The following is a 288358-nucleotide window of genomic DNA, read 5'->3' on the forward strand; positions in this document are numbered from 1 at the left end:
AAATTAGCCATAAAAGACGAATTTGACTGCAGTTGGTTTTTTTATAGCAGCCAAATTATTAATATTAGATATTATAGAAAGAAATTTTAGGTGTCAAACTGACTTTGGAACACTTTGTGCATTTAATGATGATAATTTATCTACCTCTCAGACCCCACCAAGGGTCTACCAGAAGCAGCCTCTCTACCTTCTCAAGGTAGGGTATGAGTACACTCTACCCTCCCTGATCCCATTTATGATATTACGTTGGGTTTGTTGTTGTTGTAATTTATCTCATCGCAACATTGTAAGTTACCTCCTTTTTCTCTGAGAGATTACTAACACAGAATTTTAATAAGCAAAGGACTATGGAAGTCTCTTCTGAAGCTTGGGTACAAATCCTTTTTAAAATATGCACCTATCTTCTATGTTTGCAAACAGATAAATTCTCGCCAAAAAAGTTGGTCATTCAATTGTTAAAGATGAAAATTTCCTTATCCATTCAGCAAGTTTTCCATTTCTACATGCATTCATTAACAATACATACATCAATTTCAAATTTATCAGATGACCCATCTGTTAAAGTTAGAAATGCATATACAATACATAAATAGAATAAATATGTGTTCGTACCGACAAACACTTGCAGCAGCAAATATAGTGTTGTCTAATCCCCAACAGTCCCCAAAGACGAGCTCTCGGACAGTCCCACAAACCAGAAACAATGCTCTCACACCTTGCTTATCCCGTAATTGACACTGATGTAAATGTAGCTCCTCGAGAGTAGAACAAGAACCCAAGTGCTCATCAGGGCCAGGACTTGAATCTAGAACCTTACAACACTGAAGCTTCAAAGTTTTCAAGTTGCTGCAAAATGACAAAGCAGACAACCACCCACCATCCATCCTATGATCACAAAGTATCAATTCCTCAAGCATCTGACAGCACTGCCCAATTGCTTTGATCCCATCATAACTTCCCTCACATCCGACCAGCTCAAGCTTCAGTAAACGCGGACACCCTTGAGCTAAAATGGTCAACCCTATATCTGAAACCATGGAATTATATAGTCCATCAATACAACCAACCAATTTCAGTATCTGCAAATTCCTACAGCCAAATAACCCCTTCAATGCAAAGTCATCAGAGAAATGCAATTCCAACTCCTGTAAAGTTTCACACTTTTCACCCAAATAACCCAGCCCCTCTACACTCGCATTCATCAATAGTATTCTTCTTAAATTAGCACAACCCTCAATTAAAACCTTAACCCCTCCATCAACCACCTCTTGTGCCAAAAAGCCCTCTTTCCCAACAAACCCTCCATGAATAGAGTTCGAATCCAAATGCACCGAAACGAGCCTATGACTCATCACAATTCCCGAATTCCTCCGGGATTTCACACATGCTCGAACTAGGTCAATGTCAATTAAACCCGGAAATCTATAACTAAGCCTCCCAGATTCTAAAAATTCCCAATCTAACAGCTTAATAGTCCTAACCAACTTCCCACTAAGCTTACACCAACGCTTACAAACTAATGAATTAGAAGTATGTTGCTGTTCCGGAAGCTTCGAAAGCACACTTAACAACAACTTATCAGAAAGTACGGCGGTATAATCTGGTCCAGAACTAAAACGGGTCGGCTCCGGGTCATCTAGGGTTAGGGATTGAATATCAGATTCGGGCTCAGACGGTGGAGTAGTGGAATTAGAAACCGATTGAGCTCGCATTTGAAGCACCAATTGCTTCAACGCCTGAGTATCCTTGTTATTCCATATATCCGACAAGCTCGACCGGCGTTTCTTCGCCGCCGCCGCCGACATAACCTTAGGGTTAGGGTTTTCTTCAGGTGACGTAGGCATTTCTCGCACAGTCAATGTTGGGAATCGGGTCCGGGTTAAAGTTACAAAGAAGGGAATCTTTACCTCGATTTCCGCACCACCTCTCCAACATCGCCAAGCTGTAGCTCACTTTCTCTCTCTCTACAACTTCACCATTTTTAGGGTTGTTGAACTCACGAATCTATATATACAGGAAGCTGTATGTATAGTTCCGCATAAAAATTCTTAAGAAGTTGAAGAAAGGAATACAGTTCTCAACAGATGAGATTTGTGGGGCGCACAATCTTTCTTTTTTGTGTGTATAATTTTTTTGTTTTTTTGCACCGAGGTGGTTTAACCAATGAGATAGTGCCACGTATAGAGATAGCTGGGCATAGGAGACCGTGGCTTTGTTTAATTCGCTGTGGCGGAGGGAGCACAAGTTGTTGTTCTCTATGTTCAACATATGGACATTGATTGCTTTTATAGAAAATGTAAATAATAGGAAAATTATTTTGGAATCTTTTGCTGAGGGACCCCTTTGGTTTCCTATTATTAGCAAAGTTCTTCCGCTAAAGAAGGAAAAAAGTACATTGAGGCCCATGAACTAAAAAGTGTAATGATCATGCTAATCATATGGATAATCAAGTTAATCAATCAAAAGATATTAATTATGCAGTTTTGCACCTAATCAAAGTTTACATTTAAACATTCTAATTTTCTTCCAAGAAAGCTTTTACATGTAAACCTTTTTTCGGCTTCCTCGCAGAATTACACCTTCTCCTTGTTATCTCATTTTCATGGAGATGTTCGACTATGATGGAATGTTCATCTTGATGGTAACTGGACAAGCAGAGAAACCAACAATCCCAATGTTCCAACTCCAACAACAGGTGAATTAGTTCCCTCCATGCCAAATCCAAATTAGTTGAAACATTTTCTCTATTTTATGCTTTCCATTCGACGTGTAAATATTGTTGTAGCATGATTGTAAATAAAACTAGATTTCATGTTTCTAGTTTAATTTTTACTTCTACACGAATTGGTACACTGAGAGGAAAAAGCTCTAAAATGAAAAAACATGATTGTGGGTATAACTTAAGGCATTCAAAAGGAAACTGTAAGTTCCCAAGATTCTTGATTTGGTTCATTTCAAACACCATTACTAGGTGGATTCCGTTTAAAAAAGATGAACCAAGCAAGTCGTCGTGATACAACAACGAATTCAGAAATATTGGAACCAAATCAACATCAGTCACCTTTTATCACTCTAAAATGTGAGTTACTGCTGCTCGTCCTTGGAAGTTGTTGAAATCTATAGAAAAATACACACGTATATCTACATAGTAAGTCAAATAGAGAATAAGCTGACACTCAAAACATGAGGTTACAATTACAACCAGCTACAATAGCAAAACAAACAAGCACAAAATTACTTCTTAGCAAGCAACTTCTTTGGAAGCATCTCCAGAGGTGTGGTTTTGAGTAAGAAAAGTCTGGCTGCACGTTCCTGCAGGGTGCCTCCACACTTCAACCCACGCACTTGAAGTTCTGATTTTAACCTCTCCATGCCGAGGACCTAACACAACCAAATCAAAGTACATTTAGTTAGGAATTATTGGTGACAAACACTACTGCATTCACCAATGAACAGTAACACAAGCTTACTGGTGACGAGGAAAACATTGAGACCACACAACAATCAATGCAAAAATCATAGTATATAGTCCCAATTAAAATAGCATATATATAAAAAATATATTCATGTCAAACTTCCGTACTGTTATCTGAGACAAAGAGTAGGCTCTAGGCAGATGAACCAAGTAATGCCCCAAGGCCCAGAGCTCCAACAAGAAAGGAAGACCAATAAACAGAAGACCCACAACCTTATCCCCCCCTAAAACACGAACTTACTCGCAGCAAGGACACATAGCCCGTAGGTACCATTTGATTGTGTGGAAAAGGAAAACCAAGTACCAGAAAGTAAATTATTCACACTTTTTGATGCATTTAGTAAAAAATAAAGGGTTTGGAAATGCGCTTAAAAACTTCACCCAGGAAAGATTTCCTCCATAGTGCTGCAAATGTAAGGAAAAGAAATGGTCTTGTTCTCATTTAAACTCCAATTATTATTTTTTGAGATTGTTTGAACTCCAATTTTTTTCAAACAAAGAATACTAGAGAATGACTTCCCTGCCTTTTTTTTAATTTTTATTTTACTGCAATTTTCTTCAGAATCATTTTCCAGCAACTTTGTTAACATCCCATTGAAGCCATAAAGGAGTTTTATACTAGTCATTGAAGCGATATCACTGAATCTACATTAAAAACACAAATTAGAAAAGCAGCAGTGCCATCAGCTATGCAAAGTAACAGAAGAAAAATAACAAATTAAACTCAGACATTAGCTAAAAGATGATTAAAAAAAGTATGGACCATGACAGACGAGGTGTTTATTAACCCTCTCAAGGATTTCACTGTAAACAGGTTAAGCTTACCTGCAGTGCAGCCTGCAGTATATAAAAGTGTTGGGACTCTCCTACTTAGCCACTAGGCCACACCCCCCAAAAGAATTATTTATTAACTGCTATTGATCTCACAGGGAAGGCCATGTAAACAAGTAACAATCATTGGCAACTTTTGAGCTATCCACAACTGAAAGGGACACATACAGGGGGGTGGGGTGGGGGGTTATAGAAAGTTGTAGAATTAGCCAAAGAGAAAAGTTGAAGCATTGTAATCTTAAATTTGATTAACAACCAGTTGAGAACAAATTGTTATAGCAAGCAGAGGAAGGCTTTAATGATACGTATTGAACAACACACATGTGCTAAGCAATGGAAATCAACTATACTATATCAGAGATAATGCATACCTCCAGTTCCGCCGCTGAACTGAATTGCTCAAAATTCAAAGGTTTTTCTAAGCCTGAATCATTTGAGACTGCATCTTCCTGAGGTTCTGATATAGGGCTTAGATTATTACTGGGTTCTACAGCATTGTTTCCTTTCACACCGGAGCTCGCCTCCACAACAATTGGCTCAGAAGTACCAGAAGCTTCTTTTTCAGTTTGAATACTTTCAATCGCAGATGCAATATCAGTGCCAACACTGGAGGCAACAACACTCTGCCCAGTATTTTCTGGACTGTCTGGAGTGAGTGACGACAGACTTTCACCTTCATGGCAAACTGCATTTACATTGACATCTTTACCAGATTTAAGATTCTTCAGAAGAAGAGTATCCTTTTCTTCCTCGGAGCCACTCTCAGACGCACCACCATCAACTTTTCTGCCAGTCACAGAATCCAAACTTCCCTCTGTTTCTCCATTGGAGTCTGAATTACCCCCATTATCTATGACAATGGATTTATCTTTCTCTTCCTCTTCTTCGTCACTGTCATCATCATCATCTAGATCCTCGCTATCACTATCGCCCATTATCCTCTTACCCTTCCTACGAAAAATCACAAACTTTAAGTTATAATTCCTTTTTATAAGATAATAAGTTCATCGAACAAATGAGAAAATTCAACATATAGATTATGTACAAAAATTATCAAAGAAAAACAATTTTCTACTACTTGCATTCAATCATCTAATCATTCAAAAGTTTACAAGGTTTTCTATCAGGCAAGTAACATGTACAGTTATGAGTGTTTAATATAATTTACAAGGCTTAGGCAGATTTGAACCTGAGAGACACATCATGGCTCTCCTACCATTTCGTTGACCATTAGGTCTCCCCCTTTGGATTGTTTAATATATATAATAAAAACAGAACAGTGACTACTCCACCACTTTATTTTTAGAGCATATTGATTAGGCAAATAATAGGTCGAGGGAAATTACAGATAGAAAATTCACAAACCCATTCTAACTAAGGATTCTTATGATCCAACTACAGGAGAACCAACATCCTTTAACCAAATAAGTAAATAAATAATTATATAATTATAATTTAATTATAAAAAGAGAAAATCAGGAAAACCAGGAAGGGAGAACTTCCCCTCCTTTCTGTCCGACCACTTGGTCTTAAGAATGCTGATAATGGATCATATCCCTTCTCCGTCCCTGATTGCCCAATATCCGAGCGGAGTGTTCCACTTGTTAACCAAGGTTCTATGGTTGCCGAATGTATCTTTTGAGGCAATACAACTCTGTAAAAAAGAGAGGAACCTACTATACAAGAGTATTGCCTATCAAAACTACTTGATTTTGGAAAATACAAAGCATGGAGTCCATGCACTCACATTAAACTGAAATCTATTTCACTCACTAAAAAGAACAGAGATGACATTCAGTTGTTCAACCCAAGATATGGCTTCCGAAAAGAAACTCAATTCAACATAAAACAACAGCAAACCTAAACCACAAACCAGTCGGGTCACCCACAAATCCTCAACGATCATTCCTCTTTCCAATACTAATCCTCAATAGACATTCCTCATTCCAATACTAAAAATTGAGGCTTTACAAAACAAATTAGTTGTTCTTAAACAAAAAGGGGCAAAAGGAATGGCAAGAAATAAAAAGGTGACAGTGCTTACCATATCTTGAGCTTTTTGGACTCTGATTCATTGAGCTCAACCCCCTTCCTTTTAGATGACACTAATCCCTTAAGGGACTCCCTAACTGACCTATCCACTTCCTCCATACACTTAGCAGAATCCTCCCTATACTTCTGCACATACTTATCCGTGTTACTTCCAGTAGCACCCTTTTTACCTTTCTTCGCAGCTTCCTTTGCATTCTTCTTAAGAAACTCATCCGCCATCTTCTCCAATTTCCTCTCTTCTGCTTCTGCTCTCCACTCTTCCAGCTTCTTTTCCGCATTCACATGCCTCAACCTTCTACCACTCATATCCCTACACGCGTCAAAATTATTCGTCTTCTTCTGCCCCGCCTTGGTTGCCGCTCCTCTCAGCAATGAACCGAAACCTCCTTTACCACCCCTTAGCCGAAGCAACAAATTCACCACAACCGGAAAATTGCCCTTCTCCGCAGACAAATTTGTGAGATTTTCCGGCGATCCGATATTTCGGGTTTCGGGCAAACCGTTTGCGAGATTTAGGGTTTGGTGGTCATGAAGAGGGTAAAATGAATTGGAAGGGAGTAGAAGCTGAAGGTGAGAAGGAATTGAAGTTAGGCTCTGTATTTTGTGCTTTAGGGTTAGGGTGGAGATGGATGGGGTAGTGAAATTTAGGGCTTTGTGCTTTCCGTCGAGGAATTTGACGAGCACTTGACGAATCACTAATCCTTCCGTCATCTCCATTGCCGGTCGATAGATTTTGGTAGTTTCGCGCTTGTACGCCGGCGATTGAGATTTGGGGGAAAGAGAAATCTGATGATGGTGACTTTTGAACTATATATAAAAAGAGCTCGAATTCTTATAGATGTAGGAAAAGAAAAAAAAGGATTACCTCAAACCCGGTCAGTTCTTGTTTCTTAAACCGGGCCGGTTCTTGTCAAAACTTAACTTCATCGGATTGCTTTGATGGATGAAAGTAGCGTTCTTATAAAATTCACGATGAAAAGAACTATTTTAAGAGTGATCAATTCTTACAAATATTATCTTGTATATGTTTTAAAAGTGTTCCAAATAAAATGTAACTGAGTTTAACATTTATCACTATTAATTGATAGGGTGTTAAATATATTTATTCATTATATTTTTTAAAGATATTAACTCAATGTTACTCCCTCCGTCCCTATTTACTTGTCCATATTTCCTTTTTTAGTTGTCCCTATTTAGTTGTCCATTTTGACAAATCAAGAAAGGACAACAAATTTTTTCCTATTATACCCTTATTTACACTTCTTGAAAATTGTAAAAGTGTATGTTGTTTCCCTCCAATTTATTTCACTTGAATTCAAATAAGTGGTTGTAATTTTGAAGTGAAAAGTTGTCATAAGGGTAAAATTGTAACTTTACTGTGCTAATCATTGTTGCCTTAATCTGTGTGTCATTTCTAAAGTGGACAACTAAAAAGGGACGGAGGGAGTAATAATTAAGGTTATATTAGGATAAAAAAAATTATTTTTTCTTGATTTGTAAAAAATGACAAATAAAAATAGAAATTAAATTTTAAAATATTTAACAAATAAATTCGATTTTACTAGTTGACAATTATGCGTAATCGTAGGTATTACTGTTAATCTAGCACCATTCACGTTAAAAATTGATCTGAATAAATCAATGTTGATGATATTCAAAACTTAAATCTTACCTTTCATGAGCGTCAACATCATTGAGTTGCATTGATGAGAAAGTAGTGTTCTTATAAAATTCATGAGGAAAAGAACTATTTTAAGAGTGATCAATTCTAATCAATATTGTCATATATATGTTTCAAAAGTGTTTCAAATAAAATGTGAGAATAAATCATATTTTTTTACCGATAAGAGATAATAAATATCTCGTAAAATTAGTTGAGATGCGTTGAAAACTAACCCTAACACCATGATCATATAGAAAAAGGGGGCAAATTATGCTAAGTAGCCACTCGGCCTTTTATTTTACTAAAAAATTGTCCCAGTTTCAAACTTACCAAAATTGGCCAAATACGTTGTTAAATTTGCATTAATGGCTGCTCTGCGTCCGCTTCTTTTTTCTTTCAATTTCGCCATTAATGATTGATCTTCTTCTTCTTCCTTTCAATTTTGCCATTAATGGTTGTTGCTGCTGCTGCTTCGTCCTTTCAATTTTGCCATTAATGATTGTTGCTATTGCTTCTTCTTCCTTTCAATTTCACCATTAATGGCTGCAGCTTCTTCTTCATTTCAATTTCGCCTTTAATGGTTGTTGTTGTTGCTTTTCTTCCTTTCAATTTCACCATTAATGGTTGCTGCTGCTGCTTCTTCGTCTTCTTTTTTTAAAATAAAATTCGCCCTATCGAAAACTTGAATTGTTTTGAGGGAATTATATATCAATAACTCGAAACATCTAGAAGATTAATATCTAAATTTTAGGATCGTTTAAAGGTGATTGTGAGTTGATCAAGATTGAATTCGGCAGTGTATATTTCATGTATAATTAATATATATTCAGTTTTTTGAGTGTATCTTAATGTATAATTTATGTATAAATAAGTTATATTGTATAGTCCGTGTATACTTTTTTATAACTTTGACAAATTAAGTATATTGTATAGTAGTATATATTTTCCATGACTTTTGGCTAGTTTTTATATAAATAAAACATGACTAGATTTATTATAAACTAATTACTTTATTGTATATATTTGAAACTAATAAAAAAATGAAAATAATCATAACTTTACTTCTTGTATTGAATTATCGATTATAACTCATTAATGAAAGAGGAATTTTCACATATAGTCACTCAAAAATAGCTTAATTACTCTCCATAGCTATAGTTTGATAATTACAATTTGTAGCTACATGTTATATGGAGGAGAGAGGCGAGCGAGACTGGGAGAGAGAGGAGAGAGGCGAGCGAGAGAGGGCAAAGAGTGGGAGAGAGCTGTATTGTATATGTATATCGGTTAGATAATTGTATAGTATACATATGTATTTGTATATATGGCAAGCGAGATTGGAAGAGGGAGGAGAGAGGCAAGCGATATTGGGAGAGGGAGGAGAGAGAGGCGAGCGAGAGAGGGCAAAGAGTGAGAGAAAGGTGAATTGTATATGTATATCGATTAGATAATTATATATTATACGTATGCATTTGTATAAATGACAAGCGAGATTGGGAGAGGGAGGAGAGAGGCGAGTGAGATTGGGAGATGGAGGAGGGAGGTGAGCGATAGAGGACAATAATTTGTATAATTCGCAGGTACGTTTGTATAATTCACGTGTTTTTGTATAATCGAGTAATATAAAGTCTGAAATTATACAAATATAATAAAACTCGAAATAACGAATTGATACAAATGTAAACATATGAACTTTAAACAATTATACAAAATATATTATACAAATTACATTATATAAATTATATTATACAAAATCCAAAAACTACACGTTTATACAAACTTTAAAAAGTTATACACAAAAAGATTGATTCTATATGATGACAAAACTGAAAAATCAAAAGAAACCATCGTCATATACAAATACAAACTATCGTATACTAATATAAATCAAACAAAGAATTGTTAGTTGCGAATTATACATATACAAACGTCGCTAATTATACAAACTCGAAATCAGCCCACATGATTAATGATTAATGTTAGTCGCGAGTGATAATTATAGCAAACTATAGCTATAATGAGTAATTAAATAGTATAAATTTGCTTAACCGCGTAATTTTTTCCCATAATGGAAGTAACCAAATTGAGATCCAAACCACTAATCCAATAATGATAGGACACTGAATCCTTATAAAATCGACAAATCAATAATAGAACTATTAACCCAATAATATATTATTGGACTTCGTTGAAGACTTATTTAAAGTCGATAAATATTGTAATCTCTCAGCAGAGAGAGGTTCATTCCCTTTTGTACTGTGTTAGCATTGTCCAGCTTAGATGATTTGATTTCCTCCGGAAGTAAACCATCTTTTTCATATTAGGAAACAAATTCAAGATTTAAAGTGCTATATAAATTTTGTATTATTTACTAAAAATTTCTACCCTTTTCTTGATAATACGTAACAACATTATATAAGATTCACTTAGAAGAGCTTATAATTTTTTACTTATTTTTGCTTTTTAAAAACAAGTGTCTAAAAGTAGTTTTGTTTATTATTTTTCTCAAACTCTACAAAAATATTCAAAAACTATTTTGACTTTAAAATACTTAAAATAAGACAAAGTTTCTTTTCTTTTTTTTCAAAAAATGGGTCTCAAAAATAGTACTTCCTCTGTTCTTTTATATATGTCACCTTTTTAATTTGCATTTACATTAAGAAATTAATTAACTTTACTCTTATATCCTTATTTAATGTTTTCTTAAGTCAACTTTATAATAAATGATAAATATGTTAGATTTCAAAAATTAAAATACATTTAGATGACTGTTTAAATTTTTGAGTTTATTTTTGGAGCCAATTTTTTTCACCAATTGATCCAAAAAATTTAAAAAATAGATTTTTGCCCACCTCAATTTTCCTATATATTTTGTGTAAAAATGTTTTAATTTGTTTGCTGATATTTCTTTTTACAAAATCAGATTTTTTAGAATATTGAATGGAAAAAGAAGTTAATGTATGAAGTACTCCAATGATCAATATTAATTACTTATAGATTTTTTAGGTTGGTCAAAGTATATATTTTCAAGATTAATTAACTATTCCATCAAATGTATAATGGGAAGAAAGGGAACAGAGGAAGTATCTCTTTCTATATTTAGTAAGTTTTCCAATTCCAACATCATACATGACAAATTTATAAGATTAAAAAGACTATATATATCTTTAATTTAAGACTACAAAATTCAAAATCTCCTTTAATTTTTTAAATTCTATGTCAAATCAGGCAACATATTTTTAACCTAGTATATAATTAGTCCCAACAAAAAAGGTCAAAAACTGAATCACAGTTATCAAATGTGTAGTAATATCAGCATTTCAAAATACATGAATACTAACTGCCCATGAAATTCAGGCAACAAACCCTTAAAGCTCTCCTCACATAACAATATAAATACTACTCTTTAGTTCTCCTTTTCACAATCACCAAATCGAAAAAAAAACAATGGTGAAGCTGATCTATGCTGTGATCATTCTGTTGTTTGTTTTAGCAACACCAGCAATGGGCAAGCCTTCTTGTGAAACAGTATCGAAAAGGCTAGCACCTTGTCTTTCGTACATTCAAGGGAGATATCATTCGATCAAGCCATCAGGCAGATGCTGCAGAGGACTGATAGATATAAGCAACATGATGAAAAATCGCGGGGATTATTCTACAGTTTGCAAGTGTATAAAGAAGGCACTTTTACACACGAATTATGATCCCAAACGTTTCCAAACTGGCTCACAACAATGTAACACAGGGTATACTCTGCCTCCTGTTGGCCATACCACTACTTGTTAGTGCACTTCAAGGGCCTCATCTATATGTGTAAGTGATGACATTTGAAAAAATGTGAATCTTTAATAAAAAGTTAGTTCTATGACAACCACAAATCCTAGTGGGATATTGTGTTTATTTTCATCCCTTATTTATCAAAAACTGTAACTTGTGTAGCAAAACTGAAGCTTTTCACAAAATGTGAATAATATATGCCTGAAAATGGTAACGCCAATTCTAGAACTCGTCCAATTAGTCACAAATTTATCAACTCAGACTACTTGTAGTCTCGTATCGTACAGGTAATTAATCTGGGTGAATTTATAGAGTAACTCGGAATTCCTTATACATGAATGAATTGACACCATTTTAAAAGAGGGACGGAAAGATCCGAGCCCCAGATAGTTGTTGAGTCCGGAGCTAAAATGACAAAAAAATTAGCCAAAAATTCAAAAAAGTAACAAAATTGAGTTGAGAACCAAAATGATAACATTTAGATGGTCTAACAAACGTAGTCTAAATTAGGGAAAAAAAGNAGCCCCAGATAGTTGTTGAGTCCGGAGCTAAAATGACAAAAAAATTAGCCAAAAATTCAAAAAAGTAACAAAATTGAGTTGAGAACCAAAATGATAACATTTAAATGTTCTAACAAACGTAGTCTAAATTAGGGGAAAAAAGGAGCAACGATGCGCCGCAGCCTTACAAGGCGCACGGCTGCGCAGCCTTTCAAGGAAGGCCCTGCGCCTCTTTCTTTTCTTTCTTTCTTTTTATTAGTTTATGTTTTAATTTTTTGTTTTTTAGTTAGTTTTTTTTTAAAAAAAAAGTTTTTTCTTTTAATTTTTTCTTATTTTGAAGATGTTCCTTTTTATTTTGCATGTGATTTTTATATTTTTTAAGCAAATTATTTATTTCGATTTTTTAGGTAAGATTTTATTAATTCAAGATTGAAAAATATCAAAATCTTGCTATTTATTTTAAAATCTTACTATAAAATATTTTTTTTCTTTTAATTTTTGTTTTTTTTATTTTGAATAATTTGCTAAAAGAATAAAAAAATCACATGCAAAATAAATAGGAACAACTTCAAATCATGATTTTTATATTTTATTTTAGCAAATTATTCAAAATAAAAAACAAAAATTAAAAGGAAAAACAAAAAGAAGGTGTCTCTGCTGCCTGCAGTTGTAAAAAAATAAATAATATCTTCGTCTCATATTAGTTGTCATGTTTCGCTTTTCAAAAGTCAATTTGACTAATTTTTAAACCAAATAATTAGCTGAATTTAATATTTTACAATTAAAATAAAGATATTCAAAAATTATATGGAGATTGGAAAGTACTACAAATTACAATTTTTCTCATGTCAATTTGATGAAAGTTATATATTTTAAAATGTTGATTAAAATTTACATAACTCTTGAAAAATGAAACATAACTGCTAATATGGGACGGCAAGAATAGTTATTACTATCTCGATATTCGTTTATTACTAAACGAATTCCTCTTATTCACAAGAATTTTTTTAGTAGACATTAGGCTGCAACAAAACTACCGAACTTTCCAAGTAAATTTCCTTCTCCTTTTTATTAATCACCTTAGAATAACACACACTTAAATTTCTCTTTATATGGAATATAGTTAAGTTTGTTCAGATACAAATTGAAAGTTATTCCACGGCAAGTCTGCAATTTAGTATTAGTAATTAATTTTTTGGAATCAAGCTCAAGGAATTGTTCTTTAAGTCTGTTGTTAAGTCTGAAATATGGTTAAAACTTCATGTGTTCAGAATTTATATTGAATGCGGTTAATATAAATTTATTTCGATTTTATTTTTTGATAATAGTCAATTAAAAGGAGATATATTTTTTTCAATTTTTTGTTATAAATGAAATTAAATTGCCGGAGCCAACATGGGTTTTGGTGCATTGGTGGGAGTGCTTCACCCTTAAGCAGAGGTCTCGAGTTCGAGTCCTGAATTTGGAAAAATCCTGTTGGGAACGCCGCCCCAGAATGGGCCCTGTCGTGTGCAATCCGGATTTAGTCGGGGATCCAATGTGGGTCCCGGACACCGGATGGGAAACATAAAACAAATTAAATTGCCGGATGATGGATATTGGTTCATACATTTGAAAAATTGGGATGATTATCGAGCCAAAGACTTGGGATTTTTATTCTTAAAGCATCTATTGAAAAATATATTCATAATTATAATTACTTAATTAGAATTATATAGTACTCCTATAAATTATAATATTTGATTTTTGAATAAGGGCAATTCAGTCGAGCTGTAACTTTTTATATTATTAATAAATATGTTTAAAAATAAAATTAAAAAAAGAAGATCAAAATAACGGTAACAAACCTGAGCAAAGGAGATCTCAAAAATCACAACAAGGGAAGCAAATAGACCACGTAATATTATCACATTTGGTTAATAATCACTATACGAACAGCTAGCCAGGGTAATTTTGTTTTAATTTCTTCTAAGCTCATATCGTGTGAAGAGGAAGTATCGTTCGAAATTCCAATTGATAATCAACAATTCATGAAAATTGCATGTTATAACAGATAACTAATTAGGGGCTGAAAAATAGGGAATTATATGTCACTCATTTTCACAAGAATTGGACACGCATACCAAAAAATAAAATAAAATACAAATATTATCTATGGCTCGTTTTCTTGTGGTCTCTTTAGCCCTACTAATAATAATTAGTGTGTCAATCCAATATGTGTTGGGTGCTCCTATCAGTCAACAGTTAGTTTCCAGCTATCTCCATGTCTCCCATACATTATAAAAATTAGTGGCAATATTAATAGTCCAACAGTACCTTGTTGTGCTGGTATAAATAAATTTTTACAAATTTGAAAATTCAAAAGCAGATCGAGTTGTTATATGCAAGTGCTTTAAAAAAGTACTATTTAATCTTGGAAATAATGACATTTCCTATCGTGTTACTCAATTTCCCTACACGTGTAGCGTTTCTAATTTTAAAATGCCTCATGTAGATAAAAATGATAACGGTAAGTCGGTAACAAGTAAGTTACCGTCTTCATCCACTTTTAATTATAATTCTTTTTTAGAGACAAATCATAATAATTTTGATTAACATTTTACGATGTATTTTTTTATCATATTGATATGCAAAAAATTGAAATTTATAGTACTTTTCATATAGTTTTTGAATATCTAAATTTTTTGTTTAACATACCGAATTAATACAATCTAATTTAACTTTAAAAATTAGTTAAATTGACTTTTAAAAAGCTTAAACAATCAAAAGTGGACAGATGGAGTATTTTATACATTCTTAATTTCCAGCATTCAATATAACTTGGTACTGATATTGCTTGCTTTAGTTTGTTTGTACTGACGATGAAGGGGCTAGTGATCACTGATCCATCGATAAAATTACGATGAATAAAGCTTAAAATTTAACTGCTTAACGATCTTAAAGCAAGATCGAATTGTATTTTATAAACGTAACGTTGAATATGATAAGTATATGTTAAGATATACTATTAATTGTGTGATTTAAGTTATATAATTTATTTCATGTTATTTGATTTGAATGGATCATTGTGTTAATAATATGTATGTCCTTTACAACTTTACTTATATAATAGACAATTTTATATATAAAGTTATACGAAATATTAAAATTATCGATTCAGTTAAAAATTAATACTAAGAATTAACATTTCAAGGGCACTATTGTTTCTCCCATGTTCGGGCCAGCCTGGTATGGTTGCAAACTTTTTTCCTAATTTAGTTTTTTTTTGTCTTTTTCTTGAATTGTCTTCTTCTAATTCTCATTTATTTTAATATAAATATAAATCTAATTCATGGAAAGAAATTCACCGTCCTCATACTTAATTAATCAATTTATCAAAAACAGGCATAAGATGTCAACTTGATAGGGCGAATTATTGACGTCTTCTAATTGAATATATAATTAGGCATGCGGATTAATTTTTGCTTAAACTATTATTTCCACACAAAGCATATATATTACAAAAACAATACTTGTGTGACTTCATGGAATTTGGCTGTCAACATCGAATCTTTTGACCACAACTTTTATATTAATCATCTCATTAGGTATAATTACTTCTCTAATCATTCTTTAAGTTATCTATATTTCACCTTTTTGTACTAAACTAATGGTGTAATAACTAGATCAATCGAACTTATTAGGCTACTTTGTCAACATGGAACCTACTTTAATAAGAAATATAATTAGAAATTGCTCTTTCTTTCTTCTTTCTGACATAACTTTCCGTTTCTTCAGAAACTTCTAAGTGATGAAGGACTTATTAAAAGCTAAAAAGTCATTACTTGCCGATTAAGGTCAATTAAAACTTCTCACCTTAATTATTAAATTCAACGTGTGATTTATTTTATAACTATCTTATCACTTGTCACTTATTATAAGACTTGATTAAACATCTTTTCATAACACGGCTTGACACAATCAATCCATGCAACACTTCCGTTTATAGGCAAATTCAGAATTTAAACTCCGCATGAGTCATTTGGTTAGAAACATGTTATCCTATTCCACCATGTATACAGTATATATATAGAATAACTTATTCCATCATGAAGGATAACATAATTTTGTATTTTATTCTGAGATTATTATACATTATACATTCACACTAAACGACTCCCGTGTGTTTAACATTGAACATATTATATTTTGGAAGTTATGAGTTCATATTTGTTATTTATTGCAATTATAATAAATTCTTACCCATAAATTTAAGTTCAGCATCAAAAGTACTTATGTGTTCAGTTGAACCCGTAACTATAATAATATTAAGTATGAGCAAAAGAAATGTACCTAATTCTAATTGAATATCCTGTTTTCTAGATCAATAATATACATTTTCCTCCAAAATTTTCAAAAGGTTCACTCACATTTCTTTTGAAAAAGTTGTACAAATATTTAAATAATGGAAAAAGTTGGTCCAAGGTTACACACATGTGGAAATTCCAGAACAGGGAAACATTTTCCATTTTAGCAGCTCTTCATTGACTTGTGTGACTATAGTCTTGAGAGTTTCTTTGTTCCCCTGCAATGATCCAATTGTACTTTTATCTATAACAGCAATCTCTAGGAACCTGCGCTTCTATCACCTTCTTATATACCCCTGAGCAAAGTACACTACGTTATTAGTTTCTCTTCAATCCACTTTCTCAAGGTGTCTATACTTTTACCTTTCTTTTATATATACACTTTCTTGAAATTTACTATACTATGTTTGAGTTCTTATTGTTCATGTTACATGACATAGCATTTTGAGGTTTTCTTGGATTTTGTTTAAATAAATGGCTGAGTTAACTTAAAGAATCATCTTATAAGTAGGGGCAGAACTAGAATTCTAGTTACAGAGTTCGGTAGAATCCAGTAGTTTTGGCCAAATCTTGTATATTTATGTTAGAAATAATTTATTCAGAGTTATCTTTTCTCGAATCTAGGTAATTAATGTTATACAATTGTTTCATTCCTGGATAAGCTGTCATCGAAAAATTACTGGATTGTACTTATTAACTCCAAACTTTATTAATTTCACTGTTGATCTTTGAAGTTCAAGTCTACATAGTACTTATTTGATTTGTCTAATTTAGTTTGCATTTCTTTCATTGGGCTCTATGATAGGAGAGTAAAATAGTGTAAAAAGGAGGGAATTGATTGATCTTGTTTTACCATTTTCCTTCTAGAATAAAGAAGTTGATGAGCATACAGTAGAGAAGAAGCTGAAAATGACGATTCTCGATGAAGAAAAATACGTGAGGTTAGTTCGATAATCAGCATCCTCTATCCTGTATTTTGCAGCCCTCGACTTGTGAACTAACACAACATGAATGGTGTTGTCAGATGTAAATTTTCAAGTTGTTTTGCATAGTACCTTTTGTACAAGTACTACTATATGATAGAATTTTTCTATCTAATATGACCTCTTCTTCTCAGGTTTGAACACTGCAAGTCAGAAGAAAATGGGATGTTTTCAGTCAGAAAATCATCGATCAGCTCATGCATGAGTACTATTAGAAGAGGAACTGCGAGGGGTTCCGATAGAATATGTGGCTTAATAAGAAAATCACTGTGCACCCCTTTCCTAAGTGACAGTTCAAGAAAAGTTTCAGGATCATCAAGAAATAAAATTCTTGATCCTCAGGAACCATTTCTTCAGTTCTGGAACAAAGTATTTGTCTTCGCTTGTATTATTTCAGTGGCCATTGATCCATTGTTTTTCTACATTCCTGTCATTGATAACAAGAGAAAGTGCCTTGATTTGGATCGTACATTGAAGATCCCTATTTCTATTCTTCGATCAGTCTCCGATCTTTTCTATATCTATCATATCATCTTGCAGTTTCGCACTGGCTTTATTACTCCTTCTTCTCGAGTATTTGGTAGGGGTGAGTTGATCGAGGACTCTTCCCTTATAGCCAAGCGATACTTGTTTCCTTATTTCATCATTGACATTTTAGCCGTTCTTCCACTCCCACAGGTCTGTGTCTAATTCCATTATGCTTCAAAGATTATGTCTGATATATAATTTACTTAAATTGAGACAGTATGATATCTATGTAACATGTATACTTAAACTTTGTTGGTACAGATGGTGCTCTTTATCATCGCTCCTAACACAAATCGTCCCATTTCTTTGGTGACGAGAAAACAGTTGGTGATTGTTATATTTGTACAATATATTCCAAGACTCCTTAGGATATACCCATTATACAAGGAAGTAACAAGGACAACAGGCTTTTTAACTGAAACGGCATGGGCTGGAGCTGCTTTCAATTTATTCCTATTCATGATTGCCAGTAATGTATGTTTTCTTATATCAGTCATCAATCATCTATATCAATTGTGCTTTAAGTTATATGGTCAGAGTATGCAGAATTTCTTACATTTCTGATTTCCTAATTATAGAGGAGATCAATACTGATGTTACGTTACGTATAGATGTTCTTTTTTCCCTTCACATGTATAATGATATGCGCAAATGTCTGAACTCAGGTAGTTGGAGCGTTATGGTATTTGATCACAATAGAAAGACAACATGACTGCTGGAGCCATGTATGTAAGGGTATTAAAAACTGTGTGCTAGACAGCATATGTTGTGGACATCTAGGGAAAGCAAACACTCAATTTCTAAATTCTTCTTGTCCTCTCCTGAAACCGGAAGATGTACAAGAGCATGACTTTGATTTTGGGATATTTCTTGACGCTCTTCACTCTCGAGTTGCTGAAAAAAGAAACTTCTGGTCCAAACTCACCTATTGCTTCTGGTGGGGGCTGCGAAATTTAAGGTCTGTGGTCCTGCTTTTTGGTTTTCATTATTCTTACAAATCATTCGATAACTTTCTCTCAGCTAAACAGATTCTTCTGTCTTATGTATCTCAGTTCTTTTGGCCAAGACCTTAAGACAAGCAACTCTGTTTGGGAGATTCGCTTTGCCATCTTCATCTGCATTGTTGGCCTGATTCTGTTTTCGTTGCTTATTGGCAACATGCAGGTACGCATCGCTGGAGCAATTATTCTTACCTTTAAGAGTCTTGAACAAGTCAATTCTGTTTTAAAGTGAAAATTCTTCACATTCAATGCATTGATATGCATTCAGTAACTTCAATCTCTTCCTCTTAGTTTATGAGCTATTAAGAAAGTTTGAATAGATCAATGATTTGACAATGCCAAGCTTAAACCCCTTTTATTTCCAAGATGAAGTTTTGAGTTTCCATTGACCAAACTAGAGAATAGATGAAACTTTTTTACATTGGAGAATTGAAGTCAACTAATGTTGCATTAGTTTCTGGTTACAGGAATATTTGCAGTCTATCACAGTTAGAGTAGAAGGAATGAGATTGAGAAGGCGAGATGCAGAACAGTGGATGTCTCACCGCATGCTTCCTGACAACCTGAGAGAGCGTATTCGAAGATATGAGCAGTACAAATGGCAAGAAACTAGAGGTGTTGATGAAAATTATCTAATTTCTAACCTTCCCAAAGACTTGAAAAGAGACGTAAAACGCCATCTATGTTGGTCTTTGCTCAAAAGAGTGAGTGCCTTATTTTGTGCTCATCATGCCCTTTATTCTTGAAACTGTTGATCTTATTTGATCTTTTATATGCAGGTTCCCATGTTTGAGAAGATGGATGAACAGTTGCTGGATGCGTTGTGTGATCGACTAAAACCAGCTCTTTTCACAGAGAATAGCTTCATAATCCGAGAAGGCGATCCAGTGAGTGAGATGCTTTTTCTCATGAGAGGTACTTTATTGACTATGACCACCAATGGTGGAAGAACTGGTTTCTTCAACTCTGCATCTCTCAAGGCTGGTGATTTCTGTGGAGAGGAGCTTCTTACATGGGCTTTGGACCCTCATGCTTCCTCGACTCTTCCCTCCTCAACTAGAACAGTAAAAGCTGTCATAGATGTCGAAGCTTTTGCTCTAACAGCTGATGATCTCAAGTTTGTCGCAGCCCAATTTAGACGTCTTCATAGCAAGCAGCTTCGGCATACTTTCAGGTATGTACACTAACTCTTGTTCAATTTCAAAACACTTATACTGACATCAGTTTTGGAGAAGGCCCTTAACAATTTCAATGTACTTTGGGATGTTTCAGATTCTATTCACAGCATTGGAGGACATGGGCAGCCTGCTTTATACAAGCAGCATGGCGTCGACACAGCAGGAACAAGCTTGAGAAATCTTTGAAAGAGGAAGAAGATAGACTACAGGCTGCATTAGCAAATGAGGCAGCCAATTTGCCAAGCCTTGGAGCTACTATTTATGCATCAAAGTTTGCTGCTAACGCGCTGCGTGCCTTGAGGCGCAACCATCCAAGGGGTTCCAAATCATTTACCAGATTGAGTCCCTTACTGCTTCAGAAGCCAGCTGAACCTGATTTTAGCTCCTAATGCTAGAATATTGGAAAGGAAAGAAGTCTGCTAACTCTTTGTAACATTAGAAACCATGAATATAAAACAGACACTTCTCTACTGCCTTGTAAATTGTAGTGTTCTACTAAACTATGGCTTTCAATAGATTTTAGCTTATTTTGCATGTTGTCACAGTCTAGTCAAATTTGAATTCTTAAGAAGAAAATGTTTGGAATATTCTTAGCCAGGTTTAATTTAATACCTTTCTCCCAACAAAAATGCCAACAATTCATATAAATAAGTTTGATATACCCCTCAACTAGTCAACTTAGAGACAATATATATCGGGCTCACATATATATCTTTTAAATGGCCATATTGTTTATCATGGAATTAAAATAAAAAGAGATATAAGACTAATTTTATAATTTATAATAAATCAATAGGATCGGATGTCCAACATCAGAAAAAAGAACACGTAGACAACTGAAAATTAAAGACTATAAGTAAGATTTGATCCTAACAAAAAGAGGAACAAAAGTACCCTTAGCTACTATACTATATAATATAAGCATCTAAGTGAAAAAATACTACAAGAATTTAGCACATAGCTTTTCCAACTCCTTGGCAACTTGATCAATTTCTTCATCTCCTTTGATACAAAGCTTTTCCTTCATGTCCTTTGCCTTTTGCCTTACAAATTCACCATCCTTATCAAGCACAACTTGGTTGATTATGGCTGCAACTTCCTCTCTACGAAGCTTTCCATCACTATCCCTCACAACTTCCACAGCAATGCCAACATCTTCAACAAGCCTAGAATTAATTGGTTGATCAATATGCATAGGCATTGCGATAATCGGGACCCCATATTTCATACTTTCCATTACAGAACTCCATCCACAATGACTCACGAATCCACCAATACTCGAATGCTCCAAAATTTTTGCTTGTGGGGCCCATCCATTAAAAACTTTTCCCCTATTCCCTACCCTATTGAAAAAACCTTTAGGCAATGCCTCTTCAAGTTCAAGATTTTCCCCCTTTTGGAACCTTATTGGCCATATAAAATTCACCTTACTATTTTCCAACCCATAAGCAATCTCTACCAAATCTTCCTTTGACAAAAAATATTCACTCCCAAAAGATACAAAAATTGTGGATTTCTTCTCTTTTTCATTCAACCATGTTATTAACTCTGATTCACTATCTTCAAGTGTAGGCTCTTGAACTAAAGGACCAAGAGGTACAACTTTTTTTCCAGTTAAATTAGTGATATAATCACTATACTTACCCTCAATCTCCTTAAAACTTTTAATCAAAACAATATCACAAGATAAGTAAAAACATTCTCTAACTCTCCTTTTATCTTCTTCAAGCTTTTCCACAGAGATAGATGCTTCTTGTTTCTCAATACGAGCTTTCTCATAATCGCGGTAACAAATAGACGAAAATGGAAATTTAATACCTGGCTTGTTGAACTCATGCAACATGTAAGCTGTCATCGTGGAGCTACTACTAATAAACTCAACAGCTGGGATTTTTAATTCAGCAGCAGACTTAGGAGCCCATGGTTGGAGAAAATCATAAATCAATAAATCGGGTTTTAGGGTTTTCAAAATTAGGGTAAAATCAGGACTAGCTAAGTCAAAAGCTTCTTTGAGAGTGTTCATGAGATGAGGTGGGAGGCCATTGGTGGTGTGGTGACTTGGAGGAAGATTTGGTAATGTTTGGAGATGAAGTTCCAAGAGGTGGATCGATGGTGAAAATTCCGGGCTAAGTTTTTTTTTGATAGAGTTCAGGATTACTGGCGTAGAACATAAGTAAATAACGAAGTTTCTTTGGCTTAGCTTTTTGGCTAACTCTAGGAATGGAGAGATGTGACCATAACCTAACCATGGAAACATTAAAACACGAAGGGGATTATTGGTGAAACCATTCATGATTAATTCTTCGAGTTTTTCTTTCTTTCTCAAACTTATATTTTTTTTGATGAAATTGTTTCTATGGATCCGTTCGAATTTAAAGTTGATCAACAAGTTCCCCCATATGGTAAGTTCATGTAAATATTTACTGCACAAACACGTAGAAGGAAAATGCGATAATGTATTTTTGGTGTACGTATAATATCTGCATGGTTCATTTTCCTTTTACGTTGATCTACTTTCTTTATTATTTTTTCCCCTTCCATTTTGGTTTCTCTAATTGATTTAATTTCTTCTTCCAGTTCTATTTATGTTAATTAGTACTGCTAATTGTGGAACCTATCGTTGGTATTATGTTAGTTGGGTAAATTAATACCCAAACGGAAAATCAATCCATAAATATAAATAGAACCCTAGCTAGATTCCCAAGTGTTTGTATGTATATTTCTATTAGACGAGATCCAAAAAAGGTAGCGAAATAATAATATATTTTTTTAGATTCTGTGGTTTTTATTTTTCAATTTTTTTAAAGTATGCTACCAATTCAGAATTTCAGATGTTACGTATAATTAAAGTAATCTTTTTAGATGAGATGGGAAAGAAATTAATTAAGGTAGGGATAAGGGTCTAAAAATATCTCAATTTTGGTCAGATTTGCTGTTGCGATACTAAACTTTTATAAGGACTTATTATCTCCCTAGACTATTTAATATCGTATTTTTTATCCCCTGAACTATTTAGTAGTGTATTTTAAAGGTATATATGTGCCCACGTGCACACAATACTATTTATAATTTTGCTTTATTTTTTATGTCCACATGGGCAAATATATATGTTTAAAATATGGTATTAAATAGTCTAGGGAGGTAATAGGTCCTCATGAAAGTTTAGTATAGCAACAACAAATCCGACCAAAGTTGGATATTTTTCAGACCATTATCCCTTATATATATATATATATATATATATATTATTTTTATTTTTTCATTAGCAATAAATAAAATAAATTAAAAATAATATTCCCTCCGTCTCATATTAGATGGACACTTCCAACTTTACACGGTGATTAAGAAATCATCAATATATTGGAAGACTATACCATTTTGCCTTTTGTTTATATCAATGCATTTTAAAATGAATCTTTAAAATTTGTTTAAACTTCCAAAGGTCATACTCCCTATGTCCCTAATTACTTGTCCACTTTTGAATTGACACACATATTAAGAAAACAATAATTGACATAATGAGTTTACCATTTTATCCCTATTAATTATGAAGTAGATGAATTAAAAAGAAGTTATACTTTTTTCAAAGCAATTAATTGAGGGTATAATAGGTAAAAAAATGTTGTCCTTTCTTGATTTGTCAAAATGGACAAGTAATTAGGAACAACTAAAAAAGAAAAAATGGACAAGTAATTAGGGACAAAGGGAGTATTAATTGTAGAGGTAAAATGGAAAAAAAATTAATTAATTCTATCCTAATTTAGTAAGTACTCGAGTAATATGGACAAATATTTTTAGTAAGATGGTCATCTAATATGGGACGAAGTTGTTACAAAAAAAAAATTAAAGTAAGGAAGATAGTAAGCCTAGAAGGTAGCATAATATTACAAATGTGAAGGGAGATCAGTGAAACGAAGTAAACATAAGAAGTTAAGGTGTAGGAATTTATATGCAAACTAGATACAGGACTAGTGCCTGCACGGGGCCCAATATGTATTAATTTTTTGTCTTAATTTATGTGATATTATGGAACTCAAGAAGTAATTGAAATTTTTATATGATTTAAAAAATATTTTAAGTTGTTAATTATTGTGATTTATGGTTTTTTTTTTACATAATTTTAAAAATAATAGATATTACTCTCTTTGTTCCAATTTATCTGTCATATATAGAATTTCAAAAATTAAGCATTTTTATGTCTTTTAAATACATTAAGTCCTTTAATTATTGTAATTTATAGTACCTTTTTGACGTAATTTTTAAATAATATATGTTACTTTCATGTCTCAATTTATGTGGCATTAATTGATAGATTTTGTTGGAGTCAAGTGAATTTTTTTGATTAATTATTGTGATTTATAGTATTTTTTTCATCAATTTCAGACAATATATATTTATCATCTAATCCATTTTATGTGGTACCAATAGAATTTCGAGAGTTAATTGATTTTTTATATAACTTTTAAATATTTAAACGGTTAATTATTGTAATTTATAGTATTATCTATATTATTTTAAAATATTAAATATTATATGTTACTCCTTTTATCCTAACTTATGTGGTATTAATAGAATTTAAAGTGTCTAACAATTATTGTGATATGTAGTACTTTTTATGTAATTTTAAATATATAATCTATTTTTAAGTATATTAAATTGTTAATTATTTTCATAGTACTATTTTATAAATATTTAATCAACTTAATAAATTAAAATAAAGAAATACACGTACTGGTCAGCCGACATGATAAAGTCGGTTGGCCCCACTTAGATCGATTAAGAGTATAGCTTTTTGATGGATATATTTGTAATTATGGAGATATTAGCTGGTTTATTTGTCTAAAAAAGAAAAGGTACAATTATAAAGTATTAACTAGGGGTGTCAAAAATCAATTCAGATATAAGTAACTCGATCAATTCGTCCAGAATTTTAAGGATTCGGCTTAAGATAATTTGAATTGAGTTCACTCTCAACCCATTCAAGCCTAACCCATTTTAAGATAATCCTCAATTGGGCTCAATTCAATCTCCAATTTCAACCCATTTTAAAACTTTTTACTAAAATATGTTCCTATATTAAATGTATGAATTATTATCTATTTAACATCTTTTAGGATTTATCTATCAATTTGTTACTTTATTTTTAAAAAATCTTGAGCTGAAATTTGAATTGTGATTATAAAAGCTAAATATCACTATGTTAAATTTTTTTAGATTAATCGGGTCAAATTGGACGGGTCAAGATCCAACTCATTTTTTAGCCCATTTGAACCCAACCCATTTGAGCCCAAAATAAATTTGGGTGGATCAAGACCCAACCCAATTACTATTTCACCCCATTTTAGTATTTCTAATTTGGGAAAATTCTATATAATAGCAAATTATTAATTCAAATTAAATGCTATAAATATAGTTTAATTTAATTGTACCTCATAGCAAATTGTTGCTATTTCACCTCTCTCCTGGTGAATCTCGCTCGCCACTCTCGTTCTCTCCCTCACCTCTCTCATTTTTTATACAAACGCAAGTGTTTAAAGTGCGTTTGTGTTTGTATAAAGCGAGAGAAAATTGTATATATATATATATTTTCGTTCCCCTCTCTCCCCTCTCCCAGATCTCGCTCGCCACTCTCTCATATCTCGCTCATTCACTCGCCTCTCTCACTTTATACAAAAAACGCAAATTGTATAAAGTGTGTTTGTATTTGTATAAAGTGAGAGAAAATTGTATATATACATATATTTTCGTTCCCCTCTCCCAGATCTCGCTTGCCACTCTCCCAAATCTCGCCTATCTCACTTTATACAAAAACGCAAATGTATAAAACGCGTGAAAATTGTATATATACATATATTTTCGTTCCACTCCCTCCCCTCTCCCAGATCTCGCTCGCTCACTCGTCTCTCTCACTTTATACAATTGATCTTTTTGGATATGTATACCAAAGCAGATTATACAATTGTTTTCTTTTGTATATGTATAACGAAATATATATATTTATGTTTGCTATGGAGCGCAATTATGCAAACTTTGTTAGAGCATACAAATATGAATTTTGTGTTTGCTATATGTGAAAGTTGTTCTTCTAGTTTCAACCCAACCCGCCCTTTTAACACCCATAGTGCCAACATACAAAAGCTTTAAGGAGCAAAATCTACATGTTGATGAACAAATGCCTACTTGTAGACTCTTATACAGTAGAGATATATAATAATGCATCTATTTATCTAATGTAATACCGTGTACCAATTTATTTTTGCTACTCTTCGAAGTTATCCAAAACATAAACAGCTAAATATGAATAACTAGGTTCATGATGTCTTTGTGGAGTTTAATTAAGTACATGACACAGATAACTTAGTAGTATATCTTTGCTAATTTATTACTCCCTATGTCCATTTTTTTTTAGTTATCTCTAATTATTTGTTCATTTTGATAAATCAAGAAAAGATAAAATATTTTTATCTATTATATTTTTAATTAATTACTTTGAAAAATGTCAATTTTTTTGAAAATCTTAAGTTTTTAATACATCCACTTCATAATTAATAATGGTAAAAATGGTAAACTCACTGTGTCAATAATTATTTTTTTAATATGTGTGTCAATTCAAAAGTGGACAAGTAATTAGGGACAAAAAGAGTAATTGACAAAAATAAAAATGATACTACCTTCCGTCTACTTTTAATTGTCATAGTTCCTCTTTTAGAGTCAAACTATAAAAAAATTGACTAACATTTTACGATATACAAAAAATTGTAATTTATAGTACTTTTCGTATAGTTTTTGAATATTTAAATTTTTTATTTAAAATATCAAATTAATGTAATCTAATTTAACTTTGACAATCATTCAAATTAACTTTCGAAAAGTGCAACATGACATATAAAAATTGACAGAGAGGGAGTATAATTAAATAACCTTTCATGGATCGATACATATTGTGTGTATATAACTAAAGGAGGGTAATGATAAATGAACATTCTTCATCAGAAAACGAAACAAATTAAAAGGATAATATTTCGTTTGGACTAGTTTACAAAGTTCCTAATTCCTATCCATATTATGATGCTTATAAGCTTAGTACATAAAAAGATTATAAAAATCAAGGTTGGTGTGACCGTGTGGCGACCAATTGAAATTATTGGCAGCAGCGTTCATCAGAATGGAATCTACCTTAATTACTCTTTTCCTTTCAAATTATTTATCTTAATTTTTAAAAATAATTATTTCATTTTATTTGATCATTATATAAAAATTAGATATTTTAGTTTACTAGCCAATTTTAGCAAATTGAGAAAATTTTACTTTGTTCTCATTAATAAAGTTAGTGTAGTAAAATACTTTTAATTAAAGTTTTCTTAAGAGGTGTGTAAGATCCACAAGAATCAAGTAATACTTTCTTTGTCCCAAATTATTTATCCATTTTTTTTTTTATAGTTGTCCCTAATTACTTGTCCATTTTGACAAATCAAGAAAAGACAATTTTTTTTTACCTATTATATCCTCAATTAAATGACTAATTACTTTGAAAAATGCAGAACTTTTCATTCACTTCATAATTAATAGAGATAAAATGATAAACTCACTATATCATTAATTGATTTCTTAATAGGTGTGTCAATTCAGGGGTACGAAATAGAGGAAGGCTACAAACCTCTTAACCCTGGGAAGATACTGATGAATAGAGTAATTAATATTCAACATAGAGAGATGCTATTTCAATTAGTACTACATAAATAATGATTAAATTTTTTTTATAAACTCCTCTAAATGAATATTTTATTAGAGAAAACTTAAAAAAAAAATCACCATACATAATTTGAGACGAAGAGTAAAACAACAGGTTATTTATCCAATAAAACATCTTCTTTTAACTTTACGTAATCAATTTATTCAGTAATTGTGCACCATAAATACATAGCTAAATTAATTAGAAGAATAATAATTTATACTTTGTTTCTTTTTTTCCCAATCCTTGAGTCATGTCTTGTGATAAGTCCATTAATTACTTAACTAAAAACAGAAAGTCAAAAAAGATTGTTGAGGGTTAGTTGATGAAACCGAGTACATCTCATTAATTGGCCACCAAAAAATGGAAGCTTGCGTGCTCAATTTCTTATACACAATTAAATTGTTACTAATTCTTTTATATAAATACCATCCTCAGATGAAGTAGAGTTTTAATTATTCAGAAGCTTAGCTTGTCGAGATAAAATAAAAATAAAAATGGAGGATCAAAAGAAGTATGTAGTTGAAGTTGAGAAAGCTAAAGAAGGAAGATCAAATGGAAGACCATCAAGAGGCCCTGTTTATCGTAATGTGTTAGCCAAAGATGGTTTCAGGCCATTATCTCATTCCCTTCAAAGTTGCTGGGATATTTTCTGGTCAGTTTATTTATTATATATATAGTGATTTAATTTGTGGAATGATTTTTTAATTATATTTAAATAATTATGTTAATATTATATCAATATTTAATATTTTTTTATGTATAATATTGATTAAAATTTGAATTTGATAAAAATAAAAATATAATTTAAAATTTATAGTAGATATTTAAAATAAGTTCTTTATATAAAATTATCTTAATATTAAAAGTGCATCAAAAGTACTTTATAAAAAATATTAGTCAAACACAATTTATTTATTAAAAATACTTTTCAAATAAATTAGCCGAAAAAACAAACTAACTTAAAAGAAATAAACAATTTTAGCGTCAATGTCATGACATGCTCGTACAAACTCCCAAAATGCATATGGGCTGCAAATATCCAAGTGATGAGGCCCATTGGGGCCTCCATTTCCCGCGGATAACGAGAAGTCGTAACGGCATGATTTTTTTCCCCAGTTTCTCCTATTTTCATGAAGTTGCCTCCTTTTTGTTTCCTCTGATTCATTTTTTAACCAGACAAAATAAGTTTGATTTTTATCTCAACTAGCAATTATTATCTCAAAAATCATTTTTATTATTAATTTCAAATTTTTTTCAATAAAAAAGTAATTTTATAAGATAATAACTTGTATTAGTATCATGTGAAGAATCAACTCTGGCAGAGTATATCTTCCTCCATTAATATTTGCACTTACCTCAATACACATCCCTGTTCAATGTTTTAGAGTTTTAAATGGTCAAGTGATTATAAGTATATGCATACCTAATTAAACAGCAATATTGTTATTAGATGGGTTAATCCAGTACTTTTGCTTAATTAAATTGTATAATTAAACTTTATCTTCTAAGAGTTTCAATTTTTTTTAATCTAAACTTTGTTTATTGTTATGGTGATGTGCAGTGAGTCTGTCAGAAAATTTCCAGATAACCGAATGTTAGGTGAGCGGGAAATGTCCCACGGTCAGGTATATACATACATACATTTTTTAGTGCAATTTCTCAATTTCTTTGAGCAAAATAATGCACATTTCCGTTTTCTTAAGCTCAGGTTTTTGCCTTTTGTGTCTAATTTGTAGGCAGGTAAATACATTTGGTTAACTTATAGGGAGGTGTATGATCTAGTGTTAAAAGTTGGAGCTTCTATGCGTGTCTGCGGTGTTAAGCAAGTAAGTCTTTCATACTGTAAAATCAAGCAAATTTTTCTCTTGATGCTTTAGTAATCCAGTTTACTTTTCATATGTTTTAACAAGCTTAGGAAATATTCTTTGGAAGTTTTAGAGAAGAGATGCAGTTTTGTCAGAACCATGGATTGAATTCTGTTATCTAACGAGGTTTTATCTGATTGCTTATATACAGGGTGGAAAATGTGGTATATACGGGGCCAATTGCTCCAACTGGGTAATAAGCATGCAGGTATATATATATAGCTTCCCAATATACTTTAATTTCATTACACCATAAATCTTTTAAGAATATAAATTGGATAACGGTGTTGTCTCAACTAACCTCAGAAACATTCTTTATTATCTAAAGAAGATTTGTTTTTTTGATGTTGTACATCAGCTTAGTAAATGGTGTCCAATAGGCAAATTAAGCAAAAATGGCCTTTTCTTTTGTGCAGGCCTGCAATGCTCATGGTCTTTATTGCGTCCCCTTATATGACACTCTAGGTAAGTGTGTCACCTCTCCCCTTCCCTTCCCAAAGCAAAACACAGCCAAAGAAGAACAGGAAAGAGGACAATATATATATGTTAGCATGTAGAGTAATGTTTTTGGTGCATCTCACAAAATGCGTATATCAGGACATAGCATCACAGCTACAAGAAAAGTATGTTACCAATGCTTGGTGACATTTTTGTCAGATTTGGTTTATTCGGATCAGTCTGAACTACACATAAAAAAGTATTGAGTGAAATGCAAGAAGAGCATAATCATAGCTATAGGGTAATTAATATTTTCATTTGCTTTTCCAATACATAAATGTTCCAACTCATTATTGGAGCATTATTATGGATTCAGGTGCTGGTGCAGTAGAGTATATCATTTGTCATGCAGAAGTTTCTGTTGCTTTTGCGGAGGAAACTAAAATTTCTGAGGTAATAATGATCACACTACATCTTGAAACTTTACTTGAAATTTGATCCATTTCATTAGTCTACTTGTCTCCAATCTTTTTCTTCATATTATAGTCTAGTTCTTCAGCAACTGACTATTTCCATTTTAGGTGCTGAAAGCTTTTCCTAACGCTGGAAAGTTCCTGAAAAGTAAGTAACTACTGTTTTAACTTCTTACTATTAGAGAAAAGATCCATTTGAAGGTGCTAAGTTTGTCACTCCTTTATGTAGGTCTCATAAGCTTTGGTAAGGTCACACAGGAACAGAAAGACATGGCTGGAAATTTTGATCTGAAGTTATATTCTTGGGATGAATTCCTGTTGCTGGTAGGTTACTTGGATATATTGTTACAGTCATGTCTTCCTCTTTTTTTTTGACTATGCGGAGAAACATTCTTCACTTAATAGATTCTTATTGGATTTATTATTGCCTTGCTCTTATCATTCGTAATAACTTTTTGTGATTAAGTAGTATGTAAGTCACACAAGAGAAGTCTACTTAAACCAATTTCAACAGCTTTTCTGTCCTTTTTGTTCTAATTCACATTCGAACTATGACTTATTATTGTGAGAGCAGCATGTTCCAATGGGGTTTGTCATTTGTCTGAACTTATAGCTGCAGTGTCATGCCTGTACCACATAGAAAGGGTAGGAAAATGCTCGAGATATTAACCCTAGATCAGTTTCAACATAGACCTGAATCCAATTCAGTTTGACCACTTTTTTGGAACTGTCTCATCTTCTTATATTATATCTGGAAACAAATTCTATCCAATGCATTTTCGCAATCCATTGTTTTATTTCAAGACATGTCTTCAGATATATATAATCAACTTCTATTCCTCTTTGGGTTATTGAACTTTTGCATATATATCAGTTGTCAGCTAAAAGAATGTTCCATATATACTATTATTGGAACTAACCTTCGAAAACTAATTTATGCAACTTATTTTCCTCTTCCATTTTCTGTAGTTTATATTGATATTCAGAACTAATCTGCAGGGAATGCAAGAGAAATTTGATTTTCCAGCTAAAAAGAAGACAGATATATGTACAATCATGTACACAAGTGGAACAACTGGTGACCCAAAGGGAGTCATGATTTCCAATGAGAGCATTCTATCCCTTATATCTGGAGTGAACCACCATATGGAGACCGTGGGTGAAGAGGTAAAATTGATTGCCCTTGTTCTATCTTCCAGGACAGTAAAAAGTTATGAATGCCTTAAGTAAGAATTTCTTCAGTGTGTCAGTCATGATTTATGAATGTAGAAGTTTCATATATATTTATATCCTGTATTTACTGTTATGTTTCAGGTGGGTTTTTGTTATTCAACTTTTTCATATATATTTCTTTTAGGTGTGTTCCATTTACTAATCCCTCTGTGGTATGCAGTTCACTGATAAGGATGTATATTTATCGTACCTTCCTTTAGCGCACATATTTGATCGAGTCATTGAAGAATTATTCATTTCTAAAGGTGCCTCAGTTGGTTTTTGGCATAAGGTAAGTAAAGAAACATGATGGATTACTTTTGATTCCAAATACTTGAAATTAATGATACTTTATTGATGGAATCCTCAGGATGTTAAACAATTGATTGATGACATCAAAGAGCTAAAGCCAACTGTATTTTGTTCAGTTCCGCGTGTGCTGGACAGGATTTATTCAGGTGAAAGCCACAAGCTAACAGAGCTGCATGATGTTTTACATGGGCATAGTGTTCTTCATTCTGCTAAGATAGTTCTGGGATAAAAATACAGAAAACAATGAGTATTGAGGTCCATGAATACATGTTTTTAACAGAAACGGTTTCTTCAACTGCCATTGAACATTGCCCTTTTAATTGCTTCATAAAAGTTTCCTTTTTTCCTATTGCAAAGATGCTATCATCTTATAATCAATATTCCTAGTGCGAGGTTCTTGCATTGTTTTGCACAATTCAACTAAGATTCTTAAATGGTTAACCATTTCCACTTTCAGGTTTGGTGGAGAAGATTTCATCTGCTGGTTTCCTTAAACACAAACTGTTTAATTTTACTTATAACTAGTAAGTGCCCATTTGATCTTGTTTGCAAGGGAAAAATAGAAGTCAATCGTTGAAACGTACTAATTCCTTCTGCACTATTTTCCTTATTATGGAACAAACAGAATGATACTTAAATGGTAGAAGCCTTTTATGTTGATGACCTTTTCAGTTTGCTGTCACTTTTTGAGTCCATGTCTGCGCATGTGGTTACTTAGCCATCTGATACTCATGGAGGTCTTTGGGCTGTTAGGGCATCGTCATGCTTAGGATCTTTGCCATGATAAAAAGCTTTTTCGATTGTAGCATATACACCTGTATAACTCATATAAGTGCATAGGCATTCACAGAAAGAGTTGAAGCTTAAATATATGTTGACTGTAGAGACTCTTTGCTGTGTAAAATTGTCAATGTGCATCGATACAACTCTCAGATGAGTTATGAGTAATGACATATATGTAAATTAGGATTGTTCAATGGATATGTCATGCTACATTGGAAATATTACTAAGATCTATTTCATTAGTTTAATGATCAAGGATAACAGCAGTGGATGTAGTTCAGGATGTATGGTTCATTTTGACACAATTGATTTGGCTCAGACTCTGTAGGTGTGTTAAAACATCCGCTAAATAAGTACAAATAGTAGAGTTTGAACTCAATAAATCAAATGGGTTGTGATATACTTCTGAGCTTGGAACTCATGTGGTCAATTCTTGGATCCGCTTCTAACACACAACACATTTCTTGCAGCAAATTGGGTAACATGAGTAAAGGGTATAGGCACTCAGAGGCAGCTCCTATTTTTGACAAAATAATTTTCAACAAGGTAGGAAGCAATTGCATCTTTCTTAACAGCTTCTTTTTTCATCCTTGTTTCTCCATCTTTTTGGTATCACGAACAACAGTGTTCCAAAGTGACTTGCTAATGCCTTATGAGATTATTACTGATTTAGGTGAAGGAGGGTTTAGGAGGAAATTTGCGTCTCATTCTATCGGGAGCAGCTCCTCTCTCTTCCACTGTTGAAACCTATTTACGAGTTGTAACATGTGCTAATGTTCTTCAAGGATATGGTACTTATTATTACTTTTCAAACATTTTCTACTTACAAAAGATTTTCCTAAATTAAGTCATAATGCACTAGGCACTAGTTTTGAACCAACTCTAACTTCGCGGTATGTGCTGTAGGTTTAACGGAGACCTGTGCAGGCTCATTTGTTGCAAGACCAGATGAACTGGCAATGGTTGGCACTGTTGGTCCTCCTTTACCAATTATAGATGTGTGTCTAGAGTCTGTTCCTGAAATGGGGTACGACGCCCTTGGAGATACCCCTCGTGGAGAGATATGCATAAGAGGGAAGTGTTTATTCTCAGGATACTATAAGCGTGAAGACCTCACCAAGGAGGTGTTGGTTGATGGATGGTTCCACACAGGTGTGACTTCATAAAATATATATCTGCGTTCTCAACCCAATGTCTTGGTTTGTGGATAGCTTGCCATTTTGCTTACTGTATAAACTTGCAACAGGTGATGTTGGTGAATGGCAGCCGGATGGGAGCATGAAAATTATTGACCGCAAGAAAAACATTTTCAAGCTCTCCCAAGGAGAATATGTTGCAGTTGAGAATCTGGAGGGCATTTATTCTCTTGCCTCTAGTGTGGATTCAGTATGTTTCTTTTATTTTACAGATATCTTGAATATTACACTCATCCCCCTTAAGTTGTGTTCCTTCTATACTTCAATATTAAATGACCAAGTCCACTCTAGATATAGTTGCAGCATCACATTTTATCTTGACGACTTTTTCTGTCCATTTGAAACAGATATGGATCTATGGTAGTAGCTATGAGTCATTTCTTGTTGCTGTCGTGAATCCCAATATGGAAGCTCTGCGTTCCTGGGCCAATGAGAATGGAATGACTGGGGATTTTGATACTATATGTGAGAACCCAAAGGCAAAAACATATATCCTATCAGAATTAACCAGTATTGCTAAGGAAAAAAAGGTCATCCCTTATCCTGTATCTACATATATACAGCAGAGTTCTATACTGAATGACTGTTTCATTGGTTTTGAAATTATTGAATGTGTGATTCTGCTTACAGCTGAAAGGCTTTGAATTTATCAAAGCTGTGCACCTTGACCCTGTACCATTTGACATGGAGCGTGAACTTATAACCCCGACTCACAAGAAAAAGAGAGCCCAGTTTCTCAAATACTACCAGGTTTGCTAATCTGCTTCTCCCAAGTTAGATTTAGGGCATGCCCATATAGCGAAAAGTCAAGTGCTTTCTACAAGAATTTTTATTTCAAGTTGGAAGCCAGTCTCTTGTTTATTGCTGACACATAACAAACGTGAAATTGCAGAACAACATTGATACACTGTACAAAAGCACAAGATAAACAGCCAGACACCTTGACTTCAAGTTCGAGCTGGAGAAAAGTAACAATGTATATGACGTCAAATTCTACATGCAGTTTTATCTCAGCTAATATTTATCAGTTGTAATTCATTGTTCATTGTACCTTATAAAACTCCAATTATGTATGGCTAGTTATGTTACTTGCTATTTCTTCACAATTGAAATTTGAATGTCTCAGGCATCCTTTTATTCATTTTAATTCTTTTTATTCCAAAGATCAAATCATCCATTAGATATTTGATGAGTTACCAGAATATCTAACCTAAACAAGTAACGATTTCTTGATTGTGAAATGTTAACCCTGGGCATGTAGTGGTCTAATTTGTTCCTAATTTCTTCGTAGTTGCATTTGTATTGAAGTAGCAGTTTAAAAACGTGTCCAAAATCCATTGTAAATCATAGTTCAGCAGAGTAAATCTGGATTCAGGCCGAGAAGTCTCACGTCAGGGGAGTAAAAAGGCAACTCCATACTCAGGGACTTGAACGCGAAACCTCTAGTCAAGGATAAATGAGTCCAAATCATTCGACACTATTGTGTAGAAAATGAAGAGTGCATGGACTATTAACGAAAAATAACAAAACTGTTGGGACCAAATTGAATATAACACCAAATGCCAAGTATACAGTTTACTCAACGTCGTCGTAGTCTGACATACAAATATCTCCCTCACACAAAATCTCAAACTTTTACCCTTAAACCCTCCGAAAGAGGGCAAATAGGGCTTAAACCCTAAAAACCCTATCCTCAATTCTTCTTCTTCTTAAAAAAAAAAAGCCCTAATTTCTCCCCCCTTATATTTTTCATCATTTTCCATGCCGCTCAAGTTATTACCACAGCTTCGTTTCTTCAATTCTACATTCCCAGTTACCCATTTTCCCACCATGAAATGCAATTCAACTTTGAAGCCTAAAACAATACCAGTTTTTTCTAGAATGTTTCCACACAAGCTTAAGTATAGGTCAATTGGGTTTCCAATTTTAGCAGCTCAAGAACAAGAGCTTCGTAGGTTCTCGAGCCGTTCAGGGAGACCAAGACCCGGGTCGGGTGCTGACGTGCGAGTTTCGAAGAGCTTGATTGAAGATGAAGCTGAACTCAGTGATTGGGTGAGTGGGTTGAGGTCTGATTCTTCGTTTACGAAAACTCAGGTGTATAGTGAGAGTGATGATAATGAGGGTGACAGGGAAAGGGGTAGGGGTAAATTTGGTAATAGGCGTAATGGTGGAGAAGATAGAGGTGAAAAGAGAAGGAGAGATGATGATTTTAGTGGGCCTGGTAGGAGGGGTGGAGGCCCAATGCAGTCGAATTCGAGGAATGGGGGAAGGTTTGGAAGTGAATTGTCGGGTGGAAGAGGTGCGGAACGAGGTGGAATGCAGTCGAATTCAAGAAATGGAGGGAGGTTTGGAAATGACAGGGGGAGTAGAAATGAGGGTGGAAGAGGTGATGGTGGTCGAGATCGAATGGGGTCCTCCTCAAGGGGAGGAAGGTTTGGAAGTGATATTAGGAGTGGAAGTGAGGGTAGAAGAAGTGGAGGCCGAGACCGTATGGAGTCATTTTCGAAGGGAGGAAGGTTTGGGAGTGATATGGGGAGAGAAAGTGAAGGTAGAAGAAGTGGAGGCCAGGATCGGATGGAGTCATTTCCAAGGAAGGGAGGGAGGTTTGGAAGTGAAATGGCAAGTTCCAGTGACAATAGGGGTAAAAGCAGGGTTGGTAGTGGATATGGTAGAGATATGGCAGCACAAGGTGGTAGTGGTAGGTTAGGGAGGAAAGAAGGGGCAGGTATGGGTCGAGGGAGTTCCATGCTGTTGGATGAAGATGATACCAATAATGAGGATGAGGAAGAGGAAGAGGAGAATGGTTATAAGGGGTTCCAAGATTTGATTGACAGTGACGAAGAAAGTGAAGAATCTGATGAAGACAATGAGGTTGAGGATGAAAAAACGGTCTCTTTGGAAAAGGAGGACAGTCCAAGGACATCAAGTCCGAGCTCACATGGAAAAAGTGAATCCCACCTCACGGAAACCAGGTAATTTATAAACTCATGCCTCACTATGTATTACGCAGCATGCTAGTTAGAATCTTTTTGAATAGCTGTCTGGAGCTCTTACAAGCATGATGCTAAAATAATGAATAAATAATAGCACTAACATAGATGATCCAGAGGTTGCTGAATCTTTTGCCAAAAAGCAATGGGGATTTGGATTGATGTTGTTATTCTGTACTTCTAAATTACTGAGTTAGGATTTAGATATGTGATAGTTGCTATTAGAGAATATGTTAAATGAAAATAGAAAGAGATAATTCGGGAACATTTAGTGGATTAGCTATCATCAAGTACTATGGTGCTTAATCACTGTATAGGAAAACATAAATGAAGGGGACTGATAAAGAAACATAGATGAAGGGGTTGAGCACATGAATGATACTTCATCAATTAGTTGAAAGTGGATATTTTGCTTGACTCTACACAATCAGAGGGATTTTGCCCAAGAATATGGTAAATTTTCCAGTTAGATGGACTTCCTGTAGAACTTCTAATTATCAAGGCAGTTATAGTGAAATATTTGTGTTCATGCTCCAAGTAACCCGAAGGAAAATTTAATTCTTCTGTCAATATACATGTCTTTATTATATTAGATAATATAGTATCCTTTTCCCTGCAGGTTTGATCAGTTTCCTCTCTCTCCCTTGTCTCTGAAAGGAGTTAAAGATGCTGGATACAAAACGATGACCGTAGTGCAGGAGGCAACCCTTCCCGTTATTCTGAAAGGTCAGCCTTTATATTTTGCAGAAGCTTGAAGCATAGTGAGTTGAGATGTCATTCATCAGATAGTATATAGAGGTTTTGATGGCTTTGTAAATGTTAAGTCCAGTGGTGTTACTTCAACCAGTCTGAAACTACATGCAGAAATATAATAATATGTATTAGAGTGCTATCCCAACCTTCTCTGTTGCAGGGATTTCTTATTTTCTTGTCTTATTCATTTATTGTATGTGTTATTGATGACAGTGCCTGTTGTAATCCATTGTATTTGGTAGGCAAGGACGTTCTGGCCAAGGCAAAGACTGGCACTGGGAAAACTGTAGCATTTTTGGTAAAACACTAAATCTTTTACATCAGAGAGTACCTGTTCATGTATGAATAAGAAAAAAATTGTCGCACGCAATCCCTCATATAACAAATAGATTTATACGCGTTAGTGTCACCTGTTAATTGGTATTCCATTTTCTTATTAGTTTATAACTTTCTTAGTGACTTGTATAATCTAGCACCCCTACATTCCAGATTTCTTGGAATAGGACTGATGTCAACACCATTATTTGAATTGAAGGATGAGTATCTTCAAGTTGTAATGTGACCAGTATGTGCATTCTTTTGGTTTGTCGAATGTGAATAGAAGTGCAAGCCACTATTCCCTGAAGTTTTTTAGAAAATAGACTTGCTCTACGTAAAGACAGGGCTTGAACCCCATAACTTTGTCCCCTTAAAACAAACAAAAAAATCTCACTGGTTTAGTTTGTAATTTTTGGTGTTCCATTTCCTTTGAAGTTTTGAGTAAAACTTTTACATTTTTTTAATTTCGTAGAAATTCATAAAGTTACTTGTATATGCCATGAAAAAACCATGTTGTATACAGGTGTGACTTCACTATTAAAAATTGTTTAACCAATTTTATCAAGTTAAATTATATTTAAACATGAAATTTCTTTTGTTTAACAAAAAGGTAGTGATAGTCTGTTAATTTTGAGTGCCAACTTTTCTCTGGTTATATATGACTCGTTTCTCAATATGCTGGGGGATTATGGTTCTTTGGTAAAAGTATATGTTGTTTCATACTCTGCTTCACACTTCAGAAAAAAGCACTATATATAACAAGAAATGGAAAAACTAGAGGGAAGCTAAAACATTTTAGTACACATAATACTTGAGGACAAAGTTCGTATCCATCTTGGGTCATGGGTTTTGCCTTTTTGATATTTTTTAACTTTAGATCTTAGGCATACTGTAGATTGCAACATTCAGTGATTATTAGATTTTCTGATAGTCAACTTGTCTCATTTAGTCATAGCTGCCTTTTACTAGTTAATTTCTTTCCTATTAAAATTACCAGAAAGCAGAGCTTCAACACCTATTTTGTGATTGAGTTATGGCTTTGAAATGGATTCTGTTTACGTAATCCTTTTTAGTTGATAAAATATCAGCTCTGTTAAATTAATCATGTTAAAGATTCTCCAAATAACCATTCTAATAATTTGTATTCAGCTTCCTTCAATTGAAGTTGTTGTAAAATCACCCCCCAACACCCGTGATCAAAAGAGGCCACCAGTTCTGGTGCTTGTGATATGCCCTACCCGGGAGCTTGCAACTCAAGCAGCTGCCGAGGCCAACACCTTGTTGAAATATCACCCTTCAATTGGGGTTCAAGTTGTTATAGGCGGAACACGGCTTGCACTTGAGCAGAAAAGGATGCAAGCAAATCCCTGTCAGGTAATTATTTCTTTGGGAATCCATTTCAAAAATAAAATAAAATATTTCTTTGAGAAGGGTAGCAGAAGTCATGCCAGATGTAGTAGTTATTACTTTATATTTATTCATTATAAAGTTCCTGCTTTATAAATATTTATACATGGCTCTTGTGATAAATGAAGCAACAGCTAGCTGAGATGAAGAAATTCATTAAGATGAAAATTCTGAAACATTAGTATAATGTTGGGCGAGCTTAAGTTTTTGACGAATCAAAAAAGGATGTTTCATTATGTTTAACTGTTGGATACGAGAATCTAGTACAACTACCATATATCTACAACAATACTGATATGCTTGTGTATTTGATGTAACATTGCAGGCATGGGGTTATTATAAGGGAAAATTAGGCCCTACATGATGAATATTAGAAGTGCTTCTCTTCTTTGATTCCTTATTGATCTCACAAAGCACCTTTGGTATATCATTAGTCGCTGACCTTCTTAGCTTAGTCTTATTCATCTTTTGTATGCATTCTTCAGACTGAGTAAGGCATTTTTATTAATTTTTTATGGAAAAGGTGTCAGGCAAGTATTAGAGAAGATACCAGATGGCTGTGTAAAAGGCCAAATTTTTAACCATCTCAGTGCATCCCATCATTGAGAATAATTTTTTTTTTTGGTTAGTCATGATCACCGCTCTCCTTAGTCCTTTCAAGCGAGAATGGGTGTAGTTGCAAGCCAGGTTTAACTAATGATCAATTAATAACAGACTACAACGTTTTTGTTGCTTCTATGCTTTCAAAAACTACTTTCTTTATGTTGCTCTATTTTGTCTTTAAATAATTGATACTGATTGACTTTTCACTTCCAAAAATAACTACTAATACCACTTATCAAAAAGGAATAATTACTAACGTTTTCCAATAAGTGACTCAGATACTTGTGGCGACACCTGGGAGACTCAGAGATCACGTAGAGAATACAGCAGGATTTGCTACTCGATTGATGGGTGTTAAAGTGTTGGTCCTTGATGAAGCCGATCATTTGTTGGATATGGGATTCCGTAAAGAAATTGAGAGAATCATCTCTGCTATTCCAAAACAGCGCCAAACACTTCTCTTTTCTGCAACAGTTCCACCGGAGGTATTTTCTTAATTATCTCCTGGAGTAAGTAGTATAAAGAGATGGAAATGAATTTACCTCCAACTTTGCAGGTCCGTCAAATTTGTCATATTGCTTTGAAAAGAGACCATGAATTTATCAATACTGTCGAGGAAGGCAGTGAAGAGACACATGCACAAGTAGGTCTTGGTTATTTATTGGAGTTCCTAGGATTGATACCTTTGTTGGATCTGATTTGTTTTCTAATACCTTGTGAATTCTTCAGGTTCAGCAGATGCATCTGGTTTCTCCTCTAGAAACACACTTTTCGCTTCTTTATGCTCTACTAAAAGAACACATTGCTGATGACGTTAACTATAAGGTACTATACTTGTAAATTAGGATATTCGTGGTCATTTTTTTTTCTGGGTTTCTTGAGGTGGGACAAGGAAAAGTAGGTCAACTTTGGTTGCCTGGAAAGTGTGACACTCTTGGTAAGTCAATTTTATTATACTGCTCTTCCGGTTCATGTTGTCAATCTGCTCTTTGAATCGCTAGGAACAGTAAGAGCCTGCTTGGATGGGCTCATGGTTTATAAGCATAAGTCATAAGTTAGAAATCCTAACTTATGGCTTATTTTTGTTATTTGACACAAAAACAAGTGCTTACAAGCACTTCTGTTATCTTTACCTAACACTATTGTGTGGATCCTATTTCAATGGGAAAAAGCACTTAAAATAAGCCGATATAAACAGGCTCTAAGTCTCCCATAGCTTACTTGTCATACATCATTTATGCTATTTTTGAACTGGAAGTTCAAATAACAATCATTTGCAGAAGTCACCAACCACTTTGATTCTGATTCTCGAGTGCAGGTTCTTGTATTTTGCACAACTGCAATGGTAACAAAACTCGTTGCTGAACTTCTTGGTGAACTTAACTTAAATGTCCGGGAGATTCATTCTCGTAAGCCACAAAGCTATAGAACAAGGGTTTCAGATGAATTTCGCCAGTCCACAGGTCTTATTCTAGTTTCTTCGGATGTTTCTGCTCGTGGAGTAGATTATCCAGATGTTACCTTAGTTGTACAGGTATGTATTGTCATTTTGGGATATATGTGATGTCATCTGCTCAATATTAATTGTCCTTAGTGCTGTCTAGTGTTTAAATCTCTATACCAAGTCAAGGTTGATGTGTTTTTGTAAACGTAAGTTTTGTCTAAACTCTCTCCCCTGTGACGAAATCAATCTTGTATTCTATCATGCAAAAGGTTAAGTCATGCATTTGTTCTAAAGTTGGATTTCGTTGCTAGAGTTATTTAGTAGTTCATCTAGACAGATTTCTTATGGATATATAGTCTTCTCATCTGCTTGCTAATGGATATCATGTGTCTGTGGGCTTGTGTCAACTCCTTTCTTTTGTAGATTGGAGTGCCAGCTGATAGGCAGCAGTATATCCATCGTCTAGGTAGAACCGGACGGAAAGGAAAAGAAGGACAAGGCATTTTGTTGTTGGCTCCATGGGAGGAATTCTTCTTGTCTACAATTAAAGATTTGCCCGTATCAAAGGCGCCTGTACCTCTGCTTGATCCAGAGGCCAAGAAAAAGGTTGGTATTAACTTTGCGTGGGCGATGTTTCTTTCTAGCTTGGCATAATCTGAAGCTCAAAGCTTAATGTGGAGAGTATTCTGTTCTTGAAGTTGTTTAATTCCTTGGTTTTCTAAATAATATTCTTTGGTAATAGCAACATATATGCTTGTGTAGGTGGAACGTGCGTTAGCCCATATAGATATGAAAACCAAAGAATCTGCATACCAGGCATGGCTTGGTTACTATAATTCCAACAGGGCTATCGGTAAGGACAAGTACAGACTTGTTGAACTTGCAAATGAGTTTAGTCGGACTATGGGACTTGACAACCCTCCAGCAATTCCAAAGCTTGTTCTTGGGAAAATGGGATTGAAAAATATTCCTGGACTACGTTCCAAGTAAGTTGAGATAGTGTTGCTGCTTCTTCTCATATATATATGCATACGAAGTGTATATATACACAGCACAGGCCGTGCAATGCAACAATTGTTTTTCAGCTAAGTGCTGCTTTTACCCATTGTTTGTAATTTAGTTACTAGGGAGGATTCAAAGCCTTGACATAGCATAAGTTGAGTTCCTTTTTTGCTAATAGGAAATTTGGTCTTTCCTCTTTCTAGTTGAATATTTTGTCTCTTCATTTATTAGTATGCGGGAATAACTAACACCCACAGTTCTCAGATATCAGCAATTTTTAATTTTAGTATACAACGCAAAATGGTGCTAAAATTTTATTATCATCTTTGGGAAATATTTTCAAATAGGCTCTAAAATAGTTAAACACATTTACGGGAAAGGCCTACATATTTGTTCTGAATAGGAATGTCTAAATAACGCAATTAGTTTTTGATGTATAGAGGACAAATGAACACAAGCTTTTATTGGAAATAATAAACAGAATTTTGCAGAATATAAGGAAATCTCATATATATCTAACTATTACGAAGTCTTGAGATGTAAATATGCGTACTACATAAAAATATTTTCAATACTCTAATATTGTAGTGTTGAGTGAACACCATATTAAATCTGGTATAATGAAATTTCAAAAATATCTGGTATAAGAAAATGTAGCAATTGGAAACCATAGTAATCTCCAAGAATGTATGACCATAAAATAAATCAACATGGATAAAAAAGAGCAAATTGCACTTTTAAGGGATTATGCACTTATGTTTGTGTTTTTGAATATAAATTGTCATGGTAGATCACTTAGAAATTTCTGATGGATGAGCTTGCCACAAGTCCTGGTGAATTACCAGAGGTTTAGTATAAATTGTGTTGCAACTTTGAAACTACTTGCTTACAAAATTTTTGCGGTTCACCAGGAGTTAACGAGACTTTTCGCTTCCAAATTTGATATCGAACATTCGGATACTAATTTTTAACGGTTAGACTCAACTCAGACCTTCAAAAACAATTGCCCATTTTGTCTTCTTCAATAGTCAAATCCAACAATAGCGTTTGTTAACTACACTAATCCAAATCAATCACGAATAAGCACCAGGTCTTCAATATTTAGGAAGATGATATTGGACGAACTATAACGCCCACTGTAGCAGAGGTCTATAATTGCTTCTTTTAATTACATATTTACCAAAACATTTACTCTTAGGTACTTGTTAAAATATATATTAATATTCAGTTGCTATGATTTAGGAAAAAGTTGAGAAGGCAATGATTTGTTCTTCTACAATTCTAATTAAAAAGAAGTTAACTACTTACCTGCTACCTCAACCAACACAAGTTCTATGTAACTCTGTCCACAAAACTTAAGACAGATTTTTGCCACAGCTGGAGTTGAAACCCGGTATCTCATGGTCTATACCAGCTTCATTGACACCACGGGCGTGCTTTTTAGAAGCAATAATATGGCATGCTCCTCCTAACCGTTCCATAAATTTAAAAAAAAAAAAAGACTCCCTGATGCAGAAACTGCCTTGAGCAGTTAGTAGCACAGCAGATTAAAGATCATGTTTGAAAAGGACTCTAAATTCTGTGACCACCAAAGTCACATCACTACACTGTAAAAATATCCCACAGTGAGCTTAACTATTGTACTAGTACAAGTTCATTTTGCTGACAAAATCTAATACATTCTATTTAAAATGAAACTCTTTTTTATGGTAAAACTACTATAACAAGTTTTAAACTCTAAATTCTTGAAAGAGTTTCTACTTCAATGATCTACAAGAACAGAATAAAACCTATATCTCTTTGAAGAGGGTTGCTGCAGCTAAAAAAGGATTTCATAGCTAACATACAAAACTAAGAGCTGAAGGACCAGATGTGACCACTTTCAAGCAAAATCTGAAGAGTAACTTCTCATGGTCCAAATCTTCACTGCAAAACTGAAGTGAGGATATGATTGGATGGTAGTAACACACCTGCTCCTCACCACTGTTTCTTCCATCACCAAATCATTGTCTTCTTTCCAGCTTAATATGAAAGGGATGACGAATTTGTACCCTTTAATAATAATTCCTTCCAGCCACTGATCTTCCAAACTAACTAAATCCTCCTGTTGGTAAATATGAATTTATAAAGTCAAGAAAGTTTCATCACCAGAGAAGATAAGAAGACTAGACTGTCTGTTAACCTAAAGGCAAAACCAGCTCAGTTTCACAAATAAGATGCTGCAATTGGAACAAATGCCCGAGAATCGTGATTTGAACAGAGCCCATGAGGAAACCATAAATATTACCTTGGTTTACCTTTGATGATGAGGTGAAGATGGCTGATCTGGAGAAGACCGTTGCCCAGAAACTGCATGAAATCGCTGTTCCTCAAAGGCTCCCCGTTGTCGATTTCCCTCACCTGGCTGAGGTTGTTCATTTGCACCTGAGAAACCTGCTGAACTCAGAGACCCAAACTCAAGTTGTTCTCCTTGTGAACCATAACTAGCATTGTGGTCAAATGGATACAGCATTACAACAGGGGAACCACCAGGCCCATTTGAAGTCACTCCACTTGGGTTCATTGCTGTTAATGGATACATGCCATATGCCACATTAGGAGGGCCACTATGGCTTGAATTTCCACGCAATTGACCATTTTGGGACAGATAAGGAATGGAATCATGTCTATGTGAGCTCCATGATCTGTCTGGCCGGCTGTCACTGGATGCCAACCGATCCACTCTTGAGTTTGATTTCTCAGATGGGCTGCGGTTATAATTGCGCCCACCAGCACGAGATTTTGGATTCATATTCCAATTCCCCTCTCTGTCAACATGGTTATCGTTTCTCTCATAGTTGTAATTGCCCCTTCTTGTATTAGATGAGTGTCGATCCCTAACTGAAACCTTCTGACGCAACACCAAATTGCAAAGGTAAAATATCAACTTGAAATGTAGTAAGCACGTATCAATCTAAAAAGATCTTGTGTACAGAATAAAAGAATAAATACTAAAAATACACAAAATCAAGCTTCCCCCAAATGGAAAGAAAGGCAATCTGTATGTAAGATTCATGGACATAATATAGGCAAAATATTGTTGTAACTAGAGGCGAATTTATGATTTTTAGAACATGGGTGCCACCCCTAAAAAAAAGAAAAAATGTATGAAGTGGGATTTGATCCCTAGTCTTCAAGGTAAATAACTCAACATTCAACCACGTGCACCATTTAATCTTGTGTAGCATGGGTTGCAAGAAAATAATATTGTACAACTTCTCTCTCCTCTCTTTCTACTGTACCAACGTTCTTCTTCGTCTTTCTTCACCGACCAACGCCGGTGAAGCATCGACCAACGCCGGTCAGTGAGCAGCCGCGAAAACCTGCTGGAAACCGGGCGCCGCCGCCGATCCAGCCTTCTTCTTCTTCTTCTCGCCAGCAAGCAGAGGCGACGCCGGCCAGAAGCACCGCGAGGACCAGCTACGACCGGCGAGCTTCTCTCTCTGTCCTCCGTTGTTCCAGTGAGGACGAAAACAACAAACAGGACTTCCAACTGCTCTGAGCAGCGAACGGCGAACAGCCAACTCCGGCGCAGGCAAGGCAGTCACCGGTGAGTCCGACCAGATCTGGCCGGAAAAAACCCAAAGACCACTGAAGTCCTCCATCTTCACCAACCAGGTTCTATCTATCCTTTTTTGCAGATTTTGTGATTGTGTTTTCTACATTGAAACCCTTCTTGTTAGGTATTTTAGCCTTGCGTGGTAGGTATTCACACCCTAAGTTCAATTAATTGAAGAGCATAGGAGTAGATTTTAGGGTTACTGATTGAGCAGTGTGCAATTCATCCTTATTATTGGGTTTGTTCCTATTTATTTTGGCTGGTTCTGATTAGCATTTTAGCTCAGAACAGGGTTCCATCCTTTACATTTCAGATCAGTTCTTGCTTGTTTTTTGTAGTTCAGATCAGTGCTTCAGTGTTTAGTATAGTTGTGCTTTCGTGCTGCTGTCTGGCCTGTTTAGAGTATAATTCTGTGGCAAATATTTTTTTCTTCTGTTTTAAGTGTATTTCAGTGTAGAGTTTTCAGTAGATTCAGTAGCTTCCAAGATTTGGTATCTGATGGTGGTTTTGAGTCATGTCTTCGGTTGAGGCCGAGGAAGAGGGAGAATAGTGGTAAGGGGGTTACGGGTTCCCATAATTTGAGGGTAGGATCTTGGAACATAGGTTCGCTAACGGGGAAGTCCTTAGAGTTAGTGAAAATTCTCAAGAAGAGAAAGATAAATATAGCTTGTGTCCAAGAGACTAGATGGGTAGGTTCCAAGGCTCGGGATGTCGATGGGTTTAAGTTGTGGTACTCAGGAGGTTCTAGGGATAGAAATGGAGTGGGCATTCTAGTAGACGGGGATTTGAGGGAGCAAGTGGTGGAGGTTAGGAGGATCAATGATAGGTTGATGTTGATTAAGCTAGTCATTGGAGGTTGTACTTTGAGTGTTATTAGTGCTTATGCACCTCAAGTGGGCTTGGGCGAGGAGGCCAAAAAGCTCTTTTATGAGGATTTGGATGAGGCAGTTAGAGGTATACCGATCACCGAGAAAATTGTCATTGGTGGAGATTTTAATGGCCATATCGGGGCAACTTCTAATGGCTTTGATGATGTTCATGGAGGCTTTGGTTTTGGGGAGAGAAATGGGGGCGGTTCTTCGCTTCTGGATTTTGCTAAGGCTTTCGAGTTGGTGATTGCCAATTCATGCTTTCCGAAGAAGGAGAACCACTTGGTTACCTTTCGTAGCTCGGTAGCGAAGACTCAGATAGATTACCTACTCCTTAGGAAGGGTGATAGAGGCCTCGTTAAGGACTGCAAGGTTATCCCAAGTGAAAATTGTACTACCCAACACAAGCTTTTGGTGATGGATTTGGAAATTAAGAGGGATAGGAGGAAGAAGATTGTAGCTGATCGACCGAGGATTAAATGGGGTGGCTTGACCCCTGACCTTTCGCAGGAGATGGGTGAGAAGTTGAGTGGGATGGGGGCTTGGAGTGGTAGCGGGGATGCGGACACCATGTGGAATAAAGCAGCTAGTTGCATTAGGGAAGTTGCTTCAAAGGTGTTAGGGGTGTCAAGGGGTAAATTTGGAGGCCATAAAGGAGATTGGTGGTGGAATGGGGAAGTCCAAGGCAAAGTGGAAGCGAAGAAGGCTGCGTACACAAAGTTGGTGGAGTGCGTAGACGATGAAGAGAAGCGGACGCTTAAGAAAGTCTATAAGACGACAAAGACAGAAGCTAAGTTAGCAGTTACGAAGGCTAAGACGGCAGCTTTCGAACGCTTGTATGTCGAGCTGGGGGACAAAGGTGGGGATAAGAAATTGTACAGGCTCGCAAAAGCAAGAGAGAGGAAGGCTCGCGACTTGGATCAAGTGAAGTGTATCAAGGATGAGGAAGGCAAAGTATTGGTGGATGAGACCTCCATCAAGCAGAGATGGCGAAGATACTTTCATAAACTTTTAAATGAAGAAGGGGGCGGAGACATTGTGTTGGGTGAGTTGGCTCACTCGGAAAGACTTCGGGACTTTGGATACTGCAGGTGTTTTAGGACCGAGGAGGTTATACGTGCTATTAGTAGGATGAGCAGGGGAAGAGCGACTGGACCCGATGAGATTCCAGTGGAGTTTTGGAAGAGCACGGACAAGGCAGGTATAGAGTGGTTGACTGGGCTGTTTAATGTTATTTTTAAGACAGCAAAGATGCCTGATGAATGGAGGTGGAGTACGATGGTTCCGTTGTATAAAAACAAGGGTGATATCCAGAACTGTAACAATTACAGGGGTATCAAATTGCTAAGTCATACTATGAAGATTTGGGAGAGAGTAGTGGAGATGAGGGTGAGAAGAGGGGTGTCCATTTCTGAGAATCAGTTTGGATTCATGCCGGGACGGTCGACGACCGAAGCCATTCATCTTATGCGAAGACTGGTAGAAAAATATAGAGAGAGGAAGAGAGACCTACATATGGTGTTCATTGACCTTGAAAAGGCATATGACAAAGTACCAAGGAGTGTCCTCTGGAGGTGCTTGGAAGCTAAAGGGGTCCCGATGATATATATTAGGGCGATAAAGGACATGTACGGTGGAGCCAAGACTCGGGTTAGAACGGTTGGAGGTGACTCGGAACTTTTCCCAGTCGAGATGGGGTTGCACTAAGGATCTGTCCTTAGCCCTTTTCTATTTGCTTTGGTGATGGATGAGTTGACGCGGTCTATTCAGGAGAAGGTCCCGTGGTGTATGTTATTTGCGGACGACATAGTACTGATTGATGAGACGCGGGACAGAGTTAATGCGAGGTTGGAGGTGTGGAGACAAACGCTTGAGTCCAAAGGGTTCAAGTTGAGTAGGACCAAAACAGAATATTTGGGGTGCAAATTCAGTGATGCGTTGGAGGAGGCAGATGTGGAAGTGAGACTTGCCACACAGATCATCCCTAAGAAAGAAAGTTTTAAGTATCTCGGGTCTGTAATCCAAGGAAGTGGCGACATCGACGATGATGTCACACACCGCATTGGGGTTGCTTGGATGAAATGGAGGAATGCCTCTGGAGTCTTGTGTGATAAGAAAATTCCACCTAGACTTAAAGGTAAGTTCTACAGAGTGGTAGTTAGACCGGCCTTGTTGTACGGAGCGGAGTGTTGGCCAGTCAAGAACTCACATGTTCAGAAAATGCAGGTTGCGGAGATGAGGATGTTGAGATGGATGTGTGGGCACACTAGGAGTGATAAGATTAGGAATGAAGTTATCCGGGAGAAGGTGGGAGTGGCATCTGTGGTGGACAAGCTGAGGGAAGCGAGACTGAGATGGTTTGGACATGTGAAGAGACGGTGCGAAGACGCCCCAGTGAGGAGGTGTGAGGGGCTGGTCGTAGAGGGTACGCGGAGGGGTAGAGGTAGGCCTAAGAAGTATTGGGGAGAGGTGATTAGACAGGACTTGGCTCAGCTTCACATTACCGAAGACATGACTCTAGATAGGAAGGAGTGGAGGTCGCGTATTAAGGTTGAAGGTTAGTAGGGCTAGCGTGCTGTCCTTTCTCGCGAGGGTATGGGTTGCTAGCGTGTGTAGTGGTCGTAGCCTTTCACTTGCAGTTCTTGTCTGTGGTACCTATAGCCTTTTGTTGTTTACGGCGTTTCACTTCTCTCTTTGTTCTTTTGAGGCTACCGTCTCCTCTGTTGATTATTTACTATCTTTCTTTTGGATGGTATGTTTTATGCACTGCTCTCCTCACCTTGAACTTGGTTTTGGTGTACTTGAGCTGAGGGTCTTTCGGAAACAGCCTCTCTACCTCCACGAGGTAGTGGCAAGGTCTGCGTACACTCTACCCTCCCCAGACCCCACTTAGTGGGATTTCACTGGGTATGTTGTTGTTGTTGTTAACTCAAGAAAATGTATACATAAAATATCTAGTTTTACGGAAAGACCGCGGATTCACGTGTCCCATATTTAGCACATAAATCTGTCTATGACTGTAACCATCCTCAAACATCAACTCAAAAGCATTGAAAAATAAAGCAGCATTGAGATTCACTTTTCAAGAACATCTCTCGTGGAACAAGTGACAAGGATAATGCTGTCTCCCACTAATGACTAATAAAAGAGGCACTGAGCCTTATTCTTTATACTAATGCTTGAACATTATGTGAAACGAACAGAATGAAAACATTGAGTTGCATTAATAAATCCATAGATTACATACAACAGGATGAGCACAAATAAGAGATTCAGAAACGAGAGAGTTGCATATTTTTTTTCAAACAAAAGATATACATAATGAAGAATGAACTTTGGGCCTAACTCAACCCTAGAAGCTAGCTGATTAGGTGAAGATTGTCCAAGACCCCCTCTCCCTCACAGAAACATGCTCAAGACCCCCTCTCCCTCATAGATTACATACAACAGGATGAGCACAAATAAGAGATTCAGAAACTAGAGAGTTGCATATTTTTTTTCAAACAAAAGATATACATAGTGAAGAATGAACTTTGAGCCTAACTCAACCCTAGAAGCTTGCTGATTAGGTGAAGATTGTCCAAGACCCCCTCTCCCTCACAGAAACATGCTCAAGACTGGACATCTGGAAGATTGTACAATATAACATGGGACCCTACATGGGGTAAATCAAGAATTGGGATAGATCTGGCACTAATACCACATGAAGTAGTTACCTTTATCAAAAAAAAATAAAAATACCACATGAAGAAATGGACCTTGGAACAATTCAACTCCAAAAACTAGGTCATGAGGTGAGGATTGCCCAAGAATATATAAAAAAACCAAGTACCCATTCACAACTGATGAGCCACTCTAACATCCACCTAATTACTATCAGTTAAAGCGACATAATAGAGAGAGATAGAAATAAAATTTAATAGTGTAAAAATTTGATGAGTCAACTACTTACAGGATTTGGCAGGTATGTCCCTGTCCCGCTACGGAATCTTGGTATCTCATCAACATACCGCGGAAACACATTAGGAGGTCTATTAGAAGCAGACTGTAGGGGTGCAATGGGCAATACACGAGGACCACAGCTCATCAGCTGAGTAAAGACGTTCATGTTGGCTGAATGAGGTCTTCCAGGACCATCCCACGGGAAACGACCCTGAAAATATGCAGGTGGTACCATTACTGGAGAAGGATAAACAAGTGGTCCAGTATGTCTAGGGTTTTGGCAAAACCTTCCATATTGCAAGTTTTGCCAATGACTAGCAAAGTCACTGTTAAGTATATCAGGCTTGCGTTCACCAGGTGGCCCCATAGAAGTAGCCCCTCTGAAAGAACTGGATGGAGTTAAATCTTCAGAGTGATCAAGTCCCTCAGATGTATCAAAGTTATGGGCTGAATCACTATGATCTGGGCATTCTTCTCCTCCTAAATGACTTGTTGAAGAATCAGGAGTTCCTGCCTCAGGTGAAATATTATATATTGGAAGCATCGTTAGAAATGGAACTGGTGGTCCAGTGGGGTAAAATGCAATAACCCCAGAATTATCAGTCGTTCTTTGCCGAGAACCAGGCCCAATAAGCATTGGTGTAATGGGTATCATTGTGTCCGAGCCACTTGTCTGAGCAATTTCATGTTCAGGCACATGCCTTGCAAGGTGCATGGAAATAACAGAGTGAGGTCCTTGGTTTCTCTCAGCCATTTCAGTACCCACATTTGAAACAGAATTCCAATCCTGATCATCCTCCTCAGCTTGATCTGAAACATGGTCAGACATCATTTTACCTTTTCCATAACCAGTAGTTGGCTCTGAAGCACCTGTTTTCTTTCCCCGCCTTTCCCTTGTTGACTTTGAGCTTTTAGCGGAAGATCCATCCCAAGAACTCTCAGAGGAGGTTTTACTTCTCATAGAACTACTATGAGCACTGGATGAGAACCTGGAACTTGCCATCCTTTCTTCAGCATAAATGTCATTCAACCGGCTATCCTGAAACTGAATATTATCAGAATGCTCTTCCCTAATTGGCCCATGTTTTTCCTTCATATACTTCTGCTGAGCTCCCAGAGGGTTGCCAGAGCCACTAACCCAAGATGAAGGAACAAAGTTAAAACCTGAATGTATAGACTGTTGCTTAAATTCAGATTGAAGTGTTTCATAATTTCCATTTTCTGGGTCAAATCCAACACTGGAGCCACCATCTTGATCTTGCCAGAAATCATTTTCTGCCTCGCCTGAGTTCATCTCCATAGAGCTAAAATTTTCAATATTGCGGTCAACTGGATCTTCAGAAGTTGGATTTAACCCGAGGCCTGGGAAGTACTGGTTGAGATGGGGTGGAATCAAACCATGTGGATATTGCATGTTCGAAAATGCAGGATCCGTAAATGCAATATTTGTGGGAACTCCTGGCATATTTCGTTGATTATAACCCATAGAAGTCAGAAATGAAGGAGAGATAGGAAAAGGTAATTGAGCTGAAGCCCAGTTAAAAGGAAAATGAATTTGCCCATTAAATCCATGAATTGAAGTAGATGCCATCATGTTCACAAGATCTTGCTCTTCCTGATGCATCCCATGTGTCCCACCAGCGGATGATAACTCTTCATTCAGAACATCGATGCCTAATTCTCGGTGAAAGCTATTTGATCCACAGTTAGATTCGGTGATAGGATCATGACTCTGATGGGATGGAACGTGTCTTGGCATGCTATCATTTAAAGATCGACCACTCTGACCTGCTACATTTTCAGATCCTTGGTTCCTCCTCTTATAACTGCTGTCCTGCCTCGACAGAGTGGGTTGTGTTTTTGCAGTCTCTAGAGCTCTTCCACGTCTTCCTTGATTGTTACCGTCACCATAGGTTTCTGTAAGCTCGGGACTAGACCTTGTTCTGGCAAAAACGAACCTACCCTGGATATCATTCGCTATTTGATCAGATTTAGATTCTCTCTGAATTTTGTCTGAATGTAAAACCTGAGAGGAAGTGGTTTCCTTCTGCACTTGATCAGAAACCCTTGAGCTGCTCAAATTGCCATGGTTCTTTTGGTTTTCAGTACAAGAGGACACAGAAAAATCATTCATTCTAGAAAAGGTTCCAGAAGAATGATTACCATGTTGAGAAGAAACATTCGGTGGATTGGCTCCCTCCACCTTCCTCACCTTTTTTCCACTGGAGGTGACCCTGAAATTCTGAGAGTCTGGTATGTCATCTGGTGTTGACAATGTTAGGCGTGACAATTCGGCCTCTGGGGCATCAGGCCTTTGGCCACTGCCATGCCTGTCCCATGTATTCATAAAAAACTGATTTACTTCATAAATTAGATTTTCTCTGGGGCAGTCCAGTAATCTTGCCAGCCTTTTGGCACCAAATCCAAACGCACTCCGTATCCTATAAAAGTTACCTGCCAGAATAATAATCAGACCAATATGAACTATCAGATAGCAATTATGTGAAGAGCATGTCAAAACCAGATCTTTTCAAACCATGCAGTTACTTGCTATTAAGCAGGTTTCATACAAGGCTATGCCTCAAGAATTTCCCTCACTCAAATTTTTTACTAGTCAAAGAAAGTTTAGCTACGACAGTAAGCAATTGAATTGTAACTTTCTGTTCTTCTAGTGCACCAACATGCATCATGCAAAAAACAGTAGTGGCGGACCCCCTTTTTTCCTGATATGGTCAAACTGACATGCTGCCAAGGAGTCCCCAGACCTTCCCTTTTGCAATCTACTCAAACCCCCAACCTCAAGATAATTAGGTGGAGGGTGTTTTCCTCTAGGTTATCCCTCACTTGTCAGTGGTGGCAAAAATTAAACGTCAGAACCTTTAACATATATAATTAAATCTAGCATCAAATTAGTAAAGAAAACTCATGGAAAAATAATGAGATCTGCAACCAAATATAAGTAAATGCTCATGATCAAAGACCTCCGCAAGTATGGCCAAGGGTGAATGGAAGTTAATGAAATCTAAGTTGCAAAGACTCGAGTGTGGGTGTCAGGTGCAGGTGCGGGTGCGGGTGTGGATCTAGAGGTCGGATCCTTCATGATCTAAATATAAGATTTGGGGGTACGGATCTAGGTACAGGTACAGATGCAGGGATTCAGCTAAACATGATTCAAATATCTAAATATAGAGTTATATGTCTATATTATGAGACATGTGGAAAACTTTTAAGGTATTATGAGGAAAAAATATTGATCAAGATGAGAATCCTAAAAGCTGATATAAGAAAAAGGACTGACGTAGAAATTTCTATACAAGGTACTCCATTTTCTTCAATTTCATCTTTAACTCTTATTTCCATTACAGAAATTGTTGTATCATTCTCAGATTTCTCCGTTGATTTTGCTCGAAGTACCCAAAATCGGTTGAGTAAATCAAGTATGGATCCCACACCCATGTCGCGTCGACAGGGATACGGCACCAAAGTGAAGAGTCCGAGCAACTTAGAATGAAATAGATGACATCAACAGTTATATTGACATTACTAGTTTTAGAGTAGGCACCACATGAGTTTCCCTTGTATTAAATAAGAATAAACTTCTAAAAATAACATAAATACTATTTTATTTTATTTTTTGACAAGGGAAACCCGCAGTCGCTACCCTTAGGGTGCGCACCGGGTAAAACCCCCGCTCCTATGCAATAGCTCGCAAACCACACAAGAGAGGTAACTGCACTAGGCAAGCCCTATGCGATGAGCTTTATCCAGAAGGCAAACCCATTTGCTTGCTGGCAAGGGGTTTCGAACTTGAAACCTCCATCATGGAAGTCTTAAGCCCAAACCATTAGGCCACCCCTAAGGGTAAAAATAACATAAATAATATTTAAAAGATGTTTTTGAATAATAACATGGAAATTTACAAATTTCAAATGATAAGTGTTAATTATGTTTAAGGGTTTGACTCAATTAGGTGATTCTTCCTTCATTGTGTTCTACTTGCTTCATTGCACAAAAGCGTCATAGAAGTAGCATTTGATCGAAAGGTAAACAAAGTCGTCCTTTTTTACAAGAGCACTTGACTATGTGCATTGTATGTAGTTTTTATTTTATAGTCTACCACATTTTACTCATTTTACGAGTGCTGAAACTTATATCACATAGGCATCTGAAGTCAACAATTATTAACCGTTCTTATAACGTTTTAGCATGATTGATATCTTATTCTACCTATGATTTCTTTCTAAATTACATTTTTTTTAGAAAGGTAACTTGTATTATAAACAAGGAGTATTCTAGTAATACTTACATCCAAACGTTGCAAAAGAAAATAACTCCTATGGAGGTCATAAGAACTCTAAAATACTAGCAATATCCTCTGCATCTTGAGGATATTCATGTTTACACCAAAAAAAAGGAAAGAACCAAACAATTCCGCTTCAAATTCTGCATAGAGCAACTCTTGTTTTTAAAACATCTATGGTTCCTCTCCATCCATATAGACCACAGGCAGGGACAAACAATCAATTACATAATTTGAGGTAGAAAGAACGCAATGACATTATTAAAAGGTGTATATCATTACATTTCAAGAAAAAGTACTTTGATCTTTCTGACTTATTTAGTATGTTATTTTTGTTTCTTTTTAAATCTTCTACAAAACGATCAACTAATTGTAATAATTAAAAGTTCTCAGTTCAATAAAAATATAGAAAACTTAACATGTTATCAAACTTATAATTCTAAAGCTAACCCAAGCCTAAACCTTAAACACCAAAACTGATAGGAATATATAAGCTCATTTCACTAAAATTTAAATTCTTTGACAGATAATAAACACATTGTCAGTACATGTTTGAAGTCAATATTTACTGTATATTACTACACAATCTTTTTGGTAGCTTAAAAAGGAAAGAGAGTACATTCCCAATGTGTGTAGATGCAAAAGTAAAGAAATTATTTGTTATTCTTTTCTAGTAAATAAATTTATTATGAAAATTAGTGTTAGTATTCATTTACTTTTTCAAAAAAAAATAGAATTTATTCTCTTTTTATCTTGCAAGTAGTTGAATCAATTAATTATAAATTACTTTTAAGTAAGGCTTCTACTGCTTTCAGGCCCATCCTTTCGAGTTTCTCTTCTATAAGAACTCAACAATTTAGAAAAGATTCTAGCGATAAGTTATTTCCCTATCCAAAAGATTAAGGTATCTCTTAATGGACTTTAAAAGTCCTAAATAATAGGACTTCCGATATAGTTTTTTTTTTTTTTTGATGACAAGGGAAACCCGCAACCGCTATCCTTTGGGTGCGCACAGGGTAAACCCCCACTCCTATGCAATAGCTCGCAAACCACATAGGAGAGGTAACCCGCACTAGGCAAGCCTAGTGCGACGAGCTCGACTCAGAAGGCAAACCCCTTGCTTTCGCTGGCAAGGGGTTTCGAACTTGAGACCTCCAACATGGAAGTCCCAAGCTCAAACCACTGGGCCACCCCGAAGGGTACTTCCGATATAGTTTAAATAAGAAAACATTTAATAATTAAAATTTTAGTTGCTTTCAACGTGCTTTTAAATATATATATATATATAGAGAGAGAGAGAGAGAGAGAATAAGTACATATAATTTGAACCTTCATTCTCTGCATCCAAATCTTGTTTAAACATGGAAAACAAATTCAGTTTTGAAGAACAACTTTTGTATTCAAACATTATCCAGTGAACTTCCGAATATTTTCCCAGAAAGATATTCTCCCAAAACTTATCCAATCACATAAGGAAAGGAATTCCGTTTTATTTTCATTTAGGACTTCCTAAATCCTTCAAATAAGGATTTAATACCTAAAATTTAGATTAAAAAAATTTCCTACATATTAGGAAGATAACATAAACTACTATTTCATCTAATGTATATTATGTTTTTAAAGGATAAAAACATGAATGACATTTCACTAAGGGCCTTTGTAATATAGTACAGATTAGAGAACAGGAATATTCAAATTTCAAGTACCTTTACTCACACTACGGCCAAGGTTGTTGTTTACTCGTAAAGGATCTATCACATTAAAATGTTTAGAGACAAAAGGTTGCCCTTGGTTCTCCTGCCCGCCGGGAAAAACAGCATAGACGGAGCTACAGGAATCAAGAAACGTTTTACTAAGAAGCAATTCCCCACCATCTTTGCGAGGAGGTTCCGCTGTAACACAAACAACAAAATTAAGCCATTAAATAAACTTAGGGCCTGTTTGGATTGGCTTTTGGCTTATGACTTATAAGCCAAAAGCCATAAGTTAGGATTTCTAACTTATGGCCTTTGGCTTATTTTTGTTATTTTGGCTTTAAAATAAGTGCTTATAAGCACTTTTTAACTTTACCCAAACACTTCAAAACTGCTTAAAAGCTATTTTGGCTTAAAAGCACCTAAAATAAGTCAATCCAAACGGGCACTTAATCCAAACTACAGGAAAAATTTTTAAAAAAAAAAAAACTAAATGACTCTACATATGGTCATTACCAGTGACATCAGGAAGTGAACTAATTGGCACAGGACCCCATAAACTAACACAAAAGTTGTCCCAGTCAAAGTTGCTGAAGAACTCCAAGAAGCGGTAAAGGACCTATATATGAATTGAAAACATCAAAAAATAAAAAACAAAACCAGTAAAACAAAAGGGAAAAACAAAGAAGTAAAAGTAGCATGCACCTCAAGTGGCCCAGCAAAGGTATTGTTGAACACATGAAATATATAAAGAACTAAGGTTTCCAGGGCATAAGTTGAAATGAGACCGTGATGAGCACCCAGTAGACGGCTCTCATAATAACACCATGCCTTAATCAAGATAATGCTGCGCTTGAATAGATGATTCTGGTTTATTAGGTGATCAACCTACAAAAGACAAACCGAGTAAAGAGTTCATTGTCCTTTTAATAAGAATTTGTTATTTCTAAACTAGTTCTGTTTAGGAAAGTAATAACTTAGCACAGCATGTTAACCCTATGGCTGTATCATCAAACAGCAGACCTTGTTATAGTATAAGAAACTACACACCTCCTCCAGGAAACAAAGGGTACATAGACCCCCTAGCTGATTGAAAGATATGTCAACCATGATATTTTCAACTAAACATTTTATTAACTTCACCTGCAGACAGAAAAGAAAAAGAGAACAATGAGAGGGATTCATGAATAATATAATCAACAAGACGCTGGTGCATATGAAGAGAACGGCAGAAAATTCAACTATATAACCAACATTAGCAACTACAACCCTTATTAAGCTACCCAAATAGCCAAAGATGATTCATTATTCAAATTGAAGTATTAGCTTGCTTGCTTTCTTTTACTTTTTTTTAAAAAATAGAAGTATTAGCTACAAACTCAAATAGCATTTCCTTCCTCACACAACTCCACTCGACACTATAATCTCCTAGTGCGCCATGCTTGGTCCAAAATACTAGTGGAAGTGGAGGATATTCCTTGCAACTTGCGAAAAGTTACTGCAAAGTACATACTCCAACCAGAAAAGTCTCAAAAAATTCTATACGTAGCCTCAGGAGCTCCAAAAATGACGTAGCTAATCATCACTACATCTGATTGATAAGATCCAAACCCGACCAATGAAGTTTTCTATGGAGAATATATAGATCCATGTATACGTTCCTGACAGATACTCAGACAAAACAAGGGGAGAGAAAAATGTCTCTGTCTAAGTGTTATAATAAAATAACACTGTAGTGAATGTCAACTGTAATCATTCCTAAAAGCAACGACAATAGAATTAAGAAAGCATAAAAAGTACTCTCTTCATTTCAGTTTTGTTTGTCATACTTTCCTTTTTAGTCTATTTTAAAAAAAAAGAATATCACTTTTTCTATTTAATAATTGTTTATACTCAACATGCTACATGGCATATTTAAGACCACAATATTCAAAGGGCATTTGGTACATCAACAACTCTAATTTTTTTTTGATGAGGGAAACACGCCGCCGCTATCCTTTGGGTGTGTTTGGGTGCGCACAGGGGTAAAACTCCCCGCTCCTATGCAATAGCAGCAAACCAGCAAACCACATATGAGAGGTAACCCGCACTAAGAAACAAATTGAAACGGAGGGAGTATTACATTTATTGGCCTTGGGAACGACCATTACAACAAATCAAACTATAGATATACTAATTACATAATAAAATTCCCCAAATTCTCGAAATAGGCTCTCAATATATTTCTTCTGGCAGAATATACTATATAAACAGAATATATGATTGATACCATTACAACTTCATTAAATATAGGAAAAAGGTAGAATAAATTCAACGTATGTATGTTAAATTTCAGATGCAACATTCAATATATAGGAGCATTCACACGAACACTCGTTTGTAACCATGGTGTTCGGATCAACTTGCTTGCACCTCGACTAATTCCACAAGTTGTCTGCCACCTCCCATTAGCAATAGGTACCAGGTTATCATGTCCACCAAGGCTAGGACAGATGGGAAGAGATCACCTAGTGTTTTTATCTTTGTTGGAATTTGAACCTAGATCTCATGATCCTCAGTCCACTTCATTGACCACTAGGTCACACCCCTGGGTGCTTCACAAGAACACTTTTAAACTGAGATGATATTGCAGAACCTCTATGTGGTGTGTAACAAACATGAAATATTAGACACAAAACTAGGGTTTATTTTACTGGCAAGGAATCTCATAAATAGATAACTCTTGAAAGTTGGAACATATAATCCCTCAAAGTCCCAAAATATCTCAATGTACGATATCAAATGTTAACACCATCAGATTCTATGATATTTTCGTTTCACATTGAAAAGAAACTTAATATAGCATTGACACAGTTTCGGGAATATAACTCTGCTCTGATAACTACAGTCAAATACAACCATACTTTTAATGTTCACAAGATCTCCCTTTAATGTTAATTAAGATCTAGTCTCAAGTAAAAATGAGAACAATGTTTCACTGCTTTTGCAACTCTAAAAAAAACAGGTTTAAATGAGTGTCACCTATTTTCAAAGGAATAATTCCTTCTCTTTTTAATAAGATAGGAATAGTTCAGTCTATGCTGATCAAAAATCAATACAACAGATGCTAAGTAATAGACATGGTAACTTCTTCGACTTAAAAAAGATTATCAAAGAAGAATCACAAATCTTAGTTAAAATGAGAAATCTGCACTACTAAATTGACCAAAACCACAAGATAAAACAATTGCATAAACCACAGAAATAAACTAGATAATGCATGCTTTCTTGCATCAAAATAAAAAGGGAAAAAAATCTTTGAAAAGCCAAATAGCAAAAAAGTTTCAAAAGATTGACCCAAAAAATAGTAACAAAAGCAAATTTTTGAATGTTCTTTCAAATTCAACAATAAATATCAAAGTATAGACGCCGATATCTTTACAGATCCAGAGATAGAATCCCAAAAAAGGGACAAGTGAAATTCAAGCCCCAAATAAAACCAACAAAAGATGATCATGGTACCATCTTGTTTTCAGAATTTAAAAATACCCGATGAAAACTCCTTATGATAAAAAAATACTCCTAAAACGTTCTCCATCCTATCTTTCTTTTTACACAAGGAACATTCTCCATCCTATCAGAAGTCACAAATTGCCAAATACCATTTACTACTAAAGAAAGCCAGCCACGACTACCTACTCACTCTAATAGGCACCAATGGAGAAGATTAAGAATATGCATGCAAACCTCAAGGAAAAAGGGGTCTATAAAAAGGACTTACTTCTGCCTGAATGTACTGAACCTCCTTGACATGAAATTCAGCATTTTCATTTTTCTCCTCCTTCTCTAGCATATCACGAACCTGATGAGCCCATGTATCTTTTAAACTTTGGTTATTACTGAAGGTAGTTAAATCAATGTCCCCGTCGGGGAGATAAGTCTTCAGGGGCACTGAACCAAATGTAAAAACCTAGGAAATGTGAAGAGGTTAAAGAAATAACAAGCAAAATCCCAAAAGATGTGACAACACATAAACAAGGTTGGAACATTTGCTCCTTTTGTTCTCTTTTTTGTGTTTAGATGAGCAAGTAGAACAAAGTCCCATATGGCAACTCCAAGTATTCACTTCCTTCGTGAAGAAAGACTTGCAACAAACAAAAAATTAGCACAGTCAAATGTACAAGACTACAAGTCATGCACACTTATACCCCAGATTCATTTCACCCCAAAAAAGTCAATACTTCTACTCATATCTGACACAAAACAATGTTTTTTGACATATCAAAACTATGTGACTATGAGAGCAATGACTCCACACTTTTAGGGGTAAAAATTATTACAAGACCATAGTTTGAACCACCAAAAGATCACCAGCTCACATTGTACTCTCTTCACCCATCTCCACCACATACCCACACTCTAACTTCGCTTCCATTTTCACACTTCATAACTCATTGGCCTTCATAATATCCCCAACTATTTCTATCCAACTTTTGTATCAAATCCGCTCCCTTTACTTCTGATAAAATAAAAGAAAAATAGGAATCTCCACTACATAGTAATATTACCTAGGTAAGCAAATCCCAACATTTAACCAAATCTTTTAGTTACCCACCTGACATATATTCAATAAAGAGCTCCAGAATACAAATTAAAGATCACTAGTTTCAACAAGATATACATCATTCCAGATGTTTACAATGCACACTGAAGTTCCTAATGCATTGAGAACGAGTGAATTCATTGGTCCTTATCGCAAAGAAGTAGCAAAATATAACCACAAGTACACACGTATCACAGAGAAGTAGCAAATTATTACACAGCATAACAACAGAAAATTCCAACAATATTGAATGTAACCACAATTTTGGAACATCAAGACAACCTGACATGGGAAGCACTTCATGATGAGCCGCTGGACGTAATCAGCAACAGCATTTCTGCGCTCCTCGGATGGTTGGTTAGGCTTAATGCAGGCAATGAGCTCTGCAGTCCTTTCCTCAGCCTTTGACCATCTCTCAGAGTCGAGGACTCCGATCACGGGTCCTGCATCTGGCACTAACCCATTCGGTAATATCCCACTTGGCTCTGCCCATTCCTCATGTTCTCCCATACAACACTACTTGTATAACCCAACTACAAAAGTTCTTCTCTTGTTTCAAGAACTTTAACAATAAAAATCCAACCTTTTTTCGCCAGCTACCCTCTAAATGCTGCTAAAAAGTTTTCAAACTAGTCTTTATCCTCACAAAACTAAAAGAAACCCCTTTATCATGTATCTCATACAAAAGCTAAATCTGATTTCAAACAGAACCCCAACAAAGCAGTTCAATAAAGCAAGGCTAATTCCTGAATTGCAAACCAAAAAGGGTGTCAATAGCAGTTTTTATGTACTCTTATATATCAACCAAAAAGGAAGAAAATAATGAAATTAAAAAAACCCACCTTTCCCTAAAAATCAAAAATTAAAACAAAAGGAACCCTAGAGAGGTCTGATAGGAATAGTTGATCAATGGGTTAAAACAGCAACTGACACCCCTAAAACAGAACTTCCAAGAAATCAAGAAAGCCCTGAAATACAACAGAATGACGAATCCACGACTTTTCTTGATTTTCTATCAAATAAAGATGGAATTGTTCATTCCCAATAAGCGTACATAAGAGGGGTTCTTGAAAATCCAAAGGAAAACAGAAAAGGGAAAGATATCTAAATTGGGAAAAAAGGCAAATGTGTTTCAAGGGAAGCGTAGAGAGAGGGTGTGTGAGAATGGGAAGCACAGATTGAAGTGTGTGTGTGTCTGTGTGAGAGAGATAAATGGAATTCAAGAAAGAGGGAGGAATTGGTTTTGACGATATGGAAACAAAACAACACTCCAATTGGGCAAAGGAGGAGAGATTTTTTATTTTTTTTTCCTTTTTTTGCTTTTGTTGATCTCTTTTGGTCCCTTTTATCCTTCTTTTCTCTATTCAAAGAAAATGAAATGGGATGGTTCGGTAAATTTTGTAGCAAATGCTTTTTTATTACTATAAAATCACAAAAAATAGAATTATTGGTATAATTAATGCCCAACAAAAAGATTTTTTAGTTTCACTTACGATATAAAATCTAACCTTTTTATTTTATGATTTACTTATTTGCATTGTGTTCAATTATTTTTAGGTGTTTCGCGGTATTTTTTTATGTCTTGTTAACTGATTTAACGGTTATACTTATCTAAAGACACGATAAGTTAAAAGAGCTTTAAGAGAAATCCCAAGTAATTTTGTCGCTTGTAAATTATTCGATAAACTCCAAAACATGATTTATAATAAATTAATCCACACCGAAAAGGAAAAAATAAGGACAAAATATTTTTTCACGAAACTTTGGTTATTATGTTAGCCATACACTCCACGTATTTTTGGTGATTCACGTGGCATCATTAAATTATACAAGTCTTGAATAAAATTCTACAATGCAATAAAACATTCTTGTTGATGATCATTTACTCTAACCTAGGATTCCTCAAATAATATGGCATCTCACACCAGATAAACCTTTAACTCCTCCCCTTCTTACTAATATAGTTTGTTTGATCAAATTTCTAAAATCAATTTATTTTAAAAATTGTTTCTTTGAAGGGTGTTTTTTTTTTTTCAAAATAAAGTATTTTGGTGTGAAAACGTTGGGTTTGGCCAATGATTTTGAAAAGCACCTTAGAATAGCAATAGTTTTTTGTTAATATTTTTTAGAAGAGTTTCTAATCGTATTTTCTCATCATGGCTTAAAATAAAAATAATCTATTTTTTTAATAGCATAATATCTAAACATGGTCGTTTACTTGTCCTTAACTGATATCAATACCCTCCAATTTTGCATGTAGACAAGTAAACACTTATACTTGTATAAATTGAACAAGTAGATACATACGTCCTACGTGATATCATACACATAGAAAGCCACGAAGGATGCAAATTTATCATGTAAGACGTCACATATGACACATATGTTTACTTATCCTACTTTATATAAATTTAAGTATTTACCAGCGCACACCAAAAATTGGAGGGGCCAAGTTAAATTACACATTTATCTATTATGCCCTTCTTAACCTCTGAAAACAACTTATGCTGCTTGTCAAAAAAAAAATATTTTCTCTCAAAAAATTGATCAATTTTTTTTTAAGAAAAAAAAAACAAAAACTTGTAACTGGCTATAAAATTATAGAATTAATTAACAAACTATATGAACTTAATTAATTGAATAATAATATTTCTATATTGTACATGGAATTATTCAGGGGAATCAATTTGTCTAATTAATCTGCCTTACAATGATCAATAAATTCAATTTGAATTATATATCAAAAATATTTGATCTTTTCTTTTTGGTATTTTATCATAGTAATATACAATTTATATACTTGCTTATTTAGGTAAGCAAATATAGATGCGCATCTACACGTAATCCATTTTGGGCCAACAATCTAGAAGTGAGACACGGTCCCCTGTAGTGTGGGCCTTGGCTATGGGCCTTAGCTCTAACCTTCTAGCCAAACCATCCTCAATTTCTCCTTTTCTTGTTTCATTTTTTTTTCTATTTTGAAATTAATTCACTATTATTATTATTATTATGAACAGTTTAATTACGAAAAAAGTGCATTCTGTTCTATCTTCTTTCTCTAGTTTATCACTATTAGTACTCATCAGTTCCCATTTATGTGGCATTTTTCATTTTTTCAAGAGTCAAACAATTTAAGTTTGACCAAAAATTTGTGCGTGAATCTTCAATTTTTTTTTTAAATGAAATTTATATATTTGTAAACTATGTAAAAGGTACTATAAGTCATAATAATTGACAATTCAAAATAGTTAAAAAATATATAAAACAATTAAAGATAGACTTATTTGAATCTCGAAATTGAAAAGTGCCAGATAGAAGGATTACTATTTTTTTGGCAGGAAAGATCAAAACTTTCATTAACTACTGAAAAGGTACAACGAGTTAGCTACTACAAAAGGTGTGCTAGGTGCACCAGCCTCTACAATGCTTAAGGTTACAACCAGAAGAAAAAAACATTAGAATTAGTTACGTGGTAAAGAGGCATACTCATAATTTTGAGAGGATGAATATATCATTATGAAAGACGGATTTAAAGTATAAATTTAATTGATTTGACCTTTATATTCTTATTAATGAATCCGTTCAACTTTTAAATTCTAAATTCAAAATTAATTCTTACATACATAGCTATATTCCATGTCGAAGCTATTGAAATCGATTGAATGTATGTTATATCATCTAGTACCGTCAGTTTTAACATACACTTGGTTTAATTACATATATAAAAAAATATAGCGCTAAAAAGAATTAAGAATCTTCAATATGATAGGCTTGAAAATTTTGAATGATTAATTAATTCTCATAATTCAATTATTCAATAATGATATTTTAAGATATTAGCTCTGAAAATTTTGAAAGATTAAAACGTCGAAAGTACTACCAATAACTATTAGAGCATACGTTTACATATATAATTAAGTATTTTTTAAAAAAATATAACAATAATATATATTAATTAATAAGAAAAATATGAATTCACGTGAACCCAATAGACTCCCCTATATGTCCCTGGTGCTATCTATTGGGCTGCCCAATTTTGCTCCTGTACACATGTTTTACAACTGGATTACAAGTTGTTGCAAGAGGTGCCTACATTCAATAATGAGTAGTGTAATTATAGTACAAATAGTATTGATTTAGGTTAGTACCTCATTTGCATCGATGTTAATCTCAGTTAGCGTTAGGTTGCGTTGGACCGGCAGATGCAGTCCTGGAAGAATTATTAGAGTTTCAGATTCTAGAGCTCCTTATACTAGTTTACTAATATACACGTTTCTCATATCTAATTTTATTTTTTTAAATTCGTTTTAAAAATATGTTTTTTTAAGCAACTGTTAATTTCAAGTTTTTATGGCATATTTAAAAATATAAGATTAAAGAATATTTTGATATATTTGATGCATTTTTTCGACATTAACAGTAAACTTTCCGAGACGAGTTAATTCTTAAATTTCTCAGCTTGAGAATAATGGAATTTCTGGGGAAAAAACAGCAAAATGGGAAAACTCAAAAAGGAATGGCTATTTGGTCCAGTCTCATTTTTTAGTTAAATAATAACTTTGCATTCTTAGGGTAGTTTATTGTCCCATTAGGAAAAGGGTACGATTATAGTGGGCACTGGGTAGTGGAATTGTCGTGTGTGAGTTTGTTAGCATAGTGCATGGAATATACACCCGGCCATGCTCTTAACTGATCAGTGCTACAAATACGAGTTAATATCTCGAAAAGTCATTCAATTTTGAAAATTTATCTAATAAAGTCAATGAACTTTATTTTGTATCAATAAAATCACTTAACTTGGACTTTTGTATCAATAAAATCACTTAACTAAATTTATTGATACAAATATTTAAGTTGAGTGATTTTATTGATACAAAAATCTAAATTAATTGATTTTATTGATATAAAATAAACTTTAATGACTTTGCTAAATTAATTTCTATAATTGAGTGATATTTTTAAATATTAACTCCTGCAAATACCCATACACTCCTTTATTCACAGATCAAAACCCTAGCTCATTTGAGCTTATCTTTTCCAAAAAATCTGCCATGGCTGATATTGACCTAAAACTCAGGCATTAAGCGAATGGAGTTGCAGTTTCAGTCGTCTGTTACCGACAACAAGCAGCGACTTGATAAGCTTGAAACAGAGCACAACCAGCTCACCTCCACATTCCACTCAATCATGGATGCTCCACACAAACCCCCAAAATTAAAACTTAAATTCCCGGAATTTGACCTTGAAAACATAAGGTTCTGGATAAGGCGATGCAACAGCTGTTTCAAGCTTTGTCAGATTCCAGATCATCTGAAAATGGAGTATGTTTCACTGAACATTAAGGGGAAAGCTGAATACTGGTACGAATGCTATGTTTCGGGCCATGGAGAGTCAGTAATTACTTGGGAGAAGTTCTGTGTGGACATTTGTCAACGGTTTGGTGCTGAACCCATGGCGTAATGCGCAAATTTAACAGTGTTGAACAGAGCGGAGATATGGATGTTGAAAAATACCTAGAAAGGTTTGAGGAGGCCGTGTCCGCCATGATTTCTGCCTATCCCGATTTACAGGAGACGTTCTACTTGTCCTGCTTTATTTCAGGATTGAATCCAGATATTAAGCCTATCCAGAAGCCCTACCACCATTCTTGATGCCTTTCAAGTAGCTAAGCTACAGGAAAAATACCTTACAGTCTTGTATAAGCAAGTGGAGGTTGAGGAAGATGAGAAGAAGGAATAAGATGAAAAATTCCCAGGTTGAATAGCTAATCTCTGCTTGTTTACTTTACTTTGTAAAAATAGGTAATATGTCTTTTCAAATTTGTCCCAAGTCAAATAGAATATGACTGTTGGTGGACAACTACTTTTTTGTTCATTTAGATTTGTAATTCCACCAGTTGTTGCTTGTGTTTAGGTTATTGCTCGTACATTCTACCTTTTTAGACCCCACTTTGTGGATTTCACTGGGTATGTTGTTGTTGGACATGTGATTTTACCTTGTTTATGACACTTTTGGCTGCCGGTAGTTTATCTTTTGATAGGTGAAGTAAATCAACAAGAAAATAACTACTATAAATGTACAAGTTGTATATGGTCTGCCAGTGTAGTTCTCAATCAAACAGGGAGTGACAATTGAAACTTGAAAGAGAGCACTGCTTCTCATAAATATAAAATTATACAGATACAGACATCACCTTTTGAATATGTTGTGCACTTTGACAAACTCTTGAAACGTTCTCTTTTCATTTCTGAAAGGAGTGTGGGTTTCTATGACAGTAACACGTCTGTGCTTTGTATGGATGCAGTGTTCACATTGGGTACTTGAAACAACGCTGAACAATGTAGGACAATTTAGTATAGCTTCTTGGTTGTGACTTGTGATGAGGAGAGCATTATGAACCTGTGATCCCATACTGTGTGTATGATGAGAGGAGCTTACGAAATTCTTATCACTAGTTTTCAAGTAAGACTTCACAAGTCACAAGTTGACACTTTATTTACACTATAAACAACTATTTCCATGATACAATTACTTGAAAAGGTGTTTTGACTCGGTAGACTATATAGAAGATGATATAATTTGACAACATTTCATGTACTCCCTCTTGTGATTTCAGTAATAACTATAGCCATTCTTCTTTTCCAAAGTATGGCTACTGATATCATGCACCAAAGTAGTCAAACCAAGCTCCTTTGCTTATGTGCTTTGTTGCTATAAGATACATTGACAGTCTTCATATAAATTATAATAGGCTGAACCATCTCTCCCTCTTATAGTTCCCTAAAGATCATAGGTTGCAGGATAACTTACAGGTTCTAATTGGGTAGAACAATTCTCAAATGAGGTTGAGCTTTTGTAATAGATTTATAATTTGGCAGGTCTGGGGCATGAGAAGGCTCACTGGAGGGGTATGAATTCTCACTAGGAAATCAAACGCTTGACATTATTTCCTTTCTTAATATTCCTCTATATTCTATGTCACGCTCATGGCTCCATGCATGTGGAGATTGTGAAGCCAATAACGGCCAAATCAGGTTCCTCTGTTTTCTTACTCTCCGGACAAGTAGTTTTGTGCGTTGCCTTATAATGTTGTTCACAGCCTTCAGATAATTGCTCGAGTCATGGTCTCTGAGGATTGTACCACCAGAACCATATGCTGTAGGGACACTTAGAATCTCTAATGGGTGTGGAGAATTCAAAAAGACTCTGAGAGCTCTCCTAGTAAATGCACAACTGGTGCTGTCTAGGGAATAAATGCCACTGCCTGGAGGAAGCAGAGGGTGAGGGGCAGATGACTTCTCATCAGGCTGGATGATGAATATCTTTCCCATTGGAGAGTATAGAAGTTTCTGCAAGAATAAGCACGCGTCCCAGGGTGGGTTAGATTGTTACACAAAGCTAGAAGTAATATTCAGTTGTAAAACTTGGTTCTTCTATGTATTAGATGGGGTTTGAAGTAGCTTCAAAATTTTAAATCTAGAAACAATGTATGAGAGTGTGTACTCACATTCTTATTCAGACAAGGATGGGATCTGAATGTACGATTTAAACGTTTGAGGACTTGGGCCACATGGTTTGGGTAGTTGCATGAAAATGCCCGCGGAACAATGTCTCTATGCATCATCACACTCTGCACATGATTCTCATCTAAACCCAAATCATTGAGCACCTTTTGACCACCACAGAACACAAATGGTGATCCAAAAGTGACAACTGGTAGAAGAGAGGATGGTTTGACGACCTTCCGAGTTAGCAGCATTAAATTGACCAGAAGTGAGAGGCTTCCTCCAAGAGAATGGCCAGTAAACTGAAACTTTGCCTTGTTGCCAAACCTCTGCAGATGCTCCATTATCTCTGGCATGAATTGGTCATAAATTCCTTTTGCAGCTTCATAAATTCCTCGATGAACCAACACATCCATTTCCTGTGACAATGAAATTATTAGTTGCTGATTCAGTTCATCTTTCCCATAATTATAAAAACAAGATTACAGAGAGTCACTTGTGATGCCTACCTCAAATTTGCAGGGTTCAAAGAAGAGATTTGCCTTCCATGAAGCCAATGAGTCTGATCCCTGCAGTTCACACATGGATAACTTGTCAATCTGGATGAACGTGAATAATATCCACACTCGTTAAATTTATATGACACTCTTCCTTTTCAATCCATTCCAAAAAAGAACGGCACCTTTCCATATTTGGAAATAGTTTAACTTTAAACTTTCGATTTCACTCTTAATATGACATTTTTTTATAGCCATTGGAATGTGGCCTGTTTAAGATCACAAATTCCAAAACTCCTTTTTTTCTTAAACTTTGTGGTAAGTCAAACACTGTCATATAAAATGAAACGGAGAGTTTCTTTTTCAGTGTCCCACTTCGATTGCAGATTCAATTGTTTATTTGAGTTGTGCTATTTCACTACACTTTTTCATGTTCCATTGTTTGTCGTCAAGTTTACTAGAAAGGAATTACCTGAATAACAAAACAGCGAGTATATGTGGTCAAGTCATCACAAATAAACCATTCGCAAGGTGAGGACTGAAGTGATTGAAGGTCCCTTGCTGCCTCCAGCTTTTGTTTCTCATCAGCAGCAACCATTGTTGTCATTGTTGAGGCAGCTACATATGCAGCCATCTCTGACTTGTATACTCTTTGGGAAGAGTTGTCTTTTTCATCTGCGGAACACCCTTTGTTAGCTTTCAAGGTCGCATCATCAACTACCAATTTGGACTCACTGCCAACTGATAATAGGCCCTTAGCACGGGATTGGACATAAGATGCTGCCGAGGCTGCTATATCATAAGCAACTAATGGCGGAGGTAGACGCTTATGCTCAATTTCCTCTGTTTTATCTGGATTAGGCAATGAAGTATCTGATGATGTTACTGGCACACGAATTGAATCCTTGTCGAACTTGGCTTTGATAGCCATAGCTTCTGCTTTTTTCACCAAGGAAGATGTTACAAAGTCCAGACCATAGCATCTTTCTAAATCCCTGGCCTGCATATTGGACGAATGATTTTCAATTATTAGACTTGATGAGAATAATTGAAATAGATACTAACTAATTAATCATGCATGTTGATTGAGAGGCTTGAATTGTTCTAGGTCCCTGTTTGATTACATGGCTAGTTTATCGATGCACAGCCATGGTGACCTTATTTAAGATCACCTAAGGCAGGTGTTTGGGACAGTACTGGAAGCCCTTTGTTGAGCACGGGATATGGTTTCCCAGGGAAATCTACCTAGCTTGTTTTACAAAGGGCTATGACAGGATAATTGGCTATCATGGTGGGATTAGCAATCAGACTTCCAGAAAAAGAAAAATATGCACAAAAAACCTTATGTATGTCCTGGATAAGTGAACAAACCTTGATCTCGGGAATAACATAAGCCATGTTGCATAAGAATGCCAGCTTAGAGAAAAGCTTGGAGTCTGACCATGAAACTCGCCTTAACAACCTGGAGAATGATTCTCTATCAATGTTCATCTCGTCAGCTTCCTCATTGTCATCCTCATAGTCTACTTCACAACCTTCCTCCTCGCAGTCTTCACCACTATTCTCCAGGTTGTCTTCACGTATCTCTGCATCATCATCCTTCTGTTTCTTTATCCAATTTCTCTTTAGCTCCACGAGCCTTCGAATCCAATTGGACCTTTTTGTCTCTTCCTCAGTCTCTATCCCTTCGTTGTCATGATCATGACCACTCTCGAAGATAACATCGTCTATGTTAATATCCTTACTGGTCTCGATATCAAACAGGAATGACCGAAGAGAATCAGGGAGGAACGAACTTGACAACTGAATTTTAAAGGGACCTCCTGTAGAACGACTACTCTTCAATTTTGGATGAGTTTCTAAACTCTGGATACGATTAGCACGACAAGACAGGTGATTATCGGAATAGGATCTTCTCATTTGAGCTTTTTCACGAGTCCCTTTGCTTGGAAATGACCTCCGAAAGTTGTCTTGCTCCATCCAGGCATCTTTAGAGGTTCTGTTCATAGGAGTATTCATTATGGATATACAACTACACGCCATGATTAATCGCCAAGAGACTTGATCACTTGTTGTAGCAACCTAAAACCTATACATTAGAAGAAGAAATCAAGGAGAGATAAGTAAGAAGGTCTGTTGGAGGCTTGTTGAATTCTAAAACAGTAAATAAGATGAGTCTTTATAAATAAGCTATTCATGACAAAAGTATGCTTTGTGCACAACGAACACACAAAGGATGATTCTGTTTAACAACCGCAAAGCACAAATTAAAAAGGAATTTGAACATGACTAGTTTATCCTTACTTAGCTTGCCTGTTCTATCAAAAGGATATGGGCATAACAGTAATTGGACCGACCTATAATGAAACAGTAATATAGTACTCCTAGTAGAGAGTTCAATACCAATTAATGTTCCTCCTTGGAATTTACAATCGTTTCATATTTGTAAACCAAAATTTGACTTACTAGAAGTCTTACGTGTGTGGAGAAAATTACCAGAAGTATTATATAACTAGACATAAATAACCAAAATTTCATCTTAAGGAATGTGTAAACTAGAAACACACAAATAATTTGAGATGGAGAGAGTAATTAGGTAGCCATGTCGCTGTTGCATCATGCGTGTGAATACTACATTATCCTTGTGAAGTTCACACGAAAGAGGAACTAGGTACGTACCTTTGTAAAGAACAAATATTTGTCCCCAGCTATGAATATGACATAATAAGCATAATTTTGCTGTCGATTTCTATGTAGAATCCCTCAATTTTAATGTCGAAGAAGAAGATCAGTATTAAACTTCAACAATGGAAACAAATTTGAGCTCCAATCTTTCATGAAAAGAACGATGGCGTTGAATTTTGTATTACTAGGTGATGAATTAGTCTTAAGGAGAAAAAATGGGCACGTGGGGGGCGGTGAGGATGTTGGAATAAACCTAACTATTCCTAGATCTATGCTAGATACTTAATAAGATTTGACTCCCCTCCATTTAGGGGTGTGCATTCGGTTTTTTGGTTTAGTTTTACACTATTCGGTTTGGATTTTCGGTTTTTGGTTTTATAAAAGTGTAACCTAGTTCGATCCAAAATAAATTTGGTTTGGTTTGATTTTTCTCTATTCAGTTTGGCTTTTTTCGATTTGGTTATTCGGTTATGTCAATAATTAATAACATATATAACCAAAGTAATAATATTTAATCCCTTAAATATACTTTCTAATATAAATCATAAGTAAAACTTAAAACACAATACTTATAAGTATACCTATTGTAGATGTAATTCAAACATAAAAGGGAGAAGACACAAGTACCCCTAGACTATGACCGAAATCCCAAAGACACATCTTAACTAAATTAAGGTCCTATTACCCCCTTGAACTCATTTTTTTTTTGTAATTTTGTACACCTTTTGACTTATGTGGCACACCACGCGACTCCACGCAATATATATATATATATAATTCGGTTTTTTTCGGTTTTTATCTTTTAAAATCCAAAACCAAACCAAAAACCAAACAAAGTAATTTATTAATCCAAAACCAATCCGAAAAACCAAAAAACCAATCCAAATAAAATTTCGGTTTGGTTTGGTTTGGTTATTCGGTTTAATCCGAATTGTGCACACCCCTACCTCCATTACCCCTTCCCTCAATTTCGTCAAGTGCACATCTAAATAAGAGACATGTGTTTTATTTAAATTTTTAAGGTCAAGATTATACTTCATTAACAAATATTATAACCATAGTTAAATCAACCAATTTTAAAAAACAACTTCCTAAATTGGTAAGAACAATATATTTTCTATAAATTTGATATTCATTGATTTCATTTTATATTTTTTTATTTAAAATATTAGAATTTTCTTTTATTCCTAACAAACAAATTTAAAACATACTTCTTTTTTTCCCTTCAAACACAGTACGTAGCCACACTTTCTCCTCTTACTAAAAGTGTGGTAATTTTGATATTTCACATTTGTAGTTCTAATAATTTCTAGTCTTTTTTTTTTTAATTTTTTATTTCCCGTTTTTTTTTTTTTTTTAAGGTTTTTGTCTACATTGATAATTATTCACATCTTTTATTTCGTTTTTCTAACATATAAAATATTTCAAGAACATAGTTTATTATCACAAAAAATTGTTTAATTGATTCTCACTTTAAATATCGTACAATTTAATATTTAAGTAAAAAATATAAAATGAAATGAATGACTATCAAAATTTATAGAAAATATCTTGTTCTTACCATGCACATTTAGGGGGTAGTTTTCCAAAATTGGTTGACTTAACTATGATTATAATATTTGTTAATGTAGTATAATCTTGACCTTAAAAATTTAAATAAGACACATATCTCTCATCTAGATGTGCACTTGACGAAATGGAGGAAAGGGGTAATGGAGGGGAGCCAAATCCATACTTACTAGATAGTAGGATTTACAAACTAAATTTGTTTAAAAAATATTTAACTTTTTCTTAAAAAAATAAAATAAAATATTTTTTCAAATTTATACCCTTATTTGTTTCAATTCATAGAATATTACTGAAATGTTGCCAGTAAGAAATATATTTAAGGATATTAATTAAAGGTTATTTATCAATATCCGTTTAAAAGATGTCAGATCAATATAGACGAAGTAATATAAAACGAAAGGAGGAGGAGTCCATGAAAAGTATTTATTGAGAGTTGAGATGAGGATGACACATAAGTGGTTTGATAAGAAAGTAGAAACTGAAGTTTGGGTATGGGAAGATATGTCACTCCTAATTTCTAACTCCTTCATTGACCATATCGTTCTTAAATTACTGTATCCTTGGAGTTATCGTCATTGCGTAAGTGTACATACAGTTTAATAGCTCCATAAATTTCCCTACCACCATACTTAATTAAATATGTTCACATTCGAACTGTATTTTCTATGCTCATATTAATACACCTTGTTTACTTTCTTTTTAGTACATGTTTTTAAAAATATGACAAGTAACATACCTTTACTATTTAGCTTTTTTGGTATATTTTATTTGTGTGTCTTATTCATCATTACTAAATATACACTCATTAATCACTGTTTTGACTAATTGTGTATACGAAAAAATATTACTAGTAGTAATAGTGGAATACTTTAGAACTATTTGTGTAGGTGATCAATATTCTTTAAACTTGCAAAAACAATTAATTTTAAGGGTAAAATGAAAAAAAAAAACTCTATCTTCATTTTTAAAAAAATAATTAATTTTTGATAAACATTTTTGGTAATGTGGATAAGTAATATAACACGGACGGAATAATAATGTTACAAATATATTCCTTTTCCCTTTATATATGAATGAACATTCAGTTTTTGGTATAATTAATATATTGTGTTTCATACAATTTAATTATATTTGTCGATATGGTTTGATATGTTTTTTAAAAAATCAAATCAAATATCATCGATTTCTCAAAAGTTGAAATCAAACTCAAATAAATATCAATTTATTCAATAAATTTGAAACAATTTAAAACCCAACCGCGAACAACCTTAATTTGGAAAGTAGTGACAACTTGAAAACCATAAACTAAAAAAGAGGCTCCTTATTAAAGAACACCTACTACCAGAAAGTTCTTGGCTAGTTAATTAATAATATTTCTTCTATTTTCTTTTACTTGTCCAATTTGTATCTCATCCATAATACTAACTTAATTTATCTTACTCAATAATCCCTGCTTTACCTTATCTCTCGGAGAAAGCTTGCCAACTCTATTGGTTTAGCAATTACATTACGTTAGGGGAACAAATAATGCTCACGTAACTTCTACAAGAAACATATATCTCAATTCAAATTAGTTTGAGTCGATTATATGAACTTTCTGCTATCAATCAACTTTAAGCTATGGGTCAATTAATGGTCACATATCAGATTATTTAAAAAATATTTATATAGGTAAGTCTGGTTAAAATATGAAATTATGTGTGATCTAATAAAATGAAAATTCTATGATTATATAAATATTAAAAAAACTTACTCTTAATTTGTCTCTTTATTATGGCGTTTTAAAGTTTAAACACCTTGCGGCTTGCAATAATGATTGCAGTTCAACTACTTAGAAAATAACGCTCATTAATGCTTCAAAAGTAGATTCTACTCCAGCTCTATAATTATGATTTCCTTTTCTTCTTTTAAAAAGGTATTGAAAAGGAAATTGACGTTCTTTTAAATCAGTGTCAAACTATATAGTAGTAAAATTTAAACTCAATTTTACTCCAAAGCATGGCACATAAATAAAAGCATTAAAAGGAGCTACTATATGTTATGCGTGTTAATGAAGTGAACCATCTACTAACAAACTATATCAGCATTTAAGAAGAACAACTCCATCAACATTTACTCATAATATTGACCACAAGACCAATAAGAACAAACTTTTTAAAAAAACAGATTTTGTCATTTCTGAACAATTCAATGTACCAAGTCCATACTGAAAAATATGACAATTTAATATTGGTTTTTTCTTTTCGGCGCTACTCCAAATATACAAAATTTATTTATATAACTAATTCGTGAGAATTCTTAGTAATTCAATTAATTGACTATTTAAACTCTAGTGAGGACTCGATTCCCAAGTTATGACCCCCCCTTACCTCATTTTTTTTTTAAAAAAACTTAAATGAATCACAAGGCAAACCTATAGTCTATTTTTTTTTTATAAAATAGATCACTCAGAAATATTGAAATGTAATTATATCTTTAATATATCAGTGATACTCAGAAATCATTTTTTATAAAAAAAAATTGTGGAAAGAAAAATTTAAATATACTAGCATGAAGCAAAATATAAAAAAATAATTACCTGGAAATATTTTATGATTGATTCAACGATCGCATACGATTCCACACGACTTCTGATCAGTTGATCAAATCAGATTCCAAAATCCGCCGGAACAGAGAAACCAAAATGCCATCAAATTTTCGCATAAATCAAATCATCACGTTGAACAGAGAACAGCAGAACCAGAGGAAGAAACTCTGATCACTCAAATTAATCTCTCTGCCGGAAAACTTAGGAGAATTGGAATCAATTTCCTCCCTGATAAAAGTCAATGCGTCTGCAGAAGGGGAAAATTTAGTACATTTCCAGTTCGAATAATGAGGTGAGAAGCTCTTGCCTCCAACTTTTAATCCAAAAATCTACCACAAAGAGCAGGAAGAAACAGATTTTTTTGTCAATCCGAAAATTAAATATACCTGCAAATAGATGATTAACATACAATGCTGATACAACTCCCCGGAGCAGCTTCAAGTTTCGATTAAATCAGATCTTCGAAGTTCCGATTGCGAGTTTTTCTTAATGAATTAATTAAATCTCCGACGCCTGAACCAGTCGTAACCGATAGCTTCAGAAACAGAGGAAGAAACTCCGATCTGCCGGAAAATACCTCGAAGAAATCGGTTCACTATCATCCATCACCGAATTCAATCAGAACTCTCGATTTTTTAATTAAAACTTACAAGAAAAAATAAAATGTTGTTTAGATGCGTATTGAGAAAAGTGAAAATATTTGGTACATTTTCAATTTTTCATGTGCGGAGAAAGCACATGAACACCAAAGATGTTTCACTCTCTCTGCTAATTAGTGTTTACTGGGAATTACTACTACTTAATTATATAAGGGGCATTGGCAGGGTGGAATAACAAAAACCAGCTTAAGAGAATCTTGTCACGTGGCGATTGAAGCGCCTTTGAGAATCTTCACCTTTCATTTGACATTTTTAACCTTGGCATTAACCCTATTTCCTCGCACTTAATTCAAATTTTAAAGTCTATTCTTATATTGTTTTTATATTAAAATTTTATATGTAATGTTTGTATCATATATATGATAACATCTATAGTATAATTCAATATGTGAGATCTGAAGAAAGTAATGTGTGTGTTGTTTTAGTCATATTTTATGAAAGTAGAGAGATTATTTTTAATAAATTCACAATTCAAATTAAATAAGTCTAATAGAAATTAAATATATAAAGTAAATACAAAAATGATGAAGATCATTTAAGTCACTAAGAAAGAAATAAATATTCATTGTTCACGGTGAGTGTCCTAACAAGGGGAATATTTAATTCAACCTACATCTTGGAGATCAAGTCCTATTAGGAGTATATTTAGAGACCACATTTAATAATAACTATATCAACTTAATCAAATAGTATAGATATTACTAATAATTAGTCAACAAAGGGTATTTAAGTCATGAAACAAAATACGACAGGTGATAGAAAGAGTATAATCGAGAAAAAGACATAGAAGGGTAATTCAGGTATTAAGTAAAGTTGGCGCCAAATGTGCGGTTGCATGCAGCGGAACAAGGGTGTCTCTCGCCACCCGGCTAATGTTTCCTGACAGATATTTTTGCCTATCTGGCAACCAACCCAAATACCCAAAACAAACAACAAAAAGAAAAAAAGAAGCAAAACTACTTAATTAGTTTGTTCCTCATAGAAACCATGCAAATGAAAAGGTGTCATGACACATTTTATTTTATTTTGAATTTGAATTAACAAGTATCCTCATCAATAAATCCTCTATTCAGGCATTATTCACTTTTACGTGTGAACGGCTGACGACTGACTTTAAAAGTAGATCAATATTTTAGGGTTTTATTGATTTGGTTTTTTATCATCGTATTTTTTATTAGAATTAGTTTGGTTTGTTGTATTTGAGTTGAAAGTTCGAAAGGTGAGAGATAGAGCTAGACCTTAAGATTTAATTTAAAGTCATTAGTAAATTTAACTGCATGAGTACGTGGTCTTTCACCAACCATCGTGTACCTCCATGAGGTAGGAAATTAGGGGCCGATAAGGTCAATGTATACTCTATCCTCTATAATTCACAAACCTCACTGATAGGATTACACTGATCGCGAATCTAAAATTTCTTTATTATGGGTGCACTACTTGGAAAAAAAAAGGGAGGTAAGAAATGCATTAAGTGGAATTGATCCCTATTCCTTTTGATAAATTATTAAGCTTTTAACCGAGTGCACCCTCAAGTATAAATATAGTATGGGTGCTACTAGATAATATTAAATAAATTCTAATTTTTATATATATATATATATATATATATAATATCTAATTTTGTGAAAATATCACAAGTTCACGTGCCCATAAATTACACGTACAAGGTAGTCACATTATTTATTTGGGCATGTAAATACTGTGTAATGGTATATAGATATTGTTTAAAAAAATTGGTAATAAGAGTGTCAATAAAACTACATGAGTGCAAACTGCAAAGTATTGTGTTGATCTGCCAATTTTTAAAAGTATCCCAATTAACAATGTCTTTGCCATAATACATTAATGGCTTTTCCTATTTTCATTTTTTTGACCCTTTATATTGTAAAAACTTAAACAGAATTAAAAGAAAAGGACCTAGAAATGTAATGACCTATACAGGGTAAAAAATGCTACGGTTAATTAATATGCAAATGAGAGAATATTTATGGGTGTGTTCAGTAGGGATAAAAGATGAAAAGTAAGTGAATTTCTGGATGAAAAAAAACTATCCTACATCCAATAGAAAAGTTATTAACCTTATTATGAAGAAACTTATTTTTCTTTAAAAAAAAATTAGCAAAAAACCTAATCAATCGAACAGAAAAATTAAAAAATATTTTCTTGAACCGCCTGTTTAGTTTTCAAAGAGAAGGTCACTATTTCATTTCAACAATACATACAAAAAAGTGGGAATTCCCTCCAAAGTAGGAGCAATCGTGCAAGACATAAAAACCATTCAATTTGGTTAGAATTTAGACACCATTGTTGCCTACACGTTAGCTCAAAGTTCGACAGGAAGAAATTGGATGAAGGTTCATATAATTTTTCTTAAAAGAAAAAAGGCCAAATATGTCTTAAAAATACTCGAAATTGAGAAGACATATTTCTTTTGAGAGTAAGGTAGTTCACCAAATATTACGAGGACGATCATCATCAACACAAGCTACATTTCTATTTTTTAAATTATCTATCCATCTAGATAAATGCAGTCCCAAGAACTATAATTCTCTAACTAACTAGATACAGAGTGAAGCCTGATAGGGTCTTTATCAAAGTATAATACTTCGCGTATGTTCTTAATAACAAATGAATCTAAAGGCAAAACAAATGAGCTTTCAATTCTTGTATAAGTTGCGTCCAAACCTGCAGTGTACATGTTCTCTTCCGTATTAGAAGATGAGTGTCGTTGTAGCTTTAGTCTTAGTTGGATCTTCTTTCTTCATTAGGTCATTGCATCCAAATCGAAAATCAAGTTCCTTGATTCTGAACTTGATACCATTTTCCAACTGCAAACACCAAATTTTTTTTAACAGATAATGTAAGCTCGCGCCTTCATGAAACAGATAACTGTGATAAGGAAAAAGTTACCAAAAAGGACTTGTATTGGTAATATACGAGGAACATCTACAGAATTTAATCAAATAAGACCTGAAGTGTTTTGTATGTGATAACTCAACAGGGTTTAGATATGCAATAGCAAAATATTTAAATAGTATTCCCTTACACAAGCATATATTTTAATCAAATAAGACTTGAAGCAACGAGAGTTTCACTAACTTGCGTAGGAAATTTTCTTGAAAAGAACTCTACTAATAAAATATACAAGCATGGACTGTGACCTATTTCACTTCATTGTAAAACTTAAATTTCGGAAAATTAACTATTAAGTCAGATACTAGAGTTACCACTAACTGCAAATATTGAGCTTTCTACAAAAATTGTGATCAAACAAATGAATATACAGCGATGTCAACTCCTGTCCTTTTATTATAATATTTCTCAAAGTGAAGGACGTCTTTTGTGGAAGTGATGAGTCACTGCATCAAAACCAAAATAACTCCCTGGTCATAACATCAAGTAAAGAACTTAAATGGAAGTCAAGCTACAGATCCTAAGCTAAAAAGTCTAGCAAAGAACTTAATGGAACACGTTGCTCACTTGTAAACTCTTAAATTGTCTAAAGCTAAATAGATAGAGCTCTTTCCATGGGACTGGAAACAAGAGACCTGGACTTTTTCATTTTTTTAACTGTTAAAAATAGGATTCTACTACAATACACCTGGAAATTTAAGACAATAAACACCATTCAAACAACAGGAACAAAGTTTAGCATGTCTGAAAGAACTGCAACAATTACAACGAGAATAAAAGATGATCATGGGCAACCCAAGTTCATTGCACACTCATTTATTTGTTGTTATTTCTACCTTATGAGCCATATAACAGCTTAGTGCAAACAAAGGCAGATCTTATATAGATCATACGATAGAGGGATATATTTGAGCAGAAAGCATCCAGATTTAATAAGAATCCGTCCAAAGACATAAGTTCCCTCACTAAATTTAAAGCAGCCATGATTTTTGCATCTACCTCTAATGTCATGATGTCAAGAATATATAGGGGAACTCTTAAACTAGGACTAAGATTTAAACTTAAAATTTTAGCAGAGAAAGCATACATTCTTCATCTAGTAGCACTCAAGCATAACAGAGAATTAATTAACACCTAACGCATGACCTCTAAGACATTGTTTTGGCACAAACAGGTGCCTGAAATAGGCAGTAACGATCCTTCATTCACAAAATCCAAGACACAAAATGCAAAACTGCTGATTGCAACACATCATGGATTTTTTAAACATGCTCATAAGCCTATACCATGGCCTTTAAATCTTCATACAAGAAAGTGTTTTTTCTTATACCTTAACGGAGAACATACGGGCGTGATTCTGTAATAGTAATAGAAATTCTTGGTCATGAGGTTGAACCTAAAAGATCTCAAAGATAATACTAAACATTGAATCAGTTTCAATGACATTCACTTTGTTGTTTGAGTTTAAAAGCAATGGCCTTTCAATAAACTATGAACGTGTCCTCATATATCTTCACTTAGCCGTCATTGCCAAAATACATTTAAATTCACCGGTAAGTGGTTACAAGACCTAGATTAGATGGAAATTATCTTAAACTAGCAATCTATTCCTAAATTCTTGAAGCAATAGTAGTTCATAGATGAGTAAACAAACTTCAGAGCAATTAAGTTTTCCTAAAGCATGATATCTAATAGAAACACAAAGCATTAACTGACATTATTTCAGTTGTCCTTACAGGAAATCATAGTATGCAAAAATATTACTCAAAAGAAGAACTGACTAAAATCCCTTTGCCCACAGTGAATGTGAGAAGACAATAATACTTTTTGGTCAAACACATGACAATCCAAAACCAAAACATCTAATGACCTGAACAGCAAGGGAAGGGAAGGCAGGAGACTAGCATTACCTCACACTGGCAGAGATATTATGCCTGTGTTAACATGTCAATGGAGTTCAGATCATCAAAATAAGCAGATATATATTCTGCAAGGCATTCACTATTTCACTAATCATCAGAAGCTCATGATTTCCTTTTCTTTCTCTTGACCTTCTCGGAAAAACGTTTTTTTGGGTCTAAAAGTACTTCAAGTTGCATCTTTGCCCAAAGGTCTTCAAAATGCTCATGAAATCCTTCCTGAAACCAATCCAAACTTTCTGGAAACAATTCTCGAGGATTATCATCCCACAACTTCCTTAGCTTGGCACAACTATCAATCCCTTTCTTCTTAATTCTCATCTTGTATATAAGATCGCCAACCCGCTTGAGGCCCAACGCCTCAGGCTTCAAAATGCTAGCTGGTGAGGCTGCCAAGAATTTCTGTACAGATTTTAGGCAAGGCAGAACTTTGCCTTCAAGCAAGGAACTAGCAAATACTGCCACCCGGAGGAAATCATCTACGATTGGCAAACCATGCAGAGGGAGCTTCCATAGATGAGGACCAAAAGTTGGACGCACCCAACAGAGGACCTGGTCTTTCAGTGGGTCATAATAAGGTTTTGGATCTGAGAGAGGCGCAGAGAAACTGCATAGCGATGGAGCATACTTAATGAGCCAATTCTCTTTCACGCTAGTTGCTCCTTGGATATATGGCCTTTTTGTATGCAGTAGTTCAGTGTAGACTAAATATTGTGGAGCAGATCTAGAAATTGATGACCTTCGATTGAGGAACACAATTTCTTTTACCAAGCAAGCCTGATATCGAACTGCATGAACATGCATGTCAGATTCCGCTAAGGATGAAACATCCTTAATGCGTTTAGCAACCCTGTCAGCCCAGCCAGCACAAATAGCTTGGCCCAGAATCTCCTCCTCATTCAGTTGAAGAGGGCATTTATTTGAAGGAATCTTCCAAGCACATTCTACATCTTCCAAAGTACCATGAGGCCATGAGAATTTTTGCTGCGAGTCACATAGTTTGGAGTTAAAAACAAGATTAATTAGCTGCTTCCTCAGCTTGGACATTTCCTCCATTGTTTTAAAATGTAACGTGTTGTCTGTGCAGAATTCCAGTGGTTTACCAGAAAGTTCAAAACATTGCAGAGCATACGCCACAGACAAAACATCACTGGTGGGGTTCAAAAATTTTGCACGAGACACTCTAGCAGTTTCTTTCAGCTTTTTTATCCTCATTCTCTCCTCTTTCCCTAAGTCTCTCCCAGTTTCTGCAGAGCCTGGTTTCTCATCCTGCTTCAACCCATCTAGATCTTTATACTTCCCTTCAAACTCCATAAGGAAAGGATTCGACAAGCTCAAAGCTGCAGCTGCTGCAACTGCATAAGCCAAGACTGTGTTTGCGCGGGAATAATCTTTCACCTTTTGCATAATTTGGATTACTGTAAGGAGCATACGGGAGTGGCGAGGACTCATCGGATATTGTGCCATGGCCTTACCTAGAGGTGTCAGCCTTCCATTGCTATCAAGTGCTTCAAGAACCTTTAAGCAACGCTCTGCTTCAACTAAGGCAGTCGGCTCAGGAGGAGTCGGGAAAGGGAAGTTAGCAACCTGAAATATCAATGGACACATATCAATGGGGGTAGTCTATAAAAACTAAGAGAAACAACATACAGAATCGTCTAGAAAAGAAATCCTCAACCTGCTTGACATAAGCAAGTAAAATGACCAACGAGTAATTTTATTCCTTTCTGATGGTGATAGGGTTAAGAATGTCGACCATCCAATAGTTTTTTAAATCTATAATTTATTGATTTTTGGGTCGGGGGTGGGAGGGGGGAAAGGGGAAGGGGAGAGCCTGACAGTAGATAGAAAGCTTAAAGAACTCCTCAAAGGGCTACTTCTCACTCTGTTTTTGGAACCCACAAGATTGTTTCCAACCTATGGGATCCTTGAGGGGGTTGAGAGACTGTTGCCGATAGACCCTCGGTTCGGGAATTGAGTGCAATATTACATTATAATAAAAAATAAGAAGGATGAAGAGGACAAAAAGTTCCATTACTTATCAAAACAATCATATGAAATGACAACTATTAACTAAATCGTAATATGAGCATATGTTTTTACTGTAACATAATTCAGATTAGTCCAATTACACCAAACCAGGTCTGCGTTTTCTGATGACCCCAATAAAATGAACCGTCAACAAATAGCTGAAAATATGAGCAATGCCATTCCACAAAAAATAATGTGTACATCTACATTGAAAAAACTCAAAAGACATACATGTTTTTGTACTCACAAAAAAAAACACACAAAGGGACTAGTATTCTGCTCCAAAAAATCCATTAATGCAACTTGTCCAGAAAATGGAATCCTATGACGGAATTCACAGTAACACCAAGAAAAGAGGCACTATCCCGTCACAATACATGCAATAGAATGAAAAGGAGGAAAATGCTCACACTGAACTTAGCTTATATAAAGTATCACAAAAGCTCAATGTCCCTCTACACGAGTACTTATACTTAGCAGACCATTTTAAGGTACTATCAAACAATCACTATAATTCAGACTTCCAAACAAATTAAAGATGGTGGATCTGAATGACTTGTTGAGTAGTAAAATTCCTTTCCGGGAGTCACTGCTATGAAAAAGAATCAATTTAGACAACTTAAAAAATCTGGACTTCACATTCTGTATTCCTATAACCTAACAAAGGTACTAAAGAAGCATTATAAAGGTGATAACAAAATGTGCTAGGAGGAAGGATATCCACAAAACCTATCTAAAACTTTGACAGGTCAACAGTTAGAAACTCTAAACCTCTCAGACTTTAGAGTCCATGACCCAAGAACCTCAAACTCTCTGAGTAATGGACTGAGCAATGGACAGAAGACATTTTTAACAGATATGCTGGACTATTAGTAGCTTCCAACTGGATATATCAACTGATTTATCAGGTGTCTATTCCTAGAGAGCTCCATAAAGTGCAAATTCAAGCTTGCGTCTCAAATATTAGGAGCAAGACATGATTGGAACAGCCAGACTATGCTATGCCCTCTAGTAGGAAATTTTCTTTGCAGAAAATCTTCGGGTAACAACAGCTTGCAACAGTCAAACTGTCTAAGCAAGGTGTCGGTATTTAAAACAATTGGTCCATTAAAGAATTTTAGAGGGAGAAAATTAAACTCAGTAAGACACATATTCAATGCTGGTGTGTTTGGCAAATACTCAAAATAATAACACTTTTAACCAAGTGATGGAACATATAGGAGAATAGCCTATTTCGAACAAGATACTTGCCTTATCAATATACATGGACTTCAGAAGTAGGACAACACCATCAACTGGTACTTTCAATATTTCCGCATTTGAGAAGTCAAAGAACATGTCATTGAAGACTGCAGAAGAATAAAGACGATAACAGTGCCCAGGACCTGTTCTTCCTGCCCTTCCTGCACGCTGAGCAGCTGAAGCCTTACTTATAAATTGTATTTCATATGCTTCCATACCGTTAGAAGAGTTGTACTTTTTGACCTTTTCTCTGCCTGTGTCAACCACATATTTTATACCAGGAATGGTCAATGAGGTTTCAGCCACATTAGTGGCAACAACAACTAGGCGTTCTCCTTCCTTGACCTCTTCAAACACACGAAGCTGTGCGGATGCCGGAAGCATGGCATAAAGAGGTAGAACACACATTGGACCAGCACAAGTCCCGTTAGCCCCAATCCTAACCTTGCTTAACAGAGATTCAGATTCATTTGAGGCCGTCCCTTCTTCAGTGATAGGAACAAGTTCCTTTCTGCAGGAATCAGGTTCTGACGTCCTTTTACCGGCCAAAGCTTCAAAAGCAGCCTTCAGTGACGTTAGGCTTCCCTCCTCACCTAAGACATCTACCTTACCATCAGAGCTTGGAGACTTCTGGTTTAGCAGCCCTGCATCATCATCACTATAAACATCCAAATCACTATCATCTGCTGAATCATACGAAATTTCTGAGTCATCTTCATAAGATTCACCATGATCCTCATCATAGGAATTAAAACGTTCAGTTATCTCATTTACGGAACTCCTTTCAACATCAAATGCCTCACTTATCTCCTTGTCAACCTTCTCCCTGATGGTATTCCCTTCAGATGCCAAAGATAACTCACTATGATCTTTGGAAGCTCTATCAACTATCTCTTTAGAAGCTTTGCGCAGCTTTTGACACAAGAATTCAACTTCCCTTTGCCCTGTCACAAACACAAGTATACCACCAGGTGGCAATCTTTTGTGAATTGACAATATCTTTTTATACGCTTGGCCAACATAGTCCACCATCTCAGTTCTCTTAGAAAAATGAATAGTTACTGGGTATTGGCGAGTAGGGACTTCCATTACAGGGGGAGGATCACGGAAAATTTTTCTGCCAGACATAAAGTCCTCAACTCGAAGTGTAGCACTCATCAGCACAAGTTTCAGTGGATAAACTCTCTCTTCAGGGATTATTGTTTGTCCTGAAAGAAGCTTCTTCTGTTGCTCCTCATATTCTTTCTACAGAAAAAAACATAAATAATAGAAGTCAAATTAGTAAAAAGGGGAGAGAGAGAGCAGGAGAGAAATATAGAGAACAGGAGTCATTAGATTAACCACTAATATTTTAAAATTATGAAATGACAACAGACTGCATGGAGATAGCAAACCATTTTCTCACCTGACGCTCTCTTATTATACGTGAAAGCATACCGATTAGTATATCAGTGTTCAAGCTCCTCTCGTGAGCCTCGTCCAAAATTAATATAGAGTAACGCCTTAAAAGAAAATCATTCTGCATAAAAGGTGGAGGGTAGGTACAAAATATCATCATAAGAAGATTATATGAACTTGCTCAACTAAATGAAAAATCAAGAAAACTAACAGCATGAAATTCAAATTGCTCAAGGAAAAGAGTGAGAGATAGCAACAACTAAATCTCTGCAGTTGCATCACTTTTAGTTTTCCGTTATTGCATAATATATCATAGTTCATAGGAGTCTGCCCTTCAAAGACAACCCTAACAAGCCAGTTTCTAAGACAAGTAAGATGAGTGATCATTTCGGTATTGCTACAAATAACAAATATTTATGTCATTCATTCTCTGTCTCCCTCTAATAAACAAATAGAGATAACCCTACAAGTCCAATCCATTGGACACTGCCTTTTTAAAAAAAATAAAAAATTAAAAGAAGTCTGTACAACTTCAAAAGAATCAATCTTTATGAATCAAGTAACATTTAAATAAAGGGTGCAGCCTCTTTGAGTGAAGAAGAGAAAGGCCTTGCGCATATAGTCTTGATCCATGTTTGCCGCCCTATGCTAATCATTGTTTCATTTCAACTATTGTTTGTCCCAACTTCATAGAGCTAAGAGCATATCCCAAAATTCATAAAACTATCTACCAGTCAAAAAAGTAACCCCAACATATACCAGTTTATGCAATTAGAATTTTAACTCATATCTGAAGCAAGGTCGACAATGCGTGTGTTTAATATTTGATGCTCACAAAGCACAACTTGACAAAGAACAAAAGAAAACCAGATTGAAGCATCCACAATGGACAACATGGAGCATGAATTCAATATCTCATGTAACTTGACATTGCCCAAACCAAAGAAGTAGCTTCATTCAGGAGACACTGAATACAATTGGAACCTTAATCCTTTCCTTCTAATGACACAGAAAGGATATTTTCATACATATAAGAACCTATTGTTTATAGGAAAGCATGAAGGAGTAGTTGAGATTTGGTTTTATGTCCTTCTCTGAATTGTTCAAATAAACTTAAATTGATTCAAAGTGTATATGTTAAGTTTCTTTCAACATTATTCGACTTAATATGCAAATTACAAAAATGTCTAGGTGTGCCTAATCATTATTGTCAAAAAGATTATTTCTCCCAAAGATAATTATATTAATAATTTTGTAATGAGGCCTCACAACCTGCAGCACAATAATCATCTCACAGCAGAAGGTTAAAAACAAGAACAGAGGGATTATAGTTGCATTCACAGACATGCTCTGAACTGCATCCCAGTTTTAAAATTGATCCCGCTTCTGAGCTTTGCTCGGCCATTAAACTGGAACCAATGTTTTTTCATGTTATCTAAACAATCAAAGGAGATGCTCATCCAAAAATTAACTTCTAAGCAGAAGCTCATAGGGCTAAGATTTTCCATTATTGGATTAAAAATGGATCTGAATTGAGTGGAATGGAGATAGCGGATTCATATAGCCAACTCCAGCTAGTTAGAAATGAAGGCATAGTTGATTGATTGAAACGTCTCTGTGGCTTCTTTTAAAGTAAACTTTATGAGGTTACAATTCTTTCACTATTTACTGTATCGCCCTAATTTTCTCAACCTTTTCTTAAAGATTTAGCACTGAAATGGTTTGCACCCCTTTAAAGAGTTGGAGACAATATGTGCAAAAGGATGATAGTGAGGACACAATACACAACACTTAAAAGGTAGGAACAAAGATTCAATTCACCTAAAATTAATACTGAAATCTTACCTGCAGTTCGCGAAGCAAAATTCCATCAGTCATGAACTTTATGGAACAATTGTCTCCTATCCTCCTGTCATGTCTAACTTGGAAACCGACCTCTTTGCCAAGACGAACACCAAGCTCAAATGCCACTCGCTTGGCAGTTGCAAGTACCGCAACACGGCGTGGTTGAGTCACACCAATAATACCACCACGAGCATTGGAATGATTTGAACCATAGCCAGCTTCATAAAGGAACTGAAAGATACCAAACAAAAAGCAAGAGATAAAACCACTAAAACAAAACTGGAAATTTAGAAAATACAACTCGTTATCACCAATGGAAGGAAAAGGAAGCATATAGAAAAACAGAATATCTCACCTGTGGAACTTGGGTTGTCTTACCACAACCAGTCTCACCACAAACTATTACACAAGTGTTGTCATTTATAGCTTCCATTATCTCCTGCTCCATCATGACTATCGGCAGATTGCTCCTGTTATTTTCAACCTCCTTTGGTCTTGAAACATGCACCACAACTGGAGTTGTTAAATCTCTTTGAGGAAGACAGTTAGCTGAGTTGGTACTATTGCTCAGGATGGCATTTTGAACAGCCTTGGCAACATCCTGCTCGATATGAAGAGACAACACAGAACACAGATGGCATGCATATGAGAGAGCCTTAATGAAAATAAGGCACTATCTATGGTTACCACAAACTAAAAGGATGTACAAACAGAGAGTTAAGCAATACCGTTGATTTCCTCCTTTCCTCGTTATGACAATCATGAATAGGAAGGTGATTTTGCTGATAATCTGAGTTTAGGCATTCAGCAGTTCTATCCTCTTCTTGCTTGCTTGGCACAGAAGTATCTCTATCGCATACTAAAAGTTCACTATGACAAGCCAACTCTTGAGGTGACCCTGGTGTAATGGGTGCATCACTTGGAACTCCACCTTCTCCTATGGAGGACTGCAAAAGATTGCCATTGACTATTGGACTCAGCTGCATTTCTTCAGAATCATGCAAGACCTCACTAGATAGGTCGTCGACAGTCCTCTTCTTGACTGGTCGATCTCTTTGTGGCACATCTAGCCCTGCCCTAGAAAACTGTATTTCTCTTCTACGCTTTTCTCGGTTAGTTTCACCCTACCACATTACAGGACATGCTTTTAGATCTAATGTCGGATCAGTCAGATATAAAGTATAATCGAGATGGAATACACAAACCTGACCCAAGTTCCTTGAAGACCACATAAGTGAATAAACATCATCTTGGATCTGGTGCTTCCTGAAATATGAATTAATCATTCTCAGGAAATACGCTCTTGAATCCTTAAACGTCAAAAGTTGTTCAAGTAAATGAGGCAGTTCTTACTTCAAGGTTTTAATGCTTTCTGCTAAAAGTACCGCCTTCTCCTTGTCTTCCTACATTTGTCAAGTCTGAATTAGTTGAAGTCCAAAATATACATGAAAATTTAAGTACTAAAGAAGAGAACAATGAGATTTACCTCGAGTTTCTTCAACTTTTTTTTCTGCGATTGGCTTAACTTAATACTATTATTCTTAGGCTTAAGCTTTTTGGACACCTGATCAAATATATTGAAACAATCAGTAGTCGTCTGCAAAGACTGATTACATGTACAGGAGATTGATTATCTATTTATACCTGTTCCTTTTCTTTCTTCTTCTTCTTTTTATTATCCGGCAATATAAGTGCATTGCTGTCTTGATCATTCTGGCTATTAAGAGAATAAGAATCAACATATTTTCCAGTTAATAAGCACACAAAAGATTCTAAATTTACATTCTCAACTGAAAAATAGAAACAACAATTGCATAATCAGAAATTGATTACCTCCAGTTGTCTGTATCGAGGTTCATATTTGCACTAAACTCCATTATCACGACCAAACAAGCAGCCACACAGTAATCTCAATGGCAAGGGCGGCTCTAGGGTAGGACAGGCGAAGCAAGAAAACTTCACAAAATAAAAGGGAAAAAATAATTTACAAGAATTAGGCAGAATAAGAAATAGTGAACAAGGAGCCCATTCAGAAACTCGAACTCAGGTAGAAAGCATCAACGGAGCTCCGACGGAAGACCTCAAACTCAAAACGGATTCCGGTTGCTGGGGTTTGGGTGTTGAGCGGTGGTTTTGAAGGATGAGTTTATGGAGCTGGTAAAAAAAAATTGCACCAGGAATCGCGGCTACGGCGGGATACAGGGTATATTTTTGCAGATTCGGGTCGGGTCGGTTCGGCTCGGCTCGGACGGGTTAATATATGTGGGTATGGTTTTTAAATGGATGGGTATTTCAACCACAATAGAGGACTGTCGATGACCTAGGTCGCAAATTTCCAAAGCACATTCAAATTAAACTGAGTGGCAAAATTAAATTTAATCCATTCAAATTGTTTAAGTTTGGGTAGGACTTATTTCAATTCAACTTAATTTTGTTGATTAAAAATTAAGTTAATATGTAATCCAAATTTTGTCAATTTTTTTAAAAAAGCTTTTTTAAAATTTAATATTTTTTAAAAGAATAAATAAAATAATTAAACTTAATAAAAATTGGGTAGGGTTGGGTCTTGACCCGTTCTATAATCCATATCTGACCCATTTTGATCCAAGCAAATTTGGATTGAATTGAGTCGAGACTTATTTTTATCTTGACCCATTATGATCTAATCAAATTTGAACCAACCTGTCCATGTCATTCCTGGTCAAATGTTAATGGCATACATTTGTAGATTATTGTGATACAAACATAGTATAAATTTATGCCGTGAAAAAAATGTGTTATTTTAGTAGGCATAGTATGTTATGCTTTTTACGATATTTCTTCTAAGATATTTTATAATATAAAAATACAAATTTATGACATGAAAAACTGTTTGTTATTTCAGTGTTTGAGGTAGTTTTTGTCTTTTTTTTTTTTTTACTCTACCTGTTGAAGGGTAATTAAATACCTCTATTTAATAGAAAAAAATTTAAAGTAAGGTCATTTGTGCGAATACCTTGCAAATATATCCTTAACATCTTATTCCCGAGCCCATATTTTATGGAGGACACTTTTGAAGGTTATACATTATTGGGCCGTAAAAGTATTTCGAGATTTTGGCCCACATTTAAAAAAGCATAGGCTTTAAAACGATACTATATTCTTCAAAATTGATTCTCCTTTCAGTTGACTATCCAAAATTGATCCTAAGAAATATCGACTTAATTTCACTTTGAATTTCAAAAAAATTACTTATTTTCTTGAATGACATCTTTTCTTCCTTTGGACAGTTCAATAAATATATAGTCAATACACATGTAACTTAAATTAATTCTACATTTCGCAACTTTGATTTCTCCATTTACACTAAATATTTTTTTTTTAAAAAGGCAACATATATAATGGGAACATTAATTATTGATTTTGTAAGATTTATCCAATAATGCAACGTAACGTACATAATAAAAACCTTAACAGATAAAGACCATTAATTCCTTGTGCTCAAAACTTTTTGAGTGCCTTTAAGTTTGCTGTCCATCAAAGAGGAACACATCATTTCTATAACTCTTTTTGTTGAGAGAATTCAGTTAACTTTCTATTTTTGATGCAACATCACTACTAACATGCGATAATTAAGGACCATTTATTTATTCGTTGCAACTCTACTATTACACAAACAATAGTTACGTTTTAACGGTGAACCCCTCTGTTACTAAGTTAATCTCCAATCTTATATTTAGGAGATTCAAAATTTATAAATATACATTAAAAAAAATTAGAATGCCTTATATATATCATGTATTTTTTTGTCGAGAGGATTCTAGTAACCGCCTTGGTACCTTTTAAATCCGTTAGTACACCTCAATATCAAAATTTGGAATCAATTATATGAATTTCTACTTCTTTATTTAAACTCATTTCGAAATATGATCGATTCACCAAAAATTCACAAGTTTTATGTTGTCCACTAGCATATCGTAACCCTTCTTCTTTATTTGTGTAAGAGCAAATTGGGGGCTAAGAGCATTTTATAATTCTTAAATTAATTTCAATGTATTTGTCTTACTTTATTTTTTTAGTCCGTTTAAAAAAAATGTCTCTTTCCCTTTTGATAATTCTTTAATTTTTACTTTTTACATGATATATTTATAAAATAAAATGGCGTTTTAGTATATTTTACATATCCTTAGTTTAAAATCACGAGATTATAAAGCTATTTTTTTTATAATTTTTTAAACTTTTTGTTAAATTTAAATTAGATAAATAAATTGAAACCGGTGAGTATTATTATTTAATTTTTTTTAATAAAAAAAGTAAAAGAAAATGAGATTAATTTGGACGGTCATTAGGATAAGGTTTAGGTCGGCCAAACTAAATATGTCCTTTGTGCAACCAATAAATAAAAATGATTCATGTCAATTTCATGAAGGGAAAAAGTAAACTTTATGTGATAAAGATAGTTTGTCCATATTCAGAGAACAAGAACTATCCAATTAAAGTGTAACACGATAACTTAGCAATATAATTTGTTTTCTGATCATAGTGTGGCAATTTTGAGAAATTTTATTGGACAAATTCCTATGCATGGTAATAAAATAAATCTATATGCTTTTGCACTTTTTCCTAATTGAAGTCTACTCATGTTTCAACTTACTTTAAAAAAAAAATAAAAAAATCTTCAATACAACATCGGTAAACCCTTTTTCGAACTTTATTATAGTTTATGTTGTTTAGTGACAACGTGTACGTCCAATATTATTTATAATTCAAAACTATAAAAAGATCAGATTAGTTATATTAGTATGCTTCATATCAATAAGGGCATTAATAAAAGTCCTAGTTATTTAACCCTTATAAACATGCGTGTGGAGAAAGCATTATTTGAACGGAATCGAAAAATTAAATGGTTAGGATTGAATACCATTTTTTAATATTTTTTTTGAAAATCGGACTTAATAATGCAAGCCAAACTGAAAAAAATGGAATGTACATGACCCCTAGCCCCTAGGTGCGAGACCGAAGAGAAAAGTGCATCTATCAAGATTAGGTAAATGATCAAATACTTAATTTTCTTTTCAGAGTAATTAGAAATTACTCCCTTCCGTTTTAATTTTATTTGTCTGTTCAACTTTTCTTTATTTTATTAAATTTCATATCAAGTTAAAATATGACAAACAAATTAAAAGAGGATAACTTTGTTATTGTATGGTATTTGTGTTTTTCTTTTGGTCAACTGTGATTGAACAAAGTTAAAGTTTACATGTCCACAGTGAGCAAATAGAGTGAAATTTGGGCAATTTCGTTTAGTTTAAGAGTAAATTTTCCTTATAAAACATGTTCACGTATTGGGGAACTTTTGTTATTATCAACAAGGAAAAATCTAACACATTTTGATAACGATAATGATATATTGACCCCCGACTATTAATAAATGACAAATCTGAATTATTTCCCAAAATTTAAAGAAAAAAATGGTCTTTTTTTCCAATAAATTATATGAAGCACAAGGATCAACATTTTTGGCGCTTATATTGGTGTATGAGGCCAAAAAAGTTGAAACAATTTTGGCATATGTATTGGTGTTTCTCGTTGTTTCAAGTAGGGGTAGGGGTGTACATAGGCGGGTTGGTTCGGGTTTTTCAAATATCAAACTAAATTATTTGTGTTGAATTTTTAAATCTATAAACCAAACCAAATCAATAAAACTCGAGTTTTTCAACTTCGGATTTTTTCCGGAAAAGTATTCATACAAACATATAATTTACTTGTACTTCAAATATTTCTTTAGTCCTACCAAAATACAACTATCTAAGGTGTTTCTTAAGAAAATAACACAAAATATTATATGAGTAATGATACTAAATATCCAACAAAATAATAATAATAATGAAATCGCGTAAAACAAATATTGCAAATTAACAAGTCATAGTGAAAATGATCATAATTTAAAAGTACTAAATCATGGTAAAATAAGTTTAATCAGTATTAGTTACATGACTAAATATTAAAGGAAATTAAAATTAGATTATGTATTTGAATAAACCAATGTAAAACCATAGAACAAATATTCAATATTATTGTCATTCTTAGTGTTGAATTGATTTTATTTTTGCTTTAGTATTAATTTAATTTTGATTTAAGCTTTATTATAATTTACCAATATCTGTGGACTATAATCTTTATTGAACCATTTAGAATTCTAAGTTTCAAACTTGTAAAATAATATATTAAAAGATAAAAACTATGAAAAAGTATAAGAAATATTTAAAAATTATATCAAAGTAAATATTTTTATGTATAAAATAAAATTTTAAAATTATATATGTAATGTCGGGTTGGTTTGGTCTCGGATTGGTTATTTTTAGTTAAAACCAAACCAACCCAAATATAGTCGGGTTTTTTTTCCAATACCAAACCAAGTCAAACCAACCACTAATCGGATTTTTTTTCTCAATTTGACTTGATTTGCGGTTTGGTTCGATTTTGTACACCCCTAGTTTCAGGTACAATGAGCTTGAACCAACTAGAAATATGGTTGGAATTATTGCTTTGTTTCATAACTCACAAGCAATGTGAAGGAGCTGTCAATGAATTCATTTGACAAAAATATGAATAGTGAAGGTGGTCCTCAAGGAAGGGCATGAGAGGAGCACGACCACTCAACTTGGAGATTAAGTCTTCCAATCACTTTCCATGTGACTCTTTTTTTTTTTTTTTCTTTTGTATGTATCTTTTTTAAGAGGTGGTTCTTGGACGTTGATCGTGCTAATAAAGTCTTATATTGATTGGTGAAAAGAAAACAAAAGTTACATATAATAAGGTGCAATGGTACTCTTAATGATGTGAGATCTTTTGAGGATCGAACTATACTAGCATGAGCCTAAAGGGAGCATAACATCAAGAATATTTTTGGATTGTTTTAATTCAATAACTGATATATATCAGACTTAATGGATCGACGAGACAAGTACGAAGATGGGATAGTGATGATGTAGGGCTCGACTTAGAGTCTTTTCCCGTCTACGAGTTGTCAAATTGATTTACTACCTTTACATGTAGTTTGCAATGGTCGATGGGCTATGTGGAACTTAATTGGAAGAAAGATTGATGGATGAGCAAATAAAATTTCATATGTTTGAAAGCTGAATTAAAAGAAAGCTATAGTGCTTTGATACTTTTAATGATGTAAATCTTTTTAGGGATTTTTTTTACAAATTTAGTTCAAATTAAATAATATCAAGAATGTCTTTAAATTGTATTAGTCGAACAGCCAAAAAAATCGAAGAAATGAAAGTAGAAGAGGAGCAGGAATTTGGGAGGTGATATTAGAATCCATTTTGATAATACAGGGATATCCTGCACCAATGTTTTTGTAGTATGAACTTACCACCATTTTATTATAAAACGTCAATCATTTTTTTCAACGTGACTTAGTAATTGGCATGACTTTTTAACATCCATTGACAAAGACTTCTAATAAAATAAAATAAAACATGTAGACTTAGATAAGAAAGAAATAAGTTGATTGAGAGGTAAAATTAATTCAAGGAGTTGAGATTGAAAGGTCAAATTAATTAATGTCAGTATAATCCCCTAATTTTTCCCTCTTTTTGGTTCACTTTGTATTAGACAAAAACACATCCTAGATTATTATTTCTAACAGGACAACGTTATTTTTAGGAGAGATTTAGTACTTCATAGTTTATTAGAAGTCTAGAACTATACAAAGAGGAAAAAAAGAAAAGGAAAACATTAAAAAGGAAGAGAATCAATCAAAATTATCTACTTAATATACGGAGACTAATAAAGGAACCATTGATAAGTTGAACATTTGTCAACTATTTTCGCAACAAAATAGTAATGACAAAGACATTTTTGTGTTGATTTATCAATTTATCGTTTGATATTCAATGATAAAATAGTGTCTACTGAAAACTGCTTTGGCTAAAACATTATATCTCATGCTAAGGTCACGCTTAGAAAATCACTTAGTGGGGCTCCCAAAAATACTAAAAAATGTTAGGTATGTGAGTAGGTGATATAGTAGGAGGGCGCAATTAATATTGGAGCCAATACAAGATGCTAATAAAGTCTATAATTCGTAAGGAACCATACAAACATTTTAAAAACTAGTAAACAACTTTTCATATGTTCCAATCGAAAAACAAATTAACAACCCCCCCCCCCCCCCCAACCCCCGAGGCCCCGACCCTCCTTTGAGATGGATATACACAATAAATTTTGCTTAAATCCCACGAAAAATTGAGAAGAATTGATAAATTTTAAATTTCAATTTCGTGTAAAAAGAATACTCAAAATAGAATATAATTAGTACCTAAAGAAGGGTCAGAATATGAACTGTGTATCTTGTTTGCTTTGATGTTTTTGGTACATCAAATATGTGGTGTTCCCAATCTCTACTGCTGAATTCTTATCTTCACTCTCTATTTTTGTCCTTTTGAGGTTGTTGTCTCCTCAAATTTGGCTTATTTTATTTCAACTTTTGAGAATGCATTTTACCAAATATTAATTAGGCCATTTTGGATATATATGCATCAATTTCGATAATTCACATTGTTATTACTCCAGAACATCCCAGAAGGATAGATGAGAGGAGACGTTTATCCATAGATTTTTTTTCCTTTGCTTTCTAACTTTTTTTTCTTCTTCCTTTTTTTATTTCGCATTTTATCGACTTAGGATCTCCAATGTTAGATTCGTCAAAAATACATTTTCGACGTTCAAGTGAGTGATTAAATTGTTACGTGAATAGTAACTTAAAAAAATAGTAGTATTATTACTATATAAGAAGAGTGAATAAATTCACTCCTCTTTCGACACGTGGCACCAAAAAAAAGGAGAGGGTTGAACATAAGTGTGAATGTGAGGGTATTTTGGGTATTTAAAAATACTCTCACATTCACACTTATCTACTAAAAAAAAATTACTATATAATATATATAATGTGTAATATATAGGTACTAGATAAGTGTGAAGTGAGGGTATTTTGGGTATTTAAAAATACCCTCACATTCACACTTATCTACTAAAAAAAATATATATAAGTAGTAGATTTAAATATATTTAAAAATAATATAAGTAATACTATACTTAGTATGCTTAAAAATAGTAAAAACTACATAAAAAGTACTACATATCATATTACAATAATTAACAATTATTTGACACTTTCAATTCTATCAATGCCATGTAAATTAGGATAAAAAAAGTAACATTTATATTCAAAAATAATATAAGTAATACTATACATTACAATAATTAATAGCTTAAATATTTAAAAGTTATATAAAAAATTTAATTGACTCTCTAAATTCTATTGCTACCACATAAAATGGATTATATGATAAACATATATTGTTTGAAATTGACGAAAAATAAACTATAAATTACAATAATTAACAAAAAAAATTGTCGGCTCCAAAAAATCTATCAATTAAGAACATATATTCTTTCAAATTGACGAAAAAAAAACTATAAATTACAATAATTAACAAAAAAATTCTCTCGACTCCAACAAATCTATCAATTAATGCCACATAAATTGGGACATGGAAAATAACATATATTCTTTAAAAATTAAGTTCAAAATGTACTATAAAATACAATAATTAACAACTTAATATAGTAAAGAGACATATAAAAAATGGTTAATATTTGAAATTTTGCATGTGCCACATAAATTAGAACAAAGAGAGTAATAAATATTATTTTCAAAATTCTGTAAAAAAAAGGTACTACAAATCACAATAGCTAACAATTTAAAATATTTTTAGAATCATATAAAAATTTCAATAACTTCTCAAATTTCATAATATATGACATAAGAAGAGGGAATAACCAATATATTTATAAAAAGAAATGACATATAAAATGAAATGGACAGAGTATTAGTTTTTGAAAATGGAAAAGGACAAAACACATATAAAATTAAAAGACATATAAAAAAAAGTTGGTTTAACTCTCAAACATAAAAAGTAACATATGTTATTAAAAACTTTAATAAAAAGTACTATAATTTACAATAAATAATAACTTAAAATATCTACAAGACAACAAAAAAAAGACTAATTTTTGTACTGCTTGTGTCACATAAATTAGGATTGGGATGATTTTAAAATTTTAATTTTGGTTATACATTATAAAATAGCCGAAAAATTGAATGATATAATTTTTTTAAAAATAACCGAATGAATCGTCCTATCGATAACCCTAATGTTACTTCTACTCTGTTTATTTTTACTTAAATTTAGAAAGATATGTTTCATTTCTACCCTCAATCTTATCGGTACATTTATTTGCTATTTGAAATTGAAATTAAAAAGACAAATGACAAATAAGTTTTTATATTAGCTCACTTATGAGCAAAATATATTATAACAATCTTTACTAATTTTATAACAATACATAAACTATACTCTCTCCGTCCCATATTTGATGGGCACTTCCAACTTTACACGGTGATTAAGAAATCATTAATACATTGGAAGACTTCACCATTTTACCCTTTGTTTATATCAATGCACATTGAAATGAGTTACAAAAAATACACATACAATATAGGAATGGTCATATTAATTGTAGGGTAAAATGGCAAAAGAATTAATTAATTCTATCCTAATTTAATAAGTGCTCAAATAATATGAAAAATTTTTTTTTAGTAAGATTCTCATCTAATATGAGACGGAGAGAGTAACAATATAACTTTATTAATGTTGGGCCCGGGCAGCGCCCGGGCTTTCTTTACTAGTTTAATATGAAATCTTAAATCAAATTATGGTGATTACATTGATGTTCTTGAAATTGTATGATTAAATGATCCAAGAATATTAGGTCACTGGAATATTCTGAAATTCTCAAAACTAAGTTGATTGTGGAGGAATATGGATAGCGGGACAGTCGAGAAAAACAATTTATTTTTTAACTTATCATCTGCAGTACTTGTTATAATTCCAAAAAAAAAAAACAACCACAAATGATATTGCATTATAATGGCCACTCTTTTATACTGTCTACAAGTGGGACACATAGCAAACCTTCTAGCAACAACTACTTTATCATATTCTCCTAATTTATCTAATTGAGCTTTTCAGTTAGTTTCGTAATTTAGATCATAGTATCTTTTAGGAGTATATTGCAAAAGCAGTTCACTGGTCAAAATATCATTGATTAAATTAAAAAGCTATACAAAATTATTCGACCTTTGAAAGATCAAACAATTCCCAATGCTAGCTATTTCTAGACTCTTATGTATATTTTTTAAATTTATTTTATGTGTATTGATATGAATAAAGGATAAAATAGTAAATTTGATTAATTTATTAATAATTTTTTATTCACTATGTAAAATACTAATTGCCCATCACGAAGTATTTTTCAAATACATATTTAATACTCCTATTTATTTTATCTATGTTTGAGTCCTATTTATTTGACAAAAAAAATATTCATAAAAGTATATTTTCAGTTTAAAATTTTATTTATTTATGAATGATTTTAAAATATTATTATGTCTTTTTGTATTTCTTTTAACTCCGTATAAAGTACAAATTTCTGTAGAAAAGAAAGGATTGAGATGACTAGAACAATTTCAACAATAATTTTCATTTTTCAACTTAAAAAGGGATTAACCATTTTGAGATAAGTTAGTTTATTTTTGTACAATAATGGGAATACATAAAGCGGGGCCCGCCAATTGACTCTCAAATAGTTTTGGGCTTCCAATGGGCTGTTATTGGTGGGTTTGTCGGTGGAGTATGATAATGATAGCTTACACAAAGATCAATAATAAAATTTTGGTGGAATGGTAAATATTCATTCATTCTTAATCAAGACGTCTCGAGTTTCAATCCCTGTGGATATAAAGTTGCCTTTGTTAGAAAATATTTTACCCTAATATAAAACTTTTCAATGCAAATTCAAATTTAATTGAACTCTAATATTGATACGGAACACGATGGAAAACACAAAAAAAAAAAGATAGCTCCCATAAAGATCTCTCTTTGATAGGCTTAAAAGTCAAGACTCATCACATAACCAAGTAACCAATCAACCACCACCAATTCTCAATCTCTCAAATCTCTATTTTTATTTATAGAGAACTTTTCTAAGTTGGGTTAAAAAGTTGTAAATTTTGAAGTGTTTGAATTAGAATTGTTGAAGGAAATGGAAGCACAGTTTATTGAAAGATACCATAGTCATCAGCCTAGTGAACATCAGTGTTCTTCATCTCTTGTTAAACACATCAAAGCACCAGTTGATATTGTAAAGATCATATCTTTTTTAGAATTATTCTCTTGATTTCTTGATTTGGGAATATTTTTATTTTGTGGGGTTGGGGATTCTTGAGGATTTCTCTTATTTATTTCTAGTTATAGGACATTGGGTTTGTATAAGATGATATATTTTTGTTCTATCTTTTCCTTTTTTGTTGGGATACTAATCTTTTGGTTCCTTGTGTGTTTATTTGTGGAAGGTAATGTTTGTTTGGCAAGTCTTCTTTAAAATGTTTTTTTTAAGAAATTCTTAGCTAACTATTGGTGACTATGAAATTTGATCAGATTTTTGAAGTCTCGTAATTTCATATTCAAATATTTTTCAAGTTCCCAAATCTGGATAGGATTTTTGGGACTTCCAATCAGAGAAATCTATGGACAAACGGTAGCTTATCGAAAATCTTTCTTGGTTGAGGCAATTATTCTGTAAAAAACAACTGAAGAAACAGTTACAATACAAGTTTTTGATGTGGATAGATATCCTTCCTCAATTTACCGTAAGATAGCCTTTTAAAATATTTGGGGGATTCCAAGATTGTAGGGATGCATGATATTATTGAATTTTATGATCATTTTGTTAGTTTTTTTTTTCTTGTTAATTTGGTATTTGCTGTTTTTTTTTTGTTTATTTTGCATTTGAGTTCTAACATCTGATTGTTGATCTTGTTGTAGGTTTGGTCACTAGTGAGGAGATTTGATCAGCCTCAGAAGTATAAGCCATTTATTAGCAGGTGTACTGTGAAGGGTGATCTTACAATTGGTAGTGTTAGAGAGGTGAATGTCAAGTCTGGTCTTCCAGCCACCACTAGCACTGAAAGATTGGAACTTCTTGATGATGAGGAGCACATCCTTGGCATCAGAATCGTTGGTGGTGATCACAGGCTAAAGGTATGAGTTTCTTCTAGAAGCATAATGCCTTATATATGATGAAGGTGAAGATTAGAAGTATCCTACAGTAAAACAGTGTCCTGATGTCTATATAAGAGCATGTATATGGATTAAGAAGGTTTAGTTTGAGGGGTGGCTCTTTAAGTAGGGGGGAAAAGAGTGTTGTTTATACCACTTCGGACTTTCACTTGTTTTATAAACATTAACATGATCTTTAAACACCATGTTAGGGGTAAGGTCTACAATCTACGTACATACTACCCTCTCCAGGCCCACTTGTGAGATTACACGGGATATGTTACGTTGTTGTTATTGACTTATTGTTGTAGTAACTTGTTACATGATCATAAAATTTGTTCATATCAATGTTAAGTTAGAAAGTTAAGATATCAAATGAATTGGTATTAGATGTTTTATCTTCTATGATATCTATTCTAGGTTCTGATGATTACTCTTGAGTCTTGAGCGATTTTAACAATTACTGCTTTTAGACAAGTATGCTGATAAAGGATTATACACACATCTACCAATCAATTGATGGAGTAATTAAGCTAATTTCTGTGCTTGTGTTTGGCTGTAGTGCCAAGGTTCTGTAGTGTTTGGTAACTTGCATTCACTTTTGCTTATTTTAAGCTTGTTACATTTGCAAAATCTTCAGGAGTCTTTTCTTAACTAAGCCACTTCCTATATCTGTCTTTATACTAAAGCATCTAGCATGTCTAACCTGGTGTTATACTTTATCTACTTTTTGCAGAACTATTCTTCGGTTATTACAGTTCATCCGAAGACACTTGATGGTAGACCGGGGACATTGGTGAATGAGTCATTTGTAGTGGATGTGCCTGAAGGGAACACTAAAGAGGAGACTTGCTACTTTGTGAGGGCCTTAATTAATTGCAATCTGAAATCACTAGCTGATGTATCTGAGAGAATGGCTATATGCAGGGAGGTGTTCTACCCGTCAGTGTGAACTGGTCTTCTAGTAACCAGATCGAGACATGAAATCTTTGGGGCTATGCATAGATTTGCAAGAAGCTAGGCTTCAGCCTCTTTGAAATTTGCTTCTGCTTGTAATCTGTCTAGACTTTTATGCATCAACAGGGCGTTGTATGGTGTATCCTGTTATCATGCAAGTTTTATTTATGGAGGTTTTGTCTTCTTTTACTATCTTGCGGTTCTCATGATGGTGTTTGAGGGTCTTTTCATATTCTGTAAATACTTCTGTAGGGTAGTGCTGATCAGCGACTTGTTTTGAGCTGGTAGATGCAACTTTTAGCTTGCGAAAATTATGGGCGGAATATTTGCAGCTTGTTTCCAGAGCTTTGTATATATAAAAGTTGTAGAACTCTTGTCTGGACTAAGAGTAAAGAAGAGTGATTTTCCTTTATTATTATCTCATGTTTGCTTTTGAGTCTCGCTGTTATACCGTACTTGTGTTAGAAACTAAGAATATGGTTCAACCAGGTTTCATCTCCAAATTTTGTGCTGATATTGAGACTGCTCAACCTCAGAATGTAATTCGCGTGTAGGTAGTGCTGTCTGTTGTCTGGTCAACTCTTATCTTTTCACTGAATTTGCTTCACGTGAGTCTTTCATGCTCGTTAAATCGAGAAAAAAGATACATGTATCTGAATCAGATAATTACACTCGCATATCAAGTATACAAGGCATAACCAGAGTCCATGTCACATATTTATATCGTCTGAGATTGTGTGAAGTTAGGAACTACATATCATTTGAATTTGATAGTCACTACTTTCCACTCTACTGCCAACTTATGTCCAATCTCAGAAAGGGGTGTCTTCACGCAATTGAGTTAAGGATTTAAGCTGAGTTTTGACTATGATTGGATTAATTAGGTGTTGACGTGTTGAGGATGATAAAACTTTATGAAATGTTGTTGGGAGTGAAACATTAGGGAGGACTTTTCTGCCCTTTCTTACGGGGAATAGCAATAGAGGAAATTTGGAACACTTCATTAAAAAAGAGTGGTTATCAGTCATTTTTTCATCTCTTATCTTGTTTCTATGATCCTATCTATAGCACACAGTTGTCAAATTTGCATAGGCTGTCTTCCTTTTCATTAGTAAATTATGGATAATTTGATACTGGTGTATGAAAAAGGTAACAGTATCTTCATCAGCAAGAAGATAGTTGGTGACTATTGTGTTCTGACTTAAATGGAGCACACATGGAGAGCAAGGATTCAAATGGGCATATGGATAATTTTTTTGATAACTCGTGGAATTAGAACACGAGATCTCATAGTTCTCAATCCACTTCATGACCACAAGGCTACACACTCACAACCTTGGGTGCAAAGCTCCAATAATCATTGGCTCCTATATTAGATGGAATGGGGACTAGAAATGAAGCTTAAGGTTTATAGGTGGCTCAAATGCAAAAGGTCAAACAGTCGATTTTCAATAGGTAATTGGGATTGCCACAAGACATTCTCTATTAGCGAAGGTGTGCTACCTGCATTAGTATTTTAACATGAGTTGTTGATGATTAATATCATAAGTTGAAAATATCATACTTGAAGAAGATAAATGATTGACCAAAGGGTGGCTGTAACTGTTATCATCTATGTTTATCACACTTCCCTATGCCAAAAAGATATGCTAGTAAGTAAGAAAGAAATAATCTGTGAATGAAGAAAATCAAACCAATATCATTTTGATTGAAGGTGCAAGGCTTCCAAGAAAGTGAATCATCCCAATTTCTTTCTTGAAGAGGAATCAAGGGAATCGTTCTGGGTTCATAACGATGAATGGCTAATACACAGTTCCACTGTTAAATAGACCGCGTTATGAGTACATTAATTTCCCCCTTCTCCTTTGAGATCTCTTAGTAGTGCTATGGTTAAGTAACCTGTCTTCTTACCCTTTCTATTGTTAACACTTTTCAATAGAGTTACAACTATGAGATATTGTTCCTCTTCTTTTGTGCCAGATAGCTACAGGCTGCAACTTTTCGATTGACCTTTAGAGATAAATTGAAGAACAATTAGTAATTGATGAACTAGTTTCAAAGAGTTCCATACAAAAATGATAGCTATTTTTTTATACAAGTCTTTCCAGGAAAATGCAAATATAGAAAAGGAAAGAAACAATAATATGAACATAAAGAAAAATTCAGAAAGAGTTCCTCTCTTCTTTAACTCTCCCCTCTTCCCTCTCTTCCTTGGAACCAATCGTGGTGTGAAGAAAATAAATCCGGAAAGTCAGTTCTCATAAACAGACTGAACGCTTTGCACATATTTGCCTCTAAACAGTTTTGATGTTTGCTAGGAAGCAAGGGTTGTCATGAAACTGGTATTGTTAGATAGTCTAGAGACTTACTGATCTATTAATAAATTAGATGCTACAAGTATTGCTAGTAAATGAGGGCAGAACAAAATATGGATAAATAACATGGGAGTCATCATACTATAACGATTATGTACTCACTCTAAATAGAACTACTGAATCGTTTCTTTTTGCAATAGAGTGATCAAGCTCTCCGGCTAGGAGATATAATAACACTTAAACTGATTACAAGTATCACTGTATTCACGACATTTGTCCAATACCTATGAAGTTCATATTAACAAAAAAGAATTACATTTACAAAAATGGTGCAACACAGCATTTGTTTTCTGTTATAGGAGAATAAGATGTTCTGCATACCTCTACCAGAAGTCACAGCAAGAACACTTACCATCCCTAAAATGGTGAAAGCGGACACCATCTTTTAGGAAAATCTCTCGCCTTCTCAGCAACGACATATATTTTGCAACTGTATGACAGTCTGAACATATTCTTGTGTTGTTGATCACTCTAATAGGTGCAGGACTTGTGGTCCTGATCAATCCATATGTAATTGCCAGTTTCTCTGTGTGACCAAGCAGTGCCTTTTCTTTCTCTACTTCAGAAATGTTCTGAACAACACATTTAGTATCAGGTTTATATCCCAACTTTTTCATCTCAGAAATTAACTTGTACAACTCAAAGAATATCTCTCCTTCTTCTGGGTGAGTTTTTCCTGCTGTAGAGAAGATGTGAATCCTCTGATCGACTTTTAGCCAACTCCATACTGGTCCGATTTTCACTCCCATAGCCTCCATCTTGTCTCTGATACGGTCAACATCCTTCCATCTGTTTGAAAGTGCGTAGAGGTTCATCATTAAGGCATAGTTAGCTGCATTATATGGTTCTAACTTGAAAAGGTGTTCAGCTGCAATCTCTCCAAGCTCAACATTTCCATGTATCCGGCATGATGTAAGAAGAGCACCCCAAACAGCTGCATTTGGCTCCATTGGCATTGACTGAATAAAATCCGATGCTTCATCAAGGTAACCGACTCTTCCCAGAAGATCAACCATGCATGAATAATGCTCAATTGTGGGGATAACTCCAAAATCTGTCTTCATATGATCAAAGTATTTCCAACCTTTATCAAGCAAACCAGAATGTTTACAACTAGATAGAAGAGCTATAAATGTTATGGCATCTGGTTGGATGTTTGCTTCTCTCATCCTATCAAAGAGTGAAATTGCCTCTGTACCTAAGCCGTATATGGCAAATCCGGTTATCATGGAATTCCAGGAAGCTAAAGTTTTGTCCTCAAGGTTTTGGAAAACCTTCTGGGCATTTTCTAAGTTCCCACACTTACTGTACATGTCTATGAGAGCCGTAGATACGTACACATCATCTATAAAATCGTTTCGTATACACAGGCAATGTATCTCTTTCCCAATGTGTAACAAAGAGAGACCTGCACATGCTTGAAGTAAGCTTGCAACAGTAACTGAGTTGACTTTGATACCTTCATCCTGCATCTGCGTTAAAAACTCAAATGCTTCTCTGAAGTATCCTTGCTGTGAACAACCCGATACTAAAGAGGTCCATGAAATGACGTTAGGAGACATGCCAGAACTCTTGATCCTTCTAATCATACCCAAAGCTTCCTTGATACAGTTAGACGTTGAATAACCAGAAACCATGCTATTGTATGTCACTATATCTGGTTTAATCCCTTCTTCCTTCATCTGATCCAAAAGATCACCAGCTTTTTCAAAATGTCCTTTGCAGGAATAACCCGAAATTAATGAATTCCAAGCACAAACGTTTCTGTTTGTCATACAATCAAAAACAGCTTGAGCAGATTGCAAATCATCATTCTTCACATACATGTCTACTAGTGAAGTTGCAATATGCAGGTCATAGTCAAGTCCATTTCTTAAAACATGGCAATGAATCTCCTTCCCAATTCTCAAATATCCTAATTCACTCACTGCTTGAAGAGCACTAGTTATAGAGTTGCGATTTGGCTGATAACCAGCACTCTGCATTCTCCTCACAATTGCCAAAACTTCTCGATAAGATCCATGTAGAAAATGACCAGATAAAAGGCTGTTCCAGGTTATTATGTCCGGTTTTATGTTGCAAGTTTTCATTTCATGAAATAGCTCCCACGCATCATCAAGGTAACCAAGTGCAGTATACCCCGATATAATACTGTTCCAACAAGGCAGATTACGATTGTCTGTTGAATCAAAAACTACTCTAGCAAGTTTGATATTGTCATTTTTCACATACATGTTGATCAGTGCAGTACGTATGAGTATATTCGAATCTAAGGCATATCGGATAACATACCCGTGAATCTGTTTTCCTTCATCAAGAGCTCCCAATTTCCCACAGGCTTGCAAAACTTTGGAAATGGTTAAACTATTGGCCTTAACAAGTAACGCCTGCATATCGCGAAACATTTGTAGACCTTCTGCCCATTTTTCATTCCTCAAATTAACCAGAATGGCTTCATTCCACAATAAAGAGTCATGCATTGATGTTTCTTTAAAGACCTTATTAGCACTCTCAGTCCCACAGCACCTCCCATAAAAATTCATCAGTGCACATTTTGTATAGACATCTAAATAAAAACCCCTCTTGATCAGACAAGCATGGACTTCCAATCCTAACCACATATCTCTTAACTTTGAGCAGATTTTCAAAACAAAAGCTAGAATTTCAGTGTTAAAGTTCACTCCTTTACTATGCAATTCACTGAAAACTTCAAGAATTTCACATGGGGTTCCTCCAAAATATGTATATTCTTCAAGGAAAGAATTCCAATACAAATAATTCTCTGCAAACCCCACAAAGAATAACACTGCAGCTGATTGAAAATCACCAAATTCCAAGTAACCTGAGATAAAATACTGCATATTTTTCTTTGAATCCCATTCATTAGACAGTTTTATCATCTTGGCATGCATAGCTCTGACTGAATTTAGAGAGTTGAACTTTTTATCATAATCAAATTGCAATGAAGAAAGTGATTCAAGAGAGGTTGAGAGTGAAGATTCAGAAAGTGTTTCTGCTGCATTTACAAGGCCAAAATTTGTTGAATAGCATCTTGGTTGCTTTTGGTTGAGTGGAGAAATGAAGTGGTACAATGGAGTAGCCACAGCCTCCATGGTGAATTTTGAGCTTGAAGAAAATTATGGCATCTAAGGTTAGTTGATTATGGAAAAAAGACAGTTTAAGGAATAGGATTTGGAGGGCTCTAACAAAAGCTACTAGAAGGAAAAAAAACAGAAAGGGAAATAAATTCTTATGATTGAAAATCAAGAATCTACTTTAATGGATAAGGTTATCTAGTGTGTACTTTTTAGATAATTGAAAATGAAAAATATAAAGTGGACCCTCCATACCCTAAATCTTTTTATTTATCTTTTGTTTCCTGGAGAATCTTCAAAAGGAAATAACAAAAGCAAAAATAAAGATTGGGCAAAATCAAATGAAAGTTTTATTTCGGATGAGGTGCATCAACAACAATAAGATACTCATTGAAATTCCACTGGAGTCTGGTTAGAGTTGAGTGTACGCAGACCTCTCCGAAGTAGAGAAAAGACATATAGATGAGGTGCATGATTTATTTATTTATTCCTCTAGAAAATCATTAGCCAACTACATCTCAATTCCAAATCTAGTTGTTTAATTATTTGAATTTTCTGTATGTGTTCGATTCTATTGGAGCCAATTTGTCTTCCAAAACCAAATCATTATGGAATGCCTCCTCATTATGAAACACATTACAATTCTGTGGAGATGTTGAATAGCTACCACCAGAGAGAAGAGATCAACATACACCAAGAAAGAAGGAATACGACCAGCCACTTCTGACTCTAAAAGGCAGATTCAGGATTTTAAGTCAGCGGATCACTTGCAAAGGCAGTTAGTGCAGACAAAATTACATCTGCTCCTGCTTGACTCAGTTAAGCCTTAAAACATAAAAAATTCAGGGTTAAAACTAGATCCTCATTCCTCTCTCTCTTGATCGTGATCGTAGAGCACTTTTCCACCAGCGTTGATCCACCTTAACTGCATAGGAATCAGAAGGCAAAAGAAAAGAGGTGAATCTCAGTCAAATATTACTGTAACTAATAGATATTTAGTAAATTTCTTAATACATATATAAGGCTATTAGGTTCACGTGAGCCCTGAAGAAAGAACAATTTCTTTGTTGAGTCATAATTCTGCAATTATATATATCATGGCAGAATTTATTCACTCTCACTCTCAAGACCTCTAGCATTAGCACAAAAGGCATTTTAAGCCAGAAGCCTTTGAGGAAGAGTGAAAAAAGACTGTCCTGTGAACTGTGAAGAGCAACATAAGTTGTTAAACAAGACACTTGTTATTGGCTCTCCCTGCTAGAGCTTCTTTCCCAACATATAAGCATGCAGGAGAGAAGCCCTTGAGGGAGAGGCAGCAATAAGGGCCCTGAAGAATCTTTAATTAAATGTGTTTTGATTGACAAATTGAGTGATTTAGAGCAGCCTATTTATAGGCAAAAATAAATACTCTTGTTACAGAATAGAAAAAGGGAATTTAGTGGGACCTTGATATCTTGGCTCTTGATATATATGAGTGGCAAAACCAGATTCTTTTGATTCATAACAGAGACTCATTATAATCTTTGTGTCCATCTGAAGACACAAGTCAACCCCTCGTGATTAAAGAATAAAAGCATCTCATTATCTTCTCTATTTGACCTATTGCCATACGAATATTTCTTGCTGTCTTCTTTATCTCAATAATTCTCATTTCAAAACACAATATTCCAATAGTTGTACAATTATGGATAAACCTCAACATCTCCATAACACTACAAGAGCCAGTGAGCATACCTGCTAGAAGTATCATTTCCCCTATATGCAGAAAAACAAATTCCCAGCCTTGTTACATCAATTTAGGATGCGTGTAAATATTAATTGTCACTACCAGAAGGGTGTGGTGGGCTGGACGGAATCCTTCTACCTTTAATTAGAAGTTTTGAGTTTTAGCTCTGGCAAAGGGGAGCGTTTCCCCTTTAATGAGTTAGGATTATGTGTGTGTGTTTTTCATAAGTTTTACTGTAGCATATCCAAAAAACACCCACTCAAAACATATCCTTTCAAGTGCATAAAGGGAAATGAAGAATCTATGGAATATAGATTTCCAGTTAACTTTAACCAGCAATTACGCCGCGTCCCCTGAATTGGCCTATAGCTGAAAGTAACTGATCTAATTTTTAAATCAACAGATAGTGCAGAAGGTGGCACGGACTTTAAGAAAATTGGATCATAAAGATTCTTTTATACACAAAGTTGAACATTATATGCAAATATTGTTCGTTTCTATAGGAAAATACATAGTAGTGTTTACACCAATCCAATGAATGTAAAATATAACTCTCGCATATACACTTTTTAATACTTAATCATGATTAAGTGATATGAATTTTCACTTTGATTTATTATTCTTAAAGTTAATTATTTAGTTAAATGTAAACACCTGATGCAAGTAAGTAATTATCCATAGCTCGACGTGGATCACCTTATCTACATGAATCTTTCTTTGTTAAATAATTGTACGATAATCACTGTTAAAGATCAAGTAAATCACTAAATTAATGATCTTTGTTTGGAACCAAAAAAACAAAGTATGAGGTCCCCATATTAATTCCCACAAACAACTACGTTGCTAGGTTTTATGTTGAAAAATGGACACATGTTAAGTGTGATAATAAAGAATGATCCAATCGAAGATATGGTTTTGCTTTTTTGATCAGAGTAATATAATAGTAACAGATGCTAAATATTCATGACAATACAGTGGTTGTAACAGTTTTGGATACTGTGGTGAAGTTGCTCAAGAATACAACAACATACCCAGTGAAATCAGGTTTGGGAGGATAGAATGTACGCAGAGCTTACTAATACCTCATGAAGGTAGAGAGACTGTTTCCGAAAGACCCTCGGCTCATGTGCAACAAATTTCGGTATAAAGAAGGAGACAATGAAGAGAATACAACAAATAACAAGAAAACATTACAAAAGTCTACCAGAAGAGGAGCCAAAACAACAATAAAATCATGTGAAGTTGCTCAAGAATAATGGACTAGAAACATTGGCAGTGAGTCACAAATATCACCAGTAAGTTCCATAATTTGATTAGAAATATAAAAAAGAAAACATTGTTAAGAAGAGTATAGAGAAAACCTTGCAACATTGACTTTATACATAATTATTATAATTGATAATTCTAGAATCCATATCTTTGATATTGTCTGGAGTAGAATCCCCTAATGACTGTACAAGTGGCAGATATTGCTTGGGCCTTGGGTAGACTTGGAGATGGTGATCAAGGGAAGAAGACATTTTATTCCACAGCTATTTGCTCACAAGAACAAACACAACATTACTTCAAAGAGATGGCAAAAGAATATATGCCATCATTACTTTTTTCGATTGTATAATCAGAAAATCTATCATAGTTAATGTGCAGGCCCTCCACCCTTCCTCCCTTAAATATCAGACATGGTTGATGAAACAGGTAGTTGCTACCAGGGCCTCGACCCTTCCTCACTAAATACTAGACTTGGTTCACAAAAGGACTCGAACTTGTAATGTGTGCCTACCAGACAACCTGCCATGTATTATCTTTGTCATTTTACCAATGCCCTAAAGCAAATAGGCCATCAATTCGTAAAATGGACAGCTGAGCTAAGCAAGGTTTTTAAAGACTAGCTAAATGCTTATATGTTTTGAATTACAACACAAAAGATCACAGTCAATAATCCATGAACACCATGTTGTATTATGTAAAGCTACACTTTACAATCAGGCAAACAATCTAACATATGAAGCTTTTGTGTCTCAATTAGTACAGAACTAAGAATTCACATGCCACTTCCAGCAGAAGCTTATATGAGCTGTGTAATGTAAAAGATATTTAACTTACGACAACATCGAACCATAAATCTGATGCAAAGATGCTAAGCCAAGGCCTGTTAAGAGAAAAGAATGTGTAGCCAGGGTGTCAAAAGAATGGAAGAACCTTTTACCCTGGGGACTTCAAACCTTGTGAGCGTGTAATAGGCTAATGCATGAAATAATCTCAAGCACAAACTTATATTTATCACCAGCGTTCACGAGGCCGGCCATCTGGAAACACAGGGTCCAGAACCTTGTTTTCCTTCTTCATTGCACCATTAACTTGTGTAGTCAGTTTGCCCTCTTCAAGGTTAACGGTACCTTCATCATCACTGAAGTCTGGAGGTATATCATCACCATCATCACTCCAGTCATCATCAGAATCTTCATCATCTTCATCTAATCCATCACTCCCTAAGTTATCAATGTTGGACCAATCTTCACCTTCCTCAGCATCAGTTCCATATTTGGACTCAGTTTTTTCTGTTTCATCAGAATCAGTTTGTGGAGTGATTCTCCGGGATCTTGAAATGGAAACGAGGGAGCGAAGCTTTTCCTTGATGAGCAATAACCTGTTCTTTTCTATCAAGTGTGAATCCTGATAAGCTTCACGGAGAAAAACTGAGTCTCGCTCCCCCTTCAAAGAGACATAGAACATATCAGGATGCCTTATCAGCATTCCTCTTAGCTGTTGTGAGAATCTAAATTCTTCCCTAAAATGAGTAAGGTGATCAACAAGAGTCCTTTTCTCAACTGTGAGGCTCAGAAGTTCATGAACCACAGCACATGCGTGTTTTTCTTTGTCCGGAGTACCAGGCCTTATTTCAGAAAAATCCTCATAAGGAGAAATGTAAGGCATATCTCTAAACTGACTAATCTTTCTCATCTCACCTTTTGAAAGTTTAAGACCCTTAGGCAACTTCACCCTATTGAACCTTGGTGGTCTATCGATGATCAAATCCTTCTCTTCCAACTCTCTTTGCCTATTTTCCTCTTCTGCAATCTGCGCAGCAGAGACAGCAAGCTCAGGGTCCCAGTGAGTTAACTCCAGAGCCGGCCCTCGTCCAGTTGGAACTACCTTGAAATATTGTGGATATCGCCTGCAGATTGTATCCTGAAATTCCAACGGAAGCCCTAAGTCAGTCTTCAGATGGGCAATCTTCTCCAACAGAATCCGTTTGTCCAAAGACATCATCAATAGTTTCCTCAACTTGATAACCAACAAATCCTCCATTTCATTCCTAATCTTCATTTCTTCCAAGTAAAGCCTCTCCGCCTCAGGTGTCATTTTGAACTTAAGTGAGTAAGCCCCTTCTTCTGCAATCTCAAACACTCCAGGAAATTTCTTCAATAAACCGATAAATCTCCTTTTCTTCTCCAGACCCAATGCTCTTCTATACCTACCCAATTCACGAAGCGACATAATTCTATCAGGCTGACTCACTAGAATCTTTCTAATCTTCATAACCAATTTCAGCTTCTTATCCCTTTGAATCACATTATCAAAAGGAAGCTCTTTCCTTCTCTTCACAGTACCAGCTGCTCTAATAGAAAAATTGGGCACCTTCCTCAAATTACCTGAAGATTCATTCTTTTCTCTAAAAGATAGACTTTTGCCCCAAAATGGAGTCTTTTCTACCTGGGGTTTCCTTAAATTACATAAAGATTCATTCTTCACTCCAAAAGATAAACTTTTGCCCAAAATTTGAGTCTTTCCAAAATGCTCTGCTGATATAGCCAGATGGGTCACTGGACAAATTCTAGTTTTCTGAATAAAAGATGATTTTTGGGAAACTGAAAAGGGAAAAGCTCCATTTGGAGCAAAGGGTCTTGTTGTCGAGGAAAGAAGAAATTTGGGTTCCATGAGGAGTCCCAATTCTTGATAGAATTAGCAAAGGAACAGATTATAAAACATGAAAACAAGAAGGTTTTACGCAGAATTTAGAAAGCAAAGCTTGCAATTAGTATGTTTTACAACGCAGTATGAGAGAAAGAAAGAAGAAGGCGACACACTAACCTTCGTGGTTCGAGCAGAGTAATGAATGCTCGAGATGTTGATATGGTTAGGGTTTATCAGAAATACCAAAACCCCGAGAAGAAGATAATATCTGCATCTATCTTCTACGTGGACTTCGGGTGATGCCACTTAACTACTCCATTTCATATTAATTGTTATCTTACTAAATTAAGAAAATATTAATTACTTATAATTTTTTTTACTTTGTATTAATTCTTTTTTAAAGTGTTTGTATTTGTTTGTAAAACTCTCAAGGGAATTTTTAAAAAGTGAATTAGTAAAATTATTTATGATTTTTTAATAGTTGTATAAAAAAAGAAGCTATCAACTAATATAGAACGAAGGAAGTAATATTAATAAAAAATTTATGATCGAAAATACATTTAAGCTATCCAATTTTTATGACATTCGTATCGTAACTGTGTAAAAAATTCGTGGAGTATCCTATTTTGGTCCTTCAAATTACCTAATATCCCTTACATATATTTCTTTTACACAAGGCATTTCTAATATGTGTGTAAGTGTATTAGTTATATATATCTGAGCATAAATATGTGTGGAAAAAAAATTAAAGAGTGTAAATGAGATTGGTAGATTTATCTTTATTTTGATAAATAAATGATTGATGTTTGTTTTTTTTATGATATATGAAATTTATATTTTAAATTTGAGCTTATTAAAGTAGATTTGGGCATTCAAAGTTGAAAAAAAATAATTATTATTTTGTTGGCAAAAAATTTCAAGTGCACACACCTAACATTTTAGTTAATTTTAACATATGTTTCATTTATATAGAAAGTTACAGTGTGTTAACTGTGTTTCTTAGATTCTTTATAATATTTGTTCTTTTGAATATATGAAACTTATGTTTCGAACTTGAGTTTATTTGAAGTAAATTAGAGTGTTGAATTGTTGAAATTCAAAGATCAATTTATAATTTTTTAACAAAACAAATTCAAACAATATTTGAGATTTTAGATAACTTTTACATAATTTCAAATGTGAATTAGTAAGCTAGTTTAGGAGATTAAGATGTCCAGTACTGGAGTACAGTGTACTAAAGTGAAGCAAAATGAAGTGGTACTTCAGAAATTCATCATTTTCTTCACTAATTCTTGGCCATACAATTGCCTCAGCACAACATGATCAACAGCCCTCATGTAATCCTTCCATGACACGTGGAATCCAATGAGTGGTGGGATATCCCTCTTTCCTCCCCCCCCCCCACCCTCACAAAGCTTCATAGCACACCAGCCAATGTGCACCTATTGATGATGAAATATGCCAAAATCCAAAAGCTTCTAATAGAAAAAAAAAAAAAATTTAGCTAGTACTGTACTACAATTTCCTCAAATCAACTCCCTTTAAGACCCCATAGAAATTTTAGTGTAAATTGTGATAAAGAAATATAGTATGGAGGCAATTAATGCAGTAAGATTGACACCTCTCTCTGTTCTTTCTGATAGAAGAAATGAGGCCAAGAAAATCCCATCACACCCCATTTCTTTCCCATTCAAGAATCTTTGTTCAGTTGAGAATTTATCAAGAAATGTTCAAGGGGGTTTAGTACTTGTATCATCAGTTCTAAATACAGGTTTAGCTAAAGCATTAACATATGAGGAGACACTTGAGCAATCTGCAACAAGTCCAGGTGCTGAGTTTGATGCAACTGCAGTTGTGGAAACTGTGACCACTTTTGCATCAGAGAATCCTATAATTATAGCTGGTGGATTTGCTGCTTTGGCTTTGCCAATTGTTCTGTTTCAGGTTCTTGGGAAGCCTCCTAAGTCATGGGGTGTTGAGTCTGCCAAAACAGCTTATGCAAAATTGGCAGATGATGCAGGTGCACAGTTGCTTGATATAAGAGCACCTGCAGAATTGAGGGAAGTGGGGAGTCCTGATATTAGGGGTTTGAAGAAGAAGCCAGTTACTGTTGTTTATAAGAGTGAAGATAAGACTGGTTTCTTAAAAAAACTGTCTTTGAAGTTCAAGGAGCCTGAGAATACTACATTGTTCATTCTAGACAAGTAAGATTTGAAAAGAATTGCTTAATTGTCTTTTAATCTGCTAATATTTAGTCATCATATGTTGTTTATTGTGTTTCGATTATCACATTATTTTGTTGTTGCTATTGTTCCTTTCTTGTAGGCTCTACAATGCTTTCTTTATTAGTTGCTATGATTGCTTCACTGTTTTCTTCTTCTTTTACTTGGATTTGTTCAACTTGAGCCAAGGGTCTTTCCGAAACAACCTCTCTATCCTCACGAGGTAGTGGTAGATCTGCGTATTCTGTACCCTCCCAAGACCCCCACTTGTGGGATTCCACAGGGTATGTTGTTGTTGTTGTAATCTGATAATATGTAGGTATTAGCTTATCTTGTTGAAATCCCTGTGAAACCTTAGCAGCAAGATGTAACTCAGAGTTAGTAGTAATTCAGTGAGGACTGCTTGTGTTTAACATGCTTTAACATAATTAGTGAGCTCACCATCTTATGCGGGGACCAATTAGTCAGTCATATGCCTCAATGTGTATATCTTGAACTTTCGGCTATCTACTTGGATCTTGGGGTTTGGTTTAGCTCTATTAATCTTTAGTCAATTAGGTGTTGCATCAAGGTTTAGAGGAACAAATCAAAGATTAGTAGGCAAATTGAAAGTTTCTATTGATGTGGTTGTCATACATGCAACTTCCTTAATAAATTTATGATATTGAGTTCTTGTATTAGCCAGCTATCTAACAAATTGAATCTGATCCTGTTTCTTTATGAATTGTAATGAAGCCAGATTTGATGGAAACTCTGAACTGGTTGCGGAGTTAGTCACAGAAAATGGATTTAAAGCTGCTTATGCAATCAAAGATGGTGCTGAAGGACCCCGGGGATGGCTGGTTAGATTCACAAATCTAGTTGTACTAGCTTTTATTTAAAAACAAGTTGGTGGTTATGAAGGTTAAGAATTCCACTTTCTGCAGAACAGCAGCCTTCCTTGGATTCTTCCTAAGAAAACATTGGGTCTTGATCTGAGCAATCTGTCTGATGCTCTTGATGGTGTTCTTGGGGTATGTTTCACTTTCCAAACCATGCTACTAATTAGCATATCTGACAATCCTATCTGAGTTCAATAATGTCATCGGCATTCATCTTTCTCAAACTCCAAACAAGTAATTTGCTAGCAATGAGAGTATGCAATGGTATTAGTATAACTTGAATTCAGATCTTAACATGACAATATTATGGCATACCCAATATTTTCTTGTTATGTTTTGTTATAAATGCCCATGTAAATTTGAAAAATGCTTGGAATTCTTGCAGAAAAATCTATATTGCAGCTCTTCTGCATTCCACTCCACATTTCTCAAACAAAATGCCTAATGAAGCCCATCCAAATCAATGTTTTCCTCCTTGATGAACTTCATGCATTCAACTATTCTTTGTCCCTAACTTACTTTGTGGTTTCAGACCTGAAATTAATTGTTAACAAAGATGCACTCTCGCAAACTAGTCAACTTTGCACAAATTATCAAATTCATGAGGCAATATGGTGAACTAGTAGTCTAGAATTACTTGATCATACTCTTCACTTGACTTCTTATTTTTTTTAATATACAGGAAGGTTCTGATGCTGTTACTGTAGGCTTAGGTGTTGCAGCAGCTGCTGGTCTTGGGATTTTAGCCTTCTCAGAGGTCAGCTCTAACTTCTTTGTCCCTCATTCGTATGATGAGCTCAATTTAGTAAACATCTTATGGTCGGTTCTTCTTTCAGGTAGAAACAATTCTCCAACTGTTGGGTTCAGCTGCACTTGTCCAACTGGTTAGCAAGAAACTCCTGTTTGCAGAGGTTTGTCCGTGATGTTTGCAGTGAATACTTCTCTTGCAACTAGCATATGTAGCCTTGAAAAGAAATGTCCATATTGCATCTGAAAAGTACTTTATGATAAATCATTTTATGCTCAAAGGATGACTTGTACTTATGCCTAGAAATTAAAATGAAGAATAACTCGTCAAAGAGAGATCGACTCTTGATTTGTATATTTTAGTTATAGAACTGTTTTATGCCCTCAAAGCAGGCAATTGTTAATTTACTTGTTGCTAATAGGATACAGTTTCCTCCGTTATCAAGAGTTAGATAATTGACACTCCTAGATAATATTTTCTATGCATTGAACCAACTGTTTTGTGCATAAAATCATTTCAGTTCATAATGGTTTAGGATTATACTTGGGTTGAAGTAGCAAAGAGATTTGAAAGTTCTCCATTGCTGGTCAAATGAGTGACTTTATCGATCAACTCTTCCTAGTCTTACTTAAATTAGATAATGATCATGGGGATAAAAGTTTTTAGATGTGAGAGGTCCTTTAATATTACCATATTTTCCCTTTTCAGGACAGAAAGAAAACTCTGCAACAAGTTGATGAGTTCCTCTCCACTAAGGTTGCTCCAAAGGAACTGGTAGATGAGATTAAGGTAATCTCCATACGTACAGAACTTTGCAAGATTATCGTTTCCCATTCCAGAGAAGAAAATGTTTGCTTTAAACGATGTTTTCATAATTGGTTCCTTGCATATTGAAAATTCAGCAAATAGGGAAGGCTCTTCTTCCAGACTCAGTGAGTAGCAATGCTCTACCTGCACCTGTAGAGGCAAGCCCTGCTGCAGCCACCAGCACTGTTGAGGAAACTGAATCAGTTGCCAAGGAGGATATTGCACCGCCTAAAGTAGAAGCAACTTCCCCGCCTACTCCAGAAGTCAATGCAGTCCCTAACGCTGAAGTCAAAGCTGATGCACTACCTGAAAGTTCAAGGCCACTCTCGCCTTATCCTAATGTAAGTTTCCGTTTTTATGTTCAACTGCTCTTTTCATCATTTTGTTCTACTTAACTCTTTTTATGATTGCCACACGCTATATCTTCCAGTCATAGTGGCTAGCTAGCTAGCACACCCTTTCTCATCAATGAACTGAAGATGGTCCTCTTTCAAATTCTGAGATTGATAATTTATAAATTATATGCTATATATACTTAATGGTCACTGTTCTGTTTAGTTTAACATCTTTTGCTTTGAATGTGTTATATGCATGCAGTATCCTGATCTCAAGCCTCCAACATCGCCGATGCCTTCACAACCATAGAACTGGACATGCAGGCTGCCATATAGTCTAGTTAACAATAAGCATAGCTAGCTATAGCCTAGTTTGGAATGGAAGCTCCTACTCTGTGAAATTTTGGAATATTACATAACATTCATTTGAAGAAAATTTCTCTAGTGCCAGTAGAGATCATAGTTCTCAACACTTTAATATGTCTTGTATTCCATCTTTGTAGAATATTATTGGATATCATGTAGATACAAAGCTTTATCAGTTGTTTACAAATAAAATTACATTTAAGGCAGCATACTGAACAAGGATATCAACCTTGAATATCATTAACCAGAATAGCTTATTCATAAGACTATACTTGGATATTTCTTCTAGGTTGGAAGGGATTATTTCTCAATATTTGAGTCTAAGGGGTATCTACTGCAAATCATCAAGGCATGTCCAAGTTACCGTTGAACTCTACTCCTCCCTTTCCTACAGTTTTACTTGTAACTTTTCGCCTATCAAGAGTAATTTTTTGTCTTTTTATTTGAAAAATATTTAATACAGGCATGAATTATGAGGAAGTTCTGAGATTATAATTTATGTTTCAAAAATCCCAGTCTTAAGAAATAGCTAGGAGAGACTTTTTTTAATTAGTGTTAAGTTTTAAAAATTTTGTATTTACACAAACCCCCACCTCGCCCCTTCACTGCCAATACAAAATCTCATATTTTCAAGTACCCCTTCATTTTAACCAGAAATATGAGTTAGAGAATACTTTATTCCCAATGAGGACTTTCGATATGAATTTGGATTTAGTCGGGCTCTAATATGAGTAACGAACACAGGGGTGAAAAACTAAAAAAGAGTAAAAATTGATCCAAATGACTAGAGGTCGGGTCTCCAATTTTAGGTCGCATCAAAACCTTTTCAAGGATCCAGTCACAAATTAAATCCACCAAAAATTCAAGACAAGGTCAATGATATTTCTTTTAAAATCTTATTCAGATAAAATAAATTTAGAAGCTTGATTCTATAAGTATAAAGTGGAGTATTTCTTTTAAAATAATTAAAAGGTAATATAGTCTAGAAACCCCCTACAATTAAATAACGAATGGAAAAAAAATAAACAAAGCCTCAAAGTATGTAAATAAATAATCAGATGTAAAACTTCTATCTAAATTTGTTTAATGGGAAAACAACCTAAAATCCCTTAAATTTATAGAATAAATTCAAAATGAAACCCTTAAATATTTAATTTTGTAAACTAATATGACCAAATTAACACAAAATTAAAAACGTTAACACTCTGGTAATCTGAGTAGTAATTCTAGCCTGAGATAATAAATGGACTAAACTGAAAACAAAAGCAAAACTATTTTACTCCAACCGTGGGTTTTAAATTTCAAATAATCGAAAAAAGTAGTAATTCTAACCTGAGATAATAAATGTACTAAACTGAAAACAAAAGCAAAACTATTTTACTCCAGGTTTTAACTTTCAAATAATCGAAGCCTTTCCCCGACTGGTCAAAATAATTCTCCATGTAGTGAAAAGGGTGCGATTGGAAATTTTCAGACAGTGAGAAGAGGTAAGATATTAGTAATGCCTCAAGAGACCTATTATGTTCGAATAGCTTTGATGCTTTATCGAAGACTACTGGAAAGCAAGTAAAGTTAATAGAGAAGACAACGATTTGATCCAAGAAAAGCAGGTCTCACCACCTACTTTGAATAGCAAATTAAGTCCAGAAGCTTCCGTATTTGTGCCTAAATGTGTGATTGCAAAGTGGAATGAGTCAAGGGCCTTAGTGTCAAATACAATTGATTTGGGCGAGGATTCTCTTGATGAAGATGAAGAAGATATGTTAGATATATGCTTTGATAGAGTGGCTAGGGAAGGAGATATATCACCTAGGCAACAAAGAAGTGGAAGCAACAAAAGCAAAAAAAAGACACATGGAAGGCAACATAGTTGGCACGGTAAAATGATTGAGGAGTTTGTTTCAAGGCACCTACCGATGCGACATGCAAAGTAGAACCATTTGACGGTATCAATAGGTTCAACAAGATCCAATAAATCCATAAAGAAAGTACGAATTACCAAGTGTTGTTGGATAGGTTTGAAGAAGAAGATAAGAGAAAAATACTTCCAAGTTACTTTTGATGGGCTATCAATCTTTTTTAATGCATGTGTTTGTAATAGAAAGTTTGAGGTTGATAACTTAACTTTCTTCTTGATTGACATATTTTTATATTATTTAAGCATCCTCATTTGTAATATCACCATGGATATATTACAAACTCTGTGGTGATCAGAAAATACTTAGTTCTCTCCAGCTCTTATTTTCTTCATGATTGTTAGGTAGTAGACGTTAGGTACTTCATTAAGATTAGTAAGATAAGGTCTAGCCCCCCTTGCTTGCACTTATCCCTATTGATATTTTTTAGGGAAAAATGATAAATATATCCCCAAACTATTGTAAATGGTATGCAGATACCTTCCGTCATACTTTTGGGACATTGGTGCCCTTGTCGTTCAAAAAGTAGAGCATATATACCCGTTACACTAATGGACATACACGTGTCATAATCTTATCCACCGACCCGACATTTATTAAATATCAGATCGACGGCTAAGATTGCGCCATGTGTCCTTATTTAGTCTTCCGTTAGAGTGAAAGACATATATGCTCTAATTTTTGGACGGCAGGGGCACCAATGTCCCAAAAGTATGACGGAGGGTATCTGTTTACTATTTTCGATAATTTGAGGGTATATTTGTCTTTTCTTCCTATTTTTTATGTTTAATAAAAGGCCACTAGACACTGTCTAGTGATAAATTTGCGAAAAAAAAAAAACTTTCAAATAATCGAAAAAAATAGTAATTCTCGCCTGAGTTAATAAATGGACTATACTGAAAATAAAGCAAAATTATTTTACTGCCACAGTAAGATTTAAATTGCAAATTATCGAAAAAAGTACTCACAAAAAAGCAAAGGTATATAGGAGCAAATAATGTCAGTGGCAGTGACAGGGGTTGAGTACAGTTACCTCTTCATTCTTCTTCAAAAATCAAAAAAATGAAATAAAGCGGGAACTGAATTTCTCTCTCAAACTATTGAAATCCTCCATTAACAAGTTACTCAAATCTGCTTTTGGTTCTTCTTCTTTGCAACAGCAGCAGCAGCCATGGCGAGAACCAAACACCTCGCGAAACGAAGTCGCACCAAACCTTCTGGTTACTTCTCTATCTCTCCTTTTTATAATTTAACCTAACTGCACACATATCGTAATTTTAGAGTTTTGAAAAGTTAGCGAATTCGCAAATATAGGCAATAAGATCTGACTTAGTTTTAAATGCATATTTGTAAAGAAAAAAAAATCAACTGTATATGGCTCAAGTTGAAGATAAGAAGCGGTGATTAATGCCTTTTATGTACATTCAGCGATGGTTTCTGTGTGTGTGAATGTTTACACTAGCGTATACACTTCATTTTAGCTTTTTGGATTTGATTTGATTTTTGTTGAGTTTGTTTTTGAACCCTAATTTGGTGATGTTGTACCTGGACTTGCAGTTGCAGCTGGACCTTCAGCGACTCCATCGGTATGATAATAACTGTGATTTTTGTGTTCTCGTGCTAATTCAAAGTTCGTGAGGTTAATTTTTTGCTTTTTGTTTGGGATAAATCAGACGCCTACAAGAAAAAGTCCACGGTCTGCGCCGGCAAGTAAGTGTATATAGAAGTAAATTAATGTGCATGTCTGAACATTCATGCTTTCGACATGTAGGTATGTTGCTGTACTTTTGTTTTAGTCAATTTGAAGCTAGTTGGGTTAACTATATGAATCCTTCTAAATATATTCGTTTTGTTCAAGCCCAATCCTATATTTCTAAATGATGGGAGAATATTTGTGTTTCAGCTTCAGTGCAGAAGCCAAAGCAGAAGAGGCGTTACAGGCCAGGGTCAGTGGCGCTTCGAGAAATCAGACACTTCCAGAAGACGTGGAATCTTGTTATTCCAGCTGCTCCTTTCATCAGACTTGTAATTTTCATCATATGGACTTATAGCATATCAAAGACGCTTTTCTAATGCATTTTTTTTTTTTGGTTACATTCATCATCGTTCTGTTGATGTTGTGCTTGCTTACAGGGATAAAGTTAGACTGCTAGATATAATTTGAGCTTAGCAGTCATATGGTTAGATGAAATAGGAGAAGCTCTAAGCCAATTATAGCTTGATTAAGTGCTTCATTACCATGTAATCTGGCTGAAATGGAAGAATGAACTTGAAGTCGAATCTGGATAGTTGCAGGTGTCTAATTTAATGTAGATTACCAAAAAAAGCGAGAGGGCTATCAGTGTTATGCCTTAGTTGAGTGGAGAATACGTGAATCACTGCTGCACTAGTGGGTAAAGCTAATGTTAGGGCTTTCCACTAGTTGATGAGTATTAGTGAGACTAAATTGAAAAGAAAAAAATAGATGCTGAAAGGATAGTAAAAAATAAAAATACTATGGAATGGAGAGAATAACCCCCTTTTCTTGAATAAAAACCCTTTAAAAGAGGCATCTTTGGCAAGCTTCAATTGATGTATTACTCCATAACTCAGTTTCTCATTTTCCTTTAGACTACGTCAAGATGAACATTCACCTATTTTCTAACTGATTTAGTTTCTCAATGGAGAGCACACTGATGTTAACGAATAGAAGAAAGAAAAATTTATTCTCTTTCTTGAGTTTATTTTTATACTATAGTATTTTATTTGTTTGGGCTTGGCTGAGTTCAATTTGCAGGTTAGTTTGACTAGTTTTTGCGATTATGCACTATTGTTCAAAGAAATGTTTCCGTTTCGTATTGATTTCAATATGGGATTGGAGTGGGAAGACCATTTATGATCTGCCGGACTTACAAAAGTGGAAACTAGTTAACTCTTGTCAATTAGTGAGGATCTGCTTCTGTAGGAGGTTTGGTAATTTCAGATTATAAGAAGGTGTATACGCAGATTTGCTAGTCAAAAAAAGTTCTATCCTCCTGCTCTATATTTCAGGAAGTCCCTGGGACTCAGTTTGTGGTTCTGGCAGAAAGTGTGGATTGGGAGTGTATACCAAAATATTCATTCTGACTATTCTTTTAAATGTAAATGTGTTGTAGAACTGCTATATTTATACCCTTGATGATAGTATGGTTTAGTTTAGACCAAATAGATTATGGATTTATCCTTGCCTTTATTAAGTTTTCACCAAACCTAATTGTTTATCCCTCTTTTCTGACTGGGGCAGGTTAGAGAAATTAGTCACTTTTTTGCACCTGGGGTAACTCGTTGGCAAGCTGAGGCGTTAATTGCTATTCAAGAGGTACGCCAATTTCTCACCATAAAAAGTGGATCTGTTAGCTGCTATTTGGATCATGTGCATTAATTTAAGTTATTTATAGGAATCATGTGTTCCTAGGGAGGAGAGGGAAATCGATTCATATGAATATATTTGCTCTCATATCATCTAGTAGTTTTATATGTCAATAACATATCTAGCTTGAAATAATCTCTGCTCCATGGACGTATTAAAATCATTTTAATGTATCTTAGAGTAATTCTACTATCAATTTCAAAATGTGCTTAATAATCTCCTATAAAAGGTTTCTCCAAGTAACAGAAAATTACAGCATGAACTCCATAATAATTTAAAGCATGTTCCAATTGTGTGGTCAGGGTAGTAAATGTGTATGAAAAGATCCAACATATTTTTTTTGAGAAAGAAAAAAATATGAAAAGATCCAACATATTATTAAAGTGATATTCCTCTTTTCAGTACCTAGCATACATTAGATAAGAAAGGGTATGTTGCTCGGACTCTTCAAAAATGATCCCACACCTGTGTCAAATTCTTCAAAAATGCACTAGTTTTGGAGAATCCAACATGCACCCGTCGACATTTTTGAAGAGTCCGACCAACATAGAAGAAAGACAATTGATATCATCTCCTAACAGGCAATCCAAGATGGGCAAGGCAATTAGTTAGCTAAGGGAGTTTGAGTTTCTGGAAGATTTATCATAATTAGAGATGTCTATCACAAACTCTTGCTCCATGAAGGTTTTTCTACTTTGATTATGGTTGTGCATTTTCCTTATCTGAGTCCTGCTCAACTGAATTGCTTTTATATCTTCAAATTGCAAAAAATACTATGTAGGTGTATTAATCAGGCAAGTTCAAAGTAAAAACTACTTTTCTTTGATTTTTGCTTAGAGAAACTTATCTCCTGAATGGTACAGTCCAGTGTCCACAAATAAAGTTGCTACTCGGCTTACCCCTAAATCAGGGTGTCCACTCCTTTTGGATATTGTTCCAATCGAGAGGACATATATTATTACTAAGTACCACCTAGTGGGATTTCACTGGGTTGTTGTTGTTGTTGTACCACTAACTCCTATTGGTTTTTGTTTTGTTGTCATAAATACGATACGTATACTTGCATCAACATACGACTGATCTTGCAGCAACAAGTTATTCACCTTTTCCTCTGAAGCTAAGCCAATTCTGATACATAGTCTCTAGCATGGAATACCTTATATTTTTAAGTTCCCCAGCAAAGAATAAGGCATTGAAAAGAAAAGGGATTTCTTAGTGAGTATACCCTATGGCCTCCTCTAATATGCCCATTATTTCTTTGTGCTATAAACCAAAAGCCCTTTGTGTTCTAAACCTTTTTGACTGCATGTATATATAAGTGTATTTGCTATGTACATGAAAAGATGTAGTTTTTTCTATTTTGTCAGTGACAAGTTGATGTCCAGTAAACATGTGGAGTAAAAGGAATTGGCTTGTTGTGATCATTGATCAGAAACAGATAGAATCCCGTTAAGCTGGCAGGGCGCTGTGGATAACTAGTGAGAAAAAAGGACAGAGCTAAGCATTAGCTTTAGCATGTCTGTCTGCAAGCATGCATTTCTGCTTCCCTATGAGATTTTGTTTGTATCTGGAAGAGCATCAATGATCTTGTAAAATAATGTACATAGTGTCTTCTCAGGAACCTAGGAAATGTTTCTGAAATCCTTTGTTCTGTCAGTAGCTGTGCTCAAATAACAGACAGATAGTCATAGGGGAACAGTCAGCAGCTTGAAATGTCTATTTAGTGTCAAAAAAATTATATTTAGTGTTGATACATGAACTATTATTCATCTTCATTCTGTGCCATCTGGCGCATAGTTTGGAGTGAAAGAACTTTATTCCATTCTTCATACAGATTCCTCAAGAGTCGAGACAGTGTTGCAATCATGTCAAACTCTGCTTATTTTCTGTTGTCTTTACCTGCACATATAGTATTAATAGTCCTATGATCCTTGCACATCATGCTTTTCTTAGGATGTTTTCATCATTAATATCATTAAAATAGCAAAATGTAGATGTATGCATAAAGTAAGAAAGTTTGAGTGCATAGTCTATTCAATCAACATTATTATTTTCAGCCTATTTTTGTAGAAATGCCTTGTTCTCTAAATCATTTATGTCATATTGAACTCTATTCTTAATCAATATCAGCAAGAGTGATATAGGTATTTTGCAGGCTGCTGAAGATTTTTTAGTTCATTTGTTTGAAGATGCAATGCTATGTGCTATTCATGCGAAGCGTGTTACACTTAGTAAGTTTCCTCTTCAATTCTTCCTTTTTTTGGTTTTCTTATATGATATTGTTCCTTCTCCACAGTTGACCTTTCTCGACATCCCCCTACTCATTTCCTTGTTGCTTCGGGGAATGGGCTGGCAGCCTGGTCCATCAAATTACTAGTCTTTCACAAATTATGTTATTCTATTGTAGATTTCATATACCTATTAGCTTTCTCAATTGTGTTATGCTCATCCTCCCTCAGGGAATTGGAGGAAAATGCTCTACAAATGCTTTTAGTCGCAAAGTTACGGCATACAAATGATGCCATAGATGCACATATTTTTGGGGTCCTAAATCAAATTACTTGTCTTTCACAAATTATGTTACTCTGTTGTAGATTTCATATACCTATTAGCTTTCTCAATTGTGTTATGCTCGTCCTCCCTCTGGGAAGGAGGAAAATGCTCTACAAATGCTTTTAGTCACAAAGTTACGGCATACAAATTATGCCATAGATGCACATATATTCGGGGTCCTAATTTTATTTACTCCATATATACATTTGCTAAAGATGCAAAAGTGAAATGAGGCAATCATTTCTATTGCCTCTTCCAAGTTAACCTCTTTCATATGAATTCTTCAATCACATCTAGGAGGAGTACCTAGGGGCCAGGTACAGCCTGTTTCAATATGGGAGGTTTTAGGTGTTTAGTGCAGTGAAAAATTAGCCCAATGATCTTTTAAGATAATACTGGGAATCAGAGGAGAGCAGTTGCCTCATGGTCTCAACTACTTATATGGATAATGAGCACCTGCTGTTCTGAACAATACTTCTATTATTAGTGGGCTGGAATATCTTGGGCATCTCTAGGTCTTTTAGTACTGCCTACTTGTTTGCTTGGCATGCTTTGTTATATGATGCGTAATTTATATTGTTTCATTATTCTTGATGCACAGTGAAAAAAGATTTTGAGCTGGCTCGACGACTTGGAGGAAAAGGACAACCTTGGTGAAGCATTACCATCTTACACCAAGTAGATAATGGTACAGCTACAGTTGAAAGAATCAGCCTCTGATGGAGTTTATTAAGTTCGATTATCAGTACTTGTAGATTGTTCTTATCTGACCATTACCTCTTGTTGTAATTGAATGGGCTAATTATGGCACAGTATCTTCAAAAAGTTCCCAATACTGTAGTAGCAATTCTTACAGCCATAGTTTGACTTAATTGGTCGATGATATTTCCATGTGATTATAGTGGACGAGCTACATAGATGTCATGCAGATAGTAGTCTGTATTTTATGATTTAGGCTGCAGATACATATCCATTAGTAGGTTTCTGGTGTTGAAGGAGTGACGAGATCAGTTCTGGTCTTGAATTTCTTATTCTTGAAAGTGGTTGGGTGATTTAGAAAATATTTTGTACCTGCAAGTTTACACCCATCATGAGTCGTTCAGGACTGTCATATGGGAATTGTAACTAATTTGACTAGCTGGGGTTACTTTCTGGCATATGTTCTTTTTGTAGCTACCTGAATTGGACCTACCAATCAAATTCATAAGGCAAATAATGATCAAAGAAGATCCCCCTCTTTTTTTTATTGGAGAGCTCGGGTTAATCAGTCTACTAAGATTTGCTTTTCTTGTAGTTGATCCCGAATGTTCTTTGCTCCTTTCAGCTCAAAATGCCTAATGTGGAGAAAATGACACAAGAGCTTATATTATTGGGAGAAATTAAGATTTGAACTTAATTATCCATTGGGTATGCATGGCCATACAAATGAAAGAAGCGTATCTAAAAATGTATGTAAATAATGGGAAGGAATGACAACTGCAAGTCAAAGGGAAAGAGTAGTTTGTTTGGTTAGGACCAGCCGTTGTTTGATGTTTGATGATAACAACAAATGCAGACAAATCTGTCGAACCATTGAGGACAAGTATAAAAAAACAGAATCTGTCCCTCCTACTCAACAGCAACTCTCTGCTATTCCTCTTTTCTTGATCCTCATTATTCTTATCTTTCTGTTTCTCTACTTTTTTTGTACCTAAAAATGGATCAAAATCTTCATCACCAACACAAACTCATGCACCGATGTTGCAGCCATGAAGAAGGTAACACCCCTAATATATACATACCCCTTTGTTTTTTCTTTCGTTTTTCGTTTTTTAACCTCTTTTTTTCTGCTTGGAAAACAGAGGTTAATAGTATGGAGTGGGAATTCATTAGAATGAGCAAGCAAGAAGAAGATCTTATTTACAGGATGCACAAACTTGTTGGAGACAGGTAAAAGTTGAATAATTACCAGTATCTTCATGTCTCATTATTAAGACTAGGAAAACATTGTCATAAACATGCACAGATGGAGTATTGTCATTAACTTTAACTTGACTAAACTATATCAAAGACATACTTCGAATTAAGTCCACACAGTTTTTCCTCAAAATGCTTCACATCGTTAAACATCTTATAAATAGTGGCAAAATCAAAATTCTTACTACGGGATTTTAAAATATGAAAAAGTACACTTGCTAAGAACCTAAAAGAGATTCAACATCTACTATATAACAAATAATTTAAATCAAGTTAAACAATATATGTTCTTCCTTGGTCCTACCTAGCTCCACCCCTGCTTTATAACTCACTTCACTTTTGTTTCTATTTTCCATATGGGACTTTATTCACACACGCCCATCATTTATGAGAAATTTTTACATTTATCTGTTATAGCAGTTAACCTATCGTTATACTATTAATGTTTATTTGGATATTAAAATAGAGTGTTTTGTTTTTGTGAAGGTGGGGGCTTATAGCAGGTAGAATACCAGGGAGAACAGCAGAAGAAATAGAAAGGTTTTGGATAATGAGACACAGTGATGGGTTTGCACACAAGAGAAGACAAACAATTAAGAAAAGTCTACCACCTACATAATTATTATCCTTCTTTTTCTCCAAAAAAAAAAAAAACTTTTTGAGGAAAGCAGATTCTCTTTTTCCTCCTCATCCTTTCTTTTCCATTTTGTTTGAGGGACCAAGCTACTGATCATTTTATCATTTTCTTGTCTATGTACTTGTACTTTTAGATTTGAGATTATATCTTATGCCTTTTTGGTTTACTTGTTATGTTTATGTGTGCAATATATATGTAATCATATTATCTTAGCTTTAGGTGACAATATTATTAGTCCAATATGTATCCAGAATATCAGTTAATCGTGCAAAAATATCAATTGTATCCAACTATGCATTACAATATACTGCGACGATGATTAAGTGTAAAATTAGATTTTTCTTGGTAAATATACTTCCCCCAATCTATTTTATTTATAGGTTGGTTTTTTTCACGTTCTTTAAGAAAATATAATTAAAAGAGTAATTTGACTAAATTATTCATTTTTACTCTCAATCTTAATTTTGTACTATTTTTTTTTCATTATAATCATATCTCTTCACATTATTGAGTAAAAATAAATAATTAATTATATCTTAATTTTTTAAAATGACAACTATCATTCACCAATTATTTTTAGTAAATACAGTAATTAAAATGAAGCGGAGAGAGTAATAACTAAAAAGGGGTTTTGATAAACAAAGAAAATTGAGTGATTGTTTAGTGATAAAATTACTATCTAAGACCTTTCCTTAAGTATACCAATGATCTAAAATTGCTTTCCTCTATGGGCTCTTTTTTGTAGAAAGGAAACTATTTCCTCATTTTTACCAAAATAAGTGTTGTTATTAATTTTTGCATATTTTTTTAAAAATTATTTATTCCTAGGAAATAAGAAGGGCAATTTTTTTTAAAAAAAAATCACTTCTTTTTTTGAAACACTAAAATAAGTCTTATTTGAAAATAAAAAAGAACACTTGTTTTAGAACAAAAAGGAGTACATTCCAGAAGAAAAATCCTGCACCAAACTTATTAGAAACGATTATTAAAAAATTGAAAATTTTAAAAGAAGCACCAGCATTGGGTGGTAACTGTTTATCTTTTCATCAACTTCAAGAAAATGTTAAAAGTAACAATTTTGTCAATTATATTATTGTTAGAAAGTGAAGAGAAATAAGATTTTGTTTACTTAAAAGTTTTTTTTTTTTAAAAAAAAGTGTTAAACTGTGAACGATCAATAAGAGAAATTAAAGAATAGATTAAATTTTGGACTAATTTTACTATCAAGATTTGTATTTATTAGCTCACGAATCATTCTGTTAGACGTCTAATAGTCTCTAACTTGATCGTCGAATTCTTAGTCTAGGAATATATAGATTAAGATTATCCATCATTCCTTTTATTAAAGAAAAATAGTTTCAATCAGAGAGTAAACAAGTGGGTTAACGGATCGAAGGAGTGGAAACATATTTTGGGCCGGAAAGAGCCCATTATATTGAGATTCGGCTTAGACTTAGTGGCCCATAATTCTTCAATTAACCCAACTACTATTATTTAGTCCATTTCATTTGTAAAATCTTAAATCAAACAAATATCACGAAAATTACTTGTTACATGAAACTGCAAACATAACTTCTAAAACAATTTTTTTTTACAATATACCATAGGTTAACACTTACTCATTGCTCTTTTACATCTCATCAATGAAAGTTCAATAGATTAAGAGATCATAATTCTTTTTTTATAGTCTTTTATCACACGATATTATTTTTTCACTTTTCTATTTCTTTTTTCTTGATTGATCTGTGTGTTGTGAAGAAATTAAAGTATTTACCTCAATTACACTCTATACTAATGCTAAAAAAATTCATATCACATGTAAAATAAATACTATGAAAATCATAATAACTCAGTTAATTAACTAACAGAAATTTTATTGTTGCGAGACTCTGTCACAAGAGTCAATTTATGTGGTACACGGTGTAAAGCTGCCATTTTATTTTATTTTAATAATAATCTTTCTTTCTGGATCTGTTAAGTATGAACTCAACAATAATATATTGCCAACTTTTTATCCTTGCTGCTCAACGTGTTCCCTTATGGTTTCATATAAATAGTAGGGACCATCGTTATATTATTGATGATTATGATTCAATAATCAATATTAGATATACTTCCGTTTACTTTACTGGTTCACTTTGAATATCACATGATTCTTAAGAAATAATAATAGAAATGGTTATTTTAATATAATACACATATTGATTAATGTTTCATATTAAACTTGAAAAATAATTTTGGAATAAATAATTAATAAACATGGAATAAAATAATTATCTTTTGTTGATATGTTAAAAGTAAAAAATTATTTTTGAAATAGTAAACAAGTAAAAATAAAGGAAGTGAGTATTATATTTCTTTCCTTGTACACAAAATTTACGCTTATTTTCTTTAAATTTAACTAACTTGTAGAATATAAATATTTTGGCCCTTTAAGCTAGCTAGTCTACAACAATTAGCAGGGCCAATATAATTAATTAACACTGTGGAGTAATGATGTATTGTGGTTGACATTAAGAAAACGTTGAGAAAAAATTCGAGCATAAGTTTTATTAATGTGATAATACTGACCAATGATACCCATTTTAATGTTCGTACGATATCCCCCTTCTTCTTTTCTTTTTTTAAATAATCGTGATGTCCAGTCAATTTATACATATTTCAATTATTGCTGCTTCTTTTTTTCCTACCTAAATTTGTTACTACTTTTTCTCTCTCACAATGATAATGTTTACTAAACTTGTGGGTAGGGAAAGTATATAATGAAGAACTTTAAGGATTCCAGTACTTTTCCAATAAAATTTGAGAAAATATCGTACAATTTAGCAAAATACAATGATTATAATTCAAAGGAGATATATTACTTAATTAATTTATCGTTTGCTTTTATAAATGCTCTTTTTATTGTGGCTCTACTTATTTCCTTGACCTGGTAAAACAATTAAAACAAAACATTTATCCACAGTAAAGTAGTGCAAACGCGTTTATACGGGAAAATCCCAATATATATAATCTTATTTGGAAATTAAAGTAAAGTGTGACCCAAAACAATGTATTAAAATCTTGTTGGAAGGTTCTTAAGATCTTGTTTTTATTACTATAGCATGTAGCAAAATCCAACCACACAACTTCAATAACTCTTTTTATATCATTTTTAATATTAATCTTTTTTTTTTCTTCATAATAGGGACTAAACATCGAAAAAGTAGTCCCACACAATAAGTAGACAAGTCAGTAGTACTTGGGTTGGATGTAACTCATTTATGTAACAAAAATATGGATCGTGTGTAGTGATGGACCATTGGGATTGCTTCAGTCTTAATCAAAGATTTCGGATTAGAGTTCTGAGTATGAAGAAAATCATATTGGGAGCGTCACCCTTGAATGAGTCTATTGAACATAATTTCTTTTCTAATCACGTCATCATATAGGTGATTATCTTAATAAATTATGCTAATATTATTTTATAGGATTGATAATATCTAATGGATCCTTTTTATATATACTACATCCGTCTCATATTAGATGTGCACTTTTTATTTTACATGATAATTAATAAATTTTCAGCTTTACTATTTTACCCTTCGTTCATATTAATTAGCCTCTTGAAAAAACGGAAATTTTGAATCTTCAAAATTTGTTTAAGCTTTCAAAGATCATATTAATTATAGAGATAAAATGAAAAAAATTAGTTAATTCTATCCTGATTTAGTAAGTGATCAAATAATATATACAAATATTTCTAGTAAGATGCATATCTAATATGAGACGGATGGAGTAATACTATTTGAAATCGAATAAAGATTATTCTCATCACTTCCAACAAATTGTCCCTCAAAAAAGGTGTTTTCTAATTAATATGGGGTTAAAATGAATATCGTCGATTTTTTTATTGATAGATTATTAGTTGGCGTTTGAACATGCGATATCCAATATGAAATCATGAACTATTGGGTCGGAAATTTGAGTCACGGTAAATGTAAATTGAAAAACTATTAATTTTTCTAGGTGGTGAGGTGTTATAGAAAAAAACAAAAGATTGTAAAAATATAAATAAAATCATTTTTTTAATCTTATTTTTAAAATACAATAGTGAGCTACAACCTAATCTTACAAGTGATTCCAGAGGCGTATCTAGAGGGGGTGCCGTGGGTTCACGTAAACCCATGCTCCCCTCTCTAGATCATGTGTAGTAGTGTTATATTTTTTAAAAAATATTTAAATATAGATGTGTGAACCCATGTTCAAAGTATATTATATAATAATGCGATGATGATTGGGTGCACCTTTCTAAGTAAGGATATAAATTTAAATTTTATATCTATCTTGTCTCTGTGAGTAACACCTTTCCAAGTGATTATCGGTTACACTTTTGACGTTTCAGCTAATTTTACTTTTGTTTTTTTCCTTTAATCTTTCAAAATTTTCAAGTGTGTTACATAGAAAATTCCTAAAAAATTTAACATTGTAAATTTTTTATATAATTAAATCAAATGTGTATATTAAAATTTAAAACTAGTAGTATTATACATTTTGAACCTATAATTTTTAAAATTTAATGGTTCATATACTAACTAAAAGTCAAATTGATCAAATTTATATTTAAAATATATTTTTTCGTAATCGTGCACCCATCTAGCCGAAATCCTGGATACGCCTCTGAGTGATTCAGTATCTTTTTAATATTTTTTTTGATGGATTATATTCTCAAGCCCAAGTAGGATGCTAGCAACCGTGCAAGTGTGGATATTTTAGAATTCTAATGGTTTGCACAGTAAGTCAAACAAGTCCTTTGAAAATACTAAAAGACGGATTGGAATGCATATATACTTACTAGGAGTATTAAATAATGTTAAGTACATTTCATTATTGTTTACTAATATTGTTAGCTGAGTATTATGTGAAAGAGGACAAATATTTGATATATAAATATTTACAGTACATTTTGCAGGTTAAGTCAGCTAACAAGAGAGGCTCTCTGCCGAAATTTTAGATATTTTTTCAGAGTCTATCTAAAATAAAGTTGAATGACTTTATAGTCAAAAAAAAAGTAATGACTATTAATAGGAAAAATAATTATAAGTTCAACGATCATTTCAGAAATTAGTTTAAATTTTTTGCTTATAATGGATGCACGTAGTTAATTAATTGGTCAAATAATGTTCTGTTGTAATGTGTTATGTGTGTTTGTCTGTGTTTTTGTGTGTGTGAGAGCTAGTCCCTGGAATTTAAGTACAAAAAGGAAAAAATGCAGTTAGATGTATGACAAATAGATACGAGTAAACAACATCGCAGAAAAGTGTATTAATGTAAAGATGGATCTTGGGACTAACTCAATATTAAAAATTAGTTCATATTTACTATTAAAACGAAGATTTTTAATTTCATAAATGATAATCAAACTAAGTATCTATAGCAGAAACGCCATATAGCTAAATTTGAGTAGCCGAAAAAAATATCATAACTACTATTACATACTCAGAAAATCGGTGACGTTATTAGTTTGGTGTGAAATGTTCATGAAATATGTTATCGCGGCTGCGGCATAAGCAAAAGTTGTCAAATAAATAATTATTGTCACGTCATCGACACATTATTTTCCCTTAAGTAGTTGGGAGAAATATTAGAAAGGTGAATTGATGGCAATGAGTACTGCGCCAGAGACACAATAATTTTGTACGTACGTTGGTGTTTAATGTCATTTCCAACACTTTTCTTGGTAAAGTAGGAGAAACCAATTAACATGACAAAAGTTTGGGAAATAAAGGGATGAGATTTATTTGTAAATTTCCTTTTGCATTTCTCTTGTGTTTCCTAGCTAGCTAGTAGGGACGACTATCATGAAATGTTATTAGCTTAATTGATTGACTATCTGAATTTTTACGTTGTTGATGAGGCTATGAAAATTCAATTTCCCACCTTATAATTTTCTCCTTGTTTTCTCATTCCACTAATTCCTCCAAGTACCAAAAAAAAAAAGTAGTGGGGATCATCACTAGAAGCAATATACTTCCTATGTCTCTAATTACTTGTTCAATTTTGAATTGACATACCTATTAAGAAAATAATTATTGACAGAGTGAGTTTACCATTTTACCCCTATTAATTATGAAGTAGATGAATTAAAAATTTAATATTTTCAAAAGGTTCTACCTTTTTCAAAATAATTAATTGAGGGTATAATAGGAAATTTTTTTTGTCCTTTCTTGATTTGTCAAAATGGATAAGTAATTAGGGACAACTATAAAAGAAAAAATGGACAAGTAAATAGAGACAAATGGAATATATTATAAGTGTATACGATGGATGACTATAATTAGTGACATTTATTTTCTTTGAATTTCAACTATTTGAGCGACCGCAATATATAAATAGTAGTAGTTAGTAGTGAGGTCAAAATTTTTCATTAAGAGATTTGAAATATGAAAAAGTAAACATATAAAGAAGTTGGTGTTAAATCATATATATAGATAATATATATAGTTTTCCGCAGAAAGAAGTTTGGATGATTATTAGCTCCGCCAATCTCTAGTAGTACTAATTATTGAAGGAAAATTTGAAAGGAAAGTAGGAAGAAAACAGGAAATGTCTTGGAAAAAGACTATAATTAATTAATTAATACTGTTGTTGACATGAAGAAAACCTTCAGAACAAACATTAAAAAAAAAAGTCCAAAGTTACGTTGAATTGTATGCCAATCCTAAGGACAGAATTATTTCATGTCCGTACGAGATTGATATCCCAAATTTCATCATTGCTTTTCATTTTTCTATTAAATTTCTTCTTTCTTTTTTCTTTCTCATAACTATACTCCTTTAATTTTAAATTAATTGAATTGTTGAGATATTTTCATTTTTAAATTGACTTTTAGAATGTTCTTCCAATTTTACCTTTTATTAGTTAGTATTGAAATTAGTTGTTAATTAATATTTAGTTTATTTAATTATAAATTGACAATAATTAATAAGGGTAAAAATGAAAAGTTATGCCTAATTTATGTCTTAATTTTTTTAAAAGAGTGTGAAACATTTTAATAATTCAATTAATTTGAAATAGAGGGAGTAACATTTCCAGATAGGGAACTTAAAAGAGGGACGAGCTTTATATTTTGCTAAATTATGTAAAAAAATACTATAACTTTAACTTAGAACATTTGAACAATATATAAGTACTTTCAAAATTCACAAATGGATACATAAATGTTCTTTTTTTTGCTCTACTTCTTTCCTTGACGCGTAACACAATCACTCGTTTTGTCCCACGCGTTCGAGAAAAATTAGATTTATGAAAAAATTGCCTAACTTTGGTTGGTTGGCATATATTTATTTGGAACTTAATACTCATTCAAAGAGTCTTGAGAGAAGTATTAAAATATTTTTAAGTTTGAGGTAAATTATTAGTTTCGTTTTTAAATTATTGAAAATCTTAAAAATACTCATTTATTTGACTAATTGAACTTAAATACGCTCCTGATTTTGCCACATGGGTGAACTACACCCTAAATTCTTGCCAAGTTTAGGAGTATTTTCAACATTTTTCTTGCCTTTTTATTAAGAGCTCTAAACTTCTACAAGAATTTGATATCACTTATTAGGTCATGTGACAGATCAGGGGTGTGAATTTAAGTTGAGTTAGTCAAATAGAGAAATATTTTTAAAATCTGTCAATAATTTAAAAATGAAACTAATAATTCATGACAAGTTCAGATATATATTAAATACTTCTCTCAAGATTCTTACATATATTACTACAAAATCATGTTGTGATTAATTATAGCATCTCACAAAATCCAACCATAAAACTCCAATTAATAGAGGTACGTAGTCCCACATTATCTCATCAATAAATAGACATGTCAGTGGCACTTGATAGAACTGATCATTTACTAGATGTTGTTTGGTGGGATTCATGGTATAATTAAATGAAATAGAATAACGATAACGTTAACCTTTTTTTACGAGTGACAACATTGTTTATCCTTATAAAGGCACGGTTGAATTTGTTGCGTGGTTGAATTGATTTATAAGATAATATAATAGAATAATAAGTATAAATATATTAACAAATCAAAAGTCAAGTAAATTAATTATATTTCATTAATAAATAAAAACCGAATTAGCCTAAATTCAAGTTGTACTTAGTGAAAGTAATTTTGGATTAGCCTCGAACTTGAAGAACAATCTACTAGAATTTGATAGAAAAAGTAAGAACGTTGGTATTATATTTTGAATTAGTGTCTTATACATAATTAAAAAATAAAAGATATTCACTTTGTTTTCTCACTTATTATGAACCAAAGATTTTTAAAAAAAAAAAAAACGTTGAATTTGTTGTATCGTACACTTCGGGGTCGCCCCTGAAAAAAAAAAAAAAAAGACAAATAGAATAGTGGGCTACAACTTTCATGTGATTCAGTTTTACTTTTCCATGACAAAAAAAATTGTCCTGTTTTACTTGATAAAATCTTTGGGATTTCTTGAAATTGATATTATAAGGATTGTAATCCAAATGAATCTTTCTACTTATTAATTTTTGACAATTTTTGTCTATCCAGACAACAAAATCCTCTTAATTTTGACTACTCTTTGATTTACAACTTAAAGTCACTATGTCCCCATAGTGATTATAAAATTTTCTTTGTTTCAACATAAGTAATGTTTTAGATAATTAAGAATGTATTAATAAGATTTTTCCAATTTTTTTTACCTGTTTTTAAATAAAGGAAATTTTACATAATCAAGAAATTACTAAAGAGTTGCATCTTTTTCAAAGTATTTATTAAGAGTAACTTAGTAATAATACATCTTACTTTCTAAAACGAATAGTTTTCTTAAGGGATGTGTCCAAACTAAAAACGTCACTTATTTTGAAACGGATATAATATTACATTTTCCAGATTCTTAAAGGGCGTGTTTCCATTATCCTTTTCAATGGAAGGAAGAAAAATCGAATACAAATACAATGGAGAAAATATGTGGATTAATCGGACACTTTACTAATAGGTTCAAATTCCTACTTAATGAAATTGAATTAGTGAAATAGCTTGCATATTTCTTTTTTTAATCGTTGAATTAGTGAAATTACTTGCATATATTTATTTTTTCGATAGAAAAAACATTTAATAGAATGGAGTAATTCTATTAAATAACTAAAGATTAGGTTTAATATTATCACAATATTATTTCATCAAATTTGACGAACTACGTTTAAAAAAGTAATATCTTGTATAAAAATGTCAAATGACTAAGCAATACTTGATGAGGACACTATTAAACATTAATTTGAACATTTTATAAAAGGCAATTTGTCAATTGGGGTTGTATAGTATAATTGTTGGCACAGTCTCAGTTCCCATAATTAATAGAGCATTAATGAATACTTAACTTCAAATTATTTTAATTGAAGTTGACTTTCTATGTTTGTTATGATTTTGTTTAACATGGCCTCTAATCCAAGAGAAATGGAGGATATGTTAATTATTTCTCAATTAAGCACAACTCACTGCCAGCATTATAATTAACTATAAAACTGTCTAGCTAGATGCATGTTCTTTCATGTTAATAGATTAGAGAAACAAATTTACATAATTGTCAAAATTACTTAAATATGTAAGTATGCACCTAAATTCAAATTCCATGTTTGATTTGATGTCTATCCGTAAAAGAGAAAAATAAAAAGAGGGTCCATTCATGTCTGGTAATTACGTTTTTCTTCCTTTATTTGCTTGACTTATTCTTTTATATTAGAATTCCTAAGCTTGACACATTGAAATTTCTATTCTCCTTTTATAATTATAAATTTTTATATAATTAATCAAATTTCTATTTTAAAATTAATTAATACTAATATAAAGGATAGAACGTGTAATTAAAGGATCCATATGTGTTTTTAGAAAATTCAAAATAAATTTTAAAAGTGTAATAAATTTAATTGTAAGTATCTAAAGGTTGAACTTGAATTTTATTTTGAATATACACTTGATCTTGGTGGAAATTCACTTTTTTTCTTGTAATTTTAGATCTACCCCCAAAAGTGAGTCTATTGCATAATTTATGAGTTAATTTAAACTTAGTATTTTTTAATCGAATCTTGTATCTATATTAAAAATTAATCAACTAATAAATAATAAATTTTAAACTCAATGAATCAAATGATACGATAATATCAAACAAGAAGCCATAATTAATATTCAAATTTTATATTCATCTCTCCATGGGTGTTGCATACATCTTTTTCCACTTCTAGTCCACTATACCTTATCGAATTTCAATAAATAAGAGAACCTTATATCATATGTTATATAATTACCATGGTGTTGGTTATATAAGATGTTTAAAAAGAGAGATCAAAGATAATTTAGATCTAGACAAATACTAGAAAATGTGTTGTTAGTAGTTTAAGATCTTGAATTGCCTCAGATCTAGCAAGGACGAATATACAATTTATTATGAAAAAGTAGTTTCGTATCTATATTTAAAAAAATAATTATTGTGGAGTTTTAATTTTCACAGGCAAAACTCTCTATCGTCTACGTGTTTTGAAATTTTACTTCCTAGAAATTGAAACACCAAACAATTGTTATTTTCCAAATAACTGAAAATGACCATTTTTTAAAATTTTAACCATTTATTTTATTAGAGGTGTACAGAGCCGAACCGAAAATCGAACCAAATCGTAAATCGAAAAAAAAATCGACTAGTGATTGGTTTGACTAGGTTTGGTATTGAAAAAAAAACCCGACTATATTTGGGTTGGTTTGGTTTTAACTAAAAAAAAACAACCCGAGACCACACCAACCCGACGTTATATATATAATTTTAAAATTTTATTTTATACATAAAAATATTTACTTTGATGTAATTTTAAAATATTTCTTATATTATTTTATAATTTTTATCTTTTAATATATTATTTCAACTTTAAAACTTAGAATTCGGAATGGTTCAATAAAGATTATAGTTCATAGATGTTGATAATTATAATAAAACTTAAATCAAAATAAAATTAATACTAATGCCAAAAGAAAATCAATTCAACACTAAGAATGACAAAAATATTGAATATTTGTTCTTTAGTTTTACATTGATTTAGACAATTAAAATACATAATCTAATTTTAATTTTCCTTAAATATTTAGTAATGTAACTAATACTTATTAAACTTATTTTAGCATGATTTAGTACTTTAAATTATGATCATTTTCATTATGACTTTTTAATATTTATTTTATATGATGATTTCATTATTATTTTTTATTGAATATTTTAGTGTGATCAGTACTCATCTCATATTTTGTGTTATTTTTTAAGAAACACCTTAGATAATTGTATTTTTGTTGGACTAAAGAAATATTTGGAGCACAAGTTAATTATATGTTTGTATGCAAACTTTACCGAAAAATCCAAAAATCTGAGGTTCATTAGTTTGGTTTGATTTATAAATTTAAAAATTCAACACAATGGTTTGGTTTGGTATTTGAAAACCCGAACCAACCCGAGGTTGAAAAACTGGAAAAAAACCGAATTTTATTAGTTTGATTTGATTTATAAATTTAAATTTTTTACACAAATGGTTTGGTTTGATATTTGAAAAACTCGAACCAACTCTGTCATGTACACCCCTATATTTTATAGATTCGCATAACTCAATGACTTTAATATATAAAAAAAAAGTGCTAATAATAAATTGCGAACCTAATAATATAAATGTATTAGGAATTTACCACTAGTATTTAAGTGAAAACTCAGATAATTCATAATCATAAATTGTAAATGTATAGATTTAGAATATAAACATCAAACTCGAAAGGCAAGAAACTTCTTAACTTTAGTTGAAAATATTGAGATAGCAACAAAAAAATATAGTCCACAGAATTGCAATAAGATTTTATCTGATTGCCAAATCAGTCAAAGGAAGAATATTCAAACGTGGTTCCGCGTTGTTGCCTTTAATATATTGCTACTATATTATATAATATATTATTATTGTATTATATGAGACAAATAATATGAGAACAACTTGACGTAGAATCATGATGTCACATATATACAACCCCTTTGTTACGTTTGTGTAAATCTCTTTTTTAAAACGTTAATTATGTAATTCTCCACCAACCATTTTATATATATATATATATATTTTTTAATTTTTTTTTTAATTTTTTAATTTTTTTTTAATCCATAAAATATATATTTTTTGAAATACCAACCATTTTATATACTATCGTTTTCTTCTCTTTTTTTCTGAGTTCCGAAAATTGATGTATTGAGATAATTCACGGTTAATGAGATCATTTTCGAGATAGCGATGTATTATTTATTCAGGTTTGATTTGAATATAATAAATTAATTCTTTTAAAAATGAATATTACTTAAAAATAGAAAAATTATATAAAAATTCAACTTAAGAAATCACAATTCTAAAATTTCTAACATTTAAAAAAATTACAAAAATTTTCTCTCGAATACCACGGTAAATATGTGAAGAAACCATGGGCTCTATCCTAGTTTGTCAAACTTGAACCAAATTTATTATTTTAAATAAATGACAATTAAGATTTGTAAAATATCTTGGGACTTTACTAATTTGTCCTTTTTTCTTTTTGATGCATACCTAAACTATTTTTCCTCTTAATGACAAAAAAACATCTAAATATAATATTTTTCAACTTTCAATTGCCACAATTAAAAAAAAAAAAAAAAAGCAACAATGAGTGTTCAGTGGTTTTGCATGCACTATAAGAAAACCTCAAATAAGTTATTTACGGCTTTATTAATATATTTATAAGAAGAAAGGAATATATCTGCAATCAATTCTCTCAAAAATCAAATTGCTTAAACATTTAAAGTCACTTTTCTAGTTTCTAGAAAGAAATTAAAAAAAAAAAAAAAGATTCGTCCAAACGAAATGAAAGTGAATCTTATTCTTAATCAAAATGAAGTAGAAAATTGCAGCACGTGTTTCTACGTTCACACCCAACTTGCTCACACAATGGTTCTCATTAATTTTATACCATGACTAGTGAGGCTTGTTTCTTATCACACTAGATAAGTGAGAACACTACGATATTTCGGTTATAAAGCATAAACTATTTAATTTGAACTATAATATTGTGTGATATTTTGTTAAAAAGTCGTACTTTATAATCTAATATCTTGTATAATCAGGCTTTTCGAAAGGTAAACGTATTTGTATAAAAAAGATGTAATTATTTATTTGTCGTTTGGAAGAAGTTACAAATTCATAGTATTAATAGGAAGTTAATTTTTTCAAGATAAAATAATTATTTAATTAATTTAACCATATATTTTCTCAAATATTAATACAATCCTCTTAAAATAGTTTCTTTATTTGAATAATACTAATAGTTTCTTTTTATGACAATGATATCCACTTGAAATTTTATATTTTGATATATAAAAATACGTTTTGAAAAAATTGACTAAACATAATATACTTGTCAATCAATTAAAAAAATACTTGAGAAACGTATTCTGCCAAATAAGGATTGTTTCTCCTTTAAAATACCTTTTTCTGAAAAGCTCAGGCAAACAAATTCTTATCTTAATCATGGCAAATTACGCGCTCAATTATTGTTAGCGATCGAATTTGTTTGTGTTTCTGAATGTGACATTTGTACCTAAAAATGAAATCTCCTCTATAACCAAAAACTAAATCAATATCAATATCAATATTTATATCCATTTATCTATCTATTCTATGCTATTTTAAAAGAATGGACTTTGTAATTTAAATGTTAAATTACTATAATATCCCGCTATTTCGAAAGGTTATAGCTTTTTTGATGAATTGTGATTTTTTCGATGAGCTGTGACTTTTTAAAAGGGTTGTGACTTTTTTGATTAGTTGTGACTTTTCGAAGGGATGTGATTTTTCATACAAGGCATAATAAACATCCGCTCATACTATTCTTTATTAGCTAAATAGAGGGGTTTCCTATCATTTTTTAACTACAATTTTTCAAAATTTTCTACTCACCTTAAAAATTAAAACTCAAGTGTGATTTATAATCATTGAGTAAGTTTGAAATTTCACTATTCTTCTTTGATATATACCTGAAGAAATATTTTGACGTGATTATTAATTGGTTTTAAATATACATATACAACATACGTATCGAGAAAATAGTAAAGGCCACATAATCTTTAATTTGAACTAGTTTATATTAGAACTTGGAAAACACTTAAAACTTCAACATCAATTATTGATGAAAGAATAATAAGATTACCGAGTAAAAGAAGAAAAAAAAAGGATATGTAAAGCGTGGTGGCCCAAAAAACGCACTCTTTGAATTAGTCATTGTAGGGTCTCTATTTAATTTAATTCCTCCATAGGTAAGGAGGAAAAAATCAATTCATCACACCCAAAGAAAAGAAAATTCCAACAAAACTATAATGTATAATCTCAGAGTCAATATTTATTCCCCTTTCCACTTTTTTTCCTCTTTATATCCCTTCCATTTCCTTAACATTTTTTCTAACTATCCCTAAAGCAACTTCACTTGCTCTCTCCTACTTCTTTCTTGGCAACTTTCCCTTCATAAATCCATTTATACACACACAAAAATTTCCCTTTAATCCTCAAATTAATTACTACCTATTTTGTCATCATTGAAGTTTCCCAAAATGGAGAAAGTTAAAAGTATGGAGAAAAAGAAATTGATCAATGAGTTAACACAAGGGAAGGAATTTGTTAACCAATTGAAAAATCAGATTATTGGTCCATTAGCTTCTCCTGAAGAATGTGATTTACTAATTGGGAAAATATTGTCTACACTTGAAAAATCATTATCAATTCTCAATTTGAAGGCTCTTCTTCTTGAAGGCGGAATTAATAATACTAACAATTCTACATCTTCATGTTCATCACTTTCATTTCTTGGTAGTAATAATAATATTAGTCCCAAAAGTGAAGTTTTTGACGCTTCAAGGGATCAATTGGACAAAAATATGGTCTCCAAGAAAAGGTGAATTTTCTTTTAAAAAAACTCTTTTGGACTATTTTCTTGGATTTTATTACATTTTTGCTCAATTTGTATGTTTTTTTTTGGATTTGCAGAAAGAAAACACAACAATGGATTAATCAAACAAGCATTTCTGTAAATGGGCTTGAAGGTCCATGTGAGGATGGATTTAGTTGGAGAAAATATGGCCAAAAAGATATTTTAGGGGCTAATCATCCAAGGTAAGAAATATTTTTCCTTTAATTTTACTGTTTGTTAAATTTTTATTTTTTTTTGTCTTTTTTAGCTATTTGTTTAATGGTAATTTCATTTTGAAAAAAAAAACAAGATTATCCTAAAAATGGAAGTAATTTGGACTCTCTTTTTTTTTTTGTCTCATAGACAACTACTTAATCAACTGTTGAATTAATTAATGTAATTGCTACTTATTTCACTAATTTAATGACTTGAATTAGTGGCTTAAACTGCCATTAATGGTCAGCTACATTAATGGCAACTGCCCACTTGCTCCAAATATAAAATACAATGAAAATGATGGCAGTAGATGGGATCTTTGAATCATAAAAAATTAAAAATAGTAAAAAGTTAAAATAAAAAAACAAAACATCATAGTTCCTAGGTTTTGGTGTTTTTAGGCTACATTCAGTGCATGAATTTTGATCATTTCATGTGGTCCCTTCTAAATTAAAACACTTCCAAATATCTCTTGTCCTTCAGTAGCTAGTGAAAGTAAACCATCCACTTTTTGAGTCATAAAGGCTCTTTACTTTTGGCAAGTACTAATGTGAAAATAAATTAAAATTTAGATTTCATAAATGATGGAAATACATTGAATCGAGTTTTAACTTATATACATTAACAATGACAACGATTCATACATATCGATATGTTGTGTTAATCGTTTTGTTTTTTGGTAAATGCAGGGCTTATTATAGGTGTACTCATAGGAACACACAGGGATGTTTGGCAACAAAACAAGTCCAAAAATCAGATGGAAATTCAACAATTTTTGAAGTCACATATAAAGGAAGGCACAGTTGTAAAGTTGCGCAATCAGAAATATTTTCACTTAATAACCGAAAACGCCAGAAATGCAACAAAAAACAAGAAATGGTAATATTCAACTCTGCATCACCAAACCATAACGTTGAAAACTTTAACATTATAACAGCAAAAGAAGAAGAAGTTTTCACGCCCTTTCCATTCCCTCCTGCACCACTACACATCGAAAATGTCGAAGAAAATAAATTCTTTCCAGATTCAATGGCACCATTTTCGTCTCCAATCGCCTCAGAATTACCCTTGTACTTGTCATTGTTGACATCCCAAAATGATGAATTTGGAATGGAACACATGATTCTACAGAGCTCAGATTCAGATCTTACTGAATTGATATCGACTCCGACTTCGATGTCAAATTCATCGTTTGGTGGAGAAGGGATGGATTATGAACATGAAATCACATTTGACATTGAAGAATTCTTCATTTAATTTGAAATTTAAAACATTCCTTGCAAAGTTTGTAATAGCAGCAAGTAAGTTTTGTGCAATGATTTTTGCTTTTTTAGCCTAATTGATCCTAAGCTAAAGTCAATTGACTGATGTTTTATAGAAATAGTTGTAGTAAAAATTGTAACGTCGATGAATTCATGTTTGTAATTACAAGCTTTGGCTATTGAAATTCAAGTTGCATTTCAATTTTTTTGGCTTAGTAAACGAGAATTAAGGACAAAAGTACGTAATTACATGAACTTTTATAAATTCAAAGACAAGTTATGTTATAGTAACACTTAGAATTTACGAAATGATTATATTGAATCAATATGTGCATGATATGTGTTAGTATTTTGCACGTACAACTTATATGTCGATAAATCATTTAACCATTTCTCTTCTTGATAAAAATATTGAGTTCGAACTTGTTCAGTGATTCGGCTGGTTGGAATATTCTTCTTCTAGAAAAGGGAAATTTGCATTTTAGTGCCTAAGGTATTTTGTGAATATTTATAAAATTGAATTAATCATTAATTATTAAACCATTTACCTTATTATGTTATACTATCAAAATATTTGTTTGAAAAATATTTTTTATTTGATATTATATATATATATATATATATATTCAGATTTTTAAAAAAAGAAGATATTTAATAATTTTTTCTTGAAATAAAATAAATTATAAGAAAACAACTAAGAAATTAAAACTAGCTAGGCAAGAGTTGGATGGATCCCATTAGATTAGGACCAATTGTTTAACTCATCTTGGCTCAACTCATCTCAACACAAATAAATTCTGGATAGATTAATGATTCTTACATTTTAATAAACACAATATATTTTAACTATTCAAACTTAACTTAATCCGTCCATTTGACACTTTAAACCTCTTCATGGTTCATGCAAATTGTATCTCTTCATTATTTTGCTATTTTTTTCTAGAATTCTCGTATTCTATTAGGGTTTGTTTGGCAATAAGCAACATATTTTTTGCTTCTATGCCCCCCTCTCTCTCAATATCGCTCGCATCTTTCCTCTTTCTCCATCTCACTCGCCTCTCTTAGTTTCTAAGATGTAGTTGCGAATCATAATTAAGCAAATTATATCTATTTTGCTTGATTATGTTTCTGGTCCTAGCTATTTTTGAAATTTCCACATTCTAAAATCATATGGCCCAAAAATTTCTCCAATTCGTACTCACTTTTTCATACACGTCATTTGGGTCTTCTTGGATTTGATTAAATATGGCTTTATTTGAAAGAGCCTCTTATTTAATTGTGACAGCCACATTCATAAATATGGCCCAATTATAATGAACAGAATTTGAGCCCTTTGTTTTCTTCATCCTAAAATGTGGGCCAATTTGAATTAGACTCTGTATTTGTTTTTTCCTTCTCTTTTAATTTTGTGTGCATTTTGAATTTATTGTATTTTTTTAAGTAAAAATTATGTAAATCACATAGTATAACATACAAATTACATCCTATCCCTACTCTTTCATAAATTACATAAATTCCTTTATTTTAATACTTTTTGGATACATAATTGGGAAGCACAGATACTTTAATTTAGAGATTTCTGTTATCAATTTACTGCGCTAAATTAGGGACTAAAAAAAAATATATAATTGAATCCCACAAATCAAGGGTACACTTCTTTCTTCAAACAATTAGCCTTTCATAAAATGTAACAGAACTTGAAAATTTAAATTTCAAATTGTGTAATTCTGTCTCCCTTTTCATCCAAAAAAATTGCAGAAGCTTGATTAACAAAATTTTGCATCAAAAAATTGTGAAGATTCGAAATGAATATTTCGAAATTGTTAAGGCATTCGGGAATATGGGAAAGTGATGTTAGTTACGAGCGAGTGGTTGGAGAAAATATTTTGTTTGTGAATCTTATTTCAGCAATTGCAGCTGAATTGGATATTGATGAATTGAAAAAAAACATCGAGATAAGATACGTTGTGGAAGGTAATTTGCCATTGTGTATTAGGAATAATATGTGAGTGAAGTTATACATAGAAGTGAAGAAACATGAGGTAGGATTCAGTTTGTATCCACTATGCATTGATACAACGGAAAAAAGTGATGAAGAGATACATAATTTCGATCCAACCACAGGTGCAATTGCGTGTTTTAAAGGTGGAAAAAGGGACGCAAAAGCTCTAAGCATAGTTGAATCGAAAATTGTTGATTCCTATTACTTACCGGAAATGGAGATCGAAACTTATATATCAGATCAAATAGTACTGTTGTGGAAGTGAAGCAATTGTACAAGGACAATGCAACTCTAGTGACTGTAATGGCAAAATACAAAATAAAGCATAACTTCAATTTTAGAGTTTAAAGATCTGATAAAAAAAGGTATGTGATACATATATTTGATTACATTCTTCATTTGTATAATTTGTTTGTTGATATTTGATCATGATACACAAAAAAAAATGTGTTATGTGCATTGAATGTGTTAGGTTATTATATTTGTATATAATTGTGTGAATTTAATAAAGTATCATGTTCATTTTGAGAATAATATGTGAAATTTGGTAAATATGTTTATTTTGTATCATTTTCGAATTTGTATCCGAGCAACGTATCATGTTCATTTTGAGAATGATAAATTGTGTTCATCATTAATATGTTTGAAACATTGTTATTGCACTGTTTTTTTGTTTCCAATATGGTTTGATACATTAAACATGATCAAATAATAAATGTGTATGGTATAATTACAACTACGTATTAGTGTGTTATTCAGATGATTGTTGTTGGACTTTTAAGGCGTCTGTTAGGAACCAATGTCGGACAGAAGTGATTGGACAGTTCCAGAAGGTGTTTTGGAAGATGTTGTCTTGCCNGTATCATGTTCATTTTGAGAATGATAAATTGTGTTCATCATTAATATGTTTGAAACATTGTTATTGCACTGTTTTTTTGTTTCCAATATGGTTTGATACATTAAACATGATCAAATAATAAATGTGTATGGTATAATTACAACTACGTATTAGTGTGTTATTCAGATGATTGTTGTTGGACTTTTAAGGCGTCTGTTAGGAACCAATGTCGGACAGAAGTGATTGGACAGTTCCAGAAGGTGTTTTGGAAGATGTTGTCTTGCCTCCAAGATACAAAAAAATGCCTGGTAGACCAAGGGAAAAATGGAAGAAAAATTCATATGAAAAGCTAAGCACAAACACAAACTGTTGTGGACGTTGTGGACAAGAAGATCACAATCGAAAAACATGTACTTTCAACCCGAAATATTCGTGATGATTACTTTTTAAGATTACTTTGATGTTTAGTGTCTAATAATTCTTAAATTTGATACTTTCTAAAGTACTTTTAGCTTACTATTTTCTGATGCAATAAATGAAAAAGGTTATGTTTTCAATTCTGACTACTTTTTTTTACTGTTAATTTCTGATAGAGTAAGTTTGATATACATGTTGTTTATCTGATACTTATTTTTTTGTACCTTTCGTATGGGATAGTGAAATAGTATCAGCTGTTATTACATGTGGCAAAGTTAGAAGATATAACATGTTAAAATATTATAAATATTAAAAGTATCAATATGAACTATTTGTATCAACTGCAAATAATATAGTATCAGTTATTGTTTAAAATACAAAGTTGAGATATTTGAAGTAGTTATGTATCATGTGTATTATATATTTCTGAAAATTTTGTATCAGCTTAAAAAATGATATTAGCTGTAATTATTTGTATATTACATCTAAGATATTCGATAAGTAAATTTGGTAGCAATTTTGTGTATTTTATACTTAATATTTTTGTAACTTTGGCATGGGATATTAAATAAATACCAATTGATGTGATGTGTACAAAAGTTATAATATACAACATGTAAAACTATTCTAAATATTCAAAGTATCAAGTTTACCTATTTTTATCAAGTGAAAAGAATATAGTATCAGATGTAGTTCAAAATATACAGTTAGAATAGTTTTAATCAACTATGTATCATATACATTATATTTTTTGTATATTTTGTATCTGTTACTGATATAGTATCAACTTTTGTGAGTTGTACCAATCCTATAATCGACAATTTGTACTATGTGTTGTGAATAATACAATTTTGTTATTTGTGGAGGCAATGGTGTATCATGTACATAATAATTTTGTGGAAATTTTGTATCATCTTACAAGATACAATAAGTTGTACATATGTGTATATTATTTATAGTAATAAACTGTAATGAAAACAAAATTAAAAGCAACATAAAAAATTATGGACATAAACATTCTTCAAATTTAAAAGTATTAAACTGTAAGAATGTATTAAACTGTAATGAAAACAAAATTAAAAACAACATAAAAATTCAACAAATGCAGCTACATACATTCCGTTGTTACTGCAAATAGGAATAAGATACAATATAAATTAAATGAAATGTGTAGATACATATAATATCCCAAAAATTTGACCAAAAACCTGGTATATGTGTAGAAATTAGAAAGTTATACTCAATACTTATATTTGATACCTAAATCATAATAGCATTCAACCTTATAAATTGACTTTTAACTTCTGATACATTAACAATAATATAACAACAAAAATTACCAAAATTACTGTTTTTGGGTACCAAGTGTAGATTTCAAACAATATAATGAATACAAAATTATTTATCCATAATGTATCAAACTAAAATCAAAATAAAAACAGGGGAATACATAAAGTTCAAAAATCGATATCGGGAAAAAAAATTACATACCATTGGTAGTGTGGGTCGAGATATAGGAGGGGCACCCTTTCTACCCCTTTCTTTGGAGTTTTTGTATCCTTTGTTTTAGATGATGCATGTACTTCCTTTTTTTGGTTTTGACTTCTTAGAACTTCGATTTACAATTATTGCCGGTTCATGCAACCTCTTAGATCTCAGTTCTGCTCAGTTGGGATCTTCTTAATCAAATATGAAATTATTGTTCGGTGATACTATTTAGGTAATCCCAAAACTCAAAGATGGAGGATCCGTAATGCAAGAGCCAAAATGATTAAACACAAAAAAAAAACAAAAAAAAAAAGAAGCAAAACGAAGAAGATGATAATACTTGTTTTGAACTTTACAGGTGGTTGAAAAGAGTTGGAAATCGTTTGAAATTCAAATTGATTTGAGTTAGATAACTGATTTGATAATATGGAGAGATTGAAGGCGAGATTTTAGGAATTGGAGACGTGGGTTTACTTTGCTGAAGAAATAATGTATCCAGGAGAGTCAGTTTTGGGGGAAAAGAAGGGAATTTCGTATTTTTACTAAATAGTAGGGAAAAAGAAATAATAGGTAAAGTAACGTAGTGTAATTCGGTAACTTTTTCTTTTTTTAATGATTCTACATAGAATTTCTTCATGATAATGCCCTGAAGATTTACCTATAAAATGTGAATGTCTCCATAATAATGACGTTATCGTTTATAACAGAGGGTGAAAGGTATAGCCATTTGTGAATTTTACCTAATAAAATAACAATGGACAAACAAAATAGGGGTCAAAATGTCATAAATTATAAATTGATTTATTTGAAGGGGTAAAAGATCATATCGTTCGCTTTTATGGATGATAAAAAAAAAATAGAGCTATACTCGTTATTCATCCACTTTTTGCGTAATGTCATTTCCTATATTGGCAAACTTCTTTTAGTTACAAATGCGAAATTTTTCTTTCTGACGAAGGGTGTCCAATATCACCATATAGCTACGTCAGTGAATACATTATTTGAATAAAATTTATTGAGTTTAATAAAAAAAGTATCCAGATTTGTAACTTTGCCCCTACTTTTTAGAGCAAATTTTACTAAAACCAAAGATAAGATGTGATGATCAACCACCATGGATCAAATTGAAGTCTAATAATTGGATAAAAGAAAGGTAGAAAGTGGGGTATAAGTTACCAGGTTATTGGCACTTTAGTCTTGCATTGGTGATGATTAATATAGAAAGGCACTTTGAATTATTGATGCTAGGACTTTTCATTGCTTTGAACTTTTGGATAAGTGGCCAACACATTAAAGTTTTAAACCAATGCCTCATGCATTTGGATAAAAATACCAAAAAGTCGCAATAAATGATTTTTACTTTTCCAAGATTTGGACAAATGCAATGTGCCAAAGAGCATTCACCACGTTATTCGCCTTTACTTTTATGTTTCCCATTTTATATAATTCTTTAAAATTATAAAATGAAAACTGATTGGTACATAAAAAAAATGATCTTTAGCTGTAATAACTATAATAGCTTAATTGCTACAGAATATGTGTTCTTAAATTTTAGAGACAATTAACACTCTTAATAAATGTCTCTAAAACCTATAATAATATTGGATCTAATGATAATTAATTAACTAATATCAGTAAATACATTAGGACTCTTTATTAATGCGTATATTTATTGCCGTTAAAAAACTATTTTGTTGTAGTGTTAAAATATGATTTAGTTAGGTCCATTTCACAAGGGCATTAATTGAACAATAATACTCTACTTTTTTATTAATTAAATTTTAAAAAATCGCCTATAAACACATCATTATGAGAAGGAAAGTAGTGGTTTTTAATGTTTTTTTTTTAGGAAACAAGCACGGATTAAGAAGATTTTCGATGATCGTTAGTCTATTGAACTAATATTTATAATGTAAAATTAATACTATACACTTACCAACTTCGTAATATTTGCAATTTGTTTACTCGAAGATGTGTGTTACAGACACAAAAAGTTGAACATAAAGTTACAAAAATCAATATTGGTTTGATGGTCGAAATTTCAACTTATTCATATTGAGGAAAATGATGTAATATATGGGACCTTTTTCTATTCATCAACACGAGACTCATTAGATTTTCTAGAAGAGTTGAAAATATGAGTCGATTATTGTACTTCATAGACAAACCTTTTGATGCCGAAACTAACTTAGCCCATAAAATTATAATTCGTTCGATCCATTTAAGTTTGGTGTCAGGACTGAATATTTTCTCTTAGACTTTTGTAATTTTCATTTTAGAAGTATTGAAAGTGGTACTCTTAACATATTGGTCACTTGTTCATAATGTAGTCTCTAGATGATAAAATGGTCAAGATGTTAATGCTGCAATAATGGCCTATATAAGAATGTCAAAGAAAAGTTGTTATTTTCTTTGGTAAAATCATTATTGTTCGATGGGAAATCAATCTAGTGTTTTTTCCCTATAATTTAATCATAAGATTGAAACAAGAGCAATAATGCCGGAATATGTAGGGAGTACAAAGTTATTACTTTCTCCATCTCATTTTATATGACATACTTTTTTTTTAATCGGTTCAAAAGAAAATGTCATCTATTTATTATTAGAAATTACTTAATTATAAAATTTTACTTTTAATAAATAATTTACAACCACACAAATATGTATGAATTGTTTTAGAAAATTTTAATTTTTTTTTAAAAAATAAATCAAATGATGCTAAGTAAAATGAAACGGAGTGAGTATGTATTTATGTTTCTGAATTAGAGTTGTCAAAACTGACACAAGTTTATGTCTTGTTTCAGTATTATTGAGTTAGGTGATCAATGATATGATAAAGAGGCTCTTGGTAAGTAGACCCTAATTGACTCTCTAAATTACTTTCAATTTTAGTTTGGTGGGTGGTAGGTCGAGTTTATTAGAGATTCATTTAAATTGGAAAATATAAATTGAAATTTGGTTATGTTGATTTGAGGGATTCCATTCAAATGAGGGACGTTTTTGAATAATTTGGTAATGATGGGGATATATTTGGTCCTATATAATCAGAAACAAATTTGGTTAATAGAAGAAAATAGAGGGATATATTGATTATATTAAAAACTATTTTTAGCGGCAATTAATTAACGATAATAGATTAATTATCGTTAAATATATCTCTGTAGAGGCAATTAGTAGTGATAATCACATTTAGCACTCTTTGTAAATTTCCTTAAAATTTATAGCGATATTGAATCCAGTGACAATTAACTAATACAGATTAAGACTTTGCTACTCTTTGTTAATGTGTATATTTATTGTAGCTAAAAGTTGTTTTCGTAGTGATTTGACCATTTCCCCTACCAAACAATCCCTTAATATTAATAGGAAAACATGTATTTAAGAGGAAAATAATCATTTCAACCTTTATTAAATAAGGAAAACTTAGTAAACTTGTATTGGTTATTTTTGTTGAACATTAAAAGAGTTAAAACAACCATTAAAATGGGAAGAAGATAGTTTTCCATTGCTATTCAATCCTTATTTTAAAGCCTCGACTAATTAGAAATGATATTACATAAAAACGCATTAAATGAAAATAAATTATCTTTCATGGCTAAGGCTCGAATTTTAAATACTACAGCAACATTTCACGGAAACTATTGCATGTATTGGTGAATTTCAACATAATACAAATATATGGTTTTTCCAGAAAAATTCAACCATATAATATACAGCTTTAATTCGAAGACAAATATATTAGTTGACCAGCCAGCCCTGCGTTGACCCCAAGTGCAGTGTTCCCGTACGGAACTCTTTCGATGCATGTTTTTAATTTTTAAGTACATTTCTTAGAGATTGTTTGACCTATTATCATTTATTTATTATTTTGACCAAATTTAAATTGTAACTAACTACTCATCCTTCTCGATTTATTTATCAGGCTTTCTTTTTTTATTTTCGTTCAAAAAAATTTCTTTTTCCTTTAAAGAAATTTTTAATTCACTTTTCACGTGACATGTTTAAAATCATAAAGTTATAAGATATTTTGGTACATTTATTTTAATTTTAGACTACAATATTCAAAAGTCTAATATAGATTCTTAAATTTTATATCATATTAAAAAATAGGACAAATAAATTGAAATAGAGAAAGTATTTGATATTTATCACGATGACTAAAGTTATGTGTTGCTTACTCATTACGCTCTCAGTCTACTTTTATCACGACGAACTAAAACAATGTAACCAATCCAATTTAAACCCAATTTATGTGGTACAAACTGAATGTCGAGAGTCAAACAAATTTAAAATTAATCGTGAATATAGATGTGAAACTTACAATTTTATTGAAACAAAATATATGTATTTGAAAACTACTACAAGTCATAATTATTGACCGTTTAAATTTTTTAAATAATAGATGAAAATTTACGATAAAAATAGATTTATTTAGATTTTAAAATCCGAAAGCTGCCATGTTTTTAGTTAAGACAGGGGAGAAACAAATTAAACATACTCAAATCCGAATTATTAGAAAGAACGCAATTTAATTTAATTTAATTCATTTTCATGGACTAATCCAGGGGTGAAATTTGAAGGCATGAACATTTCATTTATGTATTCTGATATTATATTAAAATATGATTATATTATTTAAAATTTAAAACAATTAAAAAAACTCACTTTAACTATTTAATTATATATCTCATCAAATATACTTTTTTTTTCCTAGCACGTTGTCACGTCCAATTTATGTATTAGAATTTTTTTGGTCTCTACAGTTTTGACTTTTGGCATCACATAGAGCGTTAATTCTCAAAACTTCAATTTAATAAGAAATCTCCAAATCTTATTTTTTGTTTATTTTATTGTAATACATTTGAACAAATGTACATCTGATGAGAGATGTCTATATTAACATCACATTCAATTAACTTTGAAAGGAAATTTTCCATATTTATAGCAACTTTTATGGGCATTAATTTTTAGATTCCCCTAATCTAGTTAATGAGAGAATAAGTGCATATAATGTTTACCGTTGGGATTTATTAGGGAGGCGTGCACAATATAATCATGGCACATATTTGTGTATCAGGCGGTTCGATTAAATAATTTGAAATTAAATTGATTTGAATATGAAAAGTTCTTTTGATATATAATTTGAATGGTTTTAAGTTGTACTTTTTTCGCATAAACATAAAACAATCCATGAGTTATGAAAACTTTTTAAAAATTTCATAATTAACAATCATATCAAATGAAAAAAAAAATCATTGTTCATAAAATAAGGTATCAAAATATCTTATAAAACCGCATTGATAAATTATATAACTCCATGTTTCTTTTACAAATAAATATTTGCAATTACAAAGTTCTTACTATACATAATTTTATAAAAAATCACTACTCAACAATAGTAATAATTAGTTCTTTAATATGATCCGTGCATATGGTACATACAATTTTTTCACGCTAAACATGAGTCTACTTTTTTTCATATAAAATTTAAAATGACCAATCTATCTATTTTCTTACAATACAAAATAGAAATTTATGGATCAAATTTTACTTATGTTTTAAAAAAAATGATGTTGAATCCTAAATCATGTGTTTTTTTTTTTAAAAAAATAAATTGTAAATCATAATTTTAAAATTACATATCTAAATATTAATTTAATATTATTACTTCATATCGCATGACTAAATAAAATCGATCTAACGTTGAGGTCTAAAGTGGCCACATTCTAATTAACAAAATCATCCAATAATGGAGGTTTATTAATTTTGTGAGGGCAAATAAGGAAAAAAATTATATGTAATGACATGAGGCTAACGTGTGCCTTGACATCACTGTACAGGTTGCTCATTAAATTAAATGTTGAATTTTCTCATCTACAAACTAAACAACACCCGTCCACTTCAAACATTTAAAACCGACCCCTTTGTAAAACAACACCACACACATGTGTGGTCTATATTCAAATTTATTATATATGAAAATGAAGTAAATAAATACAGTAAGTTTACCTAGTCTTTTTTCAGAGTACTACTATTTATAAGTTATCATGTTTTATTTCTTAAGAATTTATAAACAAAAAGTGTTTGTTCACTAATTTATCCTTTTTTGACAAATATTTTTAGCAACTTTTGGCCATATGAGGAATACCATTAGTGTGATGTTCAATAATTATTTCAAATTATTTATCATTCTAAAAGAATTTATTTTTTTTCCATAGTAGTTCTCCCTCTGTTTGAGTTTATTCGGTGTATATATTAAAGATTATTTTTTCTCTTTTACTTATCTGTTAACAAATCAAGATAGTTTTTTTAAAAAAAAATTCCTTCATATTTTCTTTAGAATTAAATAATTATACCGGATAATAATCAAATTTAGAGTTTCAAACCAAACATAAATATCCAGTAGAATAAAGTATTTAATAAAAATATACATTTTAAAATATTGAATAAAAATACACATTTTTGAAATATAGATAAAAATAAATAGTCAAAACTTCTTCCCCTAATTAATGTTACAACCCATAATTTGAGATCTATGGAAAACACTACTTTCCTCGTTCCTTATTACTTGATCATTTTTTCTTTTTTAGTTATTCCTAATTACTTGTCCATTTACAAATAAAAAAAGAACAATTTTTTTTTTTACATATTATACCCTCAATTAATTATTTTGAAAAAAATAGAACTTTTTGAAAATCCTAAGTTCTTAATTCATCTACTTTATAATTAATAGGGATAAAATGATAAACTTACTATATTCATAATTGTTCAAATTTAAAAATGAACAGATAATTAAGATAATTAAGGACGGAGGGAGTAATTATTATTTTGTATATTGTAACAAAAGAATCAAACAAATATGTTATTGTCATTACACACGTACCAATGATAACATTTTTCATGTATAAATAAAGACCTCATTCTTCTCATTTCCTACCATTAAACTAAAGCTCAAATAATTCACTACTTGTCTATTTTGTTGAACCAGAACTCATCTTCTTAACAATGGCGCAAATTGTTATGGCGACGCAATCAGAAATTCCTCATATTGCAATTTTACCTTCTCCTGGTATGGGTCATTTAATCCCTCTTGTCGAATTCGCTAAGAGAATCTTTCTCCATCATCAATTTTCTGTTACTCTTATCCTCCCCACTGATGGCCCTATTTCTAATGCTCAGAAAATTTTCCTGAACTCACTTCCTTCTTCCATAGATTATCATCTTCTTCCTCCGGTTAATTTGGATGATTTACCTGAAGATGTTAAAATCGAAACTCGTATTTCACTTACTGTTAATCGTTCTCTTCCTTCACTGCGTGAAATTTTGAAACCCATTATTGAATCGAAGAAAACAGTTGCGCTTGTTGTTGATTTGTTTGGTACTGATGCATTTGATGTTGCTATTGATTTGAAAATTTCTCCCTATATTTTTTTCCCTTCTACTGCTATGGCTTTGTCTCTGTTTCTCTACTTGCCGAAGCTTGATGAAACGGTGTCGTGTGAGTACAGAGAGCTGCCCCACCCGATTCAGATTCCGGGTTGTACCCCGATCCACGGAAAGGATCTACTCGACCCGGTTCAAAACCGGAAAGATGAATCTTACAAATGGCTTCTTCATCATGCGAAGAGGTATGGAATGGCAGAAGGGATAATAGCAAACAGCTTTAAGGAATTGGAAGGAGGAGCCATTGGAGCTCTACAGAAAGAAGAACCCGGTAAGCCAACCGTTTACCCGGTTGGCCCGCTTATTCAGATGGATTCGGGTAGTAAGGTTGACGGGTCGGAGTGTCTGACGTGGCTGGATGAACAGCCACGTGGCTCTGTGTTATACATATCGTACGGTAGTGGTGGGACCCTCTCTCATGAGCAACTTATTGAAGTTGCAAAAGGCTTGGAAATGAGTGAACAAAGGTTCTTGTGGGTAGTTAGATGCCCTAATGACAAAATAGCTAATGCTACTTTTTTTAATGTCCAAGATTCAACTAATCCTCTTGAGTTTTTACCAAAAGGGTTCTTGGAAAAGACAAAAGGGTTTGGTTTAGTGGTGCCTAATTGGGCCCCACAAACCCGAATCCTGAGCCATGAATCAACGGGTGGATTCTTGACTCACTGTGGATGGAACTCAACTTTGGAGAGTGTGGTCCATGGGGTACCACTTATAGCTTGGCCACTCTATGCGGAACAAAAAATGAACGCGGTTATGTTAAGTGAGGATGTAAAAGTGGCACTAAGGCCAAAAGTCAATGAAGAAAATGGCATAGTGGGAAGATTGGAAATTGCTAAAGTCGTGAAAGGACTAATGGAAGGTGAAGAGGGAAAAGGAGTGCGCAGTAGAATGAAAGACCTTAAAGATGCAGCAGCCAAAGTGCTTAGTGAAGATGGTTCTTCTACAAAAGCATTAGCTGAATTGGTTACTAAATTGAAGAAAAAAAGTGTCAAATAATTGATGTAGCTAGTCATTATTTTGTTGCAGAGGACCTTTCCCTGGTACGAGAGGACCAGTTATCGTGCCACAGTAAATGCTGCTGGGTTCAAAACTCTCCTATGTCTCTAGTTGTTCCATTCCCTAGTTAGCAATAATTGTGCTTTGCAATTGAAATGTTAGACATGTTTCGGGTTATGATTTTGTGTACATCTATGAAAACTACATATGAACTACAATTGAATTTGTTTTGAATTATATTCTTACTACTCTAATAGTGTATGTATGATCAACGTTATTAATTATTTTCTTAAAGAGCATATAAAAAGTCGAAAGGTGTACGTACTATTTTGATTAAATGGGGTCTAACAAATTTATGTAGCTAGGTTATTGATTGTTGTATTATGAAGTAGTAGGTAAGCAGGATGAAATCATCAGTCATCAGCAAGAGAGGAGGACCCAACCACTAAGAAATTGTGTAAAAATCATGGTGGGTACTAATTGGGACTAAATGTAGTAGTGGTTGGCATTGACATATGAGGTTTATCACCAACAAGGTAGAAAGATATTTATTCTATGTGTTGTGTTGTAGTGTGAGTACAATTTTGCATGCAGGGACAAGACTACAACAACCAAATATGTGTGAGTACAATTAAGTTTGAGTGTTTATTTGAAAAAACGATATCAAGATTAAAAAGGACTATAGCTATTAAGCCTTAAATGTTTTATTTTAAAATTATCTTTGAGATTATTTTCTAGCTTAAAAGTATCTCTAAGAGCAATGATTGACTTGTTAAACATGTGACATCACCAAACTGGTTCTAAATATTGTCATTAGAGATTTGCTTCTTTCATTAGTTACTAAGGAAAATCCTAGCATGGGCACTCTAACAAGTTTTACCTTTAACATGATTCACAGTTATCTAAGAGCATTGCTGTCGTGTAATATATGATCCAAATTAAGTCGGACTCTGAAGAAGTAAAAGCCTTTTCCAAACTTGTTTTCCCTGTACAAGCATCATATCAAATCTCAATCAGTACAACAAGAAAATATAGAAATTTATTTTATTTGTAATTATCCTTGTCTTTGTCATATATTTTGGACCAGGACCACACAAACACAAAGGTATCAAAATTTAATTAGATTTTATTGTTATCGTTACTCTTTCGTTTCAGACAAAAAATTATGTAAAAATTATAGGAACCACATATTATAAGTACTAAATAACATCATATCCCTTCTAGTTTTCTATTTATCAAAAATCCCTTAAAAATAATGTTTGCGGAATACATAGCGTTGTGCACGGGATACATTAGGTTTGATACATTCCACATAGCGGGATACATAGCGTTGTGCATGAAATACATTAGGTTTTATACATTCCACATAGTGGGATACATAGCGTTGTGCACGGGATATATGCGGGATATTGCACCGGATACATGCGGGATACATTGTGTTTGATGCATTCCACACAGCGGGATACATAGCGTTGTGCACGGGATACATGCGTGATACATAGGTAAAATAAGAGATTTTTGAAATTTTTGAAATAAATAGTGATAAATGAATATTAAGGTAAGTAAAGAAGTGTAGTTAAGTAATTTGTCCAAAAATTATTGACCATCAGCCATCAAGATGGCCCAATATAATGTAGGTGATCAAATACACACATATATATAGCAAAGTCCGCCATTTTTTACTCTGATTTCTTATATATTTTCCACACGTTCTAACTTCTTATAATATCATTATTTACTTTTGTGGCTTATCTGAAGATACAAGTGATGGTCATGTACAACAAGTCAACAAATAATAAGGTACCACGTCAAAAATTGAAAGCAACTGTTTTTTTTTTTTTTTAAAAAAAGTGCATTTTCTAACTTGGTATTATAACTTTTGGTCTATCAGAAAACACAAGACAAAATTAGCACATCAAAAGACGAAGTCATGGTTAATTGCTTCTAGAACTAGAATATTACCCTAGCTAATATACTTTGCTCCACAGTCCACAACATAATTGACAACGTTTTCTGGAAGGAGAATTATGTCACGTCCTTAGTCAAGTTTGTCTAGGGGTGTCAAATGGACGTGTTGAATTGAAATTGAAGATATTAAAATGGATTGAAATAGAAATCGGGTTGGGTCTTGACCCACCCAAGTTTACTTTGGGCTCAAAAACGTGTTAGGTCTTGACCCGCTTAATCTCAATAATTTTAACATAGTGATATTTAGCTTTTTTAATCACAATTTGAATTTCAACTCAAGATTTTTTAAAAAAAAATAGTAACAATTGATAGATAAATTCTAAAAGATATTAAATAGATAATAATTCATACCTTCAATATAGGAACATATCTTAATAAAGAGTTTTAAATCAGGTTGAAATTAAAGATTGAATTGGGCTCAATTGAGGATTCTCTTAAAATGGGTTAGGCTTGAATGAGTTGAGATTGAACCCAATTCAAATTATCTTGAGCCCAACCCTTAAAATTCTGGACGGATTACCTATGTTTGAGTTTATTTTTGACACCCCTAAGTTTGTCTAAAACACTAGAAATCGCTAGAAAATAATAGACTGAACACAAGAAAATTGTTAAAGGAAGCCTTGTCTATATTACGGATTTGATGATTTAGAAATGAATCCCCCNCCCCCCGCCCCCCCCAAAACCAATTTATATTAGTTATTTAGGGGATTGTGTGCAAATATTAATTGTTACAAAGTTCCTCAATATTTACTAGTAGTTAAATCCTTTTCTAGAATTTTTTACAAGGCTAGAAAATTTCAACAACATAACTTTATCTTAAAAATTTCATAAAAATCGAACGTCAAATTTCCATAGCTTTCTAGAACTTTTCCACAAGCGCGCCTCCTTGTAGTGTAAGCATCCCACGTGAGATATGTGTCAAATGACACCAAGGTAGAAAATTTCAAGAACGTAACTTTATCTTATAAATTTCATAAAAATCGAACGTCAAATTTCCATAGCTTTCTAGAACTTTTCCACAAGCGCGCCTCCTTGTTGTGTAAGCATCCCATGTGAGATATGTGTCAAATGACACCAAGGTAGTATGATGATGTAGCGGATCATAAAAAATGACTCATCTTGTATCAATTCACATAATTGAGGGGTATTTTAGGTATTTTTTCGTTCCTTGAATTAGGATGTGTTTTTTAGTATAGAAAAAAATATTTTCTAATTTTTCTCATATTTAATTTGTTTCAAAATATTTTGGAAAAAAACATGTTTTTGTTTTAAATCGATGGGGAAAATTTTGATATTTGAGGAGTGATGTGTGATGAACCCACACAGAAAATGTATACAACTCTACTTGGCATCACAATATATATTGATCCACAATGACAATATAATGACCTACAGATGATGCAAGTTTAATTTGGATTTGACTTTTTAGCTGATTGATTTCTCGAGTGTAAATATCAAAGATAAAATATAGTAGTACTGAAATAGTGCTTAATTATGACCATGACATTGTTGGGTTTAGGATCTTTTTTCCCTTCCTATGTGGATAAATAAAAGTCTTATTAGGACTAGCCCACTTTAGCCCATAACCCAAAATATTATGTGGCATATATAAGGCTTATTTGGTCTTATTTTCAGAAACACAAGAGAGAAAAATCAAGAGAGTTTCGTTTTAGAGATTGAGAGAAAAAGAGAAAATCCCGTTTTTGCTTCTGGAAATTTTCTGCTCAGGCAGTCCGCTTCAGACAGAGTTTGCCGCTTCGTTAACCGTTGGATCGTGCTCAAATTTGAACTGGGAGTTCTCAGCATCTGGTTCTTGCAATTCAACGGTGGAGATCGGATTTGGAGGTCTGTAGCTTCTGATTTTGGGGGTGAACAGTAGCGCGTTTTGGGTGAAATCTCTTCTTTAATTCTCTAGTTTTGGTGCAATCTTGATTTGTTGTTGCTCGTTGTTTGGCACTTGTTTTGTGGCCAATTTTGGAGAACAATTTTGTAACTCTTGGTGTTTATAGTGGAGCTTTTGGTCCTGTGGTTTTTTACTCTTCACATCGAAGGGTTTTCCACGTAAATCGTTGTGTCTTGTGTGATTGAGTTATTCTTATCTTGTTGATTTCGTTTGATTGATATACTTGCTGTCCATTCTCCATATTGCTTGATTTGGTTTGTCTTCTCTTGGTTCAAATTGAAAGGGAAAGTTTAGATTTGGGTATTATTCCGCTGCTATCCTGTCTGACATTCTTGTTAGTGTCTTGTCTTTCCCAACAAAGTGGTATCAGAGCATTGGTTGTTGTTCATTATTGATTTGAATTATGGAGGCAAATATGAGCAAGATGGTTTGTTTGAATGGTAGTAACTATCATATTTGGAGAGGCAAGATGAAAGATCTTCTATTTGTCAAGAAAATGCATTTACCTGTGTTTACCTCTAATAAACCCCAATCCATGACGGATGAGGAATGGGAATTTGAGCACTTGCAGGTTTGTGGCTATATTAGACAATGGGTTGAAGATAATGTTCGAAATCACATTGTGAATGAGACACATGCCAGAAGTTTGTGGGACAAGCTCGAGACGCTATATGCTTCGAAGACTGGCAACAATAAGTTGTTTCTATTGAAACAATTGATGAATATCAGGTATAAAGAGGGCACTCCTATTTCTGACCATATTAATGATTTTCAGGGTGTTCTTGACCAGCTATCTGGAATGAATGTAAAATTCGATGAAGAAATACAGGGACTATGGCTTCTTAATACTCTGCCAGACTCTTTTGAAACTCTTCGAGTTTCTTTGACTAATTCTGCTCCCAGTGGTGTTGTGACCATGGAATATGCTAAGAGTGGTGTCTTGAATGAAGAGATGAGAAGAAGATCTCAAGGCTCAACTTCTTCTACTTCACACTCCGATGTTTTGGTTACTGAAGATAGGGGGAGAAACAAGTTCAGAGGTCAGAGTGACAGAGATAAAAGTAGAGGTAAGTCAAAGTCTAAATACAAGAATGTTACATGTGACTATTGCCACAAGAATGGGCATATCAAGAAATTTTGTTTTAAGTACAAGAGAGATATGAGACAACAAAAGAAAGAAGGTGACAATGAAAATCGTGTTGCTGTTGTTGCTAATGATGATCTTCTTGTTTCTTGTGATGAAAATGCCGTCAATCTTGTTCGTGATGAGTCTAGCTGGTTTGTGGATTCTGGTGCTACTTCTCATGTCACGCCCAAGAAGGAATTATTTTCTTCTTATATTCCAGGTAATTTTGGGATGCTGAAAATGGGTAATAATCATGAGGTTGCAGTTCTTGGTATTGGAACAGTTTGTTTGGAAAGTAACAATGGTTCCAAACTAGTTCTCAATAATGTCAAACATGCTCCAGATGTTCGCTTGAATTTGATTTCTGTGGGATACCTTGATGATGAGGGTTATGTTAATACCCTTGGTGCTGGCCAGTGGAAGCTTACTAAAGGTTCGATGATTGTAGCCCGTGGTGATAAGTTGTCTAACTTGTATGTTTTTCAGGGCTCCATTTTTAGAGGCTCAGTAAATTTGGTGGAGAATGATACTTCATCATTGTTATGGCATAGAAGACTGAGTCATATGAGCGAGAAGGGGATGAATAATTTGGCTAAGAAGAATTTGCTTTCTGGAGTGAAACAAGCAAAGTTGAACAAGTGTGTTCATTGCTTAGCAGGTAAACAGAAGAGAGTTTCTTTTCAGAGTCATCCGCCTTCAAGAAAGCTTGATTTGCTGGAGTTGGTACATTCTGATTTGTGTGGTCCTTTTAAGGTAAGGTCTCATGGTGGTGCACTTTATTTTGTGACTTTTATTGATGATTATTCACGCAAACTCTGGGTATTCTCTTTGAAGTCCAAGGATCAGGTACTTGATGTGTTCAAGAGTTTTCAGGCCTTGGTTGAGAGACAAACAGGGAAGAAATTGAAATGCATTCGTTCTGATAATGGTGGTGAGTATATTGGCCCCTTTGATAGATATTGCAGAGAGCAGGGTATTCGGCATCAGAAAACTCCTCCAAAGACTCCTCAACTAAATGGTTTGGCGGAGAGGATGAATAGAACTCTTGTTGAGAGAGTTAGATGTATGCTTTCAGATGCTAAGCTGCCAGATTCCTTTTGGGCAGAAACACTTAATACTGCTGCATATGTTATCAATTTATCTCCTACTGTTGCTTTGAATGGTGATGTCCCTGACAGAGTTTGGTCTGGTAAGAATGTTTCTTATGATCATCTTAAAGTTTTTGGGTGTAAAGCCTTTGTGCATGTTCCTAAGGATGAAAGGTCAAAGTTAGATGTTAAAACTAGGCAATGTATCTTTGTTGGTTATGGTCAAGATGAATTTGGCTATCGTTTCTTTGATCCAGTTGAGAAGAAACTTGTTAGAAGTCGTGATGTTGTGTTCTTTGAAGACCAAACAATTGAAGATCTTGACAAAGTTGAGAAAGTTGATTCTCAGAGTAGTGACAGCCTAGTTGATGTTGATCCAGTGCCTTTGACTATTCCACCAGGTGAAAATCTTCATGAAAATCAAGTTGATATTGAAGATGGTGATCATATTCAGAATGACCAGTATGCCGCTGATGCTCCAGTGCAAGACGATGTGGTTGGTCTGCAACCAACTATTATTGATGCTCCAGAGAGTTCTCTCAGAAGATCTACTAGAGAGAAAATACCTTCATCTCGTTATTCTTCCAATGAGTATGTACTCTTGACTGATGGGGGAGAACCAGAGAGTCTTGATGAGGCCATGGAAAGTGAAGAAAAAGAAAAGTGGTTTGATGCTATGGAGGATGAAATGAAGTCTCTACATGATAATCATACCTTCGATTTGGTTATGTTACCTAAAGATCGAAAAGCTTTGAAAAACAGGTGGGTTTTTCGGGTGAAACATGAAGATGGTAACCCAATTCCACGGTACAAGGCTAGATTAGTTGTGAAGGGTTTTAGCCAGAAAAAAGGGATTGATTTTGATGAGATATTCTCTCCAGTTGTGAAGATGTCATCCATTCGTGTGGTTCTAGGCTTGGTTGCAAGTCTAGACTTAGAGGTTGAACAGATGGATGTTAAAACTGCTTTTCTCCATGGTGACTTGGATGAAGAAATTTATATGGAGCAGCCGGAAGGTTTTGAAGTCAAGGGAAAAGAGAAGTATGTTTGCAAATTGAAGAAGAGCTTGTATGGTTTAAAACAAGCTCCCAGGCAATGGTACAAGAAGTTTGGTTCTTTTATGAGTCAGCAGGGCTTCAAGAAGACTTCTTCAGACCATTGTGTTTTTATGCAAAAATTCTCTGATGGTGACTTTATTATCGTTTTGCTTTATGTTGATGACATGCTTGTTGTTGGTCATAATGCTTGCAGGATTAAAGAATTGAAGCAAGAGTTGCATAAGTCTTTTGCTATGAAAGACTTGGGACCAGCAAGGCAGATTCTTGGCATGCAGATTGTCCGTGATAGAGATGCCAAGAAGTTGTGGTTGTCACAAGAGAAGTATATTCAGAAAGTACTTCGTAGATTTAACATGGACAAAGCTAAGGTTGTCAATACACCTTTAGCTATGCACTTCAAATTGAGTACTAGACATTGTCCTTCCAGTGATGGTGAGAAAGAAGATATGAAGAAAGTTCCTTATGCTTCAGCTGTTGGTAGTTTGATGTATGCAATGGTGTGTACAAGACCAGATATTGCTCATGCTGTTAGTATTGTTAGTCGTTTTCTTTCTAATCCGGGAAGAGAGCATTGGAATGCTGTTAAGTGGATTATGAGATATCTTTGTGGCACTTCTAGTTTGAGTCTGTGTTTTGGTACAGGGAAGCCTATTCTTTGTGGTTACACTGATTCAGACATGGCTGGTGATGTTGATACTCGTAAGTCTACTTCAGGCTACTTGATTACTTTTGCAGGGGGAGCTGTGTCTTGGCAATCTAGGTTGCAAAAATGTGTTGCTTTATCTACTACAGAGGCTGAGCTTATTGCTGCTGTTGAAGCTTGCAAAGAGTTGATCTGGATGAAGAGATTTTTGGGGGAACTTGGTTGTGCTCAAGAGAGGTATGTGCTTTATTGCGACAGTCAAAGTGCTATTCATCTTGGCAAGAATTCTACATTTCATGGTCGGTCTAAACACATTGATGTGAGGTATCATTGGATTCGAGATGTGTTGGATTCTAAGTTGCTTGAACTTGAAAAGATCCATACCAATGATAATGGTTCCGACATGATGACTAAAGCTTTGCCAAGAGGGAAGTTTGAGGACTGTTGCATGATCGCCGGGATGGCGGTCTCCTCCACATAGTTGTGAGGGGGGGAATTGTTGGGTTTAGGATCTTTTTTCCCTTCCTATGTGGATAAATAAAAGTCTTATTAGGACTAGCCCACTTTAGCCCATAACCCAAAATATTATGTGGCATATATAAGGCTTATTTGGTCTTATTTTCAGAAACACAAGAGAGAAAAATCAAGAGAGTTTCGTTTTAGAGATTGAGAGAAAAAGAGAAAATCCCGTTTTTGCTTCTGGAAATTTTCTGCTCAGGCAGTCCGCTTCAGACAGAGTTTGCCGCTTCGTTAACCGTTGGATCGTGCTCAAATTTGAACTGGGAGTTCTCAGCATCTGGTTCTTGCAATTCAACGGTGGAGATCGGATTTGGAGGTCTGTAGCTTCTGATTTTGGGGGTGAACAGTAGCGCGTTTTGGGTGAAATCTCTTCTTTAATTCTCTAGTTTTGGTGCAATCTTGATTTGTTGTTGCTCGTTGTTTGGCACTTGTTTTGTGGCCAATTTTGGAGAACAATTTTGTAACTCTTGGTGTTTATAGTGGAGCTTTTGGTCCTGTGGTTTTTTACTCTTCACATCGAAGGGTTTTCCACGTAAATCGTTGTGTCTTGTGTGATTGAGTTATTCTTATCTTGTTGATTTCGTTTGATTGATATACTTGCTGTCCATTCTCCATATTGCTTGATTTGGTTTGTCTTCTCTTGGTTCAAATTGAAAGGGAAAGTTTAGATTTGGGTATTATTCCGCTGCTATCTTGTTTGACATTCTTGTTAGTGTCTTGTCTTTCCCAACAGACATTACACAATTGAGGGTATTAAAAAGACGTGTCATCATTCATGATAGAGAACTAAGCCTTGATTTATTGATTGGACAAAAGTTAGAAAGGAGTAATAAATTCACTGATAATGAATTAAATTTTGATAAATGTCCCACCAGGACACCACTATATAATTATTAAATTATTGCATGTTCATAAAATAATATACGAGCCCGACTTATTAATTATTATAGTATAGTATATGAAAGTTATCCAATATGTTGTGAGATAATATCCAATATACAGTATGTAATTTCTTTATTATTTTGACTTTATTTTGGGTTTTGCTAAAATTCTGTAAATTTAATTATTGCTTTTACAGAATAATTGTTTTGAACAGACGAAAATAACACATGCATTATGCATACATCACTTTCATATTTTTCTTAGCATGGGCCCTTGGCCCTTTAAAAGAGACTGTATTCACACCCTGTGACTAGATTTTTGGCTTCATGACTATTAAACCTTTTCCATTGATATTATGTATTGTATACAAGTTTCTAATTATTTCCTCCTTCCCATTTTAACTATTCTTTAATTCTTTTCATGTTCATTAAAAAGACAATTAATTAAAGTATTGTTTATTAAATTATTTTAATTTATTAGATTTTTTTTTTAAAATTGATAAGTATTAATACTGAAATGTGACCAACAAAGATTATGGTGGGATGAATAAGATCCTTTATCTTTGACCAGAGGTCTCGGGATAGAGCCGGTGAAAATGGGAAAAAATCCTGTTAAGTAGTGCAAGTGAACTTACTCTTGAGTATGCAAGTTTGGGTGTGCCAAAGCTAGTAAGGACACACTAGGCCACTATGTTTTATGGTTACTAATATTGAACCAAGATGGTGGAGTTTGCATCTTCCAATGGTTGCAAATTCCTTGTACATGGATTATTATTTTATCAGTTTTACACTATGCACATTCTGAGGCTAAAATATTTACTTGATCGATGAGGATTAAAAATAGTCTGTAACATATTTGTAGATGAACAATCACAATTGTGGGAGCAACATCAATAACTTTAATGTCACAACATTTGAATCATTATATCGTTCCATGAGTCTATTGGACCAGGCAAACACCAATGTAGACAATCATTCTGGATTTTTTTCTTCTTATTTTCTACAGCAAATGGCTGATATTGCCTGTAGACTCCGGGATGCCCGTCTGGTCTCAGCAGTGAAAGTAAGGTTGTGTCAAACAATTTCATCTTCAACCCGAATTCAGATCCTCTCTCGAATTCTTCCAACTCAACTTTCCGCATTACCTCATCTACATAACCAATATCAACCTCACCTTCTTTGAAAGGTCCTGTTCTGTTACAATAACCTCCAGTATTCCATTCACCGTTCTCAAAGTGATCAGGGGTAGTGGTTCTGAAAAATGTATACGCCTTGTTCTTCGAGCTCATGATGTATTTAAAAGTTGTATTCAATGCTTTGCGATAGGCGTACTCAAATCCCATCTGTGTAATGTTCTTACCAGGACAGTTGTGACAGCCAACAATCTTATCATTCTCAAGATAAATTGTTGATTTCAGGTACCATTTGCCACCAGCGATAAATACATAATCAAAATTGTCGAATTGTTGAGTCCAAACATCATCCAGTTTGTCTAGATTAAGCTGAGTAATATCCGTTGAAGCTCCATTGTCGTCTTCAAAAACAGTTGATTTTGCAAGAAAAGGTGACCAAATGACAGAAAGATTGAAGTCGTGGAGCGGAAAGTACCATCTTCTGCTTTTGTATTGCTCGTCATGGTACACGTCATCAGCTTCTTCCTCCTGCTTGACAACGTAAACGTGATCAGTAACAAATAGTACCTAAAGTTTCTGCAGCACAGGACAACCCAACGCATTGCAACACGATGAAACATAATCAAGACTGCTACAAATCAAAAATCTCAAAAAGTAAAGTAAATAAATACTTAAGGAAATGAAACAACATGAACATAACGTGCCAATGCCGCGAATGAAGCTTGTGTATAAAAGAGCAAAGGGTTACTCAACAATATCAAATTATAATTTTATCTAATTATGCTTGGAACATTTTGATTGATGTTAATTAGATTTACTAATTTAGGATGAAGATTCTCCAATCAGCACCCTCTGATTTTATATAATAAAGAAAATTCCATTTTCAGTCAGTCATTTCCAAGTAAATAAGTACTGTAGTAAAGAAAGAATCAGCGTGATTAGCCAACCGTCTATAGGACATTTGTTTAAGAGGGTTCTATCGGAGACACAGCAGGGGAGTAAGATTTCTACCATAGCGATCCTTATTATTATATTACAATCACCATTAAGGTTTTGTCCATTGAAAAACTGCCCGTCATCTCTTACAGAATCAAACAAAACAAAGAATTATGGGTCTGGGCGTGTAGACGGGTGTTAGACTGGACTGATGGTCTGCTTATATGGACTTATGGACCCCGGTGCCATATCTTTACACATCAATTTTTGCTGAAACCTCAAGGAGATAATAATGAGGCCAGCTAATTTTCTTGGTCAAAGGAGATGGAACAACAGCAAAACTTGAGTAATAGTCATAAATGTTCACTTAGTTAGGTTTGACACTAAGTTTGAATCAACTTCTTAACAACTTTCAAAACAAATGTTATAACTACAAAGAGCCTTTACAAGCTGGCTCGCGGGACCAACATCCATGTACCTGAGTGTGACATTACCGATAAATCCAATATGTAGCTATGCCCACCTCATACACAAAAGATCCTAATTATGGCTAGTGAGATACAACTAGATAAGGCACCAGCTTATACAACACAAGAGTGCCCCACAAATTGTTATGGCATACACTAACAGCCACAAGAAGCTTGTATGTACTTGATCTGATATCCACATTTACCATTTAAGAGCAATTATTGATGTTAGCAAGTAGTTACGAGAAAACAACTTAATCACGACGCTTGCAATTACCAATTTCACTAACACAACAAACTGAAACAAAACAAAAGAAATGAACAGTAGAGCAGCTAATTGCCTAGTTCAAGTATAACTCTTTTTGAGCTTGAAATGTACCTGTGAGAGAATACAAAGCAATGACTGCACATGATTGCGCATAATTGAATCACCTATGAAGGTGAATGATTTGTTTCGCATCAAATTGAGGAATTTCTTAGGGCTGAATCTCGGTAGCTCACAGTCTCTTGGATTCCATCTCCAGTTAAGATATTCAGCATCAGGTCTCCCATTTTTCATACAGTTCTGATGAGATTCAATTGAATAGCAAGTCGCATTCGTGTAAACTGGACCACTTGGATCATAAACCCAATTTCCTATAAATAAATCACATGTTCCTGTAAAGAAAAAAAAAAAGACGGTTTGTAAGGACTCATACACTAGTGACCTAAGCTCAAAGTGCAAAATCTATTTTTTTTGTACTCCAAGTTGTTCCTTTTTCTGTTACTAAAATTCATGACTACCAGCCAAAGATAATATCATAAAAAATTAATCCACCATCCACGTTTTATATATCCCACTAGAAAATCGTAATAGCTCAGTTGGTTTGGCTACATGAACTTTCAGGTGATTGGTGAGGGTTTAATTCCCAACTTCTAATCCTCTCCCCCTTTTTCTAAAAAAATCAAAAGAATGTTATCTCACTAATCCATTTTTCATGGAAAATGTTCAGTTTCTCCTTTTTCTCAAGGGATTTTAAATTGATGAAAGACTTGTTTCTCTAATACCAAATAAACAAAATCAATCACAAAAACACAGAGAAGTGCATCAAAATTACCCACGTCCACAAAATCCAAAGCATACAAATTACAATAAACTAAAAAAGAAAAAACAGAGATTTTTCAACTTTCAAGAATCATTTTTTACAAGAACTGATATAGGCATTCATGCATGCCCCAAAAACTAAAATCAAGAAGAAGAATGTTAACAAACCATTTCGCAAAGTTTGGTTTTCTGGAAGATCAACAGTCACCAGAGATTCACTCACAGTCACCGGAGGTTCATTAACAGTCACCGGAGGTTCATTCACAGTCACCGGCGGTTCATTCACAGTCACCGGCGGCAGCGGCAATGTGTTGTCGGAAAACAGAGCTGTATTTTTCACTTCAATCTGAGAGAACTGTTCGAAATTGGACAAGATGAGTCGATAGGCAAGACCCAACAACAGAAAACAAACTGTAAATTTTACAAAAATTAAAGAAAACTGTTTCTTGATAACGTTGGTTCCATTAAAAGCCTTCATAGTTTTTAGTGTTTCTGCACTTGTTGTCACAGAGGCCAAATAGTGTAACCAAAATACTTGTACACATTAAGGTCACTGCAATATTATAATTATATGAAAATAGAAATAGATAAAAAACAAAGATAAGGAAGAAGATGATGATGGAAAAAATAAAGGATTAAAAAAAAAAAAAATTAAAAATTGGCAACTAACTGTTAGTAGGAAAATTAAAGAGAGGAAGGGGGTCGTTGGAAATTAGGCAAAGTTACACAAAAGTACAAAATAAAGAGAAAAGGGTACAAAGGGAATAAAGTGGGCTTCACTTTAACACTGAAATGGTGCAGCCCATTGTGTGCTAAATGCTCATATTCGCGTTACGCTTTCTCGTAAAGACGATTTCATATTTAAATATCAGGCGAAATCAAACTCAAGGCTTATGAATGTAGATTTGGTTAAAAATTGAAAAGATTATTTATTTAAATGGAAATTAAATGGTATTTTCTTTTTAAAGTTAAGAATGTGTTTGACATGCATTTACTTGAAAAAAATTGCTCTTTTGTATGACCAGATAATATTTTGATTTATTTATTATTATTTTTTGCAAAAAAAGAAAAAGGAATTCTATGATTGTTTTGATTAGAGATAAAGTTTAATGTGTTATTAGTGTATGTTATATGTTGATAGATGTAGATTTTTTTTAGTAAAGTACTAATTTTGTAAAAGTTATATCGTATCAAAATTTAAGATTTAAAAGTTGAATGAATTTTATATTTAAAAGTTATGAAGATTGTATATAATATATGTACATTTAAATGGAAATTTAAAGAAGAAAACGTTAAAAGAAAAAAAGTGGGGATTATTCTTGTGCTTTGGAGATTCTTTAACATATATTATGGCTTTTCTTTTCTCACTTTTTTTTTGGTTGGGTTGTATATAATTGTCATTTAATCAATTAAATATAGAAAAATTGAATAACATCTTTTGAAAAACTATTTTCATCTATACCAAACACACCCTAAGAACAAAGTTGTTTGGGTTTGAAAATGACAACTTATATGTTAATAATGTCGGTAACACAGAAAATATGGTTATAACAACTATATTTTGTTACAAAAAAATGTTAAATTTTTTCATAATGGAGAATCGAAGTATTTAGATTTATCATAAATAATTATTTTATACATAGTATCAAAAAAGTATATCACTCGTGAAATAAGTATATAGTCTTGGTTTAGGGTGCTGTAAGTTTATGATATACTTAATTTTTTTTCTTCTAATTGCCAAAGATAATAGATATTATTATGTCCAATTAATGTTTACATCATCTCTAAAATCGAATAGATTTTACACTAGAAAAGGCAAAGGTATCCATATTAGCGAGTTTCTATAGTGTATTAAAAATTTAGTCAAATTGAGTAAACTTTAAATCGTTTTTCATTAACAGTGTTGCTTTTTCTTCATTTTCATACATTCAAAACTTATAAATTTTACTTGTTAGAACATAACTTCTGCTTGAAAGTCTAGATTTTAAAATTTTATACTCGAGGTGATCAAATTTTATTTATAAATTATTTGTATGTACCAAATTGCTTAAAATTTGTGGGTATTAATTATATTTCTTGTTCAAAAAAAGTTATGAATTGAATTTTACATTTCTCCAACCAAAAATGATTTTTCTTCTAGGCAAACAAAGTTATACGAATGATAAACATTCCTTACTTCCAACCGTAGAATTGTGAATGTGGAGAAATGTGAAAGTTCCAAGAAAAAAGCAAAAGGCTAATCATAGGTTAATCTATGTGATTAAAGAAAATATAAACAAATTCAATAAAGTGGTGGACCACTTCTTCTTTTTTCCAGCAATTTTCTAAGAAATGGAGTAATAACCAATGGAAATGTCTCTGACTCATAAACTGATCCATTTTTCTTTTGTTTTCTATTTCCCAGATAGGCAGAAACAATTGTTTGCGTTGGTACAAGAAATTAGGGGTATTTATTGTTCGATTTTTATCAAAAATTAAAAAAAATAACTTTGGAGACCATTATATTTGTTTGAAACAAGAGGCTTATAGATTCTATAGTCTCAATTAATTGTACACTAAGATATAGTTTTTTCTTAAATTAATAAAGGTGCAATTCAAGATCTAAGTTGTGAGATCATCGTGATATTACGATTAGGCAAATCTTGCTAACTTTATTAGGGAATAAAGACATCCCTTTCCCACTAATAAATCCAACTCAGTTAAAGATTATTTGTCGGCTTTCTGGCCAATTCCTTATTATCTACTTTAATTATTTTTCAGCAAAATTCATACTATAATTTATATCTTTATTTTTTTGTTCTTATGAAATTTAATGAGATTGGACAGCATTAAAGAGAATTGCACGTGAAGCAGAGTGCTCAAATAACTTTTGATAGGATAAAGTGATCTAAATGCATCCTCTTCCTCGAAAAATTATATTATATACAAAGGGTTCCCATAAATAAATATTAAATATTAAATGTATTTATCGTTTTTACACTCTAAATACAATTGAGAAGAAAATTTGCACATCTATAGTCAAATTTCTAACTCCGTCTATGTTAAATGCATTGTAATATTATTTAACGTAGGGTAGTTTAAAATATTATTTTAGTGTTCCCAAAAACTCTTTGTGTTATCCACTACCTAAACTATAATTTTATTTATAAACATTAGAGTTATCCCAAAGTAAAAAAATAAAAAAAAGGAAATAGAACATATGAAAAAAATACATAACTAAATGAAACTTTGAGTTTAATCTATAATTGTAACAGAAGATCCTACACATTTGTAATCCAACTTCAGTTCAATCTTTGTTTAGAAGTGAATTAAGCAAGATGTAATTTTTCTTTTATAAGTTAAATGAAACAAAGATCCCTAAATATACTTGTTGTATCAGCATTGGTTAAGCCCATTTGAAGGCCCACTACTAAATATGATGGGCTTATGTTATAGGGCCCACATTCCTTCATCTCATTCTTTGTCCCTCTATGGCTGCTTATATTCCATACCACCAATCATTGAATTGGTCCTATTAACAGTTTTTGCCACCACCAATATTTTTGGACAAATTACTTAACTACACTCCTTTACTTACCTTAATATCCATTTATCCCTACTTATTTCAAAAATTTCAAAAATCCCTTATTTACCTATGTATCCCATGCACAACGCTATGTATCCCACATGTATCCTGTGCACAACACTATATATCCCGCTATGTGGTATCAAACCTAATGTATCCCGTGCACAACGCTATGTATCCCACTATGTGGAATGTATCAAACCTAATGATCCCGTGCACAACGCTATGTATCCCGCTATGTGGAATGTATCAAACCTAATGTATCCCGTGCACAACGCTATGTATCCCGCAAACATCATTTTTAAGGGATTTTTGATAAATAGAAAACTAGAAGGGATAGGATGTTATTTAGTACTTATAATATGTGGTTCCTATAATTTATACATATTCTTTTCCAAATACAGAATTAATTTTCACATCCAATCCATATGGCAATTCAATTTTGTTTAGAAAAGAATAATAACTCATTATCATCATATCATATGGAAATTAAATTTTTTAATCGTCTTTAGCAAAGATTTCTAAATATACTAGGGGTATGACCCGTGTCAGCATGAGCCCAACGTGAAGGACGTTTTGAGTATTTTTTTTTTTTGAAACAGGTATTTTGATTAATTATTGATCAAATCAAAGTTGAGTACATCATGAATCAAAGATGGGGATCCATTATCCACTACATAGCATCCACCATAGAACCCGAAGCCCGAGCTAACGGGTGGGCACACTGGTTTGCTGATCTTTTAATGAAAGACAAGGAAACCACACATGAGTGCTTTACAATCATGAATTATAGCATCAAAGTATGAGTTGTTTCCGCAGGCTTTTTCAAGTGCTTGTTTAACCAAAAGATTGTCCATCTCTACAATTATCGGTGTTGCTGCAAAGTGTTCCTTTAACCAGCTTAGTGCTTCTCGAACCCCCAAAGCCTCGGCTATACGTGAGTCATATTGTCTACCTAACCGACTAGAGCGGACTCTGATGAAGCTTCCATGAGAATCCTGAACTAGCATGCTGACAATTATTCCTGAAGCAAGATCCCAAGAACCATCAATGTTGCATTTAAAGATATTCTCACCAGGAGGAAACCATTTTGTTGCAAAATCAGGTTCTATCGCAATGAAACTGGAGGTTGGTATTCTTGCTTTAGTCCAATCTTGCCAAAACCGGGCTGCCTTTTGGATAACAATTTCAGGCCGTAAAGATCTTCCCTTCTACACAAGGTTATTTCTAGCATTCCAAATCTCCCATAGGATCATGATAGTTCATGTAATTGATCAAGAGTCACGATATCAATCAACGACTTAAGCCCATCCAAGAGCAAGGTCCAGATTGTCGCCATCACAATGATGATTTCATCCAAACTTGTTTTGCTACATTGCACTCGATTAAACAGTGCAATATTGTTTCTGTCTCTTGCCGGACATATGCCGGGTTGAGAATCTTCTTATTCATTAAGTTATCACCAGTTGGAAGAACACCAATCAAAGCTCTCCAAACAAAATTCAACACCTTAGGAGGCATCTTCAATTTCCAGATTTTCCACCAAAATTGTCCATTCGGGATAGGTGTAGTAGCATTGTGCAGCTCTGAATACCCACTTTTGACAGTGTATCGTCCTTTCCTATCAAGTTTCCACATCCATTGATCATCCCAGAGAGTAAATCCCAATGGAATTCACTTAATGCATCTATCTCATCAATTGAGAAGAGTGTCTCCAACTTGTGAGTATTCCAAGTTCTTGTATCCCAATCAATAATATCTGCCACACGCAACTCCAACAAGTCTTCATCGGGGGTACAGTGAATAAACAATGATTGTCCCACCGGTAACCATGGATCATTAAGGATTTTAAAATCGAGTAAATGCCAAACTTTGGAAGGATGGCAGGTTTACAGTAAAGACATGCTATAACAATCTTTTGTGGAGAATAAGAGGCAAACTGTGGTAGTTGGCCATGGAGATTCTTTCTCATGATGTCGACCAAATTCTTCAAAATCTAGGGATTCCTTTGTTGACACTTCTTTTATGAGCAGAGCTCTTCTTCTAAGAATATAGTGGCTGATAGCTTTGTTAATTCTTTGATCAAACATCCTAAAATAGTATATATTGCATCATTGTCCGAGTGAGATTTATCCCAAGAGATAAAGGAATGAACTGTGTCTCCTACATATACCCAACTGCAACCCGCAGTTTTCTTGGCTTCTCTTCCTCTCATCATCTTCATTACCCTCCCCATCTCATTCCATTTCCCTTCCGAGGCATAGATACCAGCCAACTGCGCGTATCTAGACCCGTTCCCTCCTTCAATTTGCAATAGCTTATCCTCTGCAGCTTTTGCAAGTTCAGCATTTCTGTTCATTTTGCAAGCATTTAGGAATGTGCCCAGAATTACAGCATCTGGTTCCATGGGCAACGTCTCCATTAAGCTTACAGCGTTGTCAAGTTGATTTGCCCTTCCATACAAATCGATCATGCTTGCGTAGTGATCAGTTCCTGGTGATATATTGTAATCTTTGGTCATGGAAAAGAAATACTCTTCTCCTATTTTTACTAATCCACGGTGCCTGCAAACTGCTAGAAGGGCAAGGAAAGTGACTTCATCAGGTTGGAAACCTTGCTCTGTCATCCGACTGAAAAGCTGAATAGCTTCATTTTCATACCCATGGAGAGCATAACCAGCTATCATACTATTGTACAGGATAGTATCTCTATCAACAGACAATTGAAAAACCCTCTGTGCATATGTTACATTTCCACTTTTTGAGTATGTATCAACCAATGAATTTGCCAACTTAGCATCCATTGCGGTGGCAATTCTTAGTATACAGGCATGTATTTGCTGCCCGTAATTAAAGGTTGCATGTATGGCGCATGCGCCAAGCAGGTTTATGAAAATCAGTTCATCAGGAACAGTTGTTTTCTGTGTCATTAACTCTCTGAAAAGCTGAAAAGCATCTTCACATTGATGTGCTTTCACGTATCCAGATATCATAGCAGACCATACTACATGATTCTTATCAGGCAATGAGTCAAAAAGCCTTCTTGCTTCTAACATATTCCCCGTTTCTGAATATCCTACGATTAATGGTGTGACAGCAAAAGGGTTGCCTTTCTGAGTCGTTGTACAAACAGAATGTGCATAATTTAAGAGACCACACTTGCAATAAAGATTTACGAAACTACTGCTAAGAAATGGATTCAAACTCATCCCTTCCTTCAAAATCGAGGCGTGAATCTCCTTCCCAAGTTTCAAATTCTTCACACCAGAACAAGCACTTACAACGCTAGAAAAACTGTGTTCATTCCATTTAAATCCCTCCTCCATCATGCTCCTGAACAACCGGATGGCCTCTTCTTCATACCCGTTTTGGGCAAAACCCGAAATCATTGTGTTCCAAGAAACTTCATCATTCAAGTGTGGCCTAGTTGAAAACACATCCCGAGCCATTTCCACATCACCTTCTCTAAAACAAGCTGCCACCATAGTATTCTTGGAAACCGTGTCAACAAACCCAACCTCAGATCCATCAAAGACCCTCCAAGCATCTCTGAAACACCCGCATTTCGAATACATAACAATCAAAGAACTTAGTGAATACCTACTTAAACTATTCCCACTCTTCAACATATATGAATGCAATTGCCTACCATATGACAAAAGACTCAACTTTGTTACTAAACCAAGCATGGTAGTCAAGGCATATTCAGATACTTTGTCAGCAAATTGCATTTGAGCAAATAATCGAACTGCTTGATCCTGAAATCCTTCAGAATTGACATAACCAGACAGCATTGTATTGTATGTCACACAATCCTTTAAGGGAGCAGCATTAAAAAGCGATCTTGCTTTAGCAAAGTTTTGATCTTTAACATAGGTGTTTATAATAGCATTCCAAGTGAAAATATTTCTTTCAGGCATTTCATCGAACACTTTCTGGACATCATGAATAAGAAAGTGCTTTGAGTATATATGAATAAGATGGTTGACATCAATGATTCTTGGGGTTAGACCCGATTTGATGATACTGGTTTGAAACTTGGCGCAGTCTAACAGTAATTTCATTTTGAGTATTGGCGGGAAAGAAAGCCAGTGTGGCGCCAAGAGTTGGGCTGAGGGTTAGAGTCACTCTGGAGTATTAGCGAAAACACTATTGATGAGGATTCGAATCAATAGATAGGTAAGCGAGAACACTATTAATTCTTTTGAAGTAGGATGAAAAGAAAACCACGTGTGTTTGTTACTACTATTTTCGTATCAAGTATATGCACATCAAATCTTTTATAAAAGGACTTCTATGACTTATTAACATCATATCATATATATAATAATATAGAAGTAGGAACTTTGTACTATCGAATGATCTATAGGTAAGATTTAGTATAAGTATATTTTATCATCATTTTAAGCGTGAAATATTGTTTAATAGATACATTTTGGACAAAATAATAGGTAAGAATCTCAATTAAAGTGACTAAATAAAAAATCGTGTCAATTTTAGGTGCTTGTACATATTAAGCCAAAATAATTTTTTGCTATTGAAAATCTCTTATAAGGAAATAGTAATTTTAAAACATACAATGGAGATTAATAACTAAATCCACGTGTTAGTAATAGTAGTATTTAGTACAACAAACATCTTGCTTTAATTTAAACAGAGTTCACAAATTAGAGAAAATATCTGCATTAAAGCTAGAAAGCTAACAGTGCAAAGGAGTTTTTTAATACTTCAATATTTGCACAACCATATATATTGCCATGATTCAGTAGCCAGACCAACTTTCTTTAATACTACACAAGTGCACACAGCAACTACATTTTAATGAATTTACATTGACAGAGAAGAAGAAGAAAGTATATAGATCTGTAAGACACAAATTTCTCACTGGCACGCGACAAAATAATAATAATCTAAGTTCCATTTTACATGTCTCCTTCACAGTAACCTAACATTCACCTGTCAGGCACTGCAGCTCCAGATTTTCCGTATATTGTAAGCAGCCTCCTAGTAAGGCCAAACTCTTTTTTATGGTAGTTATGCTTCTACTTTTGGAGGTCTCATGCCAAAACCACGCTTTGCTTTCTCAACGCTGAAAAAGAAGTGTTAAGTTAGCACAGCCTGAAATCAAAATATAATTCAAAATGTTCTGTAATTGTGAGAAATGGATAATATCATAAAAATGTGCAGGATCATTATAAATTTCCACAGCAAAAGTAAAACTAGGCATAATCGAAGGGCTTAGTGAGGATAGTGAAACGGTATTAGGAAACTAAAAACTCAAGATTCATGCCAGCTAAATGCTAATAGTACCAACAATTTCATTATCATTTTCTCCATGTCAGTAGTGGAACTCTGGAATAGCAGAAACCTATATGTTTGGTTGAATGTCAGAACAAGCATGTGCCATGACAACGAAGGATAGACAAAGCTTTTATTTCCCTGGCTAAGTGCCATTCAGAAAATATGAAAGGTTGAAGCAAGAAATAAGGAGCAACGATCTAGACTACAATATATATTAGCTACATCTTAAGGCAGCAATGTATCATGTTATCATAGGTCTACAATAAACAGTACATCAGTTATATATCTTGATCATTGATCTCAACTGTAAGGTGTCTGGGAAACGGTAAGTGAGCATGTTTGTGTTGCATGTGGGGTTCAATATGAAATTTTTTAGAGCAGTATGTTAGTGTATATAGCTACCACAAAGTAGGCCAGGGGTCATTCAACCAACTGAGACAGCAATATGAACCTTTACGGAGCAATATGAACAACTAACTGATCACGAGAAAGAATTATTGAAAACTTTAAGCTATCGTAGAATTGATACTCACGTCGGAGCAAGTTTTCCCAGGCTCTCTAACTCTTCACCAGAATCCTCGTCAAGGACTCTGCCAGAAATTTCAAGAATATAAGACCCGTTTCTGTCAGCTGGAAGGCCTCTACTCGCAAGCAACTTCAGATCCTTCGGGTTAAGCTCTCTCCCGTTGACAAATACTCCAGTACTTCCACCAGCACAGTTTTCAGGCATGGGATAGTTAAATTCTTCAATAAATGGCTGCAAAAAGAATAGTTATAGTATGGGAAAGCATAACAAAAGCAGGACAATACAGGCTACAAGTATCTACTGGAAAATAGTAAATCTTACAGGGATAATGCCCAAACAATGACCACCGATCACTCCCCAAAATCCAGCTCGAAAATCATACCTAGCACAGGAAATTAAGTCAAGAAGCAATATACTCGTAACTGTGATTTTAGGATAAACCAAAATGTGGTACAAGACTAGGTAAAGGGAATCTATGCAGCTGAATAAATGTAGACCAATTGACTGAACTGAACCATCAAAAAGAGGAACCATCTTACTAATTTAAGTAGAACTAAACCCACAAATCATGTACATTGTCAAATGATCAATACTACATTGGAGTTTATTCCCAGGTATTTATAAAAAAAAAAAATCAGTATCTCAGAAAAAATAGTGCTATATGCATATCGTGATATTGCGTCCAAGAGGTTCCATTCAGAAGATTTGACTAATGTAATTACTCATTGTAACTATGCAACTTCTGCACGATCATACTTACCGAATGGATTTTATGTTGCAACTTGGTTAATGAAATTCTACGAAATTGTATTAGATTAAATAGGAAAATCATAGTCTCTAATGAATATTTCACCAAGCAAACTAGAATTACATAGAGCTTTATTTGACCACTGCCCCCCCAAAATCTAAAATGAATAAATAAGGAAACAGATTTATGAAATAGTCACTTATGCTATTTCTGGCCTCCTACATGTACATCAGCAACAAGATAAATGCAAGAGTAAAAGACATCGTGTTTAAACTAAAAGAATGAACATGTTGAATAATTGAAGGTCTGGTCACTTACCAGTAATGTCCAGGTTGTATTGGTCCAGCACGCTTTTCTGCCCTTTTAATCAACCGATCTGGTATAAGATGCCCATTAACTGTAATATTGGCCTTTTCCCCATCGGAAGAATCAGATCGGCTGAATTCTTTAAAACTGTTCTTTATAATGCCAGAGAAAAATGATGCTTTAGTGGCTTTCAGCTGGTCTCCTTCTTTACTATATACACCAGACCCTAAAGACGAGCTAGTGTTACCATACTCATTAGACGGTATGTCCATCTCAGTTGCTACAGCTAAATCTTTAGTGTAGTTTTGCTCTGAAGTAGTCTTTTTCTGCATCAACTTCTCTGCATCTGAGCGCGTACTTCTGTTTCCATGATCCAGCCGGTTGGCAACATGAAATTTGTTAGAATGGTCAAAGTACTCTTGCAGTGGTGAACCAGCTGGTGGTGGAGATTCTTTAACCTTCATTGGCAGCTCAGAGTCAGACTTTTCCATTGTTGCAGCAAATTTATTGAGGTTGTCCTCTTCCCTTGAACTGCGTGAAGATGTAGAACAAAGGCTTCTCATCTCAGCAGATTTAAGGGAACTTCCATGGCCTGTTGATAGTGACGTAAGTTCTTGATCCATTGCATGGAAATCATATTTAGAAGTATCATAATCTTCAGAGGAAAAGGTCATGCTAGGACGGTTTGTATGTCCATTGGAGTATCGATTCCCTTCATTCAACATGACTCTTTGTTGATGACCCGTCTTTTTAGTGCTTTTATCTATTCGTTCATCAATAGAAACAGTCAGTTTATTGTCTGAAACTGCAATAACCATAACTGCAGAACATGACCCACATTTCATTTTTTGCCTTTTACCACCATGAAAAACTTCCTTAGGTAATTGCAGCAGCTGAAAACAATTGAAGCACGTTAAAAATGGGGCTCCACCAGCCACAGGTAGACATAATTGTCCACTAGGCTGACCCCTGGGAGGAAGTCGACGAGCAAAACCACCTATAGCAGCATTCAGGTCACCAGAATGAGCCCTTTGTGATTGAGGATTCTGCGGCTTTAACGGAAGAGGATTGGCATTTCGAGGATTATAATCTTGCTTACCAAATGTACCACTATTTTGATGACGGTAGAACATTGCGTTCTGTGAAATGTCAGAGAACCTTTTCTCACCAAAAGCAGTGGGTGGACCTCGTCTACGGACTTGATTTAAGTTGCAGCAGTGAAAACAATTGCAAGATGGATGATGAAGATTAGCCTGAGGCGGGTAAGGTCGATAAGGATCTGTATGTGGGATTTCATTGTCCATTGACCGCCCAGAAAAACGGGAATGAGAGGGCTGCAATTGAAACGGAGCTAGGGCTTCGTATGGATCGCCACCAAGCAACTGGGACCTTCGTGGACCTCCATATCCTTGGATACGGTCTCTAGGAGGATAAAATTCACCGCCAGCCATGTCATGAGAATTCATAAAAGGCGAGGGCGCATTGTAGTGGTTCAGGTAGGGAGGTCTTTCACCAGAAACATGATTTTGTGCCAAAGCTCCATTCAAGATCCTAGTAGAGCTTTCAGGAAACCGATCAACGGGATTTCCATAGCCTTCATGATGAGCCATCCTCCTTTCAAGTGGGACTCTTTCGTTAGGCAACTCAGACACATCACCAAACCGACTGAGCTGCTCTTTTAGCTCATCAAACTTTCTCAATAGCTCTGCTCGCTCATCAACTGGACAATCAACCTGACTGAACTCATCCACATCCTTCCTATACAACCTCTTATCATTATCATAATTTGAACCCGACCAGTAGCCAGAAGGACCCTCTTCTGAGTTAACGGAGGACGCATGCCTCATACCTTCAGGATCAAATCTTCTTGCCCTGGGCAGCACCTCTGCCTCACTTCTCTCCTTACTTCTCCAATCTGGAACTCTACCTGTTCTTCGGGATTCAATTTCTTTTCCGTTCCGGGAGTCAGAAAGTTCAAATTCTTTAGCCATATTTTCTTGAATTTGTTCATCCTGATTGGACCCATCCACATCCTTCCTGTACAACCTCTTATCATCATCATAAATCGATCCTGAAGAGTAGCGCAATGGACCCTCTTCTGAGTTAATGGAGGATGATAACCTCATACCTTCACGATCAGCTCTTCTAGACCTAGACAACACCTCTGTCTCAATTCTCTGCCTACTACTCCTATATGGAGTAACTCGGCCTATCCCTCGAGTTTCAATTTCTTTTCCATTCTGAGAGTCAAACGGGTCAAACTCATTGGCCATATTTTCTTGTCTTTGTTCATCAATGTTAGTCTTATACATCACCCTATCATCCTCATCAGCCCAATTATCAGCAACATTCCTCAAATTAGCCCTGTAAGTTTCAGGTGCATCCCGCAAAGCCCTTCTCCTATCCCTTGTGCTGGAAGAACTAGCATTTGACTTGACATCATACCCGGAACCATCAGCCATGTTCATAAGTTTCTTCTCTGAAAGATCAAAATTCTCAGGCTTCTCCACAGTTTCTTCTTCAGATTTCTCTACAAATTTATTCAACTCCCCATTTTTATTTTTAGCTGTAACTTTAACAAGAAAGAGAAAAAAAAGAAAAAGAGAGCAATCTCAGAAGACTTCAGCTACAACAAGACAAAGAAAAACCACTAATGCAAACAAATCAATCTTCCAACCTGACCACAATAATAACAAAAAGGGAAACAGTCAAAGAAAACGAAATCACACAACTTGAAGAACAAATCAATTTCAAAAATTGCACTTTACCCATTCTAAACCAATTTCAAGAATTGCTTTTTACCCATTCCTCTAGTAAACTACGCAGAAAACAACAAAGAAAAAGGAAGATTAAGAAGTGAAGAGTACCTCGTAAAACAGCACCACAACCCCCACACTGGTAAACAGAATAATCAGTAAGCTCAGGTAGCAAATTTTCACACTTTGGACAACGAACCAAACGAACCTTTGCTTGTTCAGACATTTAAAGATGTCTTTCAAAGAATCTTGAAAACCCCAAGAAGGAATTAGTACTCAGCTCTCAACAATTTTCAAACATTTTTACAAGGTCCTTTGAAACAATCTTGAAAAACCCCAAGAGCATTTCCAAAAACCTTATGTCCTCTCACAAAGTTTTCAAACTTCTTCAGCTGTCATTAATGTCTTTTGTACAAGAACACATCTGGGGAAAAAAAAGGGTTTATTTTGCAGAAAAATTCAACCAAGAAAGTAAAAATCTTTGTAGGTAGGTAGGTATGTTGCAGATACCTCTGTTTTCTCATTTGGCTTTGGAAAAGGTACGGAGAGAAAATAAATGGTGTCAATATACAAGTTTAGAACTACCAAACAAAAATTGCACCAAGTCAATAAATCGCCTTAATTTTTTCTTTGTTTTATTTTATGAAATAGACCAGAGGTTTTATTTTCTTTTTTTTTTAATAATGTCAAGTGAGATTTTTAAATTTCTTAAAAAAGAAGTGGACCAGAATATAGTTGGTGAAATGAATAATAAATAAGTGAGTTTTCAGTTCATCCAACATACCTGCGAAATAGAGTAGAGTTGCTACTATTATACTGCAATATCTCCGTTGTGTCGAGATCAAAATTATACGGGATTCAAAATATAAAAAAGTAAGTTTATAAAGAAGTCAGAGGGATTCAACATTTATTATATAAAAAATAATTTCAATCATGAATAAATAATGAAACTCCTACTAGTTGCGCATCATTTCTTGTGTTGTTTAATTTTTAGGTTTCTTATAGTTTGGGGGAGTTTACATAATTTTGGGGTAATCATTGGAATTGCTTAAGAATGCAAACTACAACCAAATAAACTACTTTTTAGGAGTATTTATTTTTTTATTTAGTGTGTACTATCTATTTGGGATTCTTACTTATTTGGAATTGCATCATGTGACTACTATGTGAGAGGGGACATAAAAGGAAAATTTCTCCATACAAAAAAAGTTTATTATTTTTCTAACTTAAATTCGAGACATCCAATTAAATATAGTAATATTTCAACCATTTCTTGATTGTGTAAATCAATTCTTCTTTCTTTTTTTTCAGTTGTAAACTAATTTGTTGAGGAGAAAAAAAAAGGTAGATGGCTAATTTAATAGTACTACTTAAATTGATTTGGAGGAGTTTCCATGAAATTTGTGGCAGACGTGCACACCCTAACAACACAGGCACCAATTTATTTAACATTTTCTTCCAGAAATAAAAGGCTTTTTGTGAAATAGGAGTAATAATGTATTTATTCACCTCAATTTTTTTTACTTAATATTTTCAACTTTTATTGAGGAGGTAGTAATTAAATAAATATGAAAAATCATCTGCATCATATAGTGTTGTTTTTTTCTTAACTAGAGGTCTTGGGTTCGACCCCTAAATATGAAAAATCCTTGATAGAGAGTGCTTCTTCCCTGAATGGTTCTACACAATGTGAATCCTGAATAGTCAAGTTTCAATACAGACATCAAGCATCAAATAAGAAATTAAAAAAATATGAAATAAAAATAAGGTCCTTGTCCTGGTATGGCTGTCTTGTATGACTAGGTAACATTTCACGTGAAGAAAAATATAAAAGCAAAGTACCAATTACATAAAATAAAATAAAAAAGGAAAGGAAGGTTTTGGATTTTTTGTAAAAAGAGTGAATTGGGAAGAAATGAAATCATATTACTAAAAAGTAAAAAGCTAAATAAAACTCATGAGGGAACTGACACTTTTGTTTATCAAAATCTGTTTTCTGACTCAGCTTTCCTCTTTTTCGATTAAATCTTTCAAATGCTATTGGCTCATCATTATAAAGTTTAAGCTGCCTAAACTGGCCCTACAACTCTACAACTTTTACAAATATTCTCTTAATACCAAATTGTATTTAAAAAATACAGAATAAGAATACCAACTTTTATATACTCCCAATTATTACATATCGATGTTGGATCCCTAATTAAATTAAATGTTCACGGGTCGATTTGGATCAGTTATTGATTAAAATTAAAACCAAACTAACTTAATCGGTTTTAGAATTATCAAAACCAAACCAAATATAATATAGATTTATCGGTTTTGTGGTTATCGGTTTTGATTTGGTTTGGTTCGGTTATTCGGTTGTTAACCATACACAAAATAAAAAGAAACAATTCATTCAAAATGTGAAAAAAGTGATAACAATCCATTCAAAACACAAAATAGTTAGAATGACTTAAATTACCAAACTTTCAATCACTGAATTGACTATCAATAAAGCTTTAAAATTCACTATATTGGCCTAGAAGGAATAGAAAATAACATTTTCAGTCCCACAAAGAATTGTCAGACACTCATATACATGAAATCAATAAGATAAATATTTTCACCTTGGGCATTCTTGTTTTCAATAAGTAAAGTATAAAGAAATTTTAATGAAAATATATATAAGATCTTTAAAATTGTTTATAAAAATAATATATTAAGTATGTATATTAATAAAATATATGTATATAATTCATCGGTTCGGTTCGGTTATTTCTTCGGTTTTTTTCTAATAAAACCATAACCAAACCAAATACTACCAGTTTTCCAAAATCTAAAACCAAACCAAACCCAAATAAAATCAGTTTTATTTTATCGGTTTAATTTGATTTTTCGATTTGGATTGGTTTTTATTCAAACCATGAACCCCCCTACCTATAATGAATTATCTATGCTCCAAATGTTTAACCCTAAACTTGAGGTGGGCTGTTGAGAGTCTCGTATCTAATACGTAGGAAAGTAATTAAGTTAAGGAGTTCAATTCTCCTTATAAGTAATTTGACCAAAAAAAAAAAATACTGATTCAATGAGATATGCATACTTGTATTAAAATTTAAAACTTATCGTTTACTTTATGAAATCTATCAATAAATTTTCACTATGAAATACATTTCCATCATCCCATAAATTTTTGTTTTAAGTGTTTATATATTTATTTAATTGTGTTGTTCTATTGTTTTTTTTTTTTTTTGGTGAAGAATATAATTATTCCTAGCACAAGTCACCTACCCTTAAAGCAAAAGAAATGGATTAAACGCATGCAGTTTCTTATTTTTGCTTTATAAAAGTTTGACTTGTTCATCTTTTGTCTAGTTGGCAAATCTTCCTACTTAATATACCATTTTGCCTGCAAATCACATCCATATTAATGCATGTTAATAATCGATTGGGATTTGTTTTGGCTGTCATTCTCAATGTTTGGTTGAGAATTTCTTAATTTTTAAAAAAGCATCAGTAGTTGACTTTGACTTTAAAAATAGTATCTCCGACTGAAATAAATTTTTATTTTTACTTGTCACTTCTAACATATCAAGAAAAGACAATAAATTTTTTCCATGTTTTACCCTTAACATAAAATACTTATTTTTCAAAACATTTAATAGTAAATAGTTCGGTAAAACACCTATATCACTAATTATTTTTTTTTAATGAATATGCCAAATCAAATAGTAACAAGTAAAAATGAACGGAGGGAGTCGATTATGCATAAAGTGTTAAGAAAAGGCAATTATTTGTTGGTAAAATGGGAAGGGAATTCCCAGGCCATCCGTATGGGCTGGACTAGTGACTACAACCTATGCGTATGCGACATCAAAAATAGGACGAGGACCTACTTTAGCGGCTAAAGTTTAGCCCAATAAGCCGTTGTTGGAATTTACTTTTTGTGAGACCATAATAATTATATGTTAATTATAAAATTTTCAGTTTTAATAAATAAGCTTCATTTTATTTTTTTGTAATTTATTAACTATTTAGATCATGATCCAAAAATTCATTTTATGAGAAAAATATTTGATCAGTCCAAATTTTTTCTAAGTTATTATAAATATTAGACAATAATTTAACATTTCTTTTTTATGGTTAAGCAATATATGTACAGACATTAGACATGATGAGTCTAACGTTGTCTAAAAGGATAGTTTTTCAAAATCTCTTATGCACAATTTTTCTAAAAATAGAAGGGGGGAAAATCTAAGTGATGACCTAAATATAAAGGAACATTTGATTTAAATCATTCCACTATTTTATTTTATTTTCTAGTCATTCATTGCACCATGAAAAAAACTCATATTTATGTAACCATCTATAAAATAGTTACCTTTGAATATTAACAAACTCAAATTTGATAAACTCTCCATTTTAATATGTTTATCTAATTTTGACTTGACACAAAATTTAAGAAAATAAAGAAAACTTTTTAAATACTATAGTATTCTCTTAAATATTCCATGTGAAAATTTAAAATTTAAAATTATTTTAAAAAGAAGAAACATTCTTTTTGAAACAATGTGCAAAAATGGGGCATGCATGCATTAATTCTTTGAAATGAGTCTAAAAACGGACCTCATGCAGTTTAGCATGGATCGGACAAGCATGATTTTAACATTAATTCTTTCCTACAGAAAAATAATGGCTTGAGGAAAAAGCTCATGCATTACTAAGTGTTGTAAATTATCAAAATATTTCATTACTGAAATTGGAAGTATATATATATCTAGATTTTCATACTAAGAATGAGAAAAAATAATATATGCACTGCTAGAGGAGATCGATTTTATTGGTGGACAAGCAACATTTTTAAATAACTCGTTATTTGTATAGATTATTATTAGAAGTGTTTGAGAAGCTCTCAGAGTAGCTTGCTAATGTATAGTCGTGTTGTAATTGAGACAAATATTCAGATAGTTCATCAGATCTTGAAGGAAACATTTAAAATAATTCTTATTTGGATTCTCTTGTTTATATATTATTGTAACACATTAATTAATGAAGGGTTTTTAACTATAGGGTTTGCTTATCTAGTTTTAGAAAATAAAGTGTGCATGCTTTAACTAGGACTATTTTTCTATATATATCTGATTTGATGGAATGAGGGTCTATATATTATCATAATACCAGTATATTTTATTTCTGATGTACTTGCATATACCCATAGAGGGGTTGTGATAATCTGGATAAATTTTTTGTGCTCTTGATTTGAAATTTTACAAGAAAATACTTAGCTATAAACGCTACCATTTAATGAGACATATATATACGATTCAAATTCAAATTCATTATAATTTTTCCAAAACGATTACTGAATTAAATGGATCTACCATTTAATGAGACTAACACGACTCAAATCTAAATTCATCATGATCTAACCAAACGATTAGAGAATTAAATGACTACATAGACAATTATGCATAACCTATGTCAATTATGCTTTATACACTTCAGCATCTTCCAAGACATAATCCTAGAGGAAATCTTAGCAATAACACTCAATTTCAACTTCTTTTTTCTTCCTCCATCAACAATGTTCTTTTGTTTCTTTGAAGCATCAATAACCTCTTGATCAATTCTTGATGATGAAGTATGAGCAGATTGAACATTTCTTCTTATAGATCTATTATGGTATGGAAATTTCATGAATTTTTTTTCAATCAAAGAGTATATTGAAACCAACTCATGAGAATCATACAAAGGGCTACCACAATCCCATGTCTTCATTTTTTCTTCTTCTTCACCTAATTCTTCTATTTCTCCTGTTTTCTTTTTCATGGCAACACCTGATTTTTTGTTTGAGGGAGTTTTTTCAGTATCACCAGCCATGTTCACTGATTTTTTGTGTGACAAAACAAATGAATTTTGTCATATATTTTTATAGGGAAGTCTATTGTTTGGATTTGATTAAAAGTTATTATTTGTCTTAACTTGGTGATTACATACCTAAATACAATGATTTATATTGTGCTTAGTAGGATATTAGTCTTTTAATAGTAAGTTATATATGTACATTAATTAATTATGTTGTAATGAATGTTTACTCTCTTCCAAAATAGTAGTCACATTTTCAACGGTCAAACTTTTGACTAACTTTCAACGCTAAATTATATTACATTAAATATTTTTAAATAAAAATTTAAATATTAAAAAATTATATTAAAGTACTATAAATTATTAATTTTTTAATTATTTTTTTTAACTAAATAAATATTGTTCCTTAGATTGTACAAGGGACACGTAAGAATATCAAGACCAAACTTGGGAAAAAAAATATAAATCTTAAAATGTTAGTCAAAGTTTATATTGATTAATTTTAAAAAATAATCAATGACAAGTAAAAAAGAACAGGAGTACTAAATTACTATAATAAGCTAAGATACATAGGGATGTTTAAAACCGAATCGAAAAAAAGTTATTGATTTATCAATAATGGGTTATTGGTTTAGCGGTTTTGATAACGGTTTTGATTTTTTTTTGTTATTGGGTTATCTATGTCACGCCCCAAACTCAAGGGGCGCAACTGACTCCTAAAGCCAAAACTCAGGCCCGAGCCGACCCTGCTGAACAATTTGCTACTAGCGCATGACAGTCACATGCAATTAAGAAAACAAACAAGTATATCTCGGCTTAAAACTAAGCCCTCGGCCGGCAAGGCCCCTGTCAACAGATCTACAAAAGAAACAGCTACTCCCAAGAATTCATATAAAGAAATTGTCAACTAGCACAGAAGTCCTGATTGGGCCGTCAAGGCCACCATGATCTCTATACCAAAACTGAAAGTATGCATATAACAAGACAACGCATCACACAACCAGCAAGCTTCAGCAAACCAACAAAACTAGGCCAGCATGGCCATAACGTAGTTATAAACCCCACACACTAGTCTGCAAGCCTCTAAGAGTAGTAAAGATTGGTGGGACAGGGCCCCAGCCTACCCATGAGAATATATACAACAAAAGTTAACAAACCTCCCAACTCTGGCAGCTCCGGAGGAAAGGGGCTGACCAACCGGATAAAAGTCAATCCTGCTGATAAGGAGGTCTACTCGGTCGTCTGTCAGGACCTGCATGCATGAATGCAGCGCCCCAAGGCAATGGGGCGTCAGTACAAAATAATGTACAGAGTATGAAAGGCAATAGACTATGATGAGGTATCCTGATATACTGGAATAATCTGATAAATAAATTAAGGATAAGATAATTGTACTGACCTGCTTCTAAATCTAAATTTATCAAAAATAATAAAACAACAACCTAACCAAGCCCCCATAAGCTCGGTAGGTACAAACAGCACACAAGACCACCTACTCAGGCCCCCATAAGCCCGGAAGGTGCCAATCAGCCTGTATACCCCTATCGGTAGTCTCCTAGCCCCGCAGGCAGTCACATAGCCCTCTTAGGCATCAACATAGCTTATAGACATCTCATAGCCCTCTTAGGCAACAACATGGCCCTGTAGGAAGCACATAACCTTCTTGGGCGTCAATATATATCCCTGTAGGCAACTCATAGCCCTTCTAGGCATCAATATAGCCCCGTAGGCAACTCATAGCCCTTCTAGGCATCAATATAGCCCCGTAGGCAACTCATAGCCCTTTTAGGCATCCATACAGCCCTGTAGGCAGAACATAACCCTGCTAGGCATAGATCACATTCCTGCAGCTAACAACAATAGCCCAAAGGCAACAATAACAATCCAACAGCTAAAAGTGAGCAATTTAGTTATAGGCAACTTATACAATTAGCCTCTAAGTCGTGTCCAACATACGAATGTTACTACTGAATAAGAATCCCGATAAGAGAGGATTATACGCACTCGAGCAGCCAACAATCAACAATAATGGCTACAAGTATAACAACGATAACATCTCAATTACATTGCTCCTAAGCTTTAAGGAACATGCCATAGGAAGAGAATAGCCTTAACATACCTTTTTCGCTAAATTCACGTCGCCTAAAGACTTTAACCCGTAACTCCCTCGATACTACAACAAGGTAGGACCGTAATCAACACACAAAATAAAAGATACCATGACAATACAATAAAAGATATGTATTTCCGTCGCAAATTGCTATTTGGTGCTTATAAAAGCTAGAGTCGATGAAAGAAGGGTCTTACCTCGATCTTAGGTTCGTAATTCACCTCAAAACCTTTAAATATATTCAAACCCCTGCTGTCCCAACATTAAAATGTGATATGCTACGCAATCGATAAAACAAATTATACCACGATGATGGGCCCAACGCGTAGAACAACTTTCGTCAAGAACTTACGTCGAGAAAATCGATATTTTACTTGATCCTAAAAATGGGTTTCTATGTTTTCTCTGTATATTTAGCTTAAAATGAAGAAAAAACTCGAAGAAGAAGATATATACAACTTTCCACCGACCTAGGGCCCCACCTCACGTGCCTGCTTGCGCAGTCCCACGAAAATGCGAATATCTCTCTATTCTGAAGTCGTATGAATGAACGGTTTGATGCGTTGGAAACTAGACTCGTAGAGCTTCGATTCAATAGTTTGTGGGCCCCATAACTCTTTATAGATTGGGAGAAAACCTCCAAGACATTTGACCCTAATTTCAGAGAAATCTTTAAGAAGGAACTTACGATAACTTCCGCCAACTTTTATTTTGCCACTTACCTAACTTCAAAACTTTGGGTGCAACACTTGAACACTTAAAATAGGACATATCACATCATTCTTAATTTATTACTCACCCTCCTTGTCTTTCCACGAAGATACGAGTTAATTTAGACGTTTTGAAAAGTCGGGGTGTTACAATCGATTCTTAACGGTTTGAGGTTTTTTCTTAACGGGTTAACCATTAACCAATAGTAAATTAAATAATTATATTTATACCATTTTATATATAAAGTCCTTGACTTAGAATTTGATTTCCTACTTTTATTTTTGATTATCTCAAACACTTGATTATTCTACAATGTAAAAGTGTTTGTTTTTAGCCAGGTGTAACTTTTTTTTGGTTCAAAACAGAGTAATATATTGATTACTTAATATGCATCATTACATTGTTATCATCAAGTGGCAAAGCAGGACACCTACTATTGGTGTTCGAAGGAAGGGGCACATTACTGTTAGTACTATTACATATTTTACTTGCAAAAGATTTCTTAGATAGCCTAACAAAAGTAGTTTCTTCTTTGTCTGCTTCGAGTTTGTTGGAGACAAACATCAGAGGAACTTCCAAGCACAAAAAAGAGTTGATTTGATTCATTTTGGGAAGATGTAACTTGTGAACTCATGTGAAATGGTTCATTTGGTTTGTCATCTTGTTTCTAAGTGATTTTCAATTTTTTTTGTGTATCAAATCTTAACGGTTAAACCGATAACTGAACCGATAACGATCGATAACCGATAAACCAATATCTTAATGATTCTATAACGGTTTAGTATCTCTACACCGATAACCAATCAGCCAAATCGATAAACTTCAAGAACCGAATCGACCGATACGCAACCCTAATTAATACATGTGTATGATTAAAATGAAAAGATTATCTTTTTACTATTTGTTATCATGTTTTGTTTTAATTACATCGAAGTATGACCAATAAAGTAAAAATTTAAATAGTCAACCATATGAACTACTAAAATCATCCATAATTCACATTCTTATCTCCTTTTGCTGTCACGTTCTTTTTTTCATTTGCCGGTTGATCTGAATTCTGGAATATTAACTATTTACTTTATAATATTTCACCTTTTTACCTTCTTAGTAGTACTAATCTTTGCTTGTGCTATTTGTTTAAGTTTATTATCATTAGTCACATTTCTTTGCTCGATATATCATATATTGAACATCATTTATTTATTTTATTTCATCGTAATGCTTACTCAATTAGAGCAAGAACTCCTTTTTCTATATACAATTTGTTTTTTCATCTTATTAAGGTTTCTTCCTTTTGGACACACATTTATATGGTTCTACCTCTAAAACAATGTAGGGATATACACCAAATTTATGTACTTCCTTTATTAAATAGAGTACCAAAAAAACCATGTTTTAGTCTTTTCAATATTGTGAGAAGTCAAATTGATAAAAGAGAATATGTTCTTACATTTTTCGAATTTCGAGATTCAAATAAATTTATTTTTGATTATAAATTTTTCATATATCTTTTAAAATTTTGAATTTGTCAATTATCGTGACTTATAATACTTTTTACGTAGTTTACAAATACACAAACTTCATTTCAAAAAAATTGAAGATTTCATGAGATAATTCCTAGTCAAACTTAGGTTATTTGAAATTACTTAAGTAATGTTAAAAAAAAAAAACTTAAAATGCATACTGCATGTATTGTGAGACCTCATTTGAAGAGGCCCCTACAAATTGAGTCAATTCCCTCAATTGGTTTAGACACTTGACATCTCCATATCAAATTACCGACAGCTTAAACCAAATGTGGATCGCATTTTTTATTATTAATAAAAGAACCACTTTCCTGTCCCCTTTTAATTATCTGCCATTCCTTTTGTCCAACCAAGACATCTTGTGTTCATGCTTCCAATAATGTATGACACTTTTAACATGGGGAGCGCCTTCGAATGGGCCCGGCAGTGCGTGATTCGGATTTATTTGGACATTGGGTGGGAAACAAGAAAAATTAAACATCGGACATTTTGTTCTAACATTGAAAAACCATTATATATCTGAAGTCTTCCCAAAATTACAATATCAGTTTAAAAAATAAAAGTCGGAAGTTGATCTTGGCAAATCAAACACACGATTCAATATCCAAATATATAAACTCGATTAGAAGCTCCATTATAAGTTATTGGATTGAGTGTTATTGCAAACGATGGAGAATATCCTTTGAAGTAGGTTAAGTGAAGATTAAAGTTGAAATCACAAATTGAAACTGGAAGAGGAAGAACAATAAATTGTACTATCTTATTTGTATGTCCAATGCATCATGAATGAACATACAAAAATAACATTATGAGTACATATCTACAATAATGAGTACAAACTTCACATAAATATATATATATTTTCTTAAATACAGAATTTAGTAAACTTTTCAATAACTAACTTATTTTGTCATTCCTAATAACTGTGTATACATTTCTTTGTTAGTATCTTTTGGAATGATCACAAAATAGAGACAAATAGCTATGAAAGATCCAAATTAAAGAGCAACAATTTTGTGCAATTATTAATGATACATCCAAGTTCAACATCAAGAGTAGGCAGTACTAAAATAGCTCTTGACAACATCATAACATAGTATCTGTAGCAGTCTGCTGTTGTTCTGACCAACACATCTTGGAGTCTTGAACTGACTAACAGCACCTCCTAAGCCTACAAAATGATCTAATATCTTATGAAATGTCCCCTTCTTCACAACTCTAAGCTCAAGTGCTCCAATTACATTCACCTTCCGAGACCCCACGTACCCTGCATCTACAAACGATTTGTCCAAACAATTGCAGCATTGTTGCAATGTTTCGTCACTCCCTTCACCACTGAGTTCCCAGAAAACCACGTAGTGTCCTGGATCAGTTGCAATGTTCCCGTGGCTTGTGAAATCGACTACCTCTAGTTTTTCGTCTACTAAGTGCCTGGCTGCTGCTTCTACAGCTAGCTGTAAGTCTTTCTCAGTGTTCTTGTCAATGTTTATGCTTAGCAAAAGATTGCTACGACAAATGAACTGGAGTTCTGGTGTGGCATTGTGGAATCCTTTTATTTTCACAACATCACCAAGCCTGTAACGATACAACCCTGCATATTACATGTACATAACTTGTTCAAATTTTGGCCATTACTTGAAAAATCAAGAATCTAAAGCCATGAAAAGTACTCTTAACTATTAAATTTTTTTGGCAAGTCTTCATGCGTATAGTAAAAAGTACTTAAAAGCTGAACATTTTATACTAAGTCACAACTCACAAGCACCATCATGTACAAAAGTATTATGGTTAATGGTCCTTCTTACCTACTGATACAAATTCCAATAATCCAGAGACCAGAAGTGTCAGGCTCAGGACAAATAATTGAATCAATGACTTAATGTTAATATGGTACTCCTACATGAACCAAAAATGCATAATATATTCATGATGACAAATCATGTTTGCAACATAAATTCATATAAAAGTCACTGACAAAATAATAATAATTTTGGTCAAGAAAATTGTACCTGCAAAGTTGGTGACAACAATTTCATACTCTTCATCTAGTTTAACTTCAGCAAGACCCACTGGAGTAGGCTCAAGGCCATCTAAATTTACCCTGAGCGGAATGAATTCGAAATAACCAATATTAGGAAGCACTGCATAAGTAACTAGCTCAGGAGGTAACTTAGGATTGACATTTGCACCAATCCATCCTTCAGAAGAACCATAATCTGCACTCAGTAGTGGTAGCTCCCCTGCATAATGCCTCAATTTCTTGAGGTAAGGTTCCATGGACCCCGTCATGATACCGTATATGTACCTGGCGTTTGGGAAGAGAACGGGAATCAAACCGTACCAATTGCTTAATCCAGAACACTTATTATAAATGGAATCAGCCTGTTCTGGATCAGGCTTCAGTAATTTCATAATTGCTGATCTCATGGAAGGGACCGTGACTCGGCTAGAGATGACTCCCTCTCTTATGTCTGCAACAAGTTCTTCCCAGACTTGTTCGAAAGTTCTAAAAGCATGGACAATGCTGTGGGCAAATGTAGAGGAGACAACTTGCACTTCGTCACGAAAAATGAGCCCACACAAGAGATGGCAGTACAAAGATTGGTGGAAATCAGGACCAAATATAACTTCATCAGGGCTACAACATGGGGTTTGCATTGCCTTCATTGTCTTCTTGAAATGTGCATTACGATATACATTGGTAGTTGCAGTTCCAGCTGCCAAACCTCCCTTTGTCTTGAACTGCTTGCTGCTGTAAATGAACTGCAATGCCTTCCCATTCTCAATTGGGAATTCTCTGCAAAAATGACAATAATTGAAAATAAGAATAGCTACAACAGAACTCAATTAATTACCAGTACTAACTATAATAATAGAAGAAAATAGTATGAGACAACCAATAAAAGAAAGCTGTGACATTTAAGTACTCCAGATGAGGTGAAAACCAAAATTAATTCATTTTCAAGAAGATGTTGAAGTATTGTGGCTTGAAGGTAAAAAACAAGAATAATGAACATTATCTTTTCCTGAATCGTCCCCATTTTTTCAGATAGTACAAAGGAACAAATATGGAAAAAGACAACACATATGACAAAAATGCCTTTGCAATTTGCAAAGTATTATTTCAAGATAATCCACCAAAACTCCATTACCTATTCCTAAAAGCAAAAGAAGTTTTGTATATCTGCATAGTGGATTCCATCAATTCATCATTGAAAGGTACAAACTTTGGCCTTCCCTGAGTAGTACCTGAACTGCAATCAAAACAAAATTTCCATTAACTTACCAAGAAAATCTTTATGCAAATACACCAAGGATCCTTTTTTCTTGGATGGTAGGCCGTTTGTTTCCGATAAACCCTCGGCTTAATTATAATGCGCACTTATTTCATACATAAATTTTTTTTTTAAAAAAAGGTACCTTAATGAGATTGTTGTAATGGGTTTTCCAGTGAGAACAGGGGAAAGATCCCCATCAGCAATTCTTTGAATATAAGGCTCTAAATCTTTGTGAGTGACAAGAGGAACACAAGCCTTGAAAAACTCAGGATCAGTTCTTCCATTTAGACCCCATTGCTGTAGATACACAGTGCTTCCATTCTCTTCTAGTATCTTCTTAAGAGTTTCTTCTTGAACTTTCCCAGCTTCTTTGGTCAAAGCTTCAAATTCCTCAATCACTTCTTCTGGATCAAATTTCATCTCTGTCTTCTCCAACATCTGAAGTCATATAAGAATATTGTAAATTAAGCTACTTTTTAATCAATTAGAACATGTTTAAAACATATCAAGAAGACTCGAAACTTAAAGAGTAAATTAAATTAAAAGATGTCAGAGAAAAAGGGGAAATATAGAACAAAAATAAGTTCAAAGTTGAAGAGGATTGGTAAGTATGAAAAGGAGAAAGTTCATACACTGGTCCACTTGGTCAACTCTTACAACTTTGTCAAAAAATAAACACCCAAAAAAAAAAAGATTTCTACCCATAGATTTGATGCTCTGATCAAAGTTCCATGGAATCTTGAAATAGCTACAAAAACAACAAGATTCAAAATGAATTACAACATTTTGGGTGCAGCAAATAATACCCTTTACTCCATAAAAAGAAGAATGAACCACGAGAATCACACCAACTCCAAAAAGTTGTTTCTTTTTTTCCTCAGAAAAGTCTTCAAAATATACAACATATTGAGAAAGAAGAAAAAAAAACACAAGTTACTCGGATGGTAAACACCTTGAGTCATCCAAGATTCAAGAAGCAAAAAGGGCAAAAAAACAGAAAATTTTCCTTCCAAGAACTCAAATTCGAACCAAAAAAGACTCTTACCTTTGCAGACAAAAAAGTAAATACAATATGGGGATTTTCAAATACACAGTACCTGTAATATGCACAGTGGCTAGAATGGAAAAAAAGCCAGCTCAAAATTAGTGTAACTGTCTATTGGTTAAGGTATTATCATCAATCACTATATAACAAGACTTTTAGAAAGTATTAAACAGTAGTGTAATTTTTTTTTCTCTCTCTAGAAATGATGCATAGAAACAAATGACTTTTTTTTTTGTGAAAATTTTTTTGGACTAAGGAAAATATATATAGATAGAGAAGTACACGTACCATTAAATAGATCACTTGGTACGATGGGATAAGCTGGAATATTCCATCTTATCTCATCGACTATAAAATTATTTTATTTAATTTTTCAAATGAAATAAATTGATCTAAACATTTTACTCTTAAAAATTATTTTTAAAATAATTTAATTCGCGAACGAAACGAACTTCTATAAGAATTGGTGGTAATAAGGACGATCTATACCCTGTTTTTTGGTCTTTTCCTTGTCCTAGATACCAAGTTGAGATAGAACATAACAAGTTTGAGTTATTGGATGAAATTGTGAAATAAGATAAATTATGCGCTGCAACATGTAAAATTTATTTATATTGAATGTAAATAATTTACACTCGATTTAACTTGGTAATAACAAGTGAGATTTTTAATTGTTAATGTAATATTTATATTATAAGTCAGTTAAGGGGTTGTTTGGTAAGGTATATAAAAATTGTGATGAATGAAATGTATTAATAGTGCTGACATTAATTATGAATAGATTATTTTATACATCATTTGATTTGATATATTAAAAATAACATTCGCATAAAGTTAAGCATAAATAAGGGGATAAAGCACCTACCTGTGATCAACATTTTTATTTATTCTTTTTAAAATTTTTCAAACTTCATTTCCTACATAACAGAGTTTCAGTACAGCTTTTACACAAATATTATATAGCACTCCACTGTATTTAAAAGGCTAGTAAATTGACATGTTGTTTAACCTGCAAACCCACGTACAAAACCAGCTAGATGGTTCAACGGTAAAGTTTGATTACAAAAGAACTTATGTTGCCTAAGCTGTGTGGATTTAAATACAAGTTATGTTGAGATAAATTATACTGAAATTAGTTATTCTGACATTATTTTTTATTGATTGCTTAGTTTGTTGTACTAAAAATAATAACCATTGCATACTTCCTAAAAATAAGTGATTTGATTACAAAAATATCCTCTTATTTATCTTTTTTTTTATATATATTGGTAGAGTTTTAATTATTCATTCTTAAAAACAAAACATCCACCTTATTTAGCTAAATTATTTTCATGTATGAATTCCCTTAAATTCCTATTGTTAATTAGGCTATAATTAGTGGTCATTGCACTAGAATTAGCAGCCTCATTCCAAATACTAGCAGGAAGCATTGGAAGAAAGCAAACACTAGAACTATGTCTAAGACGTGGAGGACTATATATATATAATAAAAATAATTGAAACACAATTAAATTTGCATCGAGAAAACAATAATCAACAACGAAAAATTATGCAACAATCGTTTTATTAATTTAAGTGCGAGTGTTACAATCTCTATAATTCATCGGAATTCGCCTTTTCAAATATAATTCAAGGGCTCTTGAGCTTGATCTTGAACTTGGGATTTATCTCTATCTTGATCTTGATCTTGGATTTGGACTTGATCTTGAACTTTATCTTGATCTTGGACTTGAACTTTATCTTGATCTTGGACTTGAACTTTATCTTGATCTTGACTTTCTAGTTGAATTCAAGGGCTTCGAGCTTGATCTTGAATCCGGCAGTTTTGATCTTAATCGTTCTTGAACTTGATCTTGACTTCTTCAATTCATGAACTTGTAGAGAAATTGCGGCTTTTGATCCACGAGCTTTCTCCAGCTTTTTGTTCGAATTCTTGGTCCTCTTTTCTAAATTATGAAAGACCTCTATTTATAGTTTTAGAATAGGGGAGTTGTGATTGAATTAGGATTCCCTTCGGCCAATCAGATTTAAGTGACATGTCATATGGGCTTTATGGAGCGGGCTTTAATTAAATTCATATTTATTGAATTTAAATAATTAACTCAATTCTATCAATCCATAATATTTGTTTGGACTAATATATTAATGAATTTAATATAATTTGAATCATTTTATAAATTTATATTTAATAAAGTTTAAATGATTACAAATGTCCTTGCTTCAAGTATTGTCGAGATATTTTATCTTCTGAAGACTAGACTTGAAGTATTAATTAAATAGTAATTTTTCTTTACCATACCCATGCAATGTTCTAATTTATTGTCCGACTACAATACATGTAACTGGAGTGGGCATGTGACCCCTTTAATCTTACGTGGCAAACATGCCACTAGCAATAGAAAAACCAATTCGGTCAGGAGAGTATTTATGTCAATTACTTTAGCATAGCCAAAAAAAAGAAGAAGGAATTGCTATTGGTCTAGGAGAAGGATTCATGTCACGTTGTCGTGGCAGGTGAGCATATTAAATATGCATCTTATATTATGATGCAAATTTTATCCCAAATTGGAGTTGTAGTATGATAAAACCACTGCCTCAAAATCTTATTTTATGACGCCATTTAAGTTCAAATTGTAGTTGAACTAGAAATTGTAGTCCCACATAATTTTAAATTCATGTCCTTTTTTATTGTCCTAGTAAAAAAGGAATTATAATCGAACTAGGAGAAGGATTTTATTTCCACCACATGACATTTATAAATAGACACATTGTATCCACAATTTTGTCTTCAATTACAGATCGTGAGTTACAAGCCTATGACAAAAGGGGCATAATTCAAGGTAATTTTCTTCCCTTTTTTGATTTTTGTCATTTTTTCTATTTACAGCTTGACACATCTGTCGTAAAAAAATCATATCTCATTATAGAAAAATCGAAATGATGAACGGTTTGATTTTCCAGAAACTAGTCTTCTCGATCTCTAACATATCCAAAATTCAGAATTTAATACCTTCGAATCTTTTTAGATGATTTTTTGAAGTTAGCTCTGGATTCTGCCATGCTGAAAATTTCAGGATTGTGCGGCTTTACTAAAACTCTCGTGTCTTGGTGTAGGAACGACGAAATCACAAGCCGCTTGATTATTTCGAATCTAGACACAAAGGTCTACAACATATCCGAAATTCAAGATTTAATACCTTCAGAATCTTTCTAGATGATTTTTTGAAGTTAACTTTAAATTTTGTCATACTGAAAATTTCAGATTTGTGTGGCTTTACTACAACTCTTGTGTCTTGATATAGGAAGGGTTAGCGTTGAAGCTAAAGCAGTCAATGCATCAGCTTTCTTATTCTCCGTTCTACGCACAAGTTGAAGGGTTATGTCTCCAAGCCATTCTATCAACTTTTGAGCATAATCATGGTAAGGACGCAATTCGGGCTTCTTCACCTCATAACTTTCCAAGAGTTGGTTGATCACCAACTGAGAGTCACCAAAGACTTGTAAGTTTAATTGCTTCATGTCAACGGCCATCTCAAGTCCAAGTATCAACGCCTGGTATTCAGCAACATTATTGGAGCAACATTGCTTCAAAGTAAAGGAGAATGGTAGGATCTCTTCTTGTGAAGTGATGGACACTACGCCAGCACCAGCTCCGCCACGATGTGCAGCTCCATCAAAGTACATTTTCCAAGGAGGTTGAACTTCAATTAACATCGCATCTTCATCAGGAAGCTCAGTAGTTAACTCTCAATCATTTGGTATCAGATGGTCTGCCAAGAAATCCGCCAATGCTTGCCCTTTCACAGCTTTTTTAGGAATGTACACGATCTCAAACTGTTGAAATTAGAGGTACTATCTTGCTAGTCGGTCACTAAGCACAGGTTTTGACATAACAAACTTGATGGGATTTGCTCTAGAAATAAGACGAGCAACATAAGCTTGAAAATAATGCTTCATCTTTTGAATTGAGAAGACTAGCGCCAAGCACAATTTTTCAATTGGCGAATAGTTCAGCTCATTTGGTTTCATTGTTCTACTTAAGTAGTAAAAAGAGTTTTCTTTGCCTTCATTATTCTCTTGAGCTAACAGGGCTCCTACGAATCTTTCTTGTGCTGCAATGTACAATATCAATGGCTTTCCAGGTATAAGGGCTACCAAAATTGGAGATTTCACTAGATACGACTTGATACTTTTAAAGGCATCGCTACATGTTTCGTCCCAATTAAAAGGAGCACCTTTCTTCATGAGATAACCGAATGGTTAGCATCGTCCTGCTAGATTTGAGATGAACCTCCTCAAGTAGGCTAGCTTTCCTTGGAGACTTTTTAACTCATGAATATTTCGAGGCTCAGGCATTTTCGATATTGCATCAACTTTGGCTTGATCTATTTTAATTCCTCGATGTCTCACAATGAAGCCAATGAACTTTCCAGAAGTAACTCCGAAGGCATACTTCAATGGATTCATCCTTAGTTGATATCTTTAAAGCAACTCAAACATCATTCTTAAGTCTTTCAAATGATCACTCCTCTTTCTCGACTTTACCACCAGGTCATCCACATAACATTCAACATTTTTATGGAGCAAGGCATTAAATATATTTTGCATAGCCCTTTGATATGTAGCACCAGCATTCTTCAAATCGAAAGGCATCACTTTGTAGCAATAAATACCTTTAGGCATGCGAAATGCGGTGAGTTATTCATCCTTTGGTGCCATGCAGATTTGATTATAGCCAGAAGAACCGTCCATGAATGACATCACCTCATAACTAGTGGTGACATCAATTATTAGCTCAGGAATGGGAAGAGGGAACTCATCTTTAGGACATGCATTATTGAGATCCCTGAAGTCATCACAAACTCTAATTTGGCCATTCTTCTTCCTTACAAGAACAATACTTGAAATCCATGTAGGATATTTAACTTCACGAATGAATCCTACCTCAATGAGTTTGTTGACTTCATTCTCTATCAGTGGAACCAAGTCTGGCCTAAAACGTCTTTACGCTTGCTTAACAGGACGAGCACCATTTTTGACTGCCACCTGATGGACTGCTACTTTAGGATTCAAGCCAGGCATTTCTTTATAACTCCAAGCGAAGACGTCCCTATATTCTTTGAGTATATTCATATAAGTGATTTTTTCATCAACTTCTAGAAAGGCACTCAAGTAAGTAGGCATTGGGTCTTCATCAGTGCCAAGGTTAACTTCGTTTAAGGGATTTATTGTGGTCTTCACTCCTTTTTCAAGTTCTGGTGGAGCATCTCCAGCATCTTCCTCTTTTAGAGGGTCATTTTCATTGAGAGATATATGACAACACCAGACAATATCGTCTAACTCTTCATCAATTTTCATTTGAGGCAAAAAATCATGCTCATTCTGGATTGTAACATGATATGAGGAGCCTACACTTTTTTCATCTTCCTCGCGCTCTTTGGTGTAAACCACATTATGAGCCTTTGACTTGAGTTCCTGTTTACACGAAACCACAAGTTCCACTCGTCGCCTCATTCTAGAAGGAATCAAACTTTTGAAATCCTTTTGGATCATATATGAAGCCAGCGTTGTCACTTTTAGATAACTTCTCTGATGCTTGTTGTTTCTCTTCTTCAATGGACCTAATCTCTCAAACACATAAGTTCTTGCAGTTGATTCTCCAAGTAGATAAAAAATGGAAGGCTTTCTATTGGGATCAGTGACATCATCTTCAAAAGTTATATGATTATTGCTTCATCTTCTTATGGAGATGCGAACTGGCGGTGGTTGTTTATAGCCTAGGCCTTCACGTGCTTGCCTGGTTTTATCAACTGATGAGAGTTTCCCTAACATTGATGGCTCATTAAGGTTATATCACAAATAACTTGTAAGCATTAGGGTCAAAACTTTCTCATGTGCGTTCTGTAGGAAGTGCCACATCTCGTACTTGATTTTGAGCGATTGTCTTTCCTGGCAGCTTTGAAGGCAAGTTTATTGCATCAATCCATCTGATAAGAAGAGTGAGTACTCTTAATGCATCTTCTTGAAGGTTCGATGATTTGACTTCTTCTTTCTTTACTTTTGGAACATAGTGAAGTCCAGAAGTCAAATTCTTCTTTGAAGACATGACATTCCCTTCATTGAGATTAGGACAAAGTTTTTTAGTGTCAACTTTTGCCTTTCCGATAGCCGTATCGATTGTTTTGCTTGTGATCTTGTCAGACTTGGTTGATTTGACATCATTAGATTTTGTCCCTTTAACAACATAACTCTTCAAATAGAATTTTGCATTGGCAAATTGTGTCTCAACTTATGTGAAAGGATTATCATCTGCAACTATCTTCCTTTCAATCCCCTCTTCAAGATACTTTAAACATTGATTGTAAGAAGATGAGACAATTCTATTCTCGTGTACCCAAGGCCTGCCAAGTAATATATTGTTTGAAGTCTTTGTATCGATCACGTGCATCCATGCGCTTGATCGCAAATCTTCCATGTGGATTTCTAATTTAATGGAGCCTATGGACCTCAGTCCTTCTTGATTGAATCTTTGTATCAATAAACGACTTTCACTAAGTTCTTCGGTCGTGATGCCGAGTTTCTTCAATGTGTGGATTTGCAGAATGTTGACTCCAGATCCTTCATTTATCAAGATTCTATTTATCTTCTTTTCTAGCATGTGACCAACCATATACAAAAGGCGATTGTGTAGTGTTTCACTAAATAGAAGATCATTATCTGTGAATGTGATTTTTGTATCACATGCATGTGCTTCTTGGGAAGAAGTTTCAATAGGCTTTTCAGAAGATGAATGAGACATCATTGACGAGCTTTCCCTTGTTACTTTTTTTTCGCCACTAGGAGACACTTTTGGTAAGGATTCTCTCGTTGTTCTTTTTTTGTCAGTTGGAGACACCTTCATTGTTTCTTTTTTATCAGCATTAAAACATGATGCCTCGACATTTTCTTGAGTAGACTTTGTGCGCAACCAACTTGGTAAGAATTCTTCTAGAGTTACAGGATGTCGTGGTTTCTGGTAGTGATGCACATCTACCTTTGCCTTCTTTGGGCGCTTTATTGATTAATGCTTCACCAGTTTCTTCACCATCTTCTTTCTAATCGGTTGCTCACATGATTCTTTTTGTAAGCTTGACTTGTTGCGTCTTCGCCTAGTCAAAAGAATCCAGCCTTCATCACCATTTATATCAACTTGAGATTTGTCTAGCTCCAATGACTCTTCTTCATGTTTTTCTGCGATACATATTTAGATTTGATCGAGCGAGCCGAATGTGATGGAGAGTTGATTAGAACTAGCTTTCAAGAGGATAACTCACACGTCTATGATACTTGCAATAATTTGGGTCATCAGCTTTACCAGCTTTATCAGGTCGATTCATCTCTGGCAACTCGATGAGCTTTAATTCAAGCAACTCATCAAAAATATCAGAAACGTCAGAATCCAAGAAGGGGTATTTTTTTTTGCATTTCCCTTAGGATCGATTTTTGGTCTGAACGCGCTTGGAAATTCGTTCTCACACTTTACTTCTTCCCTTCCTTCGTAGTGAACTTCATAAGCGACACATTAACATTCATTGACTCTTTGTTGTCGTTATTGGGCACAAATTTGCTCTATTTCTTAGGTTTCTGCTTTTCTCTTCCTTTGCGAGGGTCATGGACAAATGTCATATCCTTTCCGGCAGAGGACATACTCAACTCCATATTATGAGCGCGAGTAGCTAGTTCTTCAAAGGATTTTGATTGTATTCCCTGTAAGATATAAAGAAGCTCCCAGTGCATCCCTTGGATACACATTTCTATTGCAGAAGCTTCACTAAGCCTATTCTTGCAATTCAGGCTCGCGTTTCTCCATCGATTTATGAAGTCTATGGCTGGTTCATCCTTCCTTTGGTGAGTATTCGTAAGTTCTTCCATGTTCACAGTACGCCTCGTGCTATAAAATCGATTGAGAAACTCGTGCTCTAGTTGCTCCCAACTATCGATAAAATTAGGCTCAGTATTCGTGTACTAACCAAAGGCATTTCCTTTTAGAGACCGGACAAACTGCTTGAAAAGATAGTCTCCATATGTTCCAGCATTATTACATGCCTCCACAAAGTGTGCAACATGTTGCTTCGGATTTTCTCTACCCTCAAATTGTTAAAATTTGAGAGGTTGATAACCAACAGACATTTTTAAGTTATCAATTCTTACAGTGTATAGCTTAGCATACATATGAGAAGACTTGGTAGAGATTTCATACTTATCTTTGATAGAGCCTTCAATGAACTCCTTCAAGCGATCGAGTGGGATTATTTCTTCAGAAGAAACTGGCATCTCATTAACAAACGGTGCTTTCTTCGTAGAATCTCCAATCTTTTGAACTTCAACACATTTTTCGGGCGCATGACTCGCTTCTCCATCGAAAAGTCCTTCCATTAGATCCATCAACTTATAGATTCTAGACTCTTGGTGTTGTACATGCTTTGTCAATCCTTCAACCAACTTCGTCAAATTTGTGAGTTGTTCATCAAAGGAATAAGCAGCAGCCACCATAGTTTGCATGATCATTTGAGATGTAGGAGAGTAGCATGGATTGTCGCGTAAGTTGATCTTCAGCGGACTCACATTACGCGATGCACGTGGAGGTGACTCATATTTCTCCCTAGTGGTAGAGTTCTTGGAACCAGATTGCTCAAGGAGAGCCAATGTCTTCTTGATCTTTTCAACAACATTGTTTCCTCCTTCTAAAGCGTTTGCAGAGGAACTTAATATTTTTGGAGTTGTAGACCCAAAAACTGGAGTTGATGTGGATGACACTTGAAGTGTTTGTTGTCCTAGTGTAGCAACCTTGCTTCTCGTAACAACTCTGAAACTTCCAAAGGTAACACTCAAAATGCCTTCAACTTCAGTAGAGAACTTAGAGCTAATGGCCTTAGAGGCAGTTGATCAAGAGTTGTTCTTCACGGAAGTCATCTCGATATTCTTTGATGCTTGAAAAGTTGAGATGAGAGGTAGAGATGGTCCCACTGGGCGTGCCAATTTTGTAGACAATAAAATTCCCGTCGAGAAAACAATAATCAAGAATGGAAAATTATGCAGCAATAGTATTATTAATTTAAGTGTGAGTGTTACAATCTCTATAATTCCTCTGAATTCGCCTTTTCAAATATAATTCAAGGGCTCTTGAACTTGGGATTTATCTCGATCTTGATCTTGATCTTGATCTTGAACTTGAACTTGATCTTGGACTTGAACTTGCTTGAACTTTATCTTGATCTTGACTTTCTAGTTGAATTCAAGGGCTTCGAGCTTGATCTTGAATCCGGCAGTCTTGATCTTGATCGTTCTTGAACTTGATCTTGACTTCTTCAATTCTTGAACTTGTAGAGAAATTGTGGCTTTTGATCCACGAGCTTTCTCTAGCTTCTTGTTCGAATTCTTGGTCTTCTTTTCTGAATTATGAAGACCCCTATTTATAGTTTTAAAATAGGGGAGTTGTGATTGGAATAGGGTTTCCTTCGGCCAATCAGATTTAAGTGACATGACATATGGGCTTTATGGAGCGGACTTTAATTAAATTCATATTTATTGAATTTAAATAATTAACTCAATTATATTAATCCATAATATTTATTTGGACTAATATATTAATGAATTTAATATAATCCGAATCATTTTATAAATTTATATTTAATAAATTTTAAATGATTACACTAAGAGCACAAAATCACGAAGCAATTGATAAGGAAGTGTGAGGTTTTTTTTTCAAACTAAGCAAGAATTTCAAAAGATTATGATATTTATATGGAGAAGGCATAATACATAAACATGACCCTTAACTTGGCTTCAACGGACAATTATGCCCTCCAATTTTGAGTGTGCACAAGCAGACACTTAAACTTATATAAAATTGAATAAGCAGACACGTTTGTCCTACATGGCATAATACATATAGGATGCCACGTAGGACACAAAATTGTCATGTAGGGTGCCATGTAAGACGAATGTGTCTATTTGTTCAATTTTATACAAGTTTAAGTGTCTACTTGTGTACACCAAAATTTAAGGGTCATAGTTGTCGGCTTACGCCAAGTTAAGGGTCATGTTTATGTATTATGTCTATGGGTTATGTACTTGGTTACTATGAAAAGAGATAATTAAAGGGTTTGAAGGGTAGTTTTGTTATTTAAGAAGTTTATCCCATGACAAATTATGATGGGATTATTATATCAATTCTTGGGAGGGATAACTTATCCCCGTACTATTTACTAATCCCGGGATAAGTTATTCCAAACTTCCTCACCAAACACTAAGAGGCTGTTTGGTATAAGGATTAATAATGCAGAGATTAATAATGCAGGGATTAGTAACGCATGGATTAGTAATGCAGGGTTTAATTTTATCAAGTGTTTGGTTCATTGTTTCTTGTGTTTGGATTAAAACTCTATAAAAACTTCTTTCCAATTATATTCTTGAATTATTATGTAATTGGGTCAAGGTAGATCATTGCCGGATAATATTTTTTTTTATGGCCTTCTAACTAGCTATGAGAAGAATAATTTTGTTGTCACGTTTGCTATTTTTTCACTTGAATTATTTGAGGATAAATAATTATCATCTTAATAAATTGATCACTCACAAAATGTCAATTTTCAATTTAAAAAGATAAACCATCTACTTTTAAAATCAAAAGGCGGTCAACAATAGTAAATTGAATAAACCATTTACATTTACACATAAAAATTGCAAGTTGTAGTTTTAATATGTACGTAATTTTTTAAATTGTTCAAAATACAAATAATTAGAATACCACACAATATATATATGATACATTCAATTAAGATCACAAACGTCATGTAGTGATATATTTACCTTTTTAATTAGTAAATGTTAAACAACTCACATTTTAAATTTGTATTGGATTTATTTAGGAACAAACAACTCTCTCAAAATAGTTTTTAAGCTAATTTATTTAAATAAATTTACTAGTACAAATATAAAACATAAAATCAAGAAAATAAACAAAATAATTAGAGGGATATTTTTGTCTTTCCATAGACTTGTCCAATGGTATTATATCATATGTATTACTAATACCTCCAAATGGAAGGTATTAGTAATACATCATCTAATACCATATAGGAGGTATAACTAATCAATGGATTAGTTATACATAGGCTCAAATTCTTCTAATGCGGTCTACCAAACGACCCCTAAATTAAGTGTTACTAAATATTTATCGCAAAACTATTTGTGTTTATCCTTCACACCAACGACCCAGCTTTGGTGTTTCCCCCCCTTTCAGCTATTATATGCTTTATTCTCTTTTCAGAAAGAAACATAAACTTGTAAGTATAATTTTTTCTTTTGTTGAATGAGTTTTTCCTTTACATATATTACAAAATTTCTTTTTTTTAAAAAAAAAAAAAAACAAAACATATAATTAATTATTGAAAAAAACACATTCTCTTTAAAACAAAAAGAAATTATTATTTATTTACACTATATCACAAGCGCAATTCCAAAATTATATTTTCAAAAAAAAAGTTAGCTAGGGTTAGGTAATTTTTTTTAAAGAATATAATTATATATATAAAAAAAAATGACATTATTTTTCTTCACACTAAACACACTGTCAAAGGCAAAAAGGAACATTAAAAAATTGATTGTAATATAGGAGTACTTTTATTTTTTTACATAATAACAAGGAATATATGATACGAATATATATTTATTTATTGATTTTTTTCATATTAAATATGGGTTGAATATTTTTCTATCTCTCTCTGTATATATATAATAATCTGCTAAATACCTATAATGCATCTATTTATTTTTGCGCTACAATTTTCTGTTTTGGAACTAATATAATTAATATAAAGGGCACGTTATTATAAGAATAAATTGCTCTTTAATTCTGGTTAGTTTATATGCCATATCACCCTCGTTAATTTTCTCTTAATTCTCAATACTGAACAGGTCAATGATAACGACCTTTGTCACCTAAAGAAATATTGAATCCTCTTTCTTCTTTTTTTAGGGTGGGGTTTGCTTAATTAATTAATTATAAGATAAAGCAAAGCTACTTTGATTTAATTGGCATTAACTAGTTGCGCCAGGGAGGACTGTAGACTCCTCATAGATGATAGGACATACAACTTTATAAAAACGGCTTAATAATTTAATTAGTACGTAAAACATGAAATATTTGTTTGTCCTCGTGTTCTTTTTTCTTTGTTATAATTAATTAATGGCGCTACATAGGTTTATCTAAGTAAAACACGACAATGACTAAACTATCCTTTTGTAAGGAAAAAATCGTTCAATTTTGTTTAAATATCACAAGAAGTCATTAGGAGGAGATAAAGAGATATTTATACGATTTTAGACAAACTAAATTGAATGTCTTTTTAGTTTTTTAAAAATAATTATTTAGTGAGCTGTTCTGATTCTCAGAAAAAGTTTAATATTTTTTTATCGTTCAAGCTACGACAAATAGATGCATAATAATAGTTTTATGTTAATTAAACGAAGATAGTTCACAATCCTAATGTTAAGTGATCATTTATGAAATCAAGCCAATAATGAAACCAACAACATGTACTGCAAGTCAGATATATACCCATTGTATAAATTTTTACCGAATTTATTAGTTGATAGAGAAGGTTGTATAAATCGAAGTGAAGGAGAAGATGAATTTAAAAGATTCTTTTTCTATCATTGAATCGATATTAATACACTTCGTTAATGAATATCTAAGTCATATTTCATATATTTATTAAAGTTTTAATACAATACAAGCTGAAATACATAATAATTTTCGAAAATTCGTATTAATATCCTAAAATCCCCCCCACTAAGGAGCTTCATGTTATGCAGTATGGTACCTTCTATGTATATATATATCCAAGCATTTTTAGTAGTAAAAAAAATATGCTTTCAATCGGGACTTTTTATGTCTTTTAATTATATCTACCTCCCAACATAATTTTAAAAGGTTCATGTATCCCACGTAAGATTAAATAATTTCATATGTTAGATTATTTTGGAGTGATCAATGAGACTAAAAAACCTCTCATTCTTGGTTAAATTCCATGTGGAAGTTATACATCATTAAATAATATAGCATGTGAATATCATTCATTAATTCCTCCCTTGAACTTGAATTTCGAACTATATCGAGATATGTTTTATCTGTATTAAGATTTAAAACTTATCATCTACTTTTCGAGAAATATTTGAAACAGAAAAGTTACAATAATACAACTCCAACAAATAAAAAAGCGGAAGGTACTAGTCCACTTTCTAGTGTGAATATGGATAAAGGGTAGGCTGAATTCTAGCTACTAAAAATGAACGAAAAGAAAAAAGCTCAATCTTTTTTTACTTTCTTTTTCTTTCCACTTTAATTAAAGGAAGAAAAAGTACTGTAATATTAATCTAGAAAGTTTTTAAAGATGATTCTATCCTACACTTTGACTGGATATTATGTTCAGGTAATTGGCTAAAATTAACTTGAATATTTGCACATGTGATGCATGATTTATGCTTCTTTTTTTAAAAAAAATTGTAAAACTAGATATGAAACTGTGCTAGCACTGATCAAATACATATTACTTCAATCTCAATTTATGTGATAGAGTTGATATATATTTGGATAATCATTCAAACAAAAAGTTATGATTTTTAAATATTTGAAGTTATTAATTATTCCCCAAATTTCGATTAGCGCGGTTCTTTTTCTTGATCAATTTGAATTTCATTTCATTTTTTAAAAAAGTTAAGTAGAGTAGTAAGTAGTTAGACGGATTTCAGCGCATGCTGCATTGACTAGAATCTCTAAAGAAATTCGAAGCGCCTATGATAGCATATGATTATTCCCATTCGTCACTGACGATTGCTTGCAAGAGGTGGTGATCGGCAGTGTTCCAAAGCGACATAACGACGTGTGTCAGAGTGTTATGGTTGCCAGCTCAAACCATTTGAAATGAAAATGCTACTTTTTTCTTATTATTGATAGAGTGGTATCCTCTTCCCTTGTCAAATAAAGTAGATGGGAAGAACTGGAAGAGCGAAGGGAAATAGCAAATTAAAGGATTGACAAGTCTAATGGGGGAAAATGATTGACACGTTGACTGCCTTCGATGGACGAAAAAAAACCAAGCGGTCTAACCTTATAACCCCCAGGGCGGACCCCAATCGAAAGGCGCTAGACGGACTAAGGGCAAGCAAGAAAAAGAAAGCAATTGGCCATATGTGTAAAACCTTGTCGCGGGGAGAGTACTTAATGTATTAAAGAGGGCCTCTCTACCGGTGAAAAGTGGTGGGTGTCCACTAACGGCCATTCCTGCTCGGCTCGGATAACGCAATTCCAGGAGGAGTCGGTTGTTGGACATTGAATCCATTCGGATCTGGATAATGTATGGCATTGGGTCGGAGTTTGGTGAACCAACTGGTCTCTCCTCTAATTGAAGTATCGGGCCCTTTTTTGTTGCCTAGGTTACACCTTCGGAATACTCCATAAGTAATTTTTTTCTACGTACTCCCCCCAATCTTCACTTTACGCCACGCCGAATCCCCTTTCACTATAAGTCGTGGAATTAGACAAAGGGGAATCCCTATAGGCTATAGGAACTTTTAGATAATTTTCAAATAATATATGTTACTCTTATGCCCCAAGTTACTTGGCGTAGATAGAATTTCAACAATAAATCAAATTTTTATATGTTTTCAAATATTTGAAGTTGTTATGATAGTGAATTTNGGACAGTAGTAAGCTTTGCCACTGGACTAAACGTTTCATCATAATCTAGTCCATATTGCTGAGAAAATCCCCGGGCTACAAGACGAGCTTTGTGCCTTTCAATTGATCCATCTGTGTGACATTTTATCTTGTAAATCCATTTGCAAGAAATGGGTTTTACATCCCTTGGCTTTTCCACGAGCTCCCAAGTTTGATTCAGTGCTAGCGCAACAATTTCCTCCTCCATAGCTTTAATCCACTTCGGATTCTGGAAAGCTATCTCAAAAGTCTTTGGTTCTTTTTCATTTTCTTCTTCCACTATGGCTGCATTGGCATACTTTGGATTTTACTTTCTGATCCTTGATGACATTCTAAGTGACGAGGGTGTGTTTGCTCCATTTAACTCACTTTCTTCACTTGTTGTTGGTACAAACCAGTTTGCCAAGGATTTTGAGTCACGCCTTCGTCAACATTATCTTCATTAGCTTCATCTTCAGCTTCATCTAGACTCAACTAAATATGAGACGAGTCCAGTACATCTTTGAAAACATCTGAATCTGGCAGCAGTTCCTTATTTGAAGACCGCCATAAAGAAACTTCATCAAATATCACATTTCAAGAAGTGTAACACTTTCCCGTTGTTAGATCACAACATCGCCACCCTTTTCGTTGACTGTCATACCCTACAAAGATACACCTAACAGCCTTCTTGTCCATCTTGCTACGTAAATGATTAGGTACAAATACATAGCATACACATCCAAAAACACGAAAATAGCTAACTGAAGGTTTCATTTTCCATAACTTCTCAAAAGGTGAAAGAAAACTTAACCTTTGTTGAGGAAGTCTATTGATCACAAAAGCAGCAGTCTTCATAGCTTTTGCCCAAAATTATCTCGAGACATCTTTCGCATGAAGCATGCTCGGACAAATTTCTGCTAGGTGTCTGTTCTTTCTTTCCGATACGCCATTTTGTTGTGGCATGTTTGGACATGTGAACTGATGACGTATTCGACACTCCCGAAGAAACTCAAAAAATTCATATGAGGTATATTTCCCACCGTTGTCAGTTCGCAGACAAAGAATTTTCTTTCCAACTTCTGCTTCAGCAACCTTTTTGAATTCTTTGAATTTTGAAAATGTATCAGATTTTTCCTTTAAGAAATAAATCCACACATACCTGGAAAAATCATCAATGAATGTCACCATATATTTCATCCCACCAACAGACACTTGCTTGACAGGTCCGAACACATCAGAGTGAATTAATTCTAATGGTTCATTAGCTTTATATTTTGACTCCTCATACGACAACTGATGCGTTTTACCGTACTCACTGTAACGACCCTAAAAACGAACTAGTGAAACTAGAGCCTCACATGTGAGTTTGGAGTTGAGAACTTGATGAAATGATGAGAAATGGCTTTTGAAGTTTAGTTTAAAGAGATTTGAGGTCAAACGTCAAGGAATGACCGTGACGTTCGAAAACTATTCATTTGAGCTAGTGAGTTGTAAGGGTCAAGTTTAAATAGACATATCTTTTAGCTCAAAATAAATAAGGTGAACCATTACCTATCCAATTAAAGGTCTCCGAGTCCTCTTTCCAACGCCACCGAGTTTGCCCAATTCCAACTTTGGAGTAAAAAGTTATGCCCAAAATAGTGAAGCACTGTCCAAAAGGACGAGTTTAGACGGGTTTAGTGAACACTTTTAAGTTTAATTTTGTGGGTCCTTAATTCTTTTCCTATGTTGAGTCCCTATTATTCTTTGCCTTTCCTAGCAATTTAAAATCCTTTTTGACCAAAATTCTTCCATTTAAATCACTCCAATTAGAAAAAAAAAAGGTTCTCTCTAGAACCTCATGGAAGCTCAAGGTGAAAGATGGAGCCAGAGTAGATGGTGGCTACTGATTTCTTCTTTAATCTTGTTTGGTTCTTGATGATTAAGGTATGGGGATCCTTTATCCTTGATTCCTCTTCCATTCAAGGAGCCAAATCAAGTGTTTTGAAAGTTCTTCAAAAATTCAATAAAGCCCTAATTTCGGTTCTAGCATGGGTTCTTGCATTAAATGACTTTTAATGATGATTTATGTTATTATTGATGTTTATTGATGGTTTTAAGAAAGAAAATTCCATGAACCCGTGTCTTTGCAAGTTTCCTAAAGTTGGCTTATGAAGTGGGGTTATTGTTTATGATTGAATGATGATAGAATTATGCTTAAATTGAGTTGAATAGTTGATTTCTATTATTATTTATGCTTATCTATTGTGAATTATTGGAGAGTTGAGGAATGGTGATTGTGGCTGTGGAAAAGGGTAAGTTGGCCTAACTTCATTGTTAATGTAGAATTGATATAGAATTGTGATAGATTGATGTGTGATCCACTTATGGTGGAGGTGTCTACTTATGGAATGTATTATGATTATGGCCTTGAAGGCATTATATGAGGAATTGAAGTGTTGACATGATATCATATATATGAATGTGATGCAAAGGATTGTGATGAGGTGTTTAGGTAATATTCTAATTGGAATTATGTATAACTTTAAAATGAGATGAGGGATATATATATAGGTGTATAAGTATGCATTTTGGGCAGCACACAAATTTTTGGGTAACACCTTTGAAGGACAGCTGCCCAAGGGATAAACATCACTTGTTTGACTATATATTTTCACCCCTCCTTTAGTAATTTCGTTTTCCTTAAGCCTTAGAACCTTATCTAAATAGATTGTTCTTCGAAATCACAAGAGAAAACTTGGTTCTTTTGGCTAGAATTCGAGACACACACTTCTTTTTGGTAAGTGATAAAATTTGTTTCTGAGCTGGGTAGTGTTTGGTTTTTTATGCATATCTCTCGATCTTGAACTTAGTTTGCAGTGAACAAATATGATTTGTAAAGCTAACTCGTATACCTACAACTCTTATGGTTATGTAAAATGCTAATGTAACTGTTATGGATACGAAATATGGGACGCAACATAGGGAAAGTTCTGCCCAGATTTCGAAAATTGAAATCCTGCATGTTCAGCTGTAGTGTTTTGAATATATCTTTTTGTACAAAATGTATTTTGTGGTGATTCTTGTTTGTTTGCAACCTTAAGAGATGTAGTACATCTTTCATGAAGGTTATAAAGTCTAATTTTACCGTTTTCTTGTTCAAATCTAACTTGCGACTTCGGGTACCAGGCTGGACAGATTCACTGTTTTGAGAGCATAGTTGTATTTGTACATGCTAGACTTACTTGCAATGATGATCCTATTTTACGTCAACATTACTGAGCTAATAGAAGTTAAATAAGTTATGTAATTATATTTTTAAGGCTATATATACTCGTGTACAAGCTGAGAACCTTGATACGTTGGTCGGGCTACGATTTGAATTCTTGATGTTTTGTCGGATTGTTTTTATGCTAAAGCCCGAGGTTTGTGTATAAACTTGTACTTGTACTGTTGTTATTTTCTTGTATACTTGAAGGGTTATCTTGATACGTTGGTTACTTTTGTCACTTGGCATTGTCATGTGGTATCCTTTAAGCCATTAAAGATGCTTGTGTAACTCGCCCACTTGTACGGATTGTTTGATCACCTAGCACTCTTGTTGGGACCTTGTCCTTCTTGTGGCTGTGACTTTGTCACGCTTGGCATACCTCTTGATTCGGATCACTTGCCATCTTGACTCTGGATTTTTAGTCCGTCTTATGAATGGAAGTTGTCCATTTTAAGTACGAACTAGAAATCCATTTTTAATATGGTTCTTGGTTCTCTTGATTATTGGGCTTTGACCCTTCTTGATACAGGGCGTCGACCCTTCTTGATACTTGCTTGTGCTTGGTGTGACGACATGATGTATATATTGGGCGAGTCTTGTTATTGAATCTCTTGGAAATTGGTGCTTTGAGCATTCTTGACACTTGAATCTTCAAGTGTAGAATTTGATGCTCTTAATGTGAACTCTAGTTACTTGATAGGTTCTACACCGTGTAGGTAGTAGTATGGGATGCTACCTACAATGACACGAGTAGCCTTTGAAGGTGCTAAAGTGAGTTCTCTAAGTCTATATGACTAAAGTGTGAAGTCCCTTAAATGCATGAATGTATCCTAAATGACTTTATAGAAGAATGTTGACTTATTGTCTAAATGATTTCTTGAATGAATAGCTTATGTTAATGAAGTGAGTTATTTGGTATGTTACCTTGAAGCATGATGGTTCTTGTCTATAGTAGCCTTGAGGAACACTTAGGTGTGTATGAAGAGGTTGTATGGGCAGCCACTTCATTCCTCACTCAAGTGTGTCTTAGGGTAACTTTAGATAAGGGTCCTTGGATGATGAAATGAGTTACGTGGTGAAAATGTTGAGTACGTCTATAATGTGGTTAATGTCTTATATGTTGGTTATGTTCTATAATTTGTCAATGTTCATGAAGTTTTACTAAAATGGCATAAGGCATGACTTTCAACCAAATGTCCTTTTTAGCATGTTTTTGCATGGTTTCCATACTTAGTACTTAATTGTGCTAATCCCTTTTTTTCCTTTTGACTAAAGTGTAGGGATTTGGAGATGTTGATATTTCATGGTTGATGGATAGGTTTCTAAGATGTTTGAAGATGAAGACTTGGTGAGTCCTCATAGATTCGAGGACAATAACCAACATGTTCCTTTTTGTCTTGTAGTTTTGTTATAGTTTTGAGTGGGCATAGTCCCAATGATGTATTCAAGTATTAGATGATTTTGAGACATCTTGGATTAAGTCTAGAAAGTCTTCCGCTTGCTATTTAATGAAAGTATCTTCGTGTGTGAAGAAAGTTTTAAATTCTTTTTATTTTTTTTGTATCGCATGCAATAAATGATCCATGAGGCTTGTATTTGACCTCTTCGAGGTCGAATACGCCAGTTACGACTAGGCGGTGCTCTCGAATCGTGACACTGACAACCTGCACAAATTACATTTGTTCTTACTGCAAGTTTGGGAAGACCCTTCAACATTGACTTTTCCATCATGACACTAAGCTTAGAGTAGCTAACGTGACTCAATCGTATGTGCCATAAATCTGCAGTCTCGCTTTTCCTAGTCTTGTCTACATATGCGATTTCTGCCGACATTACATAGACAGAATTCAACATTGGTCCCTTCATCACTGGCTTTTCTTTAATCTCAAGATGATCATATATCCTTACATCTTCTGGACCAAACAAAACAAAATGGCTTGAAGATGTTAGTTGTGCTATTGAAAGAAGATTTTTCTTCATACCTGGGACATGATAAACATGTTGAAGCGGCATCAGATCAGTACAATTCTTAGGAGACACTACAGTCATACCAATGTGAGCTATCGGTAGTTTTGTGTCATCAGTTGTCACCACCTTACGATTGCCTTTGTACTCGGACAAATTTTGCAACTTATCCATGTCACCTGTCATGTGATTTGTGAACCTGAATCAACAATCCAATCCTTCTCATAGTCAATTTGATTGGATGTTAAAGCTGTAAAGACTAGATCCTCATCTTCTACAGCGAAGAAAGCCTCAGCATCCCACTCCTCTTCAACTTTGGAAATGGCAGCATTACTTTCCACAGTCTTTTTCTTTGACCTGCAATCTTTCGCCATATGTCCCTTCTTCTCGCAATTGTAGCACTTCCCTTCAAACTTTTTGCCACGATGATTCTTCCAACCACCCCCTCCACGAGTGCTCCCTTTGTCTTGACGACCTTCCACCTCATCATCGTTCTTTTTAGATCCACTGGCACCATGCTGCTTGAAATTCCAGCTTCCTTTATTGACATAGAGTGCTTCCTCCTGACCCTTCAATGAAGCTCCTCCCATCTGCTTGGCTAAGGCTTCCTAACCTACTAGCAAATTCTCGAATTCTACAAGTGAAGGCTGATTTTGCCATCCTTGTACAACAGCAATAAAGCCTCTATATTCAGGCTTCAGACCATGGATGATGATCCGCTTCATCCTCGTCTCTCCAATTGGAGCTTGTGGATCTAACTCTGAAATCTCTCGACATAGCATCTTTACCTTATGAAAGTATTACGCAATTGACATGTTGCATTGTGCTATCGAGAGTAATTCACTCTCTAAGAGTTGGAGTCTCGTATCATTTTTCTTTGAAAATAGCTTGGCCAGTGTATCCCAAGCCTGCTTTGGGGTGGTGGCATCTCATATGTGCTCTAGCACATCTTCTTCAGCCGTTGTCTTTAAGGCAAACATAGCCTTTCCCACTTTTATCTTCCACTTCTGCAACGTGCCGTTTACATCTTCTGCTTCTGGTTGTGTCACCTCGCTGCCATTGACAACCTCCCACAGGTCTTGTCCTTGCATATAAGACATTATACAAGTTGACCACGTACTGTAGTTGTTGTTGTTGAGCTTTTTCATTCCGCCGACCGCTTGTAGGTCCGTCATTGCGTCGACAATAGAAATCTAAAAAAAAAACAACCTGCAGTAAATGATTTTCCACAGAACTGTCTCGCTCTGATACCAAATGTAAAACTCTAACTCACAGAGAAGCCAAAAAATGAAAAGGAATATAACAAGAAGAACAGAAAGAGAGATGTTTTGCAGAGAAGTGGTTGTCTACTTTTTTATTCAATACGCTTTGTGCCTTATATAGGCTTACATATTATGGAATCATATTCCCACTAAACCACTAATTTAATTCCACTAAACAAGTACTCCTAAACTTTAGGAACACATCTGCAACACTGCAAAACATGGAAAAACTATCACTAAGTACCAACAGAAAGCTAAAATATAGCTATACTGCAGAACTAGTCAAACTAAAAAATAGGGGCTGATGTTGAACAACTTTAGCAAATACAAGCTGAAATACATAATAATTTTCGAAAATTTGTATTAATATCCTAAAATCCGCCCCACTAAGGAGCTTCATGTATTGCAGTGTGGTACCTTCTATGTATATATATATCCAAGCATTTTTAGTAGTCAAAAAAATATGCTTTCGATCGGGACCTTTTATGTCTTTTAATTATATCTACCTCCCAACATAATTTTAAAAGGTTCATGTATCTCACGTAAGATTAAATAATTTCATATGTTAGATTATTTTGGAGTGATCAATGAGACTAAAAAACCTCTCATTCTTGGTTAAATTCCATGTGGAAGTTATACATCATTAAATAATATAGCATGTGAATATCATTCATTAATTCCTCCCTTGAACTTGAATTTCGAACTATATCGAGATATGTTTTATCTGTATTAAGATTTAAAACTTATCATCTACTTTTCGAGAAATATTTGAAACAGAAAAGTTACAATAATACAACTCCAACAAATAAAAAAGCGGAAGGTACTAGTCCACTTTCTAGTGTGAATATGGATAAAGGGTAGGCTGAATTCTAGCTACTAAAAATGAACGAAAAGAAAAAAGCTCAATCTTTTTTTACTTTCTTTTTCTTTCCACTTTAATTAAAGGAAGAAAAAGTACTGTAATATTAATCTAGAAAGTTTTTAAAGATGATTCTATCCTACACTTTGACTGGATATTATGTTCAGGTAATTGGCTAAAATTAACTTGAATATTTGCACATGTGATGCATGATTTATGCTTCTTTTTTTAAAAAAAATTGTAAAACTAGATATGAAACTGTGCTAGCACTGATCAAATACATATTACTTCAATCTCAATTTATGTGATAGAGTTGATATATATTTGGATAATCATTCAAACAAAAAGTTATGATTTTTAAATATTTGAAGTTATTAATTATTCCCCAAATTTCGATTAGCGCGGTTCTTTTTCTTGATCAATTTGAATTTCATTTCATTTTTTAAAAAAGTTAAGTAGAGTAGTAAGTAGTTAGACGGATTTCAGCGCATGCTGCATTGACTAGAATCTCTAAAGAAATTCGAAGCGCCTATGATAGCATATGATTATTCCCATTCGTCACTGACGATTGCTTGCAAGAGGTGGTGATCGGCAGTGTTCCAAAGCGACATAACGACGTGTGTCAGAGTGTTATGGTTGCCAGCTCAAACCATTTGAAATGAAAATGCTACTTTTTTCTTATTATTGATAGAGTGGTATCCTCTTCCCTTGTCAAATAAAGTAGATGGGAAGAACTGGAAGAGCGAAGGGAAATAGCAAATTAAAGGATTGACAAGTCNCACATAAGCAGACCCTTAAACTTGTCCCTAAATTTCATTTTGACACTCCAACTCAACCTTGTTCCATTTTAACCCTTCAACTCTAATTTTTATGTTCCATTTTGGCACTTCTAAGTGATGTGGTAGAGAGTGTGCATCACACATTCTCTAAGAGAGTGAAAGACAAAAAAAAAGTATTTTTAAAAAAAATAACAAAAGATTACCCTTCAACTCTATTTCTTTTATGTACCATTTAACACAAAATGCTAATTTTATGATTTCTTTATTTCTATATTTGTTATTCAACTGCAATTTTGCATTTTAAAAATCGACGATCATCTATTAATTATTGTAAAAAATTAAAACTGACGAATTATCATTGTTGTTTTTATAAAAAAAGTAACAATTTCTTTTTAAGAGTTTTCCTATATTTTTGCGTGAAAATAACCGACGAAAGTGCGTCGATTTTCTTTCTTAAAAAAATCAATGGCAACCCAACGAAGTCTATCGAGTTTCAACATTTTTTTGTAGTGTTATTAATTAGCAATGAACATGAGTTTTTTTTTACTCGTATTTAGTTGAATGAAAAATTAGAAAGCTGATATTTGAGTTATTCCAAGTAGACTAGATATGAATAAAACATGTTATTTAAATTAACTAATTGTTTTTAAAAAAAATCAACACACTTTCACCGATTATTTTTTCACACAATAATGTACAGAAACTCTAAAAAAAATATTTTTTTAAAAAATGATGTTCATCCATTATTTTTTAACACAATAATGGCATGTAAAGTACACACATCCCACTTTGTTGATTCTTTGGAAAGAAGTGCCAAAATGGAACATAAAAATTGAGTTGAAGGGTTAAAATGGAACAAGGTTGAGTTGGAGTGCCAAAATGAAATTTAGGGACAAGTTTAAGAGTCTGCATATGTATTTGGCCTTTGTAAAACTAGATATGGAACTGTGCTTGCACGGATCAAATACATATTACTTTTTCAATCTCACTTTATGTGATACAGTTGAAATTTGAAGAGTCATCCAAAAAAAGTTATGGTTTTAAAATATTTGAAGTTATTAATTATTATGTCTTTCCCCAAATTCCGACTAGCGCGATTCCTTTTCTCTACCAATTTGAATTTCATTTCATTTTTTTAAGTTAAGTAGAGTAGTAAGTACTTAGGTTGATTTCAGCGCATGCTGCATTGACTAGAATCTTCAAAGAAATTCGAAGCGCCTATGATAGCATATGATTATTCACATTCATCACTGACGATTGCTTGCAAGAGGTGGTGATCGGCAGTGTTCCAAAGCAACATAACAACGTGCGTTAGAGTGTTATGGTTGCTAGCTCAAATCATTTGAAACGAAAATGCTACTTTTTTCTTGTTATTGATAAAGTGGTATTCTCTGCCTTGTCAAATAAATTAGATGGGGAGAACTGGAAGATAGAAGAGAAAGAGCAAACTAAAGGATTGACAAGTCTAATGGGGGGAAATGGTTGACACGTTGACTGCCTTCGATGGACGAAAAAAACTCAAGCGGTCTAACCTTATAACCCCAGGACGAACCCCAATCGAAAGGCGTTAGACGGACTAAGGGCAAGCGAGATAAAGAAAGCAGATAGCCATAAGTGTAAAACCTTGTCGCGGGGAGAGTACTTAATGTATTAAAGAGGGCCTCTCTACCGGTGAAAAGTGGTGGGTGTCCATTAACGGTCATTCCTGCTCGGCTCGGATACACAATTCCAGGAGGAGTCGGTTGTTGGACATTGGATCCATTCAGACCTGGATAATGTGTGACGCTGGATCAGGTTTTGGTGAACCAACGGGTCTCTCCTCTAGTTGAAGTATCGGGCCCCTTTTTTGTTGCCTAGGTTACACCTTCGAAATACTCCATAAGAAATTTTTTTCTACTCCCCTCAATTTTCACTTTACGCCACGCCGAATCCCCTTTCGTTATAAGGCGTGGAATTAGACCAAGGGGAATCTCTATAAGCTATAGGAACTTTTAGATAATTTTCAAATAATATATATTACTCTTATGTCCCAAGTTATTTGGCGTAGATAGAATTTCAAGAATAAATCAAATTTATATCTGTTTTCAAATATTTGAAGTTGTTATTGTAGTGAATTTGTGATTTATAGTGTTTTTTTATGTCATATTCAAATTATATATATTACTTTTTTTGTCTCAATTTATGTGGCACTAAAATTTTAAATTATTAATTATCATGATTTATAAAATTTTTATAGTAATTTTAAATATTCAAAAGATACAAAAAAAAATTAAAATAAAACAATTATAAAAATTATATGAATACTCTTGACTAGAAGCAGACATGTTAAGTCGTCAATCATGAGGTAGCTGCTTCTAACCTTCTCTATATAGTAAGTAATGTATGCGAAGAGCAAGAGAACTTCAATCAAAAATATAAATCTAAAGATTAGTTTTAAAACCAGATGGCACTACTATACACGTTGTTTTGAAAAGTAGATGCGGATATAGTTTTTCTAAAATATGAGAGCAATTGATCATTCCTGCTAACTTAACATTCAATTAAGTGTACTATTTAATCTTTTTATAGTATAAGGGGTAGTACATATATTAGATTATTTCTAAAATATACATATATGAAATATTTAATTTGACGAAAAAATTATGAATTAAGTGCATAATAAATCCACCATCTACAAAAATAGTAGTATTAAAATTAAAACCTTAAATTATACTCCATGCATACTGCATTATAGATGCTTTATATGCTCGATGTAATTCATGCATTCAAGAACCAAGCCATTATCTGGAGGATCTTAGGTTTATTTCAGTATAATTCAATTATAATTATATATCTTACTTGTTTGGTGGAAAAGGAAATGGAATATTCAGTGTCAAATTAAAATCACCCCCATACACCAACCATTATGTTTAGTTACTTTTGAGATTATGAAAACAAACCATACCCACAAAAAAATAATATTATAATTCATTTACTTTATTTCTGATGGTGATGTGTATCAATGCCATATTCAGTCAAACTTTTAAAATCACATTATATATTTTGAAAAGTACTACTAGCATTTTTAGTGAAAATCAATTTGTGATTTTTTAAAAACTATTTTTAAATAACAATTAGTGTTTAATTAGATTTTTAAAAATGTAATTTTAAGTGTATTTTCTCCAAAATTGGAGAAACCCCNCCCCCCCCCCCCCCCGCTTTTGCTTCTATTCAAAAACATTTTTTATCTTCTCCTAAAACCTTCATCAAACATTTCAACTTTGAAAAAGAACATTTGTAATATGGAGAAGCTTGACCAGCCACTTTCGTGTCAAAGTTTTAGTGATTAGTCTTTAATTAAAGAGCACTTGTATAACAAAAGAAGTAAGATTTAATAAAACTCCTAGTTAAGGTCAAGCTATAAAAACTTACTATATAATACATACATATATACTCGCCACGCATCTTTTAATTTAATGCAAATCTCATACACGAGTATCATTTTTTTATTTAATATCATTTCATCCTCAAAATTCGAAGATACCAGAAATATTTGTCACATATATCTATTAATTACTGCAATCTCATACGCAAATATATCATTTTTTTTAGCATGATTTCATCCATAAATAATAAAAAATTAAAGTGATGGATAAATAAACTAGGGTTCCATACATATATATTTATTGCATTATACACTTATTATCATATAGTGGTCATCCCACGTAACGAAAGAATGATTAACATCAAAAGATGTGGTGTAATGGATGAGATAGCTCCTCTCTTAATCAGATGTATTGGATTCGAATTTTGGGTATGAAAAAATCTTTGGTAGGAAGCACTTATCCTGAATGGGGTCCTGCAAAAATAATTGAGCTCCATTGCGGATATCAACGATCAAATACCGAGTGAAAACCCAAAAAAAAAAACTATTGAAAGTGGTTGTTCCACTTTAACAAGTGTCATGTTACACTTCTTCTAGAAGAACTGAAGCTATCACACCACTTAGGTCCTACTTGATTATCGTTACAGTAGAAATTTATTTGTTTGAAATGTTATATAATATTAGGTTAAAGAAAATGCATGACGAGAAAAAAAAAACTACCATCTGGCAACTCCTATTAGAAAAAAATATTTTCCTTATTGTTAAACAACTTATTTTCTTAAAAGATATTTTTATGAGAAAATTTTCTCCAGAGACACCCTTCATCATTAGCTCTGCAAAAACATTATTATTTTGGTCTTGAATATATACCCAAATATCTAACTATATTTTATATTGGAACCTGTCAAAAAAAAAATTCAATTGGTGTCTGGAACCCATACTAAAGTCCCAACTAAATTTAAATTGCGCACTACAAAATTCAATTCGGAGATGACGCTCCTAACTAACCATCGATCTTTGTTGTTTACACATCTGCTTAAAACTCAAACAAGATCCTGAAAATCTTTCAAAGTGGTCCATACTCCAAAATTCCAAATACATACACCTGGTTACTTTCATTCAATTTCCCCATCTCTTAAATGCCATAAAAGCCTAATTAAAAGAGCCCAATTTTTTTGGATAACGTCGTTATCATAAATACAAATAAATGGGGTTTTTTGGTTAGACGTTCTGTTCATTTTTACTTATCCATATTTTAAATAAATTGAATTAAATTAATTTAATATTTAAAATTTAAAATTTAGATGTTTGAAAATTGTATACTACTAAGTTATAATTTTTCTCATAGTTATATGATTTAAAAAACATATCTTAAAATATTGGTCAAAATTCATGCAGATTGACTCCTATTTAGATTAATTTTATTTTTTTAGAAAAACTACCTTATTAGATATACATCAGTCATCACTAACATATATATTAATCCTACCTATACTTTCAAGCAATTACATATATTACCATTTTCTGAATATATAAACCATTAGTTATAAGCACAATTAAACCATCCCAATTCACGCTTAAATGACAATTTTTTGTAAATCTTTTGCTGGTTTTGGACACACCATTTATTTGGGCTTTTGCTGCTCTGTTGCCATAGTGTATTATAAAGCCCAAAAATTCATATGGGTCAGTCCATCATAGACTGATAAGTCGAATGGGCCTAAATAAATCATAGACTCCGGGATGATCAACTCAAGTCTCAACTTACACTTATTAAACTTTGGTTTCCAAAACATGGTTTAAAAAGAAGAAACCTAGTGCCTTCACCATTTGAAGAACTTTTGCCTCTGTTTTGGGTTGGTTTTTGATTTTTGCTTCGCAAGGACGTCATTACAATATCCCACAAGTTATGTTTCACATATACATGTCCTTAAAGAACTTTGCGCCTCGCTAGATAAAAGATCGGTTGCTAAGGAAAAAAATTAAATTCAGCTCATTTGAAGGACAAATTGTTCAATTAAATATCATTTTTAAAGCCTATTGCTTTCCTTGGGCCACTCCAACTCCAGGCTTATATATGGGCCTACTTGCAAAAACTGGAAATTTGGAGCCCATTAGAACTGTTTAGTAAAAATTTACACATCATGACAATCTTTACTAAATTGGCATTAAATAGTCCTTTTATTTTTTGACATTAAAACATTTTTTAATATTTATTTTTACAAGAATTAGCCCGTTTTATTTTCTTAAAAAAGTGGAACTACTTTTCTAATATTTTTCTCTCTCTAAATTCGATTCCTTTGTTGCTTCTTTTCCTTCTCTTTCCATGTGGGTGGTTTCTCAACGGTAATAAGTTGAGGTTTCCTTTTTTCTCTTTCTTAAATCTTTCATATGTTTAAATTTGTTCTTCTCCTAAATTTTCTCTTATATTCCTAAATTTGCTTTATGTATGCATATCTAATAAATTATTTGTTTATCCATTGTTACCAATTTAAATTCATCTTTCGTACAAACCAACATATAACAATGTGAAATTATTTAAATTTGTTAATGAATTTCGTTGACTTCACTCTAAAATAGTAATGCACAAATGTATACTATGTAAAATTAGAAAAATTCTAATACAAATAAATGTATATCAATTTATTAATGAACACCAGTGAATATATCCATAACAAACATATACATGTGTAAAATTTGAAATATATTAATGCAAACAAATGTTTACCAATTTATTATGAATTCAGACGAATATATGTAATACAAATGTATACCAATCTATTAGATAAATGCCGATCAATGTATACAAATTTGTTAGTGAATATGGATTGAGTTTAAGGGGGAAATAGTTTGTGGATAAATGATAATGGACTTGTAGGAAATTTCAAGGAGAGAGATTATTCTAAATAATATTTTTCTAGTTTTAAGTGGAAATACTTGAGAGTTAGAAGAGAGATTGTATTAAATTTCTTTTATTATTTTAAAAATTAATAAATTGAAAGGAGAATTTCAAGGAGAAATGGTTGGAAGTTAGAGGAAAGATGATATTAAATATCTTTTACTATTTAAAAAAAATTAAAAATGACGTCTATTATTTTTGGCTAATATGTGCTGGTTTTTAATTATTTATTAATAGCTAATTAATATTGGGCTATATGTTGTCAATTGTATGTAGCAGTTGTCTATTTGTGTCAACTCCTTCTATTTAATCAACATTTAATATTTTTGTGAATATAATACATTCAAATATCGACACATTTATTTTCAAGAATGACCGAATCTTCGACATGCTAATGACAAGTCTTATTCTTTTCAAAGAATAGACTAGAATCATATATACGTGCTTCATATATTTTTATTAGGATCTCATTTTGATGTCTAAGCATTATCATATTTATATAATATATCTTAAACATTATTTTGAAACGTCATGAGCATCACCACTTTATATTTCTTTAAAGTAATGGCCATGTGCATCATCACCTTATATTTCTTTCTTTTGATCATGTCATGGAATATGATAGAAACGATTGTTAAAAAAAATCAAGTCAATACATTTCTGATCAACTACATAATTTTTTTTTACTAAAGGCTCATTTGACCATGCAACATAAAATCATGATATAAAATTTTAATATGAAATCATGAGATAGAGTTGAAGTTTTGTTTGGACATACGATCTGGACTTTTATGTTGTATGTTTTCTCATAAACTTAAAGCACTCATAAGTTGTAAAACTATTAAAATTGTGTCAAATTCTTCATACAATATTACTAAACAAACAAAAATTTATAAAATTGCATGATATACTACCACAAAGTTATTCTAAAAAAATACAATATGTATTCATCAAACTTTAAATTCAATAAGAAAAATAAGAGTGAACATAAGTTGTAGAGTACTAGTCTTTAATATAATCCTCCCACATAGTACGAACAAAATCTTCACGTTGAACTTGCATTTCTCTATCATATGATCGAGAAGACGAACCGATATTGTTATTTTGAGTCACTTGTTGGTAAATAAATTTGTTAAAAATAACGAATTTGGATTTTGGTGAGTATAAATGGTAAATAAGAATAGATTTGAAGTAATAATAAATTTTATATATGTTGGTGAAAATAATTGTTATATGAGAAATAAATGATTTTAAAAGTAATGATATGAATTATAATTTTTTTACTTGTGAAATAAACAATCAGTAGATATAAATATAGGTTTTTTTTAACAAAATATAAACTTGTGGGTTAATTTTTATATTTGAAAATCTCAAATCATGATTTGAATTCCTAAATTATGCTTCTTCTTTTTTTTTTTTTGGAGAATTTGAAATTTCATCTCATTATATCATATCATGAGATAAAATCGGCATGAAATCACATATCCAGATGTTGATTTTATCTCATAATTTCATAACACGATTTGAAATTGTATGTTCAAATGCCTACTAAGGAAAATGACAATGACACTCTTACCTGCTGCGACATATAACTTTTTTAAATTTATTTTTTTGGGTCTTTTGGAAGGATAAGAACATCATGGTTACAATCTCATGCTAATGTTTAAAATAAAAAATACAATATATGAGTCCATTTTTTACGTGAATTTGACATTAATTTTATATTTTAAAGTAAGAATTGTAAGTAAAAACATATAAATTTTACTACAGATCACAACCATTTATAAATAATATTTTTAAAATTGTTGAAAGATTGTTTTCATAAACAATAAATTGAAAAACTTCCAAAACAATACTATTTCGTTCTTTTAATGAATAAATAGAGTATAGTTCAAGAAAACTACAGTTGTTTCATATTACGATTTATTTTAATTTTTCGAACTTGGAAGGATGGATAGCCACTCTTTTCCCTTCTTTCCTAACCACAATCTTTTAAGTACTACTATCTTTTGAGATCTCATATATTTTCGAATCATATATTTGTGGTTATATGGGGCTTCTCGTAATTGGCACTTTTGTATTTCAGTTTTTTTGAGTCCACTCACATTGAATTTTTGATAAAATTCAAATCGTGTAATGCAAAATTCAATTAAGAGTGACCCTTCCAACATAATTTTCTCCATATTCATCGTTTGAATACAAAATTTATTATTAAAAAAGAAATAGTCTCACCATTGAACTATAGCCCATTGAAATCGGAAGAAGAATATAAAGACCAACTACCCACTCTCTCATTTAGTGGTTGAAATTGTCGCTCGGGCCCACCAGGTGTTCAACAACCTTGAAAAGTGAGAATCTCCCAATATTTCATTAATTAAAGTTAATTTGAAGATTTATTGAGAGATCACATAATAATTACAATTAAATTACATAAAAAATGTAAGTAAGATAATCAATAAATTAAAATGAAGAAACTAAAATAATTTCTTATATAAAGAAAATACTTAATTAAAATGAGAGCTCACTTGTACGAACGCCGTCGCTTAACTCTGATACTGCACGTTCACTTCCCTGCTGCATTTTCATCGATCTCTGTTCATTTACGACGCCGCCACAAACCACCGCGATTCAGTATACTGTCACCGGGAAATTTACATTCCCCCCTTAGCTCGTCCATATTCCGATTGGTCCTCTGGTTTTGAACTGAGTATACATTGACAGTGTTCAAAATCTAAGGATTCGTATCAGGTTGAGCTATAATCTAGGCGATCTCGATCTTATATGGCTTCTGAGGATGTGAAGGCGAGCGAATCAGCGGTGGAGAAAATTGTGAGTCTCGCGGAAGAGGCGAAGTTAGCTAGACAAGAAATCAGGCCTACAAGCCATGCTGTTATCAGTATCTGCAAGTCACTCGTAGCTGGAGGTGTCGCCGGAGGCGTGTAAGTTATACTACATAATTGAATCTTCTCTTTTATGAGACATTGTGAATTAAATACATTTTACAACATTAATTCACCTGATAAATAACATGAGCGAAAATGTGTAAATTTGATGGACTCTACTGAAGGTTGTATACTTCCCCCACCCACCTCACCGTCTCTTTTCCCCCTTTGAAAGTGAAATAAAAAGTTATATTTCCTTATAATTGAGTCAACTGGAAATAGAGAAGGAGGCAAGTGGTGTTTTCAAAGGTGCCGTTGTTCATAAAAATTGAGCTTTTTGTCTAATACCCATGTTGACTTTCCGAAGAATTGCACAACATATCATCTGTATTTATACTTTTGGTGTAAGATTTGCAAAGCTATAGTATTCCATCAGTAAATGAGGTGTTCATGACTGTTATTCCGTATTCGTTTACTTGATCACATGATTTGATTGTAATGAATTTTTTGATTTCCTTTTATGACGGACATGTGCAAAAGTGCCTTGCATGTTCCAGCATAAGTTTTTCACTCTGCTTATCTCAAACAAAGACTTTGATGAAATTGTTGTGTATATGTGCTCTTAACTTGGATGACTGAACTGTGTGGTTTATACTTCCGGGAGTGGTGACTGCCAACTCTATCTACACCCCATTGTTCAATAGATAAATCATGGATCTTGTTGTCCCGTATGGATATTAAGAGTAAATTTCTGGATAAATTATTGTTTTCAGTTTGAGAGAGAAGTTAAGGTAATAGTTTGAAACATAAAAAACAAGGGGTTAAGTAATCACATCAACATCAAGTTTATAATGTTAAGTAATCATCCCTCCATCCATATGATATGACATCATTTTACAGGTTACAATGTTTAAATAACAGTTGAAAATTAGTTTGATGGAGGTAACATTGCTTCAAAGTGTAAATTGCATAATTTGTTAAATGTGCTTGAATTCTATGAACGTGAAGGTTGTCTAAGATACTAATATTATTTTTGTTATGAGATGAAATATTCTGGGATATCCAAAATAGAAAGATTGCCATGTGAATTGACACGGAGGTAGTAATAGCGTCTGCTAGTTTGAATTGCATGAAGGAAGTTTTGCATTGATGAAAATAAGTCAAAGTTCTTGAGACAAACAAAGGTGGAAAGAATTGGATTTCACTTATATTTCTGTATTAATATTCTTTCAACACGCATAAGCTTTCAGAACCTGTGAATCCCATTCTCAGCCTCTTTAGAAAACGCTGACTCTTTCACCAGAAACATGCATCTCAAGGTTTGAGAGATCTGGCGAGGTTGTCTGGTGCATATTATTTAGCAAAATCTTATTTGTGCTGGACCTGATATTTCTGTACATGAGTTCCATGTGATATTATGAATGCTTGAACAAATTCTATTTCCCCTTAATTTTGACTTGATTCCGCACTTACTACTGGTCTCCTTATCCTGCAGGTCACGAACTGCTGTGGCCCCACTGGAACGGCTAAAGATATTGCTCCAGGTGAAGTGTAGTTTCATACCTGCTGTTTCTGTGCTATTTCAACGGTTCTATGGAAGGAGGAAAAATACAAAACTGACTTCAAGCATTTCATACTTAATTTGAGTGTTGGAGCACTGTAACCCATACTTTAATTTGTAATCAGTGGATCAACTTTTGTTCCTTTTGTATGAAGCATACATTTATATTGCATTTAAGGGTAGTTCCATCTAGACTAGTTTGCTTCCTAGTTTTAACAGGATCTGTCTCAAGTGCAGGTTCAAAATTCACATAGCATAAAATACAATGGGACCATTTCAGGCTTAAAATATATCTGGAGAACTGAGGGGTTCAAAGGACTGTTCAAGGGCAATGGCACCAATTGTGCACGTATCGTCCCAAACTCAGCAGTCAAGTTCTTCAGCTATGAGCAAGCTTCCAAGTATAGTCATATCTGACACTATGCATTTTTTTGCAACTCAGACTTGCTTCTCATGTTCCCTTAAAATCAAATATCTGGTGTTTGTTCCCTCTATTGACTTCTTCATTGATATTGAAACAGGGGTATACTATATCTTTACCAGCAACAAACTGGCAATGGTATGTTTATCTTTCTTTTGGGTTATTTAGTTGTCATATGTTTTTGTTTTTGATTTCACCACTTTGGAATCCTCCAATGATTTCCTTGTGGATGAACTATGAGATTTCATATATGAATCCAACCATTGGAAGAAATATCTATAAAACTTTAAGCACATTTCTTTTCCTACTCTGTTTAAAATGTTAAGCAGTCTTCATCAGATATGTAGAAAACTTTAAGCATAGTTCTTTTCCTACTATCTCTATAAAACTTAAAGGAGTGTGTTCCTACTGCATGTTACGTTACTTACGATTCATTGTGCTGTTGTTTGTGGATATTAAGTATGAGCTTAAATATGTTTTTAAGTTCTACCTTTTCCGTTCACGCTACTTCTAGTTCTAGTTCATTTCCTGCTAATGTATTTGGTGCTTAGTCATGTTAAAAAGAAACTCTTATGTTTACAGATGCTATGTTTGATTTAGCAATGGGATATGTCTGTACTCTCCTTCTCCTTGTCACTATGTCTGCTTATTATGTTGTCTAGCAAGGGCCATGGCTTGGTGGGTGGTAAAGGCTCAATCTGTTCTAGTGCGCAAATGCGAGTTCTAGTTGCAGGCAGCCACTTTGTGCAAAATGAGCCAGAGGTTAGGTTTATACCCAGTTCAACTCTTCCAAACCCTGGATTGAGGGACCAAAGCTGTGGGTAATGGCGACATACTCGCCAATATTTTCTTTTCCTTATAGTGGATGACCCTTTTGGAAGACACATATTTTTTTCTGGATTGTCTTTCAGTTATGCTTGTACTGACGTCTTTTCAGGCATTTCAAATAAGATATAATTATTAAGATTTAAAAAAAAGAAGAGGAAGTAAATATTGGTTATGCCCGATCATCCATAAAGATTCTTCCCCTTCACTTTTCTTAAGTGAGCTTATTTCTGTTCTAGGATCCTTCTATTTCTCGTGCTTCAGCTTACCAGTATAGTTTACCTTTGCAGCAGGCCTTATATTAATGTCTCATTCGACCACTGTATTCAAAAATAAGAAATTTTACCCCACAACACTTATGGTCCAAGACTTGGTAATCAAGTCAAAACATCAGCTGGGTCAACAAAAAGTAAACCTCAAAATTTTCATATTTCAGGGCAAATTTGTATTTAGGTAGAAATTTTACCCCATAACACATGCGGTCCAAGACATTGGTAATCAAATCAAAACATCAGCTGAGGCAGCAAAAATAAACCTGAAAATTTTCATATTTCAGGGCAAATCTGGATTTAGGTTAGAATGTATGCATCCTCATCCTGATCTATCCATAACTTCAGTTGCCAACATAAGGTTTTAAAGACAGATAAGAATTTTTCTCCTTCAAAGCAGGTCACTTTTTCTGCCATATGCTTCTTGTGATCGTCTGATCGCTACTGGATTTTCTAGTAGTGTCAGACGAAATTTATCTGCCGAGGATCTTTTGGAAACAGCCTCTCTACCTCGAGGTAGTGGTAAGGTCTGCATACACTTTACCCTCCCAGACCCCCACTTAGTGGGATTTCACTGGGTATGTTGTTGTTATCAGACGAAATTTATCTACCCATAATTTTGGCGTCTTAAGTCGTCCTTGGCAAACAGCCTGACTGATTGCCAAAGCTCACAAGACATATTTATGCCCCATATTTTCAGCATTTACTTTCTAACTTATTCGGCACCTACCATGCTCATTTAATTTGGTAAGCAAAAGAGCATCTGATAAAGCTCTTTTTAATGTGTTAAATTAAGGAAGATTGTCTGATGATTTTTCTGGTTGTTTGTGCACATAAGAAGTCATACTATGCTAGTAGCCTGAATATAATGTAAAAGGAACAGAAAGATATTCCCAAGAATTTGTCATCATTTAGACTGTCATCTTCCTTTTTCCACAGAGGATGCTCAGCTCACTCCCTTACTACGTCTTGGAGCTGGAGCTTGTGCTGGCATAATTGCCATGTCTGCAACTTACCCAATGGACATGGTGCGGGGAAGAATTACTGTGCAGGTATTTTATGAGCTCTTAGAAGAAATATTACCTGTTCTGACGTTCTGCATACCGTGGAATGAGTGAATGACTATGGAGCACCGTGCTGCTACACCTTTCTTGAAAATCCTCTTTCCTGCTTTGCAGACAGAGAAGTCTCCTTATCAATACAGAGGAATGGTCCATGCCCTATCCACCATACTCCGTGAGGAAGGTCCACGGGCTTTGTATAAAGGATGGCTTCCTTCTGTCATAGGAGTTGTAAGTTTTCCTTTCCCTAATTTATAAGGAAACGGTTGTTTACTAAATTGATAATCATGCTCAAACCATCTGGTTCTTCTGATTCTTGTGACAGTTCATAACTTAATTGTTGTTTGCAGATTCCATATGTGGGACTTAACTTTGCAGTTTACGAATCTCTAAAAGAATGGTTGGTCAAAACAAAACCACTTGGTCTAGTTGATGATTCTACTGAGCTTGGTGTTGTTACAAGGCTGGCATGTGGGGCTGTGGCAGGGACTTTGGGGCAAACTGTTGCTTACCCTCTTGACGTTGTACGCAGAAGGATGCAGATGGTGGGTTGGAAAGATGCTGCATCCATTGTTACTGGTGATGGGAGGAGCAAGGCCTCCCTTGAATATTCTGGTATGATTGATACTTTCAGGAAAACTGTGAGGTATGAGGGCTTCAGCGCCTTGTACAAAGGTTTGGTGCCTAATTCAGTGAAGGTTAGTCTTGTCTCAACACCTTGTACCTTTAGGTGTTTTTTAATTGAGACTTGGTTGAAGTTTATTAATTTCTCTTATTGAGGCTCATAGAATTGGCTTCCCTTTTGTGCCAATTTTGTTTAAATAGGAAACTCTTGATCTTGGTTACACATTACCTTTTCAGTATATGTTACAGAGTGGATTGCATCCACTTTAACTTATCAAAACCTCTAATTACATTTCCTTAATTGATAGTAAAAGTTAGTTGTTGCCTTGTTGGTCTCCAATATCCGACACTCTCAGTATATTGTCCAAATTGTTTGCTTCATTTTCCCACATAGTCATGCTAAATAGAGCTTGTGTTTCTTCTTGGGACTAATTGGACCAGCCAACGTAATATGTAATGATATTTCTGGAGGAGATCTCTGCAGTATCATAATCTCCATTTGAGTTGTGAAATAGTTGGTCTGTGCACAGTCAAAAGTTCATTTCACAAGCTTTAAGACTCTTTCAATTACTTTTGGCAATATTACTGAGCTGCTTGTAAAACACGAAACTGTAAAGTATCTTCTTTATGATGAACTTTTTTTGACTAATAATTGGTTGACTGAGTTACTATGATTAATTCCCTTTTATAGTATATTACTGGATCATTCCTAACTGTTCATCATTTGTTCAGGTCGTCCCTTCAATAGCTATTGCTTTTGTGACATATGAGCAAGTGAAGGACCTATTGGGAGTTGAGATCAGGATATCTGACTGATGAAGACAAGCTCCAATCGTTTTTCCCTGCATATGATAATTTTGCAGACAAGGATAGATAGAGTGATAATAACATGGCGGGTTACACCGTCTAAACAGAGAATTTACGCTTTTGTTCTAGTGTGCTTATAATTTCCTTATGTATCTGTTTATTGCTTATTCAATTGTCAATAAGCAAATTTTACAAGAATAGTGTAATGATGATTGCTGGTTGCCTTTGCTAATCCTGGTCTCCGTTGCACTTGTGGCCTAATTTTTCTGGTGTCTACCAGTTTTCACCTTTTTTTTTCTTTGGGAAAAGTTGGAACAGATTAGGTAAGAAGAAGGGTACTCACTCTCATGATCAGATGTATTCTTTAGTAAGTCATTTCTGTAATGCCATTTTTCGATGTTCTGTTTAATGTATCGTGAATGTTTTTTATACAATTTTGGTTGCTATGATGTATACTGTCTTTTGAGATGCTTTATCTGCAGAAGAGCTAACATGTTACTACCTTGCAAAGTAGGTGGGTGTTTGTTATGTGTAATGGGTGAAAAAGAAGGGTTTTGAGCTTGATAATGAAGAACTTTTTGATAAGGAGCATTTTACTGTATTAATATACATGATAGCAGAAGCAGATGAAAAGAAAAAACAAAGAGCTGTATTTACTCTTTTACATGTATGTTTATTTGAAGAAGGGAGGGGGGGGTCAAGGACTATGGGGATAGCTTCTATGGCCATGCTGGAAACCTTTGGTAACATCTCTTGTTACTAGCTTTGGTGGATGTTGATTTCTTTCACATTTTTCGACAATGCCTGAATGAAAAGGAAGCAATAGAAGAAGGTGAACTTTATAATATTAACACATAATCAAGTAGTATTAATTTTGTCCAAAAAGATACCGAAAATTTGATCTCCAAATGATAATTACAATTTTTTTTTACCTGCAATCTCTAAACTTGGTCGAGAATCTCTGAGTTTCTGGTTCACTAGCCCTGTATTTATTGATTCCACCCCGTTTTGTGAAACGTGAATCAGAAACAACTTTGTGTTCTTGGTTAGCTTTGACATTTTCATTGGTCTCAGTTGCATCAAAATCAACTTGTTCAGATGATAACGAAAGAAACGAGAGAATTAGAATGAGATTCAGCTCTTTAAGAAACATTGTCCTTGAATTTTCATCGCCATTGTCTTCTTCATCTGTATCCGCTAAATGTTCTTCTAATTCCACTCCCTTGGTTGTGGCAGATTCAGCCATTTCTGTATTCTAATTTTGTAACTGTAACTGCAAGAAAAAAAAAAGTAGAATGATTATACATTAATAACCATAATAATTGAATATATCATCAGAAAGAAAATAAACAAACTTGTATAGTCATTTTTTACCTTGTTGTGTGTGTGTATGGAAATTTTGATATGAAAAAGGATGAGTTTGCATTTATATATATAGGAGTGGACTGCAATCAGTGGGTGCTAATATATGGTTTCAACCATCCACCCCTTTTTACATAACCAGAAATTGCTGTATAATAGGCAAATGCTTGGGTAAATAGATAGGGGGTTAAGTTAACCTTTAAATCTAAGTAGTATTTTATTTTCTTGCTTAATTCGATGGTCAATTTCATGATTTTGTAGGGGGATAAATCAGTTGGATTGCATAGTAATTGAAGAGTATTTGTGTACCTGTTTCTGAAACTTGTCGTAAAAAAATGCGACTTGGATACCACGAAACCCAGTAGCTATCTTGAACACAAAAAACAAAGAAAGAGATGAGAGAGAGTGAAGTAGGGCAATTTTTTGGTCTTTAATCCTAGTCTGGGGAATAGAGAAATTTCTGATAACCACTGCCCGCTGTATGATTGATTGCCCCTTAAATGAGTCTGGTGCGAATCTCTTAAACAGGCCCACCTTCCTTATTTTTAGCCTAAAATTACTCTACCGTGTTTATCACGCTACTTCTTCCCAATTTTTCCTCTCTCTCTCTCACCTTCCTCAATCTACCACAAATCAGACCTCCTGATATTCTTGATACTCAAGCTCGGGACGAGAGAGTTGCTCGGATGATAAGCATTTGAAGGTTGCGAGTTCAAGTCACCAAGAAAACAAAAGGAATGGGAGTTCTTAGCAAGGGTTTAAAAAAAAAAATACTCAAGCTCAGAAAGAATTTCCAATATAGGGGCTGTGGCAAATTCTCTCAACTCATGACAAGGTAACCTTTACTATTGCTTCTATATCACTTTATAATCTTAATATTTAGCTTCTCCAACTACATCCATTGACATATAATCTAGTGAGCTTAGTGTGGACTTTTCCCCTGCCCCTACCACACATCCTCAGAAAATAAAAAAAGGAGGTAAAGGATAAAGGGGAAAACAATGCGTCTGTAGACCCTTTTTGTTCTACGACCTTTCTATGCAAAATGATATTTAGGTTGATTTCTTCTTTATGCACCTTAGGATAGCTAATATGATCGTGCCATTTTCGTTCCCTTTGATAGAAAACAAATGGAGGGCACAACAAACCATTGACAATGGCGGACCCACGTATAGAGTATTGGGTGCTCAAGCAACCATTAACTTCGACGGAAATTTTATATATCTATATATAAAATATTGGAAAATTGATATATTCTATTCGTGAGCACCCATCAACCAACAGGTCTGATGGGTGCGTTGGTTCTCAAACTGAAGTTTGATTCGAATCTGGGTAAAACCACCTACTTTTTTAATTGAGGCAAAGTACTTTTATAATTGGGAAAAAGGCAAACTGAAGTACCATTTACTGCTATTTGCTTATTTTTTTTTCTTTTTGATTTATTATTTTTTCATCTTTCTATTTTTAGTATTTCATTTACTAATTAAACTATAAAAATATTTATAAGTTTTTAGAAGGAAACCCTTATTGGCAAGCAACTTTACGTGTTTAAGGAAGTGAACACCCATAAGTCATAACCTTCAAATCTTGAATTCGTCACCGAGTCTAAGGAGGCATCAATGACACTTTTTGAACCAAAAAAAACACCCTCTTGCACTCACAAAATACTTGTAACTTTCAAAAACTACAACTGTCCAAATAGATCTTTTTGGGAAGAACTTTTTTTCTCCAAAACAAAAAAGAAACTTTTTCTCCAAAATTGTACAAATGGCTCCTCAATAATCTTTGCAAGCTGAATGAGGGAGCTAAGTTGTGTCGTATAACCCTTTCAAATCTCACACTGTTTAGGGTTGTAAATCTTGTCTGACAAATGAGGAGCTATTCAGCTTTTGAATGCTTCTGTTCTGAACAGTCCCTTCCCAATATGAGACTCTAGGGAGGTATATATTACACAAAACGAGTAACAAGCATGAGTATCTGAGACTGCAACCATGTTATTTGTTGATCAGGTTGGAACAGAATGTCTTATAAAATGTTGGATCATTTGGAAATTAGTTAAGGGAGCTCCGAATCTGATGCATGGCCAGATGATCTCCGTGTTCTTGGGCTGTTCATCATCATTAACTGACTTTCAGAATTTTGCCTTATAGTACGTGTGTTTGGAGGTCTTACCGTCCTTCCCCTTGGTGTTCCTGAAACAATGATCTCATGATGATGTTTAGACAATAAAAACAATATGGAAACTACACAATCAGAATCATTCTCCTCTTCTTTTGTAGCTTGCACAAATATATTATGAGAAGGGAAGTCATGATGCCGGTAGACTAATCATTGCACTAGGTATGGCTTGCATCAGTTTGTAGTGTGTTCTCTTATAAGTTATAATCTTTCTTGTTCTGGCAATACTTTGTGACTTAAGTTCATAGATACATAGTCCAAGCATATGACGGGTTGCTCCTATTATTGGTATTGATAAGAATTCTAACATTAATTTCGATTTATATCAATGTAAAGGATCACATTTTAACTGTGAGAAAAGAAATTCTTAACATGATTACTTTACATCTATCTCTTTCTTTGGGGATTAGTTGTCAGTAAGGATCAAATAACAATAAAATTAGGAGTATATGTTGTTGTTGTTGTTTCTGGTGTCCTTGAGGTTCTGTTAGGCAGTCGACTTTCTTTAAAATTTCGGAACAAGGTAAAAAGTAGTCTTTAGGAAAAGGAGAAGTAGGCAAAAATGCTGCACAATATAGCTTTTGAGCCAAGAAATGCTACCTGGTTGCTTGCCGACTTTGATATCAGCAGGTTTCCTAATTGAAAGTCTCTTGGTCAAAATCTCGGGAGATGCAATATTCTTCTTTTCGGTTGGTGATGGAAGTGCATCATCTGCCGTTACAGGATCATCCCCACATGCTGAAGTTCCATCACTTCCTGATTCAGAATTTACGTCTCTGTGAATTGTGCTTGACTTTTCTTTCTCGGTCACCCTGTATGCAAACATGTGGAAAGGTATTTGTGTGACAGGCAGGGGATCAGATTCAGAATTTCCTAAGAAGGGGAAGCTCCTTAAGATGACAGTTTCAATCTCGCCATAGTCTACTGGTGGCAATGGTGAGTCTTGTTGGCTGTGTTCAGGATTCATCACCAAGAATCTCTTCACATAGCGTAGAACCCTGCAGATGGATGAAAAACTTGGTCGTTGATATGGATCAGTATGCCAACACCTCTTTGTCAAGCTAGTCACATATTTTGGTGAGTGAAATGGGAATAATGGCCTCTCTCCTGCCCTTATATTTCTACTCATTTTATCTCCTTGTAGATGACTATCTTCAAATGGAACTTTCCCTGTTAAAACCTCAAAACATATCATCCCAAAACTGTACACATCAGATTTCTCAGTATACTTGATGTTTCCTCCATTCCCCGACTGCTCTTGTTCAGCTAGGACTTCTGGGGAAAACCAAATGAATGGGAGTGTCCCATTATTCTGATTTACATTAGCTTTCTGAGGAAGGTTGATAGAACACGATGAGCCAAATCCACAAACCTTTGCATGTAAATACCCTTCTGTAGATACGTTCCTCGCCTTGACAAGGACGTTGGAAGGACTCAATTCACCATGATAGATTTTCTTTGAGTGTAGGTATTCCATGCCTCTTGCAATCTGAAGGAGTAAATCGATTGCAACGGGAAGAGAAAACGGTACACGCTTTCTTGGTCCACAGATCTCTTTGATGCAACTAGATAAATCTTTGCTCATAAGTTCCATGATTAAGAAACATTCTCTCTTTTCTTCGTCAGTAAAACCACAGGAGATGTGCATTATATTTGGATGAGAGAGATGCAGTTCTTGCGAAATATCTGGAATCAGGGGCATAATATCCCCAAACAAATGCCTTAAACAGAAGGTCTCCCCCAACCATTGGATCTCCTTGTACTTACTTCCACTACCTAATCGTCTTCTTACCTGGTAATCCTTAGAATTTACAAGAACTGAGCTAGGTGAAAGCTTATGATCACACTCCATCTCCATCTCGTTTAAGTTCTTCAAGAGGAGATCAGCAAGTCGTTTCTCATGCTTTGTCAAAGTACATGCACCTAAATTCTTCTTCTCTCGAATTTTATTTTGCAAAATCCACTTGTCTTCATTCCAAACTGAGCATACCCTTTCGCAGAACTTCTGAGAAACCATGTACTGTTCTCCGAATTTCCATTGGAAGATTCGTGGGTCCTTACACTCTTTCTGATACTTCATCGAGTAAATGAATCTCTTCTTCTGTATCTCGTCATGGTCACTACCTGAAATCTCTCCTGCTATTTCTATGGCCTCGATGAGAATTGGCACACAAGAGAGCAAATTGTGGATATGAAATTCAACACAATCTGTATTCTTATATAGAACTATGGCTTTTGCCCAAAAATCCTTATTTTCCAGGGATTGCTTGATGTACTGTTCTGCTTCTTTGAACACCCTGAGAAGCTCTCTTAAGGGGTTCTCAAGAATTTTCCATTTAATATTCTTCTCTTCAAATCTCAAGTTCTGTTTCATTGTTTCTGCAATTGTCTTGTAGGCACATTTGAGCATATCCACCAACAAACAACATTGTTTTTGATTTATTTGTATGTCATCTTGGAATACCATTAGAGCTTTAAGACTCCCAATTACCTCTCCTATCTGCCTGAATTCCTCTAACGCCGGCATGCTTGGACATAAACCAGAGATGGATCTGGTCATCAATCAATCAATCAATCAACTACGTCTCAATGAGTATCACTCGGGGGTTGAGCATAATAAAGAAATCATTATTGTCTAAACATATATCTTGAAAGAAAAAAAAAACTGCTTACCAATAAATCGTGATTTCTGAAATGAGGTTCCAATAAACCTAAGGGAGATCAAAGTTATCCTTGATTAAACGTCAAACGCCAAACTGCATTGTGCAGTTGTTGAAATAAAGAACGTGATTGCATTACAATGACAATGAAATCACAAGGGGACAATCAAGCTCTCTTGGAATCTTCAGAATTACAAAAACTAAGAAAAAAAATTTGAAGGAGGAAGTTGTTGATGGCCCAACACTTGGCAGATACTCTACTAATTTTAGTTTGAGCCAAATTGCACGTTTTAGGCCGGCAAAGTTGTATATTCAATTACGTGCTGTCGACATTTTCGAGTTTGTAATATGTGAAATGCTATCATTTTCTTTATCGTCAATTGCAATGCCTCTTCCCATATTCTTAAAGCTTTTCAACACCTCCAATTAATTCATGTAAAACTAATGCATTCAAATGGCATTAGTCTAAGAATATTAACATAATGGAACCAAGGTCAGACATGATATTAGGACAAAATTAGTTCAGATAATTCTTAAATATGTTATTTATTAAATTTACACTAAACATATAACCATGTAACAATATAAAGAAGTAATAATATTAAAATTAAGTATTTATGTTAAATAAATAAACAATAAATTAGATTACTAATATATTATTTTTCCAAAATCTTTATTTTATAGAGAGAAAAGACATAAAGACACAATTAAAGTTGTCCCGTATTTGCATAAAGACACCTTAACTTTTAAAGTGTCCAATCACTCCACAGAACTATTTAATATCGTTGTAAATGGGCCATTTTGACCCATTCCCTCGTCTGGGTTGTTACCACACATGAGGCGTGTCATTCAGTGTTTTCACTGCTATAGACCAGTTTAAAAGTGCCACGTGTCATTTTTTTTCTTTATTATTAATTATTTAATTAATTTATGTCATCTTCCCCAATTTTAAACCCAAAAATAGCTGTTGGTAGCCCTAATTTTTTTATTTCATGGTTTTTTCCATAGCAAGATCAACGTTGGTTCTCTCTGTTTGACAACTTCATCATCTTCCCCAAGAAAATAAGGTAGGAATTTGTTATCTTTTAATTTCCAGTATAAAACATTAATTTAAAGTTTTTTATGATTTAATTTCTTTTGAATTTTGTGATTAGGTTTTGATTGAAAATGTCAAATGCAATGTTGAATCGTATTTGTAATGACGAAAAATCTTTTCTATTTCTTCAGATTTTAGGAAAAGTTGAGAAATAAGAAAAGAAAAGGAGAAACGACTTTTCTTCAAAGAACAGGGTCGGGTCGGGTCGGATTGAATTCTATCACAGGGAGTGAGCAACACGCGCCACTACATAGACGAGGGAATGGGTCAAAATGGCCTATTTACAACGATATTAAATAGTTTTGTGGGGTGATAGGACACTTTAAAAGTTAAGTGTCTTTTTGCAAATACGCAAATACGGGACAATTTTAATTGTGTCTTTTATGTCTTTTACTCTTTTATAGAACAAGTGTTTATAAAGAAAATAATGTGTTATGTCACTGTTTTTCCCCTAGTGTAACCCATTTTGTAATTAATTTGATGAATTATTGTTAATTTTATGGAAAGGTTTTTTAACAGGGATTGATTTCAACTAATATCAAGATTAGCAGTTTAGCACAAATAGATGAAAACGCAACGGAAATACCCAGTTGAGAATATTGAGCCAAATCTGAAACGCCCAGTGGCACTGTGACAGTGTGAAACTCCTCGAAGAAGCAAAAAACACGCTAAGCAAATTTCCGATTTACATCTCGCCGGGGAAAAGGCCAGCAGCAAATCTCCGGCGATATGCGGTGGTACGTCGTTGCTTCGCTTCTCACCGTTCTCACCAGCTCACAGGTTTCACTTTATTCCATTCTCTATTTTCTCGTTCTTGAAGTTTCCTTTACCGTATCATATCTGATCTGTGTTTTTTACTTACACTTAGAGGATTAGCTCATTTAATATGAGTGTAAAACTGCTTAGCATTTAATTTGAAGAGTAAAATCAAGTTAATTTTCATTGCGAAGTGTATTGCGCCGATTAATTAGATTTTCTGTAAGCGTTCCGCATTTGAGTTTAAAATTTTGCTGTAAAAGGGATAATTAGTGGTTTAGTTACATATCAAGGATCGATTAATTGTATATCAGATACATGTAGGTTGATAGTTCTGGATTCATGTTTGAATTGTGCATCATCTGGCAGGGAATTTTGACGACTCTATCACAAAGTAATGGAGGATACAAATATGATTATGCTACTGTTCCTTTTCTGGCTGAAGTTTTCAAGGTATTATTTCTTAGATTTGCTTCATTCGTTTAAGAGGCGGTACATTGTGTTCTATCATTATTATAAATACTAGAATGAATAGAATTTGAGGAATTTTCTTTTTTGTTATAGCTTCTAAGTAAATCTTATCCAGAAGTAGAAAGGGAGATTTAAATTGGATTCTCATTCTTCTAATACCAGCTGTTCTATCATGTTCCCGTCCTTTAAATTTAGTGTCGCGATTGTTCCCGTCCTTTAAATTAGTGTCGCGATTTCCATTATGTTCTATCTGGAAAAAAAATATACTAGAATGAAGAGCTGTTGAGAATCTCTTCCTTTTGGCTTGCAAGTTAGAACTTATTAAGAAGTAGGAATGAAGTTCTTTCTCAAAAAGTATGAATGAAGCTCTAAATTGAAAGGAAGGTTCATTTTTCCTGTATCAGCTATCTTATAATGTCCCCTTCGTTTAAAATTAGTAATTTTTTTTTTTTTGATAACCGAGAAATCTGTCTGTGACCCGCCCTTTGGACCAATCACAACCTTCTAAACTCAGTGGATAATGGGCCTGCCCCTCTACCCTTCTCCACTTAAATACCAGGCTTCGCTTTAAAATTAGTATTGTGCTTAACATTTTAAGTCGTACCAAATTAACTGCAATCTTTATTGAACTTCTTATCATATCTTAGTTATGACCAAAAGCTAGGTATGACTTTTACACTTTTAAACATGTAAAGAGAGCAAAAATATTCTGTCACCTGACTTTTGGATGCATTTGATATAGAATGTTCGTCTCTCAGTCTTCAGCTTAATGAAATGAACTATCCTATGTCTATCCTTTTCTTTTTCAGAAAGTTCTTCTCGTATTGATCATTAATTAGAGAGTCTCTTAAATATTATGGACAATTCAATTCGACTGGGCACCTACTTTTAGAAGGAATTTCTGGAGAGGGCATTGAGTGGGGCTATTTCCTGTGTAGTAACCCCTCTTGCATGAAAGTTACTTCTCCATTTTCAGAATTTCTCTGAGATTTTCCTCCTTCATTCATTTGTCATCCTGCAGCTTCTAGTATCCAGTGTCTTTCTTTGGAGAGAGATGCAAAACTCACCGCCTCCTAAGATGACGATGGATTGGAAGAGTGTTCGTTTATACCCAATCCCATCTATCATTTATCTCATCCACAACAATGTGCAGTTTGCTACATTGACTTATGTAGATACATCAACTTATCAGATAATGGGCAACTTAAAGATTGTTACTACGGGAATATTATTCAGGTGCTTGGTGCTTTCTTTTATGCCTAGTTTCTCTACCTTCTTTCACTTCTTTCCATTCAGCATCAATTCTTCATTTCCTGTATTGAAGTTGGTAAAGTAAATTAGAGATTTATCTTTCATATTTTAGGCTGTTTCTGAAGAGGAAGCTCACAAACTTGCAGTGGATGGCAATCATACTTTTGGCTGTTGGAACAACCACAAGCCAGGTGCTTATGGAATCTGTTTGCCTATTTCTATGATTTGGGCGTGGCCAATCATGTCATGCATATAAACTTTCTTTTGGAGACCTGACCTGAAACCTAACCATGTAAGGTGTTAGAACTGTCATGCCAAATTGAAGTCCTGTATTCCAGCAATTTAATTGGAAGCATTACCTGCTCATCATGAAAGATAGTTATGACTCTCTGATTGCTCATATAGATTTTGTGCTGTGAGTATGTAATGGATTGGCTCATTTGTAGGATTGGCGGTGAACTACCTGATGGGTTTACCAGTTTAGTTTGTTCTGGACAATTTGCGTCATTCTATGTAATACCTTAGAAAAAAGTTCTTTAAAAAAATATGCCCAAAAAAAAGAATAATATTTGCTAACAGCCTCTATACTGTTTATCTGCTGCAATCATAAATCAATTTTGAGAGCCATCTTGACAAGATGTTTTTGGTACTGCCCGTCTGCATTTGTTCAAGCTTCTAATGACTACTCCAGTACACTTTTCTTCAAGTATGCATATATAGTAGAAATGTAGATATCATAATGTTGCCCCTTTACTGAAATAAAAATTCGCAACTTTCAAGAACTCAAATTCATTGGATTATTCAAATCTTAAACTTGGATGTGATGTTTTATCTGTCACATGACGTTCAACCATTTATTAAATATTTACTTTCAGTGTTAGGCCAAATTTAAATCTTTTGTCCAGTCTTATACCATAATATGAAATGGGATTAAGGGAGTATTAATAATTGTTCCACATTTGCCTGGTGTTCAACACAGGTGAAAGGCTGTGGAGAAGCTTCTTGTGACTCATTCTTTTCATCACCCATTCAAGGATATTTGTTTGGTGCACTCTCTGCTTGTCTTTCAGCACTAGCTGGTGTTTATACTGAGTTCTTAATGAAGAAGAATAATGACAGCCTGTACTGGCAGAATGTCCAATTATACACGTGAGTTCCTCCTGACCAAGAGATTTACACTGGTTCCGTTATTGAATGCAATTGAGCTTTTTCTCTCCTACATATGTTAAAACTCCAAAGTGGAAGACAGTTTCATAGGACCGTAAGGGAGAAGATTTTGTTAGTCTTCAAATACTGACTTGAACCCTGTTATGTGATCAAACTCCATTCTAGTGGTCCAGACCCATGAAGTTGATTTGTTAAATTGAAATATTGCATTGGACTTACAGATTTGGCTCAATATTCAACATGGGACGACTTCTTATGGATGATTTTAGAAGTGGGTTTGAGGAAGGACCGTGGTGGCAGCGCATTTTCAACGGATACAACATGACTACATGGTTGGTAGTGTTGAATCTTGGAACTACTGGCCTTCTGGTTTCATGGTTGATGAAGTATGCAGACAATATTGTAAAGGTATCTTATCTTCCTGAACTAGATGCATTGGCTTTCTGTTCTGTTCGTAAACAATTTTGATCACCTTTAGTATGTTTGTTATGAACTGTATGTATCGTAGAAGTACTATTTAATTCCCCTTGATTTTCATGGCGATTGTCTCTCTTCTTGTACTTTTAGAGTTACAAAACCTACCAAATAACTTGAAAGAATTTATAGATTCCTAATTGTGATTCTCAAGTGAATTATCCAGGGGATGAGAAAGCTGAGGAGTTATTTTGAATGGCATCTCTGCTTAGAAATTGAGAGAGACTAAGGGAAAGGGGTGGTGGCAGGACATGTTTGTAGCTTTTCAATGAGAAGGAACTTTTTAAGGGGAAGAAAGGCACGGGCTAGACTGTTTAGGAAAAAGAAGACTAGGGTCAGAGCTAACGACATCTCATTATGTTGACTCCTCCACTATTGCTATACTATATATCTCATTTTGTCGACTTCTCCACTATTTCAAAAAATACTGCATTGTTGACTCCACTGTTGCTATAGTTTAAACCTTAACCCAGTGTTTTCTGTTAGATACTTTATGGTCAATCTGGCTTGGACTTAATGTGTATGTGGTGGATTTACTGTATATGGAAAACTTAAATGAGCTGTTTTAAGTTGGACTTGTCTCGTCTAGCACCAGATTTCATTGATTTATGTCTTTAGTCACTTGACTCTTATTTTTGTGATTTGTTCATCTTCTGGAAGGATCACGCAATTGCTTGGATCCATCCAAGCACGGGATCAGCCAAAAACAAGAATATAAAGGGCTCATGTAGTTGGACGCCTTTGTTGAATGGAAGTGAAATTTATATCCAGATACAATTTCAACTTCAAATACTCTTTTTCAACTTTGACTTCAAAAATTCTTGTTTTTCAACTTCGTCCAAAATATTGTCCAATAACGCCTACGAAATCCTTTAGTTGAAATCTCAATATGCATTTCAATCTTTTTTGGTTCCATAACCAAACCATAGGAATTAGTTTTGTGTATTTTGGATAGAAGTGGAGGAGAAATTTAGGGCATCCACCTGTGCTGTATTTGTAATTATTCTGGTATTACATTTATACTAATTGGTTTAAAGTTCTTCAGCAATGCAATCCATTAATTATATTCTCATTCCCACTCATTTAGCTTCTACATAGAACATCACATTACCATACTAGTTATCAGTAAGGCTTGTTGCATGACCATATAGCTAGTCAATTGGAGTGTTGTCATTGATGTTATTGTTGCTTAAAGTAAGAAGCAAAGTAGCAGTCTAGTGCCCTATCTGGTATTAAAGTGAAGTTTCAGTTTGATGTAGTCAAAAGTTACAGAATCACTTTAAGATTATACACAAATTTTCTCTGAGTGTAATAGCCGAACTGTGTGATGTCTTATTTTATTGAGAATTTTGTTTATTTTCCTCTCTGTTGAATGGTTGCTCCTTTGCTCTTCCTTTTGTTTCTCTATCTGAATAATCAGATTGTTACCTTTTCTTTTTCAGGTGTATGCCACCTCTATGGCAATGCTCTTGACGATGGTGTTATCAGTGATACTCTTCAACTTCAAGCCAACAGTACAGGTAAAGATGCAGAGAGCTGTTCCTAATTTGCACTGTTTTGTTATTTGCCTTTATATTTCATAAACATGTCTTTACTGTGTCATTGTCAGTTTCTTCCTGGTGTTTATTCTTTTCTTAATTTGTCTATTTGCAGCTCTTTTTGGGTATCATTATCTGCATGATGTCCTTGCATATGTATTTTGCTCCTCCAAGCACACTAGTGGATTTGCCTTTGACAGTAAAACCGGTTTCTGAGAGTGTATCTGAAGTTCCTGCTGAACGAAAAACAGATTCCTGATGTACAAAATACTGCCACCAGTTTTTTTCCTTTGATTTGTGCAAAGATCTTTACAAGTTTGAGGCTCAGCTAATGCAAATGGTGAAGGGTTGGTTTCATGACCATCACTTGGATTCCAGGAAATCAAGATAACGTGATTCAAGAGTAGAGTTTAGAAGCTTTCTGATGATAGGAGCTTCTTCCCACCCTGGTAATGAGCATGATAGTAGGACGAGCACTGTCAATCATTGATGTCTTCATTTTTTTAACCAAAACTAGTACGAACTTAATGGCACAGTAAAAACACACAGAATCAAGAAAACATAAGCAAAGACAGAAATGAGGATTACATAACTTCTGTTAGGTTCTGTAATGATTCATATCCAGAGTAGTGTAGGTACACAAAACATTTGAGTGGAACGAGTTGCATGAGAAACAGCAGATCTTTGTTGTGCCAGAATATCTTGTATGAACATATAGCTTAGTTATTTACCTGTTTCATGGTTATTGTAACTCTTTGATCACCAGGTTGGAACATCTACAAGTCATTCACTGAAAGACAGAAGCTACATTGTTAATACATTTTCGATGGATTATCATTTCAGTTTGAATCCCAAAAAAATAGGTTCAATAGTAGTGGCATATAGGAAAAAATCATAAATCTTTTTTATTAGGGATAAGGTCTGAAAAATACCTTAACTTTGGTCGAATTTGCTGTTGCGATACTAAATTTTCATGAGAATCTATTACCTATCTACATGGGCAGACCCACGTGGTCTCTAGGGGGTTCACCCAAACCCCCTCAGCAAAAAATTACATTGTATATATAAATTATTGTATTTCTGTAAATATATATATTTTGAACCCCCTAAATAACAAAAAGAAGCTGATGGTGCAGTGGCAAGTCCCCCAGAAATTAAGTCATTTTATTTTTTTATTTTTCAGTTTTAGTTTTTTTTTTTAATTTTCAGTTCTGTTTTTCTTTTCTTTTTTTGTGTTTTTTTTTACTTTAAAAAACGTGCTAAAAGTGTGGAAACCCAAAAAAATTCAAGGTTCCCATTCTTAAGGCTTATTTACACGTTTATATTTTTATTTTTCGAACCCCCTGAACGAAAATCCTAGGTCTGCCACTGCCTCTCTAGACTATTTAATACCGTATTTTAAACATATATATTTGCTCACGTTGACATAAAAAATAATGCAAAATTATAAATAATAATGTGTCCACGTGGGCACATATATACTTTTAAAATACACTATTAAATAGTTCAGGGGGTAAAAAATATGGAGTTAAATAGTCTAGGGAGGTAATAGGTCCTCATGAAAGTTTAATATCACAACATCAAATTCGACCAAAGTTGGGGTATTTTTCAGACCCTTATCCCTTTTTATTAAATGATATTATTTTGAAATGGTAGTTTAGTAAAAAGTATAGTTGTAAGAAATTAAAATTAAAACTCTAATTTGGCTCTTGGGAACACAGAGAGTTTAAACGAATAGCAGCCACAATTTAGTGAACAGGTAAATCTATCATTCAACGAATTAATTGCAGTACTTTAGTTATGGATTTTGTGGTGTCTAGCATTTGACAGAACATCTACTTTTCTTCCTACCATTCAATATGTGCAATTATTTGTAAGCGTTAGCCCACCTACACTGTATCATTCATAATAAAGTCTTCCTGTATTGGTTTCAAACATTAAAGTTGATCATTTCTAAGAGACAATTATTAAAAACCAACATTTTTAATAATTGCAAAGAAGAAATTAAGTAGATATTTTTCTTACTACAGGAGTTCTAGCGAAAATTCTGGTCATTATTTTTCGAAATTTGAACGTACTTATTCATTTATCTAATCCCTTTGAACCAAGTGAAATTATAATCCATAAAAATGACCTACAACTTAGCTTTTTCTTTTTTCCACAGGATTACAAATCAAAGAAGAAAATTTCAATCTGACTTCACTTGAACATCATTGAATGGAAATTTTAAATTTGGTAAATTTTGATCCCAAGAGCAATCCTGAAATAAAGCAATTTATGTCCCATCAAGAAACAATTTTCTAGTGATAAGTGTACTATCTTGGCTAAAAAAAACAATCCAGGAAGTTACAAGTGTGTTTGTAGTCAACAATTATCTCTAATACTTACACTTAACCTACCATCTATCAATAATTAAAGTTTTCCTATTCTCTATCAACTAGACCAACCCGAAGTTGGAATTTCTATTTTTTTTTAAAAGAACCACGTTTTCACCAGTCTTGCTAATTCAAATTTGTGTCGCGTAATGTCCATAAAAGGAGAAAACGTTCCTTGCACACACAAAAATAAATAAATAAATAAAACTCGAGACTCTAGTAAAACTGAAATAATCATCTTCATTCCACCACAACTCTGGATAATATGTTTGCGCTTATTTATTATTATTAATGAAAAAGTTGTAAGTTAAAAATAAATGAGAAATGAAAAAAAGAAAACTTTATTTGTTTCCTCTATAAATACCTTAGTGTGGCACACTATCTTTCTCCACACCACCACAAAGTTTCCAATAAAAATGAGCGGAGGTGGAATGGAGTCTATGGCACGGCCAACTCCGCCGGAAGATGGCGGTGGAATAAACAGCCAGCACGGCGGAGAACGGTGTGGGTATGGGTTCCATATGCCATTGCATTACCCAAGATACACACGAGCTGAATATGAAACAATGCCAGAATGGAAAGTGGATTGTTTACTTACTCAATATGGACTTCCTAGTAATGGAGATGTTAATCAAAAGAGAAAATTTGCTATGGGAGCTTTTCTTTGGACCTATTAATTAAATCTCTTTTTTCTCTATATAAGTTTAAATCGGTTTGTTGCGTGCGTGTATATAGAAGTTGAACTCTTTTTCTTTTTTTTGTAATATATGTAAAATAGGTTGATCATGTTTTCGTTTCTACAGAACTACTATAATTTTGTTATCAATATGAATTTCTATGTATAATCAACTTAATTATATTTACGCTTTACCCATTTTTCTTAATTAGTGCTAATAACATCCAAAATCAGTGATCGATCCTCACAAGTCACAACCTTGAACCTTCCTTTTTATTTTTTTATACTTCCTCCTTTCACTTTTATCTGTCATTTTTAATTTATCAAAAAAAATATGTTTTACCCTGCATTAATCACTTAATTTTCAAATTATTTTTCAAAATTTAATACTAACCAACAATTAATATGGATAGTATGATAAAGTTTTCATATTAATCATTAGTAACGTCCAACTATGACTAGTAAAAATGAACGGAGGCGGGAGGGAGTAGAAAGTGAAATTAATTTTTATATATTATCGTTGTATCTAGGATACAAATTTAAATACTGATATTCTTTGAGCAAAAGTCCATTTAATCATATTTTGAGGCATTTCTAACTAGAAAAAATTATCCAAAAGTTTTCCTTTACATCAAAATTTTGAACAAATGATTCGTTGTCACGAGAGGAACATCAAAATAGTTATTGTTTAGCTGGGTTTTCCCTATTCAATTAAGTATGCGGAAGTAAAATTCTCTTAGTTGTTAATTTATAAACTTTAATATCACTTAAGGATTAAATTGAATTCCGAATTTAGTTTGTTGGGAAGTTTATGATTGTTGGAGCGCTTGCAATTAAAAAATATTACGAGAAAAAATTATACAAAATGGATGTAGGAAACCTTATATCTTTCCTGAATCCTGACGTGAAAGATATATTGAAGAAAAATATTATCGTATATTCCAAGTTAGATAGAAAATGAAGGAAATGGACCAGACCCCCATTTACTCATGAAGCCCATCTGCCTATGTAACTCAATCGCTTCATGGACCCTTTACTCTTTCTTTCATACTTGGGCCTAGTCTACCCAAATTAATCGAGAAAATAGCCTGATAAACATTTTATAAGATTAATGGATCCGGTGATGTTGAATTCATCAAATAAAAATTCTGAATTTATATTTGTCTCGTAGTTGAGAAATCGAATTATTTTATTATCCAATATAGAAATGTTAGTCGTAATTTGCATGTGGAATTTCCCTATCCAAAGTATTCTTGCTTCCCCACCTTCTGCGTCATGGGCCTCTTTCTCTCAATTGCACAACAACTTGTCTCCATGAATCGATAAAAATCTTTCACTTAGCAAATAAATATAATTATTTATTTTTATCGATCGATCAAATGTGTAACGTAAACTTGGGCTAGATAAATTTTAGTGTCTTGATAACAGCTAGATAATTACTCACTTAGATACATTAACAATTCAAACTCAAATCAGGTGGTTGTTAATAATTGAGGTGTCAAAAGGGACAGATAATCTAAAGTCCAGCTCCATTTAAAATTTAAATTGATAACTATTTGAACAACTAATATAAAATTTTAAAATCTTTTATTTATTATATTTATGTAGAAATACTTATCTATTAATTCTGATTAATTAAATAAGCTGATGTTAGATGGGGAAAAAAAAGTTGAATAAAAAGGAGGTGGCACATGGGTTTGCAAACAAAAAAGTTTGATAGACCCCACAATATGGCTGGTTCCTCACTATCTCTATGCTCACTTCTTATAAAATAAAAATAAATTTCTATTTATAGATAGTATGAAAAATATTTATAAAATTGGGTCATTTATACGATAATTACAAGTAATTTTTATAATATGGATTAACTTAATATCTATAAAACCAGTTATCTTGCTATAATAATTATATTCTTTTATACTACTATTCTATTTCGATTTATTTTTACTTTTTCAATATTGACTTGACACATTCCTTAGGAAGCAACGTATATAATGACAATTTTACTATATTAATCTTTAAATATAATAAATTCAATGACTATATTTAATAAGAGTAAATTACGAATTAAGTGGCATATTATACGTTGATTTTTTAGATTGGACAAGTAAATCTGGATGGATGGAGTAATATACATATATTAAATTTTTAATAAAACAAAAACAAAAAGAATAAAAAATCCTACAAACTAACTATATAAACCTCCACAAGTGTGAGCCAGCATTTATCAGTTGTTTGTTTGCAAGATAATTACATTTTTTTTCTCTCTTGAGTAAGAAAAGGTGGGGGGAGATTAGTTATACTTATGGCTTTTGTAGTTTCAATGTTGTTGGCTATCTTTGCCATGGCTTTTTTCACTGTTCAAGCTCAAGAATTTGCTCCTGCTCCTGCCCCTACTAGTGATGGTTTGTTCTCTATCCCCACCTTTCTCTTTTCGTTCGATCGATCTCTATTTTTTGAGTTTCTTTTACGCTGTCTATGTATATAATTTAAATCCTTTGGAGTAATATATGTGGTGATGGTAATTTGCAGGAATATCTGTAGATCAAGGGATTGCATATGTGTTGATGCTGGTGGCTTTAGTTCTAACATATCTCATCCATCCTATGGATGCTTCTTCCTACAACTTCTTCTAAATTTAGTGTCAGTTATAACCTTTAAATTATGTTGCTTTTTTGGGAAAATGGTTGTAATCATTCTTCATATGGATTTAATTGGTTAATCCATTCATGTTTAATTTAATTTCTAGTAAATGGTTATATATTTAGTTGTCTTTTTCTCATTTCTCCTATTGTCAATATTTCAAGTGTTCTTTTGAGATATGAAAGAAATGCATCATAACACACTAATTAATACAACTAAAAGAACATATGAACTCAAGAGAAATGGAAGTGAGAAGAAAATGAGAAGCCACTTAAGAGTAGCAATCTATTGCTTTTTCACGAGAGAATCCTTTGGAAACGATGTTTCTACCTTCACGAAGGTAAGGATAAGGATTGCGTACACTCTATCCTCCCTACATCCCACTTGTGAAATTTCACCAGGTATGTTGTGTTGCACGTCTCATTTTGTGCACTAGTGTAACGCATCTCCTTGAGTTTTTGCAAGCAACCCCAAGTACATTCTCCCTCCAGGAAATTTCCTACGACTGATTTTATATCCTACTTCCACTCAACACATATTCCTAGTTTATTGTGTTTACTGTCTCAAGTTTCTGAAATACACAAAGAGTACAGTACAGTTGCTTTATTCTTTTTATGAATCTGTATGTACGACAATAGTTACTGTCGTAGGACAATGGTTTTGAATTTACAAAGGCATAACTGGCTGCCTATTTATTAATCAGACATACAGCGTCATCACTAGAGAAACTTCTCCACTAGCTTGATTAGCCTCGCTGGCAAAATTGGCCAAGAAGGAAGTACCCTGTGATGAGCCAAATTGCTGCAACTGTCGGGTCTTCAGGAGATTACATTTCATCGAATATCATCCATTAGATCTTCAGCTTCTTATTGGTAGAAATTATGCTAGTATCACTAGCCTCATTGGTTTGGAAGATAGATCACAATGCTATAGATCAGCACCTTCGCTCTGCCGATGCATATGCCTATGGCTCAAACAATATTTTACCACCTCGTAGAAGGAAACAACAATCCCAACTGAAGGTCCAGCTCGGGCAACTCGAGGGCCAACTCCAGCGAAGAACCCCTTAAATCCCCCATCCCTGGTTCATGAGAACAATAATTAGCACAGGACACAGCACCAAAGAACTATAAGAAAATGGTCTACAAACTTTTTAAACACTTAGTTTGAACAAATAGCAAGATGCTGATTTCAGGGAGACACAAGGGTATTCCAAGGTCCATCTTGTACTTTAGACTTTGCTAGAAATGGCCAAGTGTGAAAGGAGTTCGAGAATCAGTTTACTTTCTATAAGGGCTAAAATCACTTATTTTGGCTTTTTTTTATCAAATGGAACAAATGTGTGTATCTGCGCTATGCATTATTTTTATTCATTTAGAACCTATTAAGCACCCAGATAAAATAGAATTATTTTCTCAGCAGCATGAATGAATCACTGTCTTACAATAAAAGAATAAATCGAGACAGACAAGATGACGAAACAGATACTCCAGAACATCCAGTTGATCAATTGGATTCATCATTCTCAAATGGAAAGCAAGGAAGACAAGGAGCTACTTCGTCTCCGCTGGATCTGTTTCTGGGAGTAAATGGCGAAGTGTTTTATCGGTAAAGTCATTACTTAACGGGACCTCAAACACTTCGAGCGAAATCATCTCTTAGGAATCGAGGCTCCTACAAACATTCCATCCTCAATTTTCTTCCCCTCATACCCCTTCCAAAAAGAATACATCATCCATACATCTATCTTATCGTACTTAATTGGAAGAGAAAAAAAACTATCTAATCGGCAATTGGCACACTAAAGAAAAGGATTAGTTTGTGAAAACCAAAATAAATCAATCAACTCATGAGAGCTCATCACTGAGCTACTGTATATCTTTACTCAACTAGATCAAAACATATTGCAGTATCTGAAAAAGATAGGGGGCAGGAAGGGGAGACGGGGTTGCAGCCGAAAATTAAGAAATAAAATGAAGTCAAGTACCTCCATATCTCAACCAATGTTTGTCTTGTGGTCATCCTCAGTGCTCGTTCAGGATCATTCTGACATGACAAATTAAAATTTCATTAAAACAACAACAAAAAAGAGGGAAATAATAATAACTAGTGTTTCCAAAGCAAGAAAGTTCATGGGGCTTGAAGTGAAAAAAATGAGAAGTAAAGTCATTCTAGAGAATTGACGTTCCAAATCATAATGCAAAACTACTTAATGGAGGATTCACCGCAAAATACTAACTTGACTCATGATTGTCAAGATTATAGTCTACTTCTCCACATCCACCATGCTTCTTTAAGTTAATAAAAATAACAGACAATCAGGTTCTCGAAAGCTGTAGCCTTGTCCCATGTCCAATTCCAGTGGAAACTCTTACAGCTTGTTTGGATTGTGGTTAAATATTGTTTTATAATGCATCGTATTATATAGTACTATATTGGTTTGATGAATACAATGTTTGGATAGATTATATCGTTTTCCATCGTCACATAATGCCATGCATCACAGTAATCTTAAGGATAAACCTAAAGAAAAGTAGGATACGGGGTAGAGTTTATTATAAAAAAAGATAGGGTAAAAATAAAATACAATTATTAAATAATAAGCAAAGACAAAATGAGGAAAAGAAATAAGGTTACAACGCGATCACACCAAATCACTCGTTACATTCGTCATTATGTAACAATGAATTTAACAATACCAAACAAATAAATTTTAAGTACCAATCAAAATAACAATTGAATTATACAATACAATAGGTAACAACCATCCAAATAAGTTGTAAGCTAATACGTCCATATCAAACTCATCAAACAGACTGCCATATCAACAAACAACGGAAACAAAAGGTTGGGAGTAACTAGAAATCTGGGTTGAGAAGTTAAAAGCATATCAGCACCACCAGGACACAGAAATATCTTTTCAGTAAAATGAGTGTTGACAAACTCATTCGCCACGAAATTTGATGTTCTTAACTTTCTGTGTTAAGTTTAGAACTACATCACCACAGAAATACCTTTTCATTTTGCTCATACTTACTTTTCCTTGAACAGAATGATGGAATCGCAAGTCATCCCCTACTGGGAAGCATTAGAATACTGGATTATCTAGAATTATGTGACAGAATAAATGGTAGATCAAAAAGAAATGCATATTTGGGGAGAGATTGTGAACTCAACAAGTAATTCTGCGAGTTGAACCAAAGAGCTCATGATTTGGTGCCTGGAAACAAATCATCTACTTCCAAATGTGACATTAGAAGAGTTCTTTGTAGTTAACTCTTATTGTAAGTTTTTAGTTGTTCATCCTCAGAGTACTAACTCATGGCCTTGGAGGAACATATGGAGATAAAAGTCACCATTGACAGTGGCTTGCTTTGTGTGGCTAGTTGCCATAAAAGCATGTTGACACAGGACAGAGGTTTGCAGCTCTGTAATAGGTTCCATCTTTGTGGGAAAAATTCAGAAACCATCAACCATTGTTTTTGCACTGCCCTATTGTTTTACAACTATGGAACTTATTTCCGAATAAGCTCGGATAACAATGGACAATGCCTGAAGAAACATTTGATTTGATGAGAAGGTGGTATAGAAGGGAGTTGTCAAAAGAACAACAAATGGACGATGGTGGAGAACTATCCAAGCTACTATTTGGAAAGAGAGAAATGCATGATGCTTTAAAGATACAGCTAGCTCTATTGAAACGATAAAGAACAACTGTATACTTTTGTTTTCTTTTTGGTGTAAAGAGAATCTGATTAATGATGCAGACACTCGGTTAGACATATTTGACTCCATGCTGATTTGATGTGAAACTGGATCTTTTTGTAAATATTCAAGCACAATTTGTGCTGCATTTATAGCACTTACATTTTTCTCGAAGAAAAGTTCTTTGTATTTAACTGCACTGAGCAAACAGAAGTTCTTTGTATTTGATATAGTTCCCAACTAGAGGTTTCATCAATGTAAACCAATGCCTAAGGCAAAAAGTACTACATGATCATTTTCACTTCAAAAACATGTTTGATCCAACCCAAAACTTATCAACTGATTGAGGTTAAGCACAATTTGTTATTGGATCCAGGAAAGCAAGAATTATGCACTCACACTCCACAGCCAAACTAGGAGAAATTTATTTAGGTGTGTGCACTATCAAGCAGAAATTTCTCAATATTCAGTATTTGACATCAGTAAATTACTAAGAGGTCCAACTACTCATGTGATCCAAGAAAACTTTCACAATGGATAATCTCTTTTCTGTTAGTTGTTTCTTGTAGGAATTGTTTAGGTGAATAAAAATGGGAGAAGACCAACCTCTATTTGTCTCCTAGTTCTTGCAACATCTAAGGGACATGTAGCAGAAGCTGCAAGAATTCCTGCAACAAATCCAGCAGAGAAGTTTGCACCAAAGACAGTCGTCGCACTTGCTTCATCTCCCACCATGCCTAGTAGCTTCCTCCTAACCTTCACAAAAGTAGCAAGAGTTCTATTAAATTAAACAGTGTGGGTGAAGGAATAGGACGAAGTTATGGGCTATAAGCACTTACTGGCTCAAGAGTAGACCAGCAAATTGCAGAGAAAGGAACATCACGAGCTAGTTGTGCCCCCAGACCGGTCCAGAGGAGGCGGTAGGTTTGCATTGCTAGTTGGTGGGAAAGTAATAAACCACAATGTGTTAGCATAGCATTAAAATCAAAAGGCACAAGATCTGGAGCACTAAAACTTCCATAATGGATTACTCAAAGAAATTGAATGCCTATGCCATATGCTGTTAGTAACACTTTTAGCAGATTCATTCTGTGTCTCTAGCAAGTAATACTAGAGAACAGTTAGTTAATTATGATGGGATTTAACCTGTATTTCCTTTGCCAGAAGTAAGCTAATTTGGAAGGATCTAGTATTTCTAAGCAAAAATCAAACAAGGACAAGATAACTCGGAGAAAACATCCTCACTGAAGCATTTTTGGTATGTTCAATTTCCCCATAAATTACAAAGAAATGAGGTCTTTTAAATAATTATTTTACAAGGAAATCCTGCACTTCAATGGGAATACCAAGGAAGAGACAAAAGCTCAACCTTGTGTCTGAAAGAACATAAGACAGCAGTACAACATAACTATGTGCAGCCAACTAAAGTAAGGTTGATGAAGAAGTATTTACAATTTTGATAGCTGTTTACACTATTGACTGGAGAAACGACCCCAACTAACGTCTTCCACACTCCTGGGGGCTTCACACCATTTTTTGTGTCTTTGAAGGCCTATCACAAATGAAGTCATAGGAAGAAGTAAAATTTAGCAGAAAAGTAAGACAGATATTGTCCGAAACATAGATAACATCATAACATGATAAACCCAAACACCTAACGAGGTGGTGCTGCTCTCTCTGAAAAGTAAATTAACAATATCTAGTAAATTCCAAGCACCCTGGATATAACAATGATAAAGACAAACATCAATAACAAGAAACTTAACATTTTAAACTACCAATGTGACAACCCTTTAAAGAACAGCCCTTAACTGTCCCAACAGTGGAACTGGAACAAGATTTCTATCTTCACCTTTTAGCTTTAACCATACCTAGCCACTAATTCACAACACCGAGAGCTAAGAAACATCTAGAAAGAATTTAAACCGTTATCCAGGAAAACATTTTTAAAAAACTGGAAAAAGGTTATTATCTCCTGGGGCATATAGACGCATACCCAAAATATGTGATGTACTTTGATCTGATGAATGTGAATTCAAATATTTACACATCTGGAAAATGTAGAATTTACATATTCATCTATAGTTCTACCTACGAGATCAACTGTAATACTCAAACATCTCCTAGCAACAAGAAATTCCTTTAGCAGTACTAAGCAATGGTGTAATGTCGATCTGCATCAAGAAGATAGTCAGATTTACCTGCATACGTGTTCTTGCAAGCTCAACTGGATAGCAAGTGATGCAAGCAATGGAACGTGCTAAGGATCCTGCTACCAAGGGGACATATGGTGTAGCAATTGGTATATTACGTAATGTATACTCTTCCACAGAGTTGCGGAAAATGTCATAAAGAGGCAAATATATCGCCACCTACAAAAGGGAACGAAACACTTAGTAAGAACTATTACGAAACAGAACAGCTGATAAAACAATTGCACATAACTGCATGCTTCAATATTTAATAACCAGATAAAACTGAAAAAACAAATGCATTTCTAAATTGAGACTTACAGAAGGGATTGCCAATGTTAGACTTGCATTAGTGCCTCTCCACAGTCTGGTAAATCCTTCCTGTACAAGTTACCTGGGTTAAATAGATGACACAGTTGACTTTACTTTCACAGAGCCAATGAAATGCAGAAACTCCCTACTTTGCAGGCTCAATGGTTTTTATTTCTTTTCTTTGTTGATCTGATAATACTGCATAACTTCACAACAACTATGACATTCATATCAGCTTCCAACCTATAACATCAACACTCAACTTTTTTTTGAGAGGGGAGGGGGGAAGAAGGTAGTGACAGACTGACAGTAAACCCAAGCAAAGGTCACTCTATTTACAGAATTATCATCTTTTACATGACCACCACATATAAAATTCATAGATGTTCATAATGAGAAGAGAGTTGTCTCTCATGCTCAAGAAAAAGGAACTAGAATTTTCAATTTGAAATATTTTTGCAGCCTGACTACAAAAATCATCCTCAAGACTTTCTTACATGACTATTTCATGATGAATGTTCATGTTATAGTATTCATAGCATTGAGTGCATTTCAGATAAACACTCGCATTTCCAAAGCAGAAGATCTCAAACTACATCAGAGAGACAGAACTACATTACTTCCCACAGAAAGTAACTAACCTGACGTATTACTTTATAAAAGACATCAAGCGTTCCTTTATATCGAAAACTATCTGGAGAACATGTTGGTTCAGCACCAAGAACAGCACGAGTGCCTGAGGAGTTGTACTTCACACCTGTCAGCACCTAAACAAGATAGCAGGGCCAAAATTATATGCTGAAGAACTTAACTTGGTCCTTGCAACTTTAGATTGATAATGTAGGTAAAACTGAAAACATCTCGTGCACAAGATCTCGGATAGAACATGAAACACATATAGCTTCCACAATCAAAACATCATTTTCGCCTCAGGGTTTAACAGGTTGAAGCCGCATGAAAAGTAAGCAAAACGAAAAATTGGTAGTTAAATGTTGGGAACCTACTGTATTAGAATTAAGATGTCCCAAATTACACAGGCTGTCATAAGGTACACCAGCAGCCTGAGCTTGCAACCTTGTCTGCAAAACAGGGAAAAAGATGTCATTAAAATGTAAACAACCTGAGAGAAGTGAAATGACAAGGAATTAAATAATCCTCAAACATTATCAACTCAAGATTAACAGTTTTAATCTTATAAGGTGCTCAACAGATTATCCTCTGCATTAATCCGTGTTTAAGCATTAAGTTTAGCAATGTGATCAGTTGAACACATAAATAAATACAAATAAAAATCCTTACAATAAACCAAAATAGTATAGGGGTTTAGTTTAAATGCTTACATATCAAGCAATCAATCAAACACCACTCCTCAATATCCCAATTTGATTCAAAGAACAATATGGGTTTAATTTATTAAGGATAAATAATTAAAAGGGGGAAAAGTAACCTTGGCAACATCAAGAGGGTTGACGAGTATGGCGGAGAGAACAGCAGCACCGGCGGCGGAAATTGCCCCTTCTCCGAATCCCAAATTGACATCTGTAAAGTTGCCGGAATGTGAAGGCGAGTCCCCACCAGAAACGGCACCGTTTTTGTCAAATTCAACGGTGGTTCTTGTTGCAGTAGCTGCCCCAATCCATGAAGACAACCCTTGTTTTGTCGATGATGATCCAACCATCAATTTTCGTTTTTGCGTATTAAAATTAATGCAAATTTCTAGGGTTTTTTTGCGATTCTTCGAGATGGAAAATATGATTTATTATTATTTTTGTAATTAATATTTGCATGGAAAAACTGAATTGAGAAGCAAAATGAATTCGTGGCGTGGACAAAAGGGCGCCAACCAAACAAGAATGGCGGCTGTTTGTACAAACGGAATCTTACTATTCCCAATTATTTGGGGAAAATGTATATTACTAGTTTTATCATATGTTTTTAAGGAAAAAAAAGATTTTGTAATTTTGTGGTATAATAAATTTATATAAGATCTTATTAATGTATGGATTATGCTATGTAAAAGGAAACTCAAGTGATAATGTGCAATATTATTTATTAACTATAATATTTTATTAAAAAAATAATAAATTTGTATAAATATTGAGTATGAGTAAATTGACAAAATTTAATAATTAACAAATATAATAGATATAATAAGGTTCTATAGCTATAGTTTCAATAATTGTGTTTTATAGCTATAGTTTCGTTTGCTATGGAGGCTACAATCATATATTTTTGCTTGTTTGTATATTGACAAGCAAAATATACAAATATGGTAAGTATATACAAATTTTGTATTTATACATTTAAAAAAATTTCAGAACTTCGTTTGTATATTTCGTTTGTCAATATACAAACAGGGTAATTTATTATGAATTTTTCATAAAACGTATACAAATAGCTAGGGTAAACATATAAAAATTCTGGATTTATACAATTAGAAATCGAATTATACAATTCTGAATTTATACAAATCTAACAAATTATACAAATTATGCTAATAGCAAAATTGGGTAAAACTGTAACTGCAAATTAAAATTTGGAAAAATTACTTAAATACACAACACTTCTTTACCTATTCTCAATATTTCCCTACTCTTTCATTAAAATACAAAAATCCCTTATTTTCCCCCAATTCAACTTAACCGTATACTTTATTAGTTTAAGTATCCGCCCGTTATTAATTAAAGTATCCGCGATGCTATATTATGCATCCGCCCGTTAATTAAGTATCTGTGCTGCTAACAACTTAATAATTTAAGTATCCGTCCGTTATTAATTAAAGTATCCGCACTGCTATATTATGCATCCGCCCGTTAATTAAGTATCTGTGTTGCTAACAACTTAATAATTTAAGTATCCGCCCGTTATTAATAAAAGTATATGCGCTGCTATATTAAGTATCCACACTGCTATATTATGTATCCGAAAAACACTAAAAAAAGGATTTTTGGTAATTAATGAAAGAGTAGGGAAAGGAAGTAATTTCTTTCTTATACTATGTCATTTGCCTAATTTTTACTTAAAATTTCCCTAAACAATAGTTATAGCATTTAATATAGCGTAAATGTTTGTTATTGTGCACAACTTTTCCTAGAATTATTCATATGACGTACCATGTACGTGTATATAAATATCATTTGAAGTACCGCTGCTTTTAAATAAAATTGGACATTGTATTAGACTATTAGCTTTAATTTAACGACAAATTTAGCTTCAATATGTCAAAGCAAAATAAAGAATCACTTCCTCTTGTGTCTACCAAAGATGTTTTTTTATCGCAGACAATTAGGAATTACTTTTGATAAGAAAAATTGTGTTCTGGCTTGTAATAGTAATTCAGATATTATTTTTGATAATGCTATTGATTTGATGGATATAATGTGCTATGGGCGGATCTAGGTCAAAATTTAATTTAATAAATATATATACATGTGTAGACACATCTTGAAATAAGTTAAAGATTTACTGTAGTGGTTAAGGGATTGCAAAATTTGTTGGAGATTGTGTGTTCTATTCTTGATAGCAAAATTTACTCTTGGCTCCGCCACTAAATCGCACCATATTTTTTGGTACGATGCTTATAATTAATATATAGATATATAAATGTCCCCTTTAACCAAAAGAAAAAACGTAAAATGTCTCATCAATCATTTTATTTAAAGTATGAATATCTCTTTGCTTTTGCTTCTTTGTTTCATATTTTTCTTGTTTTGTTTAAGGTATTTTGTGACCGTTTGGAATTAATGCAAGGTAGGGTACTTTGTTGCTCGAGTGGTCTGCATCTGCTGTTTTTAACTTAAATCATTTTGTTTGCCTTTCTTTTATTTTTATTTTCATTTTCCTTTTTCATGTGGTGTTATATTCCTTGACAGACAAGTTTAATTTGCAGTTTATCAACGACTTAGCTGTTGACTGCCCCCACATGCATTAATTCACCTTCCAATATATTGCATGCAAAATTATATCACCAACTGGCAAGTCGGATACCCTTCATCAAAAAATTATGTTATGTATATAAAAAAATTATATAAATATAGGTTAAAAAAAAATCATATGTATATATTAAATTTTAAGCACCTTTAATAAAATTTCTGACTTCATTATTGACAAATAAATAACTCCATTTTGAAAGAGAAGTTTTAAAATGAAATTCTGAGTAAAAGCCAAATTAGTACTTACATCACGGAATATCTAATCAAATAAATAAAATGTATTAATAAAAACTTTTCATAAAATTTCTTATAAATTAATTTAAATTAGAAATAAATTCAAAATTTTAATGAAATGATCATGAACTAATCTAATAAATAAGAAGATCAATAATCAACTTAAACTTAAAAAGGAATTGACAAACTTATATTTTTTACTACTAGCTAATTTTATCCCCTCTGCTCACATATCACATTAAAATAAAATATTAGGCATGACCCATATGGGGATGTCAGTATCCAAAGTATATTGTCCGGGAGATATATATGGGCCTCAAAACATGCATTAGTGTGAATACGCATAATTATGTTACACTTGTCGGCTATAGGAGTGTCGGCTCCTTTACCCACCTATCACTAACTGTATAACTAGGTGTTTTAGACATTTCATATGAAATCGTGAGATAAAATTAACGTTTGAATATGTGACTTCATGGTAATTACATTTCATAATTCTTTAAAAATTATGATTGGAAATTTCAAATATAAAAATTGACCTATAAATTTATATTTTATAAAAATAACCTCGCATATATATCTACTTACACCTGGAATAATTATAATATTGGGATCACATCGAATAAATCAATTGAATGAGTCTATTTTAACCGATAAGAAAATGAAGTAAGTTTGGTTTAATTTAACCTAAAATCAACTCAATTATAAAACAAAAAATATGCAAAAATTATATAGGGTGATCATTGACCAAAGAACCAACTACCGATGCGGAAACTCAACAATTATAATGAATAAGTTTTGTGTATATATGTTTAGTGCCGAAAATTTTACTCCTCAGTACAATTAACTTTAATTTGTTATATATAGCACACTACTTACCATTTGTTTTAGATTTCAATCAATGAAACAAAGTTACCTTTCATTGATGACATTAATAGTCAGAGCGATTGGTTGAATAGAGACGAAAGTTGGCCATACTGATTCATAAGTTTTGTACTATATAAAAAGATTATATCGTGACAAATTAAATTCTCAAAACTAGAGGTGTGACACTACTAAAAAATCATTATTTTCCTATTAAATTTTTATTGAAAGTGATTATTTTCACAAATATTTTGATTGAATATGTGGAGGGGGAATAGTAGTGATTTAGAAAGTTTTTTATTATTTCAGTAAGAATCTATTTTTTGCCATATATTTTTCCAATAAGCTGACTCAATAGAAAAATTATATTTTATAGCACAAATTTCTTAGTGATTGGAAAAACCTTTTGTATGATGAGGGGTCCAATCTACTATCTGTAGCATGCTGCACTAGCTAGCTTGTTTACAGCAGCAAAATACAAATATTTTGGTATGACATTAAATTGATCATCCACTATAGGTTGCTTCTCGATCAGTATAATTAGCTTTTGGACCAGTGTAAAATTAAAGATGAGTTTTAATTTTTACTACAGCTGTTTTCATTCAACTTTAATGCTTTTAAACAGTAGTTTTAATTGGAAGTATGAATAAGAACAGCTATAGCAGTTGTGACAGTATACATATAGCAACCTACAAGAATCACAACTCAGACACCGACAAACATTTCAAACCATACGTTATTTACTCTAATTTTTATGACCAGACAGCCCCCTACACATGCACACACATAATTAATACGATCCGTCCATTTCATTTTACTTGATCATTATAGTAAAAAAAGTATATTTCATTATACGTGTCTATTTTAACAAATCAAGGAAATAACCCGTTATAAAGTCTTACTTATGTTTTAAATTGATATTTACTTTGTACTATTATTTTTAAACAGCTTATAATGTGTAAGAGCTGTTAAATAGTTTCATTTTTTTTCTTTTATGTACTTTTAAGTATGACAGAATTATTGACTTAACCTGATAAAGACAGACATCTTTATTGGTCTTTTTACCTTAATTAGCAGAAAGAAAATTTTCTTGCATTTTCCTTAATTAGCATAAAGTCAAAATATAATTACTTTCAAATATTAAAATCATTAAAAACTTTAGTGCTTAAAGTTATAATGGTTGTAAAGTATGTTTACATGACAGAAAGAGCGTTCATTAACATAATATTTTTTTTAAATAGACCATTAGGACTCACCCAAGACATTATACATTGATACTACTAATTGTATACGTTTTATTTGGAATTATTTTTATGCACGCGTTCTCATTACTGGAAAAAGATATACTACTATACTTTATATAAATAAATAAGTATAATAAAGTGAGGCCATTATAGGAGGTACGTAATTTGTGCAGTAATTGCTCCCTACTCGAAAGGTTCCTATAATCCGCTAACTTGCACAATTAATATAAAAATTCTTTACACTAGCACGGTATATAACTTAAACACAATAATAAGTGGCCATCGACCCATGTTTCAACAATTTTTTTAAAAAAATAGTTTTTAATTTCAAAGTAAAAAAATGATTCTATGTGAAAAATTACCCATATCTCTTGTGAAACGAGTGTATGGTATATGCATGAAAATAACTTGCAATTACTAAGAGGAAATATGGCTATTTTGGCCAAAATTCTAGGAAGTCAAAAAGTTTTTTTTTTTTTCTCTGTTTTGGGAGTGCTATTTTAGAGAGTTGTGGAGTTTGAAAAAACTTACTAAAAATATAAAATAAGTAATAACAAAAGATGAAAAATAAAAAGGAATTTTCACCAAAAACAAAAGTTATTTTCAAATTTTAACTTGATAAATTACGGCTCTTATATTGATATAGTTTTTCAAATAATAAGCTAAACACATATTGTTATAGAAAACAACATCTCTATCGCTTAAAAATAGTAATTAGGTGTTATACCAATTATCTTCTCTACATCTCATTCGTGAAATTATACTCAATAATTATGATTAATCATAAAATAAATCAATTTTGAAAATTTACCAGAACATGCTTATAATTGTAAAATGGACTTGAAAGTGTATGACCTACTAGAAATAAAAGCAACGCACGGCAAAGTTATTGCAGTTTCCCATTTGCTGGCCTATACGGATTAATAAAAACTATTTTGACCATATCATTTTCATAACAGTATAATATTTTCTCCATTTCATATTAATTGTCAATCGTCTGCTTTACATGCTTAAAAATATATATTTATAATCTAAAAAGATATTTTTATTAATTTAACTTTTAATAATTTTAATTCTTTTTAAAAATGTTAAATAACATGAACAACTAATATGAGACTTAGAGTAGAATTTATTAGGTGTATTATACAATGCATTCATTGAATTCGCCCCAGAAAATCGATTTTTGTGGGACCAATAATAAGTTAAAAACCTCATATTACGTCCTTTTCCTCATATATATAAACTCAATCTTTGTTTTTCGGGAAATTAGCATTTTAGTCCCTCAAATATTGGAAAATTATTATATTAGTGCTTGTAATTTTTGGTTGAATATATATGTAACTTTCAATTAATTAATATCAGCATTCTGTATCCCTCCTTATGTATGTTTACAAATTTAACGAATTACTTCATAAAAGTTGTTTAATTCATGTATTGGTATGGATTGTTATATACATCTAATGATCTTTTTGTCAGTTTCATATCGTTATTTTTATTAAAAATCATTTCTCTACCTCACTAAAATAAGATAAAGTTTATATATGTCTAATTCTGTTCGTATTTCACTTATAATGCTATTTTGAGTATTGCTATTGACTATTGTTGTACATAATTACTTTGTTGGCATAATCTTTAAAGAGTAATGGACAGGCTGCAGGAACCAAATAAACCCCTAAACGTGAAGGACAAGTTGGATTTTCAAAAACAATCTTAGCTAAATATGACTTCCAATCATATTTCATTACTGTTATAACATATAACAAACTCATTTTTTTATCTCTAACTAAAAAAATTATATCTTAAATTAATTACTCTTTTTAGATATATTAGTATTCTTAATTTTGAATCTTAGTTATTTTTATGTAAAAGAAAGTACGGATACAATGGAGTACTAGTATTTTACTAAATAATCTATTTTTCTCATATTTTTTTACTTTAAATTTAAACTTAAAAAGGACAAATTAAAAAAAAAAAAAAAAAAACAGAAACGCAAAAGAGGAAGAGAGAAGCAATTGGGCGTCAAAGTCAAAATTAGAAAGTCCTAAAAATGCATGAAAAACTGCAAATGCAGGTGACAAAGGCTGCACAAGAGACCATTTGTTCACAGTGCTACAGTGAAAAAGCCAAACACAGGCTCAACCACAGTCCACAAAGTGGCACATTTATAACTTTATTGGCAACCAGAAAAAGAAAAGAAAAAAAGTTCATTAGCAATATTTACAAAAAGAATTTAAGTACACTCTTACTCTACATTATTTCAACTTAAAAATCTGAAGTTTGTCTTCATTAGATAAACTATTCTCGAATTCAGTGGCGGAACTAAAAATTCAACAAAGAAAGTCTAATTATCTTATGTATTTACGTATTGTTTTGTAAGATCTCTTATTAAAATTTGATTTTCAATCGTCGCCATCTTGAAATGTTCAATTTTAGAACATGTATGAATATGATCATTAGAAAGTTGTCTTATATAACCCCACACGCCCATAACAAAACAAAAAAAAGGTACAATCACAATAGACTTTATACTATTACTAGTCTTTTATTATTCATTAACACCAAAAGAATCGAAAGATCTCAAAATTATAAATAATGAGATTTCGTTTCACCTAATTCATCACTTGGCGTTTAATATATTTAGTTTACCGAATCTAAGTCAAAAATTAACTTTAGTATCAACGGTGGATCCAACAATGATCTTCCCAGTTCAACATTAAATTTAACATAGGTCAATATTCACATAAAAAAAACGTAAACAAACAAACAACGATTTATAAATAATAATATAACATATAAAAATACCACTAGATTCTTAAATAACTTAACCACACACTACTATTTTTGACACGATTGACGAAGACTAAACATAAAATTACTACGAAGACCAAAAAGAAGAAAAAAAATTGAACTAAAATCATAGTTATGCACCAAGAATTTCCACTAAAAACTTTCCTTTCATTTTCTTGGAAAGAAAGCTTTTTTTAGAAAAAAAAAAACTTGAAATGTAAAAAATAATATATTTACTTTGATTGTTTCTCCATAGCCATCATCAACAAACATCTTGGAAAAAATCATTTGCCCACTTACAAGTCTCCAAATCTTCATCCAACATTCTATTTCCATGAATACTTAACACTTCTGGTAATAATCCCATTCCATCGCTAAAACCTGGTAATAATACATCATCCATCAATGGAGAAGGTGACCGAAAATCGAAGAAATCCTTAAGGAAACTCTGATCCATTAATGGCAAATTATCATCAAACATAAATCCATTTTGATCGATTTCCATTTTTTTGCTCTCATCATTCATTTCCTGATTGGTAATTTTAGCATCAGGCGCAGCCGCAGCCGCAGCCGCAGCAGCATCATTAATATTATTATGATTGTTGTTCTGCCTCAAAACTGAGGTGGGAGAACAGAGGTTTTCACATTCCCCTGTAGAATCATAATCCGATACTGAAGTGATTATATTTTCCTTTTCCTTTTCCAAAGGCGTCTCAATAAAATTAATGATAGCATCAGCTCCGCGCAATTGAATAGCGGCTATATTATATTTCCTAGCAGCTTCTTCAGCCGTCTCAAAAGTACCTAACCAAACCCTTGTCTTTTTCACCGGATCTCGAATCTCCGCAGACCATTTTCCCCATGGCCTCTGTCTAACACCGCGAAACTTTTTAACATTCTCATCTCTCTTCAAATCGATCACCTTCTTCTTCTTTTTCGAAATCAACGATTTCCTCACATCTATGGCGGCTACTCTCTTCTCAAATTTAATCTCTGTAACGTATTTTTTCACTCGATTCCTCTCGTCGTCATCGTCGTCGCTTGAAGAATCAGTAGCATCACAATCAGTATAACAAATCCGAACAATTCTAGGAGTCAACCTGTTCTGATCATACTTAGTAGTGATAGTTTTGTGGACTTTCATTTTTTGTGAAGTTTTTGTTTCCATTTTTTTATCATGGGAGAGAGTGAAGAAGAAGAAGTAGTGAGTTTATATGAGAAATTAAAGAGAGAAAAAAGGAAGAACGAGTTTTGATGAGTTTAACGACTAGTCAATGAGTGTTGTAGAGAGAGTGAGAGAGAGAAGAGGGAAATATATGGAACAGAATGAAAGAGATTATATGGGAAGAAGATTTCACTTTTGAGTCATTAGTCAAAATTATACACACTATTTTTTCTCATCTTTTTCGAATTTTCATCCTAATCTTTTTTAATTTAATAATTAATTACTTTCCAGAAAAAAATATCTTTGACTAATTAATAATGTAATTTCCTTTATTCCTTATGCTTACTTTAGTTTGAGATAAAAGATGTTTTTTTTGAGATTGGATGGTATTATATTCGTTCTATTGTAGACCTTATTCGTATTTTAGAGGTAAAGATAAAGAATGCTTTAATGTTGAGCTTTATTTTATTGCTTAAAAAAGAGAAGTATATTATCTTATAACGAGGTGAAAGCAAAAACATTATTGTTATTGGTGAAACATTTACTTTGAAATTTTGCCTTGCCAATGAGATATAAATGAATTAAGTGTTATTAAACCAAAACAAAATAACAATAGGTCTATTGTAGTGAAGTATATAAATAATATAATTAAAAGAAAAAAAATAGATTTGTTGAAACAAAGTAATTTAATTAAACCCAAGGAAGAATATAAAATTATCAATGTATCCAGTATCATGATATTCAAATTTAGATCAATTGTCATTAAGAATTATTTTTTTCCATTAAAGTTGGATTTTTATTTGGTGAGTAATTAACGAAATTAAAATTGTATTCAGCTTAAAAAATGAAAGGCGGTTAAAACGAGTCGCCGCATGGGAATGTGGGGCAGGTAAATGAGGCTATCACCTACGCTCCTTGATCACCAAGTTTTTGCTCTTTTGTCCCTACGTATCATCAATAATTATTTCTTCTAAATAAAATAATAATAGTAATACTTTTTCAGTATTTTGTAAAAAAAAATAAAAACTTTTACACATTGTTTCGGTTGAATAAATTATATTAGTTACTTTGTGTAGTTTTCAACAAAAAAAATTATTTCCTTTTAAGAAAAGTAAGATGCTAAACTAAAACTGAAAATTAAATGTACTAATTCCTTCTTTTATTTATATTATTTTTGTTGGACTGTAAATAATGATATTATTTTTTGAGACACAAAGAATGTATAAAGTTTCTTAGATTATTTTTCTAAAAGGTCCTACTCTATGATTCGTCTTAATTTTTGATGTGGTTTCATATGATTTTTTACTGTAAACATATTATACTTTATTTGTCAATATTTAAGTTTACACACCTATTAAGAACATAATAATTATGTGAATTTAATATTTTATTTTTTAATGAATAGAATTTCAGAATCAATTTACTCATTAAACAATTCTACCTTAGAAAAGTATTAACTCTCTAAATAAATTGAAGTTATAATAGGTCAAAAAATATCGTCTTTTCTTGATCTATCAAAAATGACAAGTAAAAAATCAAAATTGAACAAGTAAAAAGTCAAAATTGAACAAGTAAAAAGTCAAAATTGGACAAGTAAAAACCGACAAGTAAAATGTCAAAATTGGACAAGTAAAAAGGGACGAGTGGAGTACGTCTTTTTTGTCCACTATTTAGTTGCACACTTCTTAAAAAACTACAAATATATTGATAATTTTACTATATCACCCGTTGAATATAATAAATACAATGTCTAGAAAAATGTAATACTCCCTCTGTCCCTATTTACTTGTTCACTTTTCTTTTATAGTTGTCCCTAATTACTTGTACATTTTGACAAATCAAGAAAGGACAAAAAAAAATCATATTATACCCTCAATTAATTACTTTGAAAAAGGTAGAACTTTTTTAAAATATTAAATTTTTAATTCATCCACTTTATAATTAATAAGGGTAAAAAGGTAAACTCACTATGTCAATAATTGTTTTTTTAATAGGTGTGTTAATTCAAAAGTGGACAAGTAAGTAGGAACAGAGGGAGTAAGAAAATAAATATAATTAATGATAAGGGTAAATTAAGAACTAAGGGGTCGTTTGGTAGAATGTATAAAAATAATACCCAATAGAGTGTATTAGTAATGCATGTATTAGTTATACTTGTATTAGTTATGCATAGATTATTTCTTATACATTGTTTGGTTTGGTGTATTAAAAACAATATGCATTGTATAAAAATATTTATTTACAATGTATCCTTCACAATTAGGGTGGAAAAGATGTAAAAGCACTTTTGAGGGGTAATTGAGTCTTTAACCATATTAATGCATGCATTAAATCCTTTGCATTACTAATATCATGGATTTGTAGGTATTAGTAATACACTCCTCAATACACAATAGAGTGTGCATTAGTTATACATACCATGAAAAAATGCATCAAACAAGGGATTACTAATACATATAATTAATGCATGCATTATTTTTGCTAATACACTCTACCAAACGAACCCTTAAGTGTAAATTGTCTATTTATTTAATAAAGTGGACAAATATTGTTCCACATCCAAAAATAGTATAGTGAACAACTATTATTGGACGGAAGCAGTATAAATTTTGATTAAATTATAAGATGTACTTTATTATTATATTAATATGAAAATTGTGATTTATGATAATTTACGTATAGTTTTTAAATTTTAAAATATGAAATTAATCTAATAATTTAAAATTCAAAAATTAGTTAAATTAATTGAGGAGAATTTTTTGGGACAGATGTAGTTAAAGGATAAGCTGATGTGTGACCGAGCTGATCATCGGCCAAATGTCAGCCCCTAATTAATACGAAATTCCTCAGAAATCTCACTAAACTTTTACTGATTAATAAGTATATATAATTGATTAAGTAAATCCCTTATTATGCTAATAATCTAAACAGGTGGAGTACTTTTTTTGCTTGTCAACCAAGTACCTAATATTCAAACCCATGAAAATAGTAGTGTAGATCAAATAAAATTGGTAGAAAAGGTCAAAAATGTCTTAATCACCGCATTTAAATATTTCGTCAAAAAAAAAAAAACCTTTTTGATTACATATTTGGCAAAAATATGTTGCAAGTTTGTTTTTTTTAAAATAAAAATAAATAGATAAACATTTAATCTTTCGAGGTTGGGTTGCTTTTTCTCGATTTTTTACATTATAAAAATTAACCTCTAAAGGTTGATTTTGTTGAAAAAAAACATTTTTTCATTAAATTCAACTCCAAAGATTAATTTCGTACTTTTTGTTTTTTGACGCTAAAAAAAGCTATTTGTAAGGTCAATTTTGTCAAAAAAATATTCTTTAGAAATATGTTTCGAGAAACCGACCTTGAGAGGATGATTATTAATCCTTTTTTTTTTCAAAGAGAGGTCCGTTTTTTCATGATTTTGTAAACATTTAACCTCAATAGGTGAGTTTTTCTCATGAAAAATAAAATTGAAAAGTAAAAATTAGACCAAAAGTTTTTTAAAAAAATTGGTAAGATCATGGTAAGTCGAAAAATCAGGTGAGTAATTTATTCAATTGAAAAAGTTTAATAGTTGACCAATTATAAAATGTTATGTGAATTTTAAAATTCATCATTATTCAAAGGACATAAAGTAATCCAAAAGTTATAATCAAAATGAAATTTTTAGCAAAACAAGTAGATAAAGAATATATTACTAGATATTTTGCAATAGTTAAAGAATTATTTTAAGCCCTTCTCCATAAAACGTAATATCATGTGTTTGAATCCTAAACTACTATACCTAATTGGGCATTTTTTATTCATTTGTTAATTATGCAGAAAAAAACAATCTAATCTTCAACTTCTTTCATTATTCTTCATAAATAAAAGTTTCATATTTGTTTTTATTTTCTTAGTTTACTATGTGTTGCGTATTTGGTTGGAAAATATCAAATATAAAATGCATTGATTCGGTTACCATATGAAATTGGTTATAACACAACATCTTTTATTTGTTCCATTATTAAAAAGATATGTTTCGTAATTGCTATTCCTTGCACTCCAAGGAATCAAATTAAAAGATTTTCAAATTATAAGTAAGCGTTTATAAAGGTGGATTCAAACTTTGATGTTTATGAGCTTTTATATCAACTATAAGTTAATACACAATAATAATTGAGTTCTTGATTAAATATTTAATAATCCTTAGTAATTATAAAGTTGTATACTACTTGTTTTTGACTTTTTGTATAGTGAAATTATATTTTATAAACTAGTTTGTTTAATATCATATTCATTTTTTAACATCAATTTAAATTGAAAAATTGATTTGATGTTAAAAGAATTTCACTTTTTATAACTATACAAATGTCTAAAATTTATGTTAGACCATCAATTTAGAAAGCCTACCTATTATAGACCACAGTTTAAGTGGATGGCAAGAGTCACAAATTCAAAGAAGTTCGTACAGGTGTAACAAGACTACCTATTATAAACTACTTAACAAAAACCAGCAAATACCAATTTTTTTTTAGGAAAAATTACAGAAATCCCACCTTTTAGTTTATTTATTACCATTATTCCCTATAAGTTTTACAAATTTTCAAAATCCCTCATTTTCGCGCATCAGATTAATGTATCAACGCTTATATTATTGTATCTCGCGCATCAGATTAATGTATCAGAGTTATATAAGTGCTGATACATGCGCGAGATACAATAATATAAGCGCTGATACATTAATCTGATGCGCGAGATACAATAATATAAGCGCTGATACACTAATCTGATGCGTGAAAATGAGAGATTTCTGTAATTATAAATTTTTAAGGGATAAATTGTAATTTTGCCTTTAAAGTATGTGATTTTTGTAATTTGCCTTTTTTTTATTTGCCTAATATACTTATTTCCATTTATATAGTCATTTTAACGAGGTTGAAAGTGATGCCATTTCACACATTTAGATATCAAATTGAAAGTTATGTTCGTTTCCGCTAATAATTTTGATTGTTCACAGATATATTTAAGTCTTTCCATTTCTGATTAAGTTACATACACCGACAATGTAAATTTAAGTTTGTAATGCGACTGGTCATGATATTTTGAGTATAGGGTCCAGGTTTTGCCTTTTGGAGTTAATTTCACCATTTCATATTCATGTATATACACTCAGCGACAAAGACGAGACTCAAAATTAGGAAAGAGTCAGTTCAAAATACGTCTAATTGGCTTCAATGATTGAGTCTGGTAAATGACACCACAGGTTGAAAATAAATCAGATCATCTCTTAAGGGAATAAACATCACTTTTCATAATTGTCATGACCTCAACTTTAATTTGTTGCTTTCTAGGACAATGATTCATCCATCAAATAGACAAATACTGACGACCATAAAGGCATAAACAAATGCATGCACCACCAGAAATTACAAGTAACAGTAATAGGAGGACCTAAGACAATCTATTAAAATCAATGTTAGCATAAAAAGAACGAAAACTATACCATTAAATTAAACAGAGGCTCATTCATCTGTTTCATTATTCTTTTATCCAATCTTTCAGATGGAACTGAGATAATAAGAAGATGAAGATATCCCACCTCAGCAGATGGAATGATAGTGCTTCATACACGTTATAGAGAGCGTATTTCTGAAGTAACAAACACGGTTGGAAATTAAGTATGAATAAATGTTAAAAGTTTTATACAAACCATTGAAAGCAAAGCTGCAACCTTGATCCAGATAAATAGCACATCCCAGATTTCTTCAAATGTTTGTATCCATACAAGAATATTCAAAGCATCTCCATTTTCTTGGAGAGGTCAATGTTTAATGCTATTCTACACTTGTTGATTGGGAAAGTAGAGACAACAGACAAATGAATTCATTTTACAAGGATTAAGACCCTCACATGTAATATAATATCTTAACCCATAGCATACTTCTGGGTCCAAACCCGGGCAGTTGATTCGTATTTGGCCCTGTCTGTCTTGTACATGTGAGCAATCTCTGGCACCAGGGGGTCATCAGGGTTTGGGTCCGTCAAAAGTGAGCAAATTGAAAGCAAAACCTGAAGGAAATACAAAAACATTTCCCCCTTAATAAATTCATCTATATGGGGTCTAAAGAGCTGTACAAAGAAAATACATCAATCAATGAAAACCAATCATGATACCATCACAGAACTGAGACATGATTATATTCAACAACACTGTTGAATGGTAATGGACATCTTGCATAGAACTGAATTATGTTCACCAGTACTTCAACAGTTAGTATTAGAAATCACAAAGAACCCAAAGGAGAAGTTTCTAATTATCTGTACTGTCCAATTAAATTATTTGCTTTTTTTAACATGTCAAATTTTATTTCCTATCCAGCTATCCTTCAGATTATATACTTCTTTTGGCTAATATCCTTCAGATTATATAAATTGGCTGATGGCTTCAAAATCTATTTGCAAGGGCTCTTATCAACCATGACTTTCAAGGTTCTGAAAGAATATTTCTGGTTCTTTAGCTTGTATAACTTCTCAGAAGATAAAAAGGTAGCTTAATAAAGAACGAACCTTAGAGATTGTTAAGGCAGGGCTCCACTGCTCCTTCAATATGTCGAGGCATATACTGCCATTACTGTTAATATTTGGATGGAAAACTTTTGTCCTAAAAGCAACCTGCAAACATACATCCATAACTGTAAGTAACACAATAATGTTGACAGGAGAATAACACATGTATACCTAGGCACACGTCAAAGTTCCACCAAATATTGCCAGATAAATGTCATAGCTGACATGCTGAGTTTTCAAATAGTTGGACATATACGTATTTTATTTGATACATGCTATGAAAGTGTACAGAGAGAGAGAAAGAACTATGTTGATATTAACCATGATGTCTTTCCAGAGAAGCTATTGCACATTCTCAACCCTTCACCAAGAAGAAATTTGTTCATTTTATAAATGCCGTACTGAGTACTCTGTGCTGCTGACTTTACAGGCAGCAGGAAGATCCTAGTGTGTTCCATGTTTGTTTTTTTTTTGATAAGGTGTTTTTGATGAAAAATATTACACTCGTAAGATGTTCCCCTGCACATGACTCTCAACTCTTAATTAGTAAGTCAGTCACCAATAAGCCTAAATTCCATGACACTGCTCCCAACAATTCCTCTTTGGTCACCTATCAGGCAATCATGAAAAAAAGTCGAGCACATGCAAAATAAACAAATTGATGAATCAACCCCCTCCCCAACCTAAAAATCTATTTCACTATTTTCTCGACCTGAGCTAGTTCATGTAACTTGGACATATTGACATCTCAGCTATCCAACAGGTGTAATCAGCAAAACCTACAAGAAACAAAACCAGCAATAGATCCACCACTGACATATCACAAGTTCACTGCCCAGATCTACATATTCTGTTGGGTGCAATGTCCTATAAGCTATGCTCCATGACCAGGAACACATTACCAGAAAATCTATACCGACATTCTCATTCAGAGTTAAATTAGAACACTTTCAGAATCCAACAGAACAATGCTCTAAGTAGTAAACCTGAAAAATAAATAGGGCACTGGCAAACAGCAGAAATAATTACCAAGGCAGAGGTCATTAACTCATAGTAATTTGAACCATTTCATACCTTAGGAGGCTTGAATGGATAGTCAGGAGGAAAATGGATAGTAACTAAAAATACACCGCCAGTATAAGGACTGTCTGGGGGACCCATAATTGTGGCCTGCCAGTGAAACATGTCCTCTCCAACGGGGCCTGTTACACATGGTAGAAAGGCAAGGGAGACAATAACAGTCAATGATCGATCACATAGCATATACATCCCTTTCAAAGATGCAAGAATATTTACACACCTTGTTGAAGAATTAGCAAATTACAAAAGGTCCTACAACACAACTAAAAAGGCTTACAAGGTACTCTAGTAGAATATCTCCAAAGGACAGAAAAAGGTAAAGACTCATATGGAAACAGGAATAGCATTTCAAGGACTATGATACACATAATGCACTGGGATGACAATGTATAATTCTCAGTGGAAGACATCTATGCAGGGACTACTTTTTATTGCAAGGCTTAACTATGAATGATATAGTTCTCCATCAACACATGAGAAGAACAAACACAAAGTGGGATGCCTGAACAGAATGCACGATGAATGAACGATACACAGTAAAGCAACACTTCCTACTTGCTTCAAGAAATTATACATTGCCGTGTCGGTTATGTCAAGAGAATCTACTACGCAAAACTATAAACCTTTTTCTTCTTTTCAATCAAAAGTCACTTTTTCCAAATATTTTAAAATTAAACAGTAAGTGAATATTAAGTATAGACTATAGAGAAAATGAAAGGCAGAATGGAACAAAACCTAAAATAGAACTACTAACTCGGAGTTAAAGTACAAAAGTAGATACATAATATAGTGATTGATCAAACAATCAAAACTCAGAAAGTGATAATGACCAGGTAGCATATGATTGAGAGATTGATTGTGTAATGAATGAATAATAAACAATTAGACTTTACAACAACTTCTCAGTTCACGTGCATCACATTATTTTCAGAGTATCCAAATTATTTAATTGACAGAAAGATCCATCAGAATTCAGAGACAAGAGGAGATATCCTTAAAGTTACATTTGTCTTCTATTTCTGTCCTAGACAAAGAGAGCATTTGATTTGAATACAAATATGTTAAAAGACAATTCAATGTGCTTTCAATATGCAGCGTTCGAGAATTGATCCAGGACGTTAAGTTTACCAACAATCAAGCATCAAAACAAAGTATAAAAAAATGCATACCATCTCATCAATGTTGAGCCTAGATAAATAAATCAATTTCTGAAACTAATTAAAAGTTTAACCTGATTTGAGTAGCAAGTAAGAAACAATTAGATATTAACACAAAAAAAATGATACATAACAAAGGAAAATTCGAAACATTACGCAACAACATGTATTGAGAAAAAGGAAAAAGAAGGATACCGGCGCTGCAAGAGGTGGGAGGATCCTTCTGAAGATCCTTGAGTTCCTTCAATATCCGTTTCGAAGCCATCACAGCGAAAAATAACCGAGAGAAATACTATCAAAGAGAAGGAGATCGAGATCAAATCTGAGAGATAACCAAAAAGGAAAACGCAGATCAGATGCAAGAATTCACGACAAGGTTAACAAAGAATATATGCAGAAACAGGAGGCGTGAAGAACCTGCTTAGAGAAATGATTCTCTTCTTTGTTTGTTGCTGCCTCTTAACGCCAACAACACCCCTTTTTTCCCTAATATATTACTCTACTACACATCGGCGGTCCAATCATTTCAAATATGCAAAACCTTTTTTTTTTATACTCTCTCAAAATAATTTTGAAGTATTTTTCAATTTATTATATTCAAAATATAATATCAGAAAATTATCATTTTATTTATTATCTACTATTCCCTCCGTTTCACAAAGAATGACCTAGTTTGACTTGGAACGGAGTTTAAGAAAAGAAATAAGGCTTTTTAATCTTGTGGTTCTAAATTAAAGTTATATCAAATATACCAAAATGCTATTTAATCTTGTGGTTTTAAACATGTCACGTGAAAAATTAAAGTTAAAATGTTGCTAAAAAAGGAAAGGGATCATTCTTTTTTAAACAAACTAAAAAGGAAATAGAGTCATTCTTTTTGAAACAGAGGGAGTATTAATTAGTGTGCATAGTCAATACTGAACAAGTAAAATGGGTTATTGAAGTAATTAGAATGAGTGCTAGCTTGACTAATTTACCTTTATTTATATTTTAATATATAATATATGATATTATAATTGAGATATTTATAGTGTTAAGAAATAATTACAATTGAGTATAAAATAGGGAAGAAAATGATTCGGTCTTAAACTTCTAAAGACGTTAAATAGTTTGAGACGAATATTTTTAATAAACACAATAAATATTTTAAAATAGAAAAAATTATGTATATAATTATAACTATGCGAATACATTTTTGAAAAGCGAATGGTAATGAAAATTTAACAAACCTTCATAACTAAACTTGGTAATGTAACAATTAACATTATGAGTTGTCAATTTAGACTTATGTTTCAAGATGTGTTAGACTTGTGCACTTAAATTGGTAAGGTGGGTGGAATGAGAAAAAAAAAGAAGAAGATTAACTCAATAAATAATTGAGGTATAAAATAATAAAATTGAGCTAATCTTTTGAGTTTTGATGTGAAGAAAGCAAGGAATTGGTCTCCATTGGGCTGTTGACCCACTGCTTTTCCTAACTTTTGACCACAAAAATCTTCAAAAGATAACTAAGGTATCTCCGACCCGATTTTCTATTTTACTCTTCAAATATAGAGTTTTTTATTTTTTCAGACAATCAACTCCAACTCAATTTTTTATTTTATTCTCTATAAAAAAATCTTTTTCTCTCTCCTCAATATTATATTATTATTTCTATTTCATTCTTAATTTCTTATTTCACAATATAAAATTTTTCTTTCTTTTTTCCAAATAATCACTTTTATATAATTTTCATGTGATATAATTTTTTATTTTTTTCAAAATTTTTAATATAAAATTTTGTTTTATTCTAAATTTCTAAATAACATAAATTAGAAGCAAATATTATATAATATACAAATTAATGGACAATTCAAATAAAAGTGAAATCATTAATGAAATATAATTACATAAACATTACATAAATACCCAACTTTCAAGATTATTATGTTACTCCCATAAATTCTCTATTAACACATTATGGAGTTCAAAATGAGCATTTTTGTCCTTAATTTTTTTTATGTCTAGCTAAAAATTGTTCAAATCGAAGATTTTCATCTACCACCATTTTTGTTGTTACAATTGGAGTCTCTACAACATCTTGAATCGGTGCATTAAGATTACGTTCATCCTCGATTATCATGTTATGCAATATAATACATGTCGTCATTATATCATGTAACACTTCCTTTCTCTAAAAACGTGATTGTCCTAAAATAATTGCAAAATGTGATTGTTAACCTCTGAATGTACGTCCAACATCTTTTCGGCTCGATTCTTGTTTCATCGCGAAATATTTCTTCTTTTGAGAACGTGGATTACGAACAGTTTGAACAATTGTAGACCATTTAAAATAATGCATTCTTTATAGTGAAAATTAATAATAATATCAAATTATATTAAATACACAAAAAAATTAAAAAAATTAAAATATTATTAATTCGGAATGAAAGTAGTATATATTAGTTAGGGATAAGGGTTTGAAAAATACCCCAACTTTGGTCGAATTTGTTGTTGCGATACTAAACTTTCACAAGGACCTATTACCTCCCTAGACTATTTAATAGCGTATTTTTTACCCCCTGAACTATTTAATAGTGTATTTTAAAGGTATATATGTGCCCACGTGGACACATTACTATTTATAATTTTGTATTATTTTTTATGTCCACGTGGGCAAATATATATGTTTAAAATACGATATTAAATAGTCCAGGGAAGTAATAGGTCCTCGTGAAAGTTTAGTATTGCAACAACAAATTCGACCAAAGTTGGGGTATTTTTCAGACCCTTATCCCTATTAAATAATATATATATTTTTAAAAATATTATATTACATTTAAAAAGAATTATGAATATTAGAGATTTAATTCATAGACTTATATGAAAAATAATATATTAATTACAAAATAATAGAAACAATAATAAAATAATGAAAAAGTAAAATAGAGAGTGTGAATAGTAGTTCTCCAAATTTGGAGAACTACTATTCACCTCTCTATATATAGAGAATAAAGAGTGAAATAGAGGGTGGTTGGAGAGCCCATTCTCTATTTTACTTTCCAAATATAGAGAATATAGAGTAAAATAAAGTGAGATTGGAGATGGTCTAACTCTATTAACATCGGTATTAGGAAGAATTCGAACTCAAAATCTCTGATTAAGGATTAAAAAATACTTAATACTTTATCATAATCTTTGTTAGTGAATTATTAACTAAATGACAAGTGACACATACCACATCCCTAATTATTTTTTGCGACTTTTTTCATAACTATGATAGAACAAATTATGAATTATGCATTTGAAATAGATGTTTGAGTTAATATATACATTATGAGCGATAAAATATCTCCATATCAGAGTTTTTTCTATGAGATTTAAGATTTATGTCTTTTATTTATGTTGTGTCATATGAAAATAGACTGATATGATCATTCTTTTTCTTATCTATTTACTTTTACTTAATTTGACAAATTACAAATATGAAAAAATTATCTCGTATTTTTGCATCGTTAAAAATTAAATATAAGATCTCATAATTTTCAATCAATTTTATTAATTATTAGATTATTTTCTTTTTGGTCAAGAAAACTATCCTTTTTTGCTTCAATATAATAAATTAATAAATTTTTGGAAGTTGAACTAGTAACTCCATGAAAAATTCGGAGGGCTCGAATTGCATATTTAAAACCTTTTAAAAAATTCAAATTCAGCAAATAGTATGGTTTGATTCTTTCAAACTTCAAATTGATTTTTATGTTTTCGTTTTTTTAACAGTGTGCATCAAATATTGAATCAAACTACTTCAATTTTTCAAAAAAATAAAATCAAATTTGATTTGATTTAATTTAATTTTTAAATTCGATTCGTGGGTAGTTATGAAGAATATTATTAATAATAAAAAATACTACCTCGCAGATGAAATTATAACAAGTTTGTTTGATTTAATCTGATACTCCATAAAGTCATGTTAATGCCTTTCTCTTTTAACTAATTAATTAATGTTTTGACAACTTGGGTTCTTTAGATAGTACGCATCTCAAATTGGTCTCGTCATTCCCAATAGTTGAATTTTTGACAATTTTGACCTTTTAAGTTTTTAACCACTGCTTTCTTACTTTTTTTTTCTTTTAAATTAATGATCATGATGTGGACTAGCTTTTACATATCTTGACTAATTTCACGAAATACATATCGTCTTTCACCTAATAATATTGTCTTTTCTTTTAAGTATTTTTCAAGAAGATGTTGGAAGATAAAAGTAAAGCTCAATCAAACAACTAGAAAGTAGCTAAATTGTTGAATGTTCACGAACAAAGAAAAAAATACACCTAAAAAGTAAACACCAAAGTTCTACAAAAATAGAATAGAAAAATAAATTAAGGTTGATTGAGTTCAATTTTTTGATATTTATGCCCCACCCCTAATAAATAGTTTTGAAATTTTTCCTTAATTTAGCTACACATATTTATCCTTTTTTTTTTCCTTGAAAAAAGTAATTATTATTTCTCATATATTTCAAAAGTTAAATAATATGCTAGTAGTATTCAAAATATGCAATTCGAGACAAACTTTTATAATAATTTTTTTTTTTTTGCTAGGAAGATACAAATATAAGAATAAAATACCAAATACCAAATGCCAAAACCCTGATTCCTCTCCCACCCTCCCCCCCTGCTCTAAAACCTCAGGAAATTGGCACACTCCAACTCTTCCAGCTGAACAAAGATGGAGTACGTTAATCCCGAAGGTCTCCGTTTAGATGGTCGCCGTCCAATGGAGGTTTCTTTCTCTCTCATCACTAAATTTCTACCTTTTTCATCGTTATCTTCATTCTCTTATTACTTGGATTCGTCTGTGCCCGTGTTTACTTTCAGATGAGACAACTTCGTGCTGAAATAGGGGTTGTATCGAGAGCAGATGGGTAACTACTAAGATTTCTTTCTACTTGCATTAATAAGTTATTTTACACGTCAATTTGTAACTGATTTATCTTTTTTGTGTTTAATTAATTGGTTTGGTGCAAAATATGGGTAAGTTCGACAGTTAGGATATGTTTTTGATTGGCTGCAATTTTTTTGTACCTGCAACTGAGTTTGTTTACTCTGATTATTTGCAGTTCCGCCTCTTTTGAAATGGGTAATACCAAAGTCATTGCTGCAGTTTATGGTCCTAGGGAGGTAAGTTCATGTAATACTCAATATGTTGATTCTGACTCTTTTTGGATTATGAATCAAGTTATTTGTTGTTTGTTGGTATTAATGTCAAGGTGAAGTAATGGTTTTGAACTGAAAATAAAAGGAGGGAAGTTGTTTATGTAGAAATAGCAGTTTGTGTGGTATTGTCTTCCATGATGGAGGGAATGTCGCTTGGTAAAACAAGAATTTTTTATGGGTTGCGTGCTAACTTTTGAAATGTGAGGTGGTGGAAGCATGGCCTGTTCGATAGTTTAGTCTTTTTCACTAAGTTCTGTGAGAAACCTGATCAATTGGTTCTTCATTGATAGGCATGAGAATGGCAAGGCAAGGTGGGGTCTGGCGTGGAGAAGCATTCTCCCAATCACAACGCACAAGCCTGCCTCATCCCCCTCCCCCTCAATGTTGTTGCACCATATCTCCTTTTATTGTTATCTTAATATTTTTATTTACTCTCATCATGGTTCTGAATTTATAGCATTTAGTATGAAATTTATTAACTTTGATGAAGAGTATAAAATTTATTAAGTTATGCCTAGCATCAGTCAAGAAATGAGAATAATAAGAAAATGATAAGCTAATGAAATGAAATGTTGTAAAGTATATAGTAAAAACCTATAAAGGTTAAGAGAGAAAAATAGAAGGAAACAAACAGTGAGCCTGATGAATGGAAAAAGGGAGCTGAAACAATATAAAAGCACATAGGAATTGGAAAAGAATGATAGAACCATTAAAAGCATTAAGGAAGCCATATTTGATATTCCTTGCATCATGTAATTCATAATATACAAAATCCTCTACCAGCCCTGCCATGTGAAGTTGCCTTCCTAAATAATTCATTGGATATCCTGTTGTCCTCATCATTGAGGTTTTCCTTTGATGCAGTAAAGTAATTAATCTATCAGCATTGCCTAACAGAACAAAAGTGAAAAAATTGGTTAGCTTTGGTACATTTTATTGATAAGGTAAATGATTTTATTAATAATAGGAAAATCTCCGGTATACAAGCAATAACAACATATTCAGTGAAGTCCCACAAGTGGGGGGTAGAGAGGCGGTTTCCGATAGTCCCTCCACTCTAAGGAAGTATAATCGTCGCACCAGGCTTGCCTAGTGCGGGTTACCTCTCTTATGTGGTTTGCAAGCTATTGCATAGGAGCGGGGGTTTTACCTGTGCGCACCCAAAGTGTAGTGGCTGCGGGTTTCCCTTGTCATAAAAAAAACACTACTAGGCTGTAAACTTTATCACGGGGACTTAAGAGGATCTTGATTCACTAGGAGTTAAAAGTTTGAAATGCATATTATTTATGTCTAAATGCCAATTACTGTCTTCAACATAGAAATTGTGCAAAGGATGTAATAACCATTGCACCAAAATCAATTGTTGTATGTGCTAGCATGTCAAAGACTCAAAGTTATAGCTCTCAACGGAACTTCTGTTGCTGCTGATAATGGATAGTGTCTGCGGAAGTTTAGGTTGAATTTAAGTATCCTAATCATGTTGAGTGCATAATATGGATGCATCAGTGCAGCAAACTGCCTAGAATGACATTAAGCTCAATTGTAGAAGATGGCATCCAGTCCAGTTTTTGCGGAAGAAAGCTCCTAAAGATACTGGATGTTGCAATTATAGACGATCAAATTAGTGCCTGTTGTCCTTGGGTGCTCAGTGCATTGAACATCCAACAAGGAAAATGAGGGAAAATTTACACTTGATGCTTTTATTTTTTTGAAGTAAGAGAGTATCACACTGGTATGCCAATTGGATACCAGTATATGCACATTTACTAAAAGTAT

At 33.3% G+C, this 288358-nt stretch overlaps 32 protein-coding genes and 1 long non-coding RNA gene across 38 annotated transcripts in view; 15 read left to right on the top strand and 18 right to left on the bottom strand.

Moving 5' to 3' along the window:
- The window catches only part of LOC125850425 (F-box protein At5g51380-like), a 2532-nt gene extending 432 nt beyond the window's left edge, over positions 1-2100 (bottom strand). The window contains exon 1 of the mRNA XM_049530279.1: positions 613-2100. Coding sequence (XP_049386236.1) covers positions 613-1844 — 1232 coding nt within the window. The 5' untranslated portion in view covers positions 1845-2100. The remainder of the gene's footprint in view (positions 1-612) is intronic.
- Positions 1-7148, bottom strand: part of LOC125850432 (uncharacterized) — a 9390-nt gene extending 2242 nt beyond the window's left edge. For 2 of the 4 annotated variants that reach the window (XM_049530305.1, XM_049530298.1), the window contains exons 1-2: positions 6351-7148; positions 4980-5257 (exon numbers count right to left, since the gene is read on the bottom strand). In XM_049530305.1, coding sequence (XP_049386262.1) covers positions 4980-5257; positions 6351-7075 — 1003 coding nt within the window. In that variant the 5' untranslated portion in view covers positions 7076-7148. Of the gene's footprint in view, positions 1-3036; positions 3382-4677; positions 5258-6350 lie in introns of those variants that run through there. The other 2 variants (XM_049530290.1, XM_049530295.1) reach the window with 2 other exon arrangements.
- Positions 7149-11468: 4320 nt separating this feature from the next.
- LOC125857626 (non-specific lipid-transfer protein-like) lies at positions 11469-11807 on the top strand. The gene has a single exon (XM_049537264.1). The coding sequence runs from the start codon at positions 11469-11471 to the stop codon at positions 11805-11807; it is 339 nt and encodes a 112-aa protein (XP_049393221.1).
- A 5681-nt stretch (positions 11808-17488) lies between these two features.
- On the top strand, positions 17489-20750 carry LOC125850352 (cyclic nucleotide-gated ion channel 1-like). Its single transcript, XM_049530208.1, has 8 exons — positions 17489-17585; positions 17762-18305; positions 18417-18629; positions 18821-19113; positions 19208-19319; positions 19624-19860; positions 19936-20330; positions 20429-20750. Exons 1-8 carry the CDS (start codon positions 17554-17556, stop codon positions 20721-20723), a joined length of 2121 nt encoding a protein of 706 aa, XP_049386165.1. The 5' UTR covers positions 17489-17553; the 3' UTR covers positions 20724-20750.
- Positions 20751-21212: 462 nt separating this feature from the next.
- On the bottom strand, positions 21213-22627 carry LOC125857715 (beta-D-glucosyl crocetin beta-1,6-glucosyltransferase-like). The gene has a single exon (XM_049537368.1). The coding sequence runs from the start codon at positions 22625-22627 to the stop codon at positions 21275-21277; it is 1353 nt and encodes a 450-aa protein (XP_049393325.1). The 3' UTR covers positions 21213-21274.
- Positions 22628-28558: 5931 nt separating this feature from the next.
- Positions 28559-35489, top strand: LOC125850378 (long chain acyl-CoA synthetase 4-like). The gene is made up of 19 exons (XM_049530236.1): positions 28559-28721; positions 29631-29694; positions 29806-29895; positions 30086-30142; positions 30351-30399; positions 30749-30825; positions 30954-30993; positions 31075-31169; positions 31845-32012; positions 32239-32349; positions 32428-32515; positions 32827-32893; positions 33623-33698; positions 33826-33943; positions 34059-34304; positions 34399-34538; positions 34696-34878; positions 34979-35098; positions 35241-35489. Exons 1-19 carry the CDS (start codon positions 28564-28566, stop codon positions 35274-35276), a joined length of 1983 nt encoding a protein of 660 aa, XP_049386193.1. The 5' UTR covers positions 28559-28563; the 3' UTR covers positions 35277-35489.
- Positions 35490-36014: 525 nt separating this feature from the next.
- Positions 36015-43073, top strand: LOC125850329 (DEAD-box ATP-dependent RNA helicase 31-like). Its single transcript, XM_049530178.1, has 10 exons — positions 36015-37320; positions 37958-38064; positions 38334-38389; positions 39559-39783; positions 40698-40904; positions 40976-41062; positions 41149-41244; positions 41738-41953; positions 42287-42469; positions 42626-43073. The coding sequence occupies exons 1-10, from the start codon at positions 36110-36112 to the stop codon at positions 42851-42853; spliced, it is 2616 nt and encodes an 871-aa protein (XP_049386135.1). The 5' UTR covers positions 36015-36109; the 3' UTR covers positions 42854-43073.
- A 1311-nt stretch (positions 43074-44384) lies between these two features.
- LOC125850265 (uncharacterized) lies at positions 44385-63054 on the bottom strand. Of its 2 annotated transcripts, none has more exons than XM_049530132.1 (10): positions 62693-63054; positions 62133-62596; positions 61029-61217; positions 58319-58411; positions 57974-58156; positions 57785-57887; positions 57281-57466; positions 51285-53728; positions 45163-45752; positions 44385-44969 (listed from the first exon to the last, which is right to left on the bottom strand). In XM_049530132.1, the coding sequence occupies exons 2-10, from the start codon at positions 62358-62360 to the stop codon at positions 44960-44962; spliced, it is 4026 nt and encodes a 1341-aa protein (XP_049386089.1). In that variant the 5' UTR covers positions 62361-62596; positions 62693-63054; the 3' UTR covers positions 44385-44959. The 2 variants fall into 2 exon arrangements, with proteins under 2 accessions (XP_049386089.1, XP_049386085.1); XM_049530128.1 differs by having other exon boundaries at positions 45163-45755.
- Positions 63055-67988: 4934 nt separating this feature from the next.
- LOC125850363 (phospholipase A1 PLIP1, chloroplastic) lies at positions 67989-72093 on the bottom strand. Its single transcript, XM_049530219.1, has 5 exons — positions 71224-72093; positions 70325-70852; positions 69865-69924; positions 69358-69774; positions 67989-69199 (listed from the first exon to the last, which is right to left on the bottom strand). The coding sequence occupies exons 1-5, from the start codon at positions 71893-71895 to the stop codon at positions 68780-68782; spliced, it is 2097 nt and encodes a 698-aa protein (XP_049386176.1). The 5' UTR covers positions 71896-72093; the 3' UTR covers positions 67989-68779.
- A 4650-nt stretch (positions 72094-76743) lies between these two features.
- On the bottom strand, positions 76744-77401 carry LOC125850803 (uncharacterized). The gene is made up of 2 exons (XR_007444848.1): positions 77080-77401; positions 76744-76940 (listed from the first exon to the last, which is right to left on the bottom strand). It is a non-coding gene; the product is annotated as an uncharacterized LOC125850803 (long non-coding RNA).
- A 4873-nt stretch (positions 77402-82274) lies between these two features.
- Positions 82275-90672, bottom strand: LOC125857796 (ATP-dependent RNA helicase DEAH13). The gene is given in 11 exon segments (XM_049537474.1): positions 82275-83771; positions 85467-86702; positions 86863-86976; positions 88701-88931; positions 89056-89301; positions 89429-89824; positions 89906-89966; positions 90054-90103; positions 90187-90264; positions 90345-90417; positions 90534-90672. Coding segments are annotated over 11 exon segments (4026 nt in total). The 5' UTR covers positions 90578-90672.
- Positions 90673-100710: 10038 nt separating this feature from the next.
- LOC125850718 (abscisic acid receptor PYL8-like) lies at positions 100711-103253 on the top strand. Its single transcript, XM_049530572.1, has 3 exons — positions 100711-100961; positions 101645-101860; positions 102615-103253. Exons 1-3 carry the CDS (start codon positions 100863-100865, stop codon positions 102828-102830), a joined length of 531 nt encoding a protein of 176 aa, XP_049386529.1. The 5' UTR covers positions 100711-100862; the 3' UTR covers positions 102831-103253.
- A 2068-nt stretch (positions 103254-105321) lies between these two features.
- Positions 105322-108435, bottom strand: LOC125850319 (pentatricopeptide repeat-containing protein At4g01030, mitochondrial). The gene has a single exon (XM_049530170.1). It carries the CDS (start codon positions 108321-108323, stop codon positions 105534-105536), a length of 2790 nt encoding a protein of 929 aa, XP_049386127.1. The 5' UTR covers positions 108324-108435; the 3' UTR covers positions 105322-105533.
- A 3532-nt stretch (positions 108436-111967) lies between these two features.
- On the bottom strand, positions 111968-114226 carry LOC125850416 (protein WHAT'S THIS FACTOR 1 homolog, chloroplastic). Its single transcript, XM_049530275.1, has one exon. The coding sequence runs from the start codon at positions 113968-113970 to the stop codon at positions 112312-112314; it is 1659 nt and encodes a 552-aa protein (XP_049386232.1). The 5' UTR covers positions 113971-114226; the 3' UTR covers positions 111968-112311.
- A 1158-nt stretch (positions 114227-115384) lies between these two features.
- Positions 115385-119511, top strand: LOC125850479 (rhodanese-like domain-containing protein 4, chloroplastic). Its single transcript, XM_049530329.1, has 8 exons — positions 115385-116150; positions 116908-117010; positions 117095-117181; positions 117732-117806; positions 117886-117960; positions 118506-118586; positions 118700-118945; positions 119202-119511. The coding sequence occupies exons 1-8, from the start codon at positions 115537-115539 to the stop codon at positions 119247-119249; spliced, it is 1329 nt and encodes a 442-aa protein (XP_049386286.1). The 5' UTR covers positions 115385-115536; the 3' UTR covers positions 119250-119511.
- Positions 119512-122216: 2705 nt separating this feature from the next.
- LOC125850747 (histone H3-like centromeric protein CENH3) lies at positions 122217-128298 on the top strand. Its single transcript, XM_049530596.1, has 7 exons — positions 122217-122441; positions 122779-122807; positions 122895-122931; positions 123125-123246; positions 124484-124558; positions 126765-126840; positions 127764-128298. Exons 1-7 carry the CDS (start codon positions 122393-122395, stop codon positions 127817-127819), a joined length of 444 nt encoding a protein of 147 aa, XP_049386553.1. The 5' UTR covers positions 122217-122392; the 3' UTR covers positions 127820-128298.
- A 335-nt stretch (positions 128299-128633) lies between these two features.
- LOC125850776 (MYB-like transcription factor ETC3) lies at positions 128634-129931 on the top strand. The gene is made up of 3 exons (XM_049530618.1): positions 128634-128919; positions 129004-129091; positions 129605-129931. Exons 1-3 carry the CDS (start codon positions 128859-128861, stop codon positions 129735-129737), a joined length of 282 nt encoding a protein of 93 aa, XP_049386575.1. The 5' UTR covers positions 128634-128858; the 3' UTR covers positions 129738-129931.
- Positions 129932-144220: 14289 nt separating this feature from the next.
- On the top strand, positions 144221-146436 carry LOC125850557 (probable WRKY transcription factor 41). Its single transcript, XM_049530422.1, has 3 exons — positions 144221-144741; positions 144834-144959; positions 145662-146436. Exons 1-3 carry the CDS (start codon positions 144401-144403, stop codon positions 146227-146229), a joined length of 1035 nt encoding a protein of 344 aa, XP_049386379.1. The 5' UTR covers positions 144221-144400; the 3' UTR covers positions 146230-146436.
- Positions 146437-157911: 11475 nt separating this feature from the next.
- On the top strand, positions 157912-159748 carry LOC125850462 (hydroquinone glucosyltransferase). Its single transcript, XM_049530312.1, has one exon. The coding sequence runs from the start codon at positions 157985-157987 to the stop codon at positions 159419-159421; it is 1437 nt and encodes a 478-aa protein (XP_049386269.1). The 5' UTR covers positions 157912-157984; the 3' UTR covers positions 159422-159748.
- Positions 159749-169406: 9658 nt separating this feature from the next.
- Positions 169407-172883, bottom strand: LOC125850471 (protein trichome birefringence-like 25). The gene is made up of 3 exons (XM_049530317.1): positions 172396-172883; positions 171523-171800; positions 169407-170268 (listed from the first exon to the last, which is right to left on the bottom strand). Exons 1-3 carry the CDS (start codon positions 172703-172705, stop codon positions 169513-169515), a joined length of 1344 nt encoding a protein of 447 aa, XP_049386274.1. The 5' UTR covers positions 172706-172883; the 3' UTR covers positions 169407-169512.
- Positions 172884-177815: 4932 nt separating this feature from the next.
- LOC125857981 (putative pentatricopeptide repeat-containing protein At3g18840) lies at positions 177816-179711 on the bottom strand. Its single transcript, XM_049537674.1, has one exon. It carries the CDS (start codon positions 179709-179711, stop codon positions 177816-177818), a length of 1896 nt encoding a protein of 631 aa, XP_049393631.1.
- Positions 179712-180557: 846 nt separating this feature from the next.
- On the bottom strand, positions 180558-185956 carry LOC125850303 (uncharacterized). Of its 2 annotated transcripts, none has more exons than XM_049530158.1 (5): positions 185540-185956; positions 182685-185244; positions 181940-182000; positions 181626-181849; positions 180558-180880 (listed from the first exon to the last, which is right to left on the bottom strand). In XM_049530158.1, exons 1-5 carry the CDS (start codon positions 185652-185654, stop codon positions 180826-180828), a joined length of 3015 nt encoding a protein of 1004 aa, XP_049386115.1. In that variant the 5' UTR covers positions 185655-185956; the 3' UTR covers positions 180558-180825. The 2 variants fall into 2 exon arrangements, with proteins under 2 accessions (XP_049386115.1, XP_049386122.1); XM_049530165.1 differs by having other exon boundaries at positions 182685-185238; positions 185540-185952.
- Positions 185957-196628: 10672 nt separating this feature from the next.
- On the bottom strand, positions 196629-200174 carry LOC125850397 (jasmonoyl--L-amino acid synthetase JAR4-like). Its single transcript, XM_049530253.1, has 5 exons — positions 199998-200174; positions 199043-199338; positions 198775-198876; positions 197632-198419; positions 196629-197213 (listed from the first exon to the last, which is right to left on the bottom strand). The coding sequence occupies exons 2-5, from the start codon at positions 199336-199338 to the stop codon at positions 196672-196674; spliced, it is 1728 nt and encodes a 575-aa protein (XP_049386210.1). The 5' UTR covers positions 199998-200174; the 3' UTR covers positions 196629-196671.
- Positions 200175-231593: 31419 nt separating this feature from the next.
- LOC125850550 (mitochondrial adenine nucleotide transporter ADNT1-like) lies at positions 231594-237725 on the top strand. The gene is made up of 8 exons (XM_049530414.1): positions 231594-232005; positions 233444-233492; positions 233747-233910; positions 234031-234068; positions 235964-236076; positions 236203-236316; positions 236436-236783; positions 237442-237725. Exons 1-8 carry the CDS (start codon positions 231848-231850, stop codon positions 237523-237525), a joined length of 1068 nt encoding a protein of 355 aa, XP_049386371.1. The 5' UTR covers positions 231594-231847; the 3' UTR covers positions 237526-237725.
- A 451-nt stretch (positions 237726-238176) lies between these two features.
- Positions 238177-239332, bottom strand: LOC125850766 (uncharacterized). Its single transcript, XM_049530612.1, has 3 exons — positions 239188-239332; positions 238449-238789; positions 238177-238320 (listed from the first exon to the last, which is right to left on the bottom strand). The coding sequence occupies exons 2-3, from the start codon at positions 238760-238762 to the stop codon at positions 238302-238304; spliced, it is 333 nt and encodes a 110-aa protein (XP_049386569.1). The 5' UTR covers positions 238763-238789; positions 239188-239332; the 3' UTR covers positions 238177-238301.
- A 1441-nt stretch (positions 239333-240773) lies between these two features.
- Positions 240774-243831, bottom strand: LOC125850372 (uncharacterized). The gene is made up of 3 exons (XM_049530228.1): positions 243730-243831; positions 241657-243608; positions 240774-241070 (listed from the first exon to the last, which is right to left on the bottom strand). The coding sequence occupies exons 2-3, from the start codon at positions 243581-243583 to the stop codon at positions 240934-240936; spliced, it is 2064 nt and encodes a 687-aa protein (XP_049386185.1). The 5' UTR covers positions 243584-243608; positions 243730-243831; the 3' UTR covers positions 240774-240933.
- A 1480-nt stretch (positions 243832-245311) lies between these two features.
- Positions 245312-251286, top strand: LOC125850564 (CMP-sialic acid transporter 1). The gene is made up of 8 exons (XM_049530434.1): positions 245312-245592; positions 245938-246021; positions 247061-247275; positions 247403-247481; positions 248270-248439; positions 248679-248865; positions 250374-250451; positions 250585-251286. The coding sequence occupies exons 1-8, from the start codon at positions 245542-245544 to the stop codon at positions 250726-250728; spliced, it is 1008 nt and encodes a 335-aa protein (XP_049386391.1). The 5' UTR covers positions 245312-245541; the 3' UTR covers positions 250729-251286.
- A 1940-nt stretch (positions 251287-253226) lies between these two features.
- On the top strand, positions 253227-253714 carry LOC125850785 (uncharacterized). The gene has a single exon (XM_049530627.1). The coding sequence runs from the start codon at positions 253261-253263 to the stop codon at positions 253519-253521; it is 261 nt and encodes an 86-aa protein (XP_049386584.1). The 5' UTR covers positions 253227-253260; the 3' UTR covers positions 253522-253714.
- A 1911-nt stretch (positions 253715-255625) lies between these two features.
- LOC125850795 (arabinogalactan protein 16) lies at positions 255626-256262 on the top strand. Its single transcript, XM_049530637.1, has 2 exons — positions 255626-255925; positions 256053-256262. The coding sequence occupies exons 1-2, from the start codon at positions 255826-255828 to the stop codon at positions 256154-256156; spliced, it is 204 nt and encodes a 67-aa protein (XP_049386594.1). The 5' UTR covers positions 255626-255825; the 3' UTR covers positions 256157-256262.
- Positions 256263-256974: 712 nt separating this feature from the next.
- On the bottom strand, positions 256975-264204 carry LOC125850510 (mitochondrial carrier protein MTM1-like). Its single transcript, XM_049530371.1, has 10 exons — positions 263820-264204; positions 263377-263451; positions 263014-263139; positions 262382-262441; positions 262070-262240; positions 261321-261420; positions 260708-260802; positions 260475-260624; positions 258151-258209; positions 256975-257244 (listed from the first exon to the last, which is right to left on the bottom strand). Exons 1-10 carry the CDS (start codon positions 264048-264050, stop codon positions 257091-257093), a joined length of 1221 nt encoding a protein of 406 aa, XP_049386328.1. The 5' UTR covers positions 264051-264204; the 3' UTR covers positions 256975-257090.
- A 7222-nt stretch (positions 264205-271426) lies between these two features.
- Positions 271427-272779, bottom strand: LOC125850601 (pathogenesis-related genes transcriptional activator PTI6-like). The gene has a single exon (XM_049530470.1). It carries the CDS (start codon positions 272599-272601, stop codon positions 271696-271698), a length of 906 nt encoding a protein of 301 aa, XP_049386427.1. The 5' UTR covers positions 272602-272779; the 3' UTR covers positions 271427-271695.
- Positions 272780-278247: 5468 nt separating this feature from the next.
- On the bottom strand, positions 278248-281899 carry LOC125850736 (ubiquitin-conjugating enzyme E2 28-like). Its single transcript, XM_049530588.1, has 5 exons — positions 281802-281899; positions 281580-281706; positions 280222-280349; positions 279148-279252; positions 278248-278649 (listed from the first exon to the last, which is right to left on the bottom strand). Exons 2-5 carry the CDS (start codon positions 281647-281649, stop codon positions 278506-278508), a joined length of 447 nt encoding a protein of 148 aa, XP_049386545.1. The 5' UTR covers positions 281650-281706; positions 281802-281899; the 3' UTR covers positions 278248-278505.
- Positions 281900-286037: 4138 nt separating this feature from the next.
- Positions 286038-288358, top strand: part of LOC125850698 (exosome complex component RRP41 homolog) — a 5256-nt gene continuing 2935 nt past the window's right edge. Inside the window, exons 1-3 of the mRNA XM_049530553.1 lie at positions 286038-286148; positions 286244-286290; positions 286486-286546. Of these exons, the coding sequence (XP_049386510.1) occupies positions 286095-286148; positions 286244-286290; positions 286486-286546 (162 nt within the window). The 5' untranslated portion in view covers positions 286038-286094. The remainder of the gene's footprint in view (positions 286149-286243; positions 286291-286485; positions 286547-288358) is intronic.

Source organism: Solanum stenotomum, chromosome 1 (assembly GCF_019186545.1).
Source record: "Solanum stenotomum isolate F172 chromosome 1, ASM1918654v1, whole genome shotgun sequence".
NCBI lineage: Eukaryota > Viridiplantae > Streptophyta > Magnoliopsida > Solanales > Solanaceae > Solanum > Solanum stenotomum.

Bases quoted from the DNA above. Each gene is read 5' to 3' on its own strand.
- LOC125857626 (XM_049537264.1), top strand. From the start codon at position 11,469: ATGGTGAAGCTGATCTATGCTGTGATCATTCTGTTGTTTGTTTTAGCA.
- LOC125850352 (XM_049530208.1), top strand. From the start codon at position 17,554: ATGACGATTCTCGATGAAGAAAAATACGTGAG. The intron at 17,586-17,761 runs GTTAGTTCGATA...TCTTCTTCTCAG, and splicing joins GATGAAGAAAAATACGTGAG to GTTTGAACACTGCAAGTCAG. The intron at 18,306-18,416 runs GTCTGTGTCTAA...TTGTTGGTACAG, and splicing joins CCGTTCTTCCACTCCCACAG to ATGGTGCTCTTTATCATCGC.
- LOC125857715 (XM_049537368.1), bottom strand. From the start codon at position 22,627: ATGAATGGTTTCACCAATAATCCCCTTCGTGTTTTAATGTTTCCATGG.
- LOC125850378 (XM_049530236.1), top strand. From the start codon at position 28,564: ATGGAGGATCAAAAGAAGTATGTAGTTGAAGTTGAGAAAGCTAAAGAA. The intron at 30,400-30,748 runs GTAAGTGTGTCA...TTATGGATTCAG, and splicing joins CCCCTTATATGACACTCTAG to GTGCTGGTGCAGTAGAGTAT. The intron at 32,516-32,826 runs GTGAAAGCCACA...TTCCACTTTCAG, and splicing joins GCTGGACAGGATTTATTCAG to GTTTGGTGGAGAAGATTTCA.
- LOC125850329 (XM_049530178.1), top strand. From the start codon at position 36,110: ATGCCGCTCAAGTTATTACCACAGCTTCGTTTCTTCAATTCTACATTC. The intron at 39,784-40,697 runs GTAATTATTTCT...TAAGTGACTCAG, and splicing joins TGCAAGCAAATCCCTGTCAG to ATACTTGTGGCGACACCTGG. The intron at 42,470-42,625 runs GTTGGTATTAAC...ATGCTTGTGTAG, and splicing joins ATCCAGAGGCCAAGAAAAAG to GTGGAACGTGCGTTAGCCCA.
- LOC125850265 (XM_049530128.1), bottom strand. From the start codon at position 62,360: ATGGGAGAACATGAGGAATGGGCAGAGCCAAGTGGGATATTACCGAAT. The intron at 58,412-61,028 runs GTAAGTCCTTTT...TTCTGTCTGCAG, and splicing joins TTCAGTACATTCAGGCAGAA to GTGAAGTTAATAAAATGTTT. The intron at 45,756-51,284 runs GTAAGTAGTTGA...GTGTTGCGTCAG, and splicing joins GGACATACCTGCCAAATCCT to AAGGTTTCAGTTAGGGATCG.
- LOC125850363 (XM_049530219.1), bottom strand. From the start codon at position 71,895: ATGGCGTGTAGTTGTATATCCATAATGAATACTCCTATGAACAGAACC. The intron at 70,853-71,223 runs GTTTGTTCACTT...TCCAATATGCAG, and splicing joins ATGTTATTCCCGAGATCAAG to GCCAGGGATTTAGAAAGATG. The intron at 69,775-69,864 runs GTAGGCATCACA...TCATTGTCACAG, and splicing joins TTGAACCCTGCAAATTTGAG to GAAATGGATGTGTTGGTTCA.
- LOC125850718 (XM_049530572.1), top strand. From the start codon at position 100,863: ATGGAAGCACAGTTTATTGAAAGATACCATAGTCATCAGCCTAGTGAA. The intron at 100,962-101,644 runs GTAAAGATCATA...ATCTTGTTGTAG, and splicing joins TCAAAGCACCAGTTGATATT to GTTTGGTCACTAGTGAGGAG. The intron at 101,861-102,614 runs GTATGAGTTTCT...TACTTTTTGCAG, and splicing joins GTGGTGATCACAGGCTAAAG to AACTATTCTTCGGTTATTAC.
- LOC125850319 (XM_049530170.1), bottom strand. From the start codon at position 108,323: ATGGAGGCTGTGGCTACTCCATTGTACCACTTCATTTCTCCACTCAAC.
- LOC125850416 (XM_049530275.1), bottom strand. From the start codon at position 113,970: ATGGAACCCAAATTTCTTCTTTCCTCGACAACAAGACCCTTTGCTCCA.
- LOC125850479 (XM_049530329.1), top strand. From the start codon at position 115,537: ATGGAGGCAATTAATGCAGTAAGATTGACACCTCTCTCTGTTCTTTCT. The intron at 117,011-117,094 runs GTTAGATTCACA...CACTTTCTGCAG, and splicing joins AAGGACCCCGGGGATGGCTG to AACAGCAGCCTTCCTTGGAT. The intron at 117,182-117,731 runs GTATGTTTCACT...TTTAATATACAG, and splicing joins CTCTTGATGGTGTTCTTGGG to GAAGGTTCTGATGCTGTTAC.
- LOC125850747 (XM_049530596.1), top strand. From the start codon at position 122,393: ATGGCGAGAACCAAACACCTCGCGAAACGAAGTCGCACCAAACCTTCT. The intron at 122,442-122,778 runs GTTACTTCTCTA...CTGGACTTGCAG, and splicing joins AAGTCGCACCAAACCTTCTG to TTGCAGCTGGACCTTCAGCG. The intron at 124,559-126,764 runs GTACGCCAATTT...GGTATTTTGCAG, and splicing joins CGTTAATTGCTATTCAAGAG to GCTGCTGAAGATTTTTTAGT.
- LOC125850776 (XM_049530618.1), top strand. From the start codon at position 128,859: ATGGATCAAAATCTTCATCACCAACACAAACTCATGCACCGATGTTGC. The intron at 128,920-129,003 runs GTAACACCCCTA...CTTGGAAAACAG, and splicing joins ATGTTGCAGCCATGAAGAAG to AGGTTAATAGTATGGAGTGG. The intron at 129,092-129,604 runs GTAAAAGTTGAA...GTTTTTGTGAAG, and splicing joins CACAAACTTGTTGGAGACAG to GTGGGGGCTTATAGCAGGTA.
- LOC125850557 (XM_049530422.1), top strand. From the start codon at position 144,401: ATGGAGAAAGTTAAAAGTATGGAGAAAAAGAAATTGATCAATGAGTTA. The intron at 144,742-144,833 runs GTGAATTTTCTT...TTGGATTTGCAG, and splicing joins AATATGGTCTCCAAGAAAAG to AAAGAAAACACAACAATGGA. The intron at 144,960-145,661 runs GTAAGAAATATT...TGGTAAATGCAG, and splicing joins TTAGGGGCTAATCATCCAAG to GGCTTATTATAGGTGTACTC.
- LOC125850462 (XM_049530312.1), top strand. From the start codon at position 157,985: ATGGCGCAAATTGTTATGGCGACGCAATCAGAAATTCCTCATATTGCA.
- LOC125850471 (XM_049530317.1), bottom strand. From the start codon at position 172,705: ATGAAGGCTTTTAATGGAACCAACGTTATCAAGAAACAGTTTTCTTTA. The intron at 171,801-172,395 runs GTTTGTTAACAT...TTTTCTTTACAG, and splicing joins AAACCAAACTTTGCGAAATG to GAACATGTGATTTATTTATA. The intron at 170,269-171,522 runs GTACATTTCAAG...GTTGTCAAGCAG, and splicing joins TGCTTTGTATTCTCTCACAG to GAGGAAGAAGCTGATGACGT.
- LOC125857981 (XM_049537674.1), bottom strand. From the start codon at position 179,711: ATGCCTGAAAGAAATATTTTCACTTGGAATGCTATTATAAACACCTAT.
- LOC125850303 (XM_049530158.1), bottom strand. From the start codon at position 185,654: ATGTCTGAACAAGCAAAGGTTCGTTTGGTTCGTTGTCCAAAGTGTGAA. The intron at 185,245-185,539 runs GTACTCTTCACT...TTCTTGTTAAAG, and splicing joins TTGTGGTGCTGTTTTACGAG to TTACAGCTAAAAATAAAAAT. The intron at 180,881-181,625 runs GTGAGTATCAAT...CTTCTTTTTCAG, and splicing joins CTGGGAAAACTTGCTCCGAC to CGTTGAGAAAGCAAAGCGTG.
- LOC125850397 (XM_049530253.1), bottom strand. From the start codon at position 199,338: ATGTTGGAGAAGACAGAGATGAAATTTGATCCAGAAGAAGTGATTGAG. The intron at 198,877-199,042 runs GTACCTTTTTTT...TTTTGATTGCAG, and splicing joins ATTACAACAATCTCATTAAG to TTCAGGTACTACTCAGGGAA. The intron at 198,420-198,774 runs GTAATGGAGTTT...TCATTTTTGCAG, and splicing joins TCTTTTGCTTTTAGGAATAG to AGAATTCCCAATTGAGAATG.
- LOC125850550 (XM_049530414.1), top strand. From the start codon at position 231,848: ATGGCTTCTGAGGATGTGAAGGCGAGCGAATCAGCGGTGGAGAAAATT. The intron at 233,493-233,746 runs GTGAAGTGTAGT...TCTCAAGTGCAG, and splicing joins GGCTAAAGATATTGCTCCAG to GTTCAAAATTCACATAGCAT. The intron at 236,317-236,435 runs GTAAGTTTTCCT...TGTTGTTTGCAG, and splicing joins TTCCTTCTGTCATAGGAGTT to ATTCCATATGTGGGACTTAA.
- LOC125850766 (XM_049530612.1), bottom strand. From the start codon at position 238,762: ATGGCTGAATCTGCCACAACCAAGGGAGTGGAATTAGAAGAACATTTA.
- LOC125850372 (XM_049530228.1), bottom strand. From the start codon at position 243,583: ATGCCGGCGTTAGAGGAATTCAGGCAGATAGGAGAGGTAATTGGGAGT. The intron at 241,071-241,656 runs GTAGCATTTCTT...TCATTGTTTCAG, and splicing joins CAAAGTCGGCAAGCAACCAG to GAACACCAAGGGGAAGGACG.
- LOC125850564 (XM_049530434.1), top strand. From the start codon at position 245,542: ATGCGGTGGTACGTCGTTGCTTCGCTTCTCACCGTTCTCACCAGCTCA. The intron at 245,593-245,937 runs GTTTCACTTTAT...ATCATCTGGCAG, and splicing joins CCGTTCTCACCAGCTCACAG to GGAATTTTGACGACTCTATC. The intron at 247,276-247,402 runs GTGCTTGGTGCT...TTCATATTTTAG, and splicing joins ACTACGGGAATATTATTCAG to GCTGTTTCTGAAGAGGAAGC.
- LOC125850785 (XM_049530627.1), top strand. From the start codon at position 253,261: ATGAGCGGAGGTGGAATGGAGTCTATGGCACGGCCAACTCCGCCGGAA.
- LOC125850795 (XM_049530637.1), top strand. From the start codon at position 255,826: ATGGCTTTTGTAGTTTCAATGTTGTTGGCTATCTTTGCCATGGCTTTT. The intron at 255,926-256,052 runs GTTTGTTCTCTA...GGTAATTTGCAG, and splicing joins TCCTGCCCCTACTAGTGATG to GAATATCTGTAGATCAAGGG.
- LOC125850510 (XM_049530371.1), bottom strand. From the start codon at position 264,050: ATGGTTGGATCATCATCGACAAAACAAGGGTTGTCTTCATGGATTGGG. The intron at 263,452-263,819 runs GTTACTTTTCCC...CCTGTTTTGCAG, and splicing joins ACCCTCTTGATGTTGCCAAG to ACAAGGTTGCAAGCTCAGGC. The intron at 262,241-262,381 runs GTAAGTCTCAAT...TCCCTTTTGTAG, and splicing joins TAACATTGGCAATCCCTTCT to GTGGCGATATATTTGCCTCT.
- LOC125850601 (XM_049530470.1), bottom strand. From the start codon at position 272,601: ATGGAAACAAAAACTTCACAAAAAATGAAAGTCCACAAAACTATCACT.
- LOC125850736 (XM_049530588.1), bottom strand. From the start codon at position 281,649: ATGGCTTCGAAACGGATATTGAAGGAACTCAAGGATCTTCAGAAGGAT. The intron at 280,350-281,579 runs GTATCCTTCTTT...CATGTGTAACAG, and splicing joins TCCCACCTCTTGCAGCGCCG to GCCCCGTTGGAGAGGACATG. The intron at 278,650-279,147 runs GTTCGTTCTTTA...TATTTCCTTCAG, and splicing joins CTGCCTTAACAATCTCTAAG to GTTTTGCTTTCAATTTGCTC.